This window comes from Nuphar pumila, chromosome 8, assembly GCF_984573655.1.
Source record: "Nuphar pumila chromosome 8, dmNupPumi1.hap1.1, whole genome shotgun sequence".
NCBI lineage: Eukaryota > Viridiplantae > Streptophyta > Magnoliopsida > Nymphaeales > Nymphaeaceae > Nuphar > Nuphar pumila.
Window position 1 is genome coordinate 123,914,762 of NC_143256.1, and position 237,751 is coordinate 124,152,512.

Consider the following 237,751-nt stretch of genomic DNA (forward strand, 5'->3'; position numbering starts at 1 on the left):
TCTGGTTTTGGCTCCAGATCCAACTTAGACCTCACAGTGTAGTTATGGATCTATTTAAGACTTGCAAACCGAAGTGGTAGTGAACCCTTAAGTAAATATATTATTTTTCATTAAAAAAGGATATGGCTGAAAAAAAAGGAAAAGTTCAATTTTTTTGTGAAATTAGAGTGAAAGGTTTTTTTTTTACATGAATCGAAGATGCAACTAAAGGCTCAAATCGAGGCAATGCATCTGATCATAAGGTGAAACTAGGGAAAGATTCTCCCAATAGAGAACTGCATCAGCTGAGGGCTACAGTGGTATTAGGGTAGGGCAGCTTCTAGGGCAAGATTACAGAGGTAGAAGGGATTTCGCTAAGCTCAGCAGCAGTCCGCAAGCAACATCGGCAGGAAAGGTGGAAGAAAGAGGCCACACAAAGAGGGAAAGGTTGTGTGAGCCTGCGAGGGCTCATTGCAATAAAGTGGAAATAGTGCACGGAATCGTCTCCTGACCGGGGGTGGTCGGAAAATGAGTCTGTGCATTTTGGGTGTTTCATGGAAATGTAATCCTCACAAGAGCGGAGGATTTTATTTCTCATGTTTGCATCTTCAACGCAGAAACTGCACAGTTTTCTGTGACATTCGGATGAAAACGCATGTTTTCTGTGACATGCAAACGGGCCCTAAGAGTTTCCAAATCCAAGTCAATGGCAACATAAAAATTATATCAATTCTAATACAGATCTAAATATACTAGAATTACACAAGAATTTAGATCAGATTGGAGCATGGAGCTAATAAACTTTACATGTGTGTAGAAGTCTATATATCCGATGCATATTCCAACCACAGAGTCGATTAGGTCATACTAGTAACAACCTATTTACAAGTGTGCATCTAGTTGTACTAAGTATTTTGTTGACACCTACATTGGCAAATTCCACATCTGTCATGGGGGTGGAATCTGACAAAGATGAATAAAGGGCATAATGCAAGTAGATGCGAAAACAAGATTTATGAGTCTCAAGTTTTCAGGGAAAGGTGAATTATGGGCCTTGCTGCCATGCAGAGTGAAATATACAATTCACGAATTAGGCAGATATTGGTGTTTACAAGGCCATTTGCTCAATTGCAGAAAAGGTGGAGCGGAATATCTTATGGATCCAGCATCATGTGAGAGACTATTTGCCTTCTACGAAAGCAAATCACCTTCCCATGTGCAGAATATACCCTTAGATGCATTTCCATATGTCTGAAGGAGAGATTGATTATCAGCTCATTGTTTTAAAGGTCCAAATATTGCAGATATCCATTTAATCTGTCATCACCGTATGAAGGTCCTACACACAGCCTACTCAAACCTTATTGCAGATGTGCACGCACACACACAGTGCAATATATGATATGTTGATAAGCACTCTCACATTCATAAAATAATTTCATGCCTAATCAACCGATTAGTCCAGGTACTTAGTAAAGACACTTGCATTGTTCAAATACATGAAACTAATATGAGAAGCTGATGAGTAACACAAAAACAACTCCAAAAAAATTAGAACAAAAAAAATGACAAGTGAATGGGTATTGCACTAGTTGACAAATTTTATCCTTTAATGAGTTCAAGTCAACCCTCACGAAATAATCTTGGTTCAACAGTATACCTTATTAACTTGATACACTTGACACTGTTCTGATAAAATGAGTAACTAAAATAGTCCATCCAATAAAACCCATGATTTTCATTAAAAGAAGTCAAGAACAGCCACCAGTATTGCTCTTCCATGTTGGACAATGAAGAAACTTGAGAAATCATAAGAATCAATCTTGGGAAAACCTCAATAAATTGTTAAAAACTTTAAAAAGAAAAGGCAAATGAATGGAAGAAGAATATGCTAGTTTGCAATAATATAAAAAATAGAAAAGGACTTAGAGCTTAGAAAAAACTAACGAATCAAGAAAGAGAATTAAGTAAAACAGTTACAAAATGATGTAACCTTTTCTGGATAATATTGTGATGCAGTATGACATGCACATCAAGATAAAACACCTTCAATATAAATCTCCTGAAAATATTATGATAATGTCTCAAAAAGTATCAGACTTATGCCATGCAATTATGAATCAATCTTTGTGTCCGATAAAAAAATGACCAAAACAGGAATCATTAAGGCACAGAAGCAACGACCTATCACCTTATAGTCCCACAGTTACCAGTATTAGCCGAGTCACCAAATTGGAGATATTTTCTATTTTATCAAACATGGTGATGATTTCAGTCTTATCAAACTATAAATCCTACATTTTTTGTTACTTTCATGTTTGATAACACGAACAATTCAACTCCAATGTGTTAATTAAGGAAGTATCCACAGAATCATATAGAAACTGCATCATGCACAACTTTCAGGAAAGGAAACTAGATAACAACAAAAACAGCATTTGGAGATAATATTATGCTCTGTTTGGGAGAGGCGTATTGTGATTTCCCCCAATGATCTCATGCTCTCTGCTGATTGGAAGCAGTTTGTGTTGTCAATACACTGCATTGGGAATTGTATTGAAAGCCCCAACACCACATTTCAACACCATTCACAAGAAGATGTTTTTGGCAACTCCATTCTCAACACCACGTTTTTGCAGAACCATATTTTGACAACACACGGAAATGGTGTTTCCATCTCAATGCAATGCTCCCTCGAAGAGACGTAGTCACGCCAAATTGACAAATAACAAAAAAAAAATCAGAACGGGTAAAAACAGTATGATGAGTACTACATGGATTGACAGAAGAAGAAACCAAAAAACCAAGAAAAAAAAACTTCAACCAAACCATCTCAATCGTACAGGGGTTACTCAAAATTTTCTACCAAAGCACCCTCTAAGAACCAAAAATAGATGTATATTATCCTATTTTCAACTAAAATAAATAAAAACAAATTTTTTCCACCAAATGAAAATTTCATACCCCCAAACTAAATGAAGAAAAATAAAACGCTCACTAGTTCCCCATCACCTTATACAACAAAACCCCATCAAATCTCAACCCAAAGGGAAAAAAAAAGACAGAGAAAACAAAATAATTAGGGAACAAAAAGCAACCAATCCCTAGCATTCAAGCAAGAAAGCCAACAAAGAGAAATAAAAATAATTGGGGGTAAAAGATGGCTTTTTTCTCCCTTCTTTTGGTTCTGTTTTCCGATGGAGGGTGTCCCGATCGCTTACCAGGGGCTCTGGGCCTCTCGAGGAGGATCTCTTCGGTGGAGACCATGGTCATCCTGTCGGCGCCTTCGCCGTGGGCGGCATCGCCGAACTTGCTCCACTCGCGGCGCTCGAGAGCGCGCTTGCTGAGGCGGGCCTTGGCGAGCTTGCGGGTGCGGGAGGTGGTGGTGATCTTCACCTTGTTGCCGTCTTCGTTGAAGCGGTACTCCACCACCTTCTTCACCCCGTTCTCGTCGGGCCCTATCACCAGCGGGGGAGGCAGCAGGAAGTCCAGGTCCCCAAGATCGTCCTCCTCCAACTCCCCCCATCTCAGCTTGCTGCTCGGTGCCGGCGCCATCCTTTCTTCCTCCTCCTCCTCCTTCAACCAAACTCACCGTCTCGAATTCTAGGGTTTTTTGATTTCCCTTCTTTGGTTCCCTCCACTTTTTCGCCTGGCCTTGTACTAGGGGTTTATGTGGCTATTATTTATTCTAAATGGAAAAAAACGGCAGACGATATTTTGTGTGTACAAAACAGCGACAAAAATCGCAGCTATTTCGTGAGAAATTGAAACCTTTTATATTTCTCCCGAATTTTTACTGGAAAATATCGGGATGAAAATAATAAACCCAAAAATGATAAATGTAAAAAGAATAAAAAAAATACAATATATAAAAGGGCTAACATTGGGTGACGTACCAAGTTATATTTTTTTGTTTAACTTGTTTTTCTTAAAACTAACCATACGGATATGATATTTTGTTAATAGGAATTGGATCTTAGATGGTCTGATTATAATACGTAAGCATGAATTGATGAGCCCTGAAGAATCAACCGACCTATAATGTACGATATTTTCGCTCATAAGACTCTGAATCTCTACAATGCCTCGTTTGGACTGGGGATGGAAGACATGATACGGGAAATGAATCGAAGATTAAAATTAAAACTTGGGCGGGAAATGAATCAGATGGGGAAGAAAATATTAATAAAAATTATTTTAAAATAAAAATACACTGTTTTTTTCACGATAAATAGCTGTTTAAAACATAAATATTGCATTTAAATCACTGGTATTTATGTTTTTTCATAAATCTCACGATATTTTGAAAATCTCATGAGAAATTGCTGTTTTAAACTTTGAGGCAATTTATCGTGATATTATCACGAGATTTTCATAAATCTCACAATATTTGTCACTATGGTTAGGGGATTGCAGTCCTTGGCCAATCTCAAAGTGAGCTTGTGACCAGCTATCCAAATGAGCTTGCTGAGATGAAAACAAGGAGCTTTAGATCGTGCTTCCTCCCCAGCTTGCTTAGTGGACAGTTTTGTATGTAAGTTTGTCTGGCTGATGAAGAAAGACAATAGATGAAGGAATGGAATTAATGATCCGTCTTCTAACCTGCAATGGAATATAAGTGATAGAAAGTAGGCTTTGTGGCAAGGAGGAGACTGCTTCATGAACTGAAATGAATCGAAGATCTTTATATTGCCTCCACGACAGAGGATCATTTAAACTGCCCAAAGAATAGTGATCAATCCATGGATATCAAAACCAAAATTCAACATAGCATCTATAACCGATCTTCCAAAGAGAATGCAACTGAACAAGATCAACATCAAGATTTCAAACAAGCTTAGCCAGAAGGGCATTGTTAACATCCTTTAAGTCTCCTCAAACTGAAACCACCCTCAGAAAGAGGCATGCAAGCAACATCCTATGCAATTAAATGAACTTTATGATTCTAGAAGTCATTCTAAAGGAAATTGTGGATCATGGTCTTCATTGTATCAGTCACTTTTGCTGGTATTTTGAAACACATATCATCCAATGAATAGGAACACACTACAAGGATGAGTGTCAATAAAGGTGACTCTTTAACGATGATATAAAAAGTCACCCTTATTGATTGAGCAGTAACTACGACTTTAGATATCCCCGTGAATACCTTGGCCCCGAACAAATGTCACCATCATGGACATGTCTATAATGGCGCCTTAAGATATTGTCGTTATAGGTATGTTTATAACGAAGACATTATATGGTCGTTAACTATGTCACCGTTATAAACATACCTATATCGGTGACCTTAGATATCGGCGTTAGAGGTGTGTTTATAACGGTGACATTATATGGCCACTACAAGGATGAGGGCCAATAGCGGTGATGCTTTAATGGAGATAATAAAAGTCATCATGATTGATCAACTACGGCACACATGTCATTGTTATAAACATACCTATGAAAATGACTTTATATATCTTGTTAAAGATACATCTTTAACGGTGATATTATTTGACCGTTAAATATTGTCGTTAAAAGCACTTTAACGACAATATTTAACGGCCGATAATCTTGCCGTTAAAGATGAATAACGGCGACGTATAAATATCATCATTATAAAGTTTTGCTCAATAACGGTGGCCTTGTATATCAATGTTATATGGTATACTTATAGACTCTATAACACCAACATTTATGTCGCCGTTATAGATTACTCTATAATGGTGACATAAATGTCATTGTTATTGAGTATATAATTAGGGCCCCATGGGCTCTTTTGAATTTTTTTTTACTCTCTCTCTCTCTCCAGCCTCCCTCCTCCCTGCTCGGGCGATGTCGCTGGACCATGGCCTCCCTCTCGAAGGTATCTCTCTCTCTCCTTCCTCTTCCTCTTCCTTCTCTTTATTCTTCTTCTTTTTCTTATTCTTCTCCTCTCATTGTTGCAGGTGTCGAACCCACCTCGTCTGGGTTCGGCTCAAATCCAACCTACGAAGATACAAACTTTTTATACATTATCTAAATGTACTATTTACTTATGTGTTTATGCTATTTTTGTATTTTTTTAAAAAAATTTAAGTGCCAAATATTTTTCAATATCACTTGAGGTTTTGAGGTTATACACAAAAAAATAGATGCTCTTGAGGTTTTGAGGTTAGGAGTTGTGTGAGATAGAGGCTCTTGAGGTTTTCAATATCCCTTTAAAGATTTACCTACAAGACTATTGGAGGCATCCTATCAATTATACATACAACTATAACAATATCCTTAGAAAAATATTTCTTGGAAACATTTATTCCAAGGAGTGCACATCACTTCTAATAGATGATTACTCTTTCGCTTGGTTGTTGCATTTTATCTTATTATAACAATGCAAGAATTTGTGATTATGTTTTATGCTCTCATAGATAGTCTTGCAGACTATGAGAAATATATTATCTTCCACTATCTGGATTGAAATACATTTAAGGATGTTTTGATATTTATTCTGGATCATCTTGTGATATATATGAAACACAATGTGCACTTCATTTTTACTAATAAATGTTTGTTTTTGTTTTGATTAATGGTGGGTCATCTTTACTACTCTTTGTAGAAGTAAATTAGATATGAAAAGTCTTAGGTGTATCTTCGTAGGTTAAATGTTCTGCTATTAGAATAAATGTTAGGCAGAAAGTAGAGATATTGGCTTTATAGAATATCTTAGAGAACCTGTGACTTCAATCACTGAAAGTTATCCTTCTATGGTCCTAGAAGACTCAATAGAGTCCTGATCAATTTTACTCGGACAATTATTGTATTTTTTAATTATGGAATAGATCAATCTCTTTTCTTTAAAGAGTTGGATGATTTGTTGAACTCTTTTACAGTTGTGAGTGCTCTTGAACTAATAGAATGGCTAGATATTATAAACAATGAGATGATATTCAATGAGAGAAAAAAGGTTTGAAAATTGACAGAATCACCTTTAGATACAAAGAAATTCTTCTAACAATTAAATAATTATTTGTAATATTGAGATGGAGAGATCTCTTAATTCAATTCTTTTAGTTGTGTTGTACTTCCAATTAGTGGGTTTCAAAGAAAACCTAAATGGCCTCATTGTTAGCCATTAGTTAGATTTTTATTTTTGTGAATTTCTTTCACTTTGTACTGATATAGTGTTATTCAATATTGTAAAACATAGAGATGTTATTGCTTTCTCATTTTAAATGTTTCTCAATGTGTTTGTATTCATGCTTCCATGGCCATACTCTCATAATATAGTATATGTAAATGTGATATGCTTAGTAAGATCAGAGTTATATTGCTACACAACTTGTGTGAGCATAATATTGCAACACAGACCAAAAAATAGAAAACATGGAAAAAAAGTAGTCTTTCAAAGTAGTATTCAACAACCAACTTTACCATGAAATGAAACTGTAGAATTAAAATTGTCATAATGTGCAAATAACTAAACAACTATAGATATGAAAAGTCATCATTTTTAGGGATCTTATTTAAAAATATAACATACACTAAATTTCCTTCATACTCAAAAATATGGTCCAAGTCTGGTTCCACTGGGTCTAAACCAAACCCAACTCATTGGCACCCTTAATTTTATGGTTTATTTATAAATTTTATATTTTATATTTTATATTTTATATTTTATATTTCTTGCATTTTAAGGTTTTATGGTTTATTTTTTCTTTAATTTTGTAGCTTATTTATGGTTTTTGCATTTGTATATCAAAAACTATGAGCTCCTATTTTTCTCAAATTACACAAAATTTAAATATTTTTTGGTTAAACCATTTATATATAAAATATCAATTTTTATTTTTTTCCCAAATTATCAAAAATTTAAACATTTTTTGGTATTTGAATCCAATCTGAGATCCATATTCAAAGCTAAAATATATAATAAACATGTTAAAACACTCATATGGTGGGGCAAATCAAGTTGTACAATCTGAAACAAAGTTATTATAACACCCATTCTGGGACCTCTCGAGTCTGGGTTCGTATGTATTACTTCCAAAGGGAAGAGTACAAAGTGAGTACAGTAAAACCATGTCAATTTTTTTTTATAAAAACATCATAGTTTCGTAATTAAAAAACCCTCAGAGGTTACATCATTTATACATATCATGAGTTCAATAAAATAAAAATATAAAAAAAAAAGTCTCATCTTCATTTAGTCACTTAAAAACACCTGTAAAAGTGGCGGCTACGTTGAGTTGGCTTTGGAAGACCTCGTGGAACTTACAATTATAATTATTATAGGGGGTAAGTCTAAAACTCAGTAAGGTACAATTATAAGCAACTGAGGACTTTTACTTACAATTGTAGTGGGCTCTAAGCCCTTAGTCTTAGTTTAGTTTTTCATCACAAAGCATAGATGTTCGTCTCTTTTAACCACCCTATTGACCTTCTCAAAAATCCATAAGTTAGCATTTACTCAATGCAAACTACTGTCCAGATTAGTTATACCGGAAATAGTCTACTATGAGCATCGCAACCCATGTAGAATACCTCAATTTTATGATTTTGGCTCAATTATAAATAACTCTAAGTGATCCCAACTGGGATCACTAGGCAATGCAGTGAAATATGACCCACTGATAGCTAGTCGAAGAATCAGACTAAGGAGTTATACCTACCCCTAAGGTTTGTGTCTCATGTTACATCTTAGTCTGCTTAGAGTATCAAATAACTATGTGAAACATAACCCGTAGGATACATTATGCAACTCTTGTTTTTCCTACATGAACTCTTTTAAGTTCATTTTCTCGCTATCTTAAGTAAGTTTCTCAGTGTATTCCTAGGGTTTAGATATTCACAAAAAAAAAAATCTAAGCATACAGACGATGTAGTGTCTCTGTATCAATAAATCGTTGGCAGCTCATGCTTATGGTGGCTCTCACTCTTATTGTCGTAAAGTTGCCATTTTCATTTGCCGCCTCTTTCAGAATTTATGGGGTTAAGTCTAACATGCTAAGATAACTCAAATTTTAATAAATATAACTAAAATAATGGACTCAAGGAAATCATTCAAATACTCAATTATGTTCACATTCATGAAGTTCTATATTCTCAAGAAGCATAAAATATGGTTTTTTGTTTAAAATTATACAATTTCCTCACATGCATAGAAAATTCAAGGATACATGGAATCATTCTCAGCACTGTAGCTAACTCACATGCATTCATTCAATCTCTCAAGCATGCATAAAAATCATTTCTAGAATGCAGCTATATTATATATGAAGTAACGACTACATTCTCAAACATATATGATTTCATGCAAACTATCTCATACAAGCAAACAAATATAGTATTTATTATTAACTAAAAAATGCTCATAATATCCCTTAAATGCTTGAGTGAGCCTCTCGTAATAATAGTAGGATTTGTTCTGAACATAAAGACACACCTAATTGCTAAATAGACATCCCTTATATTTCTAAATTCCCCTTCTTGAAGTTGGTCTGTCCGACCTCAATTTGTGTGTTATGTGTTTGGTCATGAAATCAGGATAGGCAGATTCCTTTCTACGCTTTGATTCCAATAAACCTTACCTCACCTGATTTCGAGTTCGGGGTAAGAAGTTATGTCCAAATTACCTAATTGGTAGAATAAGGGCAAAATGGTTATTTATCATCTCAAACGTGTTTGGATCCTTCAAATATAAACCCCTCATTAAACTTAATCTCAAAACTATTCTGGTCTAGGTTTAATCCAAATTAAACTGATCCTTCTTGGTTTAGTTTCTAATAACCCAACTCGGATCCAGATCCAAAACTACTCTATTGTGTGTCCCAAACTGAAAAGAGATCTAGTCTTTGTTTTGTATATTGGATCCAGATCCGATATGACTTATCTAAACCTGGTTCACTATAGGTTTGGTACAAAATAAAACCAGACCGATCCAGTCTGGGTTTGGGTCCGAACTGGACCCAAACCTGTGCCATTCTGGTATGGTTCTACTGGATCCAAATCTTATAACTAGATCTAAATCTAGATCTGATTCAATATAGAAAACTGAAACAATCACTTTCTCAATTTTTCCATATACATACATATATATGCCAATATATATGTATATTTTATATTTTTAAACTATACTTGGTCTGAGTTTCAACTAGACCAACCTAATCTGGGTTCGAACCCACCTGACTCGGTCTGGGTTGCACCCAACCGAGGTCTTTGATCGACCGGGTCAGTCTTTTTTTTCTTGGTCATACTCTATCTGGACCACACCTAGACCAAGTTGGTATGGTGCAGACCCACCAGACCCAGTCTGGGTTGCACTCTTGCACTGAGTCAGTTTGGGTCTGTTTTAAAACCCGAGACAGAGGGTCACACCCCTTCGTCGTCTCTCCCCTTTGAGCAAAACAACACTGACAACCACCTGGTTGTCGGTGGTAGTCATAGGCGGAGCTAGGGGGGGGGGCAGGATTGGGCTGTAGCCCAGTCCTGCCTCCCGAAACAGTTAATTTTTTTTTTTTTTTTGTAAAGGCCCAGTCCTAGCCCAACCCTAATTCCATATAAAATAGATTTTTATCCATTTTTTTAGCCCAGCCCTGACTGCAGCAAATAGTTTGATTTGTCCATATGAAATAGATTTTTATTAATAATTGTAGCCATTTTTTATTTTATCTTAAACCAATTTTTTTCCCTACACCCCTGTTTGCCCCCCCCCCCCCCCTCATATGAATCCTAGCTACGCCACTAGTGGTAGTGGCATGAGTACCACCACCCCTCCAATCACCAATGGTTGAGATAGGGGTGGTGCTTCTCTCTCTCTCTCTCTCTCTCTCTCTCTCTCTCTCTCTCTCTCTCTCTCTCTCTCTCTCTCTCTCTCTCTCTCTCTACTGAAACCTTGTTGGCACCAAATGGTTGTTAGTGGCTGAGGCAAGGGTGTGCTTCCCCTTGCTTGATACTGTGATAGTGACGGTGGCAGCGCTGACAACCCAAGTTGCCAAAAGCAGGGATGGAGGTTCTGCCTCCGCCTCATCTATCTCCAGTTGAGTTGCACGTCGGAGAGGGTGGCTCCTCCTCTCTCTCCCTTGACTCTCCTATTTTCGTAGTAAAGGTTGTCGGCAACCCATGGTTGCCAGCGGTAGAGAAAGAGGGCATCGCCTTCTGTTTCTAACTCTCTCCCTCTCTCTCAAAAAATGAAACTGAAGGGGGATGGGATTACCTACCAGTGGTAGTGTTTCTCTCCTTCTTGATCACCCTCTCAAGTTCTCTCTCTCTCTCTATGAGAAACTGGGAGGATGAGGGAGCTCATGGGCTCTCTTTATAGGACCCACGAGAAGGTGGGGGGTCAGCCCCCACCACTTCCCACATTTGCAGTGAGAAACTATTTCTCAAACGGAACAGTTTCTCTCCTGAAACATCTCCACCCTCCCATGATCTCCAATCATGGGCAGAGGGAGGGACATGGTTTTACAGTTACCTTACCCATTATCTATGTGTTCAAGTTGTTCGTACATCATAAATCAAACGACGAACACAAGGAACACATGTCTTTGTCCAGTCAAAACAAACACTAAACAAGTACAATTCTTGTTCTGAACAAAACATGAATTCTGCCTTCTGTTCAACTGTTTTGTCCAAGCTTGGACAAGCAATCAAACAAACCCTTAGCAAACTATATGTCACAAAGATATACAAAATTACTCGGTGTCATGTATCCTTGCATACTATCTTAACACAAAAATGGTGTGTTTTATTTATACAAGACATGAAACCAAAATGTCACGAAAATACATTGAAACAAAGACATGTGCCATGACCAACAAGGGCTCCACTTGTTTGGTAAGAATTGTTAGTGCATGTCACCATGTATTGCGATGTTGCAAGTTCAAAACTCAATGATATGTTGTGTAATAGGTTGTCTAAGCCAACTTGCCTAACAAAAAAAAAAGGCATGTGGCACAAGCTCGACTTGCAAATTAAAAAAAATCAAGAAATAGGGCCACAACATATAGAATTATTTAATTTTTTAACCAATAAAAACTATTGTCATTAAGGTACTTGTATGAAGATCATATCTTGTTGCTCACACTTTCATGACTTGTTGTCATTAAAGATGACATTATGTATAGCTGATATTGTTTTCTATCAATAGGATAGTTCAATTTCTTCATCCCACCATTGTGTAGACATGTTATTTCTATCACTATATAGGGTCAAATTATCTAACCAACTATTATAAAAGTAACTATTGAAAAACATCATATATTGTCACCCACGTCAAAACATATATGCATTATTTTGTTTAAGGTTGAAATACTAACGATAGAAAAAAATATTAAACATAATCATTCACTTCTACACTTAATTACCTGGATGCATCATGGCATGATTTTGCATTGTTGCGTGTCTCCCCATATCATACAATGCATTATCATAAATTTTTATTTTTGTATGAATTTGATCTTAAATACCATTTTAAATGTAAGGGAGTATCTAAATACATGATTTAAATAATATGCAGCAGCTTGAAGAGGTTGATATGATCAATGACGTTTTATATAGGGATATACAATTTTTTCTTCTCATTTAAATTCTCTAATAGCCTTTTTTGTCTTATTCATGACCTCATAGAGATAACCCATAACTGATTTGTCTTCATTGTCAACCAATCGAAGCACATTCATCAAATGTATAATTATTCTCAACAACTTAATGTATGAATCCCATAATTCACTTCTAAATACAATTTCTCTTGACTCTTCTGTTTGTGCATGGGTATATGTATTTCACTTATATGATGAAAACAAATTTTTAGTGCAGTTCTATTCTTTACTAGACTTTACACTATCAAAAATTTTATAGTCAATCTAGTAACTGCATTGTGAATCAACTTAGTACCACTAATATACTTTTTTATTAAGATAAAAAACCATGCATTATTGTAAATAAATTTAGTAACTTCTTGGCAGCATTCAACTGTGTGTGTTACTCATTCATGTTGTTGTTGTCTTCAAGCATGAGGTTTATGCAATGAGCAGCACACTGGGTCCAAAAGACTGACCCATAATTTTTTGTCAATTCTATACTTGTTGCATTATAATTTGTTGTATTATCAATAATGAATTGGCCAATATTTTGAGGTTGAACATCTTCCATAACCTAATCAAATACCTTGAGCAATACACCTATTATCATGGGCGTAGTAAATAAATTAATTTACTTCAGAAAAATAATTCCTTTAGGGCAATAGGCAAGAAAATTTATCAAGGTCCTTGACTTTTTCTCTATCAAGCCATCTGCCATGATGCTACACCCAGCTTATCTTTACGATTATCTCATCACAATATGCTTTCACTTCATTCCTATTAGTATCTAATTTTTTTTCTCTCAAAGTATTATATGAAGACATTTTATATTCAGTCCCAATATTGGTTATAACATCTGCCATGACCTGAAAATGAAAAGAATTTGCCCCATTGAAATGAATATAGGCATCATATAACCATCTTCCAACTACGGCATTCACCTGCTCAACTAAATGTTGAAGAGTCATAACAGTACAAATGTCGGGTTGCACTTTCGAGGTAGTCCTAGGAGAGAAAAAACTTCTAATAAAGCATCAAGTTTTACCTCCTCTTGAAGAACTCTCTTAAAGAACTCCTAATATGACATGTCATCAGCATCACAAAGAAAGATGGCTTGCTATGAGAGGAAGATGATACTGAGATATCAGCATCATGGTCACTAAGATTGGACTTATGCCACAGAGTTGAAAATTTTTGGATCAGATGTTCTAGGTGCATGTTTACATTTCTAGACAAACTTGAGAAGATAATCTAGATAAGTTGCTAATGCGAGAGATATCTTGTTGTATATTTAACTTGGAAATAATGGATATCACAGAAATTAAGCAAATCTTGTTTATTTTTATCCCATATGAAGCAAAGTTTTAACCTATTTAGTTTAAGCATCATCCTTGCAGCATTTGATTATAACAGGTGATGGTCTTGTTTTACTCAACTAGTTCTTCGTATCTATTCAGAGTCATACAAAAAATGCTTCAACAAATTAAAATTTTTGTCTAAAGTATATTAAAAGTACTAGTCTCATATCTTGAAATGCAAATATAAAATTTAATAGAAACTGCAAATAATGAAGATGTGAAGTTGTACAACATTTCTTTTCGAAAGAGGAGTGCTCTTTATGTGAAGTTGTTCATTGTCATAGTAAAGGCCTTGTCAAATGACCAATGACCTGATCTGCACTCAAATCAGCATGTAAGGTGATTTGTGATCATCATTCTTTGTTTTATTTTCCAAAATTTTTGATGAAATCAGTTCAGATCTTGGACCTGAAGGAACCCTCGTGCTCTCATCAGACGGGTACTCTAATTTGAGCCCGACAGAAGCGAGAGGATCAAACCTGAAGCTCTTAGCCTTCTAAATTTGGGATGGATATGTCTTTGGTGCATACCTCACTGGACACAATGGGATAGAGGTCTAAGGGTAACCATAGTGTAGGGTTTAAGTAGTTCTAAGAAAAGACCTAAGGAAACAAGAAAATCAGGTAGGCTAAAAATAGCTCTAGAGGCTATTTAGGAAAATGTTTCTATTTAGATATGATATAGACAAAACCAAGGTCTTTTTGGACACCTATGGACATGTGTTAGGGTTAGAATAGGCTACTAGAGGTCAGTGATCACTAAAATAGATTGTTGGGTGATTGGAATGCTTAAACAGTAAAAACTACACGTTCTGCTGAATCGACAGTCTTGTCTAAGTTTGAGATCGGTTTCAGAAATTGTGTAGCAAGTCTAGGGAAGTCCTAAATGGGTCTACACATTCAAGTTTTGTTTGAGTATATGTAGGAGATTAGAAAAGGTAAAACATCCACATAATAAAACTACACTATTGTTTCAGGTGCAGTCTTGACCTAAATGATTTAGACAAATTTAGGGAAGGATAGGGATTAGTCCTATGGTATGATAGGAGTTCGGGGAGTGTATAAATACCTGAGACAAGTTTGAAAGGATGACTGATCAACAGAACTACGGGGCTCCAACATTAGCTTTTGCTAATAAGGAGACGCTATGTTGCACACTGAGGATACGAGAAGGGCTTGGGCCCTTAGCAGAGGTAGACGACCAGATCCATGGGTTTCATCCACGCATGAGCTTAGAGATGATAGAGAGGAGAGAGGAAGACGTCAAGAAGGTAGGGATGTTCTATAGAAAAAAAAAGAGGGTATCAAAGGATAGGGATGCCTTAGAGAAAGAAAGAGTGAATCGTCCAGAGAGAGTGGGATGGCTAGAAGTAGAGGGAGAGAGATTGAGAAACCTTAGTATCTTATTCTATTGCATAAAAGAGGACATCCAGCCTTCTATTTATAGAGTGAAGGCCTGAAGTCCAATCTTAAACTAACTGTAACTTCATAAAAATTTCTACCAAGAATAAAAAAAGTAATAAGAGAGATACTCCTAAAGGCCCATTTCTATCAAAACTCCTGTATTAATTAAAACTCTTAAACAATTAAGAAATTAAAACAATTAAGATTATAGTTAATTAATAACTAATTAATTTCAAGAATGATCCAGAAAGCCTTTGGAAGTCGGGGTTGTCCCATGCTTGTCTCTTGGTTTACACCCTTATGTGAGCTTTATCGAGTGGCAATCATTGGTTCTGATGCAGACATGTATCAGGCACTTTTTTCTTTTGGTACGTATTCATTAACTTTTTCACATGTGAGAAGGACACATCAGTTGTCACATTACTGCTTTTGGTCTCACCTAAGCCTAGACGACCCTCATTTTCTACTGAAAAAGGTGTGTGGATCTTGGAGCTAAGATCCGCACTATCTTCTGAAATTGGGGCCATAATAGAAGGTGGGCAAGCCAAAGTTTATTTGGTGCAGAGGATTTTACCTAAGAGCCACTCTTACGTTGTTGTTAGCGGCTAACTATTAAACTAAAATAAAAAAACCTTATACCGAGTGTCTTTCCAAGTAGTCATTTGGCAACTGTGGATCATCAGGAACTCTATTTGTTTTGAAGATTATAAGGCCTCTCTACATCAGATTATAAGGAAATGCACTCACGTAGTGCGTGAACATTGTTTGCGTATGTGGCAATGAACAACATCCTATAGGTAGAACAATGGGTTAAAGTTAACATAAGCAGTTTATTTAGAAGGTGATGGCAGGTAGTCTTCACAATCAAGGATCGTGTTGGTAGACTTGAGAAAACATGGTGCTTTTGTGATGAAGCAAGCCATTCGGACCGGGAGTGGAACAACTGGAGAAGGATCATTCAAGAGGTCCCCAAGCACACAAATCTTTTGGTGGTTTCTTGGAGAAAATATCGGATTATTCAACTTAGGTCGAGACTTGAAGGGAGAGGATTTTCTACTGATCGGTTAAATCTCCTGGTAGAATTATTGTTTTCATTCAAGAGAATCTGAATTCAGCAGGTATCCAAGGTTGATAACAGGATCGCTAGATCTCTTGCTATTTTAGTGTCCTCTGTCTTTGAACAACATTGGTCGGATATGTTGGGGTTAAAACGGACGTACCGAGTCTCCCCACAAGTGTGAATCGATGGAAACAATAAAGCAATGACAGTGGAAGAAATAAAACCAAAACAAACCAATAGCAGAAATAAAACAACACACAATGATTTACGTGGTTCCCTCTCAATTGAGGTACATCCATGGCGAACAATAGGTCAGCAACTTTCACTTTCTTCAAACAAAGATTACAGAGTATCCAAAAGACATAAGCCTTACAAACACACGAGGTGTAAGGAAATGAACAAGAGGATATACCTCACTGAAGAACAAAGAACGAATGATCTGAAGAACCAGCTTGACGAAGTTGTCCTGAAAGAAGTGTAGCTTCACTTCTTGCTTTTGTTCACTCAACACTCTTTCGGTGCCCTAAAAGAATTTCTCATACCTTTTCGCTCTCTTTTGCTTCCTATTTACTCTCTCATCCATCCCTTAAATAGAGGACCAAACCCGATTTTAATGTGGAAGACTAAATGCCTTGCACAACTTACAATGCGCCTGAAGCGCATTAGCACAAATCATTATCCATATGAAGTCGCAAATCACTATTCAGCAACTACTACAAATCACTATGCAGAGATACCACAAATTACTATGCAGCGATACCACAAATCGCTATCCAGCGAGTACTGCAAATCGCTATTCAGGTTAAATCACTCTTCGCCAAATCGTTATCGATAAATCACTGATCCTCAAACTCTGAACAGCTGAATCGTCATTCAGCTGAGAGGACTTCTACAAATCGCTATCCAGCAAATACAAAAATCGTTCTCAAGAAGATCAAGCATCGTTCTTGGAATTCAGCAGCGATACTGAATGTGCATCAAACTAATGGATCCCACAAAAGAGGGAAACCCAACCGGATATCCCTCCTGGTTGGAGGCCTTCTTTGTAACTGTTTGTAATTACGTTGTGTTTATCTTAATTAATAAACAGGTAGGGGTCTATCTAAGCCCAGCTTTCTATGAGAGAGAGAGAGTCAAGGAAGAACAAATCTAAAAGACAAAAAAAAAAAATTTGTAACAGTGTAGCTACTGTGTATGAAGAAAAGGGAGAGAAAGTATGAAAAAGTGGAGAGGTGGTTTGGTACCCGTCTTTTTTTATACTTTTTCTTCTTTCAAAACAGATGGTGGGTATTCATGAACCATCTTTGAGTTTGAAGAATTTGAAGAGAGAGAGAGAGAGATTTCCTAATTTCATGGCACCTTTTGTGAAACACCCCATTTTTGTGGGACACTGTCTCAAACAGTTATGACAGTGTTTTCAATATAATAATAGATTCTTTTGCTTTCAATTTTCTGACTTTACGTTTTTGTGAAATGTTTGTCGACTTCAGCATTTACCCATATGATTCTGGAATAAGTGCACAAATCATACATATGGATCCAAACTAAATCCAAATAACACCCAGCCTAACATTGATATCTTTTAAGGCAAGTTTGGAAGCGAGAAAGAAGTAGGAAAAGTGATGCAAAATGAAAAATTTGTACGGTTTCAACCCTTTCAAACGAGAGACTTTTTAATGAAAGTTTTTCTAAAAATATACTTTTTGATAGGAAACATTCCAATGCTTTTCACCAAGAGAAAATTAAATTTTACACTCCCAACCACCCATCTCACCCCCACCCACCACCCTCCTCCTTCTCTCTCTCATTTTTTTACATTTTTTCACTCTGTTTTTCTCATGCTACACAAACAAGCCAAAAACTTCATTCCAGAAAACTTTTCATATCAAAAACTCTCATAGGCAACTTATTTTCCTACGAGAGTTTCTCTCTCTTCCAAACGTGCCTTCAGTGTCTCCACCAGAAGTTTTCACCCTATTAAGATCTAAATAATTATATTAAATATTTGTGGACTAAATTTGAATCGATATTGGATCCAGTAAATACATTATACGTGACCATAGTCAAAATTGGACACAAAAGTACCCAGGCAATCTTTCATGGCAAATAATAACGGTTGGGATCTGTATAGTTGGTAGGAGCTGTCAGTGCAAGTCTCGGTGGGACATTGTAGGTTCAAAACCCAGTGGTACGTTAAATAATAACTGGTGAGTCTGCCTATCTTTCATAGCAAATAAAAAAGTGATTTGATATTTATTTATTTAATTTACTTGGTCAATTAAGATGATGCACCTTTTTATAACTTAGATTGTTAAGGTCCATTCGTGGAATTTATGGACCTCATTCCGTTTCGTGCACCCATATAGCAGTCTTTTTTTTTTTTTGAAAGACATGAGCGTGGTCACATTTTATGTAGTGTCAAAGCAGTCTCTTTCTAATGTGTTATTCCAAACAATGGTTCTTTCCTTTTTCTAAGAAAATATATATTAATTTACTTATATATAGAAGTAATGCGCTTGTTGTCTCGTTTTTTTCTTCTTCCCCATTAGGCTCATTCAAAAATCGTAGTTTTTGGTATTTTTTTCTCACATCCAACACTATACATGTGATCTATAGGTTTTGTTTAGTGGAAACCGGCTTTTGGATCACCTAAATCTAACATGTATACATGTTTTCCAGTAATCCAAAATCAATGGCTATGAAGGCATCAATTTTTTCTCTCTTATAAAAATACATTTTTTCATCGAAAAACATAATCCAAGAATCGATTCTCACTAAATTAAGCATGTTAAACACATCTAACCATTCAAATTTATCATAAAAAACTTCAAAATATGGGGCCTAATTTGCGGAATGAGAAAAGATGGCCCAATATGTTCAGTTCTCTCTCTCTTTATATATATACCTATAGGGTTCGGGTATGGTGATAAATAAGTAGACCCGATTAAGACCCGGGTCGATCCGGACCCAAATGTTCAATTAATACATGGACCTAGGTATAGTTTGTGAAATTTTATACCAGACCCAAACCCAACCCGAGTTTCAATTAAGACCCACAAATTTTCAGTGTAAAACTGATAAAAAATATGATCTTACTGAGTATGGTCCAGGTTTGGTTAATGTAGCTCTTATCAGGTCCGGGTATGATTTTTCTTACAGTGGACCCGATTAGACTAGGGTCTAGACCCGATATCGTACCCAAAAATCTGATCAAAGTCTGGTTTCACCTTGGTTCGAACCAAACCAAACCCAACCCTTTCACACCCCTAATTAATATTACAATGCAAGGCTAACGACAGCCATAATAACTGGATTTAGTAGGGCTCATGAAGTTTATGGACTTATATCATGTTTCGCATAGTGAAGTTGGTACTCAAATAATGTAATTCACGAGCTTGGTCATGTTTTTATGTGATGTCAAACGGGTGCTTGTCTAATGTGCAATGCGAAGATCAAATTTTGTGCATGGAACAAGAAATTGTTGCTAGGGTTAGGGCCTTCGATGGGGCCAAGGAATTAATTGCCAAGACTAAGCTGCCTGAGATGGCCCCAATATGCCGGGGGAAGTGACTACAGGGCAAGCGTGCAACACCTCATTCCTTGTCCTCATCATCATCATTTGGTCAACAATCTAAGGTGCAATATGACGTAGAATGAGTCGACTGGTGATGAGGATTGAATAATAGAGAAACGTGGCTCACTTTGCATCCACTCAACTCCTTCTAGGGCATTTAATTTTGAGATTAGGGCATACTGCCACATGTGGTCCTTGCTCCTGCTGGTTGGGTGTTGCAATCTGCATTATCTCTCTCTCTCTCTCTCTCTCTCTTTCTCTCTCTCTCTCTCTATCTATCTATCTATCTATCTATCTATATATATATATATATATATATATATATATATATATATAGAGAGAGAGAGAGAGAGAGAGAGAGATTGTACTGTACAAAACTATGGAGTTAGAAATCATACTTAGAAGCTGTATCAATTCAATCTATAGAAGTGTTAACATGAAACAATACTCTTACCCATCTATTAACAAGTAGATCTACGCTAGGGGAATTAGTATTGTTTCAGGAAAAGTTGGTTACAAGAAGCTGTAGATAGATTGCTTACTAAAGATTGGTCCTTGGTCGTTTTTATCCAATGGGAGGATACAATTTTTTGAGTTATAAAATTTTGGTACAATGTTGGCCGTTGATTTTTGAATAAGCTCAAAAACTTGTTTACATGCCACAATTACACCATTCAACACTCTTTTCTTTATTACAATATCTGTTAAGATTTGATCTACAAAATTTGAAACTTAAAAAAAATGGTCACTTCTACTCAATAGTTCCATACCTTTACCCCCATGATATATATATATATATATAGTCTTATGTGACTGCCCGTGTGCAAGCCTGGGTCCATATATGCACCATGAACATAAATTTGATGCTAATTCAAAGACATTGCCACAGACTGTACACAACTGTGCAGTAAATGCATTTACGTGTGTGCGTACGCATACTTTTTTTTTGATAGGCTAGCTCAGGTTAGGCAGACCCTCACCAAATATCTCTTAAGCCCCATGTGGCAGAGGGATTCGAACCTGAGCCTTCAGCTTGGAACAGGACCCCGCTTACCACATGGGATACCACCTCGGTGGGTGTGCATACGCATACTTCTTCATGGGACTCAAGATTTATTTTTATGTCTCGTTGTGCTAATGCCTACGCACATGTGTGCCGTATGTGCATGTGCACTTGTAAGCTTAAGGTCTAGTTTTTTTTTTTTTTTACATTTACATGGAAAAACCGCCCGCAAGATCAAAGACCTAGCTGCACGCTGGCTCTGCCTGACGTACTTAAGGTCTAGCTGATCAACTTATTTACCTGCAAGATGTGCGGCAAACATTACACGTCAGTACAACTAGAAATGATCACATACCATTGCAATGTTGGTATTGTTATATTGAGTCCAGGACATGAGCACATAAATCTTTTGTTCTTTAAAATTGGCAAGCAAAATATATTTCTGATATATATTTGACTGTATAAAAACATAGTATTGGAATAAAATAATGCTGGACACGTCATATCGTGTCATATAGTGTGTTGTGTCAAGTGGCATCAACTAGACAAGGACACTATATTTAGTGTGTCCTTGTGACAGCTGGTGTATATACCATAGTTAGACTGGGGCTTACTCGAAAGAAAGCGAAGGAGAAATTGTCCAGGGGGTTCCTTTTCAATACTGTGAAAGCATGTCCACATCCCACGCGTGTTTGGATGAGCCCTTATCTAGAATGCAATTGTAATTGTGGAGCTTAATTGATGCAGCCGTGTGGTCCTGGTCCAACAAAAAGTTTGAAATCTTTTTATCTTTGAGGATCAATGGTTCAAATAACAGCTCACAGATGAGCATTGTAATCGCTGAATTACCAGTCATTGTCCTCTCATTCAATGACTAGGTTCAATTGCACGTGAGATAATGTTCTAGAGAGAGAGAGAGAGACAGATTATGGTTGTCAGAGGGGTTCATTGTTGGTCGAGGGAGGATTTTAGTGTGCTACCTGATAAACCACCATCTTTGCCTGTTAGTTGTGGGGCCCAACAATAGATGGTTGGTGATGAAGTGCAGCAGCACACTTAAAGTGTGCAATCACATTACACCTGATCTAAATTCTTGTTGACTGGACAGACCAAAGTTGCCAAACTCTGAAGCGAAAGCGAGAAACGATACGAGAAGCTGAAGCGAGCCATTTTAAAATTTATACGAAGTGAGAAGAGAAGTATCAATATGAATAAAAAATGATGCAATATGGTAACCGGAAAAGAATTGAACAAGAAACAAATAAAAATAAAATTGATCATTCTTATATTTCATGATTTTTCAGTAAAAGAATTTGATTTTTGTTAAAATCTAATAATGATGGTTACCAATTTAGATAAAGTACATGTGAAGTGAAAGCATGAAAGAAAATACATGAAAAGCATGAAACGAAATATGATAAAAGCATATATAGGAAGCATAGACCATGCGTATGAGAAACATAGAAGAAGCGTGGGGAATCGAGATTCTCATGAAATTTCGGAAGGAAGGAGTATTACGTTTTCAAAGTGATTTTTCGGGAAGCGAGCTTCCCACCTACCTATGAAGTTTCCGATAACTCTGGGACAAATAGAAAAACTAGATGTCACAACAGTAAAAGTGGTCTCTAGTGCCGCTTTTGAAGTGCCACTAAAAACCTTTGCCAGCACTTTTTAAGTGTCGCTGAAGTGCTGCACTAAATCTCGTTGCTTAAACATGATTTTCTTGTAGTGCCTAGACATGGACAGCTCCAACTCAATATCCAGCTCATTAAACTCAGAAAAATACTGCATTTTCCTGATCTCTATCAAGATAAGCCATCTCGGGTTGGAACCTGTTTCATATTAGATCACGATCCTTGATCTAATTAGATTATATTATCAATGAAAATTTTGGAACAAATTATAAATTACATGATTATAGGTTGACAACTATATCTACTACACACGTAATAGTTGATGAAAGGATTCTCTCTCAGTTGCAATTAAACAATGTTTTCGGCAATGATTGAATTTCTTTCTTTTTTCGGTTTCTTCAAATAAACAATTTTAAACAGCTAGCATGTAATCTTGCCATGTGGTGGAAGATTTATTCCCACTTGGGTGATCAAGTTTGGTTAGCCAAAAGACAACCAACACTTCACACAAGAATCAAAAGCAACAAAAAAAAAATACAAAAGAAGAACAAACTAAATGGGGAGGCTCCTTTTTTAAGTTTTGTGGGCAGATGAAGGAAGATGTTCATGAGAAAACAATAATCATTTAAAATATTATGAGGGAATTTTCAAAACTTTTGTAGAAGTCTATAATAAAAAAAGCAGTTGATGGATTACCTTTACATGCTATTAATTAGTATATTGCTTCACTAATTTCTTAACATTTCTATATAATAGATGTTTTATCACTTCTTTGTTTTTTAGATTTCTGTCTGAGGGCTGATGATTAAAATTTGTTAACTGGTTAGGTGCTTAATTAGTTGAATTGACAAGCAACAGCTCTGCTCCATGCAAGTGGGAGGAAGTTGGTAGGCCTTATGAGATTCATCAAACTACATTTTCGGGCTTTTGTGTTTATTTATTTATTTTGATAATGAAAGAAACCATTATTATTCTTTCAAGCATCCCGTCATGCCCCAAGAGGTTGCCACATCGACTATTTATTGTTTATTTATTTTGCAGTGTAAAAGTCTCTCTCTTACTTATCAATGATAATTTCTTGTTGTTTTTGTTTGATATTTTATATGGTCTTACGTAACTTTTTAATAAAATCTATGGATAATCAAATATGACTATGATTGTATTCATAAAGTGTTGTTATAGTATTGCATGCAATTATGACTTATACAAGATCTTATCTTAGTTTTACCAATTTTGAATGCAAGATGAACTCATCTAGACACTTATATACAATTTGGACATAAAAATAGCTCTAAACCGCAAAACTCTGAATACACTGTCTTTGATGTCTCACAAATAAGTTAGGAGTATAAACTTGAATGAGTTGGGGTTGATGCAATGTATGGTCTCAAAAGATAGACTTGCTCACGGCACCAGTATGAAAATATCACATAAGGACCCAACAACAAAGCATGCAATACACATGCTTGCAATAGACCCAATATTGTCTCTCTCCCAGTTAGATAATTTGATATGCACGGATATAATTGACTTTACTGAGAAACAATGATTGATAACCACACTCATTAATAGCCTTCAAGATATGATTGATTATGCAAACTTTTGTTTTAAACAATTAGCATATCCTACATTGGTACCGTATATTTTTGTAATGCGTAAGTAAAGTTTTTTTTATACTCGTGACGGTAACTAGCATGAATGCAATATATTAGGGAGCATGTTAAGTAGGGCGGACTTGGACTTAATTCTTGGCTACATGGCACAAGGCTACCTAGAAGAATTCCTACATTGTTCCTCTTTAAGGTGAGATCTTTTATTTATAGTGTATGAGGACTTCAGTCTCTCATTATAGTCTTAGTTGAAGTCAGCCTCCTATCATACTTTCTTAATTGACAAGGTCATCTCTCATTAGGTAATTTTTATTAATTAAAATAAAACTATAAAATTTTTAGAGATTTTAGAAATATCAAAAACAAAATTTAACAAATGCAATAATTATAAACATATTTTTAAAAATAAAATTAAAAAAAAATATTTTTGGCAAATCACACTCAATATATGCATAGTTACTAGTATACTATCAGTAAGCACATTGAAAGTTGATGTGATTGTTTTTTCATAAAACAAAGTAATAAAATTTTATAATTAATTGCAATCAAATGAGGATATGCCATCCTCGATTAATAATATTCTTTGTTGTATTTGAATGTTATAAAGTTTAAAAATTAATTTTAGTATCTTTTTCTACCACATTTTTTCAACAGTATTCGACTTTGCTGCTAGAGACACATACTCTTGGCATCAAACTAGCAACATCCTTCAATTTAAATGTCTTAGCCGAGACCACTTGTTGGGCTTGAAATCAATTCCACACCCTTGCAAGAAGGTGCTATGTTATATGAATCATGAATGTGAACATGCTTAAATTTCATGTTCATTAATGTCCAAATTAAGAATTTTATATCATCCTAACATCCTCCTTGTTTTCATTTATCAAAAACAAGTTTAAAATCTTGACACTCTTATACATATCTCTTGTTGGTTAGGCATGGTCCTAATTAAACACCAGGCTCTCTCCCTCTGCCTTTGAGTTTCAGAATATGTGTGATCATGGATTTGCCATTATAGATCTTGGCTTATATTTTACTATATTTTAATTGATATTATTTTTTTATCTTTTCACTTTATGAAAGCTTTAATGATGACAGGATAAGCTTTAAAGGCGCCACACGCGCATCACATTTGGGACCAAACAGGAAGTTTCAGTGAGCATATTTACACATTAAAAGAACAAAAGGAGCTGAAAATAGGCATTTTTAATGAAAATTGACACCTTTAATGGTGGGTAAAGGTGCCAGTCTGTAGTAGGTATGTGATGGCATTCCATGTCCACGCACTGCCTTTAAACATGAGGCGTGTTGGTAACAAATTTTGGAGTGCGCCCACAAGGACTCTGCACATCTGGCTAAATGCCTTGGTTTAAGGCATTCAAGGTAAAGGATGTTGAGAGTTCGATACACGGGATGCACATCCCTTGACACAAGATGAGTGAAGAGGGTGGCCTCGAGATTTTACATCATGGGCCACGGCCACCATAGCTCGACAAAACTGTCCAATATGGCCCAAGGAAAAACCACCCATTACCAACTGCACATTGGCTGGCCTTTGGTTGGTGAAACCCTTGAGGTCCCCTTTGCCTACCAGAGATTCAGAGCAGATCAGGTGATCCATCAGATCACTTTAAGAAAGTGTTTTGACATCTTTACCGTCCATTGCTTCATCCCACAAGAACCCTATAATCTTTATGCAATTCTTGGACGGTGAGGAGGCCAAATCACTTTCCTTAAAATGATTTGACAGATCACCCGATCTGCTCTCCCGGGGATTAGTGTAATAAACCAAATTGTGAATACTCTCTCTCTCTCTCTCTCTCTCTCTTAACTCTGGTTTATTTTCTCCAAACCTTAAAGAGGTTGGTGTACCCAACATTCAACTGGTTAGGTTTAATTCTGTGTCCATTCAACTTGAGTGGATTCCAACTTGGTTTTCACTTGAAAAGAGTGGTCCTGCATGTCATATCAAGTTCAAATGATCCTAACCAACAAATGATTGGTTTTAGCATTACATTCATTCTGATGGATGGGTACAGCCTCAGATCAATTCTAGCACTTTAATTAACCAGTTGTCAAAACGAGCAATGCGAGACTAAGTGCATGTATATAGAGACTATATTTGCTACAGTGGTATGCATATACAATTTAGTTGGGATTTCATGATCCAAGTCATTTTGACTCAATCCGAGGCCCTTGATGTGTTCAGCATGGTCTATTTGTTAGGAATCAACCCTTGGTTCATATTTTTTCAACTAAAAAAAAAACTTTTTATGAGTTGAGAAACTTTGAAACATTTATGACTGTTGGTTTTTAGATTGTAAAAAAAAAAACCTACTCATATGTAGAAATTGGCTGATCCAAATGTGGATCTTCACTAATCCGACCATGTAAATCACATCTGCGAACTCATATATATCAAAAAAGATAACAATAATAAAAAAATAAGTCATTTACAATATATATATATATCCCATGTGAGTGATGTCCCCTTGATGTCAATGACAAGTCACCATTGACCAGTATGCTCCATTAATCATACAACATGAAGCACAAATAGAGTTACTGGTCCAATTTTGGGTGAACCGTGCTTTTTGCCAGCGAAAAAGGCTTGCGTTGAACATATATAGACACATAAAAGATTGAAATTCACTACACTCGATTGTACCGTACCTTCTAGTTGTTTTGGAGCACTCATATATATAGTAAATATCTCGCATTAATGAAGGTATGAAAACTATCGAGTAGAAATCACCCATTTCTCCCTGGGGCAACGGGTAAGATCACATAGTTTTATGCTGCTAGGACAATGACCATAAGTACGGCAGGTAGAGCCAGTGTGACTGGGTCTCTAATCCTGAGGGCGGTTTCTCGGCTTTAAAATATATATAAAGTAACCCATTTAAAAAAAAGGTTTTAATTTTTTATATATCTCAGGCCTTATGAGTTTTGAATCATGTGATCATGACATGCAAGCATAGAAGGCATTTAAAAAACATCCTACAGTGTATCAAAACTTCGTAAAACAAATAGTAATGTTCTTACATTGGAAAAACACAATCCAAAGTCTAATCCTTCTTAAGCAAAATGTGCTTAATACATGTATGTGGTTAGATTAAGCTGTTAGAGCTTCCACGTATAATTTCTAGCTCAATAGTTTTGTACCTTCGTTAGTACCAAATCTTTTTTCTGGGTAGGGAGCGTATCAAGATGTTTGGAGTGCTTAGTATTGGAAGGTTTAGTTTTAAGGACCTTATTAAATTAGGGTTTCAGTATTATTAAATAATAATACCATTGGTACTAACGAGGTGATTGCCTTATAGCAAGCCCACATGCCATGTGGGGATGCCCTTAGGGAAGTGCAAATCATTTACATGTAAGACAGGAAGGTGTCCCCACCCACACACGCCCACCGACTGCCCTTTGCTCATGGGCTGTCGACCAACGATCCGGATTCGCCCCACCACCCGACCTCCAATTTAGCCATCCTCAGCCGTCGGATCAAGCACACAGAGAGTCCAAACCGGCGGCCATCCCCCCGTCTTTCTCGTGTGTCCCTCTCAGTACAGACACCCTCCCTTAAAGCCAAGCTGTTGGTGTCCCCATATGTGCTCTTGGTGGGTATCAAAGAATTCATGCTCCTCTCCAATAGTCCAATCACAAGGGGCCCACCTCTCTCTCTCTCTCTCTCTCTCTCTCTCTCTCTCTTCCGTCTATTATAAAAGTTCTTGGTGTTTACCATCTTCGTTGCTCAAACCAAGAAAGCAGTTTCATTTGGAGTTCTCTTGCATCACATAGCAAACCTCGCCGGAGCTTGTTTGGTGGTGCACCTGCTTTGTGATCTTTTCGTGTTTTTATGCGCTTGAGATCGAGTTTTTACGTCGGATATCGGCGAAACTCGGCCGGAGTAGTTGATCTGGAGTTTTGCTGTTGATTGTCGTCATCGTTATCTATAAGAAGGTTTGTTTCATTGGAAGATAAATAGTTGGTGGCTGGAGCTTTTACGTTTGAAACTTAAAAGTTTTGGAGGGGAGTTGAGGGTGAGATTTGGAAGCCTTAAAGGTGTGTTGGCCAGAAAACAGTAGAAGAAAGCGCAGAAAAAGACATCTAAATGGAGAAAACAGCCAAGTACAATTGCGATCTCAACCTCGAGGCTACGGAGCTCAGATTGGGGTTGCCGGGAAGTGATGTCGAGAAGAAGACGGCACCAAAGCGCAACAAGAGGTCCTTTTCCGATGCCGTCGCCGGCACAACCACTGATGGTGCCGGAGATGCCACCACAACAGCTGACCAGGAAACTGCTCCAGCTGCCAAGTAAGTCACTTGATCTTCTTTACATATGTCCCGGAAACTGGTGCCGGAAAATTTTCCGACTATATGTTAGGGCATGGAAGACTGGTACATGCATGTGGATCTTAGATATCGGGAGTCAGACTGGACTGGATCTCAGATCTGGACCTTGGTGTCGGCCGGGGACTTCATGAGTCATGCCTATTCAAAACAATTTGGGGTGCTTTTTATGAACCAAAAATAGAAATCTCAGATCTGATTGGCCATCATATAAACTTTTGCATTTGTAAGTCAGAAAATATATGACCAAGTTCATGAACGTCTTAATGTTTGATGAAATATCCTAAACTTGGTCATGTTTGCTTTATTTCCCTTTTTTCTCATATGATGCTCTGAGTCCATAATAAGTTTTTGTTTTTGAAAAAAAAATTATTATGGACTCAGAGCATCTTTGGAGTTGGTCAGCCTGGAAGTCAGATGACTATAGCGAGCATAGGCTTGTTTGGTTTACTGACTCCTTATTCAAGTCCTAGAGTTTTAAACCATGGATCTGAAACTGATTGGATGCATGGAAATTATGGTTTAACAGGGCACAAGTAGTAGGATGGCCACCAATCAGATCATACAGGAAGAACAATCTACACATGTCAAGCATCTCCAAGAAGGAGGCAGAGACATCAGGGATGTATGTAAAAGTAAGCATGGATGGGGCCCCCTACTTGAGGAAGATTGATCTTAAGACATACAGTGACTACCAAGATCTACTCAAGGCCTTGGAGAAGATGTTTAGCTGCTTCACCATGGGTATGTTGAATTACAACCTTGAAACAACACCTTGTTTACATAGATCTTTGATTATTATCAAGGGATATTGAATCGCCCCATGTAAATTTGCAATTATTTGCTAAACTTGTGTTCCATGATCTGTTCTCATCAGGTGAATTTGCCTCTAGAGATGGGTCAGAATTTGTGCCAACTTATGAAGATAAAGATGGAGACTGGATGTTGGTTGGAGATGTCCCGTGGGAGTAAGTCTCTCTCTCTCTCTCTCTCTCTCTCTCTCTCTCTCTCTCTCTCTCTCTCTCTCTCTCTCTCATAGGCCTAGTTATGAAGGGGCAGAATCTGATGTTCTCTTTCTTTGATTCAGGATGTTCATCTCTTCATGCAAGAGGTTGAGAATCATGAAAGGATCAGAAGCCAGGGGTTTGAGTTCAGGTGGTTCCCGTGTGTGACCCAGATGAACAAGAGACTGGTGTTAAGCAATCTATGTGATTGCAATGGCATCAGCAGAGGAATTTTCTAGACTTGAACATGGTGTTGAGCATCAAGATGTGCAGATGGGGGACTTGGATGCCTTAACTTTTGTATTTTTACCTTTTTGAAGTCGACATTAGGAATCATGAACAAGGGGCGTTGGAGGCCCTTGCTCATATCCTAATGTTTTTTTGCTTTGAATAATTTGGACACCACATGTAAGATAATCTCCTGTAATGCAACTGTATAGAGAAAACTTATTTTTATGAGTGATGTTTATGTTACAAGTATCTCAAAGTTTTTGCATCCCTGAAGTAAATCTTGAATACTCATGTTGTGTTTGGAACCATGTTGTCATAATCGAACCGAATCAGTCTCATCTGATTCGAATCGGGTCGGTCTTTCACTGATTTTCTTGGGAGTTGCCTGAATTGGTTTTTTTTCATGATAATATGATATTTATTGGCCATTATATTGTTAAGGCAATCAGTGCATATTTTTAAATTTGGTTGAACCCTGACGTAAGTCGTCATTTAATTTCCTTAATTTTGTTATTTTAAATTTTTAAAAATCAAACTATTAAAAAGGCCAATTCGAAATGATTCGATTCGAGTCTCTGAATCGTTTTGAAAACCAATTTGGTTCCAAAACCAATTCTGACAACATCGGTTTGGGACAAACTATTTGACTTAAGATAAAACCGTAGTGACAAAAGTTTTTTTTGGCAAAATCTCGGTTTTCAAAAACTCGCTAGAAATAAAAAAAAATCATAAATCTCGCATTTTTGGGAAAAATCTCTGCAATAAAAATTTAATTAAAAATATTAAAACTATTTTTATAACAAAATATTAATAAAAATTATTTAAAAATAAAAATACATGATTTTTTCATGTTAAATAGCCATTTAAAATGTAAATATCATGTTTAAATTATGGTATTTATGTTTTTTCATAGATCTTGTAATATTTTGAAAATCTTGCGAGAAATTACCATTTTAAACTTTCAGGCAAATTCTCGCAATATTATCGTGAGATTTAAAATCTAGCTATCTTTGTCACTATGGATTAAAACTCAGTACTAGTTAATCTACGGGGTTGATTACCTTCTTTTCATGAATTATTCAAAATCTGAAATTATAATTTTTTGTAATCACGGTGGTAGAAAATGATGAATAACAAAAGTTGAGAGTTATTCAATGCACTGGAACCCTTGGTATTCTTTATTTGGTTGGATTGTTTTTTTTTTTAAATAAAGGACGCGTGAGAAATTACCTAAAACAACAAAGTAACGTAGACCAAGGAAAGGAGGGACACAATCAACTAAGTTGGTTCTACTCAATCCCCTATGTCATCCCTATCTTCATACCCTCTTTGGGATTTCATTGATGCAAGTTGGTTTGATCATTTGGGACTCCAATGATGTGATCTACATCATTCATTCAGTAAAGATCAAGGTTGCTAAATGTGTTGAGGCGAAGCGAGGCGTTGAGCTTGTTATGAAGTGAGGCGTAAGCCTCGAGGCGTTGAAGCGTAAGCTTCATGATACAAATAAAAAAATATATAATATTAATAAAATAATAAAATTTTAAATAAAAACTAATAATAAATGACATTATAAAATAAATAATATTTTCCTATAATTAACTCGTCGTTGTCGTCGGGTTGCTGCTCTTCCTCGTCGCCATGTGGCTCACCACCATCTCCAAGAGCTCCTTCTGATCGTCCTTTGTTGCGATGGAAACAAAGTGAGAGGACGGTGCCCGGTTTCTTCGTGAGAGGCCCGGGATTAACTTCTTGGCATAGCACACCAACGGCCCCTCGATGCTCTCGGGGGACAACCATTCTTATGTAATACAAACTAGAACGGTGAGCTTGCCGTACCACCAAGCAGACTTCACCGGTTCTCAGTGCTAGAGGTCAGATTTGATCCCATTCCAGGGGACATCGATGCCTACACTTGCACCATAGATAGATGTGCCTTCGCCAGAATTTGCATGGCGGTTCAACTGAACTTTGTTGCTAAGCCACATATTGAGATAGCTATTCTCAATGAACGCTTCCTTCAGCAGGACATAGTGTACGAACAAAAGATACAATTATGTTCTCAATGTGGATCGATGAACCACTCGGCGATGACATGTCCTGCTCAGAAATCTGATTCCAATGAGACTCCTCAATCTGCCTCCCAGGATGAGTGGACCCTGGTGAAGATGCATCAAAAACCCAAAATTGTTCAAGCAAAGGTTCTCAGAGAGAATCGAACCAACTGTTTTTCGGTCCTAAATGATTTTGAGAATAACGATAAAACTCCTCAAGATTCCAAATCTACAGAGGGAGACGACTATAATGTAGTTCCTTCGGTTGCTGCAATGGATATTTAAACACAGGTCCCACCACAGTCTAACGCCCCCAGTGCTAATGGAGTCCGTGAACCACAAGCCAACAAAGGGGAATCGATAAAAGTTTAAGAGCCTTCATCTCCTAAGAAAATCGAGAAGCAGAAGGATACCTTATCAAGTAATACCTTCTCTTGAACTTCTGAGATCGTCGTTTCCAGAACCCCTGCCTCATTGAAAAATTTTCTGGCGCTGGCGACCGGTTTCGACGGAGCAGGTTTGTTTTACATAAAAATGAGGTAACCACCAAGCGGACCTCACCGGTCCTTGTTGCCGGAGGTCGGATTCGATCCCATTCTAGGGGACATTGTCGCTGGGGCTTGCCAAATCGCCGGATGCCCCCTCCGCCACCAGCCACCCGAAGAGGGATAGGTCAGTGGCGGCCTTAATCGCTATGGCTTTGATGCACCGCCTGGTGATGCCGAACTCCTCGACCTCCGACAGGAGCCGCTCGCACAAGCTCAGGGTCTTGACAAAGAAAGCATGAGGTCTAGATTTTGGTTTGTCGGTTTGAAGGTATAGGCTTGTCGAATCGAAGTAATCAATATTAGTTGCATACTAATGTATTTCTTGTTCTCAAGAGTCTTGTAATATCTTTTACTTATCAATTTTCTATTATCGGATCTACCAGCTAGCCGATTAACATTTGGGAGGTTATTTCAAGGGATGTCCAGCTGATCAAGATAAGGCTTATTGCATGAGACAAAACCAACATTTGAGAGGTTATCTCAAGGGACATCCAGCTTGTCAACTGCCAAATGCAGAAAAGCTGAATAAGGAAGGAGTCTCATCCAACGCTATTGTTAGTGAAGAACTCGATCCACCTAATGTGTGTCCCACACATATGGATGTTATGCCTAATGAAGATTTTGAAATAAGTCCAATGGATTGGATTAAACGGACTGCAAACTGTAATAAGATAATAAATGTAATATGTGATCCTACTGATATAAAGGGATGGTTGAGGCCTTGTAAAAGACAAGAAAGAAAAAAATAGTTTTGACTCTGTTTCGTGGACGTATGCACATAAGCCGAACCACATACATTGTGTTCTCTTTTCCTCGCACCTCTTACATTTCTCTTCCCTCACGTTGACCCACCTTAGGATAACTATTTTTGTTTATGGTATCAGAGCCTTGAACCCTATTGTGTTAAGGTTCATTCTTCAATGGCTGCTTCAACGCCATCTCCTATCCCAAGCAATTTATTTGTACCTAGCAACTTTGAATGTTGCAAATTTTGTCTATGTGAAGCTCAACCATTCCAACTATCTCTTATGGAGGACCCAACTCTTGGGCTAGATCGATAGCCATGACTTGCATGGCTTAACGTGTCAGTCTCATACCAATATACTGTTGGTTTTGACGGTACCCATTCAGAAAATCCCAACCACATTGCATGAAGGAAGTCAAATCGTTTGCTCAGAGGCTGAACCAAGGGTACATTATCCGAAGAAGTCCTTGGATTTGTTGTTGGTCTAGACACTCCTTCTCAGGTCTGGTCGACTCTTAAGGAAGTTTAGCTCTTGATTCTCAAGAATGTGAGTGATACCTTCTTCAAAAATTACAAAAGCTTTACAAAGGAAACTTTACTCTTTGTGAATATTTTAGACATTTTTAAGAACATTTGTAACGAATTAGCTACTATTAGAAAGTCTATTGATGAACCTGCAAAAGTTTTCTCTATTGAATGGGTTTGGGTCAAGGCTATGAGGCCTTCATCACAACTATGATGAAACCCCAAATTCCCACATACAAGTAGTTTGTGTCTCTCCTACAATAGGCATGGGTGGTACCAAAACCAAAACAGGTTTTCTTTTGGGGGTCGTGATTTCTCACAAATGGGAAATCAATCATATCGCTAGAATAATCAGAATGCTCAAAATGTTCAAAACTCGCAGAACCATCCAAATAAGTTTGTTTCAAACAGTTAATTCACAATGATAAGAGCAGTGTTTGTAAGATATGTCTTAAGCCCAATCATACTGCATTAAAGTGCTACAATAAGTTCAACCAAATATACCAAGAACGTGACATTCCATAGAATTTGGTTGCTATGACCATCTTTGATGGTCAAGATCTTGTGTGGTTCCCAGATATAGGTGCTAGCTCTCATGTTACCAATGACCCAGGTAATTAATCTCTATGATTTTTCTTCGTATAATGGTGTTGAAAAGATTATGGTTGGAGATGAAAATAGACTTTTCATCACTCATGTTGGTACGTTCTACCAATTTTGGAAAATTAAAACTTGATAATGTTTTAGTTGTCCCACAGATCCGTGAGTTAATTGACTTCTGACCACCCATTATATTTTGAATTTTATAATAACAATTTTTTTGTTAAGGATAAGGAGACCAGGAAAGTGGTAGCATCGGGGCATAGGAGTGGAGATCTTTACGTTTTACGTTTTGGAGTCCAACAATAAAGAAGTTTTCTTCTTGAATCAACAAAGGATTGTAAAGAAGATTGGTGTTGCTGTTTGAGACACCCAAGCATGGATATTATTGATTTTCTGATCAAGAAAAACTTTATTTCATTGTCTAATAATAAGCATGATGGGGCATGTCATAGTTGCCTTATGGCAAAGTTGAGTGGATTGCCTTTTTTATATTTCTGAATCCATTTGTAGTGAACTTTTTTGCAAGGTACATTATGATATTTGGGGCACTTCACTTGAATCATCACATCAGGGTTTTAAATACTATGTGGTTATGGTTGATGATTTTTCATGCTATGTTTGGCTTTATCCCCTCAAATTCAAATTTGAATTCATACTTAGATTTTATGAGTCTCCTAAGATGGTCTTGAATAGATTTCAAAGGAATATTAAATTATTACGAGTAAGGAGTTTAATTATTTGGAAGATCATGATATTCATCACAGCATGTCATGTGTTCACACACCCGAACAAAATGGACGAACTGAAAGAAGGCATTGTAGCATTGTTGAACTTGGATTTGCTATGATGTTGCATGGCAATTTACCTTTGAGATATTGGGTTGAAGCATTCTTTACTGTGGTTTGGCTTTTAAATTGATTACCCACTCATGTTCTGGGCATGGTATCTCCTTTTGAGAAATTATTTTCAAAACCTCTCAAATATGGCTATCTTTATGTCTTTGGTGTTCAGTGCTTTCCTCATTTAAGAGATTACACAAAGATCCAACTTTTTCCTAGATCTTTACCTTATCTCTTTTTGGGATATAGTGACAATTATAAGGGATATCAGTGTCTACACATTCATTCAGGGAAAATATACATTAGCAAACATGTTGTTTTTGATGAAAAGTGTTTTCCTTTTCGAGATCAAAATATTAACAAATCTCCTATGCCTAGTGTTTTGTCTTGATGGGTTTCAAATGACAACAAGGCAGATTCAGAGAGTTCTTCAAATGTATTATGTCATGATCACTAAACTCTTAGCAACATCGATAGTGTTGATTTGGTTCAGCCCTTCAAATTCATTTTGGAGGATACAGTTTTGTGGATAGTGTTGTTAATCAGTATAGTATGCTCACTAGGTCCAAACATGGCATTGTTAAACCAAACCCTAAATATTTTGTAACTGAGTTGTCTATCCCATCTGAACCAAAAAGTGTCACGATTGCCCTTGCCGATCCAGGATGGAATTAAGCAATGCAAGAGGAGATGGCAGCCCTCGCTCAAACTCATACTTGGGATCTTATGCCTAGGACACCTAACATGAATATTCTAGGATGTAAGTGGGTTTTCAAAACTAAATTGAAATTTGATGGATCTTTGGAATGCCTCAAGGCCCATTTAGTTGCCAAGGGCTTTACCCAATTACCTAGTGTCAACTTCATTGAAACTTTTTCTCCAGTTATCAAACGGACAACAATTCATCTTGTCCTATCTATTGCCTTAGCCTCATACTGGTATGTCTATCAATTAGATATCAAAATGCATTTTTTTTATAGATTCTTTGAAAAACATGTATTTATGGATCAACTACCTGGTTTTAAAGACACAAATAAACCTGACCATGTGTACCACCTTAACCGAGCCCTCTATGGTTTGTGCCAATTTTCTCAAACCTAGTTGCTTTGAAAATTTACTATAGTGTTGCTAATTTGTCTCTCTGTATTTATCGGGACTCTAATCAATGTATGTTTTTCCTGCTTTATGTGGATGATATCATTATTACTGAGAGTAATTATAATTTTTTATTTGATATTATCAACCATCTGCACAAGGAATTTGCTATGAAAGATCTCAATGATTTGCACCATTTCTTGGGCATATAGGTACTCAATTTCTTGGTGGAATCTTTCTTGATCAAAGTCGATATGCTAGAGAAATTCTTGACAAAGCACAAATGAAGGATTGTCAACCCATTTCCACTCCCATGATCTTTCGACCTGCTCCACCTCCATATGATCAGTCGTTCCCTGATATCCGTTATTACCAAAGCCTTGTGGGCAATTTATAATATCTCGCCTTTATGATCCAAATTTATCCTGCAGTGTGAATTATGTTTGAAGTTGACTGGGAAGGCAACTCGTAGATCTACCACTGGTTATTGCATCTATCTTGGTGGAAATTGCATTTTTTTGAGCACTAAAAACAACCTACAGTTGCTCGATTCAGTACAAAAACAGAGTACTGGTCCCTTGCCTCTACCATTGTTGAAATCACTTGGATTATATTCATTATATGGGATTTTGGTATTTTTATTCATCAGACTCCTACATTATATTGTGATAATCTTTCAGTTCTCTACGTGACCATTAATCATGTTTTTCATAAATGTTCAAAACATATTGAACTTGATTATCACTTTGTTTGAGAGAAGGTGACTCAATAACAGTTTATTACTTCATTTGTTCCTTCCAATCTTCAATTTGCAGATATCTTCACTAAGCCTTTGAACAAGCCAGTTTTCTATTCATTAAGACCCAAACTTGGGCTTTGGTCTCCTCCCCAGCCCAATTTGGGGGGGTTGAATCTACCGAGTTGGCATATCAACATTTGGGAGGTTATCTCAAGGGACTTCTAATTAATCAAGATAAGAATTATCACATGAGATAAAACCAACATTTAGGAGGTTATCTCAAGCGACGTCCAACTCATCAACTACCAAATGAGGAAGATAAGCTGGATAAGGAAGGAGTCTCATCCAGCGCTCCTGTTAGTGAAGAACTCAATCCACCTAATGTGGGTTTCACACGTCTAGATGATATGCTTAATAAAGATTATGGAATAAATCCAATGGCTGGGATTAAACAGGCTACAAACTGTACTAAGATGAGAAATGTAATATGTGATCCCACTGATACAATGGGATGGTTGAGGTCTTGTAAAAGACAAGAAAGAAAAAAAATTATTTTGATGTTGTTCTATGAATGTATGCGCATAAGCCGAACTACATACATTGTGTTCACTTTTCTTCTCACCTCTTACCTCTTTCTTCCCTCACGTCGACCCACCTTAGGATAACTATTTTTATTAATTCTTTCATACTTTCCTCGTGGAGGTAGGCGATTTTGCCAAACTACATAAATTTGGTGTCTTGTATGCTTGATCACTTTCTTGTTTTTCATTGTAGTGTATGTTTGTAAGCTTCCCGTGCCAATATCAAACTCACAACATAAGTTGTGTAAAACCACCTTAATGCGCCCCCAATCTCCCATGCTGATAGGTAGTGGGAGAGTAGGTGAGTTATAGTGAGAAAGTGTTTCTTGTAGAGGAACGGTTCCTCACATTTAATGAGTGAAGTGGGGAGGTGAACCCCACCTTCTCATGGGCTCTATAAGAGAGCCTATGAGCTCTCTTATTCTCCTCATTTTCAAAGAGGGATCAAGAGAGAGAGAGAGAGAAAGCTTGAGAGAGAGAGAGAGTAATAGAGAGGAGAGAAGGAGATTGTGAAATATCGTACGTGATCTGGCCAAAAACAAATTGTCAATAGGTAAGCCTCTCCCCCCTGGACCCTTTATGCTTTCTTTTTCGTTTAAGTGATGGAGTAATATGTCACTGGCAACCATGATGGTTGTTGGCACAAGTCTTTTCAAAGAAAGGGTCGACAACTGCAAGGGTTGCTGGCATCATTGTAGAGAAAAGGATCTGACTCGATTTGGGATTGCCCACACTGAGTTCGGTCGTGATTATGGCAAGGCAGAGAGCCTTTAGGCTATCTATCTTGGCTCCAATCGAGGTTGACTCAGTCTGGGCATTTCCAAACCGAGTCGGGCTGAAAAGAGGAAGAGACAGAGAGCTAAAAGCTTTATGTCTCAGCTTTTGTTTGCAAACCGAGTTTGGTCACTGTCGGGCGAGATAGAGAACTTGGTCTCTCTATCGTAGCCCATAGTGCAGACTGACTCAGTCTCGACTTCTTCCAGACCAAGCCAAGTCACCTATACAAGGCAACACACATTACAAGAAATCTGTGGATTAGCGACGACCGCATTCCGTCGCTAATCCATCGCCAATCCCTCCCTGTAGAGTTTAGCGACAGAGTAGCGATGACTAACTTTCATCGCAAATTTCTAGTCGCTAATTAGCGACGGAGCATATCTGTCGCTACTTTTGTCACTAAATTGTGATGAATTAGCGAATGCTATGATTTGTCGCAAGGCCGTCGTTAATCTGCAGAGATTTGAGTTTGTGATAGATATGAATCTGTCGCTAATTTTGTCGCTATTGTAGCTACGGAATTGCGACGAATTAAAATCCGTCTCACAACATCAGCCGATTTAGTTTTGCGATGGTTAAATATCCATCCCTGATTCGTCACTAAATTAAAGGCCAATACTAATTAGCGACGGATAAAATCCGTCGCTAATCCATCGCTAAAAATAAAAAAAATAAAAAATTTGTTTAGAATATAAATATCGAGAAAAAAATTCTCGTGATACAATTTATATATCCTGCGAATAAAAAAGAAAGTACACATAAAAAATACATATACAAAGCAACTACAAACAATTTATCGATCCACTATAATCTTCGCCAAGTTCTAATTATTTACAAGTGAACATTTACAAAGAGTTTCTTTTCAAACAACAAGAAGTCACAACAAATTCAACACATGAATCTAATCATCGCCAAGATTCTATGCGTCATCTTCTTCATTGTCTCGAGCTGTCTCTTCAAATCCTCTACGTTGATTATCTCCAGCATCCTACAAGAAAAAAGAAAGGTTAGTATTGATAAACAAAATATAATGAAATAAATTATATGCAATGCACCTAAGCTAAGGCAATCAAAGTAACATGAGTGAATTACACAGTCTAGCTAGCAATAAAGTGAATGATATTAACAGAATTCAGATGTGTTCTAAGGCTGATAGAAAAAAAATCATAATGATTCAATCATGCAAATATATGTTCTAAGGTTGTCAAAAAACTCTCATAGTGATTCAATCATGCATATATGTGTTCTAAGGTAGTGAAAAAACTTTCATAGTGATGGAATCATGCTTATATGTGTTCTGATGTAGTAAAAAAACTTTAATAGTGATAAAATCATGCATATGTGTTATAAGGCAGTCAAAAACTTTCATAGTGATGAAATCATGCATATACTAGCTTGAAATCTAACGACATGAAACTTTCATACCTGACAGGCACCTGCAGACGAAGTTTTCCTGTCCCGAAAAAAGCTGCACAACTCATTACAAATAACGTCAAAAATTGCTTCATGTAAATAGTCACGCATTTTGTCCTTAACAAGCTAGCAGACACTATCCCAAGAATTAGGTGGGTCAGTCAGATGCTTGGAGTTGATACTGGCGGGAGAACTCTGAGAGTCGTGACTGGAGGAGGCAACGACTGGTGAGGTGTTCATATTACTCTCAAACTCGAACACACGACCCTTTTTGGGTTCACCTGTTGCAGTCACCTATGCTGCAAGATCAAAAGGCGGATGCTGAGTGGAGTCATCACCATATCGCTCTACCATCTGTTGCTCGTATGACTCCTACAAAGTAATGATTATAATGTGGATTAATAATTAAGAATTACAATGTTTATGATAACTTGTATATTACAATATTTATTAATACAATAAATATATATCGTTATCGTTATCGCCTTCTCTGATACGAACTCTCTCGTGGTCTTACGTTTATGTGTTTCAACAAATACATTCTTGTATGGTACAATGTCTCCTTTTTCTGCTTCCTGCGAAGTTAAATGATAAAAAATTTATTTAACAGGTATGCTACAATACTTATAAATTTGACAATATATATTGATGAGTTAACATTTTCTTCAGGTGGCTCTCAAAAGTCTTAGATCCACCTGTGTGTAGATGGGCATCGGGCATCTTTGTTTGGTTTTATGCAGCCTTCGCTGAGCGATTTTGAAATTTATGCCCCGCCCACTTGTCGCATATTGCATCCCAAACATCTGACCTGTTAGTAGGAGGGTTATGGCCCTTCCACTGCAGTGGATCATCTATCCCAACAGATGCTTTTCTTGTTGCAGTCTTCATATTATACAACATGTTTGCAAATCGACTGACAGCCTCTTTCTGTCACACCTTCCTTGCGTCCTGCTTTTCCATCATAGTTGCGAAGCGATTCGAAGCCTACAAATAATTTCAGAAAGTTAGTAGACATGACTATAACAAAAAATTAAATATGAAACACATTAACTATGAGAAACGATTGTATACCATGAATGAGGACTACAATCTGTCCAACACCTCTTTCGGGTACTCTTTCTATTGAGCGATCGGTCCTGGTAGATGTTGAACTAGTGAATGCCTAATCTCTCGTATTACTTCTTGTGGCTTGAACCTCGCACTGCACATGAATTTGTACACATTAACTATCAATATATAATATTTATAAGATAAGTATAGGATAAGTAAAAATGAAATACTTACAGTCGATTATCGATATACACTATTTGAATGAGTCGTCATATGTCAGATTGAGAAGACCCTGCATTCAACGTTGTCTTGTGGCTTGTATGAACAGTTGATGTAGGTGGTTCATGTGCAGGCGAAATATCATCTATAGAAAATTGAGTTAGAAATTCACACAATGCGCATTTAAACTAATCAAGTATACAATTAGTTAAATGATATACCTATCGAAGCAGCCCGTGAAGATGAAGGCTCAGACTGGCTACCACTGGGTGCTCGACCATTATAACCTCCACAAACCATATTCTAACAAATAAAAAACGTCATGCAATATATTCAAACATTGTAATATATTTCAATACATTTAAATAATTCAAATCATTTACATCAAATATTGCAATACATTAAAACATAAGATATGACATCACTTGCTAATCATAGATAACTTATCCTTAACTTGCAATATAATTGGATCAATTGCACAACTCTATATCTTCATGGATACATAATCAAATAAAAAATAACTTCATGCAAGACATTCAAATATTGTAATATATTCAAATATTGTAATACATTCAAACACGTTATAATACATTCAAATCATAACTCTATACGTATCGAAGATAAATAATCAAAGAATAAAAAATGTCATGCAATATATTCAAACATTGTAATACCTTCAAATCATTGCAATACATTTCAATACATTCAACTAATTCAAATCATTCACATTAAATATTGCAATACATTAAAATATAAGATATGACATCACTTGCTAATCATGAATAACTTATCCTTAACTTGCAATACAATTAGATCAGTTACACAACTCTATATCATCATGGATACATAATCAAATCGAAAACAACTTCATGCAAGATATTCAAATATTGTAATATATTCAAATCATTCAAACACGTTATAATACATTCAAATCATAACTCTATACGTATGAAAGACACATAATCAAATCGAAAATAACTTCATGCAATACATTCAAACATTGCAATACATTTAAATCATTCAAGTCATTGCAATATATTTCAATACATTCAAATCATTTAAATCATTCACATCAAATAGAGGTATGTATTACAAGATGTATTCCACTAGCTCGAGAATGCTTCCTCATCACTTGTTTGGCTTTCATATTCTTTTTCTTCCTCCTCCTCCTCTTCGCTATCTTCTTCTTCTTCATTGGTCACCCATCCACTTGGTATATCCTTTGGATCACATTATTCCATGCATGTGCCATTGGACAATAAAGATATGACATGCATACCATGTGCGACATCGTGACCATAAGAGAAGTCATACATATTATCTGATTGATAGTAATCACTCTCTTCAGTTAACTTATCTTCCTTTCAAATGGGTACATCCACCGATATTGCACAAGACCACCAACCCTTAGTTCATATGGCAAATGTATTATCACATGTTCCATAATATCAAAAAATGCTGGCAGAAATATCTTCTCTAGCTGACAAATATTAGTGATGACAGAATTCTCGGGATTCTTTACCTCAGATACTATGACTTTCGATGCATATAACATTCTAAAAAATCTACTCAACTCGGATAATACCCCCCATATAGGTTTGTCTAACATATCATGAAATGCTAGGGGTATCAATCGTTGCATAATGACATGACAATCATGGCTTTTCAACCCATATAGTTATCCTTCGTCTATCTTCACAACCCGAACAATATTAGAGATGTATCCATTTGAAAATCTCAACTGTCTCAACCATTGACATACCTGCTTTATTTGATCTGGTTCAAGCACGTACTTTGCCTTTGGTTTCAGTACTTTGCCATTGTACTCTTTGAGTTCCAATTTTGGTCTTTTACATATTACTTTCAAATCCATACGGGCCTTCGGATTATCATTTATTTTCTCTTTGACATTCATTACCGTATTAAACACATTATCAAACACATTTTTCTCCACATGCATCACATCCAATTATGTTGTATCAATAAAGTCGACCAATATGGTAGTTCCCAAAATATAGATTTTTTTGTCCAATTGTGATCCTTTCCAAATTCAAGGAAGGGTGTCGGGTTACGGGCATCTGTCAGTCCATATGAAAAGTATCACAATCTTGTTAAAATCTCTATGCCAGACAACCTTGTAGGTGGACCTTCCATTTCAGTTGTGTCTGCTCGAAACACATTCCTTTGTCGTCAAAACGGATGGCCGCTGGGTAGAAATCGACGGTGACAATCAAACCAGCACGACTTCCTTCCATGCTTTAATCTAAAAGATTTTGTATCCTCCATGCAGTACAGACATGCCAACATCCCATGTGTGCTCAAACCAAATAACATACCATATGTAGGGAAGTCATTGATTGTTCATAGAACAACAACCTTCATACTGAAGTTTTATTTTTTGTGGGCATCGTACGTGAGAACACTGTTATCCCATAGTATTTTCAGTTCATCAATCAATGGCCTTAAATATACATCAAGATTTTGGCCCGGAGAGGTTGGACCAGAGATCAATAGAGATAATAAAAGATTTTGACGCTTCATACACAAGCTTGGAGGAAGGTTGTATGGGGTGACAAATACTGGTCAACACAAGTATGAAGTTGATCTATCCCCAAATGGATTAAATCCAACTGTACATAAATCGAGCCTAACATTTCTCACTTCCATTACGAAGGTCTGATGAGTACGATCAAAGTGCTTCCAAGCTTCCGCATTAACAGGATGTGTGATCTTATCTTCATCATGTCAAACTTTATTTGCATGTCATCTCATGTCTTTAGCTATCCTCGAAGACATATACAATCATTGCAATCTAAAGGTGAGAGGGAAGTAACAAAGCGACTTGTATGACACTTCTATTGATCGCGTGCTACCATTGCCTCTTATCTTTGGCTTGAATCGAAGATGCCCACATGACGGGCATGATCTGCTATTTTCTTGATCTTTGAAATACAACATGCAGTGATTTGGACAAGCATCTATCTTTTGATACCCCATACATAGAGCGTTAACTATAACCTTTGCATGATAGAAATTTTGTGGCAATTTCTCATCTTTGGGCAACATACTCTTCACAATAGAGCACAGACGGTTAAAACATGATTGACTCAAATTAAACTCGAACTTCAGATTCAGTAGTTGAAGAACTGCAGACAAGATAGTGTGACTCTCACAACCATTCCAAAGTGGCGCATCAGCATCTCTAAGTAAATCATAAAATTTACTAGTTGTGTCGTTTGTTGCTTCTTCCTCTACCTCAGTTGGTACATCACTAGGACCCATAGCAGAACCCAGTTTTAGTCCTGCGACATTAAATATCAAATCCACATATGGATTATCGTGCACCACATCCACCCATGCATCAAAATTGTTCCTAAATTCTTCACCATGAAACGTCCAATTCTGATAATCACTCACAAAACCCTTCGTGTATAGGTGATGTCTAACGCCATGAGGTTCTACAAATCGATTGTTCTTACACATCGTGCAAGAGTACCTAATCTGACCTATAGGATCCACTGTACTCACATTTGTCGTTGCAAATTCAATAAAACTGTCAACACCATCCATATATTTAAGTGATACCTCATTGTCAACTATCCTACGGTACACTCATTCACGGTTTGCAGTCATTTTGTCCTATGATGTTACAAATATTATCCTAACCAGTTAAAAGAGAATCATTAGAATGTTGTGATGAAGAAAATATCAAATTTATCATGCATTCATGGTAGATGTAATGATTTGATATATCACACACACACACACACAGATATATATATATATATATATATATATATATATATATATATATATATATAATGTCATTCAATCACAAGAACTATGATGCATGCATTGATAACTTAATATTTTCATGTGCAAAACCATTCATTTGAATCATGTTTGAAGCATTGATAACTTATCATTTATTTTCATGTGCAAACTCATTCATAACACGATACATTCATTTAAAGCATGTTTTCATGATACAATTTCACATGGAAGTCATAATCAAATTGAAAGTAGCTTCATGCAAGCATGGATACAATCACAATAAATATTGCAATACATTCAAATCATTCGTATCAAAATAATGTCAAACATGTACCTGAAGCAAACACACTCCAATATCTTGCTAACTACTACCATAACTAGCATGGAATTCGAACTCCAAAAATAAGAACACTTCTATTTTCATACATTAAAATCATGCTCAGCATGATCTCTGAACTCCATCAAAGCAATCCTAGATATTCATAACTAAGTGAATGTGTGAACAAAAAAGTGTTACATCCAAGAAATCAAATAACCTGTGATGCACATGCATCACTTATTCACCACGGGTATTTACTTGATTTACATTGCTTTTGTCACTTACTTACCACGGGTCGTGGGGCACAAGCGGGATCCATTGCGGAATTTGCAGGAGACACTGTGTTAAAATAAAGTTTATTACCCGATGATAAGGAGGGTGACATTCCCTATCGGAAATGAGCCCGGACAGGGAGACACAGCCATCTGCTGAAAGCGAGACAGGCAAGGGTGTTGCCCCTACCGGCAGTAAGGTTAAGGCAGGGAGCGAAACCCCCTACCAAAACATTCATAGGAGACAAGGGGTGGGACCCCTTGAAGGGAAGCATTGGGAGGCAGGGGCCGAACCCTCTGTCGGAAATCAATCATGAGTTAGGGGGGTCTCGCCCCCTACTGAGGCAAAATTTCCCAGCAAAGGGATCCACCCCCTGCCGGGAAAACAGACAAGGGGCATGAGGGCTTCGCCCCTTGTCGAAATTATTGAGGACAGGGGGGCGAAGCCACCCCCTGCCAGGAAAAACAAAAGGGCAGGGGGCTTCTCCCCCTGCTGATCATTCTGCGACAGCGGAGCGGAGCCCCACTGAAGGAGAAGTCAAGAGGACAGGGGGGCTTGTCGGCATTCAAAAGGACAAAGGTGAAGCCCTCTGTCCTGCCAAAGATCGAGGCAAGGGGAGGGCCTGACAAACGCGATCAGAGCCTCTGCTAGCCCCTGCCGACTACAAAGGGGTGGGGAGGGCCCAGCAGAGGCTGTTGGGCCTCTGCTGGCCCTCCAGCAACCATAGGGGGAAAGGGGAGGCTCCAACATAGGGAAAAAAGGAAGGGTTACTTGTGGGCGGGCTGGGGTCGTCAGCCCTCTGGCAACCAGAGAGGGAGCAACGAGAGAGAGAACGTGAGAGGGAACGAGAGGGGAATGAAAGAGGAGGTCGTCAGACAAGGCTCACAGGAAAACACAGAGAGGGAGCAACGAGAGAGAGAACAGAAGGGAAAAGAGAGAGGAGGTCGACAGGCGGCGGGCAGGTGACTGGAGGTCGATGGGCGCCGGTCGAGCGGGCGACGAGAGGTTGTCGGGCGGCGGGCGGGCGACAGGAGGTCGATGGGCGATGGGCGACGGGAGGTCGACGGGCGGCAGGCGATCCATAGATGAAACAGAAAGGGAAAAGGGGCTCGCATTAAGGATTTATGAGAAATTTAGCTACGAATTCATGACAACAAAATTCTGTCATAAACTCCGTCGCAAATGTGCGACGGAGTACCGACAAAAATTTTCTATTGCTGAGCCATCGCGAAGTTGCGACGGAGTTTGAGACAAAATTGTTCTGTCGCTAATTCACGATGGATTCATGATGGATTTTTTTTTGTCGCTAATTCCGCAAATAATTTGAATGTTAGCGACGGATAGTTTTCTTTAGCTAATCCATTGCAAATTTATGACAGAAAATTCATCACAAATTTATGTCACTAATTAGAGTTTTCTTGTAGTGACAAAGAGTCAGACTCTCTATCTCAACTTATATCGTCGACCATCACAATTTGGATTTTTTCTGACCAAGTCAGGCCAGATTATGGCACGACAGAGAGTGTTTGCACTCTGTCTCAACCATATTCTAGACCAACTTAGTTTGGGTATTTCCAGACTAAGTCAGAACGAATAAGGAGTGAGACAAAGAGTTAGAAATCTCTGTCTCAACTGGTAAGCAAGCTGACTCGCTCTAGGATTGTCCTAGATCGAGTCAAGTCAAAAGGAAGTGAAACATAGAGCAAAAGCTCTCTATCCCATTCTGTAAATGAGATCGACTCAATCGGAGATCATCCAAACCGAGTCGGGTCAAGTAAGAGGCGAGACAATGAGTTTTTGGCTCACTGTCTCGGTCTACTAGTTAACGGACTCAGTCTGATTTCACCGAGACTTAGTGTGGTCACAGGAGAGGGATATGACAAAAAGTCGAGCTTTCTATCTTGGTCTGCTGAGCAGATCGACTTGGTCTAGGTGTAACCCAAACTGAGTCTGGTCACCAAATCGGATAAGACAAAGTGTGGTTCTATCTTGGTTTATGGGTCCTTCTACCAAACTCGATCCGGGTTTAACCAAACTGAGTTAGCCAAGACCAACTCTGTCTGGGTGAGTTTCAGACCAGGTACAATTTTATGTAATATATATGGATTAAACTGAGATGGTGATTGTCTCAATTTTCTACCCTAAACTGGATCTAGTAGTACCAAGTTAGATTTGATCGGGTTTAGATCTTGTTAGACCAAATTAGGTGTGGATCCGGTTATTAGGTTTGGATCTAGTTAGACCAAACTTAAAATAGATCGAGTTTGGTTAGAGCAGGACCAAACCATAATAGATTAAGTTTGGGTTCAGTTGGAACCCAAACCCAAACTAGGTCAAGTAGGATTCTTTGTGTTACCAAACCAGTATGAATTGGGTCTAGATTAGTCATACTAAATATAGATTTAGTATACAAAACTGAGAGTAGATCTCTACTCAGTTTGGGATCCACAATATAGTAGATTTGGATCTAGATCCTAGTTGGGGAATAGGAAACTAAATCAGAAAGGTTTAGTTTTTATTAAATCTAGACCAAGTTGGTTATGGTTAAGGTTAAGTGAGAGGTTTAGATTTGGAGGATTTGGGCCTGTTTAAGTGGTGAAATGACTATTTTACACTTATTCTACCTATTTCGGTAAAACAAGGATAACCCTTCACTATAAACTCAGAATTAGGTAAAGTTTGATGTGTTGGATTGGGGATATAGAGAGAGAATTTTTTTGTCATATTTTCATGACCAAACACACAACACAAAAAAATGAATATCGATAGATCATTCTTGGAAAGGTAGTTTGGTAATTTTATAAAAATGTGAGAAATGTTTATTTAACAATTAAGTGAATCTTTATGTACTGAACATATCTTAATACTACTATGAGCGACTCGACTGTAGGTTAAAGTTCAATGCTTGCATTTGAGGTAAGAGATATTATAAGCATGTTTAGTTAATAATACATAATTTATTTTTTATTTATACAAGTCAACTTACATGAAATTATGTATGTTTGAGAATATAGTTGTATCTTGTATTTGATACAGTTGCATTCTAGAAATGTGTTTTATGTTACGTGAGAGATGAAATGAATGCAAATTAGTTTGTTGTAATACAAAAAATGATTTAATGTATTTATAAGTTCTCAATATGATTTGTGTGTTATAGAGGTATTGTATGTTAGACAAAAATACATACAATGAATTTAAAAGTACACGCATGAGAACAAAACTAAGTATTTATGCAAAGTTCTTTGAGTTTCTTCTTTCAGTTAGGTCATTGGAAGTTTAAGTCATCTTAGCATGCTAAACTTAACCTCTTAAATTCTGGAATAGGCGATAGATGGAAATAGTTACCTAATGGTCATCATAGTGAGAGCTGCTATAAGCATGGGCCACTGCTGATTTATTGACATAGTGACTTTACATCTTCTTCATGCTTAAATCTTTTGGTGATTATCATAATCCTAGGAAAAACTCAAAAAACTTAGTGAAGTTACAAAGAAAATAATGAACTTGATGTAGTTCATGTGGGGAAAGCAATGAATTGCTTAATGCATCTTAGGGATTATATTTCACTCAATAATTGGGACTTTAGGCAGACCAGGATGTAACATGAACTACAAACCTTAAGAAACATGTATAGCTCTCTAGTCTAACTCTTTGACTAGCTACCAACGAGTCATCTTATACTGCAGTACCTCATGACTCTTGTGGGATCACAAAGAGTGGTTCATAATTTGGCTAACATCGTTAATTAAGGTATTCTACACAGGTTGTTATGCTCATAGTATGCTATTACCGGTATAACAAATTTAGTACAATAGTTAGCATCAAGTGGACGTTAGCTTATGAGTTTTGATAAGATTAATTGGAGGATTTAAATGAAACAAACATGTGTGTCATGTAGTGTTAAACTAAATTAAGAGTAGGGGATTAGAACAGTCTACAATTGTAAGTCAAAGTCCTCAATCGCTTATAAATATTTTTTATTAAGTTGTAGACTCATCCCCCTTTTTAATAATTATAATTTTAGGTTTCAAGTGATTGACCGAAGATTGATTGAAGTAGCTATTGTTCCAGCAGGTATCCGTAGGCAGCTGGATCAAGACGAGACTTTCTTTTATTTTCTTATTTTATTAAACTCATGATATGTATGAATGATGTAACCTCTGAGGGCTTTTTTATTATGAAACTATGATGTTTTAAGAAGAAATTTTATGCTATGGTTCTACTGTGCTCACTTTATGTTCTTTTCTCTAGGAAGTAATACCTACAAACCCGAACTCGAGATGTCCTGGATCGAAGTCTTAGACATTGCCAGAGGATGATAAACAATAAACCATTATGAAAGGATTTTTACAAAAACTTAGTTTCTTTTTATTCTCTTTAAAAGTATATTTTAACTTTATGCTTAGTTTGTGAAGCCCTTGTTTAAAGATGCATAACGAACACAAGGAATAACTCAGCAAAAGCATCATTATCACCTAGGCATCATTGTTTTACTTCTTTAAGAAACTTAAAAGGCTTTTTATCCACCTTTAATATGACAGAATCAATTAAACAATTTTCTACTGATGATGATGAACCATGATTAGTTGAACTTTTTTCACTATTTTCAACTCTGTCGTGTACTCACTTGGACGTAGCTTTGTTACTTGAGATTGTGCATTTGGCTATATAAATGTCCTACCTTTAAAAGATTTTTTTACTTTTTCCAGCCCAAAATGATTGATTTCGTAGAACTGTAAGTATTTAAAGATGAAAAAACTATAAACAGAAAAAGTGAAAAATGCAAATGTTTTGAAAAGGATTGCCAATTAAGGAGAAATCCTATGGGAAGCTCATAATGTTTTGCTGCAATTGTGCACACTAGGCAAGAGCATTTCAAAAAGTAATTGAAATTTGAAGTTGGTTAATTTAGGGAAAAGCGGGTAACTCTGCAAACTTTTTTTTTTATAGTTCAAGGAAAAACCCCATCACTGACCACACATTGGCTGGCCTACGGTTGGTAAATCCCTTGAGGTCCTCCTGCCCACCGGAGAGTACACCCAGCTTCGACCTTGTGGCAAGGGATGCCACCCGTGTTTATGCTCTCATCTAGCTTGCACTCACCCCCCTCTTCAAAATGTGAGGTGTGGGCTTTAAAAAAGATTACCTCATGCTTATTACCATCAGAATATTGTAGCCTCTTAAGTTTCTCTAAGCTAGAACAGTATTGCAGCTTCTTAAGTTTCTCTAAGCTAGCACCTGTTTCTGTATTTGCAGTATTTTGCCATGTTAACTAGCTAAAGATTAAATTTTACCAAATATTATGAAGTAAAATCATATTAGGCATGTATCTTTGTCTGTTTGTGTGCATGTGATTTTGCTAATGTCATTTCCTTTATTTGATGTTCAATGGTCCTATTGAGCAATGTTGTCAGAATCGGTTTCTATTCGGAATTGTTTTTCAAAATGATTGAGAGAATTGGCTGGTTCAGAATTGAATTGAATCAAATCATTTTAAAATGATCTTTTAAAATCATAAAAAATAGGACATTTTTTAAAAATACAGAAATAAAATAAATGATGACTTACAGGTTCCAATCATATTCTAAAATATGTATTTAATGCTTAAACAATCAAATAGCCAATAAATATTGTAATTATCATAAAAACTAAAAAAAGGAATCCGATTCAGCCGATTTTCTAGAAAATGAGTGAAGAACCAACTTGATTCAATTTAGACAACATCCATTGAATCATCAGAGTACATCAAGGACTCCAAGAAATCATGCAGTAACATAAATAAAACTTCAGTGACTAATGATTGAAGGTGCTGTATTTTGGCAAGTACCCCTTCATGAGTAGTAAGCTAAATGTAAAGGTTGATGGTCTCAGGTTCCATGTCCATGAAGATGCTGTTGACCACATAACTGTGCTTGCAATCATGATTATATTCTATTAAAAACACTCAAAGTTGACATTTAAAAGATCAAACATCATATCCACATTTCTTTCATATGGTACAATTGAGTAGATGGGTTTGGTTCCAGAGATAGGAAACTTCACCAATCAAACTCAGATAACTTTATGTTTTGATTCCAATTGACTTGGTGAATTGGTGAGATTTTTTGGTTAAGTTACTGAATCCCTTGAAGACTAACTTTAAGTTCAGAAATTTCTAACTAAGTTGTTAGTCCTGATGAACTTCAAGTGACTTCTTCATGTTAAATTCACTTCCTTTGCCTTGCAAAAGCATGGCCACCTTTAGGCTCTGGAGTTCAGTTATCTATGATTGTTTCATCCCCAGCATCAGTTGGATTTCAAGGTTTTCTTTGACAAAGAATTGTCAAAAATTTAGTGAGGGCTAAACTATTGCTCAATGGGCAAAGGATTTGGTAATGTCAGAGACTTATCTAGTCTACCAACTACGACCGCGTATAAGGTGCAATTACATTGCACACTTTAGTGTACTGCTGAAGCTGATCCACTCTCCATCTCCTGTTGGGCCCACAGCTGATAGACTGTACCCCAAAGATGGAGGGCTGCCATGGGCAGGCGGCACACTCAAGTGTGCAATGTGATTGTACCTGATCCACCCACTGGGTAATCAAGCCCAAGTCCTCAACTAGGCTAATTGCCGCGAAACTTGCCAGGTCGAAAGATCTTTAACTGAGGGCTTAAGTTATATTCAACAGTCATTTTTACCTAAACATGATTGTTTTCAATCAACTAAGGTTGTGTTTGGGAGCCTTCCATTGAGATGGAAACACCATTTCCACATCTTACCAAAATATGGTTTTCGACTCCATCCCAAATATAGTATTTTGGCGGCACCGCTGCTTCCAACCAGCAGCGAGCATGAGAGCACTGGGGGAAACTGCAACACACCTTCATTCAAGGCTCTCAAACAGCGCCTAAGTGAAGGCTTATTTGACTCAAATATGAATAAGCTTTGAGATATCTTGCATAAAATTTCAGTAGCCAGAGAACTTTAAACTTATACAAATCATTGAAGCTGATACATCAACTATCTCATATACTAGATTCTATGAGTAATGGATGTAATTCATAAAAGCAGCACTATGAAGATCAACCATTGAGGTTTTTGCCCCAAGTTTGAGCTGACTTGTTTTGAAAAAATGCATTGTTTCAAAGTTGGAATTAATAGGAATTGAACACAAGACTTATCGAGCCAAGCTCTAACTGACTTCTTTAAGGGGGTGTTTGCTGCATAATGGGGTGTGCGATGATGCCTTCAATTGCTTCCTAATGGCTAGGGGTGTCAACCAGTCAGGTTTGGTTATGACCAAAGTAGAACCAGACCCAGACATGTTTTTTTATGCTGGTACCCATCCGAACCCGAGTCTAATCAGACCCACCATAAGAGAAATCATACCTGGATCTTATAAGGATTGCATGAACCATACCTGAAAAAATAAAAACAAAAATTTACTTCAAAAATAATGATTTTTTGTCAAAACTGGGATTGGTTTTGGGTCTCATATGATATTTCACAAACCATACCCAACTTCATATATTACTTGGACCCTTCGGGTTAGACACGAATTCTAATCTGACTTATTTATCACCAAACTATGACCTTATAAGGTTTGGTATGGGCCAGGTTCAGGTCAAACCCGGCCCATTGGCACACACCCCTACTAATGGCAAGTGGTGTGAAATAGCATGGGTTCCACCGTACAAACCCAGCTTGGGTTTGTTCAAACAACCTTGTGAAAGAGGCCCTTTTTTATATGTTTCTTTCTCATGTTTTGGAATGAAACAAACACTCCTTGAGAAAACAAAAATTTTAATTTATCACCACCACCACACACACACACACACTTCTCAAGAGCAAGATTTGTGACAATGGACCCAAAGTTATATATACTTAGGAAATCAAATCAATAAATACAAATGCTTAAACAATTTAAATCCAAATCCAAGTTCAAATCTAATTTCGTAAAAACCATGCCTATTAAGCCAGCACCATGAACACCTAGACCGAGCCAGGTAGCGAGCCTAGGCTGGAGCCCACCAAGGACCAAAATGCAAGGTAAAAAACCAGGGCCCACTTTTTGGGGCACACCAGACATACGCATGCAGCCTATCCTGGTGATCTAGTTGGCCTCCCTTATTCGTCTCTCTCTCTCTCTCGCTGTCGTCTATAAATACTCCACCCTAGCCTTTTCGTTGCTTTCTGACTTTCGCTTGTGGGGGAGGGCAGTGATTTTGCCCTCTTTTTCTCTCCCTCGCCTGAAAAATGGAACCTTCCGTCCGGGTTCGCCGGAAATAGGCCGGATTTCTGCCCTAGGTAGCGGGTCTCCGGGAGCCTTGCGGGGGAAGATGGCCGGTTTGGGTCAGCAGACGGTGGAATTCTCCGCACTCGTCCGGCGGGCCGCCGAGGACTCGTTCCTCTCGCTCAAGGAGCTCGTAGAGAGGTCGGACGGACAGTCGGACTCCGAGAAAAAGATCATCCTGCTCAAGTACATAAACCGGACGCGGCAGCGCATGCTCCGGCTCCACGTCCTCGCAAAATGGTGCCAGCAGGTGAGGGATTGCGGTTTCTTGCTTTTCTTTCGCCGGATTATTTTTGCTTGTCCGCAGTGTTTTCGTGATGTCTTTGGGCTTAGGGTTTGTGCTGGTACTGAACATTTTGGCTTTTGTGGTGGAATTAAGCGATTGAGTCGGTTTTGATTTAGCCCGTTGGTGGATTATGTAGTTTCGTTCTAGGATAGGTGTCGGTTTATCATATTGAGTGGTTTTTGGTTGTATGAATAGTTCTTTGATGCTTTGGATGGATTATTGACACTGGACTTTGTGTTGCTGAGGTTTTGCTGAATTATTGGTTCTTTTTGAGAAGGTAGTGTTTTTTTTCTCTACTGTTCACTTTTTTTTGTTCGGTTTTAGTTTTATGTAGCTTGTTACTGTTTTCTATGCTGTGTGCTACAATTTCTTTCAGTACTGTTGGTTTCTCCTTTCAGTTGGTATTGTTGCATAATCTGCATGATTTCAACATGCTTTGGGTTGTGTTTTTTCTGGTGTGAAAACGGGATTTTTTTTAGTTATGAAATCTTGGCACATTATGGGCCGTTGATTTTTGAGCCCCTTTAAAAACTTAATTACTTTTCATAATAACATGATTCAAAACAAGTTTCCTATTAAACAAACTATGTAGATCACATCCTTGACATTTGATCTACAAAAAAATGGATTTTTTTTAAGAAAAGAGGGATTTCTACTCATTAGTTCCTTACCTTCATTAGTAGCCAATATATATATATATATATATATATATATATATATATATATATATATATATATATATATATATATATATATATATATATATATATATATATATATATATAGAGAGAGAGAGAGAGAGAGAGAGAGAGAGAGAGAGAGAGGTGTGAAATTGATATGTGCTAAATGATACATACTAAATGGGTTTTTCTGCCCATTTTTTTTGCAGTTCTGACCATAAATGTGTTTGGCATGGCCGATTTATGAGGAATCCTCACTTGGATCATGTGTTTTTGATAAAAAAATGATATTTGGAGCCTCAAAAATTTACAAAGATTTTGGACCATTGATTTTTCAAACCTTATAAAAACGCACACATGTGTCGGAATCGAACACTTCAAGAGCTGATCCCTATAAAATCAAGTACATAGATCACATCTGTACAGTCAGAATTTAAAAATAAAATGAAAACCCTGAAAAACTCATTTAGCACCTATTATTTTGCACTTACCCATTACTCACCTATATCCTTAAGGGTAATTTCTCGGTGATGGTATTTCTTGGAGAGATTTTCAAAAGTTGATATATTTTGGCAATATATAAAATAATTAAATAAAAATTCTAAAAATAAGTATAAATACAAGGTTTTAAAAGAAAAAGCAAAATCTGAAAACATCCACAATTTTCTGTAGCTGTATGTATCGTGATAATATCATGTTTTTATCGTGAGATATTAATTTGCTGATATATTGAAAATATTGTGATATATTCTTGATATTATCGGCTACCTTGAAATAGTCAATTATATCATGCTATTTTCAATATATGGACGATATCGGTGACTCTGATATATATATATATATATTATATATATATATATATATATATAATCAAACAAACAATAAAACATAAATATAAATTCTTGAGATTTTCCCAATATTATCATGATAAATTGAAATTCCTGATATTTTTAAAATATATTGAGATTTTGCCTATAAATTCATTTTTTTACAGCAATAATATCATGATATTTTGAAAATATAGCGGATATCTGTGACTATGATCTAAATAGAGTTTTAGATCTTCACATTAACTTGTAAAGTAAATTAAAAAAAGTAGAATAAAGCCTACAAAGACATATTGTGGACATGACCATGTGCATGGCTTGTTCAATCATCATTTTCCTCCATAAATGCTTCAAAATTTCTTGACTATAAATTTTTTTTTCATCAAGAAAACACAATCCAAGGGTCAATTTTGAACAAAGAGACCATACTGAACACATCTACAATGTCAAATTGAGTCAAAACAACTTGCATCATGAGATTCAAATTAGATTGTGCGTACAAATGATTGTAGCAAATATGTTCCCTTGTGTGTTCTCCTCTAATAAATACACATGCACCTCACATATTCCTCTGTTTTGAAAAGTAATGATGATTTTATTGTCCAATCTTTTGAGGTGGAAAAACTGTTGCTGCAAATATTTGTTAATGAATTCTTTGAAAGTTGGAACAAATTTGTAGGATGTATGATTGCATCATGGTTTAATCACCATTAGTTTGGTGCTACCAAAGACCATGCTAATCTAATTTATGCGTAAATGCTAGGACATCATTTAGGGACCTTGCATTTATGAGTGTGATTTATTTTACTTTTCATTTTTTATCACTATTTTCTTAGAGTAATGCCAATTGAGTTGGTGCTACTAAAATAAAAGTTGTAAAAATGAGTTTTTTCCCACCATGAATATGTGGGATTCTGATCTATTAAAGCTCTAGCAGTTAGTTGCAATTTGGTCAAAGTAGTGTTGTAAGTATCGTTATTTTGGGTTTTGTGATACGATACACACTCGTATCATGATATGAGTGTGTATTGTACCTGTATTGTGTGTATTGTACTATACACTCCTGTATCGTGCCGTATCGTATGATACAGTGTGTGTTGTACGATAAAGGGTGTCTCATACGATACACCTTCGGTGCACTTTAAAAAGGCTGAAAGTTATCTTTTTCATTTTAGGTTTTAAATGCCTTTTGAAGGTTGACTTCTGCATTTGTCTAGAAGCCATTAGAAGTGTATTTCCACCATTTTTTCACCCAAAGAAGTGGGTTAATATAGAAAAAGGTATATGTTCACTATTTTCTCTCAAGAAAATGGGTTAAGGTAAGAAATCTTTATTATGAGTAAAATTACAAAGCTACTCTTCAAAAGTTGGATCCGTAAAAATTAAAGATTTTTATCAAGGTAAAAATTAGGCTCCACACTCCTCCAATAAAGATGATCCGGCATGACAATGGTGCACTCAAGTAATGAGTGAAAACCAATTGAAAATTGAGTGCAACTATTGCCATGATATTTTTGTTTATGTAATATGAAAGTATGAGTCTTATGGCATGTTATTAATTGCAAGATATTTAATATTTTCCATTGTTCTTGTGAGATATGCATGCAATATTATCTATGATTCTGTATTAGTTGATGTTTGATGATGTCTTATGTGGCTCACAGCAACAAACGCTTCATATGTGATTTTATTGTTATATTTTCTGCAATTCATCATTGTTTCATGTCACGATTTTTTGCTAATTTTTTCTGATTTTCTTGATATTTTTTGACTGTTTTGGAATTTTTTATTAAAATTTTATGATAAGCTTACAATATGATATGGTGTTACTTTCGGCCCGATCGACACGGGTAACGATACGATACTTACAACCTTGGGTCAAAGTACTTATGGCTAATATATGCTTTTGCAGATCCCGTTGGTTCAGTATTGTCAACAACTTGCATCAACTCTTTCAAGTCATGATACTTGTTTTACCCAAGCTGCAGATTATTTGTTCTTCACACATGAAGGATTGCAACAAGCACGTGCCCCTATATTTGATGTTCCCTCTGCTATTGAAGTTCTTCTTACCGGAACATATCAACGCTTGCCAAAATGCATTGAAGATATTGGGAGACAAAATGTGCTTGCTGAGGAGCAAAGAAAGCCTGCTTTACAAAAACTGGACATACTTCTAAGGTCAAGATTGCTTGAATCAACACTGCCAAAAGAAATTTCTAAAGTTACAGTATCTGATGGGGCTGCACAACTTTGTGTTGATGGAGAATTTAATGTGCTACTTACTCTGGGATATCGTGGACATTTATCAATGTGGAGGATATTGCATTTGGAGCTTCTTGTAGGTGATAAAAATGGGCTTGTGAAGCTTGAAGAGTTCCACAAACATGCTCTTCGTGATGACTTAGAGCGCAGAATGGCTTCTGCAGAAAATCCATTTATGACAATGTATTCTGTCCTTCATGAGTTCTGTATTGCCCTTGTGATGGATACCATTGTAAGGCAACTCCAGATACTTCGGCAGAGTAGGTGGAAAGATGTGATTCGCTTTGAGCTCATCTCTGATGGAGCTGGAGGGCATGGGACCCATGTTCAGTTACCTCAAGACACCGAACCTGAATTGGCTACTTCAAGCCTAAAAACCCCTGGTTTGAGAATTATGTACTGGTTAGACCCTGACAGAAGTAGTGGGGGGTCTGATCTGGGTTTATCACCTTTCATTAAAATTGAGCGCAATCAAGATCTGCAGATAAGGTGCTCTCATAGCGCTTTTGTGATTGACCCAGTGACAGGGAATGAAGCCGAGTTCTTACTTGATCAAAGTTGCATTGACGTGGAACAGTTGCTGCTAAGAGCTATTGCCTGTAACAGGCATACCTGTTTGCTCGAAGTCCATAAAGAACTTAGCAGCAATAATCAAATCTGTCAGACTGCTGGTGATGTTATCCTTAGATGCTTGTCAGATGAAACTGAGTCGGACTTGGCAAAGGTTACTCCTGAAATATTTTTGGCCACAAATTCATTTTGTAAATATGCTTGGCATGGGTATTGGTGGGGGCATTTGGGAATTGATGAGATGGTTCACATTTTTATTCTTTTGTAAAATAGACTTGGCAAATGCCTCCCCCAGGAGGTGGTGTTTTTTAAGCTCAGGACTTTGATTCTTTCATTTTTCCAACTTCTTATCTCCCTTTGAACCATTTGGTCTCAAAAAGAGTCCAGTTATTTACCAACTGTAGATGTGGTAGATAGATTTCCTGAAAATTGCAGGACCCACAACACCTCAAAATTCTAATGTCAGATTTTTAGGAAGCCTCATTAATGATGATTCTTTTTTATCACCAAATTTGCCTCTTAAGCAAATGCCATACTACATGGATCTGAGTTTTCTTTATTATTTTTTTCTTACTTCATGTAAATTCTTTTGGGACTGTTTGCAGGCCAGTTATAAGTCTGATGTGATGGAAGGTGGGGAGGAAGTATTGTGTGTTCGGGCATATGGATCATCATACATTACTCTTGGAATAAACATCAGGTTGGCCTTTGTATAATATATCTCTTTAACAGTTCTTTTATTGGTCAACAGTGAGTGTTGGGAAATATATTTATAGCTGACAAGTCCATGAATTTTATTTTATTGAATTGTTGATTATTCATAATAAATATATATTGAACCATTGTTGATGAAGATAAACTACTTGCCCCAACATGTATGCCAACTGAGGAAAAGGCTGTGTTTATTTACTTGTGATTCAATGCAAATTTTAGTTATGTTATAATGGACTTGCTTGTTCGAAGGTTTTAATAATTGCAGTTTTTATAGTTGCTTTTTTATTATTTTATCAATTAGCAATACTAACTAATTTATATGATGTACGTTTGAATAAGGGGTGTTACATGCTTCAAAAGGTAGCCTAGAGTTCATCTTTACCCATGTAGAATCTGACAACTCTTTGCCCCTTAATACAGTTTTGCCTGTTTGTGAATATTGATCAACTAATACATAATGTTATTTTAATCCAGTTGTGGAGATATCTTATGGTGTTGACTTTGGTATCATTGGCTTTCTTTTGTGAAAGGTGTGATTGAAAAAATTCCACTAGATGGTTTAAACCAGAGTTACCGGAAGCGCCTAGGAGTATGGGGAAGTGCGCTTTCCCGAAGCGCGAAACGTTGCGCTTCTGAAACGCTCAGGGAAGCACCATTTTTTTGGGAAGTGTGATTCCCATAAATGGGAAGCGTGTTTCCCTTTTATGGGAAGCGTGCATCCCTTTTATGGGAAACACGCTTCTCCCTTTTTTTCATTTTTTTGTATTTTTTTCTCTTTTTTCGCTTCCTAGGCCGCTTCCGGTTCTCTTCCTAGGTCGCTTCCGAGACGGTTCGTGATTCACTTTTAAGTCATCCCACGCTTCCCGCTTCCTAAAATTTTGAAATTCCTCGCTTCCTGCTCCCGCTTCCTCGACTGGCAACCTTGGTTTAAACATTCCTCATTCTTGTTGATTTTTGAGTTTTGGATGAGTTGGACAATGGTTGGGAGAAATGGGGAGCCTCATATCTTTGTATTTCTCACTAGTCACTACCAATATGATGCATATGAAGTTGCACCTGTTTCTGGTGTAGAAGTCAGACTAACTTGATCACATTTGTGGGTGTGATTTTAGTGTCTATTTTTGTTGGTTCCTGAAATAAATTATCTGTTTGTTTGTGTGATTACTTCATAGTTTTAAGCAACCACTGAAATTACAGGAACGGCTACTATCTTCTTCGATCTTCAAAGAATATTATTTCGCCATCTGCATTGTTAGAATGTGAAGAAGCATTAAACCAAGGGAGCATGACTTCAGCTGAAGTGTTTATAAGCTTGCGGAATAAGAGTATTTTGCACTTGTTCGCATCAATGGGAAGATTTCTAGGCCTCAAGGTAATGTACACATTTAGACTCATTCTAAGGACCTTCATGTCTGTTTTCTGAAGTGCTTTTGTTTATTATGTTGAGTTGTTTTTGTTACATTGAACAGGACATGTTGGGGTGCACTTCTCTTTTGTTCTCACTTATCAGATCATTTTTTCTTGACTTTCACTTGCCTTAGTTTTAGATGTTTTGGTTTAATTTTTCTTGTTATGAATACCAAAAAAGGACAACTCTTGGTCTTCTCTTATGTACTACTAAGTGATAGTTGTCATTCATGCAGCTTTTCAAACATTCCTGACATCTTGTTTGTTTAGGTGTCGGTGCCTTATAATGTACTAGAAATTGTTTTGCAGACAAAGCTTTAGCAGGAAACTATATCAGCTCATTAATTCATTATTTTCACTTTTATTTAGATCCTGTTGTGCATCAAGTTTGGGAAAAGGAACTTTGCAGTTACTGATTGCATGCTATTCTATAGAAATTTTATTTTGTTCCAAGCTTTGGGAAGGAAAATTTCTTATTTGATGATGAATGAAATTTCAAAGGATATTGGTAATTAGGGAATTCAGAGTAGTGATCAAGATTCAATTTCTATATTAGTCTACATAACATGCACAACTGTGAAGTCTATTGAAACAAATGAAAGGTTACTGGGTCTGGGTTTGATGGATTCAGATATGGTTATGCTTCTGGTCATGCTAGTTTATCTCCCTTAATGCATTGGTTTTTTGCTATATTTTAGGGCAGATGGTGGTTTTTAAAATATTATGATAGATGTGATGTTAAAAAAAAAGAACACTATTTAATCACAAGTTCTTCATGTTTAAAAACAAGACTCAACTTGCGGGGGAGAGCTAGTCTGGTCACTGTTGTAGCGTATGGGGGTTAAAATTGTAAATCAAGTTAAAATGTCATTCATAAACGGCATGTTGTAGTATTGGACACTTGATTGCTATTTGTACAAAACACTACTAGGATTCTTTAATATAAATAGAACTTTCACTTCATGTTAGGACCATGCTAGGCATAGCTTTTAAAGTCCAGACTTTCGTTGTTTTAACAGTATGAGGTTGTTTAAACTGTTGCCTCTTTTCATTATTTAGTTGTTCCTATTGTAGAATCAGCATGTTCTAAAATGTTTTCCACGTTTTGTGATTCCGGTGTTTGAAGATTTCTGTTCTTTTACTTATTGTCATGGGTCCCTTTTCATATCTTGTTAGTTTGTTTGAAGTCCTTTCTGTTAGTAATATCCACTATGGATAATGTATACCTTGCAGGTGTATGAACAGGGTTTTGCCATTGTTAAATTACCCAAGACCATAGGAAATGGATCGGATTTGTTATTAATGGGGTTTCCTCAATGTGGAAGCTCTTATTATCTGGTGATGCAGCTTGATAGGGGTTTCAAACCACTTTTTACACTTCTGGAGTTGCAACCAGATCCATCTGGGATGTCTGGTGTAGTTGGTGATATTAGCAGTATTAAATGCTTCAAAAAAATTGATGTCAGCAAGATGCATTTGGCAGATGATGAGGTGAACTTAAATCTTCTGAACTGGGAAAAGTTAAATGTTATTCCAAAAGATGTTGCCATCTCTACTCATTCCTCAGAACATGGACTTTCTTCTGATTTTGCACATGAAGGTTCTATTCATATTATTGGTTCTAAAAAGTCATCCTTTTCATCTCTCGCTGATGAGGTTTTTGGAATTGAGAAAGGTGCATCATTACCTCTTTCTTTGCCAATTAAGAGCCAAATCTCATCAATAACTGCATCTTCTAATTCTCCTCTTGGTTCTAGTCAAGTAAGTTACCAAGGAATAAAAGTAGGGCTAACCTCCTCGAAGTCTGACAGTATTTTACAGATTCCTCAGGCTAGTAATTTTTCAAAATTTGCTACTGGAGCCCTGCCAACTAGTAGTCCTTCCTATCCATCAAACAGTATGAAGAACATGCTTCATAGTTCTTCAGTGAATTCTTTCTCTTCCACTGGCCTTGTAAAAAGCCCGCCTATTCCAAAACCATCAGTGCCAAAATCTGATATAGATTCTTTATCATTTCGATCGCCACCTCATCCTGCCGATGTTGGTCTTTACTCCACAATGGATGAAGACCAGTTAAGAATACTAAATGAAGCCCCAAAAGAACCACATACATTGGTGTCTGGAGGTAGGACAAGTCACATGGCACCTCCAGTTCGAACATCCCGAGGTTCAGCTGTAACTACTAAATCTAGTGGCCCCAAAAGTTCACTTTCTGCTCATTCAGTTGGTTCTCCAATGAGAAGTTCTGGATCCAGCTCACGAATGGCATCTCCCGTATGTAAGATCTGAGCTCTTGTAACTTATGTGTTTGATGTTTTTAGTTTGCCTTCCCCTTATTTTTGGCACATTGTATCTGACTGTTTTGATGTTCTCTTTTTCAGGTCAAACACCAGAGTCTGGAACATCTCCTAGCTCAGCTCTTGATGGAACTACAAGAAGTGAGAAAAACTTGCGAAAGCGTTCTCTTTCTAGTATACTGGCCAGCATTCCTTCATTGCAAAACTTAGAAGCTCTATCTGAACCACGCAGGAGACGAAAAATATCAGAATCAGTCAGCTCACTTCATGCTGTTTCACCAGATATATGCTCTTTTTCATTGACATCTAGGTCAGGGTCTTGCTCGTATGGGAATTTGTTAACTAAAGCAAATCATGGGCATGCACCGTCTAGTGTATATTTTGCAGTTCTTCTTCATGTAGTCCGCCACTGTTCTCTCAGCATCAAGCATGCTAGGCTTACGAGTCAGATGGTTGCTCTTGACATCTCTTATGTAGAGGAAGTAGGCCTGAGAAACCCATCCTGTAACTTGTGGTTCCGGCTGCCACTGTCCAGTGATAATTCATGGCAACGAATATGCTTGCGTCTTGGTAGCCCTGGAACCATGTGCTGGGATGTTAAAGTTAATGACCAGCATTTTAGGGACCTCTGGGAGCTTCAGAAAGGGAGTACCAGTAGTGCATGGGGTGGTGGAGTTCGAATTGCAAATGCATCTGACATAGATTCTCATATTCGATATGATTCCGAAGGTGTCTTACTTTGTTACAAAACTGTTGAGGAATCTAGTATTCAAAAACTGGTGGAGGATTTACAAAGGCTTTCAAATGCACGCTTATTTGCCCTTGGTATGCGGAAATTACTAGGCGTAAGAATGGAGGATAAGCCAGATGATGCTCATGGGAGTTCCGAGGATAAGGGACAGGTTGGGACAAAGGGCATAACTGACATTGCTGATAAAATGTCTGATCAATTGAAGAAGTCATTCAGGATTGAAGCTGTTGGCCTAATGAGTCTGTGGTTTAGTTATTTCGGTTCGATGCCAGGCATAGTTGTACGTTTTGTTATTGAATGGGAAGCTGGTAAAGAGGGCTGCACAATGCATGTCTCACCTGACCAACTTTGGCCTCATACTAAGGTTAGCTTTCAACATCAGCTTAAATATCTTGTAGATCTCAATATTCACTTGATTCTGTTGGCATTTGTTTGCAAAAGTTAGTCCCTGACCCTATTTTCTGAAGACTACCTTTCTGTTGGTATTGTGTTGGCCTGATAGAGAAACTGAAAATTGATAAGGCACAAAGTATGAACATGTTTTATGTTTCCTGCTGTTTTTTGTTATTCACTCTCAGGTTTCATGAACTATTCTGATTTAATTATAATGAGAAATGCAAAATTTTGAATAGTAGTTATATTGTCCAAGTGGTGCATAAAGGGAGGAATTAGAGAATAACAAGAAAAACAATTAAGGTGAAATTTGTAAATTGTTAATTGGTCAACCAAAAACCTAGCCAAGAATTGGAACACAGACACTCCCAGTGTTTCTTGGTTTTTTAAAGCAGGTGGGCAACCTATGTCACATGCAGAGATGTATTTCTTTTCACCAATCATCTTATTGATTGCCCACTTAACTTGTTGCTCGACCAAGATGCTTAGATCTTTGTTTGTGTTTTCCAATAGTTTTACTAGTTTGTTACTGTTACCAGGCCTTTTTAACCTTGACAGTTTCCCTTTTCTGAAGCTAATGTTTTGATTGAATGCACATGCCAGTTTAATTAAGCAATTGCAGACTTATTTTTCCCTCAAAATATTCCAAGCTTTTTAACTTAAATTTGTTTCATGATGCATACCTTTATTATGACTCACAGAAAGATGTTAAGAAGTTTGTGGGAGTATTTCTGTACTCTCTGATCTAATTTCTTGGCTCTTTGCTTCTGATTGTTTTTTCATGGGTCCGTCTATTGTGTGCACTTATATGAAAGGGTATATGATCATTGACTTGCTTATAATATCAACGTAAGTAAAGATCCAACTTATTTTAAAGCATATGCTCTTCCTGCTGGTTACTTTTCATCCATTTACCTTTTTTTGAGAACCCGCTACCACTCATGTTACCTGATTGGATTGTTAGCAAGCTCCTCCACTTAATTTAGATTGTTGGTTTTGCATTATTCAAACGATGGACTTTGAAGTTTGCACTTCTCCAAGAGTCTATAACATTTCCTCTTGAATGGGCATTTACATGGTTCAGATCTAAAATTTCCATATCCAACCCGACTGAATTATTTGGTACCATTATTTGTGTGACCATTTTGCATGGTCCAGGTGATGGGGTTTGAAATTCTCCAGGGGTCTACAAAGTTTTTAATTAGGATTAATTTGAAAATGCTTCTAATATTGTGTTTGTTCTGATTTCTTGTACAATATTACAGTTGGCAGTTTAGCTGATTTTACCTGTTCCTGATTGAAGATTGACGTTGTTGTAGTTAATGAAATTGCTTGCACTAAAACAAACTGGTTGGCAACTCTAAAATGCTTCTTTTTGCCCAAACTTTTTCAATTTGATTTCATACCATCTGGCATAGTTTTTAATTTGAGAATTTCTTTTTCCCTGAAGTTCTTGGAGGATTTCATCAATGGAGCTGAGGTATCATCTCTTCTAGACTGTATCCGCCTCACTGCTGGGCCACTGCTTGCTCTTGCTGGTGCAATTCGCCCTGCTCGTGTGGTTGGTCCTGGTTCTTCTTCAGTCCATGCCACAACCGTTAGCATGTCTACAGTCCTTAGACAAAACGCTATTGTAGCATCTCAAGGATTACTTCCAGGTTGTTTGTCTTCCAACACAAACCAACCTACATCAGGTCCTGCAATTGGGAATCTTGCTGGAAACACTTCTACAATGGGGTCTCTCAGCAGTCATGGCCCTCATAATGCTGCTATGCTCTCTGCTGCTGGAAGAGGTGGACCTGGAATTGTTCCTAGCTCACTGCTGCCTACTGATGTGTCTGTCGTACTAGGAGGTCCATATTGGATACGCATCATCTATCGTAAAAACTTTTCAGTTGATATGCGCTGCTTTGCTGGCGATCAAGTGTGGTTACAGCCAGCAACACCTCCAAAGGGTGGTGCTGCAGCTGGTGGCTCCCTTCCTTGTCCACAGTTTCGTCCTTTTATAATGGAGCATGTTGTTCAGGGATTGAACAATTTTGATACTAATTTTGGTGGGGGAGCACCAAGTGCAGTTGGGCCTGTGAATTCAAGCAATGCAAATCCAAGCTCAAGTTCAATATCTTCTCAGGCAACTGCCGTTTCTGGTATCCGAATGAATACTGTTGCTTCTGTTGGATTTTCTAGATCAGGTACTGTGGCTGGAAGCCAAGGTGTTGGTTTGAGCCGAATAGGCAGCAACCTGCTTGGAGCCTCAAACTTGGCTGCTGCAAACTCAGGCTTGCCGGTTCGTCTTTCACCTGGGACTGGGGTCCAAGTTAGAGGAGAACTGAGTGCTGCTTTCATGGGGCTTGGAGATGATGGTGGCTATGGAGGTGGTTGGGTTCCTCTTGCTGCTCTGAAGAAGGTCCTTAGAAGTATCCTAAAATATCTAGGAGTCTTGTGGCTGTTTGCACAGTTACCTGACCTTCTCAAGGAAATCCTTGGTTCTATTTTGAAAGATAACGAAGGAACACTCTTGAACTTGGACCTGGAGCAGCCAGCCTTGCGGTTCTTTGTGGGGTAAGAGCATCTATATGCAATCTGTGTTATGGAAAATGATTTTGTTTCTTAGCATCTCATCCTGTTTTTTTTCTCTAATTTTTTGTTTTTTAACTGTCTCCACCACCTTTGACTTCTGCACATTTCTTCTTCATGTGTTTTTCGATTATATTGTTTTTTTAACCTTGAAAAGCAAAACTAAAATTCTATGAAGTCATAAGTAATTAGTTTGCTGGCATTGAGACATTTCGTCCGTTGTGACTTTGTGTTGGGATTGATTAAGCTGAAGCTTGCTCTTTTTTGAGGTCCTATGCACTTGAGGTCTATACAATGCTGACTTGGTTAACAAATTTGTTGCTGTGCATTATATACAAAACAAGTTTACCACAAATTTATACCCCTACGAGGTGTGAAAATGACATGGTGATTTCATGCATTGTCCCCACCACACATTTTTGTAATTTTATAGTGATATAACTGTTGGTGCACTTTAGGAACGCATAATGTTTTTAATGTTCTCTTTATAAAATTGCTAAACAGTGGGCACACACACGACAGGATTTGCTTTTAATTTCTTCATTTTGTTGTAATTACTGTTGTACTTAACTCCATTTCCTTTGCAGGGGTTATGTTTTTGCTGTGAGTGTACACCGCATGCAACTTCTACTCCAAGTCTTGAGTGCGAAACGGTTCCATCAACAGCAACCACAACAACAAAATCAACTCAATGCCCAGGTGGAGCTCAGTGCCTCTGAAATATCAGAGATATGTGACTACTTCAGTCGACGTGTAGCATCAGAGCCCTATGATGCATCTCGAGTAGCTTCTTTTATTACCTTGCTCACATTGCCTGTTTCAGTTCTCCGGGAATTCTTGAAGCTGATATCCTGGAAGAAAGGCTTGTTACAGGGACAATTTGGTGATGTTGCCTCGGTGCAAAGGCCTCAAATTGAGCTGTGTCTTGAGAGTCATGCTGGATTTTCTGTGGATGAGCATACAGAAAACTCTGGCCGTGGAATATCAAAGAGTAACATTCACTATGACCGGGCGCATAATTCTGTTGATTTTGGCCTTACTCTTGGTTTAGACCCAACTCATGTACCACACATAAATGCTGCCGGTGGTGCAGCTTGGCTTCCATACTGTGTTTCCATTCGGTTGAGGTACACTTTTGTTGAGACAACACATATGTCTCTTCTGGGAATGGAAGGAAGTCATGGGGGCCGAGCTTGCTGGTCACGGTTAGAAGACTGGGAGAGATGTAAACAGAGGGTAACAAAGGCAGTGGAGGTCTATGGTTGTGGAAATGCCGGAGGTGATGGTAATCAGGGAAGGTTAAGAATAATTGCAGAGTTCTTGCTGCGAGCACTTCAAAACTCTCTCCAGCAGTTAAGAGACGGTTCTGCTGCAACCTGATATTGCAGACCACATGATGAATGTTACCTTCTTACTAATCAGTGTTCACAAGTCATGCGTACCAGCAGTTACTATTTGCTCCCATCTTCTGCTAAGGGCTAACGTTTTTATCTAATAGTTGGATATATATGCTGTGGATTATGAGCAGTTGACAAGTTCTCTATTCAGTTTCGGCTGCCTGTGAAAGATCTCAGCCACCATTAACGAAGTGGTTTCAGTAGGCGACCACAGAAGGGAAAGTTGGGTGTGATGTACAGAGGTGGATGGTGTTGGCGAGTTTTGTAAAATTGATTTTGCAGTTGGTATTATTGATAAATGTACAGATGGCTGATGTAGTGGTACACGGTGTTTATACACGGGAATTCTGTTCTGCTGAAAATTTTGAGCGCTACCTTCTGTTGGAAGGTGTGTGCAAATTGGTGCTTAGGAACCCATATTCTTGGGTTGTAAGAAGTTTTCAGCCTTTATAATTTATAAGGTAGATTGCTTTGTTTGTCTGTCTACTGCTGAACTTTCATCTGAAAAAGATTTAACATATTGCAGAAGGATGAGATGAAGCTTCATTATGGTGTGTGCGTGTGTAGGTGCACGCACGCATGCGTGCTCAAATACAGGCAATGTTCTCTCTCTCATGTAACTCAGCTCGATTTTAATAGAGTTATGGGTTTGGGTAGAGTCCAAAATATAGAACCGTAACAAAACATGGTTTGCTTTTTAGTTATTGTAAATGACCCAAAGGGTTCCACATAATCAAAGACCGAATATGTTTTAGCATCAGCCAAGTTGTGGCCTTCTGCTCTATGTCACCACATGACAGCTTCGACTATGCCTGCCTCGTCTTCTGGGATTCTTCTCCCCAACACCTTCATCAGCAAGACCATCATCTGCAGCTATGCTGGCAGTGCCTTCCCTGAGCTCGCCATTGACTTTCTGAGAAATGCAGGATAGTTGGACTCTATTTGACTGCCACACTTTCACCTTCCTGATCAAGGCGTGCACCCAATTGGGATCCGCTCAACCGGGGCAGGAAATTCATGGCTGGGTGATCTCAGTCAGGCTTGACTAAGATGGTTTTATTCAGGATGAGTTTATTCATATTTTCTCTTGTGGGGATCAGGCAGCTGCGAGAAAAGTGTTTGACGATATGCCTCAGAGAGACTTGGTCTGCTGGAACACCATGATCAATTGCTGTGTGCAATCTCGAGACTGTCCAGGCGATTGATATGTTTGAGAGGATGGTGGGTTGTGGGTGTAGAGCCGGATGTGGTCATGATGGTCACTGTGTTGACAGCCTGTGCACGAGCAAGAAATTTGGAGACATGGGTAGTGAGTTCATTCATGGATTATGGAGAGTAAGTTCAAGCTTGGAGTGCTCCTACAGTCTGCTTTGGTTGATATGAATAGGAAATGTCGCAGCCTTCAGGAAACTCTTCTACAAAATGCCTCTGAAATTTGGTGACATTGAATGCGTTGTTGGCTGGGTATGCCCAAAGCCGGATGAGCAAGGAAACTCTGAGCCTGTTTGAGGAAATGAAGACCAAGGTTAAACCAAATGTGGTCACCTTGCTCAGTGTTCCATCTGCTTGTGCTGATTTGGATGTACTGCAACAAGGAATCTGGGCACATGTTTACTTGGAGGACAAGATCACCGTTGATGAGTTTGTGGTGACTGCATTCTTGGATATGTTGTAATCAAATTGTGGGAGCATGGGAGCATCGACAATGCATAAAAGGTATATGTAAAGACATTGAAGCGGGATGTATCTGTGTCGACTGCAATAATCATATGCTTGGTTATGCATGGCCAAAGCAGTGAACCTCAGGGGGCACATGTGCAATTGTGCATGTAGTCATGCAGGCTTATTTAACTAATGGCGTAGGCAATGAGCAGTGGATATGACCTTGTGCCTGATATGGGTCATCATGTGTGTGGCGTCCATGGTTGATCTACTTGGCCATGCTGGGGTACTTCAAAAGGTAAAAGAATTTATACATGGAATGTCAGGAGAACAAGACAGGTTTGTGTGGGGAGCTCTGCTTGGAGGTTGCCAGGTTCATAGGCAATGTGGAGCTGACTGTGGATGCTGGGAAACGGCTTATCGAACTAGACCCATCAAAGTGGTGTGTACTCCAATCAAACATGTACCGCTCGGCTGGACAGTGGGAAGATGCGGTGAAGATGAAAAATAAGGGGCATTTGACACGTGGAATGCACGTATCCACTGGATGCTCAGTGCATGGGCCCACGCAAAATGAAGGACATGCAGATGCTATTTTGGACGCTAAAACAGCATTAAAAAAGATCAATAATAAATAAATTTTTGAGCACGTGGACAAGGTGGGACAGTGCATCATGCCAGGCCCCGACCAGTACAAGACAGGACAGTGCATCCCTGTCTGCGTCCGTTTTTCAAACTCACCCTAAATTTGTGAAGGAACCCACTGGCTGTACATTCATAGAAATGAATGGAATGGTTCATGAGTTTATTATAGTTGGAGATAAGACATACCTACAAACAAAAGAAATCTACCTTATGTTAGATTGCTGGGAGACTATAAGGGGTAGGTTATGAGCCAAATACATAAAACGTGCTTCTGGACTTGAATGAATAAAGAGAGAAAATGTGCTTGCTCGGCACTTTCGATAAGTTGGCAATTTTGGGCTGATCAGCTCAAATGTTGGCGAGACTTGAGCATGGTGAAGAACCTCAGGGTTCTTAGCGACTGCCACAGTGTGTCAAAGTTGGTGTCCAAGATCTTTGGAAGGAAATTATTGTTTGAGATCGAACTCGGGTTTCATCATTTTAAAGACGGGTCATGTTCATGCAACGATTATTGGTGGTCTAGCACAAATGAATCATGTTAAGACTCAAGATTAGAAGTGGTTCTAAGACCGTGATTGACAACACCCATAAGCCTAGCTAGGTGGTTTGGGGAGCACAGCAAAGGAAGCACTGATGAACTAAGTAGAAATCTTTACCAGCCGAACATGAGCCAAGCCATGAGCAGCTCTCTTCTGAGTCCTAAGCATATTAGGGCATTAATGAACTAGAAAACTTTTTTTTTCTAATCAAAGAAAAATCTTATCTTGTTTGAGTAGAAATTATGCTTTAGGATCTGGAATGGCTGGATCTACCACCAAATATCTTGGTACTGTTAGATATCCAGAACCAGTTACAGAGAGAGAGAGAGAGAGAGAGAGAGAGAGAGAGAGAGAGAGAGAGAGAGGTGTAACAGTGGATGCCTTCCCTGTCGATGTGATGTTGGACGCATGCGTGTCCTTGCAATGGAAAGATTATCCGGTTGAAATTTGCAAGAGTTTCTACAAGGAAAGGATGTTAAAGGTCATAGTTTCATCCTTTTTAATGACTTAAAGAAATATTAGTAACCTATAGTCTTTTCCAGTTGAATTCACGTATATTAGGAACAATGCAAATGACTGTTCACAAAAGGCCAAAATGAGTTAACATTTGATGTCTAGAGAGACACTTGGTGAATTAATGTTTACTGCAATCCATTGTACCTACAATCAACCTGGCAAAGCTCATTTTTCATTTTTTTTTTGCTAAATCTAACTCTATAGATGTAATTTATATGTTAGGAACCTACCGATAGATCGAAGAAACAGGCACAAAAAAACAAAATGAGAAAAACAGTCACATGAAAACAAGTATTTTACATGGTTTTGTAAGAATTGCCTATATTTATGATTGCACGGAGCTTTCTTTATTGATTAGGGTATACAATGCAGAAGAATATGAGGAGTCTGCAAATTTTACATGGAGTTGTTGAATATAATGAGTCTAGAGTAAAATTATAGGACTACCTTAAAAAATGAGGGCTAATTCCCCCAAACCCCCACCTTAGGGGCAAGGGACCCACTTATTGTGAAGTTGGATCCACGAAAATTACCCCCCAACATTATATATATTTTTGTCCTATAAATCAGTTTTTGGATTATTCCAATTCAACCTATGTATCCTTTTTTTCAGTGACACAAAAATCAATAATTGTAAATACATCGGTCTTTCCCACTCAAAATTTTTCTTCATAGAAAAACCATGATTCAAAGGTTTGATTCCCACTAAATTAACCATCTTGAACACATCTATAAGTTTAGATTGAGTAAAAAAGACTTGCATTGCAAGATCTCAACTAGATTATAGGTACAATTGACTGCAGCAAATATAGATGTACATTTGCAACAATCGAGTTGAAATCTCATGATCCGAGTTGTTTTGACTCGATCTAGCTACACAGATGTGTTAAACATGCTTCATTTAGTATGAATAGACCCTTGTAGGAGTAAAAAAATCGATGCATTTAGAGCGATTGATTTTTTGGATCGCCGGAAAAACTTCTATAGAGGTTAGATTTAGGCAATACAAAAAGCCAGTTTCCACTAATAAAAACATGTAAACCACATCTATGGTATTAGATATGAGGGTAAAAAAGAAAACAAAAAAACAAAAAAAGGCTGTTTGCTAAGTGGATTGTAAATACAATGGACTGTATACTGTAGTAAACACTATCCCAGCAAATATATACCCACTCTTGGGTTAACACTAGCGCGCCACTACGACTAATATGGTGACCAAATTTTGGTCACAACCCTCATTCTGCTGCACTGCATTTCACACTCTTCCACGCCCACCTGACCTACCTTAAATCCCAATCTAGCTCTCACCAATGATGTGATTGATGATGGAGGTGATGATGCAGATCATGAGAATCCCTCAATGCCAAATCTTGGTCTCTGCAAAACCATCCAATCACACCACCCAGCTCTCTCTCTAACAACCATGCGGCTGCACTTCCCACCACTAACAACAACATTGCCACCACCTGAGCTCACTCCCAAATGGAACACCTCGGCCATCTCCATCTCCAACCACCCATGCCTCCTCCTGCTAGAGAGATGCAGAGACATGAGGACCCTCAAAATGATCCACGCCCACATGATCAGGCACCACCTCTCCTCCCTCACCTTCCCCATCAGCCGCGTCGTCGCCTTCTGCGCTATGTCGCCGCAGGGCAGCCTCGACTACGCCCGCCTCGTCTTCTCCCAAATTCCGCACCCGAACACCTTCATCACCAACACCATCATTCGCGGCTACGCCAGCAGTGCCTCCCCTAAGCTCGCCATCAATTTTTTTCGAGAAATTCAGGAGTCTGGTGCCGAATTCGATCACCACACTTTCACCTTCCTGATCAAGGCATGCGCCCGATCGGGATCACTCGACCAGGGTCGGGAGATTCACGGCCGGGCCATCGCCGTCGGGCTAGGCGAAGATGGTTTTATTCAGAATGCGTTGATTCATTTGTATTCTTGCTGTGGGGATCGGGCGGCTGCGAGACAAGTGTTTGACGAAATGCCTCTGAGGGACTTGGTCTGCTGGAACACCATGATCAATTGCTGCATGCAGTCTCGAGATTACACACAGGCGCTTGATATGTTTGAGAGGATGGTGGGTGAGGGTGTAGAGCCGGATGAGGTCACGATGGTTACTGTGTTGACGGCCTGTGCACAAGCAGGAAATTTGGAGACAGGGCGGCGAGTTCATTCATGGATTATGGAGAGTAGGCTAAGGCTTGGAGTTGTCCTACAGACTGCTCTGGTTGATATGTATGCAAAATGTGGCTGTTTGGGAGCCTCGAGGAAAGTTTTCGATGAAATGCCTCAGAGAAACTTGGTGACCTGGAATGCTATGTTGGCTGGGTATGCCCAAAGCAGGATGAGCAAGGAGACTCTGAGCCTGTTTGAGGATATGTTGATGACTAAAGTTAAACCCAGTGAGGTCACCATTCTCAGTGTGCTCTCTGCTTGTGCTGATTTGGGTGCACTTCAACAAGGAATGTGGGCACATGTTTACTTGGTGAGGAACAAGATCACGGTCGATGAGTTTGTGGCGACTGCACTCATAGATATGTATTCAAAGTGTGGAAGCATTGACAATGCGAAAAAAGTATTTGCAAAGACATTGAAGCGGGATGTATCAGTGTGGACTGCAATGATCACAGGCTTGGCTATGCACGGGCATGGCAGAGATGCTCTGGAGCTGTTTCGTGCTATGCAAATTGCGGGGGTCAAGCCCAATAAGATCACATTTGTAGGGGTCCTATGTGCATGTAGTCATGCAGGCTTAGTTAACGAAGGGCGTAGGATTTTTAAGGCAATGAGCAGCGAGTTTGACCTTGTGCCTGATATGGAACACTATGCATGCATGGTTGATCTCCTTGGCCGTGCTGGGTTACTTCAAGAAGCAAAAAAAATTATAGAGGGGATGCCAGTTGAGCCAGACAGGTTTGTTTGGGGAGCTCTGCTTGGAGGTTGTCAGGTTCATGGCAATGTGGAGCTGGCTGTGGATGTTGGGAAACGACTTATCGAACTGGACCCATCAAACAGTGGCATATATGTTCTCCAATCAAACATGTACTGCTCGGCTGGTCGGTGGGAAGATGCAGTCAGGGTCAGGAAGATGATGAAAATTTTGGGTGTGAAGAAACCTCCTGGTTGTACATTCATAGAATTGGATGGCCTGGTTCATGAGTTTATAGTTGGAGATAAGACGCACCCACAAACAAAAGAAATCTACCTTATGTTGGATGAAATTGGCAGGAGATTAGAGAGGGTGGGTTATAAGTCAAACACATCAAAGGTGCTTCTGGACTTGGATGAAGAAGAGAAAGAAAATGCGCTTGCTAGGCACAGCGAAAAGTTGGCAATTGCTTTTGGGCTGATCAACTCAATTGCTGGAGAGACCATACGGATGGTGAAGAACCTCAGAGTTTGTAGCGACTGCCACAACGTGTCAAAGCTGGTGTCCAAGATCTTTGGAAGGGAAATTATAGTTAGAGATCGAACCCGGTTTCATCATTTCAAAGATGGATCATGTTCATGCAACGATTATTGGTGAATAGCACAACTGAATCATATCAAGACTCAAGATCAGAAGTGATTCTAAGACCATGATTGGCAACATCTATAAGCCTAGCCAGGTGGTTTCGGGAGCCCAGTGGGGAGTGTACCAAAGAAAGCGCAAGTGAACTGCCCAAGGAGAAAATCCTAATGACAATTTGACGACCATAAAGATGCGACAGGACTATCATCGCAAGCAAGATCAAGTGTTGAAATCATATGGCCAAGCTTGATAGACCAATTTCAGCTATCCCTGGTACTAGCTTTGACAAGCTATGGCATGAGTCTGTTATACCACAGCATTCGCCAGATGCTATCGGTGATCAACCATCAGGCTGGGGACTGAACCACCATGGCAGCATGAAATCTTTGCCATCGGTGATCACTAATCAGGCTGGGGACTGAACCAACATGGTGTGCCGCATGAATCTCTTACAAAGTTTTTTATCTTGTAGCAAGTTCAATCAAATTGATGGACTCCTGAATAATTTGCACATTTTTAAGTTATACAAGAAAATGATTTTTTATGAGTTCTCCATGTTCAAGAACTTCAATGATCCAAAGTTCCAAACACAATGTACCCCTGAATAAAACGTTTAATTGTGACAGCCACATGTCTTCCAAATGTGTTGGACAAGCTGGTGAATCCTCAAAACATTGCACAACGAGTAGGCAGACAGCCAACTTAGGCAAGCAAGCAAACAGAAACAGAGAGGAAAGCAGTTGAAGATAACCGGTTAATCCTCTCCTCTGCTTTCGCTTCTGCTGGCCCATATGATGAAGCAGCCTACCACTGTAAGGTGTTCCCATTGAGAACAAGAAAAAGTGTGCGCAGTGGTTCCACTTTTTGACAGTGAGAGGATCCTAATGAGAGACATTCAGATAGACATAAAGAGGACAGGAGCTGGACTTGGTATGGAGTGTAGATGAAACAAGAAATGTACAATGTAGATTCATAACCCAGCATTTCCATGATTTGACAAAATCACAGCTACTCACAATAAAATAAAATTAAAGATTTACACAAAAGTATGGCAACAATGAAACTGGTGACAACAGGACTAAGACTGCTTAACGATTTAAGATGACAGTATATACAACCAGGCAGAACAAAAATGTACCCATCTGAGCTCCCTCACAAATACCTTCTGGAAAAAGCACCTGTATCTAATTGATTTTTCTAACCACAAGAACATAAATGAGAAGAAAAGCTCCCAGTAAACTAGAAAGGCCGGAAGCTGTCGCTGGATGAGAATGAAAACCCCATATTCGATTCATTTTCTTGGAGAGACTGCATTTTTGAGTCAATGATAGCCAGCTGCGACTTAACCCATGGAGGATTGTTCCGCCCTTCAATCCACAATGCTTCTCCAGTGTCCTTGTGCTTGAAATCTGGGTACTTGGGATTCCTCTGCAAATTTTGATAACAGAAGGACCAGATTAAGAAATTATTCATGTTATGGATGAAATCATGAAAGAATAGTACAAAGAGTGGTCAGGGATAGAGATTCCAGAATAAACCATTATGGTATACCACGGCATAAATGTCGGCATCGACACATAATCAAAGAGACATGTAAAACACATGAGCAACTACCTTGTTTTTCCTGTTATCCCACCACTCAACAGGGTTGGCGAAAAATGCTTCCCATAGAGCTTTAGTTGAACCTACATTACTCCCAGAATAGGTACCATACCTTTCACCTGCAAGACGCAACAAAGAACATGAATATGGAACAAAAGTACAAGTTCGAACCTTGCCATAAATTCATAAAAGAAAGGTTCCGAGGGCAAGAAAAGGCATCTACCCAAGTTCATGGGGTTGGTCTCTGAGTCATATAATGAAGAAGGTGAGCTCTTTTCAACAAAATTCAGCTGATTAACAACCACCTATGCCAGATGCAACATCTTTAAGAGTCCATACAGATAGAGATCAAATGTGATGAGGAGATAAAAGATAGCAGAAAGTAGAACAAAACCTTATAGTATGTCTGAGGTTTATCATCATTTCCATTGACAAGATCAGATACAAGCCTGCCAGATACATAGATTCTATGGCCTTTTTCTACATGCTGAAAAGCCACATGTGCCAACTCATTCCAAAATGTCAGACCTATCCTGCAAAGTACTAAAAGCTGAGCAAGCTATCTATGCACCTCATTAGCAGAAATTAAACTGATGGTGTCCGTTTTTGTTTCCTTGTTATGCAGCTTATTTCCTTTTCTATATGGTCTATCATTCAACAAAATGATTTTGTAACAAGCTGACATGCTAGATAGGAAATTCAAACAATAGAAAAGAACATGTTATTTACTGAGACACACACACACGCATAGTGAAACCATGAGGTTGGAAGAAAAATTAGTGATTTGATCCTTCCACCAAAATTTTTTATGTCAGTTACATGCCTATGCTCTCTCTCTCTCTCTCTATATATATATATGTATATATATATACATACACTTTCATGGTTTCACTTTCTACCCCACAAGATGAGATTTGGTTATGACTGTGTTGTTTCTTTGACCGACTTCACAACATAGCCATAGATATCGCCAATATTTTGAAAATATCGTGAGAAAATTCTGATATTTTAAGGTAGCTGATAATATCAGAAAAATCTCACAATATTTTCAAAATATCTCTAATATAAAAATATCACAATATTATCGAGATTATCCTGATATTTTTGCACAATTTTAAAAAAAAATCTTATTTTTATATATTTTAAGTTCAGTTCTTCTATTATTGTTTCTTTTGTATTTTAAAATCTTTAAAACTTTTTTATTTGCATTTTTGTAAGAAAAATAATAGAAAACTTATTATTTCCTACTATTATTTATACTTTTTCAATTTTTTAAGCTTCTGAGATTTTCCACCTTCGAAAATATCTCCCAGAAAAAACCTCGCCACGATATAGGTGATTATGCTTCACAATTGTTTGATCAAAGACCCCGTGTTGTCCTTGAAGTACCAGAGTTGTCAATCACATGCATTATGATTGTGTGTAGTACCATAGACCTTATTATTCATCAAGCTGTATCTTTGATGTCATCAGCTTAAACAGAGGCAATGCTTCTTACTAATTCATAGATGACACGGCATAGACTATGATGGCTACAATTGCAAGTTGGTTTAACTAACCTAGAGCGAAACATGCATTTATATGTTATTTTGGGCTATAAATTTATATGTTAATGTACTTTGAACATGGATAGAAACATTTATAAGTTTTGGGATGTCTGGTTCTTCCTTCGAGAAGGTACTTACCATTTACAGTGTACTACCAATATTTTGCAGAGACAGATAACGTATTCTCCTCAATAAATTGTCTATGCTTATCAAGAATCTGTTCTCAAATAAGTGTTTTTTTTATTGCAAAAGGTTTTGGGATTCTTTTGAATAATAATAATAATAATAATAATATAAAATAAATTTTTTAAAATTAAAAAAAATATGTGAGACATTGATTGGTGTAATGGAAAGTGCTCAGGCTGTCAGCATGTAGATGCAGGTTTGAGTCCTACGGGCAGTCACTTCTTGCAAAAAGGCAAAAGGTTAGGACCAGCCCACATAATGCCACCTCCCCAACATCTCGGAGTCTGGAATGACACCGGTTATGGCCCTTTTAGAAAATTCAAAATATCATATTAACTGAATGTCTCATAACATAGCATGATATTTGGCAAATAATATTCTAGTGAGTTCATTGTGACTAAGGAGGCTGAAGTCTGCCACGGATGTTATATATTTTGCATCAGGCCTTTTAGACAGGACAACTAGGATGTGTGAACTCAAAAATGATTAGAGGACCAACGTCTACTATGGATAAAAAACCACCACTTTCCTGATGCTTTGACGATTCTACTTTGTCTATCAGCATCATTCGTCACTAGCTAAGCTTTAGCAGAGTTACTGGAATAACTAGCCCATTCTCCTGTCCTTTCCTCTTCAATCGTCCAATGCAATACCATGTAAAGGTGGGTTCCGTAAGCAGAAAATTTTCACCTATGTTTTGAACTCATGTAATCACAATACGTAGATTGACTGTTGGATTTCAACGGAACACACATAAAAAGGCGAGTTCTTTTGAGTAATATATCAAAATTCATGCTTTATTCAAACTTTATCAAGTAAGAACTCCCACAACATACTTCAATGAAGCAATTCTTCACTATCTCAAATATATTGAATTCCCGCAATATCTAAATTGTACTGGAATAGCACCACATATGCACAATCCTCTCAAACCCTATCTTTACAAACCAAAAACGTAAAAAGAAAGAGAAAGAAAGAAAGACAACATCAGCATTGTCAACAACTAATAGAATAGCATCGAATAAATGGGCAACCAGAATTTGAGAATCCTTCCGTACAATAATAACAATAAAAAATCCTCAAATATGCCAGGCGCCTTAATGATAATAAAAACAAGCTAAAGAGCAAGTTATCCGAAGCTTATGGTTAAACCAATACGGAAATTTCTACAAGTTCATTCGCCAAGGAGAGTTAACAAGTTTAAAGCAACCCCCAAATCAAATTACGGATAGGAAACAAAACCAAACCAATCAGGAACAGAAAATTTTCACAATTTTCCCAAATGGGTATCACAGAAAAGCAACCACTAGTGCAGAATTCCACCCGAACTCTTACCACAGAGTCTCGGTGGCCGACTTTTTGACGCCGAGCCGAGTCCAAGCAAGAACCTTCCCACTATCCAAGTGCTTGATTTGAAGGGGCGTCCCGACGACGCCGATGAGATTGACGGAATTGGCGAGCTCCTTCTGCCACGGGATTTCGGATGGTCTCGGGTAGACCACCCGCTCTTCCTGCACGAAGTCGGTGGTGTACCGGGCTGAGCATTTCAGGAGAGGACGGGGAAACCCTAGTTTCTTCCCCTGTGTAAGGAATTTCAGAGGGATGGTGGAGTCGAGATTTATGGGTGAGACGGGAAGATGGTTTCTTTGATGGGTATTTGTAGGTATGGCAGCAGGGATGAGTTGAAACAGGGAGGCCATCTCTCTCTCTCTCTCAAATGAGCTCAGAGATGGGATTGGGGGTTAAAGTGGTGAGCAATGGCTTTCACTGGGTCGGGTATGGCCCGAATCCAACTGATAAAGTTTCGGACTTTCAGTCTTTTTTAATATTTAACCTGCGGGCCCGCTACCGGGGCGCCGGCCAGGCGCTGAAAATGCCAGGGCTGAGTCCCCCGTCCCCAGGGACTATGCTTTGCTTCAGCTTGAGCAAGGGGTTACAGTTAGGGGTGGGCAATGGTTCGGTCCGGCCTGCTAATGGACTGGGTCATTGATCGAGCAGCCCCGGTCAACAGTCTTTTGGGCCGGCTTGTTGGGAAAACCCCGGGCCATGGCCCGCCTGTTAGGCCCGTGGGCTTAATCGGGTCAGGCCGGGCTTATTATATTATATATATATATATATATATATATATACAGGCTGCAGGTTAGCGGGAACGGGGCTGGGCCGGGCCAAAAGCTCGGTTGGGGCGAGCTTGGGCCTAATTTATAAGCCCAAGCTGGGGCTGTTGCCCACCCTTAGTTACAGGCCGCAGGAGTTGAACTTTAAGTGCCCGTCTGACAGCCGAAGCCCATTCCAACTAAGTTAACCCCTTGTTACAACAGTAGTCCTAGTTAGACCTAGACTGAATTTCAGTGTCTGCTCTTGATTCGGTTCCAACTCTGTTTATGTGAATTTTGAATAAATAAGTGGTGATTCCAATTCCAAGTAAAATGATGTATCAAACAGCATCCATTGGTAGCTCGAATTGTAGGAACCTCAACTTTTCCTGTGCCTTGCTCATGGTTGTTAATGACTTCCAAACCAGAGGAGCCCCAGTATTGACTTTGATATAACCGGCCTGATGAATCTTATTAAAGTTTACTGAAATTAGTAGATCCTCTTAGGATCCAATACAAATTCTCTCTCTCTCTCTCTCTCTCTTTCTCTCTCGTTTTGTTACAGCTTTTCATGACTGGATTGTAATGATATTTTCTCCAGTCCAGCCACTACCAACGTGGTTTTTCTTTTTTGAATTTTTTGATGGATGGTTAAGGTAGGACATGGGCTGGAAGTTCTTGCTAATTTTATACTTTTAGCCTTTGCACTGAGCAATTAGTTGAACTTCAGTGCATATGTACCAATAGCAGAATCAGGGTGCCCACAAGGGCTCTGCTCATCTGGTAGGGGCGACTTGTCAATGTCACTAAGTTGATGGCACGTCACAAGTTCCAAACCCAGCAGGCAAGGGCCACCACAAAGTTTTTACCAACCCAAGGCCAGCTAATGTTTTGTACCGTCTACTCCAAACGAGAAACATTTTATTTTTTCCTTTTTTTCCCATAATCAGAACAGGGGAATTATGGCCCCCTCCTATTACAAAAAGAAGTTGGATGAAAATACCATCAGGTGGCCTCTGCCGCCACACGATACGATCTCTTAGCTTAGGGATCGATAACAACAAATTACAGACAGAAAGACTAGGATTACTGTGCGTAATAGAGCACGGGAGAATGAACTGAGATAAAACAGGGTAAGCTTCATGCACCCTTTTAGATCCATTAACCATCTGAGGCAGCCAAGATCACCGGTTGTTGCTGGAAATTGAGATGGACGGTGCTAGCGGCTCTAAATATCCTAAAGCTTCTTCCATGACCAGGATCCTCTCATAATAGGTCCTTCAGCCCCACATACCCCGTATGCCAATATACTTGTTATGCATGAACCCTTGACAAGTATGGACGTAGCAAGATTTGCTTTATTGACTTCTCCGGCCAACACCTCCATCCAAAGTTGGGCGACAAAGCTTCTCCCATCGGATTAGATGCATATGGTGTCGTTAATCACCACCATCCCATAAAGAACTGCAAGAAGGCCTTTCCAGTTCCTGTAAAATAGAAGGGGGGAGAACAAAAGGCCAAAAGCCAATGAAGAGGGAGACTCACAAGGATACGATGTATGAGACACAGTCGGCCATCATAAGAGAGAATGCTAGACTTCCACCCAGCAAGTTTTTTATCCACCTTTTGCAAAATATCTTCACAGAGCTCACGAATAAGCGGATCATAGAACAGGGGTAACCCCAAATACCGAATAGGTAGTGTCCCTATAAACCATCCTAAAGGGGTGTTAAGTGTTAGCTAATCACAATGGAGAGTAGAGGCCTATAAGCCAATAACACACGCCACTAAGGGCAACAGAAAAGCCACTAAGGCCGATACAATGCACTAAGGCACAACAAGAGAGAGAGAGAGAGAGAAAGAGAGAGAGAGAGAGAGAGAGAGAGAGAGAGATTTTATAACTTCTCTGTGTCTAGAAGGAACATATTGAAATTCTTGAGGTTTTTCTCATTGTGCATACTTCTCTTGGCTTATTTTGATCTACTATGAAACAAGACTAATAGAACACTGACAACTGATGAAATATTTAATTAGAAATGCAAAACTTATAGAATGATTTTTTCTTTGAAGAGGTCTGCATTTGCACAAAAGTTGTGGTACCATGGTCCCACAAGAAGGAAAAGGATGAAACTTCTTTGCTTGAAACTAAGCAAAACATAAAAAAATATTTTATTAATACAAAATGCTCACAAGAAGCATACTTTAAAATGGGCAGGCTACCCATTTATATACACATAGTGAGAGGTAGGGGTGGCAAAATCTGACACGACCCGCCAACCCGCTTCTTAGCCGGGTTCGGGTTTGGCTTAAACGGGTTCATGTTGTAAACAGGTCGACCCGCCTAACCCGTTTATTAAACGGGTCGGGTTCGTGTTAGGGGTATGCCAACCCGGCTGACCCGTTTAATAAATGAGTTAGGCGGGCGGGTCAACCCGTTTACCCGAACCCGACCCGCCAACCCGTTTACCTGACCCGACCCGCCAACCCGTTTACCCGATCCAACCCATTTATTAAACGGGTTAACCGTGTCGTGTCAGGTTACCCGTTTAATAAATGGGTTGGGTTCATGTTTGCCACAGCCGACCCGTTTAATAAATGGGTCGGGTTCATGTTGAGGTATGCTGACCCACCGACCCGACCCACCAACCCTACCCGATTGCCACCCCTAGTGAGAGTAGGGAGAAAACAGCCAACTAGCCGTTAGAAATGCATGCCTAACGGCTTTAGAAAAACAATAAAAAACAAGAAATGCATTTTAAATACAACATAATATATATATATATATATATATATATATATATATATATTATATACCTACACACTAAAAAATATGCCAAACCTACCCACTCCAGGTTTTATTGGTTTTTTGGTGTTTTTTTCAAAATTCTGACCATACAGAGGTGATATATATGTTTGTTTTTATAGGAATCAGCTCTTGAAGCATTTGATTCCAATGCATGGATAGGTTTTTATAAGTTTCAAAAATCAACGGGTACAATTTTCATAAACTTTTGAAAGTCCAAATACCATTTTTTTATCCAAAATTCATGGTTCAAGTATCAATTTATAGTAAATCAATCATGCTGAACGCATGAGTCAAAATTTTGAAAAAAAACACCAAATTTTTTCCATTGGATAGGTTTTACATGCCTTTTAGTGGGTAGATTTTCATTCCTCTATATATGTATATAAATAAAAAGTACATACATATATAAATATGTATATATATAAGACAATATTTTAACACCAAATTGTTGAGAAATATTGATGGCTATGAAAAGAGTCTTGAGACGGTTAACAGGCATTCCAGTACATTGCTCTAGCTCCAGGAAAATATAACTTCATATGAGCCTTACACACAGTAAGGCATCATCCACACAAAATAGGGATGAAATTTGCACCAAGGTATGGGGACACTTTGAGAACGAGAATGTTGCCCTTTTCCACTACATCTCATTTACGTCTATGAAGAAGTTCCATGACTACCACAAAAAGATATGGGAAAAATCGGGTGCCCTTGATGAATCCCACGGGAGCTATAAAACCATTCCCCTGGGGACCCATTGGTCAAAACCGAGAAGGAAGCAGTGGAGACAATAAGCATGAGAAGGTTCACCGACTGTTCATGAAAGCCCAAAAGAAGGTCGTGGCGCATCAGAAATTTGAAAATGACCAAATTGTGGGAGTTTAGAATACAGGAGGAGAAAAAGACAAGAAAAGAAAAGACAATTCATCCATCAAAAGGAAATCACTACAAGAAGCAAAACACATCATTAACTTTGTATTTAGGAAACAAAAGAAGGTGAAAAAAGAGAACATTATAACCACTCCCCTTGACCAACCAAGGGAACCCAAAATAACAATCAACTGATGCTCCAACAAAAAGATCCAACTCAAATGAAAACCTTTAATGACGGTAATCGCAACTGCAATACATTGAACTTTAGGCCTGTTTCCTCTTCTTTGGCCGATGTTTTCTTCTGGGCTTATGAGCATCAGAATTTGAACTGAGATTGCTGCTATGGCCAGTAAAGGATTTTGAAGAACCCCTAGTATTGGAGGCTGGCTGGCTATGGCTTTCTGAAGTATTGCTGGACGAAGACGGCATTACTTTTTCCATGGACGTATTCTTGCTTGATGAGCATGAAAAGCCATCGCTATTTGCTGAAGGAGGCCTTGGTGGGGGCATTAAAGCCCGTACAGAGATCCGTCTCTGTATTAAGTGCAAAAGGGAGTAAGATACTGCCATTTCTCTTAAGAATATAACCCACATATATCTAATAAGGAACCTGATTCTTCTCATCACTTGACATGCCGGAAGCTGCTCTCCCTGAGGCACCTGAAGCATGCTCCCTGTACATACTGCAGTAGATATATCCAAGTAGATTGTAAAAAAGAAAGAAGCCCACGAAAACCTGAAGTGCAATCACCAACTTGGCATAGGATCCACATGCATCATACATACAGTCAAGTACTACTGACACAAAACTCACCAAGTTTTACAAGTTCATGTTTAAAGAATTCATTTGGTGAATCAGACAAGGAAACAAAATGGTGTCACTAGGTATTGATCCAGGAGACAATAAGCCTTTCTAAGCAATGGCAGGTTGCACCAAGCCAAGCCCCTGAGGTCTAACAACTTTCATCAGATAAGAAGAGCAAATTTGTAAGCACATTTCAAGTATGTGGTGGATATCGAACAAAAACCCAAGACTAGAGAAATCCAACATCAAACCATAGCAAGCTGATGTGTTATACCTCGTATAAAGTATACTCAATCTTGTGACAGCTGCAAAAGATTTTGTTACCATATCTCTCAATACAGGTATCTACAGGTCAAATTCAGATAAATGCATTATGGACCAGGCATGCTGCAGAATATACATCAGCACTAGATGATAACTAATTCTACTCACGGCCAGTTTTAGGTACAGGATCAGAATTATATTTTTACAACCTGCATTGTGAGTCCCTTAAGTGGATTGACCATCATGTGCAAAGTTAATAACCATAAGTTGGAAAGCTATATACACAATTTCAAAGCATATCCTATGTTACCGCAACACGGCACTTAGGGTGCCGTTACTGCACATGTCGACACGGGTACTGGTACCTGGACATGGCATTTGCCGTGTCTATAATATATTATATATTATATTTTCAATATATAATATATATTTTAGATATATAATATATATTTTCAGTATATATTTTAGATATAATAATATATATTTTTCAGTATATATTTAGCCATGTTCCCATACCCACATTTTTTGGAATTGCCGTGCCGAACCCGTACCCATACCCATACCCATAGAGCATATCTCTTCCATGGATGTTTCAGTTTTCTCTATTCTCCATTTTATTCATTTGTTTCACAATAAAAAACTGCAAGTTTACTGTTCCACAAATTGTGAAATCAAACTGAAACAAATCCATACCCTAGCAGATTGATGAGACAGAAAAGATTTTAGTGTAGATTTTTAATAAGATTCCAAAAGTACGTCTATCTTCCTCATTTATACCAATGTTGTCAGAATCTGTATCAGCCCTGAATCAATTTTCAAAAGGATTTAGGTAATCGGCCGATTCCAATTCTAAACTGAACTGAATTGGCCAATTTTTAACTAGCAGACGACGTGTCACAAAAATATTAAAAATATTCTAAACGATTATTTAAAAATGAGCTGAAACAGCTTGGTTTAGTATCAATTTCTGGCCGACACGATACGAATCGGCCAATTCGCAACGACACTGACAACATTTATTTATACCATCACTCAATTCTGGTCCTCAGAATGCAGAAATATTTCAGGCATATACTACATTTTAGAGTAACTTCCATTTCTCATAAATGAATTATTGAAACCACAGTCCAGTTAAAGATTCCGCAAGGGGGAGAAAAAGCAGAATGTTCCATAAACTAAAATAATGCATCCTAAAGCTCCTCAAAGGGAATTCACAAATACCTTGTACTTCTGTCTGTCCATTCATCATCTGCATCTGCTTCATCACTGGAGCTCCCACTCAAGAAAAAGTCATCTTCACTGACATCCAAGGGGCCATCATCATCACTTCCTGTTTCTGTAAATAAGTAACCAGTTGACTTGATATGAGGCCTTTGAAACAAGTAGAATGGAAGAAACATGATTATCAATAAGAGTCTGATAAGACAAAATAGATGGCTAATAGTGAGTCATTCGCAGTTCAGCATGGCACAATTGATCATTTCAGATAAAAATAGATTAAGAGAATGTGGAGGGCTTCAGGCACTGTGAGTAAAAACAACCTTCTAAATCCTTTCCACTAGCTGCATCAGCCAGGAGATTAGCTTTGATCTGCTTGCGTAATCTGTTCCTCTTATCAACTACATCCACATCATCACCTCCCATAAATAAAGACACATACTTCTCTGTCTTGGGAAAGAACTGCAGTTCAAGAAGAACAAATAAATGCCAATAGAACTCTTTACTGAAAGCATATTTTGAATTTTATTCTGCATTTTTTTCCCTTCTGGAAAGAAGATATGGTTCAGTGAACAATAACAGATTATAGAGGAGTTAACTCTTCCCATCGAATACAACAGAACATTGCAAGAACATGCTATAACAGCTCATAGGACAACCCATAATAACAACCAGGAATATGGATGGTATGCCCTGATTTGTATGTAACACTGACCCCTTCCACTTGATTGGGATACTAGGCATCCTAGCATATGTGAAATTTCTCAACCATGAAAGTGGAATCCTAGTTCAAATAAAGATTCAACCCAGTTAAATGTTAACTCTGGGTCCAGTAAGAAGACAAATCACTTTATGCTGGATGTGGTGGCAGTCACCCAAATCAAGTCCAAGTGGTGATACGAGTATGAATTCAATAAGTCCAGTTCCAATTAGGTCATACATGCAGCTAGGTCGAAACAAATTTGAACCTGTTACATCACTCACTCATAAGAACAAGTCTAATTGATCAATTATCTGTCCATTAACTTGTCAAAGTAGATTGTACAACAGACCAACAGCAACTGCCTGTGATCTGCATTACAGAATGACCAAATTTGTGCTTTCCAAATCAAAATGAATGCTAAGAACTTAAGCGATCCTAAAATTAGGCTGAGATATATAAGGATAACCAGGGATATAAGAGAGGACAAAAATATTTCTATGACCTATGCAGATTGCAAGCTCATCATCCCAACATAGGCCACAAATATATGAAATATGGACATTAACCTGTACAAATTTTTCGGGATTAGAGAACTTATTGATGCAAATCAGGGAAAATGGAGAAATAGATCTTGCTATATCACAGGAAATAAGAGAAACCTTATCAAACGATGATACCTATAGAGTAGTCCTAGAAAACCATAAATTTCTAAATTTTCCTCGGTTCCTCCTACAAGCTTAAACAGGAAAACAGCCAAAACATGTTACAAGAATGGGCAAGAAGTAAATAGAGTGGGAACGCATGACCATCCCTGTAAAAGAATATCCAAAACATAGAGCTAAAGTTTTATGGCATAATCCAGTGTATTTGTGGTTCAATATCACTTGTAAGAGCTTGAACAGTAGGCAATAGTGAGGGTAGCACTATGACTCAGAGTTTCCTAAGCTAAGGTTGCTGTATCTCAGCATCTCCGGTCAGCTTCTCAATTACCCAAAAGAAAAAAGAAGAGTATTCCTTCTTCAGCATGTGGACATTAGGAGTTCATTTCCCATTTTGAGGTCACCCCTCCACAATCTCATTTTCTTTATATTTTCCTTTTCTAGCTCCTTAAATCTTAAATAACAGAACTCAAATTAACAAAGCCAACTCTTAAAATGCTTTTAATGCAGTCAATTTTGTATCCCACCTTTCTTTCAATTCCACATACTCATTGTAACATACATATTTTCAGCCACATGCATCATCATAGTAGCTAAGTGGAACAAACTGCAAAGAAGGCATCATTTACCAATAGTAATGCCACCATACTAATTAGATAATCATAATATCCAATATACTTAGAGAACAAACACAGGGGGAAAGACTTGACCCAAAAAAACTGCATTGAGACTACACTACCAAAGCATGGCTATTGTGATCCTAATCAGACCCAGCAATTTGCAATCCCAAAAGTCACATGAATGTCTACAGCATTATCTTACTCTAACATATTCAAGATCTTCCCTCAGCTGGGAAAGTTGTTGAGATATTTGCTCCAGTGCAACATGATCAGCTGTTCGCTGCAATCTCTCCAACCTCCGTATTCTCCTCTCTATTTTCCTTCTCTCTGTTTCAGACAAGAAAATAATGGGAAAAGGGAAAATTTTAACACACAAGAAAACACATTCAAGCAATTGGATAGACAAAATTAACACTACAATAGCGTCCATGGAAAACTCAAACATACCAAAAAACTTTACTCGATGGTACCGTAGGGACAATTTACGCTCTATCACAGAACGGTTTTGAATCTCCTGTTGCTTTTTTAGTTCTTCCAATCTCTTTTCCTGAGCATCCCTAACTTCAACTGGAAGATTCTATGACAATTAATGAAGGACAGTCACTCGATGAATTCTAAAAAAAATAAGAACTCCAAACACATATTTTTTTACCAAAAATGCTATTACTCCTGCCTATGTGCAATATTGGAAGTCCAACATTGAATAAAGTGCCCGTATTAGCGGCACGTCAACAGATACAAACAAACAAATTCATATTTTGTCTCCAATATCATGAGTTATTAAACCAAATAAATGAAGCAAGATATGTGTGTTTGGGTGCACCCACTTATCCAGAAAATGGGATAATCCAGGAAAATAACTGAAGCACAACGCAATATCTTCATATTTTCACTTAACATCTCGAATTATTAAACCAGCGAAATGCAAGTACTATATAGGCGTACTTGGGTGCACCCACTTATCCAGATAAATGAGCTAATCTAGGAAAATGAATGAAGCACAATACTATAACCCAGTTTATCCCCTTTTCCTGAATAAGTATGGGTGCTTCCAAATAATCCCCGAATGAAAGCACCACCATTACTTCAATGTCCCAATCCTGATCCACATATAATTTATATTCAATTTGAACACGAAAGATGAAAACTCATAAAATATTAAAAGAAAATGAAAGAGGGCTCCACCAGCAAGTGAAAACCTAAAACCTAGCGCTAATAGTATAGAAACCAGACTACCCACATCGAATTGGTCTAAAAACAACAGAAGAAATACGGAATTCAGATCAAAACCCCACAAAATGTACAACACCAACAAAGGAATCGCGAAGAAGAAGATAATTTCCGCAACCCCAAGCGAGAAGGGTGAAAAAGTGAGCCTTAGAAATGGCGCTTTCGGACGAACCTTCCGTAGAAGAATGCGCTCGACTGATCGTATTTGGTTCTTGAGGGAGAAGGACTTGGGCTTCTTCTCGGGGGCGAGGCCCCTCGGTCGACGGCTAACAGGTCCCCGTTGGGCGACCCTCCGCCTCCCGTACCCCCCGTGAGCCATCACTGAATTCTCTCTCTCTCTCGAATTCTCTCTCTTCGGATTTTAAGGGTTTGGATTTGCGATGATTGGACGCAGAGGCGTTTCAACTTTCAATTCTGCAAGAAAACTCTCTCTCTCTCTCTCTCATTGCGTTTGGATATGGGGAGTTTTGACGCAAGTGTGTTTTAATTCTGCAATTAGTAAAGTTTCGCTCATGCAATTGCGAATAAGGGAATGAATCTCAATATGGCCAGCCAAACATCAGAAACATGAGCGCTGAAAAACGGAATTTTATTTGCTTTTGCAATTGAGAATTGATTTCTTACCTGCACTAAACCAAATTTGGCTTGGACTCGCACTTAGCCCAGCAAAACAAATGTCGTCGTCCCATGAATTGGGAGACTTTCCAAATATTCTTCATTTGGTTTTTGTAGAAAGAATATATTAAGGCCTGTTTAGGATCGGTAGCTGAGATGGGCGTTTATGGAGTTTATGCATTTGAGGATCTAAGAGGTAGTAGCTGTCAAATCCATCCTTCAGGGTAAATACAAACGAGAAAGGGCCCCACTTCTCATATCAAATGCATTATCACCCATCCCAGCCCCGAGATTCCATACGGAACCACCATGAGCGTTTGACCAAAATTTTGCCTTGGGAACACCAAATCCAGCGGCAAGATTCCAAACAGGCCCTAAGTTACAATCATTTGGGCTTACAATGTAGCTGAAATTTCGTAATGTAAGTTGTTTGGAATCTGGGCGCTGAGATGAACATTTATGCATTTGGTGTTCCCGAAGGATGGGTGTTTATGCATTTAGGATGGGAAGTGAGGCCTCTTCTCCTTTGTATTTACAGTGACTTAAAACCTGACCGATTTATACCCAACCCAGTTTATAACCCATATGGCTTCATAATTTAGTAATAATACTCAAACTCCAATCCGAATCCCAAATATTGATCTGGGTGTGGGTCCAAAGACCAAGCTTTGGACCCCATTTAGAAATGGGTCTCTTACAATCCGACCCGAACTGACTCAGGTCCGAGGCAGTCACCTTGCGTTTTTTTAAATGATAAAAATGCCCTCTATCGATAGTTACGTTTCCAGGAGGGAAACTGCGGGAGCTCTCTCTCTCTCTCTCTCTCACACACACACACACCATGTTCGCGACGGCGGCCAGAAATGCGAGCAAACGACTCCTTGAAATCCGTCGGACGTTGATCCAACCACCCCAGATCGTCCGTTCCTTCTCGACGGCGTTGAACTACGTGAGCTCTTTGCCCATCCCTCGATTCCCAAATCGATTCTTTCTCTAATTTTCTCAATACTTGCTTTAAAAGAGCTTGTGGGTATCTCTTGATTCGCTCTCATTGCAGCATATAGACTCTCCAGACAACAATCCCGACATTCCCTGGGATTTCACGGACGACAACAAGGAAAGGGTAATCGATTCCGTCCCTTTTCTTTCTTTTTCTTGATCATTTACTTCGGTTTATTTATCCAAATTTGTCGATTATGATGAATCTCGATGCTTTGATGGTCGGATTAGTGGTGGGCATTGCTAATTTTACGACAGGACAAACTTTTCCGTTTTTAGTGGAACTTTACATGTAATTGGAGACTCAGATCATTTGAAAAGATTGGGGACTAGCTCCTATGTAATTTTGACCATTGGATATGATGAACTTTCTGTGTGGTTGGTCTGTGGAGATGGGTCTGTTGGATTTTTTAAGTGGGTGCATAGTTGCTTCGGTGATCTTCAATCTTTGCGCTGATAAGTTATGATTAGTTGCTTCGGTGATCTTCAATCTTTGCGGTGATCTTCAATCTTTACTAGAGATGAGACTCATCATCCCATCACTCGTACTGGAAATGAGTCAATTCTTTTATTGGTGTCTAATTCTTTAAGTCTTTCTAATGTGTTCTTCGTTCCCAATGTCAAGAAGAATTTGGTTTCAGTCTCCAAATTAGTTGATGATATAAACTCATGTGTTGTATTTACTCTGTCCTTTGTTTATGTTAAGGATCTTCGTTCGTTGATGGCAAAAGATCAGAGAATATATACATCTTCAGAGAAGATCCATCATCCATGTTTTTGGGTTTTGTTTCGAAGCCTAGTTCATAGTCATTGAGTTTGTCTATTTTATTTAATGTTTCAAGTCTAAATAAAGCAAATGTCTGGCACAATCGTCTTGCTCATTGTATTCAAGGTTTTGTGGAAAGATTAGTTTCTAATAAGCTTATTCCTGAGTCTAGTTTAGATTGAGTCAGGTGATGTCGTTTGTCCTAGTTGCCAAATTTCAAAAAGTCATGTACTTCCTTTTAATTCCTGTAATAAAAGAGCTTTGAAAATGTTTGAAATTGTGCATTATGTTGTTTGGAGTCTAACAACTAATGCTTCTTCTTCTTCTAGTAGTCGCTATTATGACCCTTTTATTGACAACTCGTGTTATGTGTGGATATATTTGATGAAAGATAAGTACGAAGTGTTCAATATATTAACAAAGTTTCATGCTTTAGTTAGAAATCAGTTTTCAATGTCTATCTTGAATTTCTTGTGTGATGATAGGGGCAAATACTTTTCAATGGAATTTATTACTTATTTTGAAAATAATGGGATCAACTGAAGAGTATCTTGCTCATACACCTTCAACAAAATGGCCTTGCCGAAAGAAAACATCATCATATTGTTGAAAGCACCCTAGCTATGATGCATGCTGGTGGGATTTCTTTATATCTCTAGAAAGAGGCTTTTATTCAACAATTTATATTATAAACATGTTGCCTATGAAGATTTTGGATTACAAGTCCTCCTATCATACTCTGTTTGGAATGCACCATGATTATGGTTTTCTACGGGCTTATGGATGTACTTGTTATGTTCACGTAGATAAGTCTCTGAGAAACAAGTTTGAAGCTAGAGCCCATGTTTGTAAATTTGTACTAAGAGCTCTTAGGAAAGCTATAACATGGGAGTTTCAGGATCTTCCTAAAGGAAAGAAAAGTATAGGATGTAGGTGGGTTTTAAAGTCAAGACCAAGAGTGATGAAACTCTTGACAGATATAAGGCATGTCTAGTTGCTAAGGGATATGGACAAGAATATGGGGTAGACTATGATGAAACCTTTGCCCCCGTTGCTTGAATGGTTACAGTTAGATGCCTTATTACCATCGCATCAATTAAAAAATAGAATATTTATCAAATGTACGTTAAAAATGCTTTCTTAAATGGAGATTGAAATGAAGAAGTTTATATGACTGCTCGTCCTGGAATGGATTGCCCTAATGGTAAAGTTCTTCGTTTACGAAAAGCTCTTTATGGTCTAAAACAAGCTCCCAAAGTTTGGTATGACTGATTTAACAGTTTAATGATGGAAAATGGATTTGTCTCATGCTATACTGACACTACCTTATTTGTAAAGAAATCTGATGCAGGAATTGTTATCTTGCTGCTATATGTTGATGACATGTTAATTACAGGTGATGATACCAAGGGAATTAAAAAAATTAAGACTGCGCTAACTGAAAATTTTGAAATGTCAGACTTAGGTTTTCTAACATACTTTCTGGGCATTGAAGTTGCTTTCTCTCATAGAGGATATTTTTTATCCCAAACTAAGCTTGCTTGTGAGATAATTAACAAGTCAGACATTACTAATAACAAAATTTGTGAAACACCTGAAGTTGTTGGATCCAAGATGAGGATTGATGATGGGATTATTTTGGATAATCCTACTCCTTACAGACAGTTGGTTGGGTCATTGATGTATCTTAGCATCACTAGGCCTGATATATCTCATGCAATTCACATTGCAAGTCAAATCCAACATGCTTCTACATCGGTTCACATGAGTGCAGTCCTTCGAATCATCTGATATATAAAGGAAACAACAAATAAGGGAGTATTTCTTTCCTCATCCTCTGAATTAAATTTAATTGCGTATACTGACTCTGATTGGAGAGGTGACCCTAATAATCGTCACTTCACTACTGGTTTCTGTATCTTTTTAGGTGAATCACTGGTCTCTTGGAGGTGTAAGAAGCAACAAGTCTCTTTGTCCTCCACCGAAGCTGAGTATAGAGCCATGGCATCCACAATCATGGAAATAGTATGGATTCGGCATCTGCTAGAAGATATGGGAGTTTATATTCTAGAACCAACAAAGTTATGTTGTGACAATAAAAGTCGATATACATTGCCAAAAATCATACCTTCCATGAGCGCACGAAGCACATAGAGATGGATTGCCACTATATTCGAGAAGAATATTTAAAGGGAATCATCGATCTACCATATGTGACATCAGAGTTGTTAAAATGTATACTAAAAAACATTATTGTAAGTATAAATATATATACTTATATACATAGAGATACGTATACATATATTATGTGTACGTATCTCTATATATAAGTATATATATTTATATATTTTTCCCTTTTTCTCTTTTACCTAAAAAGGGTATTTTTGTCTTTTTACATCTTGCGCATATTCCATTTGGAATATGTTGTATTTTTTTCCTTTTATTTTTTTGTAATTCTTTTTTTTTTATTTTTCCTTTTTGCATAACAAAAAGGTGCATTGGGGGTCTCCCCAATAGAGTCGTTGGGGGGGGCCCAACGGTCACAATTGTGACCGTTGGGAGCTCCCCAACGACTCCTTTGGGGAGCCCCATCTTGCACCTCTTCCCTCCTGTATAAATAGGGGTGTTCCCCCTTGTTGTAAAACAAGCTTGAGAGTCTCAAGCATTTGCTTCCATTTTATGAAATACATGCATTATTGCATGTTTATTATTTATACGTTTTTTGCGTATTTTGTTCAAGTGTTGTGAGAGTGCTTTCGTGCACTTCTTCTATAAAGTATTTATGCTTGTATGCGTATTGTCTCTTCGTAGACAATTTCACATGGTATCAGAGCAAGGTTGGTGATTGAAGATCGTGGGATTCTCCTTTTTTCGAGTGTCTCGAAAACCGTGCCTTCGGATCTTTAGAGATTGAAGTGGTGGATTTTGCTTCTCAAATATTTTAGAAGGATCTTGTGCAAGCTAGAAGTTGAATCATTGTGTTGGTACACCCCTTTTCTCCTTCTCTTTACGCATTAATGGGTTAGAAAGAGTCTCACTTTGCTCTTGGCTTCAAGTTGAATGGGTCCAACTATCATATTTGGGCCGGGAACATGAAGGCTCACATAAAAGGAAAAAGATTGTGGAGTTATGTGCAAGGCAAAATTCCTGAATCGGAACCCAAAATAACCGTAATGGACGGAAGTGAAATCAAGATTCTTGAGGGAGAGGAAAGGATCAAAGCTCTTGAAGAATACTCCAAGAAGCACGACGAATGGGAAATGAAGAACTTCAAGATTCTTTCTTGGTTCTTCGCATCCATCGAAACAAAGAATAATGCCAACATTATCAAGTTCAAGAAAGCATCGGAAGCTTGGCATTATCTCGAGAAAATGTATACATCAAGAGATCTATCACATAAGTATTACCTTCAAAAGAAGGCTCTCTCCCTTACTCAAGGTGAAATGTCTATTAGGGAATATTTTGCCGACCTTTCTTCTATTTGGGATGGGCTTTCTATGCTTGAACCAAAATGGAGTGGAAAGGCAATTGAACTCCGCCACAAGCAACTTGAAGAAGATCGGTTCTTCAATTTTTTGAATGAGTTAAGACCGGAATTTGAGCAAATAAGGTCATCACTTCTATCCTCATTTGCTCCTCCCTCTCTTGAAGATGTTCTCACCAAATTAAGTGGTGAGGAGACTCGTATGAATTTATGTAAACAAGGATCAAATGTTCTTGTGGTTCCTTGTAATCATGAAGAAAACAATGATGTCAATGCCGTATCAAGACCCGAAAATAATGTAAAGACCTATCGTCCTCCTCATTTCAAATTCCAAAATCAAGGAGGAGATGGTGGACAAAGAGGAAAGATGGACTATAGCAAGACTATTTATCATTTTTGTAAAGAACTGGGGCATATCAAGCCCGTATGTCCCAAATGGAAGAATCTTCTCGCTATGGCCACCACCGGTGTACCACAAAAGGAAGAGGCATCATCAAGTGGGTCACTCTCGTTAAATCAAATAGTGGAAGCCCTTCAACCTCTTCTCAAGGGAGCTACATCCGGTGCCGCCGTGTCTACTTCTTCCATTCCAGGTAAAGTCTCTTGGCTTTTGGACTCAGGTGCATCTTTTCATATGTCCCCAAACATGTTTTCACTTTCCGATTATTCAAAAAATGTTTCTCCATCCTTTGTTTCCACTGCGGATGGAACCTCTCTTGAAATTAAAGGAATAGGTAATTTTGAAACTCAAGATTTTTCCATTCCAAAAATTAGATTTATACCTAAACTTAATTTAAACCTTCTCTCTGTTTCTCAACTCTCGGACCATGGATGCGATATTAAATTTTCATGTGACAAATGTTTAATACAAGATCACCGGTTCGGGAAATTGATTTGGGAAGGCTTTAGAAAAGGAGACTTATACTATATGGAATCTTTTCAAGTTCCAAAATCTTTTTGTAATGTTGCCCGGAACAAAGATATAAACATGTGGCACAAAAGACTTGGTCATCCTAATATCACCAAGTTATCTTATTTACATTTTGCAAAGGATCTATGTAAAAGTTCATTTTCCTGTAATGATTGTATTCTCGAAAAAATGCAAAGTTTACCTTTTGAGCAAAGAACTATGTTCTCATCTAAAACCTTCGAAATTGTTCATTCTAATGTTTGGGGACCCGCACCTGTTGTTTCAAAAGGAGTTTTTTCTTACTATGTTATTTTTGTGGATGATTTCTCCAGGTATTCATGGATCTATTTCCTTAAATACAAACATGAAGTTTTTACATGTTTTAAAACTTTTCACTCATTGATCAAGAATCAATTCAACAGTAATATAAAGATTTTTAGAAGTGATTCTGGAGGATAATATCTCTCCAACCAATTTAAAATATATCTTGAGGATCACAGAATTATTCACCAAAAGTCTTGTCCTAAAACTCCTCAACAGAATGGGTTGGCCGAAAGAAAACATAGGTACATCATTGAGACCACTAGGACCCTGCTTATCTCTCAAAATATTCCTAAAATTTTTTGGGCTGAAGCAACTCTCGCTTCTGTTTATCTGATAAATCGCTTACCATCTAGGATATTAGGAAAAATATCCCCTTTTGAGATCTTATATAAGCTTGAACCTGATTATAATAGGTTACGTGTTTTTGGGTGTAAATGTTTTATACTTACGGATAAAAATGACAAGCTCTCTCCCAAAGCTATCCCCTGCGCCTTTCTTGGGTATTCCAAAACTCAAAAAGGGTTTCGTTGCTATGATCTTCGAGATGATAAGTTATATGTTTATAGAAATGTAACGTTTTTAGAGAATGAGAGTGGATTTGAAAAAAATGTTTCTCAACAAGAAAATTTTGATTACTCATTCCTTTTTGATTTATTGGCTAGTAATGATGATATATCTAGTGATGATGATGTATTATCAAACCATGATGAGGAAAATGATGGTGATGTTGAAGAACATAACCCTCTCAATGATCAAGAAAACAGGATGTCAAGTGATCCGATAACCTACTCACGTAGAAACCAAAACACCTTTAGAAGTGCTATTGACCAATATAGTGAGCTTGTTCCTACTCTCGATCACCGAAGATCTGAGAGGAATAGGAGACCGCCAACTCGTTTTGTCTCTTTTGATTCTTTTTCACCCCGGTATAGGGCTTGTCTTAGTGTCATTCACTCTTATTTTGAGCCAAAGAATTTTGAAGAAGCTAAACAATGTATAGAATGGCAAGAAGCCATGCAAAATGAACTTAATGCTCTCAAAAGGGCTGAAACTTGGGATTTCCAAACTCTACCCATAGGAAAGAAAACTATAGGTTGTCGATGGGTTTTTAAGGTTAAAACTAAAAGCGACGGATCCCTGGAAAGGTATAAAGCTCGCTTAGTTGCAAAAGGGTATGGGCAAGAGTATGAAATTGATTATGAAGAAACTTTTGCTCCTGTAGCCCGAATGGTTACAGTTAGATGTTTTATTACTATTGCATCTATTAAAAATTGGAACATTTTTCAAATGGATGTGAAAAATGCTTTTTTAAATGGTGATCTTAACGAAGAAGTGTATATGGATGCTTCACCAGGCATGAAGATTCTTAAAGATAAAATTCTTCGTCTTCGAAAGACCCTCTATAGTTTGAAACAGGCTCCCAAAGCCTGGTATGACAGATTTACTAGTGTAATGCTGGAAAATGGTTTCTCATGTTATACTGACACTGCTCTATTTACTAGAAAATCTAATGCAGGGATTGTCATATTATTACTCTATGTTGATGACATGTTAATTACAGGTGATGATGTTCAAGGAGTCAAGGGTATTAAGTCCGTCTTGACTTCAAAATTTGAGATGTCAGACTTGGGTTTTCTGACATATTTTCTTGGAATTGAGGTTGCCTATTCACAACGTGGTTATTTTCTATCTCAGTCTAAACTTGCTTGTGAGATTATTGACAGATCCGGGATTTCTGATGACAAAGTATGCGAAACTCCTGAAGTTGTGGGAGCGAAAATGAAGATTGACGATGGTGTTCCCTTGACCGATCCTACCCCTTACAGGCAGTTTGTAGATTCTTTAATGTATCTTAGTATTACTCGACCTGATTTGTCACATGCTATACACATCGCCAGTCAGTTTCAACACGCTCCCACAACCGTTCATATGAGTGTTGTTCTTCGCATCATCAGATACTTGAAGGGCACAGTAAATAAGGGAGTATTTCTATCTTCTTCTTCTGATTTAAAATTACTTGCTTATACTGACTCAGATTAGGGAGGTGACCCTAGTAACCGTCACTCCACCACTGGTTTTTGTGTTTTCTTAGGTGAATCTTTGATTTCATGGCGATGTAAAAAGCAACAGAAGGTCTCTCTGTCATCCACTGAAGCCGAATACAAAGCCATGACATCCACTACCATGGAAATTGTATGGATTCGACGCCTTTTGGAAGATATGGGAGTGTCTATCAGAGAACCAACAAAGCTGTGCTGTGACAATAAAAGTGTAATCTATATTGCCAAAAACCACACCTTTCACGAGCGAACAAAGCATATAGAGATGAACTGCCATTATGTCAGGGAAGAATACTTGAAGAAGGTCATTGATTTACCATACGTGACGTCTGAGTATCATCTTGCGGACTTCTTCACAAAAGCTCTTTGTTCGCCTAGATTTCATTTCTTTCTTGACAAACTTGCGGTTATCACACCGTAAGTTTGAGGGGGGGTGTTAAAATGTATACTCAAAAACATTATTGTAAGTATAAATATATATACTTATATACATAGAGATACATATACATATATTATATGTATACGTATCTCTATATATAAGTATATATATTTATATATTCTTTCCTTTTTCTCTTTTACCCAAAAGGGTATTTCTGTCTTTTTACATATTGCGCATATTCCATTTGGAATATGCTGTATTTTTTTCCTTTTATTTTTTTGTAATTCTTTTTTTTTTATTTTTCCTTTTTGCATAACAAAAAGGTGCATTGGGGGTCTCCCCAATAGAGTCGTTGGGGGGCCCCCAATGGTCACAATTGTGACCGTTGGGAGCTCCCCAACGACTCTTTTGGGGAGCCCCCTCTTGCACCTCTTCCCTCTTGTATAAATAGGGGTGTTCCCCCTTGTTGTAAAACAAGCTTGAGAGTCTCAAGCATTTGCTTCCATTTTATGAAATACATGCATTATTGCATGTTTATTATTTATACGCTTTTTGCGTATTTTGTTCAAGTGTTGTGAGAGTGCTTTCGTGCACTTCTTCTATAAAGTATTTATGCTTGTATGCGTATTGTCTCTTCGTAGACAATTTCACAAGAGTATCAACTAGCGGACTTCTTCACTAAGGCGCTTTGCTCTCCTTGTTTTCATTTTCTTTTGGGCAAACTTGTGGTTATCGCACCATAAGTTTGGGGGGGGTGTTGAAAATGTAATCCTTATGTATGTATATATTAGTATATATATAGAGATACATATACATATATTATATATATATGTATGTATATGTATCTATATATACTAATATATATATTTATTTTAGTCTTAATACCCGAAAAGGGTATTTTTGTAATTTCCCATTTTACGCATATTCCACTTAGGAATATGATTGCAATTCTTTTTTCCTTTTTTTTATTTTTTGATCTTTTCCATTTTTTTATTTGTGGTTTTCGTGCCACATTGGGAGGCTCCTCAAAAGAGTCGTTGGGAAGCCCCCAACGGTGACAATTGTGACCGTTGGGGGCTCCCAACGACTCCTTTGGGAGCCTCCAAGGTGACTCCCTTTTGATGTGTATATATAGGGGTGTTTCCCCTTGTAATTCAATTAAGGCTTGAGAGTCTCAAGCTTCTCTCTTTTATTCAATATATTCATATTACATGCATTTGTGCATGTTTGCATTATTTTACGCTTTTTGCGTATTTATTCAAGTGTGCTTTTAGTGCCTTTGTGCACATCTTTTGTGATGTACTAGTGCTTGTATGCGTATTGTCTCTTTCGTAGACATTTTTACAAATATGATATGAATTGTCCCCATCTTGACCATAGGACTAAAAGTCTCATCATAATCCTGGCCATATTCTTGAGTGAAACCACGTGCAATAAGTCTTGCTTTGTGTCGTTCAATGCTCCCATCAGGTTTATACTTGATCTTATAAACCCACTTAGACCCTACGATGTTTCTATCATTGGGTCCAAGAACTTCCTATGTTTGACATTCATGTAACACTTCCATTTCTTCATTCATTGCCTCTATCCACTTGTGTGACTTGACTACTTGTGTGACTTGAATGCCTGATAGAAGGTAGTAGGTTCATCTTGCTTTTCAACCTGTGACAGAAATAATTGAAAATCCAGAGTGAAATTATTATAACTAACCCATCTCTAAATTGGGTGTCGAATTCTTTCTGATCTCCTGATAAAGAAATGATTTTCAGGTTCATCAACAATCACATTAGTAATGGTGAGAATATTTTTTGTTGCTCTTCTCGTATAGACTGGTCCTGAAAACTTCTCAATCTCCTTGGGCGGCAAATTGTCAATCTCGATTTGAGTTGTGCAAGCGGTTTCATCTGGTACAAGAATAGGCATGGGAGCAACACTGCAATCAGATGAACACTCTTCGTTGATGTTAGTAAACAACTCGACATTCAACCATGGAGAATAAACTTCAACACTATGACGCGTATTTTGTAAAGAATGCCCATCTTCAAAATTTTGTTCATCAAAAACCATATTTTGGAGATCTTAACACGCTTGGAAAGAGGCTCGTAGCAACGATATCCCTTATAATCATCTGCATATCCCACAAATCTGCACTTAGAAGCTTTATCCTGAAACTTATTTCTTAATGATTTGTCAATACGCACCTAACAAACACAACCAAAAACTCGTAAATTATCATAATCTGGGTGTTGTCCAAAAAGAGTATAATAAGGTGATTTATTGGCTAAAATGATCATCGGCAAACGAATTATAATATAAACCGCAAAGTGAAAAGCTTTTGTCCATAACTCAATAGGAATATGATTGTCATGCAACATGCTCATCGCACTCTCAATAATGTGGAGGTGTTTCCGTTTAGCCTCACCATTCTGTTGCGGTGTGTGCGAGCAAAAAACTCTGCAACTTATACCATTGTTTCGAAGAAAAACAATTAAGTCATTTAAAGTGTACTCACCTCCCCTATCACAATGAAAATTCATAATATTTGATGAAAATTGAGTTTTGACAAAGGCATGAAACGTTCTGAACAATTGAGGAACTTCAGATTTATGTTTCATGAAGTATATCCAGGTATAACAAGAATAACTATCAATGAAAACAACATAGTATCGACTTCCCGAAAGAGAACAAGTAGGTGCAGGACCCCATACATGAGAGTAGATAATCTCAAAAGGTCTTGAAGCTCTTTTATTAATTGAATTGAAAGGAAGAACATGACTCTTGCACAATTGACAACTTTTACATTTCTCATTATCAAAAGTAGGACTCAAACTAGATGAGGAGATAAGATTATCTCTTACAAGCTTTTCAATAAAAGTGGAACTACAGTGACCAAGTCGACTATGCTAAATATTTGACTTATTACATTTAGACAGACTAAGAAGACATTTAGAAGAGGATTCATCGGACTTCAACGAAGGCTTCAAGACGACAGAAACAGAAACACGAACAAAAGGATCTTCCTTGAAGATATACATATTTTCTCGTCGCTCCCCTCTAACGAACGTCTCCCTCGTTTGAAGGTCCTTGACATACACAGAAGATGGAGTAAATTCGACAGAAGAATATGTATCATCAACAAGTTTGGAGACAGAAATAATGTTCTTTTTTATATTAGGAGCAAGTAGAACATTGGACAATTTTATGGATGAATTTAAGAAGGGTATTATGGCATTCCTCGTGTAAGAAATGGAATGATGAGTTCCATCTTCAGTGACAATACTGCCGTTATTGAAATAAGGAGATAAGTTTGAGAGTTTACGTGCATCTCCCGTGACATGGGTGACTACCCCAGAGTCTATATACCATACTCCCTGGTCATTTTTTGTTATTGTCATCTTTGAAAGAGCTGCCAATAAAAGTTGTTGCACATCTCCACTAGATCTACTCCCATCAGTCTGCCTTTTTGACTAAATAATAGAATTCTTGCCTTTGTTCTGAGGGTTGAACCAACAGTCAACTTTAATGTGCCCCCTTTTATTATAGAGAAAGCATGTGGGAATATTTCTTGGATTTCCTGCATGAGAATTAGGAGGCATGTTTGGGGTAGGAAGCAATCTACGTCCCCCTTGTCCACCATATCGTCCTCGAGCTCTACCTCCACAATGATTATTTCCTCCACCACGACCTTGTCCATAAACCAGCCCAGTAGCCAAAACATTTTGTGAGTCAAGTTGCCCACCATCAGAAAGGTTCTTCAAACTGATCTCATAATGTAAAAGTTTAGTCTGTAAATCTTCAAAACTTGGTAAAACAGGCAAGCATGTGAGGGACGTGACAAGAACATGATAGTCTGCTCCCAGTCTGCTTAAAACTTGTTGCACCTTATCTCTCTCCGAGATCGCACACCAAACAAGAGCCGACTGATCTGTGATGCTTTTTACCTTCTTCAGATATTCCATAGCAGACATAGTTCCCTTCTTTAATGACTAAAATTCTCGTTTGAGATATAAAACTTTTGCTTTTGACATTTGAGAATAAGTTTGAGCCAACATATTCCATAGTTCAGCGGCTGAACAATCATCTTGAATTGCAATCAATATTTCCTGTGATAAAGTAGAAGTGTTGTACGCGACTAATGCTTGGTCTCTTTTCATCCAAGCCGTGAAGTCAGGATTTTGAATAATCCGAGATGAGACAACCCCCTTTATCATCCTGTATTTCCTATGTGATAAATTGAAGCGGGGCTGGAGTTGATTCATCTAGATGCCCAGAAAGATCTTGGCTTTGTATGAAGGGAATTATTTGTCTTTTCCAAGTCAAGAAATTTGAATGGTTAAGTTTTTCAGATACAAGTTGACTCAGAAAGCTAGAGGAAATACCAGAATGAGTAGAGGACGAATCCATATTTTTCAATTATGGATTGCAAACTTTTCAATGCGTTTTGATTATGGATCCCGTGTTGTGTATCCTTTTTTTTTTGGAAATATTAGTTCTGGTTATGTACCAGAACCACAACACAGGTCCTTATGATGCCCAGTATTTCAGAACAATGGATTACGTGATTCCAAAAAAATAAAATAAAATAATCGACCCAACAACAATGAGATGTAGAAAACATAATTTTGTTGTGAAAAAACCAAGATGCAATACAACAATCTGGATAAGAAAAAATAAGGAAGAGATTAGAAGAGAATAATGAAAATGATTTTAGAAAAAAAGGATATTTAACCGAAACGATTTTAGAAGAAAGGATATTTGATCAATTGAGGCAATAAAAGAGAGAACATATCAGTTTTGGTGTGATCTGGTTTTGTGAGAACAAGAAAAAACGATTAGAGTAAGAAGAACGATTAGAGGAGAGAACAGATCTGTTTTGACATGATCTGTTTTTTTTTTTAAATAATAATAAGAAATCACAGATCTTCAAGTATAGATCTGAAAAGAAAACAATACCAGATCTGATATGATTGTTAAAATGTAAAACTGTACATATATGTATATATAATAATATTATATTATTATATATATATATATATAAATACAATTTTCATTTCTTTCTTTTCTGTAATTTTTTCCTTTATTTTTATTTTTTGTCTTTATGTCATCTAGTTCAGTTTGAACTAGAATGACTGTTGCTAGTCAAGTCCTGTCCAGACTTGACTAGCAATAGAACTGTTGGACTGAGCTGTTGGACTGACACAGTCCAACAGCTCTAAATAGAGCTGTTGGACTGTGTCCAACAGCTCTATTGAGTCCTCTTTCAGCTGTGTATATAAAGGGGTGCAACCCCTCTTGTATTTTATTCCAATGCTTCTTAAGCAATTGGTTTTTCATATCAATAAAGAATACATTTTTATTTTTATTTTCTTTCCAGTTATACCCTTTTTAAGGGTTATGCTTTAGTGTCATTCTTGACACTTGCCCTTGTTAATCTAAGCTTGTGTTTCGAAGATCCCCATTTCATTTCATGGTATCAGAGCCGCGGAAGTACTAAATCTTGAGGAAAAGCTGCCTCGATTTCCGTGCCCGTTTGCAAAAGTGTTTGCCACTTGAAGAGAAGTGTTTTATCACTTCATTGGAGAAGATTTCACATCTTGTTGTATTGTTTTTTTTTCTTTCTTTTTCATTTTCCTTCTTGTTTCTCTTCTATCCTTATTCTTTCTCTCCTTGTAATCGATGGATGACAATGATAAAGTCACCATCATGCCTATGAAACTAAGCGATACGAACTATGTAACATGGGCTTCAATCATGAAGCACCATATATGGGGAAAAGGTTTATGGGGGATTGTGGATGGTTCTGATTCGGAACCTAAGCTATTTCTTACTAAAAAGGAGGGAGATAAAGAGGTCCCTCTATCGGAAGAAGAGAAAATCAAGGCTATTGCCTCATACGAGAAGAAATGGAGAATATCTCATGCGAAGATAATGTCATGGCTTATCAATAGCGTTGACATTAAAAAATGCTCAAGTCTTGCCAAATTTAATCATGCCGATAAGGCATGGGAATACCTTAAGAATATGTATTCCCTTAAAGATATTGCACACATATGCAACCTCCAAGAAAAAGTTCGAATGATGACACAAGGAGACAAAACTATTCGTGAATATTACAATGGGTTGTCCGAACTTTGGGAAGAACTTTCCCTTTTAGAACCAAAGTGGTATTGTGCCGAAGACATCGAGCTTCGTCAGAAACAACTCGATGCTGAACATTTTTACCAGTTTATCACTGGATTAAGGCCGGAATTTGAAACCACTAAATCGGCCCTACTTCACCGGGGAAAAATTTCTTCTATTGTTGAAACTATTGAAGAGTTAACAATGGAAGAAAATCGTCTCCGAAAAGGTTCTTTAAAAATTGAAGATGATTCCGTTTTAGCCGTGTCTAGACCAGGGAATCTTGTTCGATCATATAGGCCTCCTCACTTTAACCGACAAAATTGTGACTATGATAAGAAGAAAGTTATTTGTCATCACTGTCATGAACCGGGACACTACAGGCCACAATGTCCCAAACTTAAGGAGCTGAGAGAAAAAAGAGCTGTAATTGCTGGATCGGAGCCTAAAGATCAGGATGCACCAGTTTCCCTGGCCCAACTAATGGAGATTCTTCAGCCTCTCATCAAAGGTGCCTCTTCCTCATCTGAAGCTTCAACCGGCGCAGCAGCCTCATCTTTTTCTGATCTAGGTAAAATTTCTTGGCTTCTTGGCTCTGGTGCATCTTTTCATATGACCCCAAATAATCAAAGTCTATCCAAATGTGTTAAAAATAAAACAAATGTGTCAAAGGTCTTTACTGCTGACGGGACTTCTCTTGAAATAGAAGGAATAAGAAATTTTGAAAAAATTTATAAAACAAAAAAATTTTTTATTTCAGAAATTAGACATATTCCCAAATTAAATTTAAATCTTTTATCTGTATTTCAAATTTCTGATTATGGGTGTAATATTTCTTTTTCTTCTCATGGTTGTTGGGTACAGGATCGCCAGTCAGGCAAGCTAATTGGGGAAGGCCATAGAGAAGGAGGACTCTATTACATGGATTTTTTGGAAATGCCGAAGAAAGCTTTTTGTTATAATATTCAAAAAATAGAGTTGGAATTGTGGCATAAGAGACTTGGTCACCCACATATAGCCAAAATCCAACATTTTCCAAATCTAGGGAAATTTTGTAACTCTGAATCATTTGATTGTAAAGATTATATTCTCGGCAAAATGAAAAGATTACCATTTCAGAACAGAACCTTTTTCTCTTCAAGACCACTTGAATTAATACACTCGGATGTTTGGGGTCCTGCACCAATAATTTCTAAAGGAGGATTTGTTTACTATGTTATTTTTGTCGATGATTTCTCCCGACATACGTGGATGTACTTTCTCAAACATAAGTCTGAAGTATTTTCATACTTTCAAACTTTTCATAATATGGTTAAAAAGAAGTTTCAAAATGATATTACTATTTTTCACACAGATTCAGGGGGAGAGTTTTTATCCACAGATTTTCAAAATTATCTTAAATTGCATGGCATCACACATCAAAGATCTTGTCCTTATACACCTCAACAAAATGGACTGGCAGAACGAAAACATCGCCATATTATAGAAACCACTAGGACTTTATTAATAGCAAATCAAGTCCCGAAAGACTTTTGGGCAGAAGCTGCCTTAACTGCCACCTATCTCATTAATAGGATGTCATCTTCTTCGTTACAAAATATCACTCCCATTGAAAAACTTATGAACATTTCTCGAGACTACTCTAGACTAAGAATATTTGAGTGCAAATGTTTCATATTTACTGACAAAAATGATAAACTTTCCCCTCGTGCGATTCCCTGTGCCTTTTTAGGATATGCTGAAAACCAGAAAGGTTATAGATGTTTTGACTTCAAAAATAATAAACTATGTGTCTAGAAATGTTTCCTTTCTTGAAAAGGAGAGCTTCTTTGATTTTAGAAAATTAAAAGACGTCACTGAATACTCCTATTTGCTAGATCTAACATCAACATCTGATGAATATGACCTTGACTGTAACTTTGATGATGATCAAAGAATTATTGATCTTAATGTTGAAAATGAAGAAGTTCATAGAGATACTAGTATTCAATATTCCAGGCGACAAGAGTCTAATCCTCCATGTGCACTTGAGAAATATTCTAACATTCCAACTAGACAATCATCCCGAATCTCGAGGCCTCCAGGAAAGTTTGTATCATACGAGTCTTTCTCACCCACATATAGGGCAGTTATTGCATTAATTCACTCATACGAAGAACCATCCACACATTTTCAAGCAAAAAATGATATCAAATGGATAGAAGCCATGAAAGCTGAATTAGATGCACTTGAAAAGGCTTCTACATGGAATATTCAAGATCTTCCTCCAGGGAAGAAAACTATAGGATGTCGATGGGTTTATAAAATTAAAACCAAGAGTGATGGTACTCTTGAAAGATATAAAGCCCGTTTAGTAGCCAAAGGTTATGCCCAAGAATATGGGATTGATTATGAAGAAACCTTTGCTCCGGTGGCTCGTATGACTACTGTCCGAACCTTAATTGCCTTAGCTTCTATAAAAAAATGGTCTATTTTTCAAATGGGTGTCAAAAATGTTTTTTTAAATGGAAAGCTAGTTGAAGAAGTATATATGGAACCCCCTCCTGGTCTAAGTATTCCTAAGGGTAAAGTCCTTCGCTTAGAAAAAACTCTTTATGGACTTAAACAAGCATCAAAAGCTTGGTATGATAGGTTTAGTCGTGTTATGATTGATATTGGTTTTCAATTCTGTTTAACTGACACTGCTTTGTTTATTAAGAATTCTGATGCCGGGATCATTGTGCTTCTTCTCTATGTGGATGATATGATCATCACCGGAAGCGATAAACAGGGAGTTGAAACAATCAAAACACTTCTTAAATCTCATTTTGAAATGACTGATTTGGGCTTGTTGAGATATTTTTTAGGCATTGAAGTTGCTTATTCTCCTAAATGATATTTATTATCTCAGACTAAATTTGCTTTTGATATTGTTTTCAGGTCTGGTATTACTGATGATAAGAAAGTTGACACTCCAGAAGTTATTAATGTTAAAATGAAGATTGATGATGGAGAACTTCTTGGAGACCCTGCTCCTTACAGACAGCTTGTCGGGGCACTTTCCTATCTATCCATTACCCGACCAGATATAGCACATGTTGTTCATACAGCAAGTCAATTTCAACATGCTCCTACTTCTGTTCATATGGGAGTAGTCATGCGTATTATCAGATACATCAAGTCTTCTCTTTCACGAGGAGTTTTCTTATCTTCCTCCTCTTCTCTTGATTTAATTGCATATACTGATGCTGATTGGGGAGGTGATCCCAATAACAGACACTCAACCACTGGCTTTTGTGTCTTTTTAGGAGAATCATTGATCTCATGGAGGTGTAAAAAGCAGCAGAAGGTTTCTCTCTCATCCACCGAAGCTGAATACAGAGCCATGGCAACCACGACCATGGAAGTAGTTTGGCTCCGACGACTGCTTGCTGACATGGGAGCTGAAGCAACAAAGGTTTCACAAATGTGTTGTGACAACAAAAGTGTGATCTACATTGTCAGTAACAGAACATTCCACGAACGCACCAAACACATCGAAATGGATTGTCACTACGTCAGAGAGGAATATTTACACGGGATAATTGATCTGCCATATGTCACTTCAGAATATCAGTTAGCAGACTTCTTTACAAAGCCTCTCGCTGCTCTCCGATTTCACTTTCTCTTAGACAAACTTTCGCTCATTGTACCGTAAGTTTGAGGGGGAGTGTTAAAATGTAAAACTGTACATATATGTATATATAATAATATTATATTATTATATATATATATATATAAATACATTTTTCATTTCTTTACAACAACAACAGCAACTACTACGCCTTCATCCCAAAACAATTGGGGTCAGCGATATGAACCAAAAAAGAAATTCATTTTGGGTCTTCCACATGAATCCTTTTCCTCCAATCATTTCTATCCAATGCCATGTCCTCGGTGAGGTTCAAAGCATTCATATCTTTTCCGATCATCTCCATCCAAGTCTTCCTAGGCCTACCCCGACCTCTTTTAACTAATCTATTTTCCCATTTCTCCAACCTTCTAACTGGAGCATCATTAGGCCTTCGCCGAATATGTCCAAACCATCGTAAACGATTCTCTCGCATCTTATTTTCAATGGGTGCAACACCTACCTTCTTACGTATCTCCTCGTTCCGAATCTTATCTTTTATTGTATTTCCACACATCCATCTAAGCATCCGCATCTCAGCTACACTCATTTTTTGAATATGATGTCTCTTGGCAGCCCAACATTCCGTACCATATAGTAATGCAGGTCTAATAGTCGTCCTATAAAACTTTCCTTCAACCGCAATGGAGAGCTGTTGGAATGTGTCAGTCCAACAGCTCTATTAAGTCCTCTTTCAGCTGTGTATATAAAGGGGTGCAGCCCCTCTTGTATTTTATTCCAATGCTTCTTAAGCAATTGGTTTTTCATATCAATAAAGAATACATTTTTATTTTTATTTTCTTTCCAGTTATACCCTTTTTAAGGGTTATGCTTTAGTGTCATTCTTGACACTTGCCCTTGTTAATCTAAGCTTGTGTTTCGAAGATCCCCATTTCATTTCAATGATCAGATCTGTCTTAGACTGAATGGAGAAAACGATAGAATATAGAGAAAGCCCAGATTTGATGTAAAACTGAAGAGAAAAGAAGAAAATAAAAGAGATAGACAGAAGAAGAGCGAGAAGAAATATGAAGCCAACCTTAGTGAGCGTGGATCAGTTCAACCTTCTCTGATAGCATGTCAGAATTTGTATTTCCAGCCACGTCAACCTTCAACAGAGAAAGACAAGAGGTTGTTGCACAGAATAGGTCATTATCGTGACCTAGAAAAGTTGTGTTTATATACAGTGTTTTACAAAAATATTATGGATGGTAATGTCCTTGATTATAAATACAAAATACAAATATGTACACATATGCAAATTAGAAATACAAAACATAAAGTATGGATCTGGACCAGATGTAAATCCAGAACCATATCACGTGTTCTTTAACACAGCATGCCATAGACTTTATCCTTGGGTCGAGTCTACCGAACTTGCTAGCTTATTGTATGAACCCGTCTGAACATGCCGAATTATTGAGACAGGTCCAGGAGTTGTTGCAAAAGGGGTTCATTCATGAGAGTGTTAGCCCTTGCGCAATACCTACCCTGCTCACTCCAAAAATAGATGGGTATATGCGAATGTGTGTCGATAGTAGGGTCATCAATCACATCACTGTTAAATACCGCTTTCTCATTCCCCGATTGGATGACATGTTTGACATATTAGTCGGTGCCTCAGTCTTTTTAAAAAATTGATTTAAAAAGTGGGTACCACCAGATTCGTATTCGAGAAGGGGATGAATGGAAAACGACCTTCAAGACGCGTGATGGATTGTATGAGTGGTTGGTTATGCCTTTTGGGTTGTCAAATGCCCCTAGTACCTTCATGAACATGATGACCCAAGTGTTATGTCCTTATATAGGACAATTTGTCGTTGTGTATTTTGATGACATTTTGGTTTACAGTTCCTCCTTGTCTGATCATTTAGTGCATTTGTGTCGAGTTTTAGAAATTTTGAAAAGAGAAAAACTTTTTATAAATACCAAAAAGTGTGAGTTCTTTACTTCTAGCATGGTTTTCTTAGGCTTTATAGTGTCGTCTGCTGGTGTTAAAGCCGATCCGGCCAAGGTTCAAGCAATTGTAGAATGGCCGACCCCACGGACTATGGGTGAGATCCGTAGTTTCCATGGGTTGGCTACCTTCTACCGTCGTTTCGTTAAGAATTTTAGCACCATCATGGCCTCCATCACGGAATGCTTTAAGGGAGCTAAATTCCAATGGACCTCGACAGCTGACAAGGCTTTCATCTTCATTAAGGAGAGAATGACTAGTGCCCTTGTCCTAGCACTTCCAGAGTTTAGTTTGGTTTTTGAAGTGGAATGCAATGCCTCTAAAGTAGGAATTGGCGCCGTGCAGAGTCAAAATCGCAAACCTATTACTTTTTTTAGTGAAAATGTGACTCAGGCAAAGCGACAATATTATACTTATGATGTAGAATTTTATACCGTCGTGCAAGCCCTTCGTTACTAGAGGCATTATCTCATTTATAAAGAATTTGTCTTGTACACGGATCATGAGGCGCTAAAATACTTAAACAGTCAAAAGAAGTTAAGTGCTCGATATGCTAAGTGGGTCAGTTTCTTGCAAGAGTACACCTTTACGATCCACCATCAGTTTGGTACTCTCAACAAGGTGGTTGACGCCCTTAGTGGGAAGAACAGTCTTTTGATGACTATGTCCGTGCAAGTGATTGGTTTTGAACAATGTAAAGAGTTGTATAAGACCGATCCTGATTTTCAACAAGTCTGGGAAGAATGCCTCTCATCCATAAGCGTATCGAACCCACGGTTTTCGATACACAACGGTTACCTTTTTCGTGGGAACAAATTGTGTGTTCCGACATTCTCTCTTAGGCTACAGTTGATTTCAGAATTGCATGAAAGAGGATTAGCTGGGCATTTTGGACATGATAAGACATTTGCATTGCTGGATGAGAAGGATGTAGTCAAGTTTGTTCAGTGTTGCTGTGTGTGTCAAGTTTCTGAAGGTCTTCGCCAGAATAGTGGTTTGTACACACCGCTGCCCATTCTTGAGCATCCTTGGGAACATGTTTCTATGGATTTCATTGTCGGCCTTCCCAAAACTGCGCGGGGGTTTGACTCTGTTTTGGTTGTGGTTGATCGGTTTTTCAAAATGGCTATTTTTGTCCCGTGTAAGCGCACTACAGGCGCCTCTCTAGTAGCCTCTTACTACTTTAAGGATGTTGCACGTTTCCATGGGCTGCCGCACTCTATCACGTCAGATTGTGATACTCGCTTCATGAGTTACTTTTGGAAATCATTATGGGCTTTATTGAAAACCAAGCTTCAATTCAGTAGTGCATATCACCCGCAAACGGATGGCCAAACTGAAGTCATGAATCGTACCCTAGGGAACTTACTTCAAAGTCAAAACTTGGGACTTAGTCTTGCCTCAAGCCGAGTTTGCCTACAATAATTCAGTTAATAGGTTTACAGGCAAAACCCCTTTTCAAGTTGTCTATGGTCGTTCACCTACACATGTGGTTGACCTAGCACCCGTAGCGAGTGTTCATGACCCCGCCTCAGATGCTCTTGATGCTGTTGAATACATGCGCGATATTCATCGGCAGGTTCAGGCAAAATTGGTTGAGAGCTATGAGGCTTATAAGGCTTTCGTGGACCAAGGTCATCGTGATGTCCAGTTCAAAGTTGGTCAATTAGTATGGGTCTACCTTCGTCCAGAGCGTTTTCCAGTTGGTACCTATGGTAAGTTGAGCCCTAAGAAACATGGTCCTTTCAAAATCCTCCAATGATTGTGTACGAATGCTTATTTGCTTGACTTGCCTGAACATTGGCACATTTCGTCCGTCTTCAATGTGTTTGATCTGTACGCCTACTGTGGTGACAATAAGTCATCAGAGGCGACTTCTTTCCAACCAGGGGAGAATGATGCAATGTAGGAACAGGGAGAAGCCCGAATTCTACCGGACCCAGGATCGACAACGCAGGTCCCATGCTCCACTGGGATAGACAGACGGATTGTGGCGGTGGATGCGACATAGAGCACGACACCGAGACAAGGGGAAGCACCTCTGCGTACGTACTCAAGATGGGTGAAAGTTTAAGGGAGGCGAGACGCTGGATTAGTGAATTTGCTTGCACTACTATTTGGGTTTTTCGAACTTTGATATTTGGATCTTGTACTGGATCTAAGATCCAGATCCAACATGTTGTGTATAAATAATAGACTAGGGTTACGTAGGGGGGTAGAGATGATTGAGAACAAAAGATTCATTTCCTTCTTTATTGTTTTCCTTCCTTTTAATAAACTTCTGAGCGCATTTTCCTTTCGGTAGTTTGTTCTTTACACACCATCATTCACTTCTTTCATCATCTTCCTGTTGTGCGCATCCAGCGTTGCATCAAAGGCTGCATCAATTGGGCAAGAGATCTAGATGAAAGAAGATCCATCTCGAGGTATTGTATATTTGTTGGGGGCAATATAGTCTCGTGTTCAAGCCGAAAACAGTTGAATATCAAACCATGACGGTTGCTTCTTCTGAATTGACATGGATAAGAAACTTGTTACATGCCTTAGAAGGGAAAGTTCCTAGATCAGTTTTATTTTGTGATAATCAAAATGTCATCAAGATTTCATTGAATCCCGTGCATCATGGAAAAACCAATCATATAGAAATTGATCAGCATTTTATCAGAAGCAAGATTGAAGATGAGGAACTTGAAGCCAAATTTGTTGGCTCAGAAAATCATATTGCAGACCTTTTCACAAAGGGTTTAACGAAGCAGATTTTGGTTTTTGAAATCCAAGTTGTCCATTGTGATTACCATGTACAACTTGAGGGAGGATATTAAGAGATAACATTGATGGATATGGGTTTTGGACCCAGATCCAGATTCGTATTCCATATGTCAGTGTATTTTATTATATTTTTATTCTTTCCATTATTGCCCTTTAGTTATAATTGTGTATTGTATTGGATATTGGCAGTTTTTTAATTTTTCATATGTTGTAATTGCTTTCAATACATAATGTAAAGGTTCACACGATCTCCTCATTGGAATCGTGATTCAGCAGCACAACCTCTTTCTGGTTTCATCTTCCTCTACTTCTTGAGATTGCTTTGGACAATAGAAAGATAGCTAAATCTTATACCAGACTGCACTGTAGTCCACATAAAATTCGTGCTCGACTGCTGATAGTTGTATGAAGTAATGGCTCTCCAAAATTGTGGACATTTACCGAATCATGTCCTTATGTTACTCCAGAAGCAAGGACTCATGATGCAGGAGCAGGAGCGGCACTCGTCCAGGTCCATAAGAACCAACTAGATCTATTTTTATAGTTTTGGAATTTTCTTTTATTTAGATCTTTTGTAATGGATATCGGATCCAAATACTTTATCCATATTCCAACTTAGTAGTTTGTTAGGATTAACAGGTTTCTTAATTAATGTTTATAAAAAATAGGTATGTTTGGTCTACTTGGATTAGGTTTCTTCTCCTATAAATATTGGGGAGATGTATGGATGAAAAGGAGTTCAATTTAGAATTAAGCATTGTTTATTTCCATTTATTTCAATCATTTCTGCAATTTTCTTGAATTTCATTTTTTTCAATTTCCAATTGATCTAGTTCATCTCGTGGTTGGGTAGAATTTCCTGCGATCTTGGGTTCCAAGATTGCATCAACTCAACATAGAATTTTAATATGTTTTAAGACCAAGAGGATAAAATTTTAATAAGAACAAAATAAAATGTTTCCAGTTTAGGGAGAAAGTTTTTTACTCAAGAAGTGCTCATTGTAAAGCATCTGATCTTCATGCATATATGCTCAGAAATCTATGAGCAGCACCTGTTAAAGAAAGTACGAGGAGATGAAAGAGCAAGGAGAAGACCTGGTCGTGACCTAATAGCAGTACAAATGTGGTTGTTTTAGACCGAGAGTTTTACTTTTGAAAAATTAGCAGCATGCTGACTGAAGGGTTCTAATTGCTTTGTGTGATAAGAGTGCAGTTCATTGATGGTCTTATTGTTTGGTTCAATTATTTGTCTGGATTCATGTTCAAAATCCCTAGTTTAGGATTGTTTCTTTTTGCAATTTCTTTTTCGACTTTAAGATGTCTTGGATTCAATCTGGATTTTTGTATTTCTTTGAAAAAGTATTTCATGCATTGTAACACCAAATTTCTATGAAATAATAAGTTTGTCATATATATTTAGGTCAAGGAGATATTATCACATTATCCTTCCAATTACAAGAGGTCTGCTGTTATTCCACTATTGGATCTTGCACAACAACAGCATGGAGGCTGGATACCAGTATCAGCCATGAACACGGTATTAGGTCATGAGATGTTTTTTTTACTCATCAATTAACAGTGATTCACCTGCATTATAGAGTTCTCTTTTTGGCACACGACATCCTTGAAGTGAGTTTCAGTTGCCTGTAGTTTTTGCTATCTGTCATTTGTAAATGTAAATGCTGAATGTGTGAAATTTTGGTTGGTTTTCATAAAATTTCTGAATATTGTACTTGTTTTCTTGACTACGTAAAAGAGGATTTGCAGATACATCCTTGGAGAACAATGAAAGATTGTTTTGGCATCATTAATAATTAAATGTGTGTACAAAGACAACAAGAGTGAAAGTAAAGCACCTTAACTGTACACCTGGCCTGCATAAGTAGAAAAATGACTTCAAAGGACCAAGTCCCTGGACATTTAATCATGCCATAATGGGATGACAGTACTCCAGATCTTGAATTTAAAATTGCTTTTAGTTTCTTACTGGACCAGATGAAAGTTGAGGTTGAAGTATTTTCAGACTGAAAAGAGGGTCTCTTTAAATATACAGAATGTCTCACAATGAATCAAAAGATTTTTACGTTCAGCTAATAGAAATTGAGTAGCAAAATTAATATAGTTTTCATAACTGATGGATTCGTACATGTTATATCATCTATATATTAATATGGAGTTATGCAAGTTTATCAGGACGTGGAACTATGTAATTTCTCCAAAATATTTCAAACTTATTCTAGGGAGATGCCCCTGTGCTATTCTCATAAGAGTGAATATCCAATTTTGGCTCAACTAAGGATATAAGAAATACAATTGACTATGTTGAGCCTATTCAGAGTGTGCAGCATCAGTTCTATGTCCCATGTATTGCTGTCATGGGTAAATCCACATGTCATTCCCACTGTAAATGAGTGAGTGATGGCTGAAGCTGACATCTTTAATACCTCTTTAAATTCCAGTACTTGGTTTTCTCTTATTTGGTATATTCACAGAGATTCAGTGTCTAGCTGAACTGATTATGTTACTAATTTGGCCAGACGATTGCAAAACATGTATTCAAAAGCAACAGTTTGGGGAAGGCAGACTGCAAAGAAAAGCTAGAATAAATGCTGCATCTAAAATCATTAACTCTAACTAACATGCTAAAGTTCACGAATTTCAACAGCAAAAGCCACATGCTTGTTCATCTGAACAAGAAGCACTTACTCAACCATGCATGTAAAGTGTGCCACAATTAGAACTTGAGAGGACAGACGAGTCAATATGGCCTAAATTTGAGTCAGAATCCTGTAGCATTCATAGTCATGACCTAATCTCATTTCTCAGATAGACCATATCATGATTACGTGGATTACATATTTCTCAAAGTCATGGACTCAACTGAAGCTGATTGAGTCCATAGTGGCCCAATCCAATACACCATTTCAAGTCATGTGTGTTCTTTTTGAGTTGTATTGATGGTTAAGATAGATCCAATTGAGGCTGACCCATAACTTTCTTACAGCAAAATTAGAAGAGCAATTTCCTGTAAAATTATTCTCTTGAATTGAAAATCGCAAAGCAAAAAAAAAACAGATTCAATTCAGGCAGATGCAAGAGATCACTAGGGGAAGAAAAGAATTTGAGATCACACTGTAGGCATGAGTACATGTCCTTGGTGACCGAATAATAATAGCTTCAGTAGGATTATTTGAAAGTAGCACAATATGATTGCAACTTGAACAGAGTGCTAGACTTAATTTGAATCTATGGAAGAGGTTATATTATTAAATGTTGCCTGATCTTGACACAACTATATGGTACACCTGAATACAGCTCAATACTTGAAAAGTGTAAAGATTTTAGTTTGTAAGGATAAGCAATCATATTGAATGCGACTAAGGCTCTGTTTGGAAACAGGTAGCTGGGATGAGAATTAATGTATTTGGTAAAAACTTGGTCAAACTACCTTTGTGGTAGTTGTTTGGAAAATGATAGTTGGGATTGGAGTTTATGCATTTGGAAATTTGTATTTGCACTTGAGAATGGATTTGGTAACTGCCACCTCTAGCCACCTCCTAGAGGTGGTAGCTGCCAAATCCTGGATTTGGCAGCTGGCATCTTGTCAAATGCATAAACTCCCTCTGGCTACCAGTTTCCAAACAGAGCCTAAGGGTAGGATATTTATCTCAACATCTGGACAATGTGTGACATGCTCTTCTTTTTCACTTTTCTTTTAAAAAAAAATCACTAAATGGTGCATATATTTCTTCTTTAGATAATTTTCTCCTTTCTTCCATTATTTATTTATCAAATCATGCAATACCTCCAATCTTACCATTTTGGGGTCATCCAGATTGCTAAGATTATTGAAGTAGCTTCTATCCGTGTGTATGAGGTCGCCACATTCTACTCCATGTTCAACCGTACAAAGGTAGCTGCTTTGTTTGCCCCCCTCTTGTTTCTCACTGAATACACTGATCCTGCCTCTAATGGAATCTATGTATGTGTAGGCACCACATAAAACCTGTCGGTGTGGTGCATATGTGTAGGGATGTAAACAGGCCGGATTCAGTTCGGATCTAAGCATTGCTGAATCCGACCTAATTAGATATTGCCTAATCGGATTCAGACTAGGATTAGAATTTGGATGAAGAAAAGTTGTATAATCGGATGTGATCCATATGTAACCAGATCGGATTACCAGCAGATTCAGGCCAAGTTCAGACTCAATAATAAAATTACCTAAAAATACAAGCAAACCTCAACGCATTTATTATAGGGATGCACGGCTATGTAGTTTTTACTTATGAATTTATGACAATTTTTGTAAAAAGTGTCAAAGAAAAGACATGGCTGAAGCTCTAAAATTGTGCCTCAGTGTGTTTATTTCATTCTAGAACATTTTGGATGCACATAGGCATGTAAAAATATCTCCAAAGAAATGATGTGTACTACAAGCACAAACTCCACAAAGGGATACGTGGACAAAGACACACGAAGAACACTTGAACAAAAGTACACAAAGGTACAAAAAGAACACTTGAATGCAAAAGATTGAATCCATTGAACAAGTGGAGCACAAAGGCTCCCAAAACAAAGATAAGAGAGAGGGGGATTCACGTCTACCCCCTCCCTTGGACTTTTGTCAAAAAGAGAAAAGAAAAAGAAAAAAGTAAAAAGAAAAAGAAAGAAAGAAAAGAAAAAAGGAAGAAAAGGAAAAAGAAAAAGGAAAAATAAATTACATACATATTCATAAGTATGAATATGCGTAAAAATAGTGAAATGACAGAAATGCCCTTGGGGCTACATAAAGTATATATATATACACGCGGTGATACAATTTAACACCCTCCAAACTTAAGGCGTGTGACCGAAAGTTTGCCAAGAAGAAAGTTAAATATGGGAGAACAAAGTGCCTTTGTGAAGAAATCTGCCAACTGGTATTCTGAAGTCACATAAGGGAGGTCTATGATCTTCTGCAAGAAGGCTTCTCTGACATAGTGGCAGTCCATCTCAATGTGCTTGGTACACTCATGAAATGTGTTATTTTTAGCAATATAGATTGCACTCTTATTATCACAACACAATCTTGTGGGTCCTTGGATTTGTACTCCCATGTCCTGCAATAATTGATGAATCCACACAATCTCCATAGTCGTGGAGGCCATGGCTCGATATTCTGCTTCTATTGATGAAAGAGACACCTTCTGTTGTTTCTTGTAACTGAAGTGGGGGGATGCTGGAATTGGCTTACAATATGTACGGCATGAGATATGTCTGGTCGTGTGATACTAAGATACATAAATGATCCCATTAGCTGCCGATAGGGAGTAGGATTTTTCAAAGGAATCCCATCATCACTCTTCATTTTTTAGCCCACAACTTCAGGAGACTCAAATTTTGTCGTCTATAATGCCAGACCTGTCAAGAATCTCACATGCCAGTTTAGTTTGAGACAAGAAGTAACCTCTATGAGAGTAAACAACCTCAATACCCAAAAAATATGTCAAATACCCTAAGTCTAACATTTCAAACCTTTCTTTTAGAGTGGATTTGATATTTCTGATTCTCTTAATATCATTACCTGTTATCAGCATATCATCAACATATAATCAAACTTTTTGATAAAAAGAGTAGTGTCAGTATAACAAGAATTGAATCTAGTCTCAACCATTACTTCATTAAATCGATCATATCAAGCCTTTGGAGCTTGTTTTAAACCATATAAGGCTTTTCTAAGTCGAAAAACTTTACCCTTTGGTATATCCATGACAGGAGGGGCCTCTATGTAGACTTTTTCGTTTAGGTCCCATTCAAAAAGACATTTTTAACATCCATTTGATATATGTTCCATTTTTTAATTGATGCAATAGTAATTAAACATCTTACAGTGACCATTCGTGCCACAGGAGCAAAGGTTTATTTGTAATCAATACCATATTTTTGGTTATATCCTTTTGCTACTAGTCGGACCTTATACCTTTCAAGAGTCTCATTACTCTTGGTTTTTACCTTAAAGACCCATCTGCATCCTATTGTCTTTTTTTCTTCAGGAAGAATTTGAAAATCCCAAGTTTTGGCTTTGTTAAGGGCTCTAAGTTCATTATCCATTGTATCTCTCCATTCTAATCTTTCTTTAGCTTCTTCAAAGTTTCTGGGTTCTTCATACGAGTGAATGGTACTAAGACATGCCCTATGTTTTGGGGAAAATGATTCATAGGATATAAATCTAGAGGGATTTCTCCTAGGTCTTTCAGTTATTCGTAAGTTACTAGTTTGAGAAGGCTCACTAAATTCACTATATTTTTCCATCGCACTTCTAAACGTATTCCTATCCCTATGTGTATATGTAATTGGTTCATTTACTAATTCGTCTATCAGTTGAACAGACAGGGGAGCTCCATCATCTATGTTCTCATTATTTGTTTTATCATCACTAAAAAGATCTTCATTCCTATTTAGTAATTCAAATAAAAAAGAGTAATCGGCATTATCGGGAAGAGTTTTATCCTCCTCAAAGCCACTTTCATTTTCCAAAAAAGTGACATTTCTTGAGACATGCAGTTTATCATTTTGAATGTCATAACACGTAAATCCTTTTTGTGTTTCTGAATATCCAAGAAAAGCATAAGGAATAGCTTTAGGAGACAACTTACCATTTTTATCAGTGAGAACAAAGCACTTGCAGCAAAAAATTCGTAATCTATTATAATCAGGTTCCTTTTTATATAAAACTTCAAAAGGAGATATTTGACTTAAATTTTTAGATGGAAGACGATTTATAAGATAAACAGATGTCAGGGCAGCTTCGACCCAAAATCTTTTTGGAATCTTTTGAGAAATAAGTAGAGTCCTTGTAGTTTCAATAATATGTCTATGTTTTTGTTCGGCTAAGCCATTTTGTTGTAGAGTTTTGGGATAAGACTTTTGATGAATGATCTCATTACTCTCTATATAGCTTTTAAAATCATTTGAGAGAAATTCACCCCCAGAGTCAGTTCTAAAAATTTGTAACTTCCTATTGAATTGGGTTTGTATCATTACATGAAAACTCTTAAAAGTGGAAAAAACTCCGTGCTTATGCTTTAGAAAATATATCCAATTGTATCTCGAATAATCATCAACATAAATAACATAATATGAAAAACCTCCCTTAGATACTACGGGTGTCGGTCCCCATACATCCAAATGCACAATTTCAAAAGGCTTAGTTAAAAATATAGATCTTGAACCAAAAGATAAGCTTCTCGTTTTTCAAAGGATACAATCATTACAACTGAAATTTTCTTTACATAACGTTTTAGCAAAATGTATATGACAAAGCTTGTCAATATTTGGATGCCAAAGGCGTTTATGCCAAACATTTATATCCTTAGGTTGGGCAATGTTACAAAAAGAAGGTTTTGGAATTTGAAGAAACTCCATAAAATAGAGGTCACCCTTCCTAGAGCCTTCCCCAATCAACTTCCCGGACCGGCGATCCTGTATCCAATATTTATTTGATGAGAATTTGATATCACATCCATGATCCGAAAGTTGAGAGACGAAAAACAAGTTCAAATTTAATTTTGGAATAAATCTAACTTTATGAATAAAAAAGTCTTGTTTTTCATAATATCCAATTCCTTTAATTTCAAGAGAATCCCCATCCGCAGTAAAGACAAAGGATGGTGACAATTTTTTAGAGTAGTTGGTCAGTGCAAAAGCATTTAGAGTCATATGAAAGGATGCACCCGAGTCTAATAGCCAAAGAATCTTACCTGGAGTAGAGAAAGAGGATATGGCGGCTCCGGAGACAGATCCCTTGAGGAGTGGTTGAAGAGCTTCAACAATTTGATTTAGAGATAGAGTGACATTGTTGGAGGTGGACGGTGCCTCCTCCTTGATCGGTTGAAATGTTGTCGACATTGCCACCATCTTTTTCCATTTAGGACACACGGGTTTTATGTGCCTCGGTTCCTTACAGAAATGATGCACGATCTTACTGTAGTCTCTTCTTCCATATTGTCTATTATTTTCTCTCCCTCCTTGATTCTTGTTGAAGTGGGGAGGTTTATAAGGTTTGACATTGCTTCCCGGTCTAGATATAGCATAAGCTCCTTCATCCTCATTCTTAGAGGGAACGGACAACACATTTTGATTGGTTTTATTCATTCCCAATCTAGTTTCTTCTTCACTTAATTTAGTAAGCATATCCTCTAAAGGTGGAGAGGAAAAAAAAGACAAAAGAGAGGATCTAGTTTGTTCGAACTCGGGTCTAAGCTCGTTTAAAAATTTGATTGTTTGTGCCTTAATTCAATTGCCTCTCCACTCCATTTAGGTTCAAAGAGAGCAAGTTCATCCCAAATGGCCGATAATTCAACAAAATATTCTCTAACTGACATTTCTCCTTGTTGAAGAGTCAATGCCTTCTTCTGAAGGTAATATTTATGGGACAAGTCTCTTGACGTATACATTCGTTCAAGATACTCCCATACTTGATATGCTTTTTTGAACTTCAATATATTGGCATTAATCTTTGTTTCCACCGAAAAGAAAAACCACGAAAGAATTTTGTAGTTTTTCATCTCTCACTCTTCATGCCTTTTATTGTATTCCTCAAAAGCTTTTTCTCTTTCTTCACCATCAAGGACCTTAATTTCACTTTTCTCAATGACAGTGATTTTAGGTTTGGGTTCGGAAGTAGTTCCTTTAACATTATCCCCAAAGACCCTTACCTTTGATATGAGCCTCCATATTCCCGGCCCATACATGATAATTAGATCCATTTAATTTGAAGCCAAGAGAAAAATGAGTCTTTTTCACCCATTAGAGAGAAAAAAAAAGAGAAGAGATGCGTACCACAATGAGATTTAAGGTCCTACTTGATGTAGGATGCTTCTAAAATATTGAATGAAGAAAAGAGTCTTCACCCCAATCATCAAAACTTGAAGGCATGCTTTTCGAGGCACCCAATAGTGAGAAAAATTACACGATCTTCTTTTCTCTCAACCAAGCTCTGATACAATGTAAAAATATCTCCAAAGAAATGATGTGTACTACAAGCACAAACTCCACAAAGGGATACGTGCACAAAGACACATGAATAACACTTGAACAAAAGTACACAAAGGTACAAAAAGAACACTTGAATGCAAAAGATTGAATCTATTGAACAAGTGGAGCACAAAGGCTCCCAAAACAAAGACACAAGAGAGAGGGGGATTCACCCCTATTTATAATACAAGAGGAGACCAAAGGAGGGGCTCCTACTAGACGTTGGAGCCCCTCCAATGGTTAGAATTCTAACAGTTGGACCGTTGGAGGGGGTCCAACGTCTACCCCTCCCTTTGACTTAGGTCAAAAAGAGAAAAGAAAAAGGAAGAAAGAAAAGAAAAAAAGAAAAGGAAAAAGAAAAAGGAAAAATAAATTACATACATATTCATAAGTAGCGTAAAAATAGTGAAATGACAGAAATGCCCCTGGGGCTACATAAAGTATATATATATATATATATATATATATATATACACACACACGAGGTGATACAATTTAACAAGGCAGCCAGTGTGTTTCTCGAAAATATTTTTAAATGTTTAAATTTTCCCAACATCAAATGTCCTTTCGGATTCTGTTATTAAATCAAATCCCATACCGAACTCGATGGGTCAATACCGAAGCTGACCTGATTAGCTATTCAGATGTGAAAACTGTTACCAAACCCGATCAAACAGGTTTGGGTCGGTTGGATATCTGACCCAGACACATTGTTGACATCCCTAGATGTGTGTGCGTGTATGAGAGAGAGAGAGAGAGTAATATCACCTGCTTTAGTGTTACACAACTGCATTAGAATAATTTACTTTTTCAGTGAATTGTGTAGGTTGGTAAATATCACCTTTTAGTGTGTGGCACAACTCCATGTATGATACGTGGTTCTCGCAAAATAGAAGCAGCATTGCTGGAACACCTTGGCGTGAAGCGCAATGGTGGGTATTTTCATGGTAGAATATGTGATTCATTTGATTATACTTAACATCACCAGTTCCATCATGGCAATGATTGTAAATGATGGTGCTGATAATGCTTTTGATTGATTTGCCAAGTATAGGTTTTTTTGTCAATAACTCGTCCACTATTATGCTGCAGAAGTAACAAAGGACGGACTGTTCTCTGTTGGGGAAATGGAATGTATGGTATGAGATTAGTGTTACCTTTTCATGTTTGACTGGGTTGTTAGTCATTTTTGGCAAAGCTGCAAATACTGGTTTCTTTATTTTGAACCCTATATCACGTGGACACTGGTGTATGTGTGGGATGCCTCCTTGGATACAGTGCACATGAAGCATGGATTTTCGAAAAAGATGATTATAAGGGTGTGTATGTGTGTACGTTTTCACCTCTACAATTGTGTTGCAGATGAACTAACCATGAAATCAACAATGTACGGTCAACTACTAAACAATGAAATGGTAAATTGAAGCTACAGAGCATGTCAACTATCTAAATGCAGGAAAAAGAAAAAGTGCTGAAGTGCAAATGAACAATCTTGTACTCAGTTAAGCATCGCCTGACTAAAATTTGGATAATTTTTGGTCAGGTACATATTGGCTGTGCCCAACGAAGTGTTGACCATATTTAGCTGTACATATGGTTGCACTCTGAGTGTCACGCTGTGTCTACGATGACGACGAGTGCTTGGGCCTTTAGTACTAAACAAACTTGACACTGTTTTCTGTAACCAACCATATTGAAGGTTGTTCGTGCCATGTCAAATTGTGTTAACACAAAGTACTTTGGGCCTGAAAATACCCACTTTACATACTTTGGACCATAACTTCTGGCCATGCTGCTTGCCTGGATCTATGTAGTTTAAAATGATACTGTGATAGCATACTGTAGCCTTGGCAACCCGTGAATGTGCTTTTCTAATAGTTGTTAAACTTCATGTGTGACAAATCTGTTATGAAAGCAAAGGTGTTGGATTCAGGGAACGTTATTGTAGCCACTAAAGCAGGGATATGTGACTGGTACCATGTTTTGACCATCATTGTTGATCCTCCACAGGGATGTTGCGTAAATGCTCCAATGATTACTGTAGCTGACTACTCCAAGGGTTCGGAAGGATACACATACAACTATTACGTATGCAATTTCTTCATTTGCTTTACATGATAACTAGGTACACATGATAATACCTGTAGATCTCTAATTTCTGTTTTGTACAGGAAGACCTCACACCGAAGCGAGCTGTTGAGATTGTTGAGATGTTGAGAAGGGGAGAAACTCCGCCTGTAAGTAAAGATTTTCCAGACCTTTGTTTAATGTGCTTCACCTTTGTCTATATATCACTTGTTCATATTGAATGATAATTAAACTTTAGATTAAACCTTTGGTAAATGCTTCTCATGATTGGTCAGCATAGGATGATTATTGGCAGTTTCCTCTTAACCACTACCATGTCTCGATGAGGTTTAATTATTCTTGTTATGTCAGGTTGGTACACAGAATCCGGAGCGTATCAGAAGTGGTCCAGCAGGTGGCAATACAACTCTGCTTGGGGAGCCAAAGACACCACCGTGTCGGGACCTTGATGCCTGTTGAACATGCAGCGACTTGCTTTTCGAAATAACTATTGAGAGCTTTGGTGTATTATGATGATACACTGAGGAACGTTTTTCTGAATAACAGATTCCTTGAGCTGATCTCTGCTGGAAATTCTCTGGCTTGATATAAAATTTGTATAACTTTTCCTCATTCTGTGCAGAGGCATTGCTTTAGTTGTACCTCCTGTTGAAATACTAAAATCAAGTCTATTGGTTTTCTGAATGGCTAAGATAATCTCTGAGATTTGCAGCTTCTAGCATCTGAGACTAATCTATTTAGCATTTTCATGATTTCTATGGCATTCATGTTTCCAATATCGGTTGGTTATCTCTCAGCAAGGGTTTAAAGTGTTGCTAGATTTGATAAATTGCAACTTGGTTTCGAGTATTAGGCTTACCAGTTGCCATTTTATCTTTTATGGCGTCTACAGAGCTTCCACTGAGAATGAGTAGTATGGCAAAATCCACGGCTTCCTATGGTTGGTCACATCCATGCGTCCATGATCTTCTATATGGAGGATGCTCAATATTTGACATCTTTTTGGTTCAAGGCGACATAAACGACTGTTAACGGGGCGTTTGTCTCGTGGAGGCATGCTCTGCAGGAGAGTTTTCCTTCGTAGACAGCAAGTTTTATATATATATTGATAGGCAAGTTGGGATTAGGCAGACACGTACCAGTTATACAATCATAACGTTCGGATTCGAAGTTGCAACTTGCAACTTCCCAACACAAGGTGACGTGCACTCACTGATCCTACCAGACAAGCGGAGACCCCGTTGGTTCAACCCACATAATTTTGCATTAACGGAGGACCTAAGGCTCTGTTTGGGATCGGTAGCTGGGATGGGTGTTTATGCATTTGAGGAGGTGGTAGCTGCCAAGTCCATCTTTTATTGTAAATACAAAGGAGAAAGGGCCTCACTTCCCATCCCAAATGCACAAACGCCCAACCTAGGGTCGAGATTCCAACGGGACCACCATGGGAGTTTGACCAAGATTTTGCCATGAGAACACCAAATGCATAAACACCCCAGCACCGAGATTCCAAACAGGCCCTAAACAATTCCGAAGAAAATCATTCCAGTGTTCTACCATGTGCAGGTGGGCAACAAAAGAAGTCTAGATTTCTCCATATACCACACCCTAAGCTTGCTCCTAATCCAAACACTGGCACAGATCCAAGGAGCCTCAAATTCTCAGTTCCGTGGCCATAGCAGTCTCGACCTCATTAATTACTTGGACTTTATTTTTGTTCCTCAGCATAATTGTGACTGAATAAATCAGAGCAAATTGGCGCCTACTCTCTGCTGAACGCCATCAATTGGTGAAATCAGCCATCGTTAATTATTCATGCAAAATCAGTAATTGAGTTCAGCCTAGAATCTATCATGCAGCAACAGCATGTAAATCTTTTTATCATTATATTTGTATTGATCAGAGAATAAACCTTCGGTTATCTTCAACTAAAGAATATGCATATCAATCAGTAAAATCATCCAATCATGATCAATCACGCAAAATCAGTGATTTGAATTCAACCTGGAAACCGTCACGCAGCCCAACATTTTGATGATCACACAAGTGACGGAGAGTATACCTTCTGCTATCTTCAACTAAAAAAAGATAGGGATATACAAAACCCCATTAAACAATGCCAACTTTAGCAGCACATGGCGAGAGGAACAAAAACAAAGGATACCATCCAAACCGTAGCAAACATTTGACAATGACCAAGTATATCGAAGTTAACTGTAAGGACAGAAAAGTTGAAATCAATGCACATATGTATCAACGGTAGCAGTCAATCCGTTGTAATATTTACACCGTAGCGCTCACCCAACTGCTTAATGGAACCATCACCCACTATACCTTCTATCATCTCGAACTTCTTGTAGTTGGACTTCAGTGTCTCCTCTTGCTGCTTACCAAGCTTGACCTCTTCTTCCAGCTGATGCTGCAAAAGGCAGAGCACGATCAAGACATCACAAAAGGCACTAACATCACAGACATGCATGCAAGAATCTGTCACAAGGACATGGCTAAAACATGGCATATGCCATTCTTGTGTATTTTTCCATTAGTGATAATATATTAGTGGATACGACGAAAGAGTAAGTTGGTTTATCCCTATGTAGGCAAATAATAGATACATTACATCAAGCAGGTAAAGATGTTCATAAAACAAGAAGATTGGAAGCCTCATGCACCACATGTTTCTTTTCCATATAGTGATTCTGTTACCTTGCGAAGTACAAACGCTTCAGCTTCATGTTTCTTAGCAAGTTGCTTCAGCTTCTTTGCAACTTCGAAATCCGGATCTGTGGGGTCCAACCAATGGCAAGTTATTTTTCTCTCAGGCATAGGAGGCCGATCATTGAACATCTCCGGCTCTGACATTCGGCATCTCACTGGTCTGGGCATCCCGCCCATCATGAATGGAAAGTTTGAAGTCTCCAACACCACACTATTTGCTTGCTTTTCAGTTTCCATCTCAACAAGCACGCACTGAGCCATATTCTTTGATTCCAGATAGTTTGGAACGAATGTTACATTGACAACAGTCCCAAATTGCCCGAAAGCAGTTTTGATCACTGGAACTGTTGCCTGTGGTGATACATTATCCAGAAAAACTGTCTTCTTTGTCTTCAGAATGAAGTCTGCATAGTCCTTGTTGGCTTGACTTCCCATGTTAAATATCCCTGCACAAACAAGACATTCATGAGCAAAGACTTCAAGCCCAACCCTATATAGGGGAAGTAACATATCTTGACATTAGGATAAAGCTGCTAATAAATAATTGAAGAAATACTCTAGGAAATTGTTCTATTCGGCTTCAAGAAGTACTTGCACCATGCATAGACAGGATTCAAAGCAATAATAAGCAGAAATAATTTAAAGCGCCAGCCAGAAGGAATCTGAAGCAATGAGTTGCATGACTTCCAGCATTGGTTTAGCATCCATTTTCTACTGCCTCTCATTGGTCAGGAGCATGGCTAAACAATTTTAAGGAAAACTAAAAGGTTTCATATTAATCCCCGTCAGTCAAGATACATGACTAGAGGCACTTTATAAAGAAGAAAGTAAACAGCCATCAAAATCAACTACAAGTAGCTGAATTGCTATATAAGGACAAAAATTTGCCAAATACTGGTCATCATTCTTCAATCATGTTGAGTGCAACCAACTCTTACGGGCCCCACTCAAGAGTCAAGTCTAGATTATGAAGGGACCTATACCCAGTGGAAATGGTGACACTAGTTGCAGATGCCAGATACAGTAGCCTAAGGGTAGTGTTTAGAGAACATAGATGTGAAGAATCTACAGTGACTCTCAAATTCCAAGAAGAAAGGTTCTTTGCAACAAAAAACACTCAATCAATTAAAAAAAAGACAGATTTTCAGGATTTTATTTTTTGAAAAAGAAAACACCAACCAAAAAAACAAAAAAAACAAAAAAAAGACACCTCTAGGACTGGAATGACTATAATACTTTTTGTTGGTTTAACTTTAAACATTAATAACACTCAGCATAAAATGCCAAAAAATGTTCATTAGATGGGTTTTTGGGTTTTGTTTTAGAAACAATTAAAAAACAAATCATCTCCAATTCTCTGCTTGAAGTTAGGGATTATGTAAAGGGCACCTGGCTGCAACCGGTCATTAACCATAAATGGACATAGAAATGGCTTGTGTTCTACTTTTTCATGTAATTTTCATTGTAAAAGATACAACAACAACAACAACGCCTTCATCCCAAAAAAATAAGAAACAAAAAAATTCATTTTAATATCGCTCATAATAATATCAAAGAAAAGAAGCCCCCAAAAAAATCAAAATGTAGAACACCACAGAATGCATTTCGTTCCTTGAATTCTCTTGCAAAACCTTCCTACCATATCAAACACAGAGAGATGAACAGAAAAAAAAGCCTATTTCATCCGCCCAAACTGTCAAAATATACACAGATATCTTGTGAGAATTACAACGTATACTCTCGCAACTTCAGAAAGAATGCAAGACTACATGGTTCTTCCATACATTATGGGGAACACCTCAGCCCAGTAAACAACAAAGAACCAGATTAACACATCCACACTGTACAATGAGATTTGGTTGGCTACACTCACTTTTTCTTTGAGGGAGAAACAGATACCCAAGCATCCCACCAACACCAGAAAAGAGATGGATCCAAGCTCTAACCCAATCGAAATCGTAAAGGAACTTCGGAGAATAATTTAGGGTTTTATTTTCCCCTAAACTTTTCACCAAAATCTGTCATTCTTCCTCAACCACCGAATGTCTGAGGGATTTCTCCTTAATCTAAGGTTTTCTGGAGAGATTGATTTGCTCCTGCAAGAGAGAGAGAGAGGGGGTGTGGAGAGGGGGACTGCAAAAGAGAGAGAGAGAGAGAGAGAGAGAGAGAGAGAGAGAGAGAGAGAGAGAGAGGCCCGTGTTTTAGGATAAAAAATAAACCTTTTTTTCAGGTTTAGTTTTTTTTTAATATCCAATTTTGAAAAATCTCACATTGCTATCCAAACATTAAAAAAATGTCCTATTTTTTCCAATACCTTATATATCTGGATATCTGGTACTAACCAAACACGCTCTTACAAAACAAACATGAAACGTGAAATTCTGGAACATTTTTTCCAAATATCATATTTATCTAGAGAAATGGTTTTTGTCCAAATTCCCAAACCACATTTTACAAGTCAGTGTGGGTCGGATTGGGTTAGACCTGAGCTTTTTTCGAAACTTGTATCCATAACCATATCCATCCTAGAAATAGTTTGGGAGACCCAGTTAATTTCTTGTATCTATTACAATTAAGGTTGTCAATAGTTCAGATCTGAGTATGAGTATCCACAAAATCCAAATTTTAGGGTAAAAACCCAAAATATTAGCTCGGGTATGGAGTCTTTCATTTGTAACCCAAACGGAATAAGGTTTATATTGGATTAAGGTTGACTTCAACCCTGCCCTGATCCGACCCATTGTCGGCCTTTGATAGACACATCTATATCGGATGCATTATTGCAGAAGGGTAATAATCTCATACTCCTTGCGTTAGAGGCAAACTTGAATCAATTTGATTCAATTGGTACTACGAACTAGGGTGAAAATGGATCGGCTGATTCAAATCCAATTCTGAAATTTAAGTAATGAGTTAAATCTTAGTGAGATTTGATGAGGTGGGTTTGAATCCAAAACCATATTTTATATGGTAATATCGGATCTGGTAATAGAGGGTTGGGCTTGAAGTCTTTGCTCATGAATGTCTTGTTTGTGCAGGGATATTTAACATGGGAAGTCAAGCCAACAAGGAGTATGCAGACTTCATTCTGAAGACAAAGAAGACAGTTTTTCTGGATAATGTATCACCACAGGCAACAGTTCCACTGATCAAAACTGCTTTCGGATAGTTTGGGACTGTTGCCAATGTAACATTCGTTCCAAATTTGTATATAAAGGAACACAAGATCCCAAATTTGGGGCAGTTTCATGAAAAATTGGTAAGTGCGCAAAGTAAGACAGTAAAGAACAAAAGCTAAAGCAATGCATGCTCACAAGATAAGCAATTGTAAAAATTAATAACAAATTGATTCTACAAGCTGAGAGTAGATAAGCAAAGCAGAGTAACTAATACAAGAAGTAGTCAAGCCCAGTAAACAATATAAAAATCTCTAAGTATATAGTAGTGTGAACAGGATATTATTAGTTTCGATATTAACTGGCCCGTAAATACACACATACGCGAAACATAGAAACAACCGATACATATCCAGGGATTTATTATGTCATGTGTTTTATGATACCCCAAATAGCTGACTGAGTTCGTTCCTAAGAAGACGACCAGTGATCGATAGAGAATTCTCCAAAGGCATTCGTTGGCCACATATATATTCTACTTTTACAAAAGTCCATCAGAGATACCACATAGGATAATTACGGTAGCCTCTTTTTCCTAACTCCGATGACAAGGAAAACCAAGTCATTTGCCCATGGGGTGGTTGTTAACAACTTGTCCATCGAAATTTTTGTATCATTCATCCTCTCTCTTGATGAACCGTATGAGGCGAATGGGCACGATGAAGGTTACTTAATCACTGTCTCATTCTACATTCTCTAGTATGTTAGACCCACTCGAGCATCTAGCCTGTGAAAGCGTATCATCACATTTTATGTGTTTTCAATAAATATGCTCATTGCATGTTTCGTCATCGACCTCTCGTGCTACTTATCGTAGTATAATATTTTGTCCTTATCTAAAGGTACGGCTATGATGGTAGGCATGGGCTTCCCAAAAGATAAACCCAACACAACGTATGCAAAAGTATAACTAAGTTCATGCTCAGTCATTATAACAGAAGAATCAAACAAGGTTTAGGATCACCATGGATCCACACATATTTTCCAAGTAACTCGACTCAGGGTAAAGCTAGCTGCATCTAGTAGTGTACAGGAAAAAAGGCTAATTTTTCTATGCATAACTGCACACTTGAGAAGGTTGGAATCTGCACAAAGGAAAACCCCTTCTCGAGACTGAAACGATGGTATACTATTTTGCGTATTTTTGAAAAGAGCAAAAATCAGTAAGCACACCTGCATGCCCCGGGACGCTTGCATTAGCAGAGTCACAAGAGGCAAGGCCTCGCATCGAGTGCGGCAGCTCAGAAAGAAGCAAGGAAAAAACATACATGCGGAAAGTAAAGGCATAAAGTACATGCAGAAAAGCAAGAACAGAAAGGAAATGCAGAAATAATAAATACAAAAAGCAGATACTAAAAGTAAATGCAGAAAGTAAAGATAGAAAATAAGTGCTGAAAAGTAAATACAAAAGTATGCCTAGGCACTTAAAGCGCTACGACAACAGGGAAGTAAATGAAGAAAAGTAATTATCCTTTGCTTCTCTATTTTTATTTATATTGTTTAAGCATTTTGTTCGTTTATAGTCTTTTCGTGCAACTTTCCTACCTTAGGGGCTTGCAATACTGTGCACGCCTGCAGGCGTAAGTGATACAAGGCTCGGGCCACGAGCGTGAGTGTACTCCGTCCGTCGTGCAACCTGCGAAAAGGTAAATAGTTAGTAACGAAATATAGTTCACGAAAAGGTAAATAGTTAGTAACGAAATATAGTTCAAGAAAACAGAGAAACAAGCAAAGAGAAGCGAGGTAAGGGTCGGCTGTCAGAATGAGCCCGACCCTGCCTGTATGTGCAAGAGAGGCAGTGGTAGGGGCTTGGCCCCTGCCAATTTCCCGAAAATTAGGAGGCGGCAGGGGCTAAGCCCCCTGCTGACCTTCTGGAAACGCATACAGGGGCAGGGGGCTCAACCCCTGCTGACCTGCTGGAAACACATATAGGGGCAGGAGCTTGGCCCCTGCTGAAAAACAAAAAGGCGGCAGGGGTCTGGCCCATGCCGTCCTTCTGGAAAGACAGGCAGCGGCAGGGGCTAGGCCCCTGCCGATCCGCCAGAAAGGCAGAAGACGGCAGGGGCTCGGCCCCTGCAGAGTTGCCGGAAAACAAAAGGGCGGCAGGGGGTTTGCCCCTCTCGGGAAAATTAGTCGGCAGAGGCAAGGCCCTTGCCGAAAAAATAACAGTTGGAAGGGGCTTTGCCCCTACCGGGAAAATTAGTCGGTAGAGCCTACCGAAAAAAAAAACAGTCGGGCAGGGGCTAAGCCCCTGCTCGAAAATAAGGGTGGCAGGGCTTCGTCCTGCCTGCCAAAAGACTCAAGCGGCCGGCCGAACGGAGGCACGGCCTCACCCTGCCTACTGGAAACTTGAGCGGCAGAGGCGAGACCCCTGCGTGACAGGAGAAGGCAGGGCCCTGCCCTGACTGCCGAGGCCCCTGTCGGATGGAAGAAATGAAGAGGAAGAAGACAGTCGAAGAGAGAGAGGGGGTGTGCGGGGGAGAGGGAGGGTCTTCACCTGAGGGGTCGTCGGTGATGGTGACGATCGAAAAAACACCGAGAGGGAGGGAGCGGACGGGAGTCAGAGGAAAGAGGACAGATGGGGGAAGAGGGCTTGATGCCCGCCCCTCTCCCTGCGTAGCCTCTTAAAGGAGCAAGGCGGTGGGGGCGGTGCCCCGACCTCGATGTGCCCCTTTGGATCCGGGTCGGATCCGAATCCGACCGGGGTCTAGCAAAATACATTTTTTTTAACGTGCATTTTACAATTAGTGTGTGCTTGTAACATACAACACACTTCTTATCACCATGAATATTGTTATATCGGTCGGTTACAATTAGTTGTGATGATTTAATATTACTCTGTGGTAGTATTGTTGAAAAGGGGAACAAGTCACCTTGCTGCCATACCAGATTCTTCTTCCAATACATGTTTATTAAATAGAAGACTAATAACTAGATAGGAATTCCCCTCTCAAAATGCAGTTGTATATGACTGATTCAGTGTTCTGTAATTTTTTTAAGACCATATGTATTGAAAAAAGTTCAAACATGTTATTAGTGGTGGAAGCTTCACTGTAACACTAGTTACAAAGAAAGACACCAAAAAAAAGTGGTTAGGACCAATGCTTTTCTCTAATTGTTAATGTTATTCATTATGCCTTCTCATATACGGTACAATACTTATTATTACTTTTGGGGTTTATGATATAATACACTCATATCGCCTATATCAGCTGTATCATATGATATACCTTTGAATAGTGTTGTATCATATGATATACATTTGACATACTTTAAAAAAGGCTATAATTTTTTTTTTCATTTTAGATTTTAAATACCTTTTAAGGGTCAACTTTTGCATTTGTTTAGAGGCTATTAGAAGTGCATTTTCACTGTTTTTTCACTCAAAGAAATGGGTTAAGATAAAAATATATATCTTTTCATCATTTTTTTACTTAAAAAATAGGTTAAGGTAAAAAAAATCTTTATTATGAAGAAAATTACAAAGTTACTTTTCAAAAAAATTTGCCTCAGCAAAAATTAAAAATTTATTTCAAAGTAAAAATTAAACTCCATATTTTTTCAACAAATATGGCATCAAATGATGTGACATAGCAATGAGATACTCACGTAAGTGAAAACCGATTGTAACTATTGTCATAATATTTTTGTTTATGTAGTATGAAAGTATGAGTCTTGTGACATGTTCTTAATTGTAAGATATTTAATATTTTGCATTGTTCTTGTGAAATAGTTGAAGGGTCATTTCTTTGACAGTTAAAAGAGAGCATCAAAACCAGTATTTGCCTGTATTTTAAACATCATGGTTAGAGCTCAAATTCTAGTATTTTAATTTTAAAAAATGCATTCTTCCTGTAAACAAGCTGGCTTGGGCTTGGCTCGTTTAACTCAGGCTTGCATGAGCTCGAGCTCTGTTTGGCTCGCGATAAGAATGACCCAAGCTTGAATACCCTCTGTTCAATTCGTTTGACTCGTTTACCAGCCCTAAACGAGCGATGAAACAAACCTTAGGCCTTCTAATTCACCTTACTATCCTTTACTGTCTGAGAATAGCAAAGGAAAGAATGATGATAATGTATGGCCACAGATGTGATGCACAAAGTGGATGGTGCCTGAGAAGATAAAGGGGAATTTGATGCTATCATGCCTTTTAGCACATTTCAGAGTAGCATTTGGTGCATTTGAATATCAAATGCAACAATGTGGCCGGAAAATAATCTTTCTGATTTGAATCCAAGAAAAAATAATGAACTATCCGCACAACAGTACTGTTTGGGACAATGGGCAACTCAGTGAGTGACTACTGACTAGTGAAGTCCAACATAAGTGGGGAGATGAAATGCTGTCAAAAGTTGAGACAAATAAAGACATCCAAGATGCTAAGGCAACTAATCTCTGTCTTTTTCTTTTTTTGAAGGAAGCAGCTAATCTATGTCACAAATATCACCCATATTTTGAAATCAAGGCTCAAAATTTTTTCTAAAAAATGTGTGTTTATGGCATACTAATGCTATGTGAACAGTTCCAGATGTTTACAGACATTTGCCTAACTTATCAAATATTTTCAAAAAATACACCCTGACCTACTTTTATAATTTCTTTTTTCAAAGACGCGCTTGACCCTAAAATCATTCAGTTGAACTTTTTGTTTAGCCAAAAAAAGTTACTGAATACCCATATTGTTGGTTTATTTAACAAATGGCCACAAGATGACATAAGTTGAGTTGTTTTACAAAAACGGGAAAAAAATGTCACTTTACATAGACAAGGTAGGTGGTTCTACCTAATAACTACAATGTTGGGTGGGTTTTGTAAATAATTGATAGTTTAGGTGGTTCATGGTAAATTATTCATACACCTTTTCTAATACGTTCGTATCATTTTGTAGCTTTAATTTATATAGTCATATATTTATACATGCTAATATTTTTTTTCATAGTATCACAAGACTTTCCCACGGTGAGATCTTTCCAAGAACGTGTTTTGTGATATAATGCTAAGAGCAAAAACCATACATAGTTCACCAAGCACAAATTGCCTCATTTGTAAAACAAGTGCATTGTTGCAAAGCTATTAGCAATAGGATTCTAACTCTAAGCTTAATGCTTGCAAGCCAAACACTTCAACCATCTACACTCTATGACATGTAATATATGTACAATATTTTCGTTACTGGTTATGGAACTAAGCCTATTTTATGAGTTCGAACGAGCCATGATTAGCTCATCTTGTTTCCCAGACCCAATGTGGTCTCTAGTACCTTTTGAGTTTAGAAACTAACAAATGGTGTTTCAGTGCTTGCAATACATTTCTAAGCAGTCTGCGCTAATCTAATAAGATTAACTAGTTTTGTAACTCAACTAAAACCAACATCACATCTTTTTCAAAAAATTAAAGGAATTCAATAATTTTCCAGTTGTGTTAAACATTTAATGTCACAACATATTGAACATATCATGATGGAGCAGGATAAAACTATAATGTTTTAAAATACCACTATATATCGCCCGTTTATTTTATTTGTAAGCATACCATGGTTTTCTCATAAGTTATTTTATTTAAATTATTTTGCCAAGATTTTCCCTATGAAAAGCCAAGCAAACAAAAGTTTAGAAAAAATGCTTGTCAAATTTTGTGGCTATGGTTTAGGACCAATGTGCTGCAAGTTTTGCCCAATCTATTATGCTGTCAAGCAATGGCAAGGGTGATTTCCTTGGTTAATACACTGGATTGCAAAGCTTAGACTGCCTTCGCTTACTGTAGCCACTATTGATTCAATGCAATGATCAATGTTATCTCTTCGGTTTAGTGGCATCTTCTTCATTTTCATGCCCATTTAGTAAACAATTATTTGGTTCAGTAAGAGCTAGCTCAGACCCTTCATGTTTGCAATCATCTTTGGTCACTGTTGGAAGGTTTCATCCAAGATTGGCACTTCCAAAGTTTTTTCTTTTATTTTTTCTTTCCTTGGTGATAAACAAGGTTAAATTGATTGGTACCTGTTGGACTTCTGAGATCCTTCTTTTCAGTCAAGACCATAGTTACCGGAAGCTTCTTAAAATCTTGAAAGCTTACTCTAAGAAAACTCGCTTCGGAAGTGTAATACTGCACGCTTTTTCCATGTTTTCGAAAATCGAAAATAATGTGAAGCTTGCTTTCAAAAGATTGGAAAATTTGCCTCTCCTAATATGACAATATACTTTCTTGATATTAGAAAATAGAAATGCTTTTCAATAATAAAATAATTATACTTTCTTTTTTAAAGTTTATGCTTTCATTATAAAAGATAAGATTCGCAACGAGGAGATACGTAAGAAGGTAAGCGTTGCACCCATTGAAAATAAGATAAGAGAGAATCGTTTATGGTGGTTTGGACATATTCGGCGAAGGCCTAATGATGCTTCAGTTAGAAGGATGGAGAAATGGGAAAATATATTAGTTAAAAGAGGTCGGGGTAAGCCTAGGAAGACATGGATGGAGGTGATAGGAAATGATATGAATGCTTTGAACCTCACCAAGGACATGGCATTTGATAGAATGATTGAAGAAGGATTCATGTGGAAGACCCATAATGATTTTCTTTTTTGGTTCATATCGCCAACCCCAATTGTTTTGGGATGAAGGCGTAGTTGTTGTTGGTGGTGGTGGTAGTTGTTGCTTTCATTATAAAATCTAAAGTAAATTGAATAGATTTTTGTAAAAAAGAAACACAGGTTTTACTGCCTTTATTTATCACTCGATAATCGGCCTACACAAATGGTCGGGCTCTACAAGATGATTCAAATGGTAAAAGAAAGTCGACATAATAAACATTTATTGACATTGAAAGCAAAATTAATTAGAAACATAGACGTATTGATAATTTAAAAAATATAAAAATATTTTTATTTTATGGTTATTGAAAAGGAGGCGAAAGACATTTGAGAGAGAGAAGTTATAAATAGTAAGAAGTTAAAAACTACAATATGCCATATAAATAACATGTTTTTTAGACAGGAAAGCCGGGGTTAGTGTCAACCCTACTAGTTATACAACCATATACCATTGGGAATCGAACTTGCAACATCCCAACACAAGGTGGTGACATGCACTAACTGATCCTGCCAGACAAGCGGAGCCCCCCTTTGGTAACACTTCCTTTTTTTTTGAAAACTCTATGCAAATGCCCATACAAATTTTAATTACATTTTCAACTCACATAACACGAATATCAATAAAGAAAAAGTTGTAAAGCATCCAAGTTATTGCACTTGATACCCTTGCTTCCGCTTTTATAATATTTAGGATTTAGGATTAGGATTTCCCAACTATCCCCATTTGTTGCATCTTACTTATCACCTTTTAAGTTTCGTAAATGATTTACACTTCAGCATCTAAGCATTTCTTAAACTTTGTTTCCTGCTTCACGCTTAGTTTTTCACACTTGCTTCTTACTTTGGCAACTATGGTCAATATAACACCAACTTTTACCAATTCAGATCACATGGTTCCTACATCCATGGGGAAGTCAATTTTTGAAAGCTATCAAATTTTCGCTAAAAGTTGGATCAAATTCAGAACTGGGCATAAAGTAGAGTAATCCATCACAACATGGTTCACTAGAATCAAGCACGAAGAGAAGAGATGATTTGGGTTTAGATTGTGGTTTTGGACCCGGGATTTGTAGAGTTAGGTTTAGGATGATCTTGTTGTTATTCCAACCTTATGAAAAATGGATTTCAAAAAAGAGATTTCAAACCTAGAGGCACGTTCTTAAGATCGCTATCTTTAGAACTTCAATCGCCCCACTCCGGGAATTCCGAAGATGCGAAAAAGGGTTTTGTTACGACTGAGTTCCCAGGATACAACTAGGCTTGAACCTCAAGAGAGTCACTGCTTTACAAGGACAGATGATCTCTACCACACTTTTACTCAGCAAGCCAAATCGAGAAGAAGGAAGAAGAAGATTGGAGAGTCAGAAAATTCTTGTGTTTTCAAAAGACGAAAATAAAAGATATTTATAGACTTTTAGCGAGGCCAAAACGTTTTGCGATAAATGAGATTAATGGCCATAAATTTGACGGTTTGAAAATAGGACGAAAAGGTACCTGAGCGGTCACCCACCTTTGACTGTCAATCAAAGGCCTTCAAAACCGTCCAACAGTCACAAAGCGCCATAAACTCAATATAAATGCTATTAAAACCTTTCAACCGACAAAATTTCTCAAAACTGAAAATCCAAAACGGACATTTGCTCCTCATAAGCACCTCGCACCGCTGCAAAGTGCGCCATCAAAATGCCACATTGCGCCTCAAGCACCCTTGCGCACACACGTGCTCGCGCATGCGCGCGTCCGTTGCTGCACGATGCACAACAACGTCCACAAGCCACCCCAAGATACAAGGCTTACCAAAGTAAAGAATAGAGAACAAAGCCTGTATTTAAACCACTCGAAAAACTGATTTCTCTTATATATGAGACTAAACCTTTTAAAGCACTTTTGGTGGAAAGAAATCACCAATTTTAAAACTTTCCTAACACTTGTTGCCTCACCTCTATTGACAGGAGTTCATAGGGAGGTAAATGTATCAGACGCAGTTCGGATCTAGGCATTATTGAATCCAACCTCATTGAATCTAGAGTGTAATAGGATTCAGAGTCAGATGGCAAAAGAGACCCCAAGCTGAATGGATACATTATATATACAAGCAGGTCGGATTATCTATCCGATTCAGATTCAGATGAAAAAACTGCATACCAAATTCAGATCCAATTATTAATTAGAACCTACTTGTTTAACCGAAACCAACTAAACCTTATTCAAATTGGACCAGATATCTGACCCAAATCCGATCCATTGACATTCCTAAGGAATTCAAAGCATTGGCGGGAGTAGACAAAGATGAAAGATTGATGATGCATCAAGCACACCATTTTTTCTTAACCTATAATCATGTTCGACTCTCTCTCTCTCTCTCTCAAATCTCAATTATTGCTAGCGTGCTCAAGAGAAACTTTGAAAATTCATCCAATTCACACTTGAATTCCCTATTGACTCCAATGCCTATGCATCACCTTTTTAGTCACCAACCATTTCCCATTCAAAAACACCTCTCTTGAAATTGACAAAAAAATCAAATAAAATAAAAAGCAACATTGGATGTATCAATCGCTATGTCTGTGTATGTACTAATATATTTCTGATGTCCATTTGTCCTGGGCCCCTCATCCCACTACCGACCTTAAACCGTCAAAAAGTTTTTTGGAAATCCAGCATCACTCTTCATTGTCCCCAATCCCATCCCACAAAAAGCAGCCAAAAACTTTCCACAATTCACCCTCTTCACACAAATCAACAAAAAAAAGTAAATGGAACACTTAACTTTCTCTAGTCACAGTATTACTACATATTTCAAAATATCAGAGAGAGAGAGAGAGGCCCCAAGCCCATAATCCAATTAGAGGATCGAACTGCTGATCATGCACCATGGGCCCGGGGCAGTTGGTGGTCAGTGGGGAGGGTCTATGAGGTGCTAGGCCAAGTGGGGAATACAGCAGCACTATGACTGTGTACTTGGTTCTGGTTTCACTCTGGGAGCAGCAGCAGACGCATCTGGTTGGTGTGTGTGGTAGATGGCCATGGCTAGTGAGATGGGCATGAGGCAGAGGTCCTTGGATTGGAGGAACTGCATGGCTGCACCCACATCCTCCTCCATGAGCTTAGCGACCTGCCGCTCGGTCCCATCGGCCGAACACTTATCCCAAACTTGTTGCTGTTGCTTGCATGAACCTCCACTTGCTTCTCCCTGCACCCAATAGAGCACATCAGATCCAGGCATAGTGACAAAAGTTTAGAATGGAAAAATAACAGCAGCCAAATTCTCGTGAGAAGGAAAAGTTTTCTGTTTTTCTTGTGTTTTTATCAGCAAAATAATTTAATTAAAAATCTCTCTCTATATATATATACCGGTTTTTTACCAAGATATAGCTGATACAAATGAAGATATCATGAGAAAATTGTGTTATTTTTACAATATTTTGATATTCTGGCCGTACATATATGTTTATATTTATATATACCCGTTTTTTACCAAGATATATAGCTGATAGAATTGTAAATATCATAAGAAAATTGTGTTATTTTTACATTATTTTGATATTCTGGCTGTTTAAAATAGCAATCAAAGTGTTGCATTTCTTTCACAATATTTTCAAAATATTGCTCATATTTGTCACTATGCATACAGACTCAGTTAATTTTGAAGCGTGTCTGTCATTCTGGGCTGAATATGATAGATGGAATGATGAACTGATAAAGCCCCACTATCTTCCCAAGCTGGTCCCAGGTTCAAATCCCAGTAAGGGGCATCCACAAACTAGCTTGCTTAACTAAGAAAAGAAAGCAAAAAGTAGTTCCTAGTTTCCATTTCAGCAGGCAGTATTAAACAATTTCTTTTCCAAATAAAATTAGTGGCAACAAAAAACTCGTATTGGCAGTGAATAAAGGTCTGGTTTGAGGATGCCTGTTGTTTTTTGGAAGGATACTTCATGAAAAAACATACTTTGTAACTTTCCTCAATAATTTAATTACATTATGGGTGTCACTATAATATTTGCATATTTCTAATGCATACTTTTTCTGCCATGTCCAAGTGCATACTTTTTCTGCCATCTCCAAATGCATGTAACCAAATTTCACGCTTGCTTGTTTGGTTAATCATGAGAGAAAAGCAGGTGGGTTTTTTAATATGTCGGTCCCACTGCCAGTAGGGATGCACACGAGCTAAGCTCGAGCCGAGTTTGGCATGTACAAGCTTGGCTCGCCCAAAAAAAACGATGTACAGGCTCGGCTCAAGCTCGGCCCGGTTCATTAAGCTCGGGCTGGGGTTCATGGCGCGGTGCGCCTGGTGGTGTTGCTTCCTCCGCCTCTCCAGCAACGACGACCCCGTGGCCAAAAAGGGCCTCAAGAAGAAGGCGATCCGCGCCCTCCCCGTCACCACCTTCGGCTCGACCGCCGAAAAGTCCACCGACTGTGGGACGCCACCGCCTCCTGCAAGTCTGCAACTTTGCATGCTCTGTGGAGAGTGGTGGCCAAGAGATTGAACATCTCCGGCAAATGGGTGGCGAAAATTTTTCCATCAAGAAATTGGGGAATGGATTCGGAAAAAAAAATCCCCGATCCCAAACGAAAACAGGAAAAGAAACGCCGATTCAAGATCTGAAACGGGGGGAAAGGAGGAAAGAGGGAGATGGAACCTCCGAGTTTGACATAGGAGGAGGGGCGAATGTCGAGTTCTCCTTAGATCCATTGGGCCTCCTTCCTAACTCGGACCAATCTGCACCCACCTCCGTCATGTCCGGTGGGCAATTGCGTAGCAAGGAAGGAGAAGGGGAGGAAGGGGCGATCGGGCGAGGGGGAGATCGAAATGTAAAACTCTAAAAAACCTTAAAGGGGGCAGGGCAGGGCAGGGCAAAAAAAACATTATATATATATATATATATATATATATATATATATATATATATATATATATATATATATATATATATATATATATATATATATATTAATTTAATATATATTTAACTGAGCCTTATCGAGCTCGGCTCGTTTGCTCATCCGAGCCTCGGAGCCATGTACAAGCTTGGCTCATTTGCAGCCCGAGCCGAGCTACGAGCCAAGTTTAGTTGAGCCCGAGCCGGCTGGGTTTGTTGTGCATCCCTAACTGCCAGTCTGCTTAGCCATGGAAAGAGTAGGTATGTGATCGAGTTATTGAAAAAGACAGGTAAGTTTTCACAGATAAGCCCTCTTTAAGATTCCCTCTATAGTTACTCTTAACTTCTTAAATGACAAGAACAAGTTGAAAATATGCAAGGATAAGTGGAGATTTTAAATGAATCAATCACCTCAATGGTGGGAGATGGAATGTCAGTTACAAGCTGAGCAACAGTTCCTGCCCCACCTACCCTGCTCATGCTCAACACCTGTTAATGTTTAATTAATACTTTAGTAAGCCACAGTGTATAAACAAAAATAGGTTATAACAGACAAAAAGGGGAATCTCTGCTCCTATCTGAAAATGACAGTAGTGCTTCACTGTCTGCCCCATAGAGTTGGGGCCAGCTAGACCCACAACTTGAAATAATTTGCGGAAATCAATTTCAAAATAAGCATTTGATGGAGGGAATACGTAACTTCAATAATGACATAAAACCATGTACATCTAGGCATCTCTTAAAACCATGAACACAATGATTAAGTTCATGAACTCCAATATTTCTGAAAATCAAGTGAAATTAACCACTTTGGTCCTTTTATAACAGTGCCCAGATATATCTTTAATATGCCAAAGAATCAATCGTCTCTTGTGATACATGCACATCATGCAGCAAGCAATGGCACAAACAAAACAAACTTTTTTTTCCTGATAATCACTGATTGCAAAAGGGTGTAAGCCCCTATTACTCAAATGCCTGAGAGCATGCTCGCAACATGCATATAAGAACATGAAAACTGGTACCGGTGTATCTACATCCGCATGTGTGTAAATAAGAGAGAGAGAGAGAGAGAGAGAGAGAGAGAGAGAGAGAGAGAGAGAGGAAAATTTTGCCAACTAGCAAGAGGGAGAGACCTTACATTTACTTGTAGCCTGAGGAATTTGACATAGTCCATAATTTCATCAAGCATGGCTGCTCTATCTGTCTGCATCAAGAAGAACAGATAATCAATAAAATGATTTTTTTATTGAAAAGTATACAAAAAAGGAGGAAACTCAGGAAAGAAATACAGCATCATCATTTTTAGTTCTATAATCATTGTTTCTGTATCCAGCATGGTATTAATGTGCTTGGCCCTGCCAGTACCACCTGTCGCTGAGATGAGTGGAGCTTGACATAGAGGATATATGAGTTGGTTGGTGCAGAGCCAATACCATAAGTTTCTAAAATCTTCAAAGATTTTTGTCCATGATGCGTTTTAGAGATGAAATGCAAGTAGCTTGGAGGGACAATCACTTTTCTCTCATAAACAAACAGTGTTTACCCAGGTGCTAGCTGTGGGCCAAGCAGGCAACTACTTGAGTCATCTCCATTATTGAAATAGTTGGAATGTGTGGCCTGAAGTATCTCCATCATGAGATAGTTGTGGCATTAAGCACAATAATGCAATGATAGATCTTTCAAAGTATCATAACTTGTTCACAAACGTGGGACATGTATATGCCTCCATATATGAAAAACCTCTTTGACGAACAGGCATGATAGAAAAGGACCCATATCTTCTGTAGGAGCATCGTGAATAAAACAATTACTAGTAAATGGTGCCATATGGCTGTGCTCTATATGGAACCAACATCCTATATTTATGCTGATTGACATAAGAATTGATTTTATTCATGGTACCCCAGCAGCAGATCTGGTGCAGACTGATAGGGAACAAGACAATTTAACCCTTGATCCCGTTAATTCCTTTCATGCTAGAGACAAGAATAGGTGGTATTTGTGGGCCAATCAAGCAATCACCATAACAAACTCAGAATCTAGTTTTGATGGCAGTTGTGGCACTAAGCGCAACAACATCATAAGCTATCCTCCATGGGCATGGTTCCTAAATCTGATGCCAACATTCTCCATACCAAAGTCTTCAACACAAGACCAACATAAAATATTGGATATGCCTCCACATGTTAATTCTCAAGAACTGTCGGTGATAAAATAACAAGAAAACATTGACTTTGTCCACTATCATTTGAAGATGGGCGAGATTCATGATGACTACTAATTGTAGTCGGTCACCAACAATTACCCCTGGCATTTAGCGCTGTATAGCTCTTGGATTGCATTTGTGGGACCAAGCAAAATAAGACTACAGAAATGATCCTCCATAGTATCATACTCCAACTTCTATGCTAAAATTCCTAGTTCCCGACATAGGTTTTCTGCCCACACCATAAAAAAAATTACTGTTAAAAAAAATTGATGACACACAAGATAAGATTGTGTTTGATGATCTCCGTACAATCTTTTATATTAGAGAACCATATTGGAAGTTGAGGACTAAGCACCTACAGTAGCTATCCACTGATAAATGATTATACACAATGAGATGAATGAAATTGGTGGGAAAAAGTACAATAATATTATAGAGGATACTCATAATAGATGCTTTGAAGTCAATGCTATCTGCACGGAGCACATGCAACACAAAGCTGATTCCCATTCCCACACATAACAATTGCTTTCCAAGAAACTCATGACATCGTTTTTCTTTCAAATAACATAAAAAGATTACCTTGTTAGAATTGGGTACCAACTCCTGCAACTGCTTCATCCTTTCTGCAATTCTTTCTCTGCGTAACTGTATCAGAGTAGTAGTTAGCACCATCATCATCTTCATCTCCATCGCGCGCACATACACACACATACACGCAGAGACATGCACTCAAGCTCATTGAATTAGTAAATGTGCTTCCCAAATATATTAAGGTAACAAAGCCACAGAATATAAATAAAGATGTGGGAGCACAAGCGTCATGCAGTTATTCACACAAGAATCAACCAGATTTCTGATTGGGCCAAGCCATGGCATGCTTAATTACACGTACTCCACAGAAAACACCTCTGTCCATGTGGATCTGGATTTAAAATATGAAACTTTTACTCATATGCATACCTGATCCTCCAAAACATAATTTCAGATGCAGTATATCTATTCAATGGATCAATGCATTAGATCCATCAAATACAAACCCAATCTCATACTCAACATGGATTAAGATCCAGTTCATCCATTCCAGATCTATATCATTTCTAGTAAATACTTTGTGCAGATCCACATACAAGGACAACAGAACCGCTCGTGTCAGAATCATTTAGGCATGTGCAGATAGTTAATAACTTACCCTTTCTGCAATGCTATGAGGGTCAGTAGCTTGACCTCGCCTTGCTCGCACTCTGGGACGTATAGCTGGAGGGTGTGGCATGGTTGCACTGGTAGTCGGCTGCGCATGAAAAGGCTGGCATGCTGTAACTCCTTGTCCTGACTGAATCTCGAAATCAGTAAAATGAAAAGAAGACAAAGAACAGAGTTCCAATGCATTGATGAGTACAATTAGAATCACTACATAAGCTAGACCAGGGATGTTAACCAAACAGTGATCTAGATGATTGGACAATTAAGACACCACATTTTTCTTTGTAACTGCTCCCTCTTCAAAATTATCAATGTAGATGCTTTTCTAGGGATGCACTCATACTGTGACTCGCATCTACAAGTAGATGGTGCACTAGAACATGAAACTCAATGGGCATCAATCTCACCTCTTACGAATTGTGCTACTCTAACAAAATCAAGGTGGGCAACCACAACAGTAGTGAAACTTACAAATCTAGCACTTTGTCAACTGTCAACAATGTTGAATTGCTGATACTGCTATTTCCTACAGGATAATAGAACAAGAAACACTAGCGGCAAGCTACAAGAAATTTAAAAGATGACAAGTAGATGTAAATGTCGTTGAATGGTGATGAATTCATGAGAAAGCTAGCAGTTGAGGATCATGTGATGATGGTAATGATGATATAATAATTACACGTGATCACGGCGGTTGGTACATATTATATGATGTTTGGTTGTGTATGGTCGTCCTCGATGGATGCAGTTATGATGATTAGATAATTATGAATATAGCACACTATCTGACATTACAAATGCTATTTGTTGATAATGATGATGTGAAAATGCTGTCGGATATGATTAGTGGCACAAGATAACCATGGTTGTCACACATGCATGGCGATGGTTATGAGAAATTATGTTAAAGGAGCATCACTATGATAATGATGCATGGCGATGATCACTACAGTCCATAGAATCATCATGATGGTGACACACGCTAATAACAATTAGGGGTGTCAATGGGTCGGGTTTGGTTGGGACTCAGGTGGAACCAGATCAGATTTTCAGGTATGGTATCAGGTCCGGCCTCAGGTTTAACCGGGTCTAATATAAGAGAAACCATACCCAGACCTGGATCATACATCGTAAAATAATATTTTTATCAGTTTTACATTGAAAATTTGTGGGTCTTCATCGAAACTCAGGTCGGGCCTGAGTCTGATATAAAATTTCACAAACTATACCCGGGCGCATGTATTAATCGGACTTTCAGGTCTGGACCCGGGTCTTAATTGGGTCTTCTTATTTGTCACCGGACCCTATAGGGTTTGGTCTGGGTAAACCCGATCAGTTGACACCCCTACTAACAATGCAAGCCATGATCACAGACGGAACACCATAACAACTCAGACCGATTCTGTCATGGCCCACCCTCTCATCTTGCCCGAACCCAACTGAGGGTATTGCTCATTTCTTGTCTCGAGCTGCCGAGCTTTAGCCCATGAGCTAAATGAGGAGCCGAACACGAGCTATAGCTCATTTATAAAAAGATATCTATATTTTTTCAAATTGAAATAATAGAATTTAGATCCTAGGCCTATTAAGCCAAACTCAAACTAGCTTATTTATAAAATAAATAATTGTAAACTTGTAAGCAATAGGATTTTAAACTCTAAATTCATTGCTTGAATGTGAAACACTTTAACTGTCTTTAAAATATATTTATTATTAATTAACGAGCCTGAGCCGAGCCGAACATTGTTGCTCATGCTCGAGCTTGCATAACCAATTTCACGAGTTCAAATGAGCTCTTTACGAGCACAATATGAGCCGAGCCACGAACAGCTCATGTTATTTTCTCAGCCCCATGCACGTGCGAGAAGCAGCCTGAGTCCAACGCTCCACACGTGTAAGAACCAGCCCCATCTGCACGCGATCAACGTTGGGAAGTGGGTCACTCTCAGCGATCAGAGACGGAGCACGAGCGGGACTCACCGCTCACGTGCCGTACCGAGATTTTTTATTTCTCACAAAATTACGTCCATACCCTCAAAATATGCACGAGATTGGCTAAACTACCCTCGAAACCAAGGAACAAACGCCGTCTCGTAATCATTTTCAAAAGGAGGATAACGGCATTTATTAGGGGCACGTTGGTAATTACAGCTTAGTATCTTGACAGATACGCCATTTTCCATCTTATGTGGCGGATGAAGATATTTCTTGATTCCAATAATGCCCTCGTCCTCAAGATGAACCTTCCATGGACATCCTCGTCATTTAAAAATTCCATTCAGAGACCCAACTGATATTTCCAAATTCCAAAAAGAGCCCCATGTTTTTCAAAAAGATATATTAAGATCCAACTTTGAAATTTTTAACTTCTCTTTTTTCAGCTAAGTTAGTAAGAGACAATTGAAGCCAGCAGAAAGTGGTAATGAAAAAATAAATAAATCCACAATTTAATTAAGTAAACGAATATTTTTAAGCCTTTCGTCAAAAACACTCATTATGTAGGTTTTATAATAAAAAATAATTTCAAAAAACACATTTTTTACATTTAATGCAAACCATTTTGAACGCAAGTTTTTTTTTTTTCAATTGTCTCAAAGAAAAGAAAAATAGTTTTGAAAGCATGAAATAAGTTTCACGCTTCCGAGTTTCTTTTCCTTTTTCTCTATTTGGGACGGTTCCTGTCACAGAACAAAAATGTGTACATTTGCCATTTTTAGAATAGTAGAAGGGCGTTATGGTCATATAGATAATACCACCGAAGGCAAACAAAAGCCAAATTTTTTTAGCAGGTGTTTTTGCATTTCCATAAAACAGGAACAACAGGGAAAAACGCCCTCTATCTTGAACCTTCAATTACCCATTTTTCATTTCACGATTTATTACCGATTTTAAACCCAAAAAGCTCAAAAAATCGCCGATTTTTACGCACCTGGTGAGCGCGGGGTCGGACGGAGTGCGGAATATTCGCGAAGGGCGCAAACAAGTTCGCCAATTGCGCGGCTTCCCTCTCCTTCAAAAAAAAAAAAATAGTTTAACTCTTTACCTGCGATACAAGGAGAAATTACGTAAAAGACCGCAGTGGAATTTTTTTGTAGTTTCCGTTCTGCCCTTACGTCGGTGGTGGCGGGCTTCACGACCAGCGGGATGGGTTTCCCGTCTTCGCCGTCGCGAAACCGCTTGCCGCTGCCGGACGCTTCGTCCGGCTTCATAAAACTGCCCTTGCCTTGCTCGAGACTCAGGCCAAGGGGGAAGATGCTGCCCGGAAAACCGCCTCCGGGGCCCATCTGCAGCACCATCCCCGCGGTCACCGCCATGCTGGCGTCGTCACCGGCGCACCCGGAACCTCCGGCAGTGGAGTAGCCGGGCATGGCTAGAATCTGCTCGAAGAACTCGTCCGTCATGCCTTCCAGAGGGTTCGTCGCCATGATTGAAGCAAGAGAGAGAGAGAGAGAGAGAGTTTTGTTATTGGTGGTGGTGGTTCTAGCAGGGTTTGGTTGGTTGGATGGTTTCGCCCAATTTATAGCGGGAAGCGGCGTGTTTCGAAGCGGGGATTGTCGGGAAATCGGGTGGCAAATTCCATCCTTCCCATTGAAATACACACTTGGGTCCTCGAGAAATCTAGTGTTATGTATTACTCTCTCTCTCTCTCTCTCTTAGTGTTTAAGTATTAGAGAGAGAGAGAGAGAGAGAGAGAGAGAGAGATGGACTAAACATACCCCCACCAATTTTTTAAATGACGTTTCAAAAAGGCGACTCGGTTCATGCTTCCGGATATTCCAAGATGAAAAAAATTAGGACGACAGCATGTTGTGTCTGAAAAAGCAGCTCCACGTCGGTATCTGCCAGCTGTTAAATGAGTTGCAGGTTCTTCTCCGAAATTTTTTGAAAGCTACCAGTTATACCATGATACTATTGCGATTCGAACTTGCAATGTCCCAACACAAGGTTACGTGCATTAGCTGCTCCTACCAGACAAGCCAAGCCCCCATTAGTACTCTGAAATCCCGTTGCTATGACTTGTTCATGCCTAAATGGCCCATGGCTGATGGCGAGGCAAGAGATCCACCGCTGCCACTCAGGAGATCCAGGCATGCATTCCCATTATATGCAAAGTGACCTGCTTGAGAGACACCCATCTTAGCATTTTTAGAGACAGGTGTTGTATCCATCTCAAGAAATTCCAAGATGAGCGGAGCTGCATTCTAAGCATGCAGCACTGCTGCACCTCTTGAAGTGTTTGGCTTGAAAGCAAATAAGTTTAGGGTTCAAATCCAGTTGCTTACATTTTTGTTTTTACCAGGACTATTGCTTACACCTTTGAAATAATGATCCTCTTTTTTATTTAAATGAGTTAGTTTGAGCTTGGCTTGGTAGGTTTAGTGTCTTGTTATATTATTTTAACATTTAAAAAAAATCTTTTAAAGAAGACAGCGCAAGTTTAGCTCATTTATCTGTGGTTCACCAAGAAGGTTCGGCTTAGCTCACCACAAAAACAAGTCAAGTTTAAGTACATGCTTGAGTAATTCATGTCTTAGGTTCAAGGATTTGATTTGGCACAAAATCCATACTAAATTCATTATTTTTGGCAGATCCAGAATCTCATACAAATGCAATTATAACTAACCAAATGTTTAGAAAATGAAAATGAAAATGAAAATGACAATTGAAGGGTATGTGTGGTTCGATATCATGAAATTCGAGTTGTCATGAGATTTAAAAAATAAATTTCATTTGCACATTACCCCACAAGCAACCAAACATACCCTAAATGTAAGTTAATCTCATGAGATTTCAAATATGTGTATTGTAATCACATGACTTGAACCAAACATGCCCTTAGTCTATTTCTCATATCAAACGCAGGATTTTCACATCCAGTTTGAAATCATACGATCTGAGATCAATCCAAGTCCAGCGTTGACTGTGGACAACTAAGATCCAGTCTAAGAGACTCTTTAAGGCTATGTATTGCCGTATCGGATCCAACCGATACAATCCCATCTCGGGAACTTATTTACAGTGGAATTATGCAATAGGCTAAAGGCATTATCGTCCTTTCAAAAGGTAAAAAAAAAATATAGGACGGCATATCGGCTTTTGGACTTTTTATAATTGACGAAAATACCCATCTCAGGTTAGATTTTTGTCTTCTTGTTAAAAAGAAGAACCGCGTTCCACTTTGGGGGGCAAAAACAGAAATAAAGCAGCCTTATTTTGAAAAGATGGGAAAAAGGCCACGAGAAAATTACTGAATTACCCTCAGATAATTTCTTAAATTCCACTATTAAGGTCGTGTTTCTCTGGGAATCTTTTGTGCAAGCCTTAATTTGGGGATCACCTTTTAAAAAAAATTTATTCAGGATGAAATGACTAAACTAGCCGTGTAGTCTTTTCTAATTGATTTCCGTTTCCGGATTGTAGCCTTATTTTAGGATATGGATTTTAAAATAAGATTATAAGATCCAAATGAATATTCGGATAGGGTCAGACTTTATCAGATCCAGATCTATAATTTTCTGTTGGCTTTATATTTGGATCCGCATTATATCTGAATCTGACCCGTTTAAGACCTAGCACTGGCATAAAACTCGTGAAGAAAGGGATTAAAAAAAGGAAAATCTAGGGACTTGGTTGCTTGCAAGCATTCAAATCTTACGATTATATAAAGAAATAAATTACAAAGAGATTGATTTAAATATTTGAATTTCGCAAGAACCATAGGTGCAAAACATACTATGATGAGTGTGTTCCAAGTCAAATTAGGTCATTATTATTAACGATTTTGAGTTGTGGTCAACTTTTGGCGGTGGATGTCACAAGTTCGAAACCCATGGGTACTTGTCCTTTGCCGGAAGGCCGAAGTTGAGCATACTCTCTGATGGGCAAAGGGACCGGAAGTTTTAAGAGAATTGCTCCACTCATCCCCTGTCCCTATCTTCATACATCTCTTTGGAATTTCTTTGATGCTGATTGTTTTGATCAAATCAAACTCGGTAGATGTGATCTACAAAATCCATTTAGTGAAGATCAATACTTGAATCACTGAAATTCGACTTGTTTGCAAGTATTTTTGAAAATTCAAAAAATAATGATCGAGAAAATACATTTTTTGATTTAACAAAATCATGTTTTTTATAAAAAAGTATGAACCAATGTTTATTCTTATTAAATCAACCATGCTGAATTCATCTGTGAGGTCAGATTTGATCAAACAACTTGCATCAATAAAATTTCAGAGGGGTACGAAGATGAGGGATGGTACAGGGGATCAGTGAAACCAAATTGGAGGTTATATTCCAATAAACTAGGTGAGCATAGTTTTTTGTTGGTTATAAAAAAAAAGTATGGTGATGGAAAATACTAAAAGGCTGGGTTGATATTTGTTATCAAACAACTTTACATGATATTTGTTAGACCCAGTCTTCGCATAAATATCTTATGAACATTCGAAATACTAAAATCCAATTAAAGATATTCACATGATATTTGTTTGAATCTCCTTACCTTTTTACAAATATCTTGTGAACCATCAAAAAATCTAATTAAATAGATTCACATGATATTTGTATGAACCTCGTAACTTTAACACAAGTATCTTACAAACACCTGACAAGAAATGTATATGTAGTGAGATTGGTTACAATAGGTGAAAAGACACTTAACAATATGTTTTGGTATTTACTCAACGATTCTCATATGCAATTGTCAGCAGGTTCGCATAAATATCATGTAATATCATTTTTAACTTTTTTAATGGTTCGCAAGGTACTTTTGTAAATGTTAAGAGGTACAAAAAAATTCATGTGAATATTATCAGTTTGCAATTTTAATTTTAGAGGTTCACGCATTTGCAAGATATTTATGCAAAGGATAGGAGGTTTGTGCAAATATGATGTGAATCTCATTAATTGCATTTTAGTTTTTCAAAGGTTCACAAAGGTCAAGAGATCTACACAATTGTGATTTTAATTTTGTAAAAGTTCATAAGATATTTGTGTAAAAGTTTGGAGGTCAAATCTCCTTAATTAGATTTTAGTTTTGAAGAGATTTGCAAAACATTTATGCAAAAGTGAAGAGGTTTGCACAAATATTATATGAATTTCCTTAGTTAAATTTTAGTCTTGAGGAAGTTCACAAGATATTTGTGAAAATATTAGAAAATTGATGCAAAGGTTAAGAGGTTTAATGCAAGAGATCAGTAAAAATATCATACAAATATCCAGATTTATCTTTTAGAGATTCACAATATATTGATGTGAAGGTCAAGAGGTCTGATATAAATTAAATGTAAAAGGTAAAATAGTCCCAAATAAGTCTCAAATTAATGATTTAGGATATGCAAAAATTTTTGATATATTTTTTGGTATTTGCAAAAATATGCCAAATTTTGAGGATAGCAGGATTTTTTTTTGTACCGATCTGTTGGAACAGCAAAGACAAGACCATTTAAAAAAAATATATCTGGCCAGGACATACCGAACAGTGTCTCCTGGACAGGACCACTATCCTGTTTGTCCTAAGCAAGGTATTCTATCATAACCTAGACAGGGAGTCATGCGCCCCCCTAGTGAATTGCAAGGGTGTCATTGTTGGCAGGCAAACTTTTTTTTTTCTTTTTTCGTGATGGATACACATAAAAAGGAACTGGACCTGAATCAGATCATGATCAAGTTTAGAAATACCCAAACCAAGGGAAGGTTCAATTAAGGTTTGCCTCTTGTTAGATAAGTTCATGAGACCCACTTGTGTTGGTCCAGCTTGATGCTTTGGTAGGCCAAATTGATCAGGTTTGGGACATTAAGGTGGTTCTAAAAATGGGAAAGGTCCGAAAATCCCTCAAAAGTAGGCTGGTAAAGGGAAGGGTAGCAACCCTTCAGCATCTATTCAGTTCTCGTGAAAAATTATACCCTCTAAGGGTGAAAAACCTAGGTCTGCAAGTGATCTTACAAACCAATCCCAACCCTGACCAATAAGTTAGGTGGCATATAATTAGGGATGTAAACCGTTCAGATTTGGGTCGGATGTGGCCAATACTAAATCCAACTAAGAGGACATTGGTTACACAGATTTGGATTCAGGTTCGGACTCCAATCAGTCGGATATAGTTTTGGCTTACCAAGTCCTACTAAACAGTCGAATTCAGTCAGATATCACATAAAATCCGATCCATTGACATCCTAAATAACTTAATATATGTAAGCGTACATACATTTGGGGGCTCACGCCCAAGATACATCAAGCCTTGGATCTCAAACCCGAGGAAAATCCTCAGATTTGAGACCTAAGGATATGAGAACGGACCCCTCCCCCTCCCGCTCCATTCTCAAATTGGAGGATCTAGCCGTTATCGCCTTTATGCCAGGGATCTCAGATCCTTGATTTGAGATCCCTTGTTTGAAAGCCTCGGATCTCAGGATGCAGTCCATGCCACATCAGCACGCCCTATGCCAACTCAGATCCTCAAATTTGAGATCAAAAGCTTAAAGAAATTCAAATTCAAGAATCACTGTTGATTTGGATCAAGATTAGAGGCTTGCCCAAAGAACTGCTTCGCATTGTGAGCCACATCTGCTTCTAGAATTGCTTCCAAAACAATATCGGATCCTGTGGCAGCACCACCTGTAGCAGGGAGCTGCATATTAGAATGATTTCCAAGTAACACAAAATGAATTTCTTTTCTTAATTGTATCTTCTAAAATTGATTTTTTTTCAGAAGTGCACCTAAAGTTTTGGTGATAAAAGAAAAAAAACACCTAATTTTTTGACATTGCTGAAAATACACCTATATTTGTGCTCCGTTAACTAAAGAAGAATTTCCGTCAATTTAACTTGGTTTATCATTAACTCAAGTTGAGTTAATAGGATAAAGTCACTGCCTTACCCTCTTTTCTTTTTGAAAAAAAAAATTCAGAACCCAGCTAAAGTTTTGGCGACAATAAAAAAGAACACACCTAAGTTATGATATTACAGCATATGTGACAAGTTTAGTGGCAACTTTGATAGAAGTAAACAGTGTTTTTTTAATTAGCTATAAAAAAGTTTAGGTGTGTTTTTTAACAATATTGAAAACTCAGATGTGTTTTTGTTATCGCCCAATGTTTAGATGCATTTTTTAAAAATTTCCTTAAAATTTGCTCTTCAACAAAGAACAGGTCACCGTGCAGCTTCCAGCATGCTGTTCCATGTGGCCTTTGTTACTCTTTTTCTGCCACAATCAACTCTTGCTCATTGCTACTAACAGGGCCAAGGTTTCAGTAAAATTCACTTTATATATATATATATATATATATATATATATATATATATATATATACACGAGAAGGTGGTATCTGCTAACCACTTTTTTAGTTAACTGGGCTTTCAAAGGGTTTTTCTCATGTATTACTTAATCTGATCATACAGATGTGTTTGGCATGGTCGATTCACTAGAAAACAACACTGTTTTTCAATGAAAACTTGATTTGTTAAGTCTTCAATATTTAGAAAAGTCTTAGACCATAGATTTTTTAAACCTTATAAAAACTACCTGTGTATAGGGAACTAGATGATCCAAGAGTCGATTATTATAAAATCAAGCATGCAGATTGTACAATCGGATTTAAGGAAAATATGGAAAACCCCTCTGAAAGTCCGATTAGCTAAAAAAAGTGGTTAGCAACTATCACCTCTCTCTCTCTCTCTCTCTCTCTCTCTCTCTCTCTATATATATATATATATATATATATATATATATATTGGTGCTATTAAAGGGCAGAATTATATGAAACTAGTGAACTACAAATCATAGATTCAAGCTTTATCAAACTCAATCTGACCACACAGATGTGTTCAGGATGGTTTGTTTGCCAAGGACCAATCTTTGGAGCACGTTATTTCAATCCAAAAATATGATTTTTTGATTGATGAAATTTTAGTGCATTGTGGTCTGTTAATTTTAGAAGCTCTTAAAAAACCTGCTTATGTATTGGAATCAAATGATTCAAAACTCATTTCCCACTAAACAAAACTTAGATCACATCCATAAAAAGAAATCTAAAACCTATCATTTTCAGCATAATAGTTCATAATTCCATGACTTCAATAGCACCAAATATTAACAGCCATGTGGAAATACCACTGTCCAATCCATGGCTCTCCAAGAGAAAGATTATCTAAGCTCCATATATATATATATATATATATATATATATATATATATATATATATATATATATATATATATATAGTAGAGTGTAGCTGCTAGATCAATAGGGGATTGAGCACCTACTTGATCATGCTGGCTGCCCTTTGCGGTTGATGGATGGCCAGCGCAAAAACAAAACAAAAATCTTGTTTTTCAGTTTTTTTTTCATTTTATTTTAAAATTCTGAGTGATCTATATACTTGATTTTATAGGGATCAGCTCTTGAAGTATTCGATTCCGATACATGGGTGGGTTTTTATAACGTTTGAAAAATCAACAGTCTAAAATATTTGTAAATTTTTGAGGCTCCAAATATCATTTTTTTCATCGAAAACAAATGATCCGTTTTAACTCGTTTTGTTGCTTTTTCGATAGACCTCATGAGAAAGTGAATCTGACACAAATGAGATCCACTTTTTAAATCTCATTTTTTGGGTTATGTGTCAATTCACTTTTTATGAGGCTTACTTTTAAATTTCTATGCCAAAAAAAGGTTTTATGTTTGATTGATTTTAAGGTATTGTTCAAGTGAAATTCAGTTTCTAAATCTCATGTGATTCCAAATCCCATGAGATGCAACCAATCGTGCCCTTAAAGTGAATGGATGTTTTCCAAAACAAGTCAAGCCATAAAGGCCATCCAGGCTGGACTTCTCTGCGTCCACGCTGGATTTTGTAAGGCCATGCTGGATTGTTGCTTTTCTGAAACCAAAACTAGCAGTTGGTAGATGGTACTACCATATTATGGGTGGTGCCGAACCACTTTATATTTTTCCTATATATATATATATATAATCTAACATTAAACTAGTTGTACTTAACATTAGATAAATTCAATCATGTTAAAATGACTAAAATACTCTTAGAAAGTGGCATTTTTAAAAATATGTAATTACTCTTCCAGGTGAAAAAGAAATTTTTGATGGATTCATAAAGTAACTTTTTTGAAAAAGGTATTTAACTTTTCAATTTCCTTCAAGTTCAAAAGACCAGTAATGCCCAAAAAGTAGTCATGCATTTCTAAAAGTATCATTAGTACCATTTTTTAAGGATATTTTAATCATTTTTATATGGTCACATTTAGTTTAATGTTAGATAAAACCATATATATATATATATATATATATATATATATATATATATATATATATGTGTGTGTGTGTGTGTGTGTGTGTGTGCGCTTTCCAAGCTTGGAGAGCCATGGATCAGACAGTGGTATCTCCACATGGCTTTCCACCTCTGAAAGCGTCCTTCATTGTCAATGTCTGGAACACCAAACCCAATCTCATGAAAACTCCAGTACAAGAACATCCTACAACTGCAGTAAATGTGATAGCCTAAATGAAATACCTTTACTGTTAGGCAGAAGCCCTGTGCTCTCAGCAGAAACAGGAAGAATAATTAGTAAGCCTTCATCGTTAAGCTTCTCTGTATTTCCCTTGACATGGTCTTGGCTTATAGACTCTGCAATGCGTGCATATGCTGTTGCCTGTGACTGCATGCTAGTGAAGTTCATGGCCGAAGCGTTTGCAGCCTGGAACAAGCGTGGATGAGAATTTATAGGTCTTTTCTCCAAAAAGTTTGTCAGCTGGGTTTAGGAGTTGAGAGTTGAACAGATATGGCAATTCAATATCCTTTACTGTGAGGACATGATCAAAATACAAACTAAAAGAATCAAAAGAAATAACCACTGTAAGCCACAAACCTCTGAAACACGAGACTCGGCACTTTCATCCTCATCAGTCCTCTGCGTGTTGTTAAGGCCTATAAAGTAATAACAGCGAATAAATGATGAATAATAGAAAAGAAACACACTAGTACCAAATGATTATTTTGTTAATGGATCACATATAACACCAATAGCTAGAGCTTTTCCAGAAAAACTAATTAATTGAAGCTCTTATTGCTTACATGCTAAGAGATCCATACACCTCACTGATAACTTAGAATATTCATGCACATGGTTAAAAGCAGTAGGCGGCCTAGGCAGTGAGCCCCTAAAAAGACTAGTCAGGGACTAGGCGGACTAGTCGGGGACTAGGCGAATTAGTCGGTACACCAAAATACACAAAATATATAAACAAACTGCAAAAATTAATAGCAAACATGCATACAAATCAAAAATAAGCAATAAACAAAAAAATAACATGCCGTCAAACGCTGTAAAAACAAAATCATGCATTCAAAGAAACATTTTTGAAATTAGAATATATAAAGAATCATATATATATATATATATATATATAGAATAGAGCGTAGGTGCTTGAACATTAAGTGTTTGTGATACGTGCTTGATGAGTTTTTCTGCTCTTTCGGTGTTTTTTCCGCAGTTCCGACCTCATAAATGTTTTGGGCATGGTTGAATTATGAGGAATCCACACCTGGATCATGTGTTTTCGATGAAAAAATGATATTTGGAGCCTAAAAAAATTACAAAGATTTTGAACCGTTGATTTTTTTAACCTTATAAAAATCCACCCATGTGTGGGAATCAAACACTTCAAGAGCTGATCTCTATAAAATCAAGTACATAAAACTGTACGGTCAGAATTTAAAAATAAAACAAAAAAACCTTAAAAACCCATCAAGCACGTATTGCAAGCACCTACCCTCTACTCTCTTTCTATATATATAACAAGATCATCTTATTAAGATGTATACATAATACATCAACTAAAGCAAGTTTCTTAATTCATGCTTCCCATAAAAAGTGAGGACTTTGGCATCACCAACCTCCCATTCCTTGAGTGCTTTCTTGTAATCCACTAAGGCCTTTTCTCTTTCATTGTCTTTGAGAGTTTCCTCCTTGGTAGTTTCATGATTTCATCTTCTTACACTGTGGTTTTAGTGGGAATAGGTTGAGGTTCTGGCATGGAGTCATCAACATATTGCCACAATTATTTTCCCTTTAAGCTCCTCTTAACTATCGTGACCCACATGTTGTAGTTCCCATCTAATTTAATAGGAACAACTGTAACCACTTCTTTGTCGGCAATGACAAAGAGAGGAATGATAAAAAGAAAAGAATGTGGAAGAGAGAACAAGAATGTGGATGAGGAGGGTCGTGCTCTGCATATTCATGAACTCACGAGCATACAAATCAGCAACTCATGATCCAATGATGTTCACAATCCCACAATCTCAAGAGCCCTAGGCTCTGTCAAATGCAAAAGATATGCACAATACAAATCCCACTTAGGGTTACACACAAATGAGTGCACAAACACAAAGCCTCTAAGGCAATACAAAGTAGTCACTATGGGCAAATACAAGATCTCAATAGATAGCACAATCAAACCCACTAAAGGGGCAGGAAAACACACATAAAATAAATATTTTACTGTTAAAATGCTTAAGAGAAGCATAACAAAGTAGGGTTAGAACCATATATATATATATATATATATATATATATATAGAGAGAGAGAGAGAGAGTGTGTAGGTGCTTGAACATTAGGTGCTTGTGATACATGCTTGATGGGTTTTTATGCTCTTCCGGTGTTTTTTTCGCAGTTCCGACCCAATAAATGTGTCGGGCATGGTCGATTTATAAGGAATCCACACCTGGAGCACATGTTTTCGATGAAAAAATGATATTTGAAGGCTAAAAAGTTAAGAAAGATTTTGAACCGTTGATTTTTTAACCTTATAAAAACCCACCCATGTGTCGGAATCGAACACTTCAAGAGCTGATCCCTATAAAATCAAGTACACGGATCACATCTGTATGGTCAGAATTTAAAAATAAAACAAAAAAAACATAAAAAATCCATCAAGCACATACCGCAAGTGTAAGAAGATGGTGGTATTCCACCAAAGCACATGAATCAACCAAACAAGTGTCTAGAAAGACACTTCAAGCAAAACCCGTAAAAGGGTAAATATGAAAAACACAAAAAGAAAAATGAATTTATTTATAAAATGGAATGTTTAAAAAGCATCCTTACAAGTATGTGTTACAATGGGGGATGCACCCCCTATTTATAAGAGAGAAGGGAGGAGAGCTCATAAGGAGCTCTCCCCTCTAGCCGTTGGAGCTAGTCCAACGGCTAGAGTGTTGGTCAAGTTCCAACCAGAACTTGACCAAACCCTAACTATCTAGTTCAACTAGAACTAGATAGTCAAAAAGAAGAAAACAAAAAAAGAAAAAAGAAAAATAAAAAATGTAAAAAAATATGTACAAGAGTTATATAATAATAATATAATAATAATATTATTATTATTATATAATTTATTTCTTTTAAATTTTAACACTCCCTCTCAAACTTACGGTACAATGAGCGAAAGTTTATTTAAGAGAAAGTCAAATCGAAGAGCTGCAAGAGGTTTGGTGAAGAAGTCTGCTAATTGGTATTCTGTAGTAACATATGGCAGATCAATGATTTCATTCAAGTATTCCTCTCTGACATAGTGACAATCCATTTCAATGTGTTTGGTGCGTTCGTGGAACGTCCGGTTGCTTGCAATGTAGATTGCACTCTTGTTGTCACAACACATTCGTGAAGCGTGTGTTGCTGCAACTCCCATGTTAGCAAGTAGTCGACGAAGCCATATGACCTCCATTGTGGTGGTTGTCATGACTCTATATTCAACTTCAACACGATACGAGACATTCACCTAAAAACATACAAAAACCAATGGTTGAGTGCCTATTATTAGGATCACCTTCCCAATCAGCATCAGTATAAGCAATTAAATCCAATGATGATGAAGCAGACAAGAAGAGCCATCGTGAAAGAGAACTCTTTAAATATCTAATAATACCTAAAATCGCTCCCATGTAAACAGAAGTGGGAGCATGTTGAAACTGGCTAGTTGTGTGTACGACATGTGCAATGTTTGACCGAGTGATGAAAAGATACAAGAGTGCTCCAACAAGCTATCTGAACGGAGTAGGATCATCAAGACGCTCTTCATCATCAATTTTCATTTTAACATTGACCACTTCAGGAGTGTCCACCTTCTTATCATCTGTAATGCCAGACCTGAAAACAATATCAGAAGCAAATTTAGATTGAGATATCAAATATCCCTGAGGAGAATAAGTAACTTCTATTCCTAAAAAATATCTCAAAAATCTTAAGTCAGACATTTCAAAATGAGTTTTAAGAAGAGTTTTGATATTGTCAACTCCCTGTTTGTCGTCTTCAGTGATGATTATATCATCCACATAAAGAAAAAGAATGATCATCAGATTTCTCAATAAACAAGGCAGTGTCAGTCAAGCAAGAATGAAATCCAATATTAGTCATAACATGACTAAATCTGTCGTACTAGGCTTTTGGTGCCTGTTTGAGGCCATTTTGTTGAAGTGTATGTGGGCATGATCGTTGATGAGTAATGCCATATAGACTAAGATAATTTTTAAATTCTCTGGACATAAATTCTTCTCTTGAATCGGTGCGAAAAATGGAGATATTACTTTAAAATTTGTTTATAACCATTTTATGAAATATTTGAAAGTGAACAAAAACTTCGGATTTATGTTTAAGAAAATAAATCCAAGTTTGTCTAGAAAAGTCATCAACAAAGATAACATAATATGCATAGTTGTCTTAAGAGATAACTGGTGCAGGTCCTCAAACATCCGAATGTATTAACTCAAGAGGTTTTGTAGAGACAGGTTTTACTAGAAAAAGGTAGTCTTTTCATTTTTACAAGAATGCAGTCTTTACAAGCAAAATTTTTTTAAACTTGGAAGTATTGGATTTTAAACATATGAGGATAGCCAAGTCTTTTGTGCCATAACTCTATTTCCAATTTCTGAACATTTAGACAAAAAACATTCTTTGGCAATTTCAAAAAATCTATGTAATATAGTCCTTCTCTATGGCATTCCCCAATCATCTTCCCTGATTGGTGATCATGTATCCAACAACCATCAGAAGAGAAGGATATATAAAATCCATAATCAGAAATTTGTGAAACAGATAAGAGATTCAAACTCAATTTTGGGATATATCTAACTTCAGGAATATAAAAACTTTTGGACTTTTGAAAACTTTCAAAACATCCTATTCTTTTTATTTTAAGAGATGTTTCATCTGCTGTAAAGACTTTTGATATACTTGAGTTGTTTTTAAGACATTCGGATAGGCATTTGTCATTTGGGGTCATATGAAATGAAGCACCAAAATCTAAAAGCCAAGGAAAGTTATCTGGATCGGAAACAGATGCGATTGTCGCTCAAGTTGAGGCTTCAGTTGAAGATGATACCCATTTGAGAAGAGGTTGAAGGATCTCCATCAGTTTAGCCATTAAAACAGGTGCATCTTGATCTTTTGGCTCGATTTCAACAAATGCAACTCTATTTTCATCTCTCCTTTTTAGTTTTGGACATTGGGGCCTATAGTGCCCTAGTTCATGACAGTGGTGGCAAATAACTTTTCTTTTGTCGAACTCACCACTCCGTCTCCCAAAATGAGGTGGCCTATAAGTGCGAGTATGATTCCCTGACCTAGATACTGCTAGAACGGAATCATCATCAGTTTTTGGAGTGCTCTTCCGGAGACGATTTTTCTCCATTGTCAATTTTTCAATAGTTTCCACAATAGTGAGATTTTTTCCGCAATAAAAGAGGGCCGATTTGGTGGCCTCAAATTCCGGCCTTAATCCAATTAAAATTTGGTAAAAATGTTCCATATCGAGTTGCTTTTGGCGAAGCTCGATATCCTCAGCAAAATGCCATTTTGGATCTAAAAGAGACAATTCTTCCCAGAGTTCGGATAGCTCATTGTAATATTCACGAATGGATTTGTCACCTTAAGTCATAGTCCGAACCTTTTATTGAAGATTGCACACATGTGCAATATCTTTAAGGGAATACCTATTTTTAAGGTATTCTCATGCCTTATCGGCATGTTCAAACTTAACAAGGCTAGAACACTTTTTAATGTCAACGCTATTAATAAGTCATGACATTATTTTAGCATGTCCCATCCTCCACTTTTTCCACCTTTTTTCATAGGAGGCTAAAGCCTTGATTTTCTCCTCTTCCGACAACGGGACTTCCTTATCACCCTCTTTTTTGGTAAGGGATAACTTAGGTTCCGAATCGGAACCATTCACAATTCCCCATAAACCTTTTCCCCATATATGGTGCTTCATGATTGAAGCTCACATTACATAGTTTGTATCACTCAATTTCATGGGTGTGATGGTGACTTTATCATTGTCATCCATCGTTTACACGGGATGAAATAGAAAAGATGGAAGAAAAAGAAAAAGAATATAAAAGGGGAAGAAATACAATACAATGTTGTTGAAGCCCTTTTGTAGCCGATAGAGAAGTGATAAGACACTTCTTTCCAAGTGACGAAACACTTTTTGCAAGAATAAGGTGATAACACACCTTTGCACAAGAGGCACGAAAATCGAGGCGAGCGCTCCCCCAAGATCTAACAATTTTGTAGCTCTGATACCATGTAAGAAGATGGCGGTATTCCACCAAAGCACTTGAATCAACCAAACAAGTGTCTAGAAAGACACTTCAAGCAAAACCCGTAAAAGGGTAAATATAGAAAACACAAAAAGAAAAATGAATTTATTTATAAAATAGAATGCTTAAAAAGAGGTACATGTTACAATGGGGGATGCAACCCCTATTTATAAGAGAGAGAGGAGGAGAGCTCATAAGGAGCTCTCCCCTCTAGCCGTTGGAGCTAGAGTGTTGGTCAAGTTCCAACCGGAACTTGACCAAACCCTAACTATCTAGTTCAACTAGAACTAGATAGACAAAAAGAAAAAAAAATAAACGTAAAAAAATATGTAAAGAGTTATATAATAATAATATAATAATAATATTATTATATAACTTATTTCTTTTACATTTTATCAGCAAGCACCTACAATATATATATATATCAAAAGACAGAGTGAAGCAAGGGAGCTCATTAGGCTAGTCCAACAGCTAGTTGAGCCATCCGTTGGACAGTCTAACAGCTAATTGGACTAGCCCAACGACTAGGAGAAAAGGACAAAAATGCCCCTAATGACCATTTCTACTAAGAATAAAAAATACATAAAAGAGAAAAAAGAGAAATACATGAAAATACCTAGAATACATTCCAAAGGAAATACAAAAAATACATACACATATACATATTTAATGTGTATACATATTAATATATGTATATGCTAAGTCACAGGGACTCGGCAAAGCAGGTGCCGCACCCGCATTGACGCGACGCGGGTGCGGCACCCGGTGCGGTCAGCACAACACTAGGTGCGGTCAACACACTCAGGGTCATTTTTGTCCATTTTTTAACGTAATTTTTTTTCCTGATGCCCGATCAAAAGGGGTTGCGAAAGAGGATTAGGGCAAAAAAAAATTGCCCTAATCCTCTCTGCTCCTCTCTCGCTCGCCTCCTCTCCTCCCCACATCTCGCAGGGGAGCCCGACGCCACCTCCTCTCCCTCGTCGCAGGTACCCTCTCACTCTCTTGTTGGGTCGGCAAGGGAGGGGCCGAGCCCCCCTGCTCCCTCTCGCTCTCTTGTTGGGTCGGCAGGGGAGGGGCCGAGGCCCCCCTGCTCCCTCTTGCTCTATTGTTGGGTCGGCAAGGGAGGGGTCGAGCCTCCCTCCCTGCTCCCTCTCGCTCTCTTGTTGGGTCAGCAGGGGAGGGGCCGAGCCCCCAACCCTGCTCCCTCTGATTTTAGGGGAGGGGCCAAGCCCCTCCCAAGAAAAAATTTCTTTCGGGGGGCGTTGCCCCCCTAGACCCCCGCTCGTTGAGCGCACAGCGGGACCCGCGTCGGGGGAGAAGCCCCCAAACCCCCCAGTAAGGGCAAAAACTCTGAATCAGGCTCCATAACTCATCATTGGACTCGATATTATAAAGCTTGATTGTCTGCATAATTGATTTTAATATAATTTTTTGTGTGTTTTCAGGACAAAATGACGGATAAAAGGAAAGGACGTGTCATCTTCATCCCCATATGTGAGTTCTGCTCCTAGTTTTGTTGATAGTTGTAGTGGGAGTGATGATGTAGGGCCACTATGGGTCCACGTAGATAAGCTTGCAAAAACTGGAGGAGGTGGTGAAAACAATAGATTTCGATGCAAGCTCTGTGAAAGAGATTTTGTTGGGTCTTACACAAGAGTAAAGGCTCATTTGTTGAAGATACCAGGACATGACATTTCAAGATGCAGAAAAGTTGACGAGGCATGCGAAGACAATACAAGAAAATACAAGAAGAATATAAGAAGAGAAAGACAACGAGTGATTCTTGTGCAATTAGTGTGCCATTTGGAAGCCACCAAGAAGATACTGAAAAAAAAAGAAAAGTCAATGTAGGAGGTAGAGGAACGATACAAGCATCATTCAATACATATGGAAGGGAGAATATGGATAGAAAAGTAGAGAGGTGTTTTTATTCTAGTTCACTCTCATTTAATGCAGCTAGAAATCCTTATTGAAAGGATTTAGTAACATCTTTAGCAAATTGTAATTTGAGTGGCTATGTGCCTCCAAGCTCAGAAAAAATACGAACCACAATTCTTGCAGAAGAGAAGGCAAATGTGGAGAGGTTGCTAGAGATTAAAAAATATTCATGGGAGCAAAATGGAGTTTCTATTATTTCTGATGGATGAACAGATATTCAAAGGCGTCCACTGATCAATTTCATTGCTTGTTCACTTAGTGGCCCAATATTCTTAAAAGCAGTTGATGCATTTGGGGAATATAAAAATGCAGAGTATTTGAAGGGGTTGTTTATAGAAGTCATAAAAGAAGTGGATGATAAGAAAGTGGTACAAATCATTACAGACAACGCTCCAGTTTGTAAAAGTGCAGCATTGAGTTTGGAGTGTGAGTACCCTCATATTTTTTGGACTCCCTGTGTAGTACACAATTTAAATCTGGCCCTAAAGAGCATATGCAACCCCAAAGAAGAAGAAAATTCACAAGCATATGCTTTATGTTCATGGATTGAAGATTTAGAAAAAAATGTCAAAAGCATTAGGAATTTTGTTGTTAACCACCATCGTGCTAATGCTATATTTAATAGGCATTCTGACCTGAAATTGTTGAAGATCGCTGAAACATGTTTTGTGTCCATCATTGTGATGGTGAAGAGGATTAAAAAAGTGAAGAATGTTTTGGTTAACATGGTGACTGATGAAAATTGAACATTCTATGGTGTTGATGATGATATCAAGGTTCAAGAAATTAAGAAAATCATTCTTGATGATGAGTTTTGGGACAGAGTGATATACTTCATTCAATTTACGCAACCTATTTGAGAAATGTTAAGAGAAGTTGATAAGGATGGGCCCATGCTTCATAGATTTTATGAAATGTGGGATAATATGATTGAAAAAATACAAGTTATAGTTTTCAAGAATGAAGAAAAAATCCTGCATTGGATGATTCAGAATTTTTTAACCATATTCATTCAATTTTAGTCAGAAGATGGGATAAGAGCAACACTCATTTGCATTGCATGACACATTCTCTTAATCCAAAATATTATGCAAATAAGTGACGAGCAGGTGGTATTGGTCGTGTCCCTCCAAATTTAGACCCAGAGCTATCAAGACATAGAAATATGTGTATGACGACTTTTTCCAGAAGCATATCTTCTGCATCAAGTCACACAAGAGTTTGAAAATTTTTCATCTTCGAAATTATATGGACCGACATTATTCGCGAAAGAGGAGGATAATATAGATCATATCACATGGTGGTCAACATTTGGATCAGAAACACCTCTTCTCCAACGTCTTACATTAAGATTGCTATCGCAGTCTGCTAGTTCATCTTGTTTTGAAAGAAATTGGAGCACATATTCTCAAATCCACAACATGAAGAGAAACAAACTCACCAGCAAGCGTGCAGAAGATTTAGTATATGTTCATTCAAACCTTCGATTACTTTCGCGAACCAATGATGAATACAGGTACTAATTTACTCTCTCAGTTATTTGATTATTTTTTAGTTTTTCATTTAAATATACTTGTATTATATTTAACATTTTCAAATTGAGTTTGTAACACAACCAAAGAACATCCAAGTTTTGGGATGTAAACCCAGAAGACTCTGACTTCGAGGGAGAGCATGATTTCAACATAACAAACATGGATTTAGCTGAGCCCAGTATTCCTTCTAATGATGCATTTGATGATGAAGAAGAAAATTATTAAGATTCATTACTTCATCGTCATATACATTATAGGATATACTTTTGGTATATAATTTAGTTCTTTTCTGCTTTACTTATTTGATTGATATTTAGGTTGATTTATGTAATTGCTTTACTTATTTGATTGATATTTAGGTTGATATATTGCATGCATGATGAATGATATTATGACAATGTTAAATGTTAAATTATGACAATGTTAACTGTTAAAACTTTAAAATTATATATATATATATATATATTTACATTTTTGCCCTGCTGCACCCCTGCACCCGCACCCATGTGACATGGTGTATATGTAGATACAAAAAATGAATACATAATTTAACACATGCGTACACAATGAAGGCAACATTTTGCTATGATGATTTTCATTCACACAATTACTCAGATGCCATACATGTAACAATAGGACTGAAAAGCTAGTAACCAATCATTAGCAGAGCACAAAGTTGATGTTCACCAAATATGCCCTTATCCTGCATGGATCTCCATTAATGAACTATCAAAATCAGAGAAAAATCTTCGATTCTAGTCTCACTTGAGCAAATTGTCAATGATAGTATTGAACCTTTATGAACTAAACAGTCAATTATGTGTACATTAAGAACCTTTCACTTACAAGGGATCAAGATTTCAACATGGTTATTCTAGTGCATTGTGTTATGAACTGTGACAGATCTCTTCTCTCATTTTTCTAGGCTTCAATGCTTAGCTAAACATCATAATAAAATAAAGACCTAACATGAGAGTAGTGTTCACCAATCTATCATTTTAAGAAAATCTAAGAGGAGATAACAAAGAATCTGACAAAATGAATATCATGATACAAGAAATGAAATACAAGCTGCAAAAATGAGAACTTCAGAATTAACACTTCAAGCATAGGAAAAACATACCTTCCTTTGTTGTACCAGTGGTTGGGCCAATATTTGCCCCATCCATTAGTCTCCTTGTCAGTGGACCAGGATTCATGAATGATATGCTTCGGATTTCATAACGTATTGCGTCTAATTGAGCCATTGTGTCCTGAAGTTCTTTGTGAACCTAGAGGATACACCCAAAAAAGTTTTGAGCATTCTTTTCTTGCGACTGAATGCATTCCTTTTATTTTATTTTTCATCCACCATCATCAAAGGCCAATGCATGCATTTTTACTTTTAACCACCATCATCAAAGGCCTATATCAAAACTTTTCACATAATAAACAATGAAAACCAGAAGAGAAAATTTTCCAAAAGGAAAGCAACAGCCTAATGGTAATCATGAAATGAAGTGACTGAAATATACTAATCTGAAAACCAGTAAGTTTATAAAGAGCAAGACAACAAACAGGTGACCGTATTGGTGACAATAATCAATGTTCTCATAGAAAGAGAAAACATGCCTAAGTAGCTCAGAAAATATCCATTCAACAGGTAATGGTCAAATTAAGAGGGATAAGTTAACATCTTGCCGGAAAAAAAAGTGTGTGCATCTATACACTTCTTTTATTTGGATTAAGGGTGTTTACACTGTTACTGGGAATGCCACAAACATTGGAGAGAGAAATAGAGATCATAGACCCAACCTTATTCTAACTTTAATGGAGAAAAGAGGGATTTTTAGCCTCTGTCAGAGGTGAGGCGCCATATCCAGTTCCACAACAAAAACAAAATCCTACTTTGAAAAAGGATTTTTTTTCTTTCATTAACAAGCACTATGCAGGTATACCCTTGAGCAGGATAACACAGGGGAAGCAGAGGAACATCATTTATTGTGAGAAACAAGATAACTGGCAAAATTCATAGGGAAATGATTTTGTTACCAAGAAATTGGTTTCTTGTTAATTCCTAAAACACCTTTACTTTTATAAAGGCAACAGCACAACACTGCAGACTTGCTTTCTAGGTTCTATTCTTAGACCATTTTATCACTACTCTATTCAACGCCATCATTCTTTTTACCTGTTAAAATACGTAACAAATATTGACAACATGTTCAAAGGCTGATACATTGCTGAAAACATAATATTTTAAAAACATTGTCTACCTTATAAATATCATGTTTTTAGCAAAATATTAATTTGAAAAAAACACTCACATTTTTATATATGTTATATTTTATATTTTTGTATAAGCTGATATTTTCCCAAGATTTTCCCCAAATAGAAATCCTTATTTTATCACAAGATATTCCTGAGAACGAGACATGTGACATTGCTTATTATGAAAGTCTCGTACTATGCCTTAAATGCAGAGCCATGCCTGGAGGAGCCTTGCTAATCTTGCGTGAGAAATTTTCATAATAAAGGAACAACAGAAATAATTTCCAGGAACATCATGCCAAAAAGTTACAGTCTATGACTCTCTAATACTAAAAGAAAGCTGGATCTTAGAGAGAACCGCTAGATGTTCAAACACCCAATCAGGTACTTGCTCCTGAATGAGGTACCTTCCCCTTAATATCCTGTCATTCTTTGTAATTTAGAACTATCAGATGAAGGAAATAGAAAATCATATGCACCAAGCATCAGATGAAATTTTTTATTAGTCAACATCCATTAACTTTGTCCTACAAACCTTTCCTTGCAGGTATTTCATCTACGAAGACATAATATGTTGTTTTGGAGGTCTTTGTCAATGCTGATGAAGATGATCATGAAGAAAAACAGAAAACAATGGAATAGTATCAAGAAATCAAATGTGGGGATTTGTTACCTCTTGAAGGAAAGTGACCAGTTGACTGTAAATGGGTGGTAGTGAATTCTATTCTCCATTGCTTGAAAACAGGTGGATGAAAGGATTGAACGAAATTTGGACAAGTATCCCATGCCTATAAAGCCTATAGCACTAAATTAACAAACGCGGTCTCTCAGAAGTATTAAGAAAAGCCATTTCTTTTATAAGAGAACATAGCATAGAGATTCCGCACTTCATTTTGAAAGATGGTAATGGAAGATATCATTTAGACGTAAGGAACAATAACAAAGAAGTATTCATTTAACCATCAGCGTTAATCGTTGTTTCATACTGGCTACAGGTAGTTTTACTCTGGCTATCATTAGCCGTTAACGGGCTAACGTCTTCCTTGCACCAGAACAGTTTTCTCAGCTTTTGTCGAAGGTCCACAGTTCGATTGTGAATATTAAGACACAGAGATGGAATGAGCGAACAGGAAAAGTATCAGAATATGAATCTCGTTATCTTCAATTATAGGTAAATTTCACCATCAATAGGAAATAACACTAAACTTGTCTCTCCTTGTGATAAAACATAATTTTTTAGAATACCACTAAAAAAACAATCAGGAATAATAAAAAGATTACGACACCCAGTATATCACATGATTGAAAAAGGGAAATTATCATAAAAATATACAGATTTGATCACAAGGAGGCTAACGTTCTACTTCAAAAAAACGAACTTTGTTGCACAAGATAGAACCATAAACAAACAAACACACACAGCCCAGGTGAATCATTAACTTTTCCTTAAAATAAAAGGCCTAAATTCTTTCACTAAATCAAAGGAACAAGCGAATAGCAAAATATACTCACTAAACCACCAAATCATGAACACCCAACAAGAAAAATTTAGAGCAAAAAGAAAGGAAAAAGGTTAAGAAAAATATGATAACTTTCCATCAGGATATATATATATATATATATATATATATATATATATATATATATATATATATATATATATATATATATAAAGAAAAGGTTAAGAAGAATATGGGGAGGAAACCTGGGTAACTTGGGATTGCTGCAACACACTCTCAATCTGCCCACGGGCAGATTGGACATACCCAATTGCCCTCCCAACCAGCCTACCGGCCGTTCGAGCGATTATTGGTAGATCATTCGTCCCTGCATCGAGCCAACCATAAAAGAATTCGTGAAAAAAAAATCCAACAAAATTTAGGTAATAAGCACAACCACCTATCTGAATATGTGAAAGAAAGCCAGAAAAATATTGGTGCTTCAATTGTTTTTGAATTCTAACCGATGAGGGCGGCAGTTGCTCCGATTAGAAAGAACACCTCCCCGTAAGAAAGCCCCAGCATCTCTCTCTCTCTCTCTCTCTCTCTCTCTCTCTCTCTCTCTCTCTCTCTCTCAAGTTTCTCGTTTCAGGATCTTGGGTCTCTCTCATAGAAATATACAAAGGAATGCAAACGGGTCAGACTCGGGTCCGGTCTAACAGGGTTCAGCCTAATCAGGTTCGGAGTTAGCTTCAGAGTTGGATTAAGAAAACCCATACCCAACCCTGATCTGATTATCCCACTCGGATCTAAACTTACATGCAATTAGAGTTGGGTTTATTCGGAATCACATTTCGGTTTGTAGTCATATTCAGTTTCGGATTTAAATTTGTAAATGAATCCAACCCAGTTAACTACCCAGTCCAATCTCTTTACCCTCTAATAAACGAGTTCGGTTTTGTCATCTATCTGAACCGATCATGTTCATTTGGGTGGCCGTTGTACTAAATCTGATCTAACCAGATATGCATGTCTTTTTGTATGGCATCTGCTGCTGCTGCAGTGGATCAGCATGCTGTTTCGGTTTAAGAGATCTCTTTAGATTTAGTTTTAGTTTAGGATGTTTTTATTGGAGCTTCTATTTAAATTTAGATCTTTGTTATGTAATGGATCTATCTCAAATTCAATTTAGAATTAAGGCAGCGCTTTAAGATTTTTAGTTACTTGTAAAATATGTAAAAATTAAAATGTTTTCTTTTCTTATTAAAATCATCAATGAAAACCTTTTTAACATATATTCAAAACCTCAAGCAGGTTCCATTATACACAATAATGATAAGACTGAATTTAAGCGTGGATAACATTACTTGTTTAAAATAATGTGTAATAAAATTTAGCTCTCAAAAAAAAAAATTTGTCTCTCGACGTCGCCGCAACATCCTGTATTTGTTTCATAAGTATACATCATACTTCACCTGAAATCTTATAAAAATTATCAGGCTCATGAAATCCTGATAGGTTTATACCAGAATACACACTGAATACACAAAGCTAATACATATAACATATTTAATAATAACATAATTTATCAAATCAGATATTCACGATGTACATAAATCATGGTACACATACAGGATGGTACACATACTAGACATATTTCACCAAAGAAAACATAATGCATTCGTTTGCAAAGTAACTAGTATTATTTACTAACATGTTTATCTCGCTCAATCATAATTTTATGACAGGGTCCATAGTCGATAATGACATGAAACCTCAAGGGTATATGCAGTATATCATATTAACCATAAATGGGTTGGTCTGCAGTAGGGTAGCCACACCTTTGTTTTTTCTTCTTCCTCATTTTTGAGACCCACGTTTGGGTGCCCCTTAGCGTTGTCAGTCTGGTTGTCAAACAGTTCGGCTTTTGCCCTGCTATGGTAGCAAACCTGGGGTTGTTCAACTGGTATTTGAGGGCAGCTATGACCTCCTCAAACTGGTTATGAGCTGCAGCCCAAACGCCCAACCTTTTGGGCATCGACTGTAGGCGAATGACTGCAGCCATGTCCCAGTTCGGACCGAATAGAGCCCTTTTTCTTTTTTTCGCATGGAATGGCCATGGTCGTGACAGATCTGGACCCAAGCTCGGTCCTGACCAGTCATTGCCCATGCCTTCCCCGTGTTAGCCCTTCATTCCTCCCCTCTCTGGTGCCCTTCGGTCCAGGAAAAACTGGGTTGACTCATGCCTTCACCCGGGCGCCCATTCTGTCAATGTTACAGCAGTGTGCTGCAACATGAACTAGTCCCAGGCCTGCTGTGCCTGTAAGACCAAACCAAACCATGTGACAACCAGTCAAGGGTGGTAATGTCTAACATTTAGCCTTGCCCTGCAGGGGGCAACAACACGTGTTCATGCTTAGCAGGTCTCCGAATCCCCACCTAGGCGAAACTGGCCTATGGCAGTGTGCTCCCTAGACTCACAAAACAAACCATAATGTGTGCCTTGCATAACTGTTCATGGTAGCAGCTGACCCCATGTTCATACCAATCGACTGGCTGCAGCCCACTATGGCACAGTCCGGTGCTCTGTCGTAGCAGCTTTTGAAGATCATTTTTCTATGTATTTTGCACGCAAATATCACACTGTGTGACACCACCATCCTAGCAGTTGTTTCCCACATGTTTTGACACTCGCTGCAACACTTGGAATGCTACTTTTGACAACAAACTTAGGCTGTTGTGGCAGCATCAAGTCTGCTGCCAATCTTCTGCAGAAATTGTGTTTGCTAGCAACGCTTTGGCTCGCAGCAATTTGATGCAGAAAATGCATTGCCGGCCGCATATTCGCTGCTGCAATCTCCTGCATATGAACACTCTTGACAGCAGCCTATGCGCTGTTTATCTTCTGCAGAAATGCCTTCTTTGGGCAGCGCTACCTAGCTATATTTTCATTGTCATTATAGCATTCTTGGTGGCACCTCGGTTGCTGCCAATTTGCTACAGAAGTACACATGCATGGCAGCACATTCTCGTGCTGCAGATTTTTTCCACAACGTTGGCACTCGTGGCAGCTCCTCTTTTGCTGCATTTTCCTGCAGAATGATGCACCTGCGGGCAGCACCCGGCTTGCTGCAAATTCTGCAGAAACAATGCTTTATGGCAACACTTACCATGATGTGAGCTATTGCATAATTGACACGCCCATGAACGCACTTCACGAGCTGCACTTCTTCGCATGTTTCGACGTGCTTGGCAGCGCTTTTTATGCTATGAACTCCTGCAATTCCGGCACACTTGACAAATACTTGCAGCATGTATGGCTTGATGAAATAGCATGGTTTGAATCCTAAAAATTGTTGGCAGCATGCATGTTGGTTTGAAATGACCTAGCTTGGGCAGCTAAGACTATCGCAACATGCAAAATGAACTACATGTCACATTCACTTCTCGTACATCCTGTCACGGACGAGAATGGTTTATAAAGCAAGTATAAAATAATACACGTTTTGATGAACTCATATGTTTCAAACCTTAGAAACACATCGTAGCATGCTTAATGGATTACAACTGACACGTGCACACCCTGACATAGTTAAATTGCGAGTTATGAGTATGCTTGGTTCAAATGCCGTGATAGCATGATTGTGCCATGAAATGCTTGGAATGTTTCACACGAAATCTCCTTTACGAATCATGCAAAGTATTGTGTATTTACACTTGTGGTGTGCCAAAAGGAAAAGGGGACTTGAATTGCACAAAAGGAGAAAGAATGAATTATTGTAGCATGCTTGTTACATTCTGACAAATCCACATGCACGGTTGGCACATCATGTCACTGAACTAAATTTGCTAAGTTAAGCATGCTTTGTTCATCAAGTGTCTTAAAATTATCGTGGTTTCTTAACATGCTATATATGTTCAAATGGAGACATGTACGTTTCACATAACACATGAGGCATGTTATACACTCGACACTTGATTTGTCCCAAAAATGCAAAAAAGAGACTTGGGGCACATTGTAGGGGTATAATTGTCTTTTGAGACTTGTTTGAATGTTGAAAACTCCATGGCGAGTTGTGTGTGGGCGATGAACCCAATTTGTGAGTTGAGCTCACTTGTTCAATGATGTCATACACCCCTAAAATAAATGTTGATGTTGCCTCCATCGGTAAGGTGCTCCTCTTGGCATGTTTGTGCTAGAGCACGTGAATGGGCGGGCTAGACATTGTTGTGGCGTTCGTGTTGCCCTACGGGGAACACAATGCCAGATGAACTCAAGTACCTCAGAAAGAGGGAATGTTGCTAAATAAGCCTAATTAAGATAACCGCCCAATTGCCCATTCACAAAATGATTCACTTGAAAAGTGGGGATTAAAATTTGTTACCTTCGCATACCCGAAGGGGTAGTCATGACAAAAATAATTAAACTAATGCGTTAACCGCTGACTTATGAGTTTGTTGGTTTCTGTCATAGTTAATTATTTAATTGCTTACTTGCTCAATTGCTCAATTGTTTAATTGCTTAACTGCTTAATTACACTGGGTTATGAATCTAGATGTATGCTTGTCACACATTGAGATCACTCACTACTTAGTATTAACTCTGTGATTAAAGGTGTATATCTCTGCTCATAGTTATAATTGCTGAAGTGTTCATTGTTGCAAGAAGTAGTATTTTTCTTGCTTACTGTTTCTTACTTATAGTTGCACTTATTTAATTATTGCAAAAGTTTCTAACTGTTCCATCATGCCTAAGTTACTTATGTGTAGTCATGTTGTTAGTTGCACACCATGCTAGCACCGCTTATGTTTTTCATTAAATGGTAAGTTATGGATGTTATCTCACCAACTCGCAAGTGTATTGACCATGTTTTATGGGGATGCATGTGATGATTACTAGTGGTGCGATGGCGATCGATGTGCGGCAGAGACTTTGGACCCACACTTTGAACATATGCGATCTTGGCAGTTGGTTTGAGAAATCTTCCATTTTGAGATAGTAATGGAATGTTTCTACTTGTTGTTCACCCTGTAACCCGCTCAAAATTTTTAACCGGTTTCTCTTATGGTTTTCTACTTGCACAATATTTCAAAAAAAAAAGATCTAAAGATTTTTCAAGTTGGAATTTTGGGGCGTTACAACATGAGCCTTAGTTTTATCAAATATGGTTGGTAGGTGTAGTGGTTATGCGTATTGAAGTTCTTACCAAAGTAAGGCTTCAATGACCCCCTACACTCACCCGTAAATAAGCATATCAAAAGCCTTCTCATTCATTGTTTTTTCCATCAAGTTTGTCTCGCATAATTTTTTTTATATACATGTCTTTTGTCATGCAGTTCCTAATCATGTGATTCTAGATGACTCTAGTTCTATTCTTTTTCTTGATAGATCTAACTTTAGTGACTGAAAAGAAACTCTTCTTTTCATATTAGGGTATATAGATTTAGATCTGACCCTAAGGATAGACGAACCTGCTACCCTAACTGATCAAAGCACTGCTGAATAAAACAGTGTTTTTGAAAAGTAAGAGCGCTCGAATAGGCTTAGTCTGTTGCTTTTGCAATCTAAAGTGACTAAGAATATTCGCAGTGTTATCCCACAATGTAGGACAGTGAAAAATTTTTTGAGTGCTATTGAAGAATAATTTGTGAGTCCAAATAAGGCCAAAGCCAGTACCCTAATGTCAAAGCTTATATCTATGAAATATTCTAAAGAGAGAAATATTCGCCAGCACATTTTAGAAATGAGAAACATAGCATCTCAGCTGAATGAAATGAAGTTGACCATTTCTGACTCATTCTTAGTGCATTTGATTTTGGCATCCTTACCCTTGGAGTACGGACCTTTCAAAATCTCTTACAACACACATAATGATGAATGGACGTTCAATAAACTTATGTCCAAGTATGTTAAAGAAGAAGAGAGATTAAAAGGAGAGAATGTGCAAAGTGCACATATGGCTTCACATGAATCTAAGGTAGGACCGAAGAAGAATGCATTTAAGAAAAATGCTAGGAAGAAGTCAGCAAAAAATAAGACATTTCAAGGCAAGCAACCTGATTCTGCTCTAATAAAGTGCTTCTTTTGCAAGAAGTGACATAGGAAGACATATTGCATAAAGTATAAGAAATGGTTAAAAAAGAAAGGTAATTTATCATTTGTTTATCATGAATGCAATTTATTACAAATTCCTGAAAATAGTTGATGGATTGACTCTGGTGCTACTGTTCATATTTTCAACTGTCTACAGTTATTCCTGAACAGAAAGGAACCAACAATGTATGAGAAGAGCGTCTATTCGGGAAACAAGATGTGTTCGCATGTGAAGGGTGTTGAGACCTGCAGGATCACTTTAGATACAGACATAAATTTGGATCTTCTGTTAAAATACATGTATTCATGTATATATATATATATATATATATATATATCCCATCATACCTGATAAAGGGTATTTCTGTAATTTTGCCCAATAGAGGCATTTTAGTCTTTTCTTTTTATTCTTTTTCTTTTTCTTTTTCCTATTCTTATTTTTTCCTTTTTTTTCTTTTGTAAATGCATTAAATGCATAATGCATTGGGGGCCCAACGACTTCTTGTTGGGCCTCCCAATGCCCACTCTCTCTCTCACTCTTTTCTCACTCTATCTCTCACTCTTTTGCTTATAAATAGAGGGGTAAACCCCTTTCTAAAAGTGTGGCTTTACTAAGTCCATTTCTTGCTTTATAAGATTTTTCCTTTTAAGCAAGCCATTATTGGCCTTGTGGTTGTCCATCATGAACTTGTTTTTCGCATATTGCTTGTGAATGTCCATTATAGGACATTGTATTTATTTCCTCTTATTTCATTACATGGTATCAAAGACAGGTTTCAATATTTTTATCTTGGACATAGTTACAAAAAGAGTTGGTAGGAAGTTTCAAGTTGCTTATGTAATAGCGATCTCCCCTCTTATGACCTTGCTCAATCTGCTTCCTGGATCGGAGATCCTTTATTGAGCAACCCTTAGTTGAGAAGGAGATTTCACATGCATGATAAATTTAGTAACGTAATGACAAGTTTGAATTTTTGCTCTTGCTATACTGACACTGCTTTGTTTGTGAAAAGTGCAGGGTCTTTAGTGGTTATTCTCTTGCTTTATGTTGTTGATATGATCATCACCGGAAGTGATGAGCAAGGAATTAATGACATTAAGAAAGTTCTGAAGGAAAATTTTGACATGTCTAATCTTGGTTTCTTAAGATACTTTTTAGGTATTGAAGTAGCGTACTCTCCACGGGGGTACATTATCTCTCATATAAAACTTGCAGATGACATTTGTTTAAAGTCTGATGACAAAAAGACAGAAACCCCTGAAGTTATCAATGCAAAGTTAAGGTCGGAAGATGAAACTCTTCTTGAAGATCCCACTTCTTATCATCAACTTGTTGGGTCTCTGACATACTTATCCATCACTCGGCCAGACATAGCTCATACAGTTCACTCAGTCAGCCAGTTTCAACATGCACCTACAACTGTGCACATGAGTGCAGTCTTAAGAATCATCAGATACATTAAAAATATTATAACTAAGGGAGTTTTTCTTTCCTCTTCTTTATCACTTGATTTAATTGCTTATACTGATGTTGATTGGAGAGGAAATCTCAATGATAGAGTCTCAACTACTAGTTTCTGCGTATTTTTAGGTGACTCTATGATTTTGTGGAGATGCAAGAAGCAACACAAGGTATCATTGTCCTCAACGAAAGTTGAATATCGTGCAATGACCACTGCAACCATGGAGCTTGTGTGGCTTAGAAGTCTCCGCAGTGATATGGACATAATCATCTCTACACCTTCGAAGATCTGTTATGACAATAAAAGCGCAATTTATATCACAAGCAACCACACCTTCCATGAGCATACTAAACGCATTGAGATGGACTGCCACTATGTTCATGATGAATATCTTAGAGGGACCATAGCATTATCGTATGTTATATTCAAGTACCAGTTGACAGGTTTCTTCACCAAAGCTCTTGCCGCTCCTCCTTTTATGTTTCTTCTCAACAAGCTTTCAGTCATGTCCTTGTAAAGCTTGAGGGAGGGTGTTAATATATATCCCATCATACCCGATAAAGGGTATTTATGTAATTCTGTCCAATATAGGCATTTTAGTCTTTTTTTTATTCTTTTTCTTTTTCCTATTCTTATTTTTTCCTTTTTTTCTTTTGTAAATGCATTAAATTCATAATGCATTGGGGGTCCCAACTAAGAGTCATTGGACCCCCAACGGTCACAAATATGACCGTTAGGGGGCCAACGACTCCTTGTTGGGTCTCCCGATGCCCCACTCTCTCTCACTCTTTTCCCTCTCTCTCTCTCACACACACTCTTTTGCTTATAAATAGAGGGGTAAACCCTTTTTGTAAAAGTGTGGCTTTTCTAAGCCCATTTTTTGCTTTATAAGATTTTTTCTTTTAAGCAAGCCATTATTGGCCTTGTGGTTGTCCATTGTGAATTTGTTCTTCGTATATTGCTTATGAATGTTCATTATAGGACATTGTATTTATTTTCGCTTATTTCATTACATCTTCATGATGTCTTTTATGTTCTATCATATAGTAGAAACTTAATTTCAATTTCAAGATTGGACAAATTTGGATATTGTTTTAAGTTTGAAAATTCAAAATTATTTATTTTCAGAAATTCTATTGAAATTGGTTCTGCATCAGTTTATGATGGTTTGTATAATTTAAACATGAAGATCCAAACTCAGGAGTCCTTGACTTCTGAATACGCATTGGTTGAGAATAAACGTAGCATGATAAATGATAAATCCTACATACTTTGGCATCGAAGGTTGGGTCATATCTTTAAAAAGAGAATAAAGAAACTCGTAAATAAAGGGATCTTGAAATCTCTAGATTTTACTGATAATGACCCGTGTGTTGATTGCATAAAGGCTAAGCAAACAAACATATATAAAGAAGGTGTCAAGCGTTGTAGTGAGATATTAGGGATAGTCCATACGGATGTATGTGGACCATTTAACCCCTATTACACAGGCGAAAAATATTTTGTTACCTTTATTGATGACTATTCTCGGTATATGTATTTCTACTTGATTTATGAAAAATCTGATATTTTTCAGATGTTTAAGGAATTTAAGAAAGAAATAGAGAAACAAACCGATAAAGTTATTAAAATAATTAGGTCTGATAGAACTAGCGAATATTATGGTAGATTTACTGAGATGGGGCAAAAAGAATGACCATTAGCGCAATTTCTTAAAGAAGAAGACATTGTGCCTCGACATATCATGCTTGGTAGTGCCTACCATAATGATGTAGCTGAAAGGAGAAATCGTATACTTAAAGAAATAGTCAAGGCCATGTTGAACTATTCAACACTTCCCATCAAGTTGTGGGGTGAAGCCTTAAGGACAACTGTGCATATTTTAAATAAGGTGCCTAGAAAATTTGTGCCTAAAACTCCCTACTAGTTGTGGATAGGTAGGAAACCGTCACTTCTTATATGCACATATGTGGATGTCCTGCAGAGGATAAGTTGTATAACCCCCACATTAAAGCCTTTGAACTAAGAACAACCAGTGGATATTTCATTGGTTATCCAAAAAAGATCAAAATGATACATGTTTTATTGTTCATCTCACTCACCATAGATTGTTGAATCGGATAAGACAAAATTTCTTGAAGATGGTTCAGTAGGATTGAGTGCACTTCAAAACCTTGGTTTTGAGGAAGTACAAGATCCAGTTTCACTACCTGTTAAAGAAAACACCGAAAGATACCACATTATTATCCCTAATAATGATGTGGTTAATCATCCGGTTGTTGATGCACAAATCTAAAGTGAACCTATTATGGACAATGTAGAAGGACACAAACAAGCTGAACAGATTCAACCCGAGCCCAAAGAATGACCTGTTTGAAGATCCACAAGAATTAGAAAATCTGCCATATATCCTGATTATGTGGTGTACCTTCAGGAGCCTAGTGATTTAATAGATATAGATGATGACCCGTTGACTTTTATGGAAGCTGTTGAAAGCAAACAATCTTCACACTGGATAGAAGTCATGAAAGAAGAGTTGGACTCTATGGCTAAGAATCAAGTGTGAGATCTTATCGAGTTATCTAAAGGAGTAAAACCCATAGGGTGTAAATGAGTCTTTACGACAAAAAAAAACTCCAAAGGTGACATTGAGAGACATAAGGCAAGATTGGTTGCTAAAGGGTTCATCTAGATGGAGGGCATTCACTATAATGAGACATTCTCTCCCGTCTCAACTAAGAAATCAATGAGAATAATTTTGGCCCTCGTAGCTCATTATGACTTGGAGCTACATCAGATGGATGTGAAAACAATGTTTCTCAACGGTGATCTGAATGAAGAGGTATACATGGATCAACCTCTTGGTTTCTCTGAAGATGATCATTTGGTTTGCAAGCTCAACAAATCAATATATAAACTTAAACATGCCTCTCGAGAATGGTATATTAAATTTTCTCAAGTCATTGTGACTTTCGGATTTACGGAAAACATTATTGATCAATGTATATACCTTAAGGAAAGTGAGAGTAAGTTCATCATATTAATGTTGTATGTGGATGACATTTTGCTTGCAACCAACGATATAAAGTTACTTTAAGAGATAAAACAATTACTTGCATCACATTTTGATATGAAAGATATGAGTGAGACTCTTATGTACTTGGCATAGAGATCCGTCGAGACAGAGTAAAAGATTTTTTAGGCCTCTCCCAAAGATCCTACATAAATAAGGTATTAAAGAGATATGGGATATAGAATTATTCTCCTAGGTCAACACCCATATCAAAAGGTGACCAATTGAGCATAAAGGATTGTCTACAGAACGATATTGACAAAGCACATATGAGTGCTTATCCATATGCATCAGTTGTTGACAACTTGCAATACGCACAGACTTGTTCTCGACTAGATATCTCTTTCGCAGTAGGGGTGCTTGACAAATTTTAGTCTAACCCAAGCATATCATATTGAAAGGCTGCTAAGAAAGTCTTGCGGTATTTGCAAGAGACAAAAGACTATATGTTGACGTATCATAAAGTTGATCACCTCGAGGTCATTGGCTACTCAGACGTGGACTTAGGAGGATGTCTTGATAGTAGAAAGTCTACTACTGGGTATGTCTTCTTACTTGTTGGGGGTGCGATCTCTTGGAAGAGTGGAAAGCAAACGACCACTACTGTTCACACCATGAAGGCAGAATTCATAGCATTGTACGAGACTACTTTGTAGGCCATATAGTTGAAGAACTTCATATCACAATTAAAGGTGGTTGATTCCATCGAGAAGCCACTGAAGGTCTATTGTGATAATAAAGCTGCGATGTCCTTTTCGAATAACAATAAAAGTACTACGTTGTTTAAGCATATGGAATTAAAGTACTTTATTGTTAAAGAAAAGACAAAGAATCATCTAGTGCATATTGTTAATATTGGTACCAAAGAGATGATTGTTGATCCTCTTACTAAAGGGCTAGCACCAGGATTATATTTCGAACATGTATTGAGAATGAGCTTGTTAAACTCTTTTTGACATATGCATATGAATAAAGTGATCACATTCAGCTTATTGATTCTCTTTATGGTTGTTTGTTGTTAATCTCATAAGGATTAGAGATTCAACTAAGGATCTATAGAATAGATTTGTAAAGGCCAATTTATTCATCAAGTTATTCCCATAAAGTTTTCTGGTTAAGGGTTTATCATTGGGACAAGTGAAAGAATGTTGGAGTAACCTACGTTACGTGGTAGTTACCCACATCGAGGACTCCTAAAAAAGGTGTCCCTTCCAATAAACACTAAAGATTGGAGGGAACAATTATCTTAATTGTTCCCTAACTAAAGGCTATAAAACGGGTGTTAATGAGAAAGTGTGATCAAAAGAAAAAACAAGAAAAAGATCAAGATTTACATTTTCTATTGTGTTTTTCGATTAAAGAGGGATCTTGCTCACAGACTGCTGAAGGAGCCTGCACTCATTGGAGGGCTGCAGTCCGGCTGAGGAGTGAAACTCACCTTGTTCCACAAAGCACCATCTGCCATTGCTGGTTCTCAATGGCTTCTTCATGTACACCCTCCACTTTGGTTTTATTATGCGCAACTTTAATCCCAACAAAGCATAGTTTGTATACTAGGGAAGTTTTTTAATATAAAAACATGAATTTTTAGAATCATGAAAATATAATATATAGGACCCCAAGTGGGATTTGTGTTGATGGGTTTATGCTTAACGGGTTGCTCGTAGCTCAGCTAGACCGTAAGGTGGGATTTCAAGGGTGTCAGTTTTTTAGGTGAGTTTTTTAAGGATAAATCTATAATTTTATTTTAGTTAACAATACTAGTAGACTCCTATTTAAAGGAGGTAATCTGACTCTTGTATTGTATCTCAATGAATAAAGAAGAAGGCTCAATACGGTCGTGAGTGTAAGCAATCCTTTTAGAATCACATAAAATCTTTGTTCTTTGTGTGGCTATTTTCTCTTTTTAATTTTTTTTCTTATTTGTTTTTTCAATTCATCGATAGTTCAAAGAGACGTTTCCCAACAGACCTTTGATGTGAAATTTCAAAAAGTACCATCCAATTTCTAAAAAAACAATTTAGTGCCTAAAATTTGTAAAAAACGATGGACTAGATTTAAGAAAAGATAGTTCTGCTTCATATGTAACATAATAGTTTTCATTATACAGAGGATGGGCTGATGAAACATAAAAGCTATTTGAGTAAAGAAGACATGGCTAGATGAAGGCAACTACGTCTTGAGGGAATTCAATAGTAAGGGTTATGCCATTTGCACAAAGGTAGGTACAAACAATTTAAAGCACGGTACTCTTGTGGAATTTTAGGTAAAGATATGTTTAAATTGGAAGATTCCTTTACAAATGAACTAAAATGCTCTGGCAATGCATGCAGATGCAATGTGATTTTTTTCATGTAACAATAGATAAGATACATGGGCATTTTTGTATTGACGACAGTGTACTTGCCCATTTGCATTATGTTAGGAAAGTTTTAAATTATTAATGGTTACTACCAAAAGTGTTTTGAAAAAGTTTAGTCCCATATCTAAGAGAGAAAAGTTTTTCAAGAGGTTTAAATAGAGAGTTTGTAATCTATTCTTTACTTTGGTAAGCCTTGAGTATTTAGGTGGATTGCGGACGTTGCTGTGCATCGTGCAGCAACGGACGCGCCGTTCGCGCACACGCGCGCGCGCGCGCGTGCTTGCGCAAGGGCGCTTGAGGCGCAATGTGGCGTTTTGATGGCGCACTTCGCACGCTCGCAGCAGTGCGAGGTGCATATGAGGCGCAAATATCCATTTTGATTTTTCGGTTTTGAGACATCTGGCCGTTTGAAAGGTTTTAATAGCATTTATATTGAGTTTAAGGCGCTTTGTGACTGTTGGACGGTTTTGGAGGCCTTTGATTGACAGTCAAAGGTGGGTGACCGTTCAGGTACCTTTCATCCTATTTTCAAACTGTCTGATTTATGGCCTTTAATCTCATTTATCGCAAAACGTTTTGGCCTCTCTAAAAGGTTATAAATATCTTCTATTTTCGTCTTTTGGATATCAGAATTTCTGACTCTCCAGTTTTCTCCTTTCTTTCTTCTCGGTTTGGCTTGCAGAGTTCATGTGTGGGAGAGGTCATCTGTTCTTGCGAAGCAGTGACTCTCTTGAGGTTCACGCCTAGTTGTATCCTGGGAACTCAGTCGTAACAAAACCCTTTTTCGCATCTTCGGATTTTCCGGAGTGGGGCGATTGAAGTTCTAAAGATAGCGATCTTAAGAACGTGCCTCTAGGCTTGAATTCACTTTTCTGAAATCCTGTTTTCACTAGGTTGGGATAACACATTAAGCATAAATCACACCTCTGGAACAGATCTATTGATCCAAGTGAAACTTTCTACTGATTTATGTAGCTTACACTCCATGTATTTATCACTCAGCCAAAGGAATGACAGGGAAAATGAACTTTGGTGAACTTCTAAAAGCCATCGAGAGATTCTCAATCAACTGTATGTTTATTTTGTTGCAGATATCAGCATGGGGTGCCGATGGCGTTATTGTGGGAAGCGCTATGGTGAAGGTGTTAGCTGAAGCAAAGTCTCCTGAGGAAGGACTGAAGAATCTTGAGACCTTCACCAAGTCTTTGAAGGCCCCCCCTTCCATAGTTGAAAACAATTTTGAATGCCCTACCCAAAAGATCAGGTTATTCATGAGTCTTATTTTTTTTTCAGAAATATATGATCAGGAACATTGGACAGGAAGATTATGTCAAATGCCATAAGATGTTTCAATTATCACAGAATGCATGTAAAATTGTGTACGTTATAATTTTTGCTTTCATAATGGATCTTCCAACTCCCTCTCGCGTAAACCTTATCATGCTTAGCATCTCACTTTTTTGCCATGTCTTGAAAAGACGTAGGGCTATAAATGGATAAAATTAACCTGACTTCAAAATTCAAAATTTATATCATGTAAAAATGTGGACAACATACTGTGATGAAAATATGTAGGTGCATACATTTGTTTATCAATCATTTCCAGCAAACAATGTATTTCTTGAAGCTGAGTATGCGAATTGTCCCCGACTAGAAATTCATGAACTATGTCATCCACCTCTATTGAGCTACACCCTGGTGTTTTTCGTTTCCCTATTGCTTTCTGCTCTTTCCTCAGCCTGATTACACCATCCCACTGGGAGGCTTCTGCATAAATATTTGATAATAAAACATGAGTCCCTGAATCAGTGGGATCCAATTCCAGCAGTTTCTCTGCAGCAATCTCACCTAGCTCAACATTATTATGAACTCTACTTGCACTAAGCAAAGCGCCCCATATCACTGCATTGGGTTCAAAAGGCATTCCCAATGTCAGCCTGTGTGCTTCCCGTAATCGCCCTGCCCGGCCAAAGATATCCACCATACATCCATAGTGTTCGATTTTTGGTCTGATCTTGTAGAATTTTTCCATTGAATAAAAAATTCGACAACCTTCGTCGGTCAGGCCTGCGTGGGCACATGCACTTAGAAGTCCAAGAATAGTAACTTCATCTGGCTTTACACCTGATTGCTGCATACAGGAGAAGAGATGTAGGGCATGTTCACCATGACCATGCATAGCAAGTCCACAGATAATAGATGTCCATGGCAACAGATCCTTTCTATGAACCTTACTGAAAACTTGCAGTGCTCTATCAATGCTACCACACTTGGAATACATATCAATGAGGGCGCAGTCCAGAAAACCATCCAAATTCATGCTGTTCTTCTCTATGAAGGCATGAACCCACATGCCCATAGCCAAAGCTCCTAGGCCAGCACATGAAGAAAGCACACCGAGCATGGTTACTCTGTTGGCTGTTATACCAGAGGACCCCATTTCACGAAACAGCGCTATCGCCTCCTTGCTTCGTCCGGTTCGAGCAAGACCAGCTATCAATGTGTTCCAGGAAATAACATCTTTCTTCGCCATCTTACGGAACAAATCACAGGCAGTCTCAACAGCACCGCATTTGATGCACTGGTGAACCATGGCATTCCATGCCATCACATCCTTATGTGGCACCTTGGCAAAAACTTGGTAAGAAGAATCTAAATCCCCACAATCAGCATAAGCACTCAACAATCCAACTGCAACAAAAGAATCCATTTCCAACCCCTGTTTCCATATATAGCCATGCAGCTTCCTAACCACACTCAATTCCTTTAGCTCCCTACACGCCGGAAGCACAATAGCTACTGTCACTGCATCAGGCACCACTCCTGCAGACTCCATGTCAGACAAAAGATCCAAAGCCTTCAGGGACTGATTCTCACATATATAGCCTCGGATCATTGACGTCCACAGAACGACCCCTCGATGAGGAATTTCATCAAACAGGCGGCGTGCAGATTCAACAAGACTGCAGCCAACATAAAAATTGATGATCCCACAGACCACAAACTCGCTCGATCCAAACCCAAATTTCACAACAATGCAATGAATCTGTTCCCCTTCACACAGCTTTGATCTGGCAGTGCACGCCTTGATGAGAAATAGGAAGGTGTGGCTGTCAGGGGAGATGCCAGCACCAAGCATATCTCTGTACAGCGAAAAAGAGCGATGGGGTTCGGAAGAGGAAACGTTGATCATGGTATTCCAAGTGAAGCGGTTGGGGCGCTCCATTTGCATGAAAATTTTATGGGCATGGACTAAATCAGGTATAACAGGTGAAGAGAGGAGCTTGCTAGCCACCAAATTATCCGCGGCGATGCCGGCAACGATCAGGTGTGCATGGAGTTGGCGGAACTGATCAACCGCGGCAATGTTTTCGATCAGTGGGGGGATGTAATGAGTTGGGTCATGTGTGGGATTCGGAAGGTTGGTGTGCATGAGGGATGCACGGACGCTACGTACAAGACGAAAAGGATGCATGCAATGCCTCCTTGGACGTAACATGAAATGGGAAAGATGGGGGAGGATGGTCCAGTAGATGATTTAAGTAGACCAATATATATAAGAGAAACATGACCAATCTGTTAACATCAATCATATGGCATTGACCAAACAATTCCATTTGCACACGTACAAATAAGGATGTAAATGGTCTAGGCTTAGTTCCCGCATTCTTACATCTAAATCTAAGTCGGGCTTAGAGTTCAACAGGACCTAACCAAATCATATACAAATGTACATCTCACATTGCTCAATTTAGAAATGGATGGGGGTATAGGTCTTATGATTGAGTTCGGATCTGAATCCAATTCCATTCTGACCTGAGCCCCATGTTTGACTATTTTGTTGGATTTGGTTCCGATATGAGTCCCAAGCCCGGATAAAGGAGGAGGGTTGCGGTAGGCCTGTGACAGCCAGCATAATTTCGTTGGGGTGTTCCCTACTGAGCGACGCGCTGTACTCTCTAGGCTCGGAGGCAGTGATAAATGTGCAAGGGTTGCTAGGTCGTCGCCCAGAAGCGACGCGTCACACCGGCGCCCGGGTGTGGTGTCAAATAGGCAAGGGTTCCCTCGCTTTGTTGGACGGGTGGGGGTAAAGAAGTTAGTCCAAGACCATAAAATTAGGTTAGCCACTTGGAACATAGGGTCTTTAACTGGTAAGTTGGTAGAGTTAGTAGATGTTATGTGTAGGAGAAAGATTGATATTTTATGTCTTCAAGAGACCAAATGGGTAGGTGAGAAAGCTAAAGTGATAGAACCTTGGGGATATAAGATTTGGTATACAGGAATAAATAGGAATAGGAATGGAGTAGGGATTGTTATGAGTCGTCAGTTTATAGATAATGTAGTTGAGGTCCGTAGGAAGGGTGATAGAATTTTACTTATTAAATTAGTATTAGGTACGGATATTATTAATATTATTAGTGTTTATGCACCTCAAGTAGGTTTAGATGATTCCATTAAGCATCAATTTTGGGAAGATTTAGATGGAGTAGTACAAGAGACATCTTATGGAGAAAAGCTTTTCATCGGCGGTGACCTTAATGGACATGTAGGCATTAGTAGGGATGGATTTGAGAATATCCATGGAGGCTATGGTATAGGAGAAAGAAATGAAAGTGGAGAAATGATTTTAGATTTTTGTTTGTCTTATGATATGATCTTAGCAAACACTTGGTTTAGGAAGAGGGAGTCTCACCTAGTAACATTTAAAAGTGGGGTTAATACGAGTCAGATAGATTTTTTCCTACTTAGAAAGAGAGATAGGGGTTGTTGCATCGATTGTAAGGTTATACCAGGAGAAAGTGTAGCTACACAACATAGAGTCTTAATTTTAGATCTTAGAATTAGACAATGCCGCAAAAGGGATAGACATAGGATAGATCCTATAATTAAGTGGTGGGCACCAAAAGGAGCTAAACAAGGAATGTTTGTAGAGCAGGTAGTTAAGGAAGTTGATTGGTGTCTCGAGGAGGATTCAGAATCAATGTGGAATAAGATAGCGGGTGGTATGAGAAAAGTAGCTAAGGAGGTATTGGGTGAGTCTAAAGGCGGTGCACCACTAGGTAAGGATACATCATGGTGAAACGAGGATGTCAAATTAGCTATTAAGGTTAAAAGAGAGTGTTATAGAAATCTAAGTAAGAGTCGTGATAATGAGAATTTGGAGAAGTATATGATATCAAAGAAGGAAGCTAAAAAAGTTGTTCGAAACGCGAGGGCTAAGGTATATAAGGAGGTTTATGACAAGTTGGATACCAAAGAAGGCGAGAAGGATATTTATAGGCTTGCAAAGATGAGAGATATGAAATCGAAGGATTTGGGTATGGTTAGATGTATCAAAGATGAAACGCAAAGGGTTTTAGTCAAAGATGAGGAGATTAAGGAGAGATGGAAAGATTATTTTGATAAGCTATTTAATGATAGTCATGCTCAAGATCTTGGAGACTTCTCCATTCCTTTTCATGAGATAAATCGTGACTTCATGCGCAAGATTCAAAAGAAAGAAATTGCAGAGGCTTTGAAGAAAATGAAATCAAGAAGGGCAGTTGGCCCAGATGGTATACCTATCGAGGCTTGGAAATGCTTGGGAGAGAAAGGTTTAGAATGGTTGACAAATCTTTTTAACTTGATTTGGCGAACAAATAAGATGCCTAATGAGTGGAGGAAGAGTACTTTGGTGCCTTTATATAAGAATAAGGGTGATATACAAGATTGCACAAACTATCGTGGTATAAAACTCATGAGTCATACTATGAAACTTTGGGAGAGGGTGATTGAGTCTAGGTTGAGGAAGGTTGTCATGATATCGGAGAATCAATTTGGTTTTATGCCTGGAAGATCAACTATGGAAGCTATACATCTTCTTAGACAACTTATTGAAAGATATAGAGAGAGGAACAAAGATTTGCATATGGTTTTTATTGATTTAGAAAAGGCATACGATAGAATACCTAGGGACGTTCTCTGGTGGACAATGATGAAGAAAGGTGTTTCTCTCAAGTACATTAGTATAATTAAAGATATGTATGAAGGAGTAGTAACCAATGTCCGCACTTGTGGAGGGGTGACAACCAATTTTCCGATAACGGTTGGGTTACATCAAGGATCTGCTTTAAGCCCTTTCCTATTTGCGATAGTGATGGATGAGCTTACGAGATCAATTCAAGAAAATGTACCGTGGTGTATGTTGTTTGCTGATGATATTGTTTTGATTGATGAGTCTAGAGCTGGGGTTAATGCTAAGTTAGAATTATGGAGACAGACATTGGAAGCTAGAGGTTTTAAGTTGAGTAAGAGTAAGACTGAATATATGGAATGTCGGTTTAGTAAGCAACGAAGTAGTGATGGGAGTGTAGTGAAGCTTGGTGAGCAAGATATACCGGTGAATGATTATTTCAAATATTTGGGATCCATCATTCAAAAGTATGGAGAAATTGATGGAGATGTAAATCATAGGATAAAGGTTGGGTGGATGAAATGGAAAAGTGCTACTGGAGTGCTGTGCGATCGTAGAATGCCATTGCGGTTGAAGGGAAAGTTTTATAGGACGACTATTAGACCCGCTTTACTTTATGGTACGGAATGTTGGGCTGCCAAGAGACATCATATTCAAAAAATGAGTGTAGCTGAGATGCGGATGCTTAGATGGATGTGTGGAAATACAATAAAAGATAAGATTCGGAACGAAGAGATACGTAAGAAGGTAGGTGTTGCACCCATTGAAAATAAGATGCGAGAGAATCGTTTACGGTGGTTTGGACATATTCGGCGAAGGCCTAATGATGCTCCAGTTAGAAGGTTGGAGAAATGGGAAAATATATTAGTTAAAAGAGGTCGGGGTAGGCCTAGGAAGACTTGGATGGAGATGATAGGAAATGATATGAATGCTTTGAACCTCACCGAGGACATGGCGTTGGATAGAAATGATTGGAGGAAAAGGATTCATGTGGAAGACCCAAAATGAATTTCTTTTTTGGTTCATATCGCTGACCCCAATTGTTTTGGGATGAAGGCGTAGTTGTTGTTGTTGTTTGTTGTTTGTTGTGGTTCCGATATGAGTCCCATGTCTGAATATTATGTTGCAATTGGTTTAACTAAATCCAAACAAAATATAAACTGTCAAATATGGTGACTATTATTATGTTGGATTTGGTTTACCTAGATCTAGACCAAATATTAACTCTTGGATTTGGTTTTGGAGTGCCCATGACCAACTTATGTCAAATTGGTTTGCCTAGTTTCAAACATTATATATATATATATATATATATATATATATATATATATATATATATATATAGAGAGAGAGAGAGAGAGAGAGAGAGAGAGAGAGAGAGAGAGAGAGAGAGAGTATCCACCGGAATGGCACTAGAATCCTTTTATAATGAGGAGTTGCAAATACCTCAATTGTGAAGTAGTTGAAAGAGGGAAAAACAGGGATTTGGAGCCTCCACATTTACAATTCCCAGACCTCCTTCCTCCCAAACAATCTCCTCCGATGCCCTCATGTTTCCTCAGACAACAACCCCCCAAACACAGAGTTGGTGGGGGTAAATGGCAACAAGGATAACTCTCTTTCTCTCTCTCTCATAGAACATGCAGGTCAGTTCCACAAGATCCAAAGCGTCTTGAAACTTTAGATCCAAAAAAAAAAAAAACTGGTGGACAGCATAGGCCGCAAACCCAATGAATTAATTGTGATACCTGATAATTAATATTCCAGTGATCGCAGTTGAACCAATTGAGTGAGCAAACAATCAAAGTTAGTTTTAACACTGAAAAGCCTCTTTACATTTCACCCAAAGCCACATGAATCTTCTAGGGCTACGGACTCGCAAAACAATCAAGCGGCCCCATTTTGTTGCATTTTAAGAGCTACAAACCTACACCAACTACCACTTAATTGGCACACAGAGACCAAATTGATTCAGGAATTCAAAGGCTGAACTCGCCAGGATCAAACCTTCATTAGTAGTGACTGGACGAGCCCCTCAATGCTGTCACATACTTCTTGCAAGTTTCATCCCAGGAAGAATCGAACTCGTGACATCCATGGCTTCCGGAGATCCAGACTCTCACCCTAACCACCTGGGTGACCATGAAGGGGCCATAAGTACTCGTCATCACACCCGAAAAAACAGTAAATTGATGTGGTCAGACCCTATCATAGACAGCACTCTGGAAGTCAGAGACGATTCCATTGTCATCTGAGGTATCTTCAAAGAAACGAGAGCTAAGCAGAGGCTCCACATGCACAAGCTTTTGTTTCGCATCAGTTTTTAAATAACTCCAACAATGGAGAAGAAAGCTGTTTGGAGCATTTAGATGATGCTCAAATAGCACATTCAGGAAAACATGGAGAGTTGGAACAGATTTTTCAGCTTTAAAGTCTGTGTAGGGATGGCAGTGGACTAGAGGAAAACGGGGTCCTGCCCCGCCTCGCCCTCATTTGGACAGGAGATGGAAGACATGAAACAGGAAATGGACCGGGGATGGAGGTTAAAATTAAAACCCGTGTGAGAAAGGAAGCGATGATGGATTTACTCTTGCCCACGCCTTGCCTCGTCCCGCCCCATCCCCGTTAATGAAATTACTATTATACTCTTATACATATTATAAAATCATATATATATAACCCTAACATAAAACCCTTTCTCGAATCTCTCCCACCTTTATTAGTTATAATATTTACTCGTGCTCTTTCATTCTGCCCAAGGCTAATGAATTTCTTTTTTGGTTCATATCGCTGACCCCAATTGTTTTGGGATGAAGGCGTAGTTGTTGTTGTTGTTGTTTGTTGTATTTCCTTCTCCCCGCATTTGCTAAGATGCGTGTGAATGCAAGGTTTTCCAACCCAAAGACCACAAAGTCAGCAAAATTAACAAAATTATCTCTAAAACAATTTAACCCCAAGCCAAACAAGATGACAAGGAAAAAAAAAAACACAACTCAAAATTTCATGTCCATCTTTCTGTAGTAGATAATTAGCAAAATCTAGCCTACTCAATATACACCTAGTAGAAACTGGATTCTTTTCGGCGATGTAACCATTCTTTCTTGGGCTTGGATTATAGTTATAGGTGACCACGCACATCAAGAAAAAAACATACTGCATCAGAAGAACACAATGATTTCCCTTTAGACAAAGAAACCCTAGCACATGAAGTCCAACCAGTCGGAACCAGCATGCAAGCCTCAAGACAGTAATTAGGGATACGAGCAGAGTTAACTCAGGCTCGAACAGTTTAAGATTGGTTCGAACTCATTCAAAAATGTAAATGAGCCAAGGAGCTAAAGCTTGAACAAGCAATTCAGCTCGGATAAGCTCGGTAAGCCCTATTTTGTTCATAAAATGGTCTCATAGAGAGGTCTTACCTTAATGGGCAAGTCATTGGCCGTCTTTGGAAGTGGTCTGGGTTCAAATCAGTGGCCTGGGTTCAAATCCCATCTTCCACCCTTTCAAAAAGCTTTTGACACAAGTTTCCAAAACTTTTAAAACCTTTTTAAAATGAGTGTTTCAGCTCGAGCCGAACAAGCCCAAGATCAGCTCAAACCCGGCTTGTGGGCATCCCTAACAGTAATCATTATTTTATTTATATAACTGCAGATTGTAGAGGTGTCCGTGGTAACAGACCACATTTTCGGCCTCAATTTAGTGCAAACACATTATTAGAATTGAACTAGCTAGTCCACATGAATCAGGGATGGACGGACAAGATGAAAGCAAGGTTCCTCAAGAAGTTACCAGAACAAAGGTTTTAGCTACAAGGCAGCTCTCCTGCATTAACATGTTCATTGTAAGATCTATGGAGCCTGCATCTAACAGGAGAATGGGCAAAGCACAATAACATATCCACCAAACATTTAATATGCTTCTTCATCAGTCGTATTTCTCACTAAAGGAGCCTTTTTTATTGTCACTGTATCTCAACATTCCTCTCCACTTGTATCTTAAGCCTTGAATAATCTTTTTTCTGTTGGAGGTCCAAGTCCATTTGTTGTAATTTGGAGATACACTCATCAACACGAGAAGCAGTTCCCTCTTTCCCATTAAACCATTCTCCATCACTTCAACAATGCATTTGAGAGAATGGCCTACCATTATACAATTGCTACACCTGCCATTTTCCATAAAAATCAACAAATTTTCTGAGGATGGCCAACAATTCTACAATTGATACACCACAAAGGGACACTTACAGACAAGCCCATTTGCAAAATATTCAACATCCGTTCATAGTTTTCAAACTTTCAATCTTTTATTCTCCTCTTTCAATAGAAACACCCCCCTATCAAACCATTTTCCATCACGATGCCACAATTCTAGGTATTGTATTCAGTACAGAATGAAGAGGAAGAAGAGGAAATCAGAGACCACAAGTGCCAAACCTTTAGCGCAGAAAGGTAAAGGGACCCTACCTAGTTCCTAACTACAAAGAAGCACCACCAAAATTACAAATAATCCACAATAACTTAGAATAACATGCTAACTACACATATTGCATTTTTTATTCAGAATCATGATTTATGGACAATAGACTTTCAAGAGATAGAAAGCACTAGCAGAGATGGAAAACAAAATAATGCAGCATATGAAAATTGCATGCAATTAGCTAGCCAAGAAAACCACAATCTTCTAGATTTAATTTTCTTTGATGAACAAAAAACGAAATGTAGAGGTCAGATCTCAGGAGGCCACTCAGTTTAATTCCACACCGGGTTCACCTACACAATATTGAACTCTGAATGACCACCGAATCATCAGAATCGCATCAGACTCACCAGCCTAAACTCGGCCCTTGGATAACCCCAGCATCAAGAGTATCAAACGTTCAAACCACTTCTTTCCCCACAAATCATCCTCAATTGCCCTGATTCTCGTATTAATAGTAAAAACCATAAATAAAAAAGCCAACTAAAATCTAAGTTGCAATTGAACAAGTAACGCAATACAACCACGAGAAACACCTAGATCTCGTGACATTCCATAAGAACGCTATCAAAATGGAAAAGTAAGCACCAAACCCTAATCGCGAATAATTAGAAGATTCAAATGCTCATCGTAACAATTCACCGATCCATAACCAATCAAAATAGCAAAAAATCCAAAACCCTATAAGAAAGCAGCAAATATGCCTAAAAATCTGGGGTATGATTGAACAATTAACGAAGTAAACATACTAAAACTGTCTAGATACCATGATATACGATAAGAATACTATAAAAAACCCAAATAAGAATCTTCAAACCTTAATTACGAACAATCAAAAGATCAAAAAACGTTCATCGCAGCTCATAATCGATCAAAAATCCCAAAACAGAAAACACATGAAGAGAATGAAAGCGCAAAAGAGCGGGACGAGGAGAGACTTTCCGTCTTCCACCCTCCCCATTCAGAAACGGAGCTTGGTGAAGAACCACCGATTCTTGCCGGACTTGAACCGCTCCTCGAACCGCGCCTTCGCCTCCTTCGCGGCGGCGACCTTCTTGTCGCGGGATTGGAGGGCGTCGAGGGTGATGACGTCCTTGAGGTCGACGTCGAGGGTGTATCGGGTGGGCATGATGTGGTTGTAGTTCACGAGCTTGATGAAGACCTTGACGCGGGACTTCTTGGCCGTCTTCTTGGCGGAGTCCTTTCGGATGACCTTCTTCGGATACTTGATCAGGCCGGCGACGAGGCAGTGGCCGTAGGGGCGGTCGCGCGTCCCGTCGTCGAACGGCCGGACGATCACCGCCTTCCGACCGGCGAACCGCCCCTGGAGGACGATCACCGCCTTGTTCTGCTTCAGAAACTTCACCATCTTCCCACTCACTCTCTCTCTCTCTCGCTCGCTCTAGGATTTGGAAAGAGAAGAAATGAGGGGTTAGGGTTTCTGGATTTATGTTGTTGCGGGTTCGAACGAATTTACGAAATTGCTCGTGAGTAATTTGGTAAATGACCGAGGAGAGAGAGAGGGGAAAAGGAAGTGGATTCTGGACGAGGGGCGGAAATGAATCGGATCTGATTCGGACGTTAGATCCAACTTTGAGACATTGTTTTTCCGGATATGGATCTGAAATAGAACTCAAAATGTGTTTTCGGCTGACAAGAGGACTTGTATGATGGAGTCTTATTGGGGTTGAATTTTAGGATTTGGATTCACATTTCGATGGATCGAGATTCGATTTTGGGTTAATTCCAATCTGTTTGTACTTGTTAATAATTTACCATATAAAGGGTTAAAATCTGGTGTGGTGCTGTTGAAGGCACAAAACTTACCGAATATAAATCACATTCTTTTCTTAGTATTAGTTTTTCTTTTTTAATGAATTGGGCCTTATTGATGTGATCTGTAAGGTTTTAGTAAAATATAAGTTTTGAATCATGTGATTCTATGACAAGTACGTATGCTTTTAAGGCCTTAAAAAATCAATGATCCACAATGCACTAATTAAAATTTGACTACTTAAAATCATAGTTTTAAATTGAAATAACATGATCCAAATTTGATCCATAGCAAACAAATCATGTTGAACACAACTATGTGGTAGGATTGAGTTGATAGGGCTTTAATGACACCAAATACTAACCCCTATGCAAAATACATGTTCTCAGTTTTTCTTTCATTTTTTTTAATTAATCCAGTATTGTCATATGGAAAATTCGAATTGGTTCCAAACCGGTCAGACCATATTTATCAAGAAGCGAAATGGATACGGGAAGCGATGCATGAAGTGAAAGTGGAGAAGCGAGTGTAAAAAATAGTATGAAGTGTGAAATTGATTCATTTTGGAAGTGTTTGTGGAAGCATGTGAGAAGTGAAATAAGAAATGTGAAAAAAGCGAGGAAACAAAAGGGAAGCAGGGACGAAGCAAAAAAATAAATAATAACATAACAAATGAAAAAAGAGAAGCCAAGGAGAAACAAAGGAGAAGTGAGTAGAAAATGAAAAGAATGAGGGAGGCACTTCCGGTAACTATGGATCAGACCTCTGATCTGTATCATACATTATTTTTCATACCTAATGTGTGTGGACTTATATGATTTGATTCAAATTTTGGATCAGTATCGACATTTTAATGGATTTACATTCAAATGGGTAAACATCAAGGTGAAGACGAGGTTTGTTGCATATGAACATAACGTTGGTTGAGACTTTTTACTTTGGGGGTTCCACAGACTGGTTGAAAATTTGCAAAAGAATGCAATTGTGGATCCGAAACAGTGGTTAACCCAGCTTTGACCTTGCGGCAAGGGATGCCATCAGTGGGTTTTGAACGTGTGATGTCCTGTCAACTTGATGACATTCACAAGTCGCCCTTGTGGGCAACTATGATTTTTGTTTCACCATCAAAGAATGCAAATGGTTTAGAGTTCTAACGTACATCCAACCAAGTGAAAGTGAAAGGCCCCAAAGGGGTTTGGCATAGTGGGATGGGGCCTAAGCTGCTAGGCAGGCAGTCTAAGTTCAAATCACATGAGTGTCACCCCTTGCGCAAGCTAAAGCATAACAACTCCCTGGGGGGCAAGGGGTAAGCCCACAAAGTTTTGTGCTGCTAGGGCAGCGAGCATAAGTATGGTAGGCAGAGCCAGTGCCGCTAGGTCTCTGATCATGGGGGCGGGTTCATTGTGTAAATATAAAAAAAAACTCCACGTGAGAGCAGTCTTCATATGCGACCGTGAGTTTCTTATGAAAACCACAAGGCCCACCGTAGGAATCCTGTTTCACCTTCCCTAGGAAGGAAGCCCTCTTTTGTATGAATGTGGACCCCTTCATATGAAGATAGGTAAAACAAACCAATCCTCTCCACACTTTGAATGCATCTCAAGATTCCCAACTATGGCCAAAGCCACTTGATTAGTCAATTTAATCAAATCCAATTCCTTCTCCATAAGCAAACTTTGAACCCATATCGAATCGCGACAACTGCAACAGAATCTCGCTTCACACCCATAGACGACCCCATGATCAAGGTCTACAAGTAACCATAGAAGATGGGCAGTGGAGGGAGTAAGAGACCATTTACAATCATCCGCACAGAGTAGGGCAGATTGCTTCAATTTTGTAAGTATAGGAAAAGAATAAGCCTGAATGTGTAGAGCATCCAGGGAGGGAAATGGGAATACGATCTCCTTTGTGAGTGGCTGAAGCAGGAAACAACGCTAATGGTCCTGTGAAGAATACCAAGAGTACCTTTCTTAAGTATGATTACTGATTCAGAACTAGGTGATATGTAAACTTAAAAAACTCCCTTGACCGTATAAGCATCAAGAAGAGTTACCTTTGCAACACCAGCAGCTGAGCTGAAGAAATAGCTGTCAACTTTGGCAACACAGTTCCAAATTCCCCAAATGCACACTGTGCCTGGATAAGTTGAACAAGACCAAGCATCATGACTCGACCCCTGCACAAAGTCGGTCATCTTGAACTTGGTGGACTTTATTACTCCACAGCCAAGATGGGCCACAATAATGGTGCTGACCGTGCCGTACCTTTCTGGGCAATGCTCATGACTGCACATTCCTACTTATGAACGTGCACATCTTAGTAAAGGCGATAAGCAACTAATCCTTGCGACACTTGCAGACACCAGTTTCACAAATAAACATCCACCATCAACCAGCAGCCGCCCAACAGAGTACCATCCATGAGCATGCATCAGTTCAGTTGTTGAAACAGGTATACACGAAAACATGATATACAGACACACGAGGACACACATATGGGGAATTGATTGAATTCTTCACTTGAATATTTCACAAGGAAAATGTCTTTACAAAACTGCTCAACTTAACAAGATGAAGAAACCATGTGTAGTAACAATAAAGAATGGAAACAGTTTCTCATTAGGCATCTGCAAATGAATTAAAACATCCCCATGTCACGCATTGTGTCAGGTTTTGTTCTCCTTACCATTGGTGTCTACTAAGAGTTTTCTGGGTCCCAGCCTGCATCCCATGGAGCAGGGGAACCAACACCCACACCGCCACGAATCCGTTTCTGCAAATGCTCCAGGCTTGCCACTCGCTGCAAGGAGGGGGTGCGCCCGGTCTTGCCTATGGAACCATGAACTTTTTCACACCCATGATTCACGTCTGAGATACCATTGTTCAATCCTTGCACATGAACAGGTTGGACAAAGTGCTTCGACTCATCTTGCACTGGAACAACATAGTCTGCTGTGATATCTGATGGACTGCCAGAGAATTGCATGTTCACTGATGACAAATCTGACATTGTCTGAAAGAATGGCCCTGCACCAGTCACCCGCTTCACAGTTTCTTCAGCCATCTTTACCTAAAAATACACACCCATTGTGAGGTCGACAACAACAAAGGGAAGAAAAAGAAATGTGATATTTTCACAATATTCAATCGTTCATGAACAACTAAGACCCAACAATAACTTTGTGATTGCAAAGTCTGACATAACCAACAAGAAGGAAGATGGTGAAGGAGAAGAAATGTGATTTTTTCACAAAAAATGATTTTTCATCAAATATTGGTAACTACAATAACAGAATTTTGTGGTTGCAGAGTCTGCCTATAACCAACAAAAAATAAGTCATTCAACAAGAAGCAATATTGTGGACCACCGAAAGGTAGCAACCAAACTCACAACCTACCTTTGCTCTCAATGTTTCAACATCTGCTTTTAAGATTCTATTGTCCACAGCAGCTTCGTTATACTTTTGGCTGATATCAGTGAGGCGCTTCATTAATGACGAGTTCTCAACTCTCAACTGTGACACCTATTAATTATGCAAAACGGAACAAGCAAAGACATTACTATCACAAGGGAATTCTTGAAAACAAATAGAGGCAAGACGCAAAGGGCGAACCTGTGTTTCAAGCTCACTCAGATGTGCTTGTTTTCTTCTTCGTGAACGTCTTGCAGACTCTCTATTTGAGAGCATCCTGAACCAAATTAGTGGGATTAGTGGATCTTGCATTATATAAAACATGAAATAAGTCCTAATATTTACAGGAAAAAGAAATATTAAAATTGCACAAGCACATGCTACAAAAGCAGGTGGCATAGATAATTTTTGGAAAATGGAAAGAAAAAGCAAAAGGAATGGCCATGAGATAACCAGACAAAACTATAATAAATAAAATATAAACAAACAAACATATATATATAAGAAAACATAAACACAAATGGTGCAATTCAAGAGCAAGATAAGAAAAGTCCAATTGCAACAGTGACGTAATAAAATTTCATTTAAAACTGTTTGGAACTATGTCACATGGGTGCGGATGCTGATGCGGAAAAAAACTCGGGTGCGGGGAGGATATATATATATATATATATATATATATATATATATATAAAATTTTTAACAGTTTTAAGTTAACAATATGTGTATTTGTGTGCATTTATATATATATATATATATATATATATAATATAGATAAAAATGGACTTGATTAGGGTTAACTGAATATACTTTTGGATAGAAATGGACCTCAGTGTGGTTGACTTCACCTAACACAAAGGAAGTTGTGTCCAAGTGTCGCACCCGCCTGGGTGCAGGTGTGACACGGGTGCGGTGCCCTGTTGGAAGAGTCTGTGTCACATAGGTTTGGAACAATAAGCAACCATTCAAAAAAATAATAATAATAATATCTGATCTCACATCTAGACATAGCTGATAACTTGCCCAAAATTAGCACTTCAGCAATATGATCTAAAAATATGATAACAGGAAGCAACTGTGTATGTGAGTTGTCTTTTTCTTTTTGCCTTTAAAAACCATGATCATAACCTGGTCCTCCTTTTAGGCTTACAAATTAAGCTCCACATCGATCAAGTAATTAACTTCCACGTAATCAAGACAACACTTATGGGTTTTTTTTCAATGCCTCATTCAACAAAGAGTTTTCTGTTTTTATATTAACAAATATTGATCAAAGCAAAGTATTGTGATAAATCTGTAAATTGCTCCCTCCAATAAAGCTATGCTCCAACTTTTGAAGTAATATTACCAGAAGCATGCTGGACCACTCAGACTGGCATATTCAGTTACACTATCCTAAGCATGATTTCTTACTTTTGAAATGTTTCCCAGAAGCATGACTACCTTCGCATACGTTTTGCATCAGCAGGATCCATTTGCTCTGTCACATCGGTTTCCCCTTCAAGTTCATCATCATCTGATTGTTCTCTCGAGGATCCACTTGTGGTTGCTTTAATTTGAGGCCCTTGATTTTTCTGCACGACAGGCAAGGCTGGAACCCCGACCGGGCTGCCAACTTCCTTATCCTGAGTCCTAGAGAGGCCTGCAGAAATCCTTGAAACAGCTAAAAAACTATAGAGATTTGCAGAGCAGCATACCATCCAAAGTGCTTCTGTAAGTTGCAATAAACGAATGAGCCACCTCTAGCGTGATAAGGAACAAATGGGATTATGTAGATAGAATTTAGTACCAAGCAGAATGGAGGATTTGGACAGCTAAAAAATTGGAGTTATTTAACCAGATTTTTCTTCAGCTTGCAATAGGGTCTTAATCTATGTCACATGGGTGCGGGTGCGGGGATTCGGCACTTCCAAAAAACCCGGGTGCGGGGGTGCTGCAGGGGCAAAAATGTAAATATATATATATAAGGGGATCCGGGGGTTCCCCCGGCACGGGTCGGGAGTCCAATTTTTTTTGCTGGTGTGTGTGTTTGTTTGAAGACTCGTTACCCACGTTCTGCTTGTGTACTTTGAGGCAACGGGACAAAATTGATGAAACGAAAGGATTGGCAATCCCAGCCTGTTGCGTTCTGCTGATTGTCATGATTCGATCATGTCTGAAACTCCCTGGTCTTCACGAAAAACAATATAAGCGCAAGGTTTGATGTGGTTTGTTGGAGAGAGAGTCTTCATGAGGCCTACGACTCCACTGCCACGCCATAGGATTTTTCAAATTTCATTTTATATACAGCTGCACATAGATGACAGCTAAAAGAAATTTATTGGATTTGACATGTGAAAAAGAGAGGTCTACACAAGGCTACAGCTGGAGCACCGAGATACTAATAGTTTTTATTCTACACAAGGCTGCATCTCGTCAGGAGAACAATGAATACTAATAGCCAGCAAGGCTACCACCATCATTATCATTTATTATGGAGAGAGAAAATTCTTTACGAAAAAGAAGGATCTGGATGGTTTTAAAAGTGCCCCTTTATAAAACAAGAGCAGCAACTGTCAGCAGATTTTTTTTTAAAAAAAATTCTGCAGCCCATTTTACAGGGCAAATTTAAAAAAAATAAATAAAAAAAATGGACCGAAATGATCCTGGGATCGAGTTGACCGCACCCGGTGCCGCATCCGCATCCACGTCGAGTCGCATCGACGCGGGTGCAGCACCCTGCTAGCCGAATCCCTGTGACATAGGTCTTAATGTTTTGTTTTATTAAAATTCAAATCATGGTGCAAAGAACCCTTGATACCAACTGGATCCTAAGTAGCACACTAGAGTATCATGGACCTTTTAGTAAAAGCAACATCTTATAGAGAGAGGATGTAAAAAGTAAAAGTAATAAAAACGTGATCTATGCCAGAAGGATTATACTAAGAAGGTTCACTTTTACACTTTTCTCCTACTTTCTTTACCTTCAAAGAAACATGAATTTAACTAGATATTGTATCTCTTTCAACATTGTTCTTTCTTACATTAGAATAATAGTAATTACAGTAATAATAGTAATATTAGTGATGATAATGATGTCATAAAGATTACAATCATCACTCCACACAATGGATCATAAGCAAGGATCAGGAAGGTGTGTCTGTTAAAATGTACTCATCAATTACTGTAATTAGATATATTTTATATATATAAAAGATGATACATATACATATATGGTATATATGTATATGTATCTTCCTATTTATATATATATTTTCCTATATTAGCCGTAGGGGTAGTTTAGTCATTTTACGTATATTCCATTTTGAAATATGATTGTATTTTCTCTTTTATTTTTATTTTTCATTTTATTTATTTTTTGTGGTTTGCGCCACATTAGAGGGCTCCCCAAAGAGTCGTTGGGGAGCCCCCAACGGTCACAAATGTGACCGTTGGGGGCTCCCAACGACTCCTTTGGGTGCCCCCAATGTGGCTCCTCAAAGGCTTATAAATAGGGGCTTTCCCCCATGTATTTGTTATTCCCTGGAGGAGCTTTTGCTCCATTGTAATGGGTGTTACACCCTTCTTCTCTTCAATAATATTAACTTATGCCTTATAGGCATTTTTGCCCATTTTGTGGGTTTATGTGTTAGCACATTATGTGTTTGTGTTTTTCCCCTTTAGTGGGTATATCCGCACTTCATGTGCATATGTATTGGTTCATTATTGAACCTAATATATTCAAAGTCATTTCTTTACATGGTATCAGAGCAAGGTTGGGATCGAGTTGCTCTTTGTTGCATTGAGAAGCGTGCTATTCAAGAAATTTTAAAGAAGAATGATGAAGTTTTCGTTTCTCTCTTTTGCTTCTTAAAATTATTTGGTATGCATTATATTTCTTTAAGTATTGTGCATTATAAAGAATTAGATATGTTTTTGCATATGTGTTCTCCTTGTCATTATGAGTTTGGATTCTTAACATTCCATTGAACTTTTTATATTATTCTCTTTCGTATGTCTTTTCTTGAAAAATAAGTTTTTTAAAGAAAGTTATGTTAGAAGTAAAATGTTTGTGAGATATGTAGCATTGCTCACGTACTCTCATCATAATTATTTCATATTAAAGGTATGTGTTTACCCTCTAAAATGTCCTATATGAGGCTTTTTCATAATATCATGTGTCTTTGACCTTTAAAGGCATTATATTTATGTTCTTGATCTAGTAGCTTATACACTTGATTTATGGGTTTTGGAGGACTAATGAGGTAGTTACTTGTAGTGAATGAACTATTGTTGAAATTTGCAAAATTTCATTCATAACTTGTGCTTTAAGATATTCTAGTGAATCATATCATTGATATGCATATTTGGAAACCAATTTAATATTTTGGCATTTAATCTACATATTAAGTGCTTATGGGTTTGGCCATCTTTGTATTTAATATGCAAAATAAATTTTTATAATTGCAATCATTTGAGTGAGATGTTCCTAAATGTGTAAGGTTCCCTACTAAAATAGAGAAATGTGTAGATTATGCATTGCAAAATGCATATGGTTCCCTCAAAATGATTGAATTAATTCATACCTCTTTATAAGCTTCTTATGAAGCCTTTTATGAGCAAAATATATTTTTCCACCTCTCTTGTGTGTTTGACCACTTTTGTGGTCGATTTTGCCCATTAGTGGCCTCTTGTATATGTGAGTGCTTTCGTGCTTACTCTTGGAGATTTCGTCTCTCTTGTTTGGCACTTCATTATGAGATTCTTATGGGGTCCTATGGCGGACCATTATTTTATTCCCCATTGTGGGGTTGTGTTTTGACCATTTTTAGAGCTTGTGAAAGCATTATGCATTCTTGTAATTCGTTTACTCTCTCTCTTTAACATGATATATGTTTTTGAAATATTGGTTTTCTAAATTTCTTTTCATGCTTAAGTAATTATCCTATCATGTGCTTCAAATTACTATGCATAAGTTATATTTTTGCACCATTGTTTTGTGGGTGAGTCATCCGATATGGTTTTGATTAATTCATCTTGTTAAGAATGCTCCATTTGAGTAAAGTGCAAAAATATTTTTTACTTGTTTTTTTGTTGTTATTCCACAGGATCTTGAAGATGGGATAAAAAGAAGCACCCTGGATAGATCGAGAAATGTGTTCACCATTAGAAGACAATTGGAGGAAGGCATTTGCAAATTTCAATGGCATCATCACCGAAGCTTCTTGGAGTCTTGCGAATTTTTTCAATCTTTTCGTTTTTCCACGCAAAGTTTGAGGGGGGGTGTTAAAATGTACTCATCAATTATTGTAATTAGATATATTATATATATATATATATAAAAGATGATACATATACATATATGGTATATATGTATATGTATCTTCCTATTTATATATATAAAATATATATTTTCCTACATTAGCCGTAGGGATAGTTTAGTCATTTTACGCATAGTCCATTTTAGAATATGATTGTATTTTCTCTTTTATTTTTCATTTTATTTATTTTTTGTGGTTTGCGCCACATTGGAGGGCTCCCCAAAGAGTCGTTGGGGAGCCCCCAACGATCACAAATGTGACCGTTGGGGGCTCCCAACGACTCCTTTGGGAGCCCCCAATGTGGCTCCTCAAAGACTTATAAATAGGGGCTTTCCCCCATGTATTTGTTATTCCCTGGAGAAGCTTTTGCTCCATTGTAATGGGTGTTACACCTTTCTTCTCTTCAATAATATTAACTTATGCCTTATAGGCATTTTGCCCCTTTTGTGGGTTTATGTGTTAGCACATTATGTGCTTGTGTTTTTCCCCTTTAGTGGGTATATCCGCACTTCATGTGCATATGTATTGGTTCATTATTGAACCTAATATATTCAAAGCCGTTTCTTTACAGTGTCAATCCAAGAATCAATAACAATAAGAGTTCTGGATTTCCAAATGTGTCGATAAAAAACTTTAGTTCTTGGTTTGTCCCTGACACCTATTCATCATCATTAAGCCATCCCGTTACCATTTGCCAACCAGCACCTGATGATATCATGGAAAGCACTTCCTCACTAAACATATTTAACACCCTAGGGGCAAATTGAGCAGAAATCTTACAGGCACATAGGTTACCACGTTGCTATCAACTCTTCTTTCAGCATCATTTTGTTGGAATAGAGACCAAATCCACATCAACCTTCAATAGTGCACATCTTGTAATACACCTTTAGATCTAAAATGATAAAAAGCAGCACTTCTCCCCAGACATGGCTAACCAGTCACAATACAAAGATTATACCTTTGGTTGATGATTGAGAACACAATTCAGACCTTTCTGAACCCTGATGCCCACTATCAGCCAGAGTAGCGTCATGTGATTTTATACCAGATGCCTGTCAACATGTCAAAAGGCTTTAACATACCATGTTCCCCATGGCATAAATGACTATCAAGTAGGCACAAAAAAATCACTTGCAAAAAATGTTGACGATGACTATGAGACAAACAATGGTCATTTTGCTTTTATACTGAATTAATAACAAGATTAAGACAAAACATAAAAATGGGAAGCGGTAGTTGGGGACAAGCTTTCAATCCAAACTACAAACTGCCATAGGAAACCATTGGGGGAAGAATCCCATGCCCATGGAATCTAATTATCCACAAGACATCGATCACTTATCATTTCTAGAAATGTCTCATTCGATGTGTGTGTGATGCACAAGGAATGACTGGACACAACGTCAAAATTGGCATCTCTATTAAGTGTGAACTATTGACTGGATGTACTTGATGTCCTTCTGGATAAATGAAAAAGTCCCAGTAATGTCAATTTAGTGGTTGAGTTTGTGTTCCATCATGAATTTTACGTTGTCAAGAACTAAAAAAAATGTGGAATATTTATGCATCAAAAAGAAAAACATTAAAATAAAAAAGACCAATTCACAAATTACTGTAATGATGCTGTAATTCGCCAAGGATCCCCCAAGGCTCATCTATTCCTAAAAGAGAAAATAACAAGTAAAAAAAAACATTAACTAAATAAATGGTAAGTCCTTTCAATGAACAGGTATTCAATTTTCACCTGAAATGGCTATTCAATTAAAAAATTTAATGCGAAAAAGAAAAATTTCAGGCAGAATCTTGTAGGTTTCCAGTCTTCCAAAATCTCACCATGACTTGGTTAACACTTAACAGTTTATTCACCAGCTACTCCCTAATCTTTATCTAGAAAACAAAGAACTTTACCTTTCCATCATATTATTTCAGGAATTTCTATATTTCTCTGTATGGTTTCCTAATCACTTCTACAGTGCATGTATCGTTACAAAAAAGAAAAGGTGGAAAAAGAACAAGTAAAAAAAAATGTAATCCCCAATGAAAGAAGTCATTTAATCAATATTTCACCATTTCTTTTTCTCATATTACATTTGTATCTTAAACCAGGGGTTTTATAAATGAAGAAGCAGAACCGATCATTGGATTTGTATCTAACCAAAACGAAACTGGTGAAGATGTTAATTCTTCACATTCATCTACTGTAGGTGAATGTCTGGGGGCATCTTGCATAAAGCAGCAGAAGCGTTTCAAACATGCACATAGTTTCCAATAACTGAACATTGCAAAGCACACAAAAATGTCATTCATGTACTATTGTGGGTTAAAATACCATAAATTTATGAAAATACACTTGGAAATAATCGATGGAATTCCTATAATTCCTTATTCAAATAAAAATGGACTAATAATTTCAAATCATGCTTCTATAGAAGGATTGATCAAATCCAAGATGCTGAATGGCAACACCATACATCAATAAAAGGATTGCTTAACTATCTTAATAAATTTCAAGACACAGATAAATGAAAAGGTCCCATTAAAAGACAAAGATGTTGTGGAACATTCTGTGCCTCCATTCATGGGATGAAGGTCCTGAAAACTAGGATCTTTTGAACAGAGAGAACACTATGGTATTTAAAGGGGTAATTTTATAGTTCCTCAGTTAGTGCAGTTAGTGGTAGTAGTTCAAATTAGGGTTGTTTCATAATAACAGTAAACTGCAGGCACTCCCTTAGATTTTTATGCTTTCAGTTAAAATTAAATAAACAGTAGACATGGTTTTCATGGGTTGACTCTTGAAAAGTTTTGTTATTCAAACAAGGGCAATCCCATCTCAGCTCCATAAAAAATGACATCCCAAGCATTATTTCTACATTCTTGACTAGAGAAGTCACAGGCCAAACCTTACTAGTTAAAATTGTGACTACTCAGTCGATTAGTCCTCTAGTCAACCTAGTCACTGGTCTGTGGCTAGTTGTACTCTACTCGAAGGCGATCTAACAGTGGTCGACCAACTAGTCCAATAACTCGACCTAGTTGATGACTAGGAGAACACTCACCGAGTAGTTGACTAGGTTTAACATGGGTTGAATTCTAAAATATCTGCACCTTCCTCTTCCTCTGACGATTCTTCTTTTTCCTTCTCCTCCTCCACTTCTTTTCCATTTTTTTTGCCAAGACAGGATAAATAATGCACAACAAATCCTTAAGCAAGCAGGAGAAAAGAAGGGATTTGTTATAGAGAAAGAGTGACAACTACTGTTCACATGTTTGTCCCTTTGAAAGAAGCAAATGAATGGTTATTCTATGATGCCTATACCAACTCACCCTATTTGATTTGACTCTGTGTTCATGAATTCTTAACAGAACTAACATCCTGCAGAAACGGGAAGAACATAGGTGATCTGAAGCTACCATGCATCAACCATGACATACCATTTCTGTGTCATCTACAAGGTCCATCCATTGCTTATCAACACCACAACTCCATATAATTGGCACATCCACTTCCATGAAAAGATTCACACTGAACAATAGTTGAAAAACAAAGATGAAGGATAAGACAACAGGACAGAAAAGGGGAACCCAGATACAATATCTTATTTTTGAAAGAAGGGAACCTACTTACCATAAAACAACAACAACAAACAAACAAACAACAACTACGCCTTCATCCCAAAACAATTGGGGTCAGCAATATGAACCAAAAAAGAAATTCACTTTGGGTCTTCCACATGAATCCTTTTCCTCCAATCATTTCTATCCAACGCCATGTCCTCGGTGAGGTTCAAAGCATTCATATCCTTTCCTATCATCTCCATCCAAGTCTTCCTAGGCCTACCCCGACCTCTTTTAACTAATATATTTTCCCATTTCAACAAAAAAAGAGAAAAGAGAATCAGAAGATCCAAAATACGACCGTTTGAAACATGCAAAACATACGCTTTTACTAACCAATAGAGACTGACCCATGTTTAGTGGTTCTGACAATTAAAGAATGATTCATTCGGCTGAAATGATATTTACAGTTAGATATCCGTCTGTTCAACCGTTGATTATGATGGCATGAAACACCTAAACTGGTATTGAAATAAATTCCTTGAACAGCTTAGGATACAATGGGAATGACTTATCGGACATAAAATCATTTTATCATTCTGAATTTCTTCCGGTATTATAATCTAAGAACAATCAGAAGTCCGTTACCTACTCCTCGAAACAATTCTTTCAGTTCAACAATAAAAGGAAGTAAACAATTCCATGTAAAACTCAACAAATAAGCAAGACCCATCAAGAAACTTAAAACCCCCAAAAATAAGCGAAATCCATCACAGAACCACAACCACAAAATTTCACATGCAAACCGCCCCTAACACCACGAAACACCAAGACAACACAGAATTCATCAAAACCACACAAAATCAGAACCCTAAAAACTCGATCCACTTACAAACCAAAAAACCACGTCCAAAAAAACAAGCAAAGAAGCAAAAAAAGAAGAAAAGGAACCATACTCGGGTCAGAGCGACCGCTGCGCAGGCAAGATCGAGGCGCTGCTTCAGAATGGCCTGGTATTCCGGCGTGTCCATCGGGGGCACCGCTGGCTCGCGCTCGAAAACGTCGTCCCGGGCCCTGGCTCCTCCGCCGCCGACGGCGTTGTTGTTCTGCGGGGAGGAGGAAGAGGCCGAGGGGGAGGCCTCCTGGATGAACCTCTGGAGCGCCCACTCCGAAGGGTTCCGGTTCAGCCTGTCAGGGTTTTCGCCGCGGGAAGAAGGGGAGGACCATAACGACTCGTCGATGTCCTCCACGGAGTAGACCCTATCCATCACCCCTCTCTCTCTCTCTTCGTCGTCAGATTTTGATTCAGAAAAATCCGACCGCGCGAAAAAGGAGGGTCAAAAAAACTGCCCGGGGTTTTATATACCTGGTTATTTACTGAATGCCCGTAATCTTTTTCAGAAATGCCTTTTGTGCTTTACACTTCGAAGATGTTGAGTGGGCCCCGCCGCACGCATTGTGAAGGCTTAAAGTAAAGGGAAAATTCTATTTACGGTTCAGCCCCTAATTCCAAATTTATGTTTTAAAATAAAGGGAAAATTCTATTTAGGTTTTTGAAATTCTAAATATCATACTGTCAAAGAGAGGCCTGAGGTCAACACCCATCATATTGGAAAACACGGATCCTTTTGGTTTCTTGTATATTTTTATAATAAATAAATAAATAAATAAATAGTGATGAAGATCACTGTTGTAATTTAACTTATGATTTAACCTAAGTTGAAAAAGCAATAACAAATGCAGTCCCCTCTTTGACAGTTTTCAAGAAAAAATTGACCTTATATTTGAAACTTCAGAAACATTTGACCATATTTGGAATTAGAGGTAAAAGGTGGGCCCGTATACGATTTTTTTTCTAAAATAAAATAACACGGGTCTGGTTCGGATCTGGGTTGGTCAGATTGTCATCTTTAACTTAACCTTTTTATCATGAATTCTTGGGTAATTTCCTCACTTTGTGGCCTATAGGGGTGTCAACCAAGGTTGTTAAATGTGATGAGGCGAAGCGAGACATTGAGCCTGTTATGAAGCGAGGCGTAAGCTTCGAGACGTTGAAGCGTAAGCTTCATGATCAGCCTCTCCTGCAACACCAGAAGGAGAAGCAGAAGAAGAAAAAGGGGAGCAATTTCTCCCTGTCATCTCCCGCCTCTTGAAGATTTGCCATAACCTCTTCTTGAACCCGTCATTAGACGGAGACGATCATTGTCGTGCCCTAGAATTCTTTGAGATCTTCAAGATGGCGCTCAACTGCTTCGGTTGTATCTCACCCTGCCTTAATGCGAAATCTTTCGAGGCTGAACTGCAGAGGTATCGTCTCGTCCGCCGGTTGGAAGCCTGGAGGCTCCACGATGATGCGTGGGAGCAGTGCTACGTGATCCTGATGTCGTGCCGTTTCATTTCTCTGGTCCATTGCAATGGGGTTGGTTGGTTGGACTTCGCGCGTACCGATTAATTGTTAAAATACAAGAATACGAAAGTCATACTGAATTTGAGTAAGGGTATATTCATCATTAACAAAAAGCACTGAAAACCCTGGGGTTTCCATAATTTCTTTCGTTGTTGTTTAAATTTTTTTCAACAATTTTTTTTTAATTTATTTCATATGATAACCCATTCACCATCCACCGTTGTCCCTTTTTAATAATCATTTTTTAACTCAGAGAGAGAGAGAGGGAGAGGGATTTTAATAATCATTTTTTTATAATTGCATTTGAAATTTTCACTCGTCTTGTAAGCTCATTGGGTCGTTCTTCTTCGTTTATAAAAGGTGCGCTCCTGCAAAGCGCCTTCTGTATCAGAACTCGCTCGTCGTCTTCCTCGGAGTTGGAGATTGCAGAGCTCAGCAAAAATCGTAAGATTTTTGGGGATTTTTAGTGTTTCGTGAGGTAGATTTTCTTTTCTGACATTCTTTTTGAGTTTAGCAGAGAAATTGCATTATTTTTCTTTTTCGTTATGTAGGCAGAGCGCCTTCTGTATCAGAACTCGCTCTTCATCGTCCTCAGAGTTGGAGGTTGCAGAGCTCAACAAAAATCGGTATGATTTTTAGGGATTTTATACGGTCTCATGAGGCAGGTTTCCTTTGCTGGCATTCTTTTTGAGTTTAGCATAGAATTTGCGTTATTTTTCTTTTTTCTTGCGTAGGCAAAAATTTGAACCCGGAAGCAAAAGTCGAGAGAGAGGTTATGATCAGAGCTCGAGATGATTTGGAGATAATTTTGCCTTTTAGTTGATAAAATCCTGAAATTTTAGCATATTTTGGAATATTTTTGCTGTTTTTTCTGAAGTAGCTAATTTCAATGAAATTTTTGGTTTTCGGTACATTTTATAGAAATTAGGTATCTACTGTTGAACGTTTTCGGCGTGGAGGCCGGGCCTAGTGACGCTGATGTGTACACCTTAGAAGTGAAGCGCGTCTCAACGCGAGATGCACGCTTCACCCATGTGAAGCGTGCGCTTCTAGACTCAAATGCTTCACTACAACGCCTCAGTACCTTGAGCATGCGCTTTGCTTGTGAAGCGTACGCTTCAAGTACTGAGGCGTTCGCCTCTCACAACACTGGTGTCAATTGGTCGGGTTTGGTTTGGACCCTTGTGAAACCAGACCTGGCCCTGATTTTTTGGTATGGTATCAGGTTTGAACTCGGGTTTAATCAGACCCACCATAAGAAAAACCATATGTGGACCTGATAAGAACTACATGAACCAGATTCTGGTCATACTTGATAAAATACTATTTCTATCATTTTACATTGAAAATTTGTGGGTCTTAATCGAAACTCGGGTCGGGCCTGGGTCTGGTATAAAATTTTACAAACTATACCTGGCTCCATGTATTAATCAGGTCTTCTTATTTATCATCATACCCGGACCCTATAGGGTTTGGTTCAGGTCGGGTCTGGGTATACTCGACCCGTTTACACCAGCCAAACATGAACTGTTGTTTAGTGGATCTATGTGGACTTCAAATGTGAGATATATGCTTCAATCAATGCCTTGGGTGACATCCCAAATGAATGGCAGAGATGGCCAATGGATAATGATGTAAACTGCATTGGTTTAAATTGGATAATCAGTTGGGGTCCATTTCACCCAGTTTGGTGGGCCTACACAACGTATGATTAAATAATCCAGTTGGATCAAATGAGGGGTTTCCAAACATGATCTTACAGTAATACGTAAATACCACGCACTCTCACAATGGGGCCTCCGCTTGTTTGGTATGAGCTGTTAGTGCTCGTGACCATGTGTTAGGACGTTGCAAGTTCAAAACCCAATGGTATGTTATGCAATTGGTGGGGGTTCTGCCTAACCCTAGCTTGCCTATAAAAAAAAAAATCCCTGCCGCACCATGGGCCCACTCACCGAGTGTCCGCATCTTTCCGAACATCCTGTGTCTGGGATTCGAGGTTGTGCTGAAGCAAAGGTGAGACATACCTCGTGGGCATCATATCCTCTTGCATAAGTTGACTTTCAACATAGGCCTTAGGAGTGAGGATCTTAATCTTTAAGTTTTACCCGAGGTTGATCTATGATCTGACTGCCACCGAAATCAAGGTTTTTCCGTGTAATAAATCGAAAAAAAGGGGAAGTAGCTTGTCATAATCTGTTGGGAAACTCCAATAACTCAAGTAAGCTCCAATCTGATCCACTAGGTTTCCGTTCATAAAATTGAGGTCTGAGTGATCAAATCAATGGTTGTTACTAAGAAAGAAAAATCTCAAATCAATGGTTGTTACTAAGAAAGAAAAATCTCACTTAGAAAACTATACTTGGTCGCATCTTAGCTAGGGGTGGCAAACGTGTCGGGTTGGCGGGTCGACCCGACGGGTTGACTGGTCAGCATACCTCAACCCGAACTCGACCCGTTTATTAAACAGGTCGGCTGTGGCAAACACGAACCCGGCCTGTTTAATAAACGGGTAACCCGACACGACACGCCAACCCATTTAATAAATGGGTTGGGTCGGGTAAACGGGTTCTCAGGTTGGCGGGTCGGGTTGGCAGGTTGGCGGGTTGGCAGACGGGTTGGCGGGTTGACCCACCCGCCTAACCCGTTTATATTAAACGGGTCAAGCTGGTTGGCGGGTTGGCATACCCCTAACACGAACCCGACCCGTTTAATAAACGGGTTAGGCGGGTCGACCCATTTATTAAACAGGTTCATTTTTTCCAAACCCGAACCCGCCTAAGAGGCGGGTTGGCAGGTCGTGTGTCAGGTTTTGCCACCCCTAATCTTAGTCATCCATTTTGAAGATTATCTATCCATATTGGGTTATGATTGGCAACTCTACAACTCAAAATGGGCTCTTTGTAGTAATGCATTTTTCTTGGGCTTCTCTAGAGCTAAGAGGATGAACATGAAGCAAGTTTATTTTTTGATATTTATATGGAAAAACCGCTCTCAAAATCAGAGACCTAGCCGCGCTGGCTCTAACTGTTGTATTTAAGATCACGATCTTACAGCGAGCGTGGGCTTACCTCTTGAAGCAAGCTTTTATGTATCAGCTACATGCTATCTCACAAGTAGGACAGAAAGCAAGCCATTTTTGCGAAGTTTTTCATAAATAGTAATATAAAAGAGGAAAACTGGAATATGTAAACTGACAAAATATATAAGCTGTGAGATTTTCATAGTTTTTTTTTGGCTTTTTCCAAATCTAACACTTAAGATGCATTCAACATGGTCAATTTGCTTGGAATCAACTATTGGATCGCCAGAATTGGATCAAGAAATATGATTTTTTATGCTTGAATATTTATGAAAATTCAGAACCATTGATTTTCAAGCTTTAAAATATCCTTCTTATGCATCATAATCTGATGATCTAAGAGTCTGTTTCTATAAAACCAAGCATCTAGATGGCATCAGTATGATAGAATTTTAGAAAAAAAAAAGCTTAATGAAAATCTCCCTGCATTCCGGTTTACAAATTCCAAATACCATATAAAAGAAGACAGTACACCAAGTGTATTGAAGTGTACTTGTGACATAGGCTAAGTGAATGAATTGGGCTTAGTCTCTTCCTAAATTAACCTAATAGTAAGTGGTTGGCAAGCACATCTAATCAGAAGCACCCCATCTTGGATATCTATTATTGCTAGCGAGATCATCATATCAATAATAGAGTTGAATCCTTCACATCTCTCCCTCTCAATACATTTTTGAAAAGATGGTCTGAGTTTTGTATGAATCTTGTTTTTAGTTTTATTTTTTCTTTTGGAATAAACAACTAGAGGATAGACTTTGGGGAGATTGGTTTGAATTTGAACTTAATATCTCTCAGTTGAGGATGGTACTACTTTTCCAATCCACTTATTGTTTTGCTTCAATAAAGGTAAAAAAATTTGAAAACATTCAAGCCTCTCTAATGCACTTGTGTTTAACATCATGTCACTCACCACCCTATGTGAGTTTCCAACTATGTGAATATGTAATTCCTGTATATATTTGTTTTCATTTATTTTAACACCCCACAATATACTTTTGTCGATAGACAAAGCTGGGGTTAGGCAGACCCCTACCAGTTATACAACCATATACCATTGGGATTCGAACTTGCAATGTCCCAGCACAAGGTGGTCTGGGTCTGGATCATGTAATCCTTATAGGATCCAAGTATGGTTTCTCTTATGGTGGGTCCGATTAGACACAGGTCTGGACCTGGTACTGTCATCTCAAACCAAGTTTGGGTCTGATTTCACCCGAGTCCAAACCAAACCCGACACATTGGCACCCCTAGTTATAATCTAGTCGTATTTTCCTCCATGTCAATAATTGCAAAAACTTTTCAGTTTCATCTTGTCAACATCCCTCGTCTTCTTTGCCAAAAAAAATGCAGGAAAATTACCCGCATATACAATATTTAAGATAAAATCATGAGATTTTTTTACAACAATTTACGTGACTAACTATGAATATGACCAAGTCCATGCACTTTAATGTTTCAGTCAATGTTGTCAGTATAGGTTTCGGCCCTGAATCGTTTGGTCAATGATTCAGGTGAATCGGCCGACACGGATTCTCAAATGAACCGGTCTGAATTGGCTAAAAAATAATTAAAAAATATTTCATGTCAATCAGAACATGACACGTGTTAAAACTAGTAAAATAGTATTAAAAAATAAATTTAAGCATTTTTATATTTATTAAAAAATAGCCTATTCAGGTTAGTATCATATCGAATTTACTGACAACATTGGTTTCAGTAGAACAAAGATCGTTGTTGTTGCATGAATTGAAGCCAGAGAGATATGCCAATGGTTTTGATGTGCAAAACAAGTCTGCACATGAATCAGGGGTAGATTCAAATCACTCAATGGTTAGATTTATAGATTCATAATATTGTTTGCATTAGCACATAGTTAGGGATGTGAATAAGTCCTGGTTTTAACATGCACCAGAACCATTGTGGGGTTTTCAAATCTGAATACCTTAACCGTCCAATTTAGTTCATTTATTCAAGAATATCAGGAGAAACTTGTTTAGGTTGGATAAATTTGGGGCTTAGGTCCAAGTCTGAATCTAGCCAGGCTAGATCCGATCGCATCAAATTTGGTTATAATAGACCCGAACTTTCTGTTATTTACATCTCTGGTCATGATTCCTGAGAGGTGGATGTCTGTCTCTAGCCTAATGGACGTCACTGTTTGGCAATTAGGAACTGTTGAGACTATTGGAGTCCTGAACTTGGCTGTACTTTAGATGATGCCAAACATGCCCTAAGAGGTGATCTACCAATATTGAAGATAATATGACATGGTTGTAGTCAAGACTGACCTTTCTGGTCCAACCATTCTCTTGAACTGTTTGATTCCGATTGAAAACAAAAATCTTGGAATTGGTCAGTCACAAATATCCCCAAGATGTTGAAAAATCTCACAATGTTACCATGAGATATTCACAAGCTGGAAAAAAACCCAACAAATCATGATTTTTTTCGCCCATTGCATATTATGTGAATTTATCATGACTTTTACAGTTTTTTGTTTTTAATAGGTTTCCTTTTATTTTTCTTATATTTTAAGCCGTAAGTTAATGCACCAAGAAATTATTTATATATTTCCCCAAAAACATTTTTTTCAATTTATCACAACATTTTCTTTGCTGACAACTCGAGAATTGTCACTGTGCTATTAATTATCCAGACTGCCAAGGCCATGTGCACTTGAAAGTTACCATAAATAAACTACCGAGATCTTAGGAAATCAAGAACTAGGGTAATCTACCCAAACAGCCATCGAGGGAGTTGGTTGTCTTTTTAGCAAAGTTAACCACATCTCAAACCAATCTTCTTTCTACTAAACTTTTGGTGAAACAGCATAGTCTATCACATCGTGAGCAAAATGGAATTTTTTTCCGAAAAAAAAAAGAGTTCAACACTTCAACTATTACTTTAGATAACATAAAATCAGGATATAGGCATGATTGAATCAGGATGGTGCTCATAGCTATGAAAGAATTTGGCTTACTTTAAAAAGTTTGAGAATACTAGTTTGTACTGGGGCCCACATTTCAATAAAAAAAACTTGTCCCACCCAAGGGTGGGACATCAAAATCAATCTTTTTCAATATCAAACCATGTTAAGTGATTGGTTGATGAGCACCATGCTCATGTGATCACAATATATCTATTGCTATTTGGTGGTTTATATCCTTATGGTCCTTTACGAAATTGTCCAAATCTATATATGGGACCACCTTGTCTCAACCCTATCTATAAGTTTCATATGTCTAACACCCACAAAATTTTTTGAGTCAATGGTTTTAGCTCAGCCACGACAGAAATCATGCCAAAAATGACTAAGTTCATGAACTTGAGTGTTTTCATTGTCCTTGGACTTTATCTTTATTCTTCCAACTATGTCAAACGTAACCAAGTTCATGAATTCCAACCCTTCCAATGATGATAGACTTGACGTGGACCATTTATTTATTTTTTACATATAATTTGTGTTTCTAAGGATAATCTTCAGTGCCCTCAACCGAAGCAGATTGATTGGTTCTCCTAGAAGCATCACTTTCTTTCATAGACTCCTTGCATCTCTCTCTCTCATCATACAGACATGGGTTCATATTTGGTAAAATCACAATCTAGTTTGAATCTAATGATGTGAGTTGTTTTTAAACAATCTAACCCCATAGATGTGTTCAGCATGCTTGAGTTAGTAGGAATAAACTCTTAATCATGTTTTTAAGAGTCAGGAAAAATTGATGTCTTTATAGCCATTGATTTTTGGATCACCGGAAAAACCTGTATACAGGTCAGATTCCGGCAATCCAAAAGCCAGTTTCCACTAAAAAAAAACCTATAGATCACGTCTATGGTGTTAGATGTGAGAAAACAAACCAAACAAGGGGGTTTCACCCCATTTGCTACGTCATTTGAAAATACAAATGACTGTAGCAAATCTTAACCCTACGAGTAATTGGTTCCTCGTAATATTAGGAGGGTGCAAACGACCATAAATTTTCATTTTTCTCGTTTCTTAAATCTAATCTTACAAATGCGATTTTTGTTTAGTAAGAATCAGTTGTTGGATCATCAGATTATTGAATGTAATCATTCTTTTCAAAGGCTTCAAAAATCAATATCCCACATTCTTTTACATTTTTAAGTCTCAGAAAGTCGGTCTTCTTTTAGAAAAAAAAATACAATGCAACAGCGGATTCCTAGCAAATTGGCCATGCTATTTGCGCAAGGAACAGGAAGATGAATGTTACAGATGGTGAAGACACCAAAAGACAGAGGAGGTGCGTGCATAGGGTGTGGTAGTTACCATAACCAAGAAACATGTTATAGACCAACAAGGGCTCTCCGCGTGGTTGGTAGGAGCTGTTTGTGCACGTCTCCTTGTGGTGAGACGTTGCAGGTTCAAAACCCAATGGTACGTTGAATAATAACTGGTGGGGTTTGCCTAACACCAGCTTGTCTTTCAAAAAAAAAGAAAAAGAAGAGACATGTTATGGCTCATGACAAGATGCAAAATTTGCTAGGACGATACAACAGCTACCACATCCAGTGGTTGTGGACATAGAAGCATCAATTTTATAGAATGTCCTAAAATCCAAATATGGGTAAGTCTAGGAAACACTTTCATAAGGCCCTTTGAGGTTTACATGCCATGTCATTTAAAGCCACTTCATCATGAACATGATTGGACACCTCCAAGTGGGTCCCACCCCTTCTGTGTCCCTCTTTCCATCTTCGTGCTTATCCTATAGAAAAAAAAAGCAAAATAATGAGACACTTTTTGACAAAATCCGGTTTGGATAGCAACAGCAATTTTTTTATGGTGTGCACAAGGCAAACATGTGGTCCCTCTTTTTGGCATCAAAATCCTTTTGTATGCATGACTATGAGTAACCCATGAAAAGATGGAGCAAGAAAGGGGAAACTCAGATCCAACTGCTTTGCTTAAAAGCTATTTTCAATTAAAGCTGAAACTGGGTGCATCTCATCTCCATCCTTTTCTTTTTACTCCTACCACAAATCTTTAAACTCAGGAAAATATCGGCAAGGGAAAATCTCATAATAATAATAAAAAAATCTCAAGATACATGCACACCAAAACTAGGCAAACATGTTCTTATCATGTTAATATCAGGTCAAAACCCAATATTTTCAAAATAGGTGATATTTTTTAAAGCATCACATTTTTCGGTGCAATATCATCCTTTGAAAATATTATGATAGGTTCAGAATATCGGCGATATTTGTGACTATGCTCCTACCACGAGTTCAGGATCCAGTTCCATATCCTCTATCAGAACTACATCATCCACCTAGAGGCAAACTTCGTTATGGTGATTGATGCCCTGGTCATCTTTTATCATCTCAGGTCTCAGCATATGGAAGTGAATTTGTCTTCCAACTTTGTTATCATTTAGCCTTGCTACTAGTATAAGTCGCAATCTTTTAGCTCTTTCTTAGGTCCATGAAACCCCATAAATATCTATCACTAAATTAGTGCAAGGAAATATTTATAAGAATCCATTTTTATTAAGGAAAGCACAAGAAAATGAACTGTGGGCTTTATAAATTGAAAGCAATTGGTTTGAACTTGCAATTTTATATACAGTCAGATATAAATGGGATTCACTATTATTCAAGAGTTTAACAGGTATTCTAAAAATGGCAAAGTTAGTAATATTATCACCTAAATTTCACAATTTTCAAACCCTCCATAATGAAATTGTCACGGTTTATTGATTCATTTAGCTCACCTTGTGATAAACATATAGCACAAATATAACAAAATAACAGATAAAGATATTGCAAACATAAGAAACCAATCAGTGGAATAAGTCATGCAAATATGAACAAAAAGAGTACATTTCAAATAATAATTGAGTAAACCATCAGTCACTTTGACCAATCTTCAGATTTAATTTGTTTCCTCCATCTTCCACCATGCATCTTCAGATACATATTTAACAATTGAAACAAATATAAAGATATAGTAAAAAAAAACAAAAGAAAAAGAACCAGCCATTGGATTTCTACTAGAATCTTCGTGAAGTTTCATGAGTGATAGTTTCACAAAATGCAAATAACCAGCCTTTGGTATCGCGGGAGGGCATTCCAACTGGATTTCAGAACAAACCATTAGGTACTTGCAATAGGACGTGAAATTGGACAAAACTGCACTTTTGAAAACTACCTCTGAAGCATTGTAAATAAGGTTCTTTTCATCCCTCTTATCATAATAAAAGCCATACCATAACTCATGATAAAGCATGCATAAATACTTATCCAAACTCTTGAAATTTTTTATTCTTGATAAACATCTTGCAGCAATAAACGCTCCTTAAGAGGCAATGACTAATCCAGATATGGAGTTTCTGTGCCACAACTCAGAAATGCATGTTTGGATTGATAAAGCATCAGGAGTCCTGGCTCCACAATAGATACATCAGGTTTGAAACCGTGGAGTTAGTATAAAAACCATCAGAATTGGATATCCAAGATCAGGAGTCCAATGGCCAGCAAAATCTCACTTCAATAAGTCTCCAACTCAATTATTTTCAGCACAACCTGGATTTACAAATATGTGCAAGAACCCTCAAACATGACTGACCTCTTTAAAACTTATCCACGATAGAACAAAGCAATTACTCAAGCCATTGACCGACTCTTGTTATACTTCTTGTAGTATCAAATAGGGTTTAGGATCTAGGTTTGTTTCCAAACACAACCAAACAAACCCATTTGTCTGCTGCAATAAAAGCCACAATGTCTCCAGCATTCCCGTTATAACCATACATGTTTGCTAAATTGAGCTTCTCTTAAACCTAAGTTGAATTGCCATATGAGATATGGAAGGTCTCCATACAGTTGTAAGAAATCCTGATGACGACAATGGGATATGAAAGCTAATGACATATAACTAACTTGAAGCAATCTGTTACACCTCTAAGCAAATTTGTCAAATACCTAAACAGCGGTATCGGAATAGAGCCATCTTGAACTTCAAACAGTTACACATTTAAGCCATAGGTCAAAGACTGTGCAAGTAAATTATACTAATAGATATCATAAACAGATAAGACTAATTCTATATATTATATTCAATAAAAATGACCTATAAAAACATCTTCAGCAAGGTGTTTTAATTGCTCATCCTCAACTAACTGCAGCTAATGACATACTTTGAGGAGTAACAACCGTTTCAGAAAACTGTTTAAGGGTAAAGCATGCCTGCCGAGCTTCAGCATGCATCCCCACCATAGCACAAAGAGTAGCTAACCATGAATGGGTGCCATACGAGGGATTTTCCTTTCTTTTCTGCTTCAGCTGATTAACTGCCTCCTTTGAAACACCTCCTTTGATCAAAATGATACCGAGTGTTTTGTATGTAGAATCATCTGGTAGTATGCTAGATTTAATCATGTGATAAAATGTTCCAACAGCTTCTCAAAATCTCCCAGTCGAAGCATATAAGCAAATCACACTGTTATAGCTCAGTGTCTTACTAAGAAGACCAGGTTCTTGCATCTCTTGCGCAATATGTGCTGCTTCACCGAGTCTTGCAATCTTCTTATATAGGAAAAGCACCATTTCATAAGAGAATTCATTTGCCTTCCCTTGGCACTTTAAATCTTCAAAGATTTCTTCTGCATGGCTAACCATAGAGTACTCACTATATAGATCAATCATACAATTTGAAGAATATACATCAGGTCCATCATCCGATGACTGGAGCAACTTGTATATCTCTTTTGCTTCTCTCAAACACCCAACTTTGGTGTATAGCTTAATTAAAGAGTTGTAGATAATTGAATTTCTGGTAAAACCTGCATCGTGCAACATACAAAGATATTTCCGAGCAGGCTCAACGCTCCCAGTGTCAGCAAATGGGTTTATTAGAATACCAAATACAATAATATCTGGCTGCACACCAGAGACAACCATATCTTGAAAAAGCTTCTCCGCTTTTTCCAGCTGAGCTAACCTGATAAAGCTAGAAATAATTGCACAATATGGGACACAATCCTGTACAAATCCACCCTCTTGAATTTTGCTGATGTAGCTTCTTGCTTTATGAGGTAGTTCGGCACCTGATAGTATCTGTATTAGTGAACTATATGTGCATTTGTCAGGAAGAACGCCATGAGGCTCCATATTTTCGATCATCTGACAAGTCTTGTCATACATCTTTGCTTTTCCATAGGCCTTGATCATCACATTGAACTCCATAACACTCAACCTCTGCCACTCTGAACAACAACTAAATACCTTTTCAGCTTCCAACAAGTAACGACGCTCACCATAAGGATCAACAATTGCAGAATAGCATTCGGAACTCATCTCTTCACTGAGATGAAACCTCTCAAACCAAGCCCATGATCGATCAAGCATACCAGCATCTATGTACATTCTCATCAATGTCGTCTGGATGAATTCATCAATATGAAACCTCCTTTGGTCCATTTCCATGATGAGTGATTCAACTTCTTCAACCATACGTCTATCTGAAAGTGCATACAGATGAGTGTGGTAGCTCACATGGTCTGGCTTGAGGCCAGATTCTTTCATCTTTGCAAAGTAACTCGATGCCATATTGATGTTATTATTCTTTACATGCAAAGACATGAACATGAATGGCCTGAACAGATGAATCTCAAGAATACTTTTCCATTACTGACACATGTTTCTTGTGTAAATATTGCCTATCCTCCTCTCTGCATTTGCATCCTTTCAAATGTGCCATCTTCTTAAAGTCTTTCGCTGCTTCCTCCACAAATTCCCTGTTCCCTATTTCCCAACCAACCACTTTGTTACTTATCCATCTAACTGGACCTTCACTTTGTCTGCTGCCTTTCTTTGGTAAAAGGAAGTAGCAGTGTTATCCATGACCCTGGGTGTTATATGTTCCTTGTATCTGGAAGTCACCTGAGTTCTTCGATTTTCAACAGAAGGGCATCTGCCCCTTCGATACGGCCAGGATTGCCACAAACGTGAATCATTGTATTGAAAGTGATCGTGTTGGGAACTATTCCATCTCTAAGCATCTGATTGAATACATTTGAAGCTTCTTGCAATTGGCCAGCCTTGCCATATGTATCAATTAGAGTATTATAGGTATATGAACTGTAAAATTTGAGGCAATGGTGCAGCAGTACCACTGAGTTGTGATTCCTGCATGCGATTCTTGCCATGCTGCTTTTTATTGCTGCCCTTCATTGAGCTATCAACATTGCCATTAAAAATTTCACCCGAGGACCAAATCCTTGAAGAATTGCTCTGCTTTTCCAAACTCTCTTGCTCTCTTAAATGTTTGTACAACAATCCCCATCGTGACCTCTTCGGTCTTCATCCCTCGGTCCTTCATGCTATCAAGCCACATAAGAGCTTCATCTTTTAACCCAGCTCTACTGTAAGCATCAATTAGAGTACCATATGTAGGGTTAGTGGGCATGATCCCCTGGTTCTCCATCTCTTCAGAAAGTTCGCGAATCGATCTCACAAGAATCCTGAACACAATGTTGTAATGAATAACATTCACTTCATAGCATCCTTGTTCCTTTAACCACTGAAAAATCTCAAGTGCACGTTCCCACCTACATTGCTCCTTGAGAATTATACTCATCTCCTTGCAATTCAGACTCTCTTCCCACGGCTTCAAGGCTTCGTCTAAATCCTCAATCTCATCTAGTGCTTGCAGCATCGACGGAATGAGTCCACCATAAGACAGCCCCTTACGTTTAGAAGTCCTCTCTGCATCGTTCCTGGGAAGATCTCTACCACCGTGTTTAGTTTTCTCCACTGCACCAAGAGGTACACATTCCCGTTTTTCATTTCGTGGAAGATTTATACCTCCATGAGCACACCGAACATCTACAGAATTATACTCACAATCCAAACCTCTGTTTCCCAAAGAATTTAGGCACTCACTGCCAGATTTAACAGATATAAACACACACAAACACACATCTTAAATTTCCGTTTTTTGAAGGATTTCCACGTCTAGAACAAGATTGAACCACAATACCAACATACCCACATCCCAATTTCCCGTTATTTTTAGCACTTCTAAAGTACCCAGAACTCGAATTCCCCAACAGACGATACTCATCCCGTCTTCTAACAAAATCTAACCACTCCCGTTGCGAATGCAAGCTTCCAGACTTCACCTCCATCGAGAAAGCAAGATTTGGGGAATTCCCATCGTGATAATATGAACATTTTTGCATGTATAGCTGCATCTGAGCCAACAAACAGTGCAGAATTCGTGTTTTTTCCGGATCTAAATTACCAAAACAATCAAGAAAAACTAGAGAACAGGAAACTCTGATAACTAATGGAATCAAAACCGTTGAATTTAGGAACAGCGGAAGGAAAAGAAGGGAAAAAAGAGGGATTGAAATGAGACCCTACTCTCTTTGCCGGCACGAAAAACCCTGTACCCTTTAAAGCCTCTTCAAAAAGTCCGCAACTGATAAGGGCCGCGGTTGAACTTGGGACGGATATATGGATCCGGTTGGATCGATCCACGTCCATATCCACCAAGGATTTGGTTCGGGTATAAGCTTTAGGGGTGCAAATGGATCAACTTTCTTCGGATCCTCAAACTGAATCCGACACTTTATTTCCAGATAAGATCAGGAAGGGTATTTGATCCGGATTCGAATTTACATATTCGGGTCATTTTTGGACTCGGATTGGGTTCATATCAATGTTTTATAACAGATCTATGTTCAAATGCGGAACTAGTCCAATCTGTTTGCACAATTCACATTGAATAACCTTGATTTCCATCTTCTTTTACTGGATCCAATATTACCATACATATTTTGAATCTAGATTCAACCTTACCTGATCAAATCTTGTTCAGACTCGGATTTCAGATCAGGTAAGACCTGGCCCATATCCAGTACAATTCAGTGAATCAGATCTAATCACATACTACACAATCGGGTTTGAATGAAACACGGTAATACCGAGTGTGGATCTGACTAGCTTAAAATGGTTAATTAAGTGTACTTTTACACGCCCCAAGTGGGGGTTGGCGTAGTGGGGATGGGCCTTAGCTATCATACTGGTAGTTAAGGTTCAATCCCTGTGGGCATCACCTCCTCCCACAAGCCTATGCCCAGCATAGGCCTTAAAGGCAAGGTCCTAGCCATGGAGTCCCCCCCCCCCCCCCCCCCTCGATCTATGATCTACCCATTCCCAAGCATTGGGTTTCTTCGTGTAACTAAAAATAAAAAGGTGTACTTTTACACATAATTGGATTTAGATTCAATTCATACTCAAATTCGGATTTAAGTCTAAAAACCATATGCAGAATCCAAATCAAATCGTTAATCAGATGCTCTTCACATTAAACAACTCTAAATGGATTTAATTTTGTTCAGATATCCAACCCAAGTCCAAATTGTTGAGATCACTAGAGACACTGAGCGGTATATGAGGGGGCGTTTGTGTCATCGTCCCTGCACATCTGCGGGACACCCAATGTGTGGGCCCCCACATGCTTATGTGTCATAGTTGCATGGGTACTCAATGCACCTATCTTATCGCGTACCAGGCATATCAGTACCGGATACTGGTACTAAACTAGTTTCCAAAACCATAGAAAGAAGTATCAAAAGTTTAAGAAACTTGCACCAATTACTTGAGAAAGACATACCAACTTACATAAAAACATGTTTCTATAACATTATAAATGAATATCAATTTCGTTTCTATTAGCTTTTTTTTTTTTTGCATACAAACAACAATTTCATACAATAATTAATTGATTTACATATTATGTTTATCAGTTTCAATATATATAGGTATATTTGTAAAAGTATACACTTCCTATCAACTTTTTAGAAACTTACCAATTATTTTAGAAACCATGCTAACATTTATTAGAAACCCCTATCACTATTTTTTGGAATCATATATCAATATGCGTTTCAAATAAAGGCGTAGCCAAACTTTTTAATTTTTAACATACCTGTATACCCCTTTCTGGCAACTATGTTCTGCACACCCACACAGACACAAAAACAGTGTCCTCAGGATGGACACAAAAAAATATATTTGAGGATGCAGGACAGGACGGGACAGCATGTCCTGTCCTGTTCATGAATCAAACGGGCCCTGAAGCAACGATGCTGTGATGGAGGGGGTGAACCAGCCGACTCACCAACTTCTAACCAAGTATTATTTGGTCCACAAATATCAAATCCATAGTAAAAAATATCATGATAAAATTAACATTTTTTGAACTTGTAAAATATCAGGGGCAGCAGTCTACTTCCACACTCGCCACTTGGGAGAAGAAGGTAGCATCCGGTGAATCCTAGTTGTTCAGAGTTATGCCTTTGTGAAAGGGCTGCATCACAACCCAGGTAACTATTATAATTGATCAACTTGGGGTTCCAATTTAGATGCAAAAACTACTTATTCGAATCTGGTTGTAAATCAGATAGCACCTGCTTTACCGAATCCTACTATTCAGATTGAGAAGAGATCAGATATCTCACAAATAAAGACGAGAAACGGGTCTGTTAAGGATTTAACAATCAAGCTTCCTATCCTTGGTGTATGCATTGGTGACGTCTTGAAACCGGCAGCAGATAAGATTCAAGTTCTCTCAACTCGTGTGCAACTCTCTCTCTCTCTCTCTCTCTCTCTCTCTCTCTCTCCCTCTCTCTCTCTAAACAACAGCATGCAGGACTAGGCATGTATAAACACACACTAAGGAGAAAATTAGAATCTGGTTGTTGGTTTGCAACTGTAACGCTCCGAAATTACAACTTGTGATTTCGATATCGAAAAACCTTTCAAAGATTTAAAGTTTTCACTTTTAAAAGCGACAACAGAAGACATTTAGAAATGAACACAAGTTAATAAATCCTGGGCACGTTAGCAGAAAATCTTCATTTCACATGAACAAGTACTTAAAGGAAGTAAGAAAATAAAACAATAGGTTATTAATAAAATCTGTAGTTTATTACAGAATGTGCATTTTTCCAAAGTCCAATAATCTAAAGAAAACTCCAAATCTCAGAGACAAAACGTCAGCAGAAAGAAGAGAAATCTTAAGCCATGTTGCACCACGCCATTGGCCGTTTGTGAAGTCCTACTCATCATCTGTCCATAAAATGAGTCAGTTTCATAACAAACCAGTAGGTGCACGAATAGATAAAGTAGAATAACATAAAACAGGACATTCATGAGATAAGCAGTTTATTACATTCAAACAATAAATACAATTGTAATCTATTCTAACAAGTGTAACATATGCAAAAAGCTATTGTTTGAAACATTTCAAGAAGTATAAGTCTCAATCATCTACAACTATTTAAAAAGATATTCTTTAAGTTCTGATATTAACTGGCCTGTGAGTACGCACAGACGCGAAACGTAGAAACAATCGAGACCGATCCGGGGGTTTATTATGTCAGGTGTTTTCGTTAACCCAGATGACTGACTGAGTCCGCTCCTAAGAGAACGGTCAGTGACCAAGAGAGTAAATCCCCAAAGGCATTCGTGGCCTATGGATGCATCCAACTTTTGCAGAAGTACCTAAGAGTTATCACCTAGGATAATTTATGGTAATCTCAATTCCCCTAACTTCGATGACTGGAAAAGCCGAGTCTTTTGCCCGTGGGGTAGTTGTTAACAACCTGTCCATCAGAGTTTTTGTACCATCCATCCTCTCCCTTGATGAACCGTGAAGGTCGAATGAGTACGACGGGGGTTTCTTAACCACCGCCACATTTCACATGCTCTGGTCTGTTAGACTCACCCGAGCATCTTGCCTGTGAAAGTGAGTTGTCACCATTTATGTGATCTCAGCATTGTGCTAAATGCACGCTTCGAGGTTGCTACAACTTCATCATCTAAACATCGTAACACACATGGGACATACTTGTCCAAAAGTACAATCGCACCTACCTAGAGGTACGACTACGATGAGAGGGCAACATTTAATGTCTTGTGATTCTTTTGGTTCATACATGACATGTATTGCTCTTTGAGCAATTGGCCTGTGGAGGCCGACATTATCTCATTTATATCAATAAAGTGTTGATTGCCCACTTCAAGGTAATCCATGACCTCTCGTAAAATTTATACCGTACATGTCTTAAGCTCCGGTTACAATAGCAAATTCGTGGGTTTCTCGATGGATGACTCATCACAGTATTTCATAAAAATCAGTAATATACTTGGCTTACTCAATTACTAAGAAACAGGAAGTCTCAGACAAGTCTTGGGATCGCTGTGGATTCAATCATTTCTTCCGAGTAACCGACTCGGGATACACTTAGTTGCATCTAGCAACGCATAACTAGCTCGCAAGCTTTATAAGCAGACATTCATTCTCGAGGAGTCAGCCTTGCACGAGGAAACACCTCCTCTCAAGCTTTTAGTATTTGTACCCCATTTCACACCTTTCCAAAAGGATGAAATGTGGTACGTACACCTGCACACCCTACAAGGCTTGTCTGAGGGCGGCTACAAGTTTCATCATGAAATAACAACACGACACAATAGAAAAATCACAACAGTGAGCAAGTACATAGACACAGTCATAGGCATTTCTGTAAAAATGAGTTCACCCGTATTACATACATTAAGCATGAAATTTCAGAGGAATGAACGAGAAAAACACTAACCAGACAATCATAAGTTAAATAATTCTCTAGGTAAGCAGGTATGTAAAATAACTATTCTATCTCAGAAGTCTTATATTTTATTTCATTCATCCAAAATCCTCGTGCGACTTTCCCCTACCTCGGGATGTTGTGTAGCTGCGTGCGTCTACGAGTGTAGATAATACGAGGGTCGGGCCGTGGAGCACGTACCGGACCCGTTGCGTAAATCGACAAAAGTGTGAGAGTTATTATGACATAGTTGTCAAAAAGAACAGAAGGCCAATGGTAAGACCTGCCCTGTCGGCGGAATCTGATGAGTGGCAGGGTCAAGGCTCCTGCTTAACAGAGAAAATAGAACGGTAGTGGCCCAAGACCTCTGCCCGACCAAACGACGAACAACATGGGCATCGGCCTCTGCCTGACCAAACAACGAATGACATGACAACGGATGGCAGGGGCCTTAGCCCCTGCCAGATAGAGCAGCGAATGGCAGGGGCTTCAGCCTTTGCTTGCCAAAACAACAAACGGCAGGTGCCTCGACCCCTGCTTGACGAAAACACCGAATGGCAAGGGTCTCAGCCCCTGCCTAACAAAATGGTGAATGGAAGGGACCTTGGCCCCCGACTGACAAAACAACAATGGCAGGGGCCTCGACCCTTGCCTAACAACAAAGAATGGCAGGGGCTCGACCCCTATCTGATAAAACAACTAATCGGCAGGGGCTTCGGCCCCTACCTGACGAAAACAGCGATTGGCAGGGGCCTCGGCCCCTGCCTCATAAAGCAACAAACAGCAAGGGCCTCAGCCCCTACCTGACGAAACCAAGAATGGCAGGGGCCTCGGCCCCTGCCCGAAGAGACGACAATTTGCAGGGGTCCGAGCCCCCGCCTGTCCTTCAACGGCTAAGAAGGGGGGCAACCGACCTCCCGTCGATCGACCGATAGCCCATAAGGGAGGGAAGGTGCCGCAGGGGCCGCCGCTCCCCCCCCCTCCCCCTCCTACCGGCTCGGCTTACCGGGAAACCCCAAGAGAGAAGGGGAGACGATAGGGGCCCCGCAGGCCACCTGTCGGGCCTCTGATTTACACAGAGGGAGTGGGAGGGCGCGGCAGGGGCCATGCACCACCTGTCGACCTCTCGACAAACCCTCAAGTAGAGGGAAAAGAGGGAGGGCATGACAGGGGCCATCAACCTCCTGTCGGCCTCCCGACGAGATGATAGAGAGGGAGGTGAAGGGAGAATAAAGGGGGGAAAAGGGCGTACCTGGGGGAGGATCGACGGCGTCAGCCAACGTCGGCGGTCGGTGTTGGTGGTATGCGCAGGGAAGGAGAAGAGGGTCGGCGCGAGGAGAGCGAGGAGATTCGAGAGGGAGGCATGCTTCCCCTTGCCCTCCTGTGATGCTCTTAAAGAGCTCAGGGGGGGGGGGGATAAATGGGGAAACCCCGCTGGGTTTTCCTTATCCAGTCGAAGGCGCAGGTGGGGTGCGATGCTCGGGAAGAGGATTTCTTTTAAAATCCTCTTCCTGAGTCGGGTTTGAAAACCCTAACGAGAACGGGCCTGGGTCAGGTCCAAACCCGACCCAGCCCGGGTCCAATAAATTTTTTTTGACTTGGGTTTTACATCCTACCCCTCTTAAAAGAATTTCGTCCACAAAATATATTTATTGCATTCAAGAATCAAAATACAGGTCAGAAAATTTTTCCCTGATATCGTTCTCAGGTTTCCAAGTACATTCGTCAATTCCATGATGTTGCCACTGAACCTTTACAAAGGAAACCGTCTTTGATCTTAGCACTTGGTCACAACGATCGACGATCTCCACTAGTCTTTCTTCAAATGTCAAGTCCCCTCTAATGTCCACATCATCGTAATGAATGATGTGCGATGGATCGTGAACATACTTCCTCAATATGGATACGTGAAAAATATTATGAATCCGAGCGTACTGAGGAGGTAACGCCACGCGATAAGCTGCTTCTCCAATCCGCTCCAGGATTTCGAACGGTCCAACGTATTTAGGACTTAGCTTTCCCTTCTTCTCGAACTGAAATACGCTCTTCGTCAGAGATACCTTAACAAAAACCATCTCACCAATTTCGAAGGTAAGCTCTCGTCGGCGTCTATCTGCATAGCTTTTCTGCCGACTCTGAGCGATACAGAGTCGTTCCTGAATCATTTGCACTTGTTGAGTATAGTGTTGTAGAACTATGGGTGCCTCCAGCCTTCGTTCACCGACTTCATCCCAGTAGACAGGTGATCGACAAGGCCTCCCATACAAAGCTTCGTATGGGGCCATCCCGATGCTCGCATGATAGATGTTGCTATACGCGAATTCCGCCAGACTGATGTGGGAATCCCACTCACCCTTCCAGTCCATCATAGAAGCTTGAAGCATGTCTTCCAAGGTCTGAATCGTACGTTCCGACTGCCCGTCAGTTGGAGGGTGAAACGCAGTACTGAACTTCAACTTTGTGCCCAAAGCCAGCTTAAGTTGTCCCCAAAACCTCGAAGTGAATCTAGGATCACGATCGGAGATAATAGAGACCGGAACACCATGCAGTCTCACAATCTCTCTAACATAGAGATCAACGAGACTATCTAATGACTGATTGAGACGAATAGGTAGGAAGTGAGCAGACTTGGTGAGTCTATCAACAATCACCCAAATTGCGTCATGCTTCCTCCGCGTCCTCGGTAGACCGACTATGAAGTACATGGTGATATCCTTCCACTTCCATAGAGGGATCTCTATCTGCTGCATGACCCCACCGGGTCTCTGGTGTTTGATCTTGATCTGCTGGCATGTCAAACACTTCGAGACATACTCAGCCACGTCTCGTTTCATAACATTCCACTAATAACTTCGTTGTAGGTCCTTGAACATCTTCATGCCGCCAGGGTGAATGGTGTATCTAAACTTGTGGGCTTCCGCAAGAATTTCATCTCGTAAGACCGGGTCATCAGGAACCCAAAGACGTTCCTTCAACCATAAACTTTCATCCTCCTTCAGACGAAAATGTGTATCTGTCAGTATCGTTTGAGCCTTCAATTTCTCGTAGCGTGCATCTGTCTTCTGCCCATTGATGATCCTAGCTAGTAGCTCAGGTTGAGCAACAAGATGGGATAAACTGATTGAATCTTGAGTGATTGTGAAAGGTTCACAAGAGACTAGGTCTTCGACCAACCACCATCCAGCAAATAAGGCATTAATCGAAACTTCAGGTGCTTTGCGACTGAGGACGTCGGCCACGAAATTCGCCTTTCCTAGGTAGTAGGAGAGGGTGAAGTCGTAATCTTTGAGAAATTCTAGCCAATGTCGCTGCCTCATGTTCAATTCTTTCTGCGAAAATAGATATTTAAGGCTCTTATGATCAGTGAATGCCTCAAACTACTCCCCATACAAGTAGTGTCGCCATATCTTTAGTGTGAACACAACCACAGCTAACTCTAAATCATGAGTTGGGTAATTCCTCTCATGAATTTTAAGTTGCTGAGAGGCGTAAGCGATCACTTTCCCATTCTGCATCAGCACAGGCCCTAGGACTGACCCAGAGGCATCAGTATAAATCACGAATCTGCATTTACCAGAAGGTAAGGTCAAAATAGGAGCACTGGTAAGTCACTCCTTCAATAACTGAAAACACACCTCGCACTTCTCATCCCATAAGAATCTAGCCTCTTTCTTCAGCAACTTCGTCAGGGGTAACACAATTTTTGAAAAATCCTGAATGAATCGTCTGTAGTACCCAGCTAATCCAAGAAAACTCCTGATATCACGTGCGTTCTTCGGTTGCTGCCAACTGAGTACTGCCTCAACCTTTACAGGGTCCACGAACACTCCTTCCTTAGAAATAACGTGTCCCAAAACATAACTTTTTTTAGCCAGAATTCACATTTAGAGAACTTGGCATACAAATGGTCCTTTCGCAGGGTCTCCAACACGATGATTAGGTATTCCTGATGTTGTTCTCGACTTTCAAAGTACACCAAGATGTCGTCGATGAACACGATCACGAAGATGTCCAAAAATGGCTTGAACACCCTATTCATTAAGTCCATGAAAGCTGCAGGGGCATTGGTCAGTTCGAAAGGCATGATCGTGAACTCATAATGTTCGTATCTCGTCCGAAAGGCTGTCTTAAGAATATCATCATTCCTAATTCTGAGTTGACGGTATCCAGACCTAAGGTCAATTTTCGAGAAAACTTTAGCATGGTTGAGCATTCGATAGTCGATGCACAATCACAAGGTCTCGTCCTTCTTCTTCACAAAAAACACATGAGCTCCCCAAGGAGATACGCTGGGGTGAATGAATCCCTGATCCAACAACTCCTACAACTGCTTCTTGAGCTCCTCAAGCTCAGCTGGCGCCATCCTGTAAGGTGCTTTAGAGATTGGCGTCGTACCTGGTAGCAATTCAATATTGAATTCTATCTCACGAGATGGCAGAAGTCCCGATAGCTCTTTAAAAAAAATATCGGGATAATCGCGAGCAACATCCAACTCACTAATGGGAATAGGCATTAGATCCGATTGGATAACACTAACAAAAAAGGCAGTGCATCCTTTCCGCAAGAAGTTCTGCGCCTTTATCGTCGAGATCATTCGACTTGCTCGCACAGGTCTGGGAATTCTGAATTCTACTCTCGGAGAGCCTGAAGGTGATAAAACGATCTTGCCATCACGACAAAATATCTTGGCATGATACTTGTGCAACCAATCCATGCCTAGGATGATGTCAAATTTTGTCATCTCAAGCAGGCAAGTGCCACTCTGCCACAACTGCGTCCAATTCAGGTATGTAAGTGGCGCAAACTGTGTTCTTCCCAACGGGGTTATACACGTCTAAAGCATTGTCAAGTGGTTTTACAGTTATATGCAATTGTTCTACAATTTTTTCTGAAACAAATGAGTGTGCGACACCACAATCAAAGAGTGCAAAAGCTGCTTGACCAGCAACAAGAATGGTACCTTAAACGAGATTCTCTTTTGTCAATTGTTCGACCGTGGCTGCATAAACTTGACCCAGCTCCTTAACACTGCTTGGTTGTGCTCATTGCTGCTGATGATGAGGTGGTCGAGGAGGCTGAGATACGTTGCCGGTTCGCTTGAGGTCATATGTTGCTTTCTTTCGACAATCACGCATGAAATGACCCATCTTGCCACAGTACAGGCATCCGCCAGTATCCCGCGGACAAGATTGTCCTACATGAGGCCTCTTGCACTTGGGGCAGCTATCTCCAGACGGCTGCCTGGGCGGTGGATGGCCCTGCTGTCGTTGGCGCTTTGCCAGAGGGAACTATTTCTTCCCTCCCTCGGTCTTCACAGGTAATGGTGGCCGCTGCCCTGAGCCGCCAGAATAGGTTCTCTTTTGATCATCACCTGTCACTGGTGACTTTTTGGCCTGCACACTATTTGAACACTCTCAATCCTCGTTCAGTAGGGTGGTTGCTGCTACAGCCGCAGAAAAAGTCGCGGGCATACTGGTGAGAACCCTATGCCAGAGTCCTTCCTTCAATCCACGAATGAACTTCTCAGCCCACTCATGATCATCCTCGAACAGGTGGGGACAATAGCGCTCCAACCATTGAAATTTGGTGATATACTCGTTCAAACTTAAGCTGCCTTGAAACAACTCTAGAAATTCTACCTTCTTTTCCCTCGCATGAGGAGGGAAGTAGTTTACGAGGAAAGCCCTCCCAAGGAATCACCTCAGCACCCGGAAACTACACTTCACGGGTAGTGTCCCACCATTCGCGAGCGTCGTCCTTCAATCGAAAGGACCCAAACATCATCTTCTTATCGTTAGGAACAGACAACACTTGGAACACTAGTTCCACATCTTTGACCCAACTCTCCGCCAAGTCAGGGTCAACCTTGCCAGAGAAGGTAGGAGGGTCAAGCTTCAAAATTTTTTCATAAGTGGCAGTTGGTGTATTCCCAATAAGGGAACTCGGATCCTGTTGTGGGCGACCTTGGCTACGATTCGCCTCTGCCAAGGAGTTGAGGGTATCCATCATGAATCCCCTCTGCTCACGCAACTCATCAACCATGTTGTTGCTTGAGTTTCCCGTCATCCTTGAAAAGCAACCAAGGTTAAGAGTCAAAATACCAAAGAGGCACAACAAAACATAAGCATACCAGGCAAAATTATAGGTCTTTATTACGAAAGTCATTTATTTTGAATCCAACAGTGCTGGTACACAAGCAAAAAGTTCTATTCCGCGATGATAAAAGGAGTTCACGGACTCCAACAAAACTTGGTAGGTGTTACCTCCACTTAGGGATGGCTAGAGTACTGCCTAAGATATTCTCTTTTATTGCCTATGCGCCTGAATATGCGCTTAGGGGTGAAAAGAGGTGGCTCCTCATAGGAGGTCTCCTGCCCTTAGAGGGGTGTCACCAGAGTATATTCCGGTGAGCCAAGACTATAACTTGATAAATCAGTTGCAGGCGTGTATGTGGGTGATACACCACCCACTGGTTCCGCTGGAGGTGGTGGTTGCTCGCCTGCAGTCGAAATTATGATCTTGTCATCGTGCTCGGCCTAGCGGAGGCAGGAATCCATGGCGTGCCCTGATTCTCCACAGAAAACGCACTCCTCTGCTAACTCAGGGGGAACATAATCTCCCCATGACTCTTGTGATGCCTGCTGGCGCACCAGAACATGTGAAGGCGCAAATCCACCTTCTCGAGCATACACCTCAGCCCACGTTGCTGCCAAGGGTATTTGGTAGGCGGCCAGTAGTGGGAAGCCTTGCTCATCCGTAAAGGTGGGTAGAGGAGGGCGGTTAGCCCCGTAACCAGCCCCGAACATCTCCTGTCTGCCCCTCACTCTTACAGAACGGCCACACAATCTACGCGCGCCCCTACCATGACTACCACTAGAACCAGCAAACAAATCCATCTTTCAGACTATACTACGAATAAAAACAAGAATATAATTTAGTCTGAACATGCTATAAAATATCAAAGACTTACTTACAGCGCGATGGAATGCTCAATGGTCAGGATTCACCTCTTTCTAATCTGGCTTTGATACCAAGTTTTAATGCCCCAAAATTTCAACTTGTGATTTTGAAGATATTATCGAAAAACCTTTCAAAGATTTAAAGTTTTCACTTTTAAAAACGACAGCGGAAGACATTTAAAAATGAGCACAAGTTAACAAATCCTGGGCACGTTAGCAGAAAATCTTCATTTCACATGAACAACTACTTAAAGAAAGTAATGAAATAAAACAATAGGTTATTAATAAAATCTGTAGTTTATTACAGAATGAGAATTTTTCCAAACTCCAATAATCTAAAGAAAACTCCAAAACTCAGAGCCAAAATGCCAGCAGAAAGAAGAGAAATCTTAAGCCATGTTGCACCATGCCATCGACCGCTTGTGAAGTCCTACTCATCACCTGCCCATAAAATGGGTCAGTTTCATAACAAATGAGTAGCTGCACGAATAGATAAAGTAAAATAAAATAAAATAGAACATTCATGAGATAAGCAGTTTATTACATTAAAACAACAAATATAATTGTAATCTATTCTAACAAGTGTAACATATGCAAAGAGCTATTGTTTGAAACATTTCAAGCAGTGTAAGTCTCAATCATCTATAACTATTTAAAAAGATATTTTTTAAGTTCTGATATTAATTGGCCTGTGAGTACGCACAGACGCGAAACGTAGAAACAACCGAGATCGATCCGGGGGTTTATTATGTCAGGTGTTTTCATTAACCCGGATGATTGACTGAGTCCGCTCCTAAGGAGACGGTCAGTGACCAAGAGAGTAAATCCCCAAAGGCATTTGTGGCCCATGGATGCATTCAACTTCTATAGAAGTACCTAGGAGTTACCACCTAGGATAATTTATGGTAATCTCAATTCCCCTAACTCCGATGACTGGGGAAACCGAGTCTTTTGCCCGTGGGGTGGTTGTTAACAACCTGTCCATCGAAGTTTTTGTATCATTCATCCTCTCCCTTGATAAACCGTGAAGGTCGAATGAGTACGACGAAGGTTTCTTAACCGCCGCCCCATTCCACATGCTCTGGTCTGTTAGACCCACCAGAGCATCTTGCCTGTGAAAGCGAGTTGTCATCATTTATGTGATCTCAGCATTGTGCTAAATGCACGCTTCGAGGTTGCTACAACCTCATCATCCAAACATCGTAACACACATGGGACGTACTTGTTCAAAAGTATGATCGTACCTACCTAGAGGTACGACTACGATGAGAGGGAAATATTTAATGTCTTGTGATTCTTTTGGTTCATACATGACATGTATTGCACTTTGAGCAATTGACCTGTGGAGACTGACATTATCACATTTATATCAATAAAGTTTTGATTGCCCACTTCAAGGTACTCCATGACCTCTCGTAAAATTTATACCGTACCTATCTTAAGGTCCGGTTACAATAGAAAATTCGTGGGTTTCTCATTGGATGACCCATCACAGTATTTCATAAAAATCAGTAATATACTTGGCATGCTCAATTACTAAGAAACAGGAAGTCTCAGACAAGTCCTGGGATCGCTGTGGATTCAATCATTTCTTCCGAGTAACCGACTCGGGATACACTTAGTTGCATCTAGCAACGCATAACTAGCTCGCAAGCTTTATAAGCAGACATTCATTCTCGAGGAGGCAACCTTGCACGAGGAAACACCTCCTCTCAAGCTTTTAGTATTTGTACCCAATTTCACACATTTCCAAAAGGACAAAATGTGGTACGTACACCTGCACACCCTACGAGGCTTGCCTGAGGGCGGCTACAAGTTTCATCATGAAATAACAACACGACATATATAAAAAAATCACAACAATGAGCAAGTACATAAACACAATCATATGCATTTCTGTAAAAATGAGTTCACCCGTATTGCATACATTAAGCATGAAATTCCAGAGGAATAAGAACGAGAAAAACACTAACCAGACAATCATAAGTTAAATAATTCTTCAGGTAAGCAAGTATGTAAAATAACTATTTTATCTCAGAAGTCTTATATTTTATTTCATTCATCTAAAATCCTCGTGTGACTTTCTCCTATCTCGGGATGTTGTGTAGCTGCTTGCGTCTACGAGTGTAGATAATATGAGGGTCGGGCCGCGGAGCATGTACGGGACCCGTTGCGTAAATCTGCAAGAGTGTGAGAGTTATTATGACATAGTTGTCAAAAAGAACAAAAGGGCAATGGTAAGACCTGCCCTATCGGCGAAAACTGATGAGTGGCAGGGTCAAGGCTCCTGCTTAACAGGGAAAATAGAACGGTAGTGGCCCAAGACCCCTGCCCGACTAAACGACGAGCAACAGGGGCATCAACCCCTGCCTGACCAAACAACGAATGACAGGACATCGGATGGCAGAGGCCTCAACCCCTGCCAGACAGAGCAGCGAATGACAGGGGCTTCGACCTCTGCCTGCCAAAACAACAAACGGCAGGGACCTCAGCCCCTGCATGACGAAAGCAATAAATGGCAGGGGCCTCGACCCCTGCCTGACACAACAACCAACGGCAGGGGCCGAGCCTCACGAGAGTAACAAATGGCAGGGACTTCAGTCCCTGCCTGACAAAACGAGATGACAGAGGCCTCGGCCCCTGCTTGACGAAAACACCAAATGGCAAGGGTCTCGGCCCCTGCCTGACAAAATGGTGAATGGCTGGGACCTTGGCCCCTGCCTGACAAAACATCAACGGCAGGGGCCTCGACCCCTGCCTAACAACAAACAATGGCAAGGGCTCGACCCCTGTCTGATAAAACAACTAATCGGCAAGGGCTTCGACCCCTGCCTGACAAAAACAGCGATTGGCAGGGGCCGAGGCCCCTGCCTGACAAAACCAAGAATGGCAGGAGCCTCGGCCCCTGCCCGAAGAGACGACAATTTGAAGGGGCCCGAGCCCCCGTCTATCATTCAACGGCTAAGAAGGGGGGCAGCCGACCTCCCGTCGATCGACCGATAGCCCACAAGGGAGGGAAGGTGCCACAGGGGCCGTCGCTCCCCCCCCCCCTACCGGCTAGGCTTACCGGGAAACCCCAAGAGAGAAGGGGAGACGACAGGGGACCCGTAGGCCACCTGTCGGGCCTTCGATTTACACAGGGAGTGGGAGGGCACAACAGGGGCCGTGCGCCGCCTGTCGACCTCCCGACAAACCCTCAAGGAGAAGGAAAAGAGGGAGGGCACGGCAAGGGCCATCGGCCTCCCGGCGAGATGATAGAGAGGGAGGGAGGTGAAGGGA

General features: G+C 38.4%; 12 protein-coding genes and 2 pseudogenes across 16 annotated transcripts in view; 4 read left to right on the forward strand and 10 right to left on the reverse strand.

Moving 5' to 3' along the window:
* LOC149830570 (uncharacterized) overlaps positions 1-3,636 on the reverse strand; it is a 5,445-nt gene extending 1,809 nt beyond the window's left edge. The window contains exon 1 of the mRNA XM_090016616.1: positions 3,201-3,636. Within this exon, the coding sequence (XP_089872742.1) occupies positions 3,201-3,534 (334 nt within the window). The 5' untranslated portion in view covers positions 3,535-3,636. The remainder of the gene's footprint in view (positions 1-3,200) is intronic.
* A 24,270-nt stretch (positions 3,637-27,906) lies between these two features.
* On the forward strand, positions 27,907-30,001 carry LOC149830571 (auxin-induced protein 22D-like). The gene is made up of 4 exons (XM_090016617.1): positions 27,907-28,474; positions 29,040-29,254; positions 29,388-29,478; positions 29,598-30,001. Exons 1-4 carry the CDS (start codon positions 28,272-28,274, stop codon positions 29,680-29,682), a joined length of 594 nt encoding a protein of 197 aa, XP_089872743.1. The 5' UTR covers positions 27,907-28,271; the 3' UTR covers positions 29,683-30,001.
* A 23,485-nt stretch (positions 30,002-53,486) lies between these two features.
* LOC149830572 (mediator of RNA polymerase II transcription subunit 14-like) lies at positions 53,487-70,209 on the forward strand. The gene is made up of 8 exons (XM_090016618.1): positions 53,487-53,825; positions 57,281-58,357; positions 58,809-58,903; positions 60,115-60,289; positions 61,558-62,602; positions 62,706-63,736; positions 65,216-66,327; positions 66,930-70,209. The coding sequence occupies exons 1-8, from the start codon at positions 53,622-53,624 to the stop codon at positions 67,720-67,722; spliced, it is 5,532 nt and encodes a 1,843-aa protein (XP_089872744.1). The 5' UTR covers positions 53,487-53,621; the 3' UTR covers positions 67,723-70,209.
* A 2,105-nt stretch (positions 70,210-72,314) lies between these two features.
* On the forward strand, positions 72,315-75,168 carry LOC149830573 (pentatricopeptide repeat-containing protein At2g29760, chloroplastic pseudogene; annotated as a pseudogene). The gene has a single exon (XR_016433893.1). The product of XR_016433893.1 is annotated as a pentatricopeptide repeat-containing protein At2g29760, chloroplastic pseudogene (transcript).
* Positions 75,169-75,616: 448 nt separating this feature from the next.
* LOC149830574 (protein OSB1, mitochondrial-like) lies at positions 75,617-79,670 on the reverse strand. Its single transcript, XM_090016619.1, has 5 exons — positions 79,295-79,670; positions 76,621-76,759; positions 76,450-76,531; positions 76,239-76,345; positions 75,617-76,052 (listed from the first exon to the last, which is right to left on the reverse strand). Exons 1-5 carry the CDS (start codon positions 79,657-79,659, stop codon positions 75,864-75,866), a joined length of 882 nt encoding a protein of 293 aa, XP_089872745.1. The 5' UTR covers positions 79,660-79,670; the 3' UTR covers positions 75,617-75,863.
* Positions 79,671-83,808: 4,138 nt separating this feature from the next.
* LOC149830575 (uncharacterized) lies at positions 83,809-89,689 on the reverse strand. Its single transcript, XM_090016620.1, has 7 exons — positions 89,403-89,689; positions 88,448-88,577; positions 88,203-88,327; positions 86,342-86,480; positions 86,022-86,136; positions 84,342-84,414; positions 83,809-84,265 (listed from the first exon to the last, which is right to left on the reverse strand). The coding sequence occupies exons 1-7, from the start codon at positions 89,547-89,549 to the stop codon at positions 83,996-83,998; spliced, it is 999 nt and encodes a 332-aa protein (XP_089872746.1). The 5' UTR covers positions 89,550-89,689; the 3' UTR covers positions 83,809-83,995.
* Positions 89,690-90,625: 936 nt separating this feature from the next.
* On the forward strand, positions 90,626-125,119 carry LOC149830576 (NADH dehydrogenase [ubiquinone] flavoprotein 2, mitochondrial-like). The gene is made up of 9 exons (XM_090015856.1): positions 90,626-90,794; positions 90,903-90,968; positions 114,683-114,799; positions 117,098-117,175; positions 123,107-123,212; positions 123,373-123,419; positions 124,291-124,368; positions 124,452-124,517; positions 124,720-125,119. The coding sequence occupies exons 1-9, from the start codon at positions 90,687-90,689 to the stop codon at positions 124,825-124,827; spliced, it is 774 nt and encodes a 257-aa protein (XP_089871982.1). The 5' UTR covers positions 90,626-90,686; the 3' UTR covers positions 124,828-125,119.
* A 1,308-nt stretch (positions 125,120-126,427) lies between these two features.
* LOC149830577 (RNA-binding (RRM/RBD/RNP motifs) family protein) lies at positions 126,428-132,862 on the reverse strand. Its single transcript, XM_090015857.1, has 4 exons — positions 132,760-132,862; positions 131,808-131,898; positions 127,075-127,532; positions 126,428-126,787 (listed from the first exon to the last, which is right to left on the reverse strand). Exons 3-4 carry the CDS (start codon positions 127,519-127,521, stop codon positions 126,635-126,637), a joined length of 600 nt encoding a protein of 199 aa, XP_089871983.1. The 5' UTR covers positions 127,522-127,532; positions 131,808-131,898; positions 132,760-132,862; the 3' UTR covers positions 126,428-126,634.
* Positions 132,863-139,702: 6,840 nt separating this feature from the next.
* On the reverse strand, positions 139,703-148,578 carry LOC149830578 (transcription factor UNE12-like). The gene is made up of 6 exons (XM_090015858.1): positions 148,288-148,578; positions 145,143-145,283; positions 144,533-144,598; positions 142,880-142,945; positions 142,150-142,227; positions 139,703-140,048 (listed from the first exon to the last, which is right to left on the reverse strand). Exons 1-6 carry the CDS (start codon positions 148,576-148,578, stop codon positions 139,803-139,805), a joined length of 888 nt encoding a protein of 295 aa, XP_089871984.1. The 3' UTR covers positions 139,703-139,802.
* Positions 148,579-153,307: 4,729 nt separating this feature from the next.
* LOC149830579 (uncharacterized) lies at positions 153,308-170,553 on the reverse strand. Of its 3 annotated transcripts, none has more exons than XM_090015860.1 (6): positions 170,460-170,553; positions 170,202-170,323; positions 167,370-167,517; positions 157,041-157,099; positions 156,686-156,869; positions 153,308-153,772 (listed from the first exon to the last, which is right to left on the reverse strand). In XM_090015860.1, the coding sequence occupies exons 1-6, from the start codon at positions 170,518-170,520 to the stop codon at positions 153,657-153,659; spliced, it is 690 nt and encodes a 229-aa protein (XP_089871986.1). In that variant the 5' UTR covers positions 170,521-170,553; the 3' UTR covers positions 153,308-153,656. The 3 variants fall into 3 exon arrangements, with proteins under 3 accessions (XP_089871986.1, XP_089871985.1, XP_089871987.1); XM_090015859.1 differs by having other exon boundaries at positions 156,686-156,923; XM_090015861.1 differs by lacking the exon at positions 153,308-153,772 and having other exon boundaries at positions 156,629-156,923.
* A 1,622-nt stretch (positions 170,554-172,175) lies between these two features.
* LOC149830580 (putative pentatricopeptide repeat-containing protein At5g59200, chloroplastic) lies at positions 172,176-186,402 on the reverse strand. Its single transcript, XM_090015487.1, has 4 exons — positions 184,485-186,402; positions 172,914-173,212; positions 172,651-172,795; positions 172,176-172,255 (listed from the first exon to the last, which is right to left on the reverse strand). Exons 1-4 carry the CDS (start codon positions 186,400-186,402, stop codon positions 172,176-172,178), a joined length of 2,442 nt encoding a protein of 813 aa, XP_089871613.1.
* Positions 186,403-194,158: 7,756 nt separating this feature from the next.
* On the reverse strand, positions 194,159-194,767 carry LOC149830581 (large ribosomal subunit protein eL27x pseudogene; annotated as a pseudogene). The gene has a single exon (XR_016433895.1). The product of XR_016433895.1 is annotated as a large ribosomal subunit protein eL27x pseudogene (transcript).
* Positions 194,768-197,635: 2,868 nt separating this feature from the next.
* LOC149830582 (light-inducible protein CPRF2-like) lies at positions 197,636-208,695 on the reverse strand. Its single transcript, XM_090015862.1, has 6 exons — positions 208,363-208,695; positions 204,807-204,900; positions 199,989-200,187; positions 198,747-198,822; positions 198,531-198,656; positions 197,636-198,202 (listed from the first exon to the last, which is right to left on the reverse strand). Exons 1-6 carry the CDS (start codon positions 208,672-208,674, stop codon positions 197,831-197,833), a joined length of 1,179 nt encoding a protein of 392 aa, XP_089871988.1. The 5' UTR covers positions 208,675-208,695; the 3' UTR covers positions 197,636-197,830.
* An 11,625-nt stretch (positions 208,696-220,320) lies between these two features.
* LOC149830583 (uncharacterized) lies at positions 220,321-221,442 on the reverse strand. The gene has a single exon (XM_090015488.1). The coding sequence runs from the start codon at positions 221,440-221,442 to the stop codon at positions 220,321-220,323; it is 1,122 nt and encodes a 373-aa protein (XP_089871614.1).
* Positions 221,443-237,751: the final 16,309 nt, after the last annotated feature.

Coding starts and splice junctions, on each gene's coding strand:
- LOC149830571 (XM_090016617.1), top strand. CDS start 28,272: ATGGAGAAAACAGCCAAGTACAATTGCGATCTCAACCTCGAGGCTACG. Junction 28,475..29,039: donor GAAACTGCTCCAGCTGCCAA/GTAAGTCACTTG, acceptor ATGGTTTAACAG/GGCACAAGTAGTAGGATGGC. Junction 29,479..29,597: donor GTTGGAGATGTCCCGTGGGA/GTAAGTCTCTCT, acceptor TCTTTGATTCAG/GATGTTCATCTCTTCATGCA.
- LOC149830572 (XM_090016618.1), top strand. CDS start 53,622: ATGGCCGGTTTGGGTCAGCAGACGGTGGAATTCTCCGCACTCGTCCGG. Junction 58,904..60,114: donor ACTCTTGGAATAAACATCAG/GTTGGCCTTTGT, acceptor CTGAAATTACAG/GAACGGCTACTATCTTCTTC. Junction 60,290..61,557: donor GAAGATTTCTAGGCCTCAAG/GTAATGTACACA, acceptor TATACCTTGCAG/GTGTATGAACAGGGTTTTGC.
- LOC149830574 (XM_090016619.1), bottom strand. CDS start 79,659: ATGGCCTCCCTGTTTCAACTCATCCCTGCTGCCATACCTACAAATACC. Junction 76,760..79,294: donor TCGGCCACCGAGACTCTGTG/GTAAGAGTTCGG, acceptor AGTACTTTGCAG/GATAGGTCTGACATTTTGGA. Junction 76,346..76,449: donor GACCAACCCCATGAACTTGG/GTAGATGCCTTT, acceptor TGCGTCTTGCAG/GTGAAAGGTATGGTACCTAT.
- LOC149830575 (XM_090016620.1), bottom strand. CDS start 89,549: ATGGCTCACGGGGGGTACGGGAGGCGGAGGGTCGCCCAACGGGGACCT. Junction 88,328..88,447: donor CCATCGAGTAAAGTTTTTTG/GTATGTTTGAGT, acceptor TGTCTGAAACAG/AGAGAAGGAAAATAGAGAGG. Junction 86,137..86,341: donor TAGTGGAAAGGATTTAGAAG/GTTGTTTTTACT, acceptor ACTTATTTACAG/AAACAGGAAGTGATGATGAT.
- LOC149830576 (XM_090015856.1), top strand. CDS start 90,687: ATGTTCGCGACGGCGGCCAGAAATGCGAGCAAACGACTCCTTGAAATC. Junction 90,795..90,902: donor TCTCGACGGCGTTGAACTAC/GTGAGCTCTTTG, acceptor CTCTCATTGCAG/CATATAGACTCTCCAGACAA. Junction 117,176..123,106: donor CCATGTTCAACCGTACAAAG/GTAGCTGCTTTG, acceptor TGAATTGTGTAG/GTTGGTAAATATCACCTTTT.
- LOC149830577 (XM_090015857.1), bottom strand. CDS start 127,521: ATGGGAAGTCAAGCCAACAAGGACTATGCAGACTTCATTCTGAAGACA. Junction 126,788..127,074: donor AAGCGTTTGTACTTCGCAAG/GTAACAGAATCA, acceptor TGCCTTTTGCAG/CATCAGCTGGAAGAAGAGGT.
- LOC149830578 (XM_090015858.1), bottom strand. CDS start 148,578: ATGGCGACGAACCCTCTGGAAGGCATGACGGACGAGTTCTTCGAGCAG. Junction 144,599..145,142: donor CTCATAGCATTGCAGAAAGG/GTAAGTTATTAA, acceptor ACTCTGATACAG/TTACGCAGAGAAAGAATTGC. Junction 142,946..144,532: donor TGGTACCCAATTCTAACAAG/GTAATCTTTTTA, acceptor TTCTTGATGCAG/ACAGATAGAGCAGCCATGCT.
- LOC149830579 (XM_090015859.1), bottom strand. CDS start 170,520: ATGCTGGGGCTTTCTTACGGGGAGGTGTTCTTTCTAATCGGAGCAACT. Junction 157,100..167,369: donor CACTGGTACAACAAAGGAAG/GTATGTTTTTCC, acceptor ATTACTTTATAG/GCCTTAACAACACGCAGAGG. Junction 156,924..157,040: donor CCGAGTCTCGTGTTTCAGAG/GTTTGTGGCTTA, acceptor TCCTAAACCCAG/CTGACAAACTTTTTGGAGAA.
- LOC149830580 (XM_090015487.1), bottom strand. CDS start 186,402: ATGCATCCTTTTCGTCTTGTACGTAGCGTCCGTGCATCCCTCATGCAC. Junction 173,213..184,484: donor ACCTACATATTTTCATCACA/GTATGTTGTCCA, acceptor CCGGAATTGCAG/GAGTTCATAGCATAAAAAGC. Junction 172,796..172,913: donor GCAAATTGGCAGCAACCGAG/GTGCCACCAAGA, acceptor GTTCATATGCAG/GAGATTGCAGCAGCGAATAT.
- LOC149830582 (XM_090015862.1), bottom strand. CDS start 208,674: ATGGATAGGGTCTACTCCGTGGAGGACATCGACGAGTCGTTATGGTCC. Junction 200,188..204,806: donor TTCTCAATCATCAACCAAAG/GTATAATCTTTG, acceptor GGATTTCTGCAG/GCCTCTCTAGGACTCAGGAT. Junction 198,203..198,530: donor TTGAAACATTGAGAGCAAAG/GTAGGTTGTGAG, acceptor GTGTATTTTTAG/GTAAAGATGGCTGAAGAAAC.
- LOC149830583 (XM_090015488.1), bottom strand. CDS start 221,442: ATGAAAGAATCTGGCCTCAAGCCAGACCATGTGAGCTACCACACTCAT.